The sequence below is a fragment of the Hippichthys cyanospilos genome, chromosome 6, assembly GCF_059441005.1.
Source record: "Hippichthys cyanospilos isolate Australia breed blue-spotted pipefish chromosome 6, RoL_Hcya_1.0, whole genome shotgun sequence".
Classification (NCBI taxonomy): domain Eukaryota; kingdom Metazoa; phylum Chordata; class Actinopteri; order Syngnathiformes; family Syngnathidae; genus Hippichthys; species Hippichthys cyanospilos.
The window spans coordinates 21,532,860-21,792,311 of record NC_142374.1 but is presented as its reverse complement, the minus strand read 5'-3'; the positions used below and the strand labels follow the sequence as shown (position 1 = coordinate 21,792,311).

At 39.2% G+C, this 259,452-nt stretch overlaps 16 protein-coding genes and 1 non-coding gene across 41 annotated transcripts; 7 read left to right on the top strand and 10 right to left on the bottom strand.

The window, feature by feature from the left end:
• Nucleotides 1-1,482: 1,482 nt before the first annotated feature.
• ppm1h (protein phosphatase, Mg2+/Mn2+ dependent, 1H) lies at nucleotides 1,483-17,353 on the bottom strand. Its single transcript, XM_088418067.1, has 10 exons — nucleotides 17,006-17,353; nucleotides 13,618-13,786; nucleotides 11,753-12,115; nucleotides 8,672-8,784; nucleotides 8,329-8,413; nucleotides 7,565-7,683; nucleotides 5,930-5,993; nucleotides 3,477-3,584; nucleotides 3,259-3,410; nucleotides 1,483-2,977 (listed from the first exon to the last, which is right to left on the bottom strand). The coding sequence occupies exons 1-10, from the start codon at nucleotides 17,230-17,232 to the stop codon at nucleotides 2,830-2,832; spliced, it is 1,548 nt and encodes a 515-aa protein (XP_088274193.1). The 5' UTR covers nucleotides 17,233-17,353; the 3' UTR covers nucleotides 1,483-2,829.
• A 14,948-nt stretch (nucleotides 17,354-32,301) lies between these two features.
• On the bottom strand, nucleotides 32,302-36,492 carry avpr1aa (arginine vasopressin receptor 1Aa). The gene is made up of 2 exons (XM_088417019.1): nucleotides 35,415-36,492; nucleotides 32,302-33,180 (listed from the first exon to the last, which is right to left on the bottom strand). Exons 1-2 carry the CDS (start codon nucleotides 36,277-36,279, stop codon nucleotides 32,897-32,899), a joined length of 1,149 nt encoding a protein of 382 aa, XP_088273145.1. The 5' UTR covers nucleotides 36,280-36,492; the 3' UTR covers nucleotides 32,302-32,896.
• A 17,895-nt stretch (nucleotides 36,493-54,387) lies between these two features.
• On the bottom strand, nucleotides 54,388-60,152 carry LOC148422780 (uncharacterized). 4 transcript variants are annotated; one of them, XM_088418393.1, is made up of 2 exons: nucleotides 60,113-60,152; nucleotides 54,388-55,889 (listed from the first exon to the last, which is right to left on the bottom strand). In XM_088418393.1, the coding sequence occupies exon 2, from the start codon at nucleotides 55,887-55,889 to the stop codon at nucleotides 54,630-54,632; it is 1,260 nt and encodes a 419-aa protein (XP_088274519.1). In that variant the 5' UTR covers nucleotides 60,113-60,152; the 3' UTR covers nucleotides 54,388-54,629. The 4 variants fall into 4 exon arrangements, with proteins under 4 accessions (XP_088274519.1, XP_088274520.1, XP_088274522.1 ...); XM_088418394.1 differs by having other exon boundaries at nucleotides 54,388-55,892; nucleotides 60,113-60,149; XM_088418396.1 differs by lacking the exon at nucleotides 60,113-60,152 and adding an exon at nucleotides 56,380-56,418.
• On the bottom strand, nucleotides 56,866-60,241 carry LOC148422779 (uncharacterized). Of its 5 annotated transcripts, none has more exons than XM_088418398.1 (3): nucleotides 60,113-60,241; nucleotides 58,839-58,892; nucleotides 56,866-58,771 (listed from the first exon to the last, which is right to left on the bottom strand). In XM_088418398.1, the coding sequence occupies exon 3, from the start codon at nucleotides 58,766-58,768 to the stop codon at nucleotides 57,524-57,526; it is 1,245 nt and encodes a 414-aa protein (XP_088274524.1). In that variant the 5' UTR covers nucleotides 58,769-58,771; nucleotides 58,839-58,892; nucleotides 60,113-60,241; the 3' UTR covers nucleotides 56,866-57,523. The 5 variants fall into 5 exon arrangements, with proteins under 5 accessions (XP_088274524.1, XP_088274527.1, XP_088274526.1 ...); XM_088418401.1 differs by having other exon boundaries at nucleotides 56,866-58,768; XM_088418400.1 differs by lacking the exon at nucleotides 60,113-60,241 and adding an exon at nucleotides 59,942-59,962 and having other exon boundaries at nucleotides 56,866-58,768.
• A 1,380-nt stretch (nucleotides 60,242-61,621) lies between these two features.
• Nucleotides 61,622-62,845, bottom strand: LOC148422778 (uncharacterized). The gene has a single exon (XM_088417577.1). The coding sequence runs from the start codon at nucleotides 62,843-62,845 to the stop codon at nucleotides 61,622-61,624; it is 1,224 nt and encodes a 407-aa protein (XP_088273703.1).
• Nucleotides 62,846-85,343: 22,498 nt separating this feature from the next.
• On the bottom strand, nucleotides 85,344-93,066 carry LOC148422777 (uncharacterized). Of its 4 annotated transcripts, none has more exons than XM_088417168.1 (14): nucleotides 92,879-93,066; nucleotides 92,600-92,710; nucleotides 90,884-91,069; nucleotides 90,726-90,762; nucleotides 90,473-90,545; nucleotides 89,273-89,408; nucleotides 89,073-89,139; nucleotides 88,151-88,291; nucleotides 87,685-88,033; nucleotides 87,438-87,517; nucleotides 87,113-87,219; nucleotides 86,927-86,996; nucleotides 86,395-86,473; nucleotides 85,344-85,746 (listed from the first exon to the last, which is right to left on the bottom strand). In XM_088417168.1, the coding sequence occupies exons 2-14, from the start codon at nucleotides 92,662-92,664 to the stop codon at nucleotides 85,388-85,390; spliced, it is 1,749 nt and encodes a 582-aa protein (XP_088273294.1). In that variant the 5' UTR covers nucleotides 92,665-92,710; nucleotides 92,879-93,066; the 3' UTR covers nucleotides 85,344-85,387. The 4 variants fall into 4 exon arrangements, with proteins under 4 accessions (XP_088273294.1, XP_088273293.1, XP_088273295.1 ...); XM_088417167.1 differs by having other exon boundaries at nucleotides 92,906-93,066; XM_088417169.1 differs by having other exon boundaries at nucleotides 90,884-90,964; nucleotides 92,906-93,066.
• On the top strand, nucleotides 86,311-111,613 carry LOC148422776 (uncharacterized). Of its 8 annotated transcripts, XM_088417165.1 has the most exons (37): nucleotides 86,311-87,073; nucleotides 87,177-87,265; nucleotides 87,417-87,546; nucleotides 88,229-88,320; nucleotides 89,138-89,277; nucleotides 90,588-90,687; nucleotides 93,930-94,179; nucleotides 95,338-95,617; nucleotides 95,684-95,798; nucleotides 96,851-97,024; nucleotides 97,132-97,238; nucleotides 97,317-97,454; nucleotides 98,571-98,719; nucleotides 99,243-99,322; nucleotides 99,402-99,462; nucleotides 99,770-99,814; nucleotides 99,921-100,133; nucleotides 100,376-100,459; nucleotides 100,537-100,583; nucleotides 101,198-101,659; nucleotides 101,814-101,968; nucleotides 102,084-102,332; nucleotides 103,714-103,750; nucleotides 103,892-103,994; nucleotides 104,167-104,444; nucleotides 105,616-105,946; nucleotides 106,010-106,503; nucleotides 107,038-107,190; nucleotides 107,680-107,855; nucleotides 107,935-108,028; nucleotides 108,610-108,687; nucleotides 108,793-108,927; nucleotides 108,994-109,106; nucleotides 109,604-109,676; nucleotides 110,098-110,346; nucleotides 111,166-111,211; nucleotides 111,359-111,613. In XM_088417165.1, the coding sequence occupies exons 8-37, from the start codon at nucleotides 95,415-95,417 to the stop codon at nucleotides 111,454-111,456; spliced, it is 4,740 nt and encodes a 1,579-aa protein (XP_088273291.1). In that variant the 5' UTR covers nucleotides 86,311-87,073; nucleotides 87,177-87,265; nucleotides 87,417-87,546; nucleotides 88,229-88,320; nucleotides 89,138-89,277; nucleotides 90,588-90,687; nucleotides 93,930-94,179; nucleotides 95,338-95,414; the 3' UTR covers nucleotides 111,457-111,613. The 8 variants fall into 8 exon arrangements, 7 of the variants coding, with proteins under 7 accessions (XP_088273291.1, XP_088273290.1, XP_088273286.1 ...); XM_088417164.1 differs by having other exon boundaries at nucleotides 102,087-102,332; nucleotides 105,616-106,503; XM_088417160.1 differs by having other exon boundaries at nucleotides 105,616-106,503.
• Nucleotides 111,614-112,864: 1,251 nt separating this feature from the next.
• Nucleotides 112,865-129,660, top strand: LOC148422775 (ankyrin repeat domain-containing protein 26-like). Its single transcript, XM_088416681.1, has 28 exons — nucleotides 112,865-112,983; nucleotides 113,335-113,622; nucleotides 114,336-114,450; nucleotides 114,557-114,730; nucleotides 115,453-115,559; nucleotides 115,659-115,796; nucleotides 115,878-115,987; nucleotides 116,873-116,920; nucleotides 117,123-117,143; nucleotides 117,268-117,480; nucleotides 117,918-118,000; nucleotides 119,195-119,391; nucleotides 121,261-121,449; nucleotides 121,755-121,785; nucleotides 121,912-121,984; nucleotides 122,127-122,334; nucleotides 122,428-122,497; nucleotides 122,968-123,108; nucleotides 123,198-123,561; nucleotides 123,927-124,432; nucleotides 124,504-124,656; nucleotides 124,754-124,929; nucleotides 126,218-126,290; nucleotides 126,377-126,595; nucleotides 126,673-126,896; nucleotides 127,133-127,337; nucleotides 127,458-128,629; nucleotides 128,724-129,660. Exons 2-27 carry the CDS (start codon nucleotides 113,423-113,425, stop codon nucleotides 127,479-127,481), a joined length of 4,062 nt encoding a protein of 1,353 aa, XP_088272807.1. The 5' UTR covers nucleotides 112,865-112,983; nucleotides 113,335-113,422; the 3' UTR covers nucleotides 127,482-128,629; nucleotides 128,724-129,660.
• A 543-nt stretch (nucleotides 129,661-130,203) lies between these two features.
• Nucleotides 130,204-142,511, top strand: ptdss2 (phosphatidylserine synthase 2). Its single transcript, XM_088416905.1, has 13 exons — nucleotides 130,204-130,420; nucleotides 132,160-132,493; nucleotides 133,599-133,700; nucleotides 134,884-134,966; nucleotides 136,546-136,613; nucleotides 136,993-137,127; nucleotides 137,910-137,960; nucleotides 138,053-138,166; nucleotides 138,250-138,368; nucleotides 139,141-139,255; nucleotides 139,641-139,786; nucleotides 139,870-140,055; nucleotides 141,113-142,511. Exons 2-13 carry the CDS (start codon nucleotides 132,276-132,278, stop codon nucleotides 141,255-141,257), a joined length of 1,482 nt encoding a protein of 493 aa, XP_088273031.1. The 5' UTR covers nucleotides 130,204-130,420; nucleotides 132,160-132,275; the 3' UTR covers nucleotides 141,258-142,511.
• A 1,055-nt stretch (nucleotides 142,512-143,566) lies between these two features.
• On the bottom strand, nucleotides 143,567-148,891 carry LOC148422773 (transmembrane protein 168-like). Of its 2 annotated transcripts, XM_088416903.1 has the most exons (5): nucleotides 147,426-148,891; nucleotides 147,218-147,360; nucleotides 146,070-146,344; nucleotides 145,074-145,521; nucleotides 143,567-144,991 (listed from the first exon to the last, which is right to left on the bottom strand). In XM_088416903.1, the coding sequence occupies exons 1-5, from the start codon at nucleotides 148,560-148,562 to the stop codon at nucleotides 144,790-144,792; spliced, it is 2,205 nt and encodes a 734-aa protein (XP_088273029.1). In that variant the 5' UTR covers nucleotides 148,563-148,891; the 3' UTR covers nucleotides 143,567-144,789. The 2 variants fall into 2 exon arrangements, with proteins under 2 accessions (XP_088273029.1, XP_088273030.1); XM_088416904.1 differs by having other exon boundaries at nucleotides 144,840-145,521.
• A 1,316-nt stretch (nucleotides 148,892-150,207) lies between these two features.
• On the bottom strand, nucleotides 150,208-157,315 carry samtor (S-adenosylmethionine sensor upstream of mTORC1). Of its 3 annotated transcripts, none has more exons than XM_088418408.1 (6): nucleotides 156,960-157,315; nucleotides 155,272-155,413; nucleotides 155,027-155,143; nucleotides 153,779-153,893; nucleotides 152,305-152,600; nucleotides 150,208-152,195 (listed from the first exon to the last, which is right to left on the bottom strand). In XM_088418408.1, exons 1-6 carry the CDS (start codon nucleotides 157,108-157,110, stop codon nucleotides 151,847-151,849), a joined length of 1,170 nt encoding a protein of 389 aa, XP_088274534.1. In that variant the 5' UTR covers nucleotides 157,111-157,315; the 3' UTR covers nucleotides 150,208-151,846. The 3 variants fall into 3 exon arrangements, with proteins under 3 accessions (XP_088274534.1, XP_088274533.1, XP_088274537.1); XM_088418407.1 differs by having other exon boundaries at nucleotides 152,305-152,633; nucleotides 156,960-157,305; XM_088418411.1 differs by having other exon boundaries at nucleotides 151,929-152,633; nucleotides 156,960-157,303.
• Nucleotides 157,316-158,085: 770 nt separating this feature from the next.
• ppp1r3ab (protein phosphatase 1, regulatory subunit 3Ab) lies at nucleotides 158,086-182,747 on the bottom strand. Of its 4 annotated transcripts, XM_088417120.1 has the most exons (11): nucleotides 182,617-182,747; nucleotides 174,119-174,285; nucleotides 172,014-172,110; nucleotides 169,659-169,803; nucleotides 166,273-166,352; nucleotides 164,456-165,244; nucleotides 163,856-163,920; nucleotides 163,710-163,789; nucleotides 162,034-162,711; nucleotides 161,825-161,965; nucleotides 158,086-161,112 (listed from the first exon to the last, which is right to left on the bottom strand). In XM_088417120.1, the coding sequence occupies exons 6-11, from the start codon at nucleotides 165,226-165,228 to the stop codon at nucleotides 158,689-158,691; spliced, it is 4,161 nt and encodes a 1,386-aa protein (XP_088273246.1). In that variant the 5' UTR covers nucleotides 165,229-165,244; nucleotides 166,273-166,352; nucleotides 169,659-169,803; nucleotides 172,014-172,110; nucleotides 174,119-174,285; nucleotides 182,617-182,747; the 3' UTR covers nucleotides 158,086-158,688. The 4 variants fall into 4 exon arrangements, with proteins under 4 accessions (XP_088273246.1, XP_088273247.1, XP_088273248.1 ...); XM_088417121.1 differs by lacking the exons at nucleotides 169,659-169,803; nucleotides 172,014-172,110; nucleotides 174,119-174,285; nucleotides 182,617-182,747 and having other exon boundaries at nucleotides 166,273-167,114; XM_088417122.1 differs by lacking the exons at nucleotides 166,273-166,352; nucleotides 169,659-169,803; nucleotides 172,014-172,110; nucleotides 174,119-174,285; nucleotides 182,617-182,747 and adding an exon at nucleotides 165,564-165,613.
• Nucleotides 167,991-177,605, top strand: LOC148422771 (forkhead box protein P4-like). Its single transcript, XM_088417123.1, has 15 exons — nucleotides 167,991-168,010; nucleotides 169,593-169,798; nucleotides 171,020-171,094; nucleotides 171,178-171,262; nucleotides 171,818-171,971; nucleotides 172,042-172,137; nucleotides 172,874-172,961; nucleotides 173,373-173,507; nucleotides 174,186-174,291; nucleotides 174,765-174,835; nucleotides 174,950-175,051; nucleotides 176,247-176,368; nucleotides 176,477-176,534; nucleotides 177,009-177,076; nucleotides 177,157-177,605. Exons 2-15 carry the CDS (start codon nucleotides 169,706-169,708, stop codon nucleotides 177,260-177,262), a joined length of 1,359 nt encoding a protein of 452 aa, XP_088273249.1. The 5' UTR covers nucleotides 167,991-168,010; nucleotides 169,593-169,705; the 3' UTR covers nucleotides 177,263-177,605.
• LOC148422769 (myoD family inhibitor domain-containing protein-like) lies at nucleotides 179,439-184,615 on the top strand. 2 transcript variants are annotated; one of them, XM_088417125.1, is made up of 4 exons: nucleotides 179,439-179,886; nucleotides 180,442-180,507; nucleotides 181,164-181,301; nucleotides 183,995-184,615. In XM_088417125.1, the coding sequence occupies exons 2-4, from the start codon at nucleotides 180,486-180,488 to the stop codon at nucleotides 184,264-184,266; spliced, it is 432 nt and encodes a 143-aa protein (XP_088273251.1). In that variant the 5' UTR covers nucleotides 179,439-179,886; nucleotides 180,442-180,485; the 3' UTR covers nucleotides 184,267-184,615. The 2 variants fall into 2 exon arrangements, with proteins under 2 accessions (XP_088273251.1, XP_088273252.1); XM_088417126.1 differs by lacking the exon at nucleotides 179,439-179,886 and having other exon boundaries at nucleotides 179,977-180,507.
• A 3,838-nt stretch (nucleotides 184,616-188,453) lies between these two features.
• LOC148422768 (alanine and arginine rich domain containing protein) lies at nucleotides 188,454-209,001 on the bottom strand. The gene is made up of 42 exons (XM_088417710.1): nucleotides 208,568-209,001; nucleotides 207,549-207,663; nucleotides 207,292-207,465; nucleotides 206,795-206,901; nucleotides 206,561-206,698; nucleotides 206,307-206,467; nucleotides 206,100-206,136; nucleotides 205,933-206,005; nucleotides 205,774-205,825; nucleotides 205,525-205,694; nucleotides 203,542-203,737; nucleotides 202,554-202,603; nucleotides 202,414-202,486; nucleotides 202,021-202,119; nucleotides 201,334-201,419; nucleotides 201,202-201,265; nucleotides 201,080-201,124; nucleotides 200,756-200,986; nucleotides 200,588-200,674; nucleotides 200,438-200,508; nucleotides 199,107-199,757; nucleotides 197,838-198,166; nucleotides 197,722-197,752; nucleotides 197,452-197,593; nucleotides 196,544-196,757; nucleotides 196,279-196,462; nucleotides 196,034-196,180; nucleotides 195,058-195,520; nucleotides 193,963-194,468; nucleotides 193,127-193,279; nucleotides 192,852-193,027; nucleotides 192,661-192,754; nucleotides 192,557-192,580; nucleotides 192,153-192,230; nucleotides 191,602-191,736; nucleotides 191,409-191,521; nucleotides 191,139-191,295; nucleotides 190,840-191,052; nucleotides 189,786-190,009; nucleotides 189,518-189,710; nucleotides 189,252-189,297; nucleotides 188,454-189,175 (listed from the first exon to the last, which is right to left on the bottom strand). The coding sequence occupies exons 1-42, from the start codon at nucleotides 208,765-208,767 to the stop codon at nucleotides 189,045-189,047; spliced, it is 6,633 nt and encodes a 2,210-aa protein (XP_088273836.1). The 5' UTR covers nucleotides 208,768-209,001; the 3' UTR covers nucleotides 188,454-189,044.
• A 4,572-nt stretch (nucleotides 209,002-213,573) lies between these two features.
• Nucleotides 213,574-215,870, top strand: cdkn1cb (cyclin dependent kinase inhibitor 1Cb). The gene is made up of 3 exons (XM_088417180.1): nucleotides 213,574-214,190; nucleotides 214,277-214,388; nucleotides 215,221-215,870. The coding sequence occupies exons 1-2, from the start codon at nucleotides 213,716-213,718 to the stop codon at nucleotides 214,384-214,386; spliced, it is 585 nt and encodes a 194-aa protein (XP_088273306.1). The 5' UTR covers nucleotides 213,574-213,715; the 3' UTR covers nucleotides 214,387-214,388; nucleotides 215,221-215,870.
• A 13,831-nt stretch (nucleotides 215,871-229,701) lies between these two features.
• Nucleotides 229,702-229,788, top strand: trnay-gua (transfer RNA tyrosine (anticodon GUA)). The gene is given in 2 exon segments: nucleotides 229,702-229,738; nucleotides 229,753-229,788. It is a non-coding gene; the product is annotated as a tRNA-Tyr (tRNA).
• The last annotated feature ends 29,664 nt before the right edge of the window (nucleotides 229,789-259,452 follow it).

Sequence of the window (259,452 nt, the reverse complement as noted above, 5' to 3'; positions counted from 1 at the left end):
ATAGAACAGCAATAATAAAACAAAAAAAAAGCGTAACCTGAGCCTGTGTCCACTTTTGCGTCCATTTTGTCCAGCAAGACATCAAAGTGAATTCCATCCCCCTCAATCATGAGACATTAGAAAAGCCAAGATGTCCTCTACTGAGCACACAAGGACCCTATAGGGAGGCTCAACTTAAAACAGATGTCCACCACAGTGGACACAAATGAATAGGAGCGTCCCGTGAGACGGGAATGATTCGCGTTACCTCAGGCGGCCAAGTCAAGCGAGGACACGGCGCGAGACGGAGCGTGCGTGCAGCTGTTGGCGTAATAATCAGATTATTATGCTAAATGTGGCCCGCTCGGGCGTTAGCGCCTGACCTCGGGTGTCCCTCCCGCGGGCCGGCCGAGGTCGCGCCTCGGAACGCCGGCATCTGGTGACCCCGCTATCTACCCCGTCCATGATGAGCTGGGATGAATCCGGGCGGACCGGATGGCGCCTTTGACCTTCCCGTAAGATTTGTGAGGAATGTTTGACGCTCGTCCGTCCCGAGTCAACGCTTGGCCGGATAAGACTCCAGGACGTGAGGCGTTTGTTGACTTGCAGATGATAAGAACGGTTTGGAAATGATTTTTTTCTTTGAATAGGTTGGAAAAAGAACGGCAAATAATCGCGTCCAGCTGTGTGTTGCCGTATTCTCACTGCTTTTAATGGGAAAATGAAGCCTCATGAACCACTTGTGATGTTTTTACTCCTCTGGATGGCGCTCTTGACAAAAATTACAAGATGAATGCGACAAAAAAATGTCAATTTCCATTGCAATTTTAAAGGAGGACTGCCATCTACAGGAGTAAAAAAAAATAAAAAAAATCAAGGTTTCTGTATTGCAATTATGCAATGCAGCTGATACAAGACCGCCTTTCGGAAAAGATCATGAACTTGAATCTACAAATTAAAGGAATAAAAAAATATATCTTTAAAAAAATGCTACATTTGAGAAGATTTTTCAAATGATCGCATTTTTTATGCAAATTTCAAAATCAAAAACTGCATGAACGCTCGTACTGGTATCGATGTGAAGTGTTATTGCGAAACCCTTCTAATCCAGTTTAGTTGAGTTGGAGTTCATCAAATCCACAACGCCCCCTGGTGGCCATGGCCCGTAAAACTAAAAAGTACTATAAACAAGATGCAAAACCATTTTTTTCCTTTACGTTCTGTTAAATTATTAGTTTTATTGGAAATACTTTTTTTTATTGGTAAGTACATGGGATATGACGTCACCATTGACATCCGGAACACGCGTGGATGCAGAGAGGAGGTGTGACGCAGGGGCGGCGTGCGGTGACCAGATGGCACTCATCGTTTTGACCACTTTCAGAAGGACACCGTAACACTCGCACTCATCGGATTATAAAGCGCATGGACATCTTTTTGAGAAAATTGAAGGCTTTTAGGGGTGCCTTATGGTGCAAAAACTACGATACGCTGAATCATTACTTCGGACAAGCACTCATTTTATTGTTGTTTCACCGGTTTTGTTATAAACATATCAAAAGAGATTCAACAGGTACGGTAAAAAAAAAAATCCATGAAATATAAACCAAATTCTGGGTTAAAGGCACAATTTTTGTGTCGTGGGCTGGTGGTTTCTAAAAGATTTCAGGTGTGGAAATCCTGTCCTTGAGGGTCGGTGTCCTGCATGTTTTCTAGCCCTCTCTCGCAAACACACCTGATTCAAACGATGGGACGATTATCAAGATAATGATAACGATTTAAAAGTCACAAGATTCAAAAGGGTAAATTTGTCATTCTTGGGAAAAGTTTGAGAAAAAAAACATGCAAAGTTCACAGTGAGAAATCCATTGTCAACCATTACAGTATTTACATGAAATGAAAAATGCTATGTACATAACGAAAGTGGAAAAACTGAAATTAGGATGACAGAATTTTCTTAAAACGTACGCTCTGGTCTTCGCAGTGCAAAAAATGGATTTAATCCAAATTCATAAAAACTCATTTTACCTAGAATGTGCCCTAGAAATGCGTTTTTGCAAGGTTTAAAAACATTTAGTACCAAATGAGGTCATTAAGAACTACTTAGTACTCATTTAGATAATTAGGTACTGAAGTATTCCACTACTATAAGTATTAAAGTAATGGAGTAAGTGAATCATTTGGATAAGTACAGGAATTGGGGCAAAGTAAGTACAAAAGTAAACATTTACTTAAGAGAACTAAATACTAAAGTAATTGTTTATTTTAGGCAACCAAGTGCTAAAGCAACCAATTACTTTAGATAAATAAGTACTAGGATGTTTATTTTAGGCATTTAAGTAGTAAAGTAACCAATTACTTTATATAATTAAGTATTAGAGTAACCGATTATTTTAGATGAATAAGTACCAGAGTAATACATTAAAGTAATCAATTACTCTGGGTGATTAAGTCCTAATAATTTTTAGGACATTCAGTACTAAAGAAATGGATTACTTATGGCAATTATATCCTAAAGCTAAGGGAAATAAGTACCAAATTAACTGATTACTTCAGGTGATGAAGTACTAGATGAATCAATTCTTTTAGGCGATTAAGTACTAGAGTAACTGATGACTTTAAGTGATTAAGTACTAAAATATTAAGTACTAGAGTAACCCATTATTTTAGGCAATTCAAAACAAAACAAAAAAAATCTATTGGCTTGATTCCAGTGTGCCATTTCCTGGAAGACAATTGTCCAAGTGTCCACCATGTCCTCTGTATGTGAGCGCACACAAAGCTATTGAAGACACCTGCGCAGACAAAGTCCAAAGCTCCCGGAGAAGGTTGTCAGGCTTCCACGCCACTTCAGTAGAGCGCGTGGCAGCGCGCCAGAGGGACGACGTAGACGGAAATGTCGTCCCCGGAGCCCGGCCTGTCCCCGGAGATTCTCCAGCCTCCGTCCTTGAGCACGCCGCGAGCGCGCATGACCAAGTCCTGGGCGGCCATCGTGTACCTGATGTCAAACGAACGGTCAACGCGGCCGATACTTTTTGGCGCCCGTTCGCTGCCATCGACGGCCAAAGACGTCAAAGACGGGCCGTGAAAGTGGCGATCTTTGACAGTCGATGGCAGTTAACGAATTTCGTGCGTTTTTGTTGGAGTTGAATCTAATTGTCCTCGCGCTAACGCTAATATGCTAAAGTATTCTGGTTTTCAAGGTGTTAGCTTAGTCATTTGGTCAGCGTGCCGACTGGTTTAAGCTAGTCCGAACGCCACGGAATGTCGCACACTCGCCTGTGCCGGTGCTCGGGGTCGCAGTTGGCCAGGAAGCAGGTGACGGCCTCCGCCACTTCCTGGTTGGAGAGGACGTCCCACAGGCCGTCGGTTCCCACCACCAGGACGTCGTCGGGGTCGTGTTGGTACTCCTCCAACGGGTAAACCTTGACCTGTCCGCCGAAATAGGAGCGGCCTCGAAAAAGGGGACTAGGTGACATCTGAAGAAGTTTGCGTACCTCCGGACAGCAGGAGAGGAAAGGCTTGATGAAGATGTTGGAGTCGTGGACTTTGAGGGTGTGGTCGCCAAGACCTCTGGTGACGCCGATGGTCGCCAGCACCCGGGCCTGCGCGCCGAATTTCACATGATTATTCCAAACAACCTGCTTGCTTTCATTCGGTTAAGTCTAACCAGAAACGCAAAATGCTCCGGACGGGCTACGAGACAGCAACGCTTTGTATATGCCGCTCATCAAATAATTGAACACAAATGGTGGAGCAACACAAGCAGGCAAACAATATCACTAAGGTAGGTTAAAAAAAATGAATAAGGCCTTCATTTTATTTAATCTAGTGAAATGGTGTGACTTTTAGAACCCTTTCATCAAATAATTGAAAACAATCGGTGGAGCAACACATGCAGACAACAACAACAGTCATGCAGGTAAAAAAACTCTTGAATTGTATTTAATTAAGTGCAATAGTGTGGCCTATTGACTGAATGATTTGACTTATTGAACATATATAGACAAATTTCATCAAAATAAAACTAAAAGAAAGGATCAATCCATAAAGTACAATTATATGTTCAAAGGACTAGGAAGAAGTTCACAACTCATCTAGTCCTACCCCCTTGTTTACTATTAAAAAAAAAATCATGAGTAAATATACAAATTGACTTTTATAAAGCCTTTCATCAAATAATTGAACAGCAATGGTGGAGCAACACATGTAGACAGACAATAAGCCTCAGACGGGTAAAGAGGTGAAGAATTCTTTGGATTTGATTGAATCTAGCGCTGATGTTCCTCCAAGCCCAATTGAGGGCACAACTTAATGGCAGAACACGTTTTGTTTGGTCTATTGAATTTTCAAGGCTGAATGACTATCCAACTCGCAAACAAACACGCAAGCTGGCCGTCGGCGCCTTCCGCCATGGGGAGCGGCGCTTAACGACCCCCCCCCCCGCCCAACACGCGCTTACCAACTCATTTCGAAAGCGCTGAATCGGGCTCGTTAAAAAAAAAAAAAAAAGCCTGCTGGCACAGGAAGGGGGCTAATTGAATCCGCTGAAGCGTGAATCGACAACAACAAGCGAAAACACCGATCCCGCATCAGTCCAATTCCCAAAACAATCGATGGAATGATCGAGAAGAGAATCGATTCGAATACGAAAATAAACGCATTTCTATACATTTTTTTACAATTTTCAACTATTTGGATAAATAAACAAAACCCGGGTCAGAATGACCCAGGAATATTATAACAGTTTCTGATGTGGGGGGGTTAGCGGATAACAAGATGTGTTAGTTAGCAGGATTACACACAAACTTCACACTCAAACTTTGAGACAATTGCCCATTACCTTGGGTCAAATTGACCCAGAATGTTATTACTATTCCAGGAAAAAAATAAATAAATGAATAAACCAACACACGTGGGTAATTAATCACACGATATGCTAGTTAGCAGGATTACACACACACAAAAACAGTTCCTGAAACCTGCCGACAGTTACACACGTCGGGTCAAATTGACCGAGAATGTTCTTACTATTCCAGAGAAACAAACGTAACACTCAGGACTCAAAAAAGTATGATTTGCGACTGTGTGTGGTTTTACAATCAAAAACCAAGAATTTGGGACATTTTTGAATAAAACATTCACTCTTTCGGGTCAAATTGACCCAGAGACATTGTTGTTGTTGCGAAACTAATATAGATCAAAAACCAAGAATTTGGGACATTTTTGAATAAAACATTCACTCTTCCGGGTCAAATTGACCCAGAGATATTGTTGTTGCTGCAAAACTAATATAGATCAAAAACCAAGATATTGGGACATTTTTGAATAAAACATTCACTCTTCCGGGTCAAATTGACCCAGAGATATTGTTGTTGTTGCTGCGAAACTAATATAGATCTAAAATCAAGAATTTGGGACATTTTTGAATAAAACATTCACTCTTCCGGGTCAAATTGACCCAGAGATATTGTTGTTGTTGCTGCGAAACTAATATAGATCTAAAATCAAGAATTTGGGACATTTTTGAATCAAACATTCACTCTTCCGGGTCAAATTGACCCAGAGATATTGTTGTTGTTGCTGCGAAACTAATATAGATCTAAAATCAAGAATTTGGGACATTTTTGAATAAAACATTCACTCTTCCGGGTCAAATTGACCCAGAGATATTGTTGTTGTTGCAAAACTAATATAAATCAAAAACTAAATATGGAGTTTGGGTTTTAAACATTTCTGACAAGCGGGGGTGAATAAAGACACCCCGGGTCAAAACGACCCAGGGACACAATTGATTCTTCCAAACAAACATAAAGCTCCTGTGATGTTTAATATGCTTATTATATATTACAGGAAATTGCGATTCAATTTCCTCAAAGTAGCTGATCTTGCAGAGACATCCCATAATCGGTCTTTGATTCCAAGGGACAGAAAAACGGCGGCCGCTTACCTTTTTGCCTTCACCGTAGATGAGAGGAAACTTCAGGTCATTGTCATCCACGGTTTTATAAGCCCTGTAAATAGAGGAAATAAAATCCCTCATTGGATCGTTAAATAAGACAAAAAATATATTTAAGTATTAAGACATGCAGTTTCATTGATGAAGAGGTGCGCGGGTCGAATAAAATGGCTGAAATATTCCATGGTGCGGCCAACTGATGAATAATTGAGCGTCTTGTGGAAAATACCGCAGGCGTTACTGTAGTATGTGTGAAGGCCTCCATTTTTTTTTTTTACCCACTTGTCTGCCTAGCAACCACTGGTCTGCCACTCTTTTGTTCATTCTCATTCAGAGCGGCAGCAGCAGCAAGGTGACAACGGCGGAGGAAGACAGCTCCGACGTTTTGCAAAGGAGTCACGCTCATAACACCATTTAGCAATCATTTTCCAATACATTTGTGCTTAATTTGACAAGAAAATGCACTCTTGCTGTTCAGGCATGGATAAAGGATAACATTGGATTTAATGATGCCTGCAGAAACTATGCTAAGCCTTTGATAGCCAGACTTAGAAATTTTCGGAAAAAAAAAATTCCCATGCATTTCCTGGGACACAAATAACGAAAACCACCGTATTTTTTCGGAGTATAAATCACAACCTTTTTTCCTTATAGTCCAGTGTGGCTTATCTGCATTTTTTTTTTGTATGTAAAATTTTGTACGCAAATGTATGTATCGGTTCAAGATGTCAATTTATGGAGAAAAAAAAAACAACGATAAAATAGAAAAGATATGATAGCTGTTATCAAAAAGTTAATTCTTTTTTTAAAAATACAGTATTAAAAATGTAAAACCTACATATCAATCAAATAAGATCTTCTATAAATGTTTGTGGCATGTAAATATGATAAAACTAACCCTATGAAAGCAAAAGAGGCAATTTTTTTCCAAGTGAGTCTGACTAATAAAATGATGGTACATATTTATAAGTTTAGAACAACACCTTCAGATGTATTCTTTTTTAAACTGCCCAATATCACGATTAATCATAACACATTAACATTACTATTAATCATAAAACATTCCAAGCTTTACATTTATTGAAAAAAAAAAAAAAATCAGTTCTTTTTTACATTTCTGGCGGACCAGATTAAACCCATTCGCGGGCCAGAGGCGACCACGGGCCGTACGTTTGACACCCTTGCTCGAGATCAGGGGTATTAAACACATTTTTATCAAGGGCCACATTGTAGTTACAGTTTCTGGTCTCACTGTGAAACCAAATCAATTCTAGGCGTGTTCTTCACACTTCTAACTCATTTCCAAACCAGGGGCCGGTAAAAACTGTTCAAAAGAAAGATTGGAATCCAAAAAAAATGCTTGTTTTTTCCCCCAAATAAATTCAAAGTTGAAGACAACTTGCAAATTTGGTTTTTCGACCAGAAACTTGAAGTGGAATCAGCATTTCACCGGGCCGCATAAAATGATGCGGCGGGCCGGATCCGGCCCCCGAGCCTCGACTTTGACACCGGTGCTCCACTTAGTTAATAAAGGCCGATGCCACGCATATGCATTCAATTTCCACTGCGATTTAGAGGAACAAAAAAAAAATGGCGGTAAAGTTGAAAGAAAGAAAAAAATCCCACCATCCCGACATGGTGAAGTCGCGGTACAGCATCCTCTTGCCGACTTCCTTCCTCTGCACTCTCCTGGGGAACTCCAGATGTGTAAACTCATTTCCTAGTAAGTGGGGCTGCATGTAGGCCTTCAGTGAGGGGAAAAAAAAGAAAAAAAAAAAACACAATGTTATAGTCTAATAATAATGTGGTGCGGAGAGACGCGGGGAGGTCAGTGGTGTTAATGTGTGACAGCTGTGCTACACGGTCTTAATTCCAATGATGTCACCTCTGTGAAAAATCATTTCGGCCAAGCAAGCCCGAACTAGCGCGATGGGAAAAATGAAAGCGTTGTATCATCTGCCACTGATGGAAGTTCTGTTGAAATTTAAAACCACATGAAGTATGTATTTCATTTTGCGGCGCCAGAAAACAGCATTTTGCAAAGGGGTCAGTATAAGGCCACTTGGCAATGTGTAGCTTCATGTTCAAATTAATTTGCTCTTCATTCGAAAAGAAAGCTATTAAATCCTGTCACATCATGTTTTGTCTGATATCGCTAGTGGCAATGTGCATCAGTAAACAACTGAACAACAAAAAGCCATTAAAAGTGGTCACACCATTCAAAAATAACTTGCTACATGTTCCAGTCAATTTGCTCTCAATTTGAAAACAAAAAAGCGGCGTTCGTGTCATAGCGCTGAATTAAAATCGCCGATAGCTCTAAAAACCCTCCGCTTAGCCCCGTGTGCAAACGGTCGCGCTACGCAAGACAGATGAGGTGTGCTTCCTACCAGGAACTGCAGTCGTTGCCTCTCTGACTCCGGCGTGAACTCCCGTGACACTGGGATGACCTGGCCCCCCCGGATGATGACGGCTCTGAGGGGAGAGGGCACACATGGCCGCTTGGCCTCATTCTAGCCAGGACAGGAAGGCGCACACTAGTATGTGTGTGAACATTTGAACCCAAGCAAGATAACCTTCAGGTTTTCAATAAGTCTCAAGTTACAGGTCTGAGGTTCATTCAGTCACGATTTCAACCAAGCTAGCATCAACGGCTATTAAAGAGTGAGCTTCTGTTTTTGTGAGAAAAAAAAGAAAGTTCAAATGCGTTTTATTAAATTGGGAATGGGTCACCTGCTGTCACCGGCGTTGGCCACGTAGAGCTTCCCGAGCACATGAAGCACCACCAGGGCGGTGCAGCCGCCGGACGTGTTGTACATGGCCCGCTCCTTTTCGATTTGGACATCCTAAAAAATACAAATAAAACATTTATATTGTAGGTTTTAAGTCGGAGTTTCCCATAACGTTTTGCCTTAAATGTGTTAAGCGTCAAAATGCTAGGTAGTTGCTTGTTATGTTAACATAGCTAACAAAAATGTTGCTAATGTCTAGCATAACTGTCATTAAGATATTATTGAGAAAATGCTCAGTTTACTATCTATATACAAATACATACAATAAGTGTCTATGTTTGTTGCTTGCTGGCTCTCTAGCTACATACCTAACATGCTATGTATTGTAGCTAGCATGCTGTATACTGTAGCTATCGTTACATCTTAACGTTTCTACCAAAAATGTTGAAGACGTCTGACATTAAATACTCTTTATTAAAAAGGAAGCACTCAGTTTGCTATCTAAATTTAAATATATACAGTATTTGTTTATGTTTCTTGCTCACTCGCTCTTTAGCTACATACCTAGCATGCTACACTCTCCACTGTAGAAGCACTACATGTTGTTAGCATTACTATAAAAATGTCGAAGACAGCCGATATAACTGCCATTAAAATACTATTGAGTGAAAAGAAAATGCTGTTTGATATCTAAATACATACAATAGTTGTTTTGGTTTTTTAATTTTATTTCAATTTTATCGTTGGCGCACTAGCTGGGTAACAATAGCTCGCGTTACATGTTAGGTTAGCATTACTTCCAAAAATGTTGAATACATCTAATATATCCATTAAAATACCGTCGAGTATCAAGGAAATGCTCAGTTTAACATCTTAATCCAAATAAATACAATAGGCGATTATGTTTCTTGCTCACTGGCTCTTTAGCAACATACCAAGGATGCTGCAGTATCTACTGAAGCTAGCGTAACATGTTGTTAGCATTACTACAAAAACGTTGAAGTTGTCTAATATGGCTGCCATAAAATACTAGTGATTAAAGAGAATCTACAGTTTGTTATCTAAATATAAACAATAGCTGTTAATCTGTGTTTTTGGTTTAATGTTGGCTCACTAGCTACATACCGAGCATGCTATGTACTATAGCTGTTGCTAGTGTTACATGTTAGCATTACTACCAAAACATTAAAAAAATATCTTAATATATGAAATAATTATGAAAATATAGTTTGCTATCTAAATCGAAATACAGTAGCTGCCCTTCATGCTAGTAATATGTGTACTGTCGCTAGTATTCCTACTATCAAAAATGAAGTACATTAGCAGAGAGCGCATACTCCCCCCTGAAAAAGGAAAAAAAAAAAATCTGTTGCCACAATGCAATATAATTATAGCACTATAATCAAGAAGCAATCAAATAGGATCAAACCAACAGAATGACGCTGTAAATTCAGATGAGGTTCTATCTATTACTGCCAGTTAATTAGCCTAGATATATTTGGTGCTAATTAAAGTTAAAAAAAAAAAAAAACACTCTGGTTACATGTTCATTAATTACAATAGTAATTAAATCATCAATGAATTAATTAAAATATGCAGTTTAAGCCATTGAAGTTCTCTACTTGTTGCTCCGTTGGGATTTTTCCTGCACCGGACACAAATCCGCCAAACGGACATTTCATTAGGTACACCTGCACCTGAATTGAGTCAGTCATCTGCAGTCGATGGAAATCCCATGCGTGCAAAGATAATTCTTTCTCTCCTTTTTGCAAGGATTCGAGATGATGGATGCGGCCCCGTGTTTTGTGTGCGCTTCATACCGAGGGAGGATGTGTAAATGTGTCCTTGGCCCTGGATGAATTATGAATCCCATAACCCGCCATGCATATTTATCCTGGCTGCATGAGCCACATCCCGCAGGCTAAGTCTTTAATAATGGAAACATCTGCATAAACATCCACACCTTCTCCCTCGCCATCTCCACCGGGAAGACTCCAGCTGTAGAAAATCATGCACCTCACAGACAAGCGCGCTACATTTTACAATATTAAATTGTACAGGTGGCTCTAATAGCGTCTGCTGAGGCGCATTCATATGTTGATGAATGCGGCGGTATAATCTATTGATATTTATTTGGAGGTTGCCAGATGCTATTTGGGAAAAGGACAAGATGCCCGTTTGGCTGAAGGAGAATTCAAGGTAATGCTCGAATGATGCCGTCGGACATGCCGCATTTAAAAAGGTGCGGTGTCCTAAAATGGACAATGAAAGACAAATTATTATAATTTTACATGTAATTTTCCAGCTTAGTAAGTAATAAAAACAGCAATTTAGCTTTTAACACCTGCAGCTGCTACGGTAGGCTATTATAGAAGAGAAACCTTTTTTTTAAGCCATGAGTAAGCTTGGTGTATAAGTAACATGCTGCCCCCTAACGGGCATAAGGTGACATTACTACTGTAGTATGTCAATAGGCTCCCAAAGTCTAAAAATTAAATGATCAAAAATACCAACAAGCATTTGTAACAAAAATATTTTCACTTTTCAATGTGCACTGTGATGCATGCAAAAAAAATGATATTCCATCCCCCTAAATATTAAAATATTTCTGAGGAATTGGCTTATCATTTCATATATAATACAATCTACAGTACTTGATTAATTTACAGGGGTTTTGCTATTTTCAGAAAGCATGAAACTGTTGAAAACTTCTTAAAAAAAAAAAAAAATCAACTCTACTGTAGTCCAAACATGGCATTCTGAATAATAATTGTGTTATCGAAACTTTAAACTACATTTAAAATGTAATGGCCATCCCAAATCGTTCAAAAATGTTGTAAATATTTCAGGAAATTAAATTATGTTAAATTCAGGCTATTCAATGTTATTATTCTAAAACTCCAGTCTCTCCTGTTAGAGAATGCTTTAACCCAAAATGTCATGCGCATCATCTGTCAATCAACTGAAAACTTTATTTAAAATTAACGATTTTGGAATATACAGGTTTTTTTTTAGATGCTACAAGGAGTAAAAATTTTGAGAACAAACGCAGTGAGAAGGAAACAAGCTCGATAAAACTGACCATGTCTTTGAAAGCGTTCTCGATGGCGCCGACGACCAGGCTCTCGTGCGACACTTTCTTCTCGGCGTAGAATCGCGCGGGCGGGGCGCTGGGTGACCCGGGAGCGCCGGCGGCTCCCCGTAGAGACGCGGCCCGAGTGAGGGCGCGGGAGTTTGACGCGGGATGCCGCTGGTGCCAGCGGACGGGCTCCTCGGTCAAGCACGTGGGCGGCAGGAGGTCTGGCGTGCGCAGGATGTCCATCACCTCCTGCAGGTGCAGCGCGATGTGCTGATGGAGGAGACGCGACGCCACCACCGCCGCCCCGCACCCCGCGTGACCGTCAAACAGCCCCCAGTAGTGGAAAGTTAGTTCGTCAGAGTTTGCCTATGACACACACAAAAAAAAGTGGATTTTTCAATTTTATGTGAATGCAGTGCCGGCCTGTGTCCGGTAGATGGCAGCAATGCACAATTGATCACAGTTCTCCCAGTGACAAATGAACTTGTGGTTGACATTTTTATTACAAATATACCCCTCGGGAAATATTATTTCAGCCAAGTACAACTTACTCAGGGAAAATATTTTTGCGTTGAGGTTGAAAAAAAAAACGACTTAAAACAGAGTGCTGTGCCATCTAGGTTTGATTTATTCAACTTTGGAACTGGCTCGGTGGAGCAAGCGGTTCGCACGTCCGCCACATAGTTCACGGACGCGGGTTCAAATCTCTCCGGGCTTTCTCCCACATTACAAAAACATACAAAGCAAGTGTATTGGACATACTAAATTCTCCTTATGTGTGATTGGGTGCTTGAAAGGTTGTCTGTCTCTGTGTGCCCTGCAATTGGCTGGACACAAGTTCAGGGAGTCCCCCGCAAAATTTTTTCCGGTGAACAAATATAACTCCAGTAATAAATAGGAAAAAAAAAAAATCCAGCAATGCAGCATGTTAGCAAAAGTTAAGAGCGGATTACATTTGCTACGGCGCAAACAGAAACTCGCACTTGCTGCCAAATTGATGGCTGCGAACTTCATATCAACAATTTCAAGACATGTCGCCGAGAGCCATGCAGATGTGTGTTAAAAATCAGACAAGCCGGCTCAATGACTTTGGAAGGTAAAGTATAAAAATAATCCGTAATTGTGTATATTTACACAAATTCACTCACCTTTCAAGGCCAACTGAAAATTGTGTGATTTTATGTAAATATGGGTGCTGCCATTGAAAGATTGACTTCCATTCTTCAGTTACACTTGCGTGTATGTAACAGCTGTGTTATAAGTCTGGAAACACTGCCCTCTAATGGTCACAATTATCACTACAGAGCTCAATTGACTTTAGTCAAGTGTCAGCTCTTCTCCATAAAAAACAAAAGTAAACATATTTGACCAGAATTTTATGATTTATTATTGTTATTACTATTTTAAAAGACTGAATGAATTAAAAAAAAAAAGAGTAATACATTTGAAGTTGTTGTTTTAGAGTTACATAAATACATACTATGATTTTATTGGTCCAGGAATAGATCTTTCTCCATGCGGCCTGCAAGTTTAAACGAGTTTGACACCCCTTGTCTAAATCATTTGGAGCTACCTTACAAAGTCCTTGTGTGCTCAGTAGAGGACATCATGGATTTAGATGCGTTCAGTTGGGATGCCATTGACTTTGTTGTCGTGCTGAGACAAAATGGCCACAAATAAATACGCTTGTTCTCAGAAGAACAATGGATGACCCTGCCAAAAGTGACCACAAATGGAACATTTTAAAATGTCTTTCTTTTGTATAGCTACTGGACAAATGACGTACACTGAGGCTGTTCTTGGACAAACTTGGACCCATATGTACTAAATTAAATTTTAGATTCATCAGACCATGTCAAATCACATACCAGGCTCTCCCTGAGGCCAAGTCCCTCTCCGTTGGGCAAGGAGGACCTCCTCCGGGCCACGGGGCCCCAGTTGGACGCGGCAGAACTTCCCGGCAGTCTCCTCTTGACCACCAACACTTCGCAGCAGGCCTGATCCTCATTTAAAGTACTCTTTCCTGCGTTGATCACCCTGGAAAGTCAACGGCGCACACAAATAGGAAGGAAGATGACACTGAGGCAAAATAGCCTTGGGAAAGAATTATTTTAAGAGAGGCCGATGACCCGCAAGGAGCGATCACATGTATCGGCCCCATCATTCAGATACACGCTTTTTATGACCATGTGATGTCCTTATGACTGTTGAAAGACACAAACGCACTTTTAGTCTAGAGTGTGACAGAAAGTTCATTACAAAAAAATCACTGCTGGCCTACGTGCCATCGTAGTCCTAACAAGCACTGCAGAAAAATGGATGATTACTATTCTCATTCGTCTAACACAAAAAAAAAATGCTGGTGGTGACTCCTAAAAAATGAGGCCTTCAAAATCAGCAGAGCATGAAGAATGTCGGTTTCAATCAAAGATCTGGCAAGAGCGCTAGTCACTGATCCGTTTCGAAAGATGGAGGTAAGTATCCCAGGCAGTGCACCCTTACTCCTCCCGAGCGTAAAAAAAAAAAAAAAAGCTCCTCGTGAAGCGGAAGCGCTCATTCCATCTCTACTTGCCGACTTGTGGAAGCGGACAGGCGAAACGCCTCCCGCGGAGTACAGCTGCACGCTTAATCCCGCGCCATCCCGCACTTTTTTGTTGCTCCTTCATTCCCTTGTGATCTTACGACTCTGCACAAAGGTCAGCGTTGTGCCGAAACATTTGGATTTTCTTTTTTTTAATCTAATCTTTACAAAATGCCGCATTTGACGAGAAATTTGCGATTCCGCCAAGCGACGCTGCACGCTGTCCTCGCGTCTCGGAAAGATTAACTCCACTGCCAGATGGTTAGCTTGGCCTTCGCTTTATGCTTATTGTAGTTATTTACTTGCTGGTTGATTTGTGGCTGGTGGGAATTCTAATCGATCTTCATACGAATAATTTTGCCCGATTAAATAACTAATCATTTTCCACTTGGACATAATTACAATTGTGACTTTACGTGTGTGTGGCTTTAAAAAGGCCGATTTTGGCCTAGCTTTCATCATCAACCTCAATTTTAACAAATCTACTTAGATCAGTGTAAATTGGTGGGTGTTTTTTAAAAAATAAAATAAAATAAATCAGTTTGCACTCTGGATTGTGGAGCCAGCAATAAGATCCTTCACGAATCACATGACATGATTAAGTCCTCCATCTTTCTCTGCTGCCAATGAGCTTTCACTTTCTCTGCCAGCTGTTGACAAATCCCCAACAGGGCTCAGTCATGGATGATTTTTTTTTTTTTCTTTATGTCCCATATGAGCCGCATGCAAATAAAATGTTGGATCTTCCAATGGCAGCAGCTTGGTTCTATGACGCTGAGAAATAAAAAAAAAAAGAGGTTGATCTTGAGCGAAAATTTGACTTGCATCATACAGCATACAAGTGGGTGAAGCAAATTCATCTTCACTTCCAGTTGTGGGATTACAAATTATTCACTGCAGATTAATCCGAAGAAGTGCCTTGTTCTGTTATCAGTGACATGAGAAGCCAAGAAATACGAAAAACGTAAAAAGTTACAAGAATGAACTTGAAGATTCGGTTTATTTGACAGAGCTGATGCCAGTTATTATTTGGAGATGATGTTCAAACCTAACCCTAAAAAGTGAAATGTAAACGTAACCATTGTCGGCCATTTTGTCCAATCGTTGGATCAAAGGCATTTCACATCATAAGGAAATCATTGAAAGACACTAGGGAGCTGAAATTTCACCCAGATGCTGACAACATGTCAAAGTTCAACATGACGCGACCACTTAGTTATTACACTACCTTGGCTAAAATAAAATACTGCGAGAATCATGTAGAAGAAAATGACCCCAAAATGGTCAAAATACTGCATAGGGGTTAAACAACGCACCCTATAGTTTTTTTAATTGAAAAAATGTTCTCCAAACTTTAAAAATAAGAAAAAAGGTAACATTTCACTTGTCATTTCAAATAGATTTCAAACAAAAACAAAAGGTGCAGACTCTTCCCTGGCTCAGCAGAATTAGATACATTTGAAATTCTGAAATTTTAAAGTTTTAAATTGATTTACTCCCATCCAATATTTTTCTTAGAGATGGTTGCTCCCCAAATTGCCAAATAACGGCATCCAAAATCAACCAGGCAGATAATCAGCCAATTTCTTCGAGTCTCCATTTCCTGATGGAAAGCAAAACTGCGAATACCTAATAATAATAATTGGAAACTTTTTGCACTCGTTCTACCGCGAATCGATGTCGCTTCGGGAAATAGCACCAGCATGAAGAGAAGCCTTAGCGTCAAGGAGAATGACACAATTGTGAATCGATAACGTGCTGTGCTGTCGAGCGTGGAAGGATTGCATCGAGGACTCATTACTGTGACCTCAGTCTTTCCCCTCATACCAGAACCGGACCGGACCAGTTGATGCTTTTGCTGCTTGTGTAAAGAGATAAGGGAAATAAACAAGACGCTTCTTTAGACTACTGCAGATAGTACACGCTGGTATGCGATGGTATCTCCGCTACGACACGGGCAACGACATCTGTGCAGCAAAGAAATGACAGCAGGAGTGCAGCAGATGTTTTTTTTTTTGAAGAAGAAGAAACACCACAAAGTAAACACTCAATGAGCAAACATTCCAAACCCGCTCCTCTGGATTTGATGGTTGGCCTCTTGGACTGAATGAGGATTGCGTAACTTTTGAGGTCGCATTCACCGTTGACCATATGACACAATACGGGACAACTCACTAGTCACAGTATTTGGTTTGGTGACACGCTCGAATGAGCTCAAATAAGAAATGCATGAATAAAAAAAGAAGGCCCGATTTGGACTGACACAATTTTTGACCATAGTTGCACATTATTTACTTGAGGAGTTAGCCTATCTTTATTCAAGTTTTATTAGGATTAAATTCGCCATGAAGGATGTGGAACAATAAAATTTGTTGGACGTTGGGGAGGTGAAACATAGCAACCCGGATGTCTTAAAGGAGCTTTTTTTTTCGCACGTCAAATTTTGAAGGAGGATGTAAATATATCAAATGTCTGCGTTACTCTCAGAATGTTATCATGGATGATGTGGAATTAAAATAACGAACTTTTTTGAGGACTTTAAGAGTGAAAATTGTCTCACATTAATTGCCCATGTCTTGAATTTTGCAAAATTGCCGACATTTCAGGGAGTAAACAAACGTGGACCGAGCGGAATGATTTTTCAAATTAAAAGATGGAGCGAACAGGTTACTCACTCGGCATAGCCGGTAGACCAGGGCAGCCGCTTGCTCTCCTTCAGGATGACGATGGGCCTCGCCGAGTGATCCGCCGAGCACTCCACTTCGTCCGGGGACAGCGCCAGGAAGTCCGGTCTGCCGTACGGGAATTTGGGAGCCACCTCCGAGGCGCTCGAGGGCTCGCCGCCGCCGGTTATCACGCCCCCCATGAAGGTGGCCACCGCCGACTTGACCCGAGTGAGCATGACGGCGTTAGTCCACCTCGGCGAGGGACCGGGTGGCGGCGAGTGTCGCCTCTTGCGGCGTGAGCGTGTCCGCGGGCGTTGAGGGGTAGACAACGCGGTGAGCGGACACACGCTCGCCGGTTTGACCGAACCCGGAAGTGGATTACACCCCGTGCGCGCGCATTTATTCATACGAGCCCGCGCGCAGATCTAGGTCACGTGATTGACCGGCTGCTCGGACGCGCTGTCATTAAAAAAGCGGGAAGCTTGTGAGCGTCACTGATTCGGATTAAAATAAAAACAATAAATCATCGTAACGCATTAAATATTTACATAATTCATATATGCCCTAATGGGGGAAATTGGCGAATGAGGAAATTCCAAACTGGCAGACAAAGGTGCGTCTGATCAATAATTCATGGGTTTCTTTGACTGACCTAATTACTAAAAAGCTGTGCGTGTGTGTGTGTTCTGGAATGCATCTGTCACCGCGATCGTAGTAGAGCACGTGAGGCAAAACAACAGGGATGAATGTGTGTACGTAACTCGGGACGCACGATTAGATCATCAACCGTTGAATAAATATTTGTGTATAAAAAAAACCTCAAATTCAAAATCAACCGTAAAATGGTACGTCACTAACCGAGAGAGTCTTTTGTGTCACTCGGGGATGGTTTTTAATTTTTTTAATCGAGCGCCGTTCGTAACTATGAAAACGTAGGTTCGTAACCTCGTAAATCGAGGACCCGTTGGAGAATGAGTTGTCATTTATAATTTGCCCAGCAGGTGGCGCCCGTGTTTATAGAATGCACCGTGACACGTATGCATGAACACGCACACACGCAGTGCCGCTACTGAATTTCAGAGGTTGATTTACGGGTGAAAGTTTGTGCTCGGGTGGTCCACAGTGAGAGAGTCTTATAATTTTTACCACTTCCGTCTTTTGTTGCAAACGACATGGTACTTCCCCGTAAACTTTATCGAGGGCTCTCCCCGAAAAAAGAATATAAAAAGTCTGGACACTCAGTCATAGTCCATAAAACATCACAGGTCACAATGTACAGTTTAAAAATAAAACTCTCCGGGATTATGATCTGATTGTCTATGCTACTAATTTATTGAAGGTTCATAAAATACAGTAAAAATGATTTATTATTGTACTTGCACATATGAGTCAGGGCCTTTTTGTTTATTGCTGATGAGAATGATATCTATTGGTGTGAAAGGCCTTTATTTGTACATACGAATATTACGGATTTGAATCTTTCTTTTTATCATGAAAACAAACAAAAGAATCAACAATAGACAAATATTTACGAGATTATATTGGAATGAGGAGTCCCCACTTTTGTCCTTGCTCAGTTTCTTTCTGGTAATTCACACAGTATATTTATTCTACAATTAATGGACCAGATTTTTGCTATGCGCTCCGGCCTGGTCCCAATTAACTGCAAAAACCAAGAGTCAACTGTAAATATATTTTTAAAAAGCAAAAAATAACAGAATAAAGATGAATTAATTATGTAAATTTGAGACATTCTTCCTTGAATAGCATGAAATGAAAGGAAATTTTCTATTCCTTCATAAAATACACATTTAACCTCTCTCGCCACTACAACGATTGATTCCACCTTCCCCGATACTTGAAAATGTGCCAGCTATCATAATCTATGTGGTACCAACACAAAGTTCAGTTTCTCTGATTTCATAATCCATTGAAGTTGCATTGCTGCATCAAATGGCCTAGGATTTATGATTATTTAAAAAAAAAAAAAAATCTAGCGGACCAGATTGAACTTCTTTGCATCCGGCCCGCGGGCCATATATTTGACACCCATGTTGTAAATACTACTACTACTGCTCTGCCAGAGGGAGTCAAAGCAGTCTTTCTTAACATGACTCACTATAAGCCAATTTTGCATCTAGCTGCTTTTGTTTCAATTAATTTGCTCTTAAATTGAAAACTGTGTGTGTGTGCGTGTGTGTGTGTGTGTGTGCGTGTTTGCAGCCAGAAATTTCTTACAATGGACTTTTCACTTGAGCAAATCGATGTCTTGGACGTAAACATAAAAAGCATGTTGTGCTATCTACAATCTGACTGAAGTTAAAAATAAGACCATCCAATTATTTTTTTCAGTTTTAGACTAACCTGTAACCTGAAGAAACGCTGTAAAAAAGTAGTGAACAGTTGTTGGAAATTGATACGACTGCGTCTTTCTTTTGTTCATGTGAAAAAGGATGTAGATTTAGGTGTACAATTTTTTCTCGATAATTAGCTTATTTATAGTCTGCGCTTAGAGTGGGCGGGGCACGAAACATTTAGTCTTTCTTAGGGAGGAAAGAGGGCGCGGGAGAGAGGTAGCGTGTGAGAGGGAGAGAGAGGCTGTTTCATGGTATTACAAAGCTGACGATTTTGAGTTGACATTTTAATCAAACCACGGCAAAATAAGCCTCAGATGTCGAGGCTCATTTGCATATGTCAGACAGTCCATCTGCAAGAAGGCACAACCAAGCGGGCGGCGTGGATTAAACACTTATGCTTTTTGATAATGACCGGTGGCGGACCTCAAACTAGCAATCCTTAGTTGGAAAGCTATAATTACGGGAACTTGTGATTAATGATTGGAGGAAAGGTATCCTGTGCTTGGTTTCTAGGCAACAGGTGCGACTGTGACCTCATTTTTGGGGGGAAGATGCTCGGTTGCAAGAAAATATTAGAAATATGCACTGCGGATAAAGTACACATGCGATGTTTCATCAGAAAGATCAAACTTAAAATGTACAACTTTTTTTTTTCTCAAATAAAATAACAATGTGGATCTTGTGGTGTAATGGAAAAAAAAATCAAATCTTACCAGCGTGGTCAACTCCATCATGCTGTTTCCATTATTTCCTAGGGGACGCATTGCGTGTTGAAAAAGAAAACATATTAGAAGTAGACCAGCCCTGTTGGAAAGCGTCAACAAATATGAAGTTGTTTCCTAGCAAACAAACACATTTAAACTTTTGCAAAGGTAAGAATAAGCCACCCATTAATTTTCTATCTTCAACAGTGTCATAGTTCTGCATTTCGTTCTGATCTGGATGCTTATTGACACAAGTCTAATGAGTTCAAATAAAGACAATGACATTAGGATAACGTAATAACCTTAACCTGCAATATGCATATTTTTCTCATATTCATTTATATAAGCAAAATTGGCCTCTTGGTTAGCAGTAACCTCTAGCTAAACATGTAGCTAGCTTCCACTCCTGAGAGAAAGCTAACATTTGTCCAGATTTGCAACGATGTTAGTTTAGGACCAGAATAAGATACATGTATTTTTTATACTTATTTAATTAAGCAAAACACAGCAGCTAGCTAAACGGCTAGCTTCTACTCCTGAGAGAAATCTAACATTTGTCCAGATTTGCAAAACTGTTAGCATATGATCAGTGTAATATACATGTATTTTCATACTCATTTACTTCAGTAAAATTGTCATCCTGATTAGCAGTAACAGCTAGCTAAACGGCTAGCTTCTACTCTTGAGAGAAAGCTAACATTTGTCCTGATTTGCAACACTGTTAGCATATGATCAGTGTAATATACATGTATTTTTATACTCCTTTACTTGAGTAAACTTGTCATCTTGTTTAGCAGTAACGGCTAGCTAAACGGCTAGCTTTTACTCCGGAGAGAAAGCTAACATTTGTCCATTTGCAACACTGTTAGCATATGATCAGAATAATATACTCATATATTTTTTTACATTCATTTATTAAGCAAAACTGTCTTCTTGGTTAGCCGTAACAGCTAGCTAAACAGTTAACTTCTACTCCAAAGAGAAACATTTGTCCAGATTTGCAATACTGTTAGCAAACGATTAAAATAATGGACATATAGTTTTAAGTTACTTCAGCAAAATTGTACTCTTGGTTGGTAGTAACCGCAAGCTAAACAACTAGCATTCTTAAGAAAAATTTTGCCCACATTTGCAACCTTGTTATTGTACCACCTGTAATTGTAGCTGATAGTTTATTACTATTGTTGATGAATATGCAGCGAAAAATCATAAAGTGAAATTTTTTTTTCCCCTAAACGCTCTCCAATTCTGCAATGACCTGTGAGAAAAGTTTACTTCTATTTATACTACTCTTAAGCAACGACTTTCAACAAACACCGAGGACATTTACCAGATATGTTTGATTAATTATTAATATGTGTTACATCACATAAGGTGGCAGAGTTTGGAAATCAGTAAAATGTTATTCTAAAACAGGCTGTATGGTTTCCCTCACTTGTAGACATATGTAAACATGTGCCTAAAGGCTAAAGATAATGTTCCTAAAATAGAGCCCTGGTGGACCCCTAATTGCTTCTGCTTGGCTCCCATGGAATGCCTTTCTGAATTACAAACAACATAGCTACCTTTCCGACGCGCCTTCCATACGAGGAACATTGAAATAAACAAAACCTCCCCGCTTGCCTCTTCCTCCGAGACCCACCTGATTCGTCCATTCCGCTTTCCGAGAATCTTTCATCCGCTCACAGCTTGACATCGCGCGGCAAAGGCAAAGCAAATGTGTGATTTATTATGTTTTGATGTGAATTTTAATCTTTCATAAAGCCTGTAAATCAAGCGTCGTCGTGGCTGAACTTCTAAGGAAATTAGCTTCCTCGGGCAAGGGGATGCTAGGCCGGCTTTTTAATATATGCCCTTTGAAATCGTCTTTGAAGGATGGGAAATGTTTCACTATCGTTGCCAATAAATGTGACACTCGGTAATATTGTCAGGGTTAGGATTCGGCTCGTAAATTGACCAGCACGATCAACCGAACAGCACTTAATTGAGCTGAATGCTAGCAACATCTTGCTAATGTTAGCTTTCTGGAACATAACGCTGGATATTAACATGAAATAAAGATGTTAATTGTCCGTGGAAAATAATTTAGTTAGCAAATTAATTTTAGACCTGTGTGTTGCAAAGCCCCCCTCAAAGAGAAAACACCCCCCACTCGCTGCAATGACTATAAATTAGATTATTATTCATAAACATTGTATAAATATGCCTTAAATTGTATCGTTTTTACATTAAAAAAAAAACGTCATTTAAATGAACTTTCGTCAAATATTTTTACTTTTAACAGGGTTTTAAACAGGTTACAGCTTATTCCGAATTTGAAAAAATAAAGCTTAACCTACATAAAAGTTCCTGAAATAAATAAAAAAATGTCAATCCTTATTCAAAGTAATGACATTTTTGACCAAATGAAGTGTTTGAAGTTGTAAACAAAAGAATAAATAACAAAAACAAAAGTAAATTGATTTGGAACATTAACACACTAATATCTCAAATATTTAAAAAAAAAAACAACATATAAAGTTAAAGAAAAAGATATCATTCATTCTGCTGATTTCTTTTTGTATTCACATAAATCATTAATGTGATAATTAATAATAATTAAATAATTAAAGCTTCCAACCTCTGTAAAGACTTTGAACAGTGAGGGCCACAGCACCACCTGATGGCATAGATGTGCTATTACATGACACTGCAAAAATTGTTATTTATATATATATATATATATATATATATATATATATATATATATATATATATATATATATATTTGCAGAATCCAGGGCTAGGTGATAAGGCCCAAAAGTAAAAAAAAAAAAAAAAAATATATATATATATATATATATATATATATATATATATATATATATATATATATATATATATATATATATATATATATATATATATATTTTTTTTTTTTTTTTTTTTTTAACTTTACTTTTGGGCCTTATCACTTAGCTCTGGATTCCGCAAATTCACAGTGGCGTTGGTGCAAATGTTTGTTGTATTTCGTGTCTTGCGTACGTGTGGCCGTGGCACGAAGGGGAAAAAAAAGACCTGCGTGAATGAGTACAATAGTAACGAAGAAATGTCCGCAATTTGGAACGTGGGAAGAGAACAATGGTGGGGGAAGGAAAAGGGGGGTGGGTTGCATGTCATGGAGCGGTACATTCAATCCTCATCTGTTAAAAAATGACTTCCACATGTATAGACTCCACAGAAGCCATTAGTCTTGTTTAGCCGAATAAAAACAACACGTGGCTTAGCGAAAGAACAGAATGTATGACGAGCACGCGGCCGAGGAGTGCCAGCTGCCGGCGCGATTGTCCCGACTTCCCGTGAGGAAAAACGGGGAAGTTCTTTAAGTACCCTTGTTGTTGTCCTTGTTGATGTTGTTGCCACGCCTTGCTCGGCAGTCTTGCATCCGTTTTGTTAAATTGTGTGTGTGTGTGTGTGTGTGAAAGGGGGGTTGGCATGTAAATAAAATGACTTTTTTTTTGTTTTCAGGCACTTTAATATACTTGGTTGTTTTTTTCAGTTTTAGACTAAGCTATAACCTGTATAAACGCTGTAAAAAATGATTAACAGTTGTTGAAAGTTGATTTAAATTCCTTTTTTTTGGGGGGGGGGCTTTGTTTTTGTCATGTAAATAAAATCACTTTTTTTGTGTCAGGCATTTCAATGTACTTGGTTGTTTTTTTTTTCAGTTTTAGGCTAAGCTATAACCTGTATAAACGCTGTAAAAAGTGATTAACAGTTGTTGGAAGTTGATTTAAATTGCTTTTTTCTTTTGGGGGGCAGGGAAAAGGCTTTGTTTTTGTCATGTAAATAAATTTACTTTTTTGTTTCAGACACTTCAATGTACTTGGTTGTTTTTTCAGTTTTAGACTAAGCTATAACCTGTATAAACACTGTAAAAAATGATTAACAGTTGTTGAAAGTTGATTTAAATTGCTTTTTCCTTTTGGGGGGGCAAGGAAAAGGCTTTGTTATTATCATGTAAATAAAATCCCTTTTTTTGTTTTAGGCATTTCGATGTACTTGGTTTATTCCATTTTAATGAAAAACGGTCTAAATCTTACACAGTGTGCCTTTAAGTATCTGGAAATGAATCTCCATAATGTACTTAAGTATTGATTAAATACTTAACTACCTGGGATTTAATGTCATTGAATGAGTTAGCAAAAACCAATGGGGTGTGTAGACTTTTTTAAAGAGTCTACGCACAAAAAAAAGTCTTAAGTTAGTGTGACCAAAAAGTCCAACGTCACACATTATGAACAAAATTTGAGGCCTCCTGCTGTCCGTAATAAAAAACTGTAAAATCTTACACAGTGTCCCTTTAAGTATTAAATTGATCTGGGATTGAATGTTCTGGACTCTTTGGGGGAAAAAAAAAAAAAAAAAACGTTGGTTGAATATTGAAAGAATATTCGAAAAAAATATTAAATATTACGTGGTGGGCCACTGAAAAATCAAGATCGGGCCGCAATTGGCCCCCGGGCCATAGTTTGGGCACCCCTGATCTAGAATGTTTGATCTAGAGGTTTGTTGTTTTTTTTTTCCTCGATGTCGGAGACAACACGAAATTGAGGCTCGCTGACGTTCAGACGTCGACGGTGTTTACTGCCTTGCTCAAGTGCATCTCCAAATTATTGGGCCCCCACGTCACTATTTCTTTTGCCGGCAGCAGAGAAGGCGTACCTTGCCCCCCACTGTTTCTTGAGCCCGATTTTTATCGAGCGACAGTGCGTTGCCCACGGGTGTTTTGTCAAAACCTAAAAGCTACTATAGAAGACGTCTCTATCGCCTGCCAGGCGCCGCGTACTTATTCGCTGACTTCGGATCAATTGGGCTCCTTTGTTCAAGCTTCCCATCGACTCCCCGGCCCCCCCCAGCACGGAGAGAAAAACATTCAGTCAGATCAGACGGAACAAGCGGGGAGAGACGAGGAATGCGACACGTTTCCTCAGCTCGGCCCCGTCTCGCCTTTGCGGGTGAGAACAAAGTCAGATGGATTTTGTAATTGATTGTTCTTCCTTCGCAAGAAATTTTTAACGTACACAATATAGGCAGCGACGGATACGCCTGAAAAAAAAAGGAACACTGTTCCACCAGTGGGGTTTTACTTTCGGAGCAAAATAAACTTGAAAAGTATTTAACCCTTGTGGTATTTTGTTGTAAATTATAGAAATTATTTTGATTTTTTTATGACGTCAAAAAAAGAATCTAAAGGAAGACAAACACAAGGGAGCTGAAAATTCCAGCAGATGGTTAAAACATGTAAAATTTCAAAACGCAACGATTCTGACCTTTCTATGTGCTTGCAGCTGGGCGTGCGAGATTTTGGTGTACAAAAATAATTATTGTCCAAATTTTGGACCATGCAAAACCATTATAATGACAATTTTTGAGATTTTAATAGGATTTATGACATTGATTTTTCTGCAATTTTTGCAACATTCCGTCGAGCGGGGATCAAACTATGTCAGCAAACAGAAAATTCTTTGTTGACTTGTGTTTCACCTCAAGACACTAGGGGGCGTACAGACCAGTTAGTGGCCATGTTTTAACATTTGAGTAAGAGTTGTACTGCAGCCTTTCAAGTCAAAAGTGTGAGCAGTTTATATGTGTGCTTTTTGTTTGGTGGGTAGACATATTTTTTCTAAAATACGCGTATTGAAGTGTTAAAGTCGGGAAACGCAGGGGTTAGCATAGCGCCGTTCTCTCCCCTTAAGACCTCAAGTAAATGCAAGCCTATTATGGCTTCCCTGTATATTTTCCCAAGCGTCTCCCTCGGGAATTATTGTTATTTCCCCTCGGAGGAGCTCCGTCGTCGACTTCAGAAGTATTTTCTCAGTCTAGACGTTGACTGATGACCTGAGCCCGCATCACGTTAGCGTATCCGGCGCGCTCCTTAATGACTAGCATGCCTAACGAGAAGCGGAGCGCCCGCTAGGCTGGGAATTCCAGATATGTCCATCAAGCTTCCAGCCAGGCCCCTCTCCGTAATGCCTCAAGTAGCCACATGATCTCTGATAGCAGGTCTGCTGATTGTTTCGCAGCTCTCGATGAGCACTCTTGCTTACCGGGAGGCTGCTAATGTTCCCCGTGCTTAAAAAGATTGAATCCCCATCTTCGACAGGGTTACCCCGCAGCGCTTGTGCAATGTGATGGGCGGATTCTCGCCGTTTGTTGTGGAGCCAGACGACTAAAGGCGGGGATCAGAAGGGATGGAAGTGCTGCACGACCTGCCAGGGGCAAATTGGTTCCAGCGAACTGACGTGCCCTGATGACATTTAGTCCAAATGTGCTGTTTCCAATGAGGAACTGATGGGGTTCCTTGAAGCGCTGGAGAAGAGCTCAGCCCCGGTGCTTCACAAGTTTTATTGAGGCAAGTGAAGACAAAAATGTCATAAAAACAGCAATAATGGCCTTGTCGATATTCACTCAGAAACTAAAAGTGTCCTGATACAACTACAGTGGACCCCCGAGTTACTGCATCCCCGGCATACGTTTTTTTTCGCGTTATAAAGTGGAATACTAAGTTTTTTCGTCCCTTCTTTCCGGCAATATTCCCGCTTGCGCCATCGACAACTGTCATGACCTGTGGGGTTGGCTGTGCTTATGTTGTTTTGCCTCCCTCTTCAGGCGATTTTACACATTGCTCTTTTTGCAATTTATCTATTTGTCTGTATTTGGTACATGCAGCATCCACTTCAACCTGTGGGCCTGGAAGGGGGCTCCTCCCACCTGTGGTCCCTTTTGGAGGTTTCTGATTTTCCCCTAATTGGGGTTTTGGAGTTTTTCCTTCCCCTTCTGGGAGCTTTGACAGGGGATGCTGTTGTGTACCTTACATCGAAAAGATGTCTCTGTAAGACTTTTTTTTTCGAAAGAAGTCTCCACATGACCTCTTTTCATCTGTGAAGCCCTTTGAGACTCATCAATTGTTTTATTTATAATTATATATATTGTAATATTTTAACCAGGATAGATGCATTTGAGGCCACCTTCGCTAAAAACGATTCATTCGCTGGAAGACACAGCATGAGGGCCTTTACTTCATGCTCTGTGCCTAATAATAAACATAGGATAAAGCCATCGTTTAGGATCTCATTACTTGGCCCCGAAGTACCTAATAAAGCGGCAGGGGAGAAAATATACAACACAAAAGCCGAAAGCATTGTTGATTTAAAGTCACGTAACCAGTAACAAAAGAAAAGTGAAAACTTTCACGTTCTGCCGTTTGTGGTTTTGTTTTTGCACTGCCTAAATCCGCTGCAAGGAAACGGAAGGAAAAACTATTAAGTCCGTGGCCACAGTATGCTAATGAATATTTATGCATTCATATTGTGTATTTACCTTGTGCTGGAATGAGCAGACACTTTTCAAAAGACAGTCTGGCTGAAGTGAGACTTTCCAAAGTTATCTTATGATCAACACATACATTTTAAAATATTTTCGCAGATTTTCATATAGGAGATGACATAGAAAGAAACAAAATGGGCATTTGATGTTCAATTTGGTCTCGTTGTTGGTATGCATGCGCTCTGCTTTATCCTAGCGTCGAGGCTGGAAATCAACACCACTTGTCCACAGGTCAAGTCATCAAGACGTGTAAAGTATCCTGATGAAAGCTGCAGGGGGGGGGTGTCGCTAGGCAACAACTGCAACACCCCCTATCACTACACTGGACAAGCTCAGATACACAGATGCGTCCTATATTTTGTGAATTGTGAATTTTGTGAAACTTGGTTGAACACGGACGGCGCTCAACTTTGTGTATTTATGGCAAAAATAATTAGAGAAAAGTAAAAACGACTGTTTTGAGCAAATTCTATGCTATACTGGCGAGGCGTTCACTGACCACTCACAATGTGGGAAATCAGAAACACAACTAACCTGCAACAAAAATATATTTTTACCGACACGAACACAAGTTTGCTTTCGTTTTTACATTTTTGACAATCTTTTGGTGCATCACGGTAACCAAGAAAATACCGGAATTTGACCCTAAAATTAAGGGTGGGTCCTATACACAGATGTGTCCTATATTTTGTGAATTGTGAATTTTGTGAAACTTGGTTGAACACGGACGGCGCTCAACTTTGTGTATTTATTGCAAAAATAATTAGAGAAAAGTAAAAACAACTGTTTTGAGCGCATTTTATGCTATACGGACGAGGCGTTCAATGACCACTCACAATGTGGGAAATCAGAAACACAACTAACCTGCAACAAAAATATATTTTACCGACATGAACACAAGAAAATGAGATGAGATTTATTCTGTTTTGCTTTCGTTTTTACATTTTGGTGCATCACAGTAACCAAGAAAATACCAGAATTTGACCCTAAAATTAAGGGTGGGTCCTATACACAGATGCGTCCTATATTTTGTGAATTGCGGTATTTGTCCAACACAAATTGATCAAATTGAAAATAAAAACATAATAAAATTAGCTTGTTAGTGAGTGGCCCTTTAATGAGCTCTCATTATGTTTAGTAAATATGGAAACAAAGATATCTTATTTGACTTAAACGCATCAAATGTTGGCCCACATACTGAATATTATGAATATTATGAAAGTTGTATTTTTTAAAGGTGTTTCCACCCGAACAACACCGAGACCATACAATTGATAAAATCGAGTCCGACGACCTCTCAAGTTAAACGATTCTAACGCTACAGTGGTTGTGAATCACCGTCCAATTGGGAGGAAAAACACAAACACACAAATGTTACACAAGACACACGGCGGTGAAATTAACATAAATCCGAGCTTGTGAGATGCAATGTGAGACTGCGCGAGCGCGTCCCGCCTCTCGGTCTCCGGCGCCTTCCACAACAATGCGAACGCAAAGGTCAAAGTGTGTCATAATAACATACCTCCGTCGATTTTGCGCTCCGTGGCCAGAGTTAACATTTGGGACTTGCCCCGAGGTGAAATTGCGCCATGATTGCCGTCTGCCACGTGAATGTGAAAGCAAGAAGACCGTTTTGTTTTTTTTGACACATATATTTGCAGGATATTCACATGGGCATTACAGAGGAATACATTTACATACATGAATCATATCTACAGCATAATAATAAGTGCGATTCATACAAAAAGTGTGTGCAGTAGCGTGCAGAAGTCTTAGCAACAACAGCAAATGAGACCGATTCAAAAATATTAAGCAGGTATTATGATTCAGTGCATTTTACGAAGGCATCGCTGGTCTAATATTTGTTAGGTTTTTTGATCCTGTTCCTGTTAGCTTGACGTGACTCAGAGCTGAAAAGAATTTGTTGTTGAAATTATGTAGTGTGAGTCACTTATAATCAAAAAGTACCTCTGAGCGTTCGTCGAAGCAGCTCAGCGGGTACGTGAGAGTTTAGCAAGGTCTCCACAAGGATCAGTGAGTCTAATGTATTACTTTTTAATCCGCCGACAGGAATAGGATACAGTGGGCCCCCGGTTTACGTGATTAATCCGTTCCGCGCTTGGAATCGTAAGGCGAATTCGCCGTATGGCGGCCAATCCAAACCTATGCTAAATAGCTGATGCGTGTTAAAAACATCAAATTGTATATACATGTTAAAAATTGGTACCAAAATAGTAAGCGCTGCTTATATATAATATACATGTACTGCATATAATTAAATAACGTCATAAATAAAAAGTATATAACGGATTTATTTACCTTTGAGTGACGTTGACTTGAGCTACTTACGGCCAGAATCATTAGCAAGGTTAGCCTAGCCTAGCCTAGCCTAGCCTAGCCTAGCCTTCTTCATATTTCTTGATGATCTCCAGCTTGGTTTCCATACTAATCATCTTCTTACTTTTCTTCAACATCACTAGCAATCTTAGGAGCCATTAACCAATTCAAGTTGGAATTAAGCACTAAAATGCACAACAAATACAGTATTTTAAGCACTCACACGAGAACAAAGCTTTAAAATGCCGCCATTTTGAACCGTGACGCCGACCAATAGCAGACCAGTATCTTAGGGAGTGGTGACGCTGACCAATTGCAGACCAGAGTTGTATTGACGTAAGCAGTGACGTATGAGCGCGGTCACGCACGCACACTGATCGCCATGTTTGAGAAGTTGCTGTTTTTTTTATGTCGTGAGGCGAAAAAAAAATGGCGTAAATAGGGTACAAAAAAACCTCGCGGTCCACCTCGTAAAGTGAAAAAAATGTAAGGCGGGGACATCGTAAACCGGGGGTGCGCTGTAACTTCCTTTTCAAATTAAGAGCAAATTGATTGGAACAAGAAGCAACTCATTTCCAAACCCCAATAAAAGTGTAAAACTCTAAATGTAACCTATACAAACGTACAGGCTGTTACAGGGAGTTGCTTTGGTGCTAGATGGCAAACAGGAAGTGCTCAATGACACAAGATCCGGTCGCATTTCACAATAAAGGCAACTTTGATCAAACGAAACGGCTCTGCAACTATAGAAACTGTAGGATGGCTTATAAGGAGCAAGAAGAAGTGGAATCGGTACTTTCTATTGGTTGGCCTTGTGGATGCCTGATCTTCTGCTTAACAAGTTCATTATCTTGATTAAAAAGTTGGTCTTAAGACTTTTGCACAGTACTGTACACAAAAGTATCTCAACATTAGGAGCATTTACAGTGCTGCAGGAAATTGTGTACATCTGAAGCCCAAACAAAACCCAAACAGTCATCAGCGGGGCATGCCAGATGAAGAAGAAGAAGAAAAAAAAAAATCTGACGTGGTGCGCGAGGAATGTGCGAGCGTGTACCGAGGAGGCCACGGGAGGGATGCGCGGGGGTCAGGAGGTGCGCGTCCATCGCCGCATCAAATCATCTCCACAAACCTTTTCAAAGTCCTCCGGGATGCCGAAAACCAGATGAGAAGCGGGCGCCCCCCCGACACGGCGTGACACCAAACTCGGAAAATCAAAAGCGCACATCAGTCAAAGGCTTTCCTGATATGAGAAAAAAAAAAAAAAAAGACTCAAGCGAGGACTGCTGATCATTAAAAAAGATGACGTGGCGTCCAAAAGTTCTTTTCAGCACCTCGGGCCGATGTGGAGCTTTTTATCTTTGTAAACACTTTGACAGGAAAAAGGGGCGTGGTTAAGTTTCCCTGCACCGCTATAAGATATAATCACCACCTAAAGCAATTTTTGGAATTCAGTTTTCTATATGAAGGAAGTCGTGCCTCATATGAAGATAGCTTGAAATGTAACTATTTAAGTGACATAGGAGTAAAGTGGCGGATACTTCATGATCATCTCGGCTTTAAGTGCTTTGCCGCTATCGTGTGGCATCTATACGTAATTATCAACCCCTTTTGGGCGGGGGGGTCAATTATACGCAATTTTCTCGATTTTGTGCCATGGCTCAGTCTCTAGGGGTTAACATATGTCAGCGCTGATGACTAAAAAAAAAAAAAAAAAACCTTGTTTTTTTCATGCACAACAGCATTATTGGGAATGCCCATTTGGATTACGCAATATAAAAAAAAGCATGAAATAATTTGGCCATTATTAGTTTTAAAAGTGTAATATTTTGTGTAGAATTACATGACTTTCATAATTAATTTAGGTTTTATTTTTATTTGCAGTCAACTGAAAATGACATCGCGACCAATCGGGGCTCATCTGTTTTCTGTGTTTGGTCATGTGATGTTTGTAAGATGAGTTGTAATTGGTCAGTACCTGAGCATTGAGCACATGTGATGTCATTTTTGGTCACCAATGAGATAAAAAAAAAATCAGTTTTTTAAAGGTATTAATTACACCTGAACAATAATTTGGTTATCAAGTTATGGAGAAAATATTAACTGTTTATTGATGAAAATTACTTTTTAATATCCATTTAAATGTGCATCACTAGCCCTTTTTTCTGATAATCGATTGATCATTTAGAAATGTACCAATCCTTAAAATTTATTTCATCCTCTACAAAAGCAAACTAATTATCACTTATGCGTTAGATCAAAATAAGATATTATATATAAGATGTTGATATTTTCTGACCTTACAGACGAAACCAGTACTCAAATCATACAAAGTTTTTGTTTTCTGCTACATCTTTTTGAGAAACTGTCCTGTTTTAATGGACCAACTACCAAAATAATCGTTGGTAGCAGCCATAACTTTATTTTTAAGGATGTCCAGATCTCGATCATGTGATAGAAAATCATCCAATCACAATATATATAGACGAAATAAAAAAATGCATGTATCTGTACATCGGGAAACAGCGGAACTAAAGAGAAGATTTAAAACACCGCTTTACTAGCCATAAAAAAGGTGTGTACATTTATGTAAACATTTTTTATAGGCAAATGTGATACATTTTTTCTGTCCTTGATATATACATGGCTCAAGCGTCAAGCGTCAGCTTATTTAGTCACGTGAAAAAAATGAGTGTCTTTCGATAGATTAACTATCATTTATGTTTAATATCGCAAATTGTGATTCTATCCAGCACCTATATCGCATACCGCATGTTTATTCAATATCGTGCAGCCATAAGGCCGATGGGATGCCGCTGCTTCCTGACACACACGCTTGAACTTTCATGTCACACGGCTAGATTCAACGCAACAATGTAAAAAAAAAAAAAAAAAAAAAGGCGTCACCATGGGACATTAGTTATGAGTCTGCCTTAAGTTTCCCCACGACCGCCCCCCAAAATCTCCGCGGCGAGCATTTCGAGACGAAACGCGGGCACACACAGTACTTCCGGAACATCGTCTTTAGAGCGTCCTCATTCCCACTCGCGCATGTGCTTCGAATGTTTGTGTACCTTCCGTCTTGATTTTTCCATCCCACAGGTCAGTAAAGAGTTGCCGGGCAGCGCGTCGCTTCACTCGGCCGCAGCCGGAGACTTGGGGTAGTTGTCCAGCTCCCTGCAGTTCCCGGAGCTGCCGGTAGGGCTCCGGTTGGTGGCTTTGGTGAGCAGCGTGGTCCTGCGCAGGCTGCTGTCCGAGTCCTCTTTGCGGAAGTCGCCGTTGAATCGCTGGCAGCAGGTCAGGCAGTGCACGAAGTCCTGCAGGAGGTGGCCGCTGAAGATCATGTAGATCCACGGGTTGCAGCAGCTGTTCAGGCTGGCCAGCAGCGCCGTCAGCGTCACCGCCGTGTTCTCGGAATCTGGAGGAGACCAATCGAGTCGATCGGCTTGGTTGGGGGCGAGGATGTCTGACTTTAATTTCTCGCACGTTCGGCCGCAGAGTTGACGTAACTTTTACGCAATTGCGTTCTGCTAGTTTAGTTCACAGGTGTCCAACTGCAGTCCTCGAGAGCCGGGCTCCTTCACGTTTTCCGGTTTTCTCTCCTAAACGCACCTGATCAGGATCATTTTTAAGCTCCCCCAGAGCTTACTAATGAGCTAATTATTTGAATCAGGTGTGTTGAGCAGAGAAAACCGGAAAATCTGCAGGATACCGGCCCTCGAGGACTGGAGTTCGACACCTATGCGCTAGTTTGACACACTGTTGAGCCACCATTAGCCCGATTCATCCTTTCTACTTGGCTGTAATGGCGCGAAAGGAAGTGTGTTTTCTTTTCCAAATAAGAGCTAATTAATTGGAACATGAAGCAACTTCTTTCCGACTTGCGTGATAGTGATTCCTTTGCAAAACCTTGCATGCTTTTAGTGTGTTTTAGTTTGTGTGTCATTAGTGATGCAATCTTTTTTCATCCTAAAGTGCTTTGTGTTTAACCACTGCGTAATGTCATGTGTGATGTGGGAAATAATCACACTTTTGTTTTGTTTTTTTGCAAATACAGTGGGCCGTTTTCGACTGTGAGTGTAGTGTGTTGCAGCGTATTATTGTAATAAAATACAATATCTTCAGGGGTGTTGAACGCTGTTTGATTGGTGTTGATAAAAGTTTGATTAGAAGGACTTTAAATCAATATAGACCACAGAGTTTCACAATTTAAAATTTGCGGCTGGGGAGTGCCTGGAGAGGAAAAAGTGCACCTTGGATCTAAAAAGCTTGAAGGAAATGTTTTGGGGGTACTTGGTTGAAATATATTTCACAGGGCGTAAATCATTGGAAGAAAGTTGAGGACCAATCATTTAAGGATTCACACCCCTGTTCTAAGATGTATATATATAATTTTTTTTTTAAAAAGCAACAAAATTAACCCTTGATTAGTTTTCTTTTCAAATTAAGAGCAAATTAATTGGAACATGGAGGAACTTATTACTAAATTGCAAAATGTAAAATGCCTTTATTTTGTTAAGTTTTATATAGATGTATACTTCATCAGTGAAGCAAATTTTGGATTGATGAGCCAGAAATAAACAGATATTACATAATGTATTTAGTAAAAGTGCTAAATAAAATAATGTCACTAAAAACATAGCTCCAAAAATTATTAAATCACAGACAAACGACAAAGCGCTTTTAAAAGGGATAACCTAAATATTTAGCCATTTGAAGTTGTAAAAAGTTAAGCGTTTGTCTATAATTTGATCATTACTTTATCATGTACAACTGACAACTTTAAAAACACGTTTTTCACCTTGCTGTTGTTATCACGTGTTCTCCGGACTTGAAAAACAGCCAATCTCCGTTCACCTGTCGGTTCACAAGCTAAGCAGTGATTGGTGACGAATGAGTGACGTCATTTTAAATCGACAGCAGAGGGAAACTCGCTTTAAAAGTTATAATGGTTAATGAGAAACAATCAAACTAATTTTAGACAAAATGATAACTTTTTTTATTGCTGAAAATGGCTAAATTAGTGAACTATTCCTTTAGGTATTTTTTCCATCCAAAAATGATTTGCTTTGATTTGGGATTAGAGTAAAAGTGTAAAATCTTCCTTCCTTTTTTTTTTTTTTTTTTTTTTGGTATTCATGTCGTTGAAATCAAAACACATTTTATTTTTTACTTATCATTCATTACAATTTAAGCCTTCAGGAACCCGAGTATTTTTAAACAAAAATTTTGGTCATAACGTGGAAATTGTTCCAGATAAACGCGTGCTGTTACTTTGGCAATGAATAAATTCAAATCGTTTCTCACAAGTTTTTTATGTGATTTCAAATAATACTTGATGTTAAACTTTGTTCAAACAATTTTTTACACTATTTATTCTGCGTGTTTTTCATTCTGAAGCGATTTGCCACTTTAAATAACCGTGCCATACGATGAGACTTCATATCCGGTTTTACGTTGTTGCGACTGCGCTATTAACGTTTACGTTCATGCACTTTGCACAATATAAACGTAAGCATATTTTCGGTTAACTCGCTTGCCGAATGAAGTTGTTTTCGCGATGGTTTGTTCAACAGAACGGGCGCGTAAAAGCCGCGCGTAAGCGAAACGCGCGCAGGACGTGAAGGCATCACGAACAAACTCGGCGCTCACCGGTGAATTTGAGCTTGTCGTCCCACACGGACCACATCTGCACGGTGAAGAACGGCGCCCAGCACACCACGTAGGCCAGAACGATGACGAAGGTCATCTTGACGGTCCTCAGCTTGGCCCTGGAGATGGTGGTGATGCTGCTGACCGAGTTTTTGCCGATGAGACCCTCCTTGTTCCCCGCGCTCTTTCTCTTCTTGTACTTGATGTTCCTCCAGATGCTGTGGCAGATGAAACCGTAGCACACCACCAGGATGAGCACGGGCACCAGGAAGATGGCCACGGTGATCCAGGTGATGTAGGCGCGCGCGCCCCACGGCTCGATAAAGTGCGCCCAGCAGTCCTTGACGCCGGTGCCGTTCTGGATCTCGCTCAGGGAGAAGATGAAGACCTGCGGGACGCTGAGGACCAAACTGCACGTCCACGTCGACACGATCATGGCGCACGAGCGCCGCGTGGGCTGCTGTAGCGTCTTGAGCGGGTGGCAGATGGCGATGTAGCGATCCACGGTCATCATCACCATCATGTAGGTGGAGGCGAACATGCCGGTCACCTGCAGGTGCTTGACGATCCTGCACAGGAAGTCCGGTCCGTAGAAGCGGAACGTGATGTCCCAGCAGAGCTGCGGCAGCACCTGGAAGAAGGCCACCACCAGGTCGGCCAAGCTCAGGTGGCGGATGAAGAGATGCATGCGAGACATCTTCCTCTTGGTGTTGTGCATGGCCAGCAGGACGCTGACGTTGCCCACCACGGCCACCACGAAGGTGACGCTCAGCACCAGGATCTCCATCTGGGCCACCTCCTCGTCGCGCGCGAACGGGTCCGAGCCGTTGTGAGGGACGCTCTCGTTGCCTCCGGGGCTCCCCATTGTCGAGTGGCGCTCGCCTGCTCAGCGGTGGGACATTGTGGGTGGGAGTGCGGTGCGCGATGGGGGCCCTGACTCGACCTCCCGAGGAGGGGGTGCGTGCCACACCGAGCCCTATAAGGCGCTGCGGAGCGCGGCGAGGAGAACGCGAGCGAGAGAGAGAGAGAGAGAGAGCGCGAGCAGCCCGCCGAGTAGCTCCTCTGCTTCTGCTGCTGCGGAGCCTCTCGACTCGAATCATATTTCACACGGAGAGCGCGTAAAGGTTGACACGCTGTAAAAAATTTATGCACGCCCCCCCCCCTCAAATGATCTGTGCGGGAGCTATGTCGGGAATGGTGCCAATGACGTTTGAGTCATTCCACAATTGGAGGATAATTAAATAGTTAACGGTTATTCAGTTCCGTTTGCATTTTTAATCCACCACAGCACAATCCAGCACAAAAAGAAGAAGACTCTCTAAAGTGCAATTAACTTTATTCTAAATCCATAAAAACTTCATAGAAGTGTACAGGACATTAAAAAATGTCACCGAAGCAGAAAATAAAGTGTCCCCTTGAATATAGTTATATTGTCAGTCTACGTGTGTTGCTTCACCGATTGTGTTCAAATATCCATTGTTCCCTCTTGTTATATTTACAAGGAACATAAAAAATGTCCCTGAGTCACTTTGACCTGGGTTGTATTTAGTCACCCAAACTTGTGTAAAATCCAAATCCAATACTATTTGTTTTTTACACAAACAATATAATAAAAACTAAATACAGCACAAAAACAAGAAGACTCTCTAAAGTGCAATTAACTTTATTCTAAATTCATAACAACTTCATAGGAGGAAAGTGTGCAGGACATTAAAAAATGTCACCGAAGCAGAAAATAAAGTGTCCCCTTGAATATAGTTGTATTGTCAATCTACATGTGTTGCTTCACCGATTGTTGATTTAAGTTCATTTCACAAGAAAAACAAGAATATCTCTGGGTCAATACGGTTGTGTGTATTTATCCCAAACTGTTAAAAACTCTTTTTTTTTGTTTTGTTTTTTTTAAATTAGAAGCCCACTTACAAAGTTCCAAATTATACTAATGGAGTAATGGATATTACATGGCTTCAGAGCTTTAAAATTTGTAAGAAAAAAAAAGTGTCTTATACACTTGAATCCAGACAATTTTAAAGTATGTCAATTCATTTCAAACATAGTAACTAAATTCATATGAGACAAAATTTGTTGTCACACTTTTCTATATTTCCTGCCATTGACGCATTGTTATAAAGAAAATGTGTACAAGATGAAAAAACAGTCTTGGGAATAAATTTTTTATTCATGTCATTTTCATATTTTGTGTGGTAAATTGTCTCACTGGATTTAGCAATAATAATTAAAAAAAAAGACAAAAGGATTGTTTTTATTCAGCTTCAGCTCACTTTTTTCTATTTAATCGTGTACTTAATTTCTATGTAATCATGCGTGCTTGCAAACTGAAGTTATCTGAAGCATTTTTTATGTCATTTTATTTAACGGCAAATTTCAAGATGGCCGCCACCAGAGATGGCTAAAAAACGGGTGTATTTTCTGCTTAATTCATAATACACAAACACAACATGAATCTGCATGCCATGTTTAGGGGCTCGTTCAAACACATCACTGTTAAAAAAAAAAAAAAAAGTGGTTGTATTCCCCTTTAATGTAATGGCACTTACACTTTTTACAGCGTGCAGGCCGTAATCCCTCCCCACTTGGCGAGCACATGCGTCCCATCATCACTTTTTCCCCCCACTCTGGTGTGGAAAGGACTTGTGAGCGTTGAAGGCATGTCGCAAGCCTCCCGTAAGGGGATGATGGGAAAATAAATAATCACAATAAGCGCACAATAAGTGCACGCACGTCTTGCAGCCGTCTGACAATTTGGAATGTTGTTTGCGCAAACGAAGGAAGACTTTCAAAACTATGCCAGGGCTTATCTCTTGCGAAGATGATTTACGTCGCTCGTGTGTTTCTTATTTAGAGACAACTAACGAACGGATTGAGCGCAGTTGTCTTTGGAATGCCAAGGGAGAAATCGCAGATTTTCAGCTTCTCCGTTTGAAAGACTTGGCGGAACATGAAAGTAGATTTCGAATCGTTTCGGCATTTTAAGCATAAATTGTTGTCTATTTGTCATTAGCTGGATCACAAATTCAACTCCTCTGACATGTTAAAAGATGACACCCGAATCTTGGCTATTAGGAAAGTAGTAATTGGCATTGCGTCATATGATCCACTGTGTTCACGCCCACAACAGCGCAAACCACCTGTTTTTAACTGCAGAACTCAGCTGTAAACATACCAAAACATAGTAATAATATTTGGATGTCAATTTAAAAAGCATGCTATGCTTTTATTTTGAAGTTGGTTTTCACAAAGGTGGTTGCATAACAATAGCTTTATTCTATGATGACATAGCGGTTAGCTTGACTCGTCCTCATAACACTATTTATTCCAATTTCACATGGCTAGAAATATCAACATTGGCGTTTAAAAAAATCATATTTAATCGCTGATTAAAAAAAGTGTGCCGTGAATGCCCATATAAAACTGGTGGGGTTCAGTACCTCAATTTACGCTGTCATGATACGGGACAAGTCAGCAGCATTGGTGCTAGCTGCTAAGTATTTGATGCATTCAAATGCGGTCGGACGTTTCAAGCTCAGACAGAAAAAAATGTCATATATATGAATTAAATGTTACAGTATATGCATGTAAACTGTATATGGCGCATTGGTGATTTATTTAGAAATTTCTAACCAGGAAGCGAAGCGTCTGGTTTACTGAAGCCGCACCTCTCACCGTGTGGCTGACTTGACCCCTTCGTGACGTCGTTCAACGCCAGCCGCCACAAAACGTCCATCCAGCCATCATCTTGCCGGCTTATCCTTATGAGGGTCGCGGAGTGAATGTAGGAGCCAAAAACAGGCCTTTTAGTGGCATAAAAATATGAAATATTGTCTCCATATATCAAACTCACCAAGATGTTCCTTCTATCAAATCAGTCCCCATGGGAACCAAGTATTTATAACGAAAGTTCCACCCATAAAATATGACGTACTGTCCATCAAGAAGGTGAAATTATTTTGATATTTTAGCTAATTTCAGTATGGTATTTCAAGTCACTTATGTTTACGATACCTTCTCAAATAAAGTTCCTTCTTCCATTCGAGTGGTTCAAATTAAAAAAAAAATAAAAATAGAGGAGCGGTAGATGTCCCCACACTGTTTTTGTGGGAAAAAACTGCATTTTGATTAAATTCTTAGTCAAAATATAATATAAAATATTACATAATATATATAATATTTGATAAAATAATATAAATAAAAGAATTACACTCTCATGTCTCCATTTGTCTGATCATGTCTTCATCAAAAATCGCAAGGCTCTTCATTAATCATGATGGACAGATCCTTGTGTCCACTGTAGAGAAACTTGTAGTCATTAGAACAACTCTATCAAGTCCTGATGTCCTCACCAGAGGACATCCTGGTCTTTCCGATCAAGTCTCGTGTCTTCAGCTGGGATGGATTTACCTTTGCTGTCTTGCTCAAAGAAAATGGACACAACGGCGGACACAAATCAAGAAGTGCGCTATCAGGAGGTTATAGCTCTATTTCATAAAATTTGACCTGCAAAACGAACGTTAGTCCACTCCGATTCTCAGTGGATCAATTCTGCTGCTCAAGTGACGATGGTAGATCTTTATTATGTCCACCGCGCAGATATCCGCCTTCATTTCCGATGGCTCCTTTAGCTAAGGGTACAAACCGGGGACCCTGGGGAGGCCCCCCCGCCCTTCCTTCTGCTCACGCTAGCCTTCCTGTTGGAGAGATGAAATAGCTCAGTGGCGTTTCCTCAATGATCTCTAGTGTGTCAGTCGCACATCAGGAGCAGAGCAAGCAACTATTTTTAAAGCCTTTGGCAACAGTTGGCCTTCCGAGTCCTACAGAAGCATGTTTGTGTGTCCCTCTTCCCGTCTTAATTTGTCCCTGGGGGATTAAAGGACACAGTTGGGAGGTCCTCCCCGCTCATCGCCTCCTGTTTATGGGGGCCCTGACTCCCAGGAGGTTCTTGGAGATCTAATTTAAGATGCTGGCTTGATTGCTCTTATTGACCACAAGACATGTAGACTTTGTACAACAACCGCAACTTGGCCGGGAGTGCTTGTTGTGTCTCCCGTCGCCAGAGGAGTCAGTCTGAATAATTTCCAATAGGGTTACCTTCTTTTCATGGTCTAATAGAGGCTCATGCTCACTCTAAGATTGTTTTTTCGTTCTTCTTCTGTGATATCATATGCAGATTAACTTTTGATGTGAATGCATTTGATGTAAATATCAAATGATTGGAGAAAATACCGCACAAGGGTTTTAAATATATATATATATATATATATATATATATATATATATATATATATATATATATATATATATATATATATATATATATATGTGTGTGTGTGTGTGTGTGTGTGTGTCAGAATCTGAATGAAATTGCAACCACTTGAGCAATAAATCAAAGTAATTCATTTATCAACATTATTTAAAAACACTTCTCTGAAGTACTTGCATTAATTTACCTCAGCATTTCCACACCAAGCAAAGCTAAAAAAATGTAAACAAAAGACGGACGAAAGTTCAACAGGTGTGCCGTTAGCATTAGCAACACATGCTAGCAAAGACGTGTGCATAAAAACGATTGCAACAACCACTCTGTTACTGCCCGTAAATAGCTCAGAACGCAACACAAAAAGCAGCACAAACTCAAACTAGTTTGGGGCGCAAGCACTTACGTTTTTATCGGTGTTTTGTGTGAAATGGTGATCGTTCGCCGCTCAGAACATAGAACTCCAAAACAGGTCAATCGTTCGTGTTAGGACCTCGGACTTGTCTTTCAAAGTGCCTGACTAAATTTACAACAACGATTAAAAATGATATGTTTATCAACTGTTTTATTTGTGGTATTGAATAGATAGAGCTGGGAAAAAAAAACTATACTTAATGACCGTTGCAAAAATGCTCAGTTTCTCTGATTTTTTTCTATTTTCAACATATCCTGTATATAAAATTTACTGTATACACAGTATATGTTGTATACTTGTACGTACCGTATATACATATACTGTCTGAGCAATTTTTTTTTTGCTATCCTACAAAATGCTGTAAGAATAACTTCCACAGTCAAAATAATAACAATGATTTAATATGTAAGCATTCATTTGCCAAAAATGTAAAAACTAATAAACATATGTTTCAAAATAATTGTTGGAGTTGTTATTTTTTCTGTTTCTTTGATACGCATTTGCCCTGCAGCACATTCATATCGAAATTCTGTACATTCTTCCAATGCAGTTTTCTTAATGCATTTGTGCATATGCATTTGTGTATTTGCTCTTTATTTTGGATCTAATCTGATCAAAAATTTTATGGCTGCGTTACCCAACCTAAACTTAAAAATAACAGTTTGTCTAAGACTGCAACTTTCAGATTGGGGTACAAGTACCACTGGGGTACCTGTAGGTAATTCAGGGGTTGTTTGGAATGTAAATAGGGGTACAGCAGCTATCATCAAATCTAATTAAATGTTTTTAATGCCACGGAAGGAAACATAAAAGGTTTTCTTTCCAAAATAAGAGCAAATGAACTGGAACATGAAGCAATTTCATGCTAAATTGTTATTGTGTTTCCTTTGCAAAACATTGATGGGGTCTTGTCGTCAATAATGCAACTTTTTTGTAGATGAACCAGAAATAAAACAGATGCTGTTGCACGGTCGAACCTTCTGAAGTTGCTGGAATATTTCTAGAGAAACTAAAAGTTCTTTCAAACTTTAATAAATCAGATATGAATGGCACGGCACTCTGCTTCCAGTCTTCTTTCTTTTGCATCCAATATTTTATTGTGCTGGTACTCGGCTGAAAATAAAAAAAAAGAAATCACAGGCTGTTTCTGATTGAATAAGGTTTGAGAAACTACTAGTCTAAGAATTCCATGTACGCTTAGTTAATGTCATATGCATATACAATGTCATGCATCAGAGGAATGTGGCCCTTTTTAATCAAGCGTGCCAGATGGAGGCCACGATGTTCTTTCAACACCTTATAAATGTTCATGTCTTTCCATTGGCATGTGTACATTGTACGCTGGTATATGATTTGCTTTAATAAAAGAGCCTCATAATTAACAATAGCTGTTTTACCAGAACAAGTTCCGTTTTTTTAGGGGAAACATTTAGTCCCTTGTTGACTGCGTTTTATTTTTTGAATGGTTGTTTTTTTTAAGATGTGCTGGACCCTCAACGGAATGTGTATATTTTTTAAAAAAATTTTGTATGTGGCAAAATTGAATTATGAGTTTTCTTTTGTGGGACAGTAAGTTTCTGTGAAAGATAAAAATGCGATTTAACCCAGAGTGACTTTTCACATTCTATACAATCATTAATGTAATTTTGTCTCCTGTTGGCTGTGCGGTCCTGCAGAGCGAAGTGAACATTAAATTACTCGCCCACTTTGTGGAGACGGCGCACATGAACAGCAGCTGCTGCTGCATTATTATGTTTGTTATATAAGTTGTGGTTTGAGGGGACAGGATACATAATCGTAATGTCATCCTCTTTTATAATCATACGACATACACCTTGTGTACATGAATTTTAGCCACGATTGGATGAGCACTTAAAGCTTCACGGTCAATTGCAAAAGCATTTTTTGGATTAAATTCAATGAATGACTTGGTAAATGTTTTTAACCCTTGTAACAATATTTTGTCCAATTTATTGATCTCTAAAGGCATTCGCATCACAGGGAAAGCATGAAAGAAGACACTAGGGAGCTGAAATTTCACCCAGATGGTGACTACATGTCAAAGTTCAACATTACCGTATTTTTCGCTCTATAGGGCGCACCTAAAAGCCTTAATTTTTTTAAAAAGCTGATGGTGTGCCTTATAATCAGGTGCGCCTTATATATGGATCAATATTGAGATTGGGATTCGTAGACGGGGAGTGAACTGATAAAGTAGGCTTTACCTGTTTACAGTTGAACAAGATTGGTCATATTGACATTGAGTTATTTTGCTATTGAGAGTTATTGAGTTATTACTGTTATTAATTTGAGTATTACTATATTGTGATTGAAAAAGTTTGAAAATATGTCATTAATTGAGGGTGCGCCTTATAATCTGGTGCACCTTATACGTGGGAAAAGTTTGAAAATATGTCATTAATTGAGGGTGCGCCTTATAATCTGGTGCGCCTTATACGTGGGAAAGTTTTAAAATATGTCATTAATTGAGGGTGCGCCTTATAATCTGGTGCGCCTTATACATGGAAAAAGTTTTAAAGTATGTCATTAATTGGGGGTGCGCCTTATAATTCGGTGCGCCTTATAGTGCGGAAAATGCGGTACTTCCAGGAGCCTTGGCAAAAATACTGAGAGAATGACCAAAAAACGGTCAAAATACTGCACCAGGGTGCATGGACAGGTTGCCAGTTTTATGTTTTTCCAGGATTAAGAACAAATGCAGATAATTCAAAATGAACTGGATTTAAAGCATGAAAATAAACGTGGATTGTTTTTTGGGGCATCATTTTCTGGCAGGTGAGCCAGAAATAAAACAGATAATATTCAATGAGTACAAAGTTAATTAAAGCATTTGAATTCAATCCAAAATTTCTTTGCGCTGGTTGCGGTACATTATTGAATAAAGCTTGACCACCACAGTTTGATTGTATCATCATTACGATTATTTTCCTTTTTTTTTTTTTACTGCCTCATCATGAGGCGTTCATGGTCCAATTTCCAGCAACCACAAAAGTTACCAAATGGTTTCCAGACCCATAAATGGATAACGAGGACCAATGTTTGGATTGTTCAGTATAATAAGCGTATTTCTATTACCGTGATGATTTGACTGCTTTTGTTGATTGGACATATAAAATGCACATCAAATGGAGAAAAGATATATATTTTGTTAGCACCTGCGAAAATAACACATTATACAAAATTGGATGTGATTCAAAACCGCTGGTGGAGAATGTTTGGCTTCCTTTGTATTGTACATCGTTCACAGGACCATTCTCTTCTTGATATGTTTTTTTTTTATTCTTATTGAGTCTTGATGCATTCAATTGCATCAGAATACTTGAGTGTCGAATTCAGCTTCGGTTTGTTTTTTGTTTAAAAAAAAAACAAAAAACTATGATTTTGTTTGTTTGTTTTTTTAATCTGGTAAAGCGAGGTAAAACCTCGAGAGTTTGAATTTTGTTTCTTTTTTTTTTTTGCTTTAATTATATTTTTGGTCTTCTTCTTTGGTAAAAAAATAAATACATAAAATGGAAATGTTTTTGTGTAATGTTTCCGACGTAGAAAACTTTGAATTTATCGTGATTATTTATTTATTTAATCATTTTTTGCTTTAGTTACATTTTTGGCGTTCGTTTTGGTAATAAAATATATAAAGTAGACTTTTTTTGTTGCTTTAGTTCCATCTTTGTCGTTCTTTTTCGCAATAAAATAAATACACAAAGTGGAAATATTTTTGACTGATTCTACTTAAATGGAAAAAAATCACAAAAATAATAGTGAGGTAAACCTGCAATAAACTTATGCTCATAAATGAAATTCCACTAAAAAGAGTTTGAATTCGTTTTTTATTTTTGTTTTGATGTTTTTTGTTGTTGTTGTTACATTTTTGGGTTCTTTTTGTGAAAAAAATAAAATCAAATAACATTTTTGACTAGTCTGACTTAAATGGAAGAAAAATAACAAGAAAACTAGCGAGGTAAACCGGTAAAAGAAAAAGTTAGATAAATGAAAATCTGCGATAGAGAGAAGTCGCAATAACCAAAATGTGATGTATAAATCAAACACTTGTAATCATTTTTTTTTTACTGCTGAAAAATACTTTCTATATTTTCCTAAGTATTTTTAAACCCCCAAATCAGCTGTGAAGTTAGCACTTGCCAAACCAAGGCCCATTCGTCCAAGCAGAACGAAAAATACGTCTCCGCAATCACGGCAGCGTAATGCAAACGCGACGAGAATGTCAGTGGACGAATTAAAACAACTCATCACAAAGTCACAAGCGAATCAGCGAGAGGCCGCAGCTGGCGTCTCTCGGGTTACATACGAGTCAAACGATCAAATGCATCAGAATGTGACTCACTCCTCTTGAAGTTTCTGCTTATTTGAGGAAGCGGCCGCAGCGCCAATAACGAATGTGACTCACCGGAGACAAAAATATAAATGATGTCTGCGGAGATCTTTCATTTTGACCTTTTTCATCTTAATGTCCAATCTACCTGTTCGACCAACGTTTTGAAGTACCACATGCATAAAAAAAAAAAATGGAGGGATTCTTCAACTTGTACTTATTAACCCTCGTGGGGTATTTTGTTCATTTTTTTTAATGCTTTTTTTCATGCTTGTATTTTGACGCAAAGGCTTTTATTTTGGTGTTGTTCCTGGAATGCATGTTGTGACAACAGGTGAATTTATCCCACACAAAGTGTTGATGCGGAATATTCACAAGTAGCAATATGATTAAAAAAAATAATAATACAGCCATGTCCTGAAATCACATTCAGTCACCAACTCGGAGTGCTGAAAAATGATTTCAATATGTTGGCAGTTTTTTGTATGTTTCCTGCTAACAGCGTTAAACACAGGCTCTAGCTAGCAGCTGGTAAAATAGCGATTCAAAATTCAAACGTCTTCTTCTGTTTGCGTTGGTTTACGGAGGGATTGCCCTCTGGTGGCGAGTAAAAAAAACTGCAGATAAGCAGCAGTGGACGAGTAGGCACAGGGTTCAAAGTATGAGAAAAAAGCAGCAGCTTAGAGTATGAAACGTTTAGAAACAAGAGCAGCACCGATATGTTTTCAACATTTAACATCGACACACTTGGATTGATAGAATACTGCACCAACACAATAGTAGCAGAGTGCTCCCTAGTGGCAAGTAAAATAGCAGTTGAAACTCAAAATCTTAACGTTGATAGTGTCTTCTTCTGTTTCCTTCGTTTACAGGGATACTGCCCTCGGGTGTTGAGTAAAAACACTGCAGATAAGCAGCAGTGGACAATTAGGCACAGGGTTTGAAGTATGAGAAAAAAGTAGCAGCTTAGAGTATGAAATGTTTAGAAACAAGAGCAGCACCAATATGTTTTCAAATTTAACATCAACACACTTGGATTGATAGAATACTGCACCAACACAATAGTAACAGAGTGCTTCCTAGTGGCAAGTAAAATAGCAGTTGAAACTCAAAATCAAAACGTTGATAGTGTCTTCTTCTGTTTCCTTTTGTTTCCAGGGATACTGCCCTCTGATGGCTAGTAAAAAAAATAAAAACTGCAGATAAGCAGCACTGGACTATAAGGGTTCAAAATGTAGAAAAAAGTAGCATCTTAGAGTATGAAATTTGGTAAATTTGCCCAATAGATGTTGCAGTCTGCTCAATAAAAACAAGACATGGAAACTTAAAAATTTATGTCGGGTAATTTTTTTATATTTGATATTTTTGTAAAAATCTCATCTCGGCTCGATCTCTTGAGACGCATCGCTATTATTTTCAAACGCCCCCCCCCCCTCCCCCCAATCCTTCATCTATTCCCGCCATTTTATGGGAACAAAATGGGGAATTTCCCTTTCCTGTTCCCTGTGCACAAAGCAAAGGTCAAAGGTCGAACCACCTTTGGGATGAAGTGGAACAAAATTGGCCGTAACTTCTCTCCTGAGTCATCATCTGTATTCTCTGGAAGAACGGGCAACGCCATTCCCACAGAAACACCAAAAAGTTCTCCCACGAGCCACTTCGTTCTCCCATTGTCACTTGAAAACCATTCTCATCGCAGAGGCAGAGAAAAAAATTCTCATTCCGCATGACTGATGGTTGCTGACATCGGCGTAATCAAATCAATCCACTTATGGATCTATTTTTCCGTCTAGCCGGACGAACATGTAAGATCAGAGCAGTACGGATTTTTTTTTTTTTTTTTTTCCCCCCTGGGCGGAAGGATGTTATTGGCTCGAACCGTGAGGATGAGGAAGAAACGATATTAGGAACATCCTGATGGATAAGTGATGTCATTTCCTGCTAATTCCCGCCACAGCTGGATTGTGAGATGTTCACATACTGTACAGTACATCGTTACTATAGATTTTATTTTATGTAATTTATTTTAAGGCACTCCTACAAGCCTTCCTTTTTCTCATAAATCACACATAAATCGCGAGTTTCCATTTGTGGGGCACAAAAAAAAAATAATCGGCATGTAAATTATTCCATTTTTACCTCTGCATTTTAGTTATGTATTTTGAAGCAATTTATATGGGGGACAAAAGTTTTTTTTAAAAGAATGGGCGATGATATAAAACAAATCCAGAAGCTGTTTTTAAATCAACTAAACAATATATTTTAAGTTTTTTTTTTAATCATAATGATAGTCTTTTAAACTCTTGATTCATCTTAGCATTGATGTAAGTAATTACTCAAAGTAAGTAATTACTTTTTAAATCCCATTGAGACATTTTTCCGTTTTATTTTATTTATTTTTTTAAGTCCAAAGTATCAATATCAAGTATTTATATCTTTTTGAATTTCAAGTGGGTGGCTAAACAAATGTACTCAATTTAATTAAGTACTCAAGTAACAATTACTTTGTGTATTTAAGTAATAACATAATCTATTACTTTATGCATTTATAAGTTTATTGCCTAACGTAGTTTATTGCCTAATGTAATCATTATGTTAGTATGTAAAGTAATCAAGTACTTTGTTACTATTTAATTAGGGTAATTGATTATTTTAGTACTCAAGTACCTAAATGTATCATTTTAGTACTATCAGTAATGGATGACTTTCATACTTAAGTACTATAGTAATTCCTAATTTAATCTTGAATTAAGTACTAAAGTACTAAATTACTGCTAAAGTACTAAAGTAATTAAATAATCAATACTAAAGTAATTAAATACGTTAGTAGTTAATTGATAAATTACTCAGTACTTCATTATTCAAATGAAGAATGAGAACGTTTCAAAGTAAAATGTAATTTTCTGTGCAGCATTTGAAATGAAAGAAGAATAGTCTAGTTTTGATATTTTTAACAGTCATTCATTAATTTACTAAATTTGCATTATAACAGTCTACATGTCTTGCTTCACCGATTGTATTCAAATATCCAATGTAGTGCATAGTGGTTGTTTAAAATCAAAGCAACACACTCTATTAATACATGTAATATATAGCATATTGTTGTAATCGTAATTTAACCATGTTTTTGATTCAAAGTATTAAAACCGCGAGAGCTGTGTTTTTATCCTCAAGGCTCGCACGCGGTTTTACCAAGTCATCCAGCCTCCAACTTTTTTCTGACCATGCACAATTGGTTCTTCCAGAAGAAGAAAATTACAAGTTTGAAGACGAGGCGTGATTTTCCAGGTAAGATGTGAGGTTGGCAGCCTAATAGTAATTCCGCGGCCCGTTTGCAGCTTGTCATCAGGACCCGAGGCCACTGCAATTTGAAGACTACTACTTTACTTTTAAAATGCTTCTCGCTTGGAATCGGAGTCAGGGCTTGTAAACGCTGAGCAATATAAGACGCAAGAAATTCTTGCAGACTTTCTACAAAACACGCACCAATGCCATTTATATATATATATATATATACATATATATATATATATATATATATATATATATATATATATATATATATATATATATATATATATATATATATATATATATATATATATAATGGAACACTAGTTTGTGGTTTTATGGTACATATTATGGAAATTCCTTTAATTTTTTTTGCGGTATCATCAAAGAATCAATGGCAAAAAAACACTAGGATGCAGAAATTTGCAGAAAATGATTGAAATATGTAAAATTTCAAAGTGTGACGATTTTGACATTTCTATGTGGTTGCGGCTGGATGTGCGAGATTTTGTGTACAAAAATCATCATTGTCCAAATAGGATTTATGATATTCATTTTACTGCGATTTTTGCAGCATTCCGTTGTGCTTCGGTCAAATTATGTCAGGAAACCAAAAATTATTTGGACAATTTGAGTGCTTGAAGGAAAAAAAAAAAATCATAAATAACAAATTATCTCTTCTTTAAAGGCATTTCCAAAATAAGGAAAAAAATGCAGTTTGCAAAATGTGTGCACACTTGTTAATAATGTCATTAGTATTATATATATATATATATATATATATATATATATATATATATATATATATATATATATAAGTTTTTAAAAAAGTATTATAATAAAGTTACTCAAGAGGTATAAGTCCAGACTGCTCCATATAATATTCTCATGATTTTTATATACATTTGTCTCTTTGTAGAACATTCGTACATCATCTTGAGTCCAGAGAAAGGTCTCCAATGTAAACAAAGGGCTTTGAGCAGAAAAGCTTTCATTTTCACGTACTGTATTCCCCAAATGGATTGTAAGAGCTCATTTTAACACTCTTGACCGGGATCAAAGAAAAAGCGAGAAAGAAGTACCACACCAGCGTCTGCTTCGACTATGTCATATCTTGTGCTCTAGAAATACTTAGCGTTGCTAGGTACTCTAACACTCCAAGTCCACTTTGGTCTTGTGCTGAATGCAGGTTATTCTCCCTGGTGAGAGCCCGACTGTGGACACGTGAGGATGAATTTAGAACACAGATGTTGACTGCTATGGATTGAAGTAAAAAGGGATTTAATTACATTCTATTCCATTGTGACGTCTCTCACAATTATGCATTATTTATACATTTATTCATTTCTCAATTATACACACATCCTTTATCCTTTCACTCATCATCCATTCATCTATCCATCATCCATACATTCATCTACCATCCATCCCTTCATTCATTCCATATTAAATCTATTCATCCATACATCCATTCATGCATGCATTATTCATTCTATTCATCCATTCATCATCCATGCATTATTATATCCATCCATCCATTATTCAATCAGTCCGTCATTCATACATTCAGTCCTTCATCTATCATTCATGAAACATCCATCCATCATCCATCCATCTTCCATTATTCAATCCATCCATCCATCCATCCATCCATCCATCCATCCATCCATCCATCCATCCATCCATCCATCCATTATTTCATCCATCCATATGGCCATCCATCATGCATCCATCCATTCATCCATCCATCCATTATTCCATCCATCCATCTGTCCATCCATTATCCAGTCATCCATCCATCATCCGTCCATCAGATTGATCCATCCATCCATCCATCCATTCATCCATCCATCCATCCATCCATCCATCCATCCATCCATCCATCAGATTGTTCTATCATCCATCCATCCATCCATCCATCCATCCATCATCCATCCATCATCCATCCATCATCCATCCATCCATTATCCATCAATTAAATAAATTCCTCCATCATCCATCTATCTATCCATCCAGCCATTCATTATTCCATCCATCTTCCATCCATCCTTTATTCCGTTCATGATTCAATCATCTATCCATTATTCCATCCATTATTCCATCCATCCATCTGTCCATCCATTATCCAGCCATCCATCATCATCCGTCCATCAGATTGTTCCATCCATCCATCTATCCATCAATTAAATAAGTCCTTCATCATCCTTCCATCCACCCATCCATCCATCAATTAAATAAGTCCTCCATCATCCAACCATCCATCCATTATTCATCCATCCATCTGTCCATCCATTATCCAGCCAGCCATCCATCCATTATTCATCCATCCATCCATCCATCCATCCATCCATCCATCCATCCATCCATCATCCATTATTCCATTCTTTTATCCGTTCATGATTCAATCATCTATCCATTATCCATCCATTATTCCATCCATCCTTCCATCCATCCTCCACACATAATTCAAAATCTATACATCCATACGCTACAAGCATTCCACATATCCACCACGACCCTGTCTCCTGTTCTCCATTTAATTACAGTAAAATATTTACACATTCATTAGCAATCCATCAAATCCATCCCTTCACCATATATTATCCCTCCATAACATACCACACTTATAGAACAAGACATACCTAAAATGTAAAATTTACCCCGAAGTGACCTCGTATTGAACAACACTTTAAAAATCAGAATGGATGGAATCCAGTTCTTGCTCTTGCATACAGATGACAAATAACCAGCACGCTGTGGCCAACCTACATGCTCCACTCACCATGCGAGAACAAAATGCCATCTTAATCATAATTATCACAGTTATTCATAATTATCAATCCCACGGGGGCAGGGCCGCCATTAACTGGAAATGAAACCAGTGTGAGTGTATTCAAATCAAGTCCATGATGTCCAAACTGCATGCGAGCGTGCCAAAGGCAATTATCAAGCAATTCCACGTGGGCGCTAATCTGTCCTCTGGCATATCATGCCGCGTCAGGCGGCACCGCCTAACAAAAGCCCAATCAAGTAGCTCCTATTTTGGGTTGAGCCGGGTTTCCTCCGGTGGTCACTTATCATGTTTGTTCTGACATTCTCAATGCGGAGCACCTGGCAAAATACACGCAACGTGGAGAACGAGGCGCGCCTTCCAAAAAATACACTCGTGCGGAACTTTCAATAAGGTTATCAAAATGTTAGAAACAGGATTGACGTTACCTTCGTTATTACTTGTGTGACGATGATGTGAAAGAAAATTTTTGGAAATGTACAACAAAGGAAAAATGCTTTTGATTTTGCCATGTCAAATGTAATCGCAATAATAAAAAGGAATGGCATCTTTTTTTCCAGGCATTTCGATACATTTGGTTGTTTTTTTTTCTGTTTTAGACTAATCTGTAACCTGTTTAAACGCTGTAAAAAGAAACAGTTGTTAAAAGATGATTTATATCCCTTTTTTAATTTGTTAAAAAAAAAAAACACTGAAAAAAGACACTAGGGAGCTGAAGTTTCACCCAGATGATGACAACGTGTCAAATTTCAACATGGCGCGATGACTTAATTATCACACTACCAGGAGTGTGCCACCCCTTGGCTAAAATACTGTGAGAGTTACGCGGAAGAAAATGGTCAAATCACTGCACAAGTGTGAAACTCCTGCTGTCATATATTTCCTCAGGACGTGTTAAAAAGATGAATGGAATGTTAATAATGGTATGAAAGACTGCTTGTACTGGTAAAACCAAAGGACTACTTCTGTATAGAGAGTGGAATGTGCCCAGTTGGTTGAGGGATGTTGTGCAAACAAGCTTAAAAAAGGCTTAAAAATTCCTGTTTGTTGTTTTGAAACTCCACACTAGGCTTGAGAAACTAATAAAAAGGCAGAAGAGGAGAGAAGGGGTTAAATTGCGCCCTTTTCTGCACAGAAAATCAACTGTACCGACTCAGATTGTGTTCTTTACTACAGTCTCTTTTATTGATACCGCTAACAGAGTTAGCTATTATTATAGCTATTAATTTTTAAATCAGTCGATCACATAGGTAGTATTGGTAGATCGCATGGCATCGCGTGACGTGCAAAAAAATGATGGGGTTAAAAGTTAACTGCAGATGCTCGTGTGTGCGATGTTAGAACGATTGCATGGTGACGTCATGTGTGTCCATGTTGTTGTAATCGCTAAGTGATTTTTTTTGGTCAGTCGAAGGAATAAGTTCACATTGCTAACGCCGCTTAGCATACATTCGATTTACTTCTGGAGTTAGAGCGTATCCGCTATTCATTTTGATTTGATTTGATTTATTGAACATATAAACCCAATACAAAGGGAAATGAAAAAAAAATAAAATAAATGCATTAAGCATTAATAACGAATATAGCGTTTCAGTAGAACTTGTCAGGTCCTACCTACATAACATTTAAATACTTGGTATATTATATATAGTAAAACAATGTAACGTGTCAAAAATAACAGAAATATACACAGCTCTCAAGTCACAATTTTTGACAGAAAATCAAGTTTCATCCATTGACATTTCCCATCCAAGCCATACTAATTCCATGAATCGACTCCTTTAACATCCCTCTCTCATTCCAAAAAACCTCGGAATCCGGCAACATGCTGCGCTCCCAACCCATAAACATAGTTGCTCTGATTTATGAGTGTTACATGCCACTATATTAGAATAAAATAGGTCAGTAAACCATTACACGTTTACGTCTGTAGACACAGATGCACAACGACATGACGAGATAAGACGATTCTCATTAACTGCCCCACCCCTTGCCACTTCTGCCTTATGTCACGGTCTTAATTTGATTTTAATTGCGGACGCATTTTTACTGCTCATCAAACACGACACGGCTATCGCGCAGACGGCGTAACCACTGAGTCGTCGAAAAAGCGTGCTGTGATAAACCCGTGTTCTCATCAGGGTCCGTCGACACTATTTGTTCGCGCTTCTCAACAGAGGCCTCCTCATATCCTGAAGACCTTCTCGAAATGTCATAAAGGAGGGCAAATATTGGTCCTCTGATCCACGGTGTGGCAACGGGCTCATATTGACCATATTTTGATGAGATGTTTTCTTATCGCTCAATCTTCAGCCCAGATGTCTGGCCTAGATATTGCATAAGCGGCTAGCTATAGCTAAATTGGTCGTACGCAGTGAAAGCAAACAAGGACTGTTTATATTTGAAATACAATTACAATTTAGATACTTATCAAATTACAAGGTGTATGGATTTGAACTTTCGTCCCAGCAATGGGGCGCCACTGGGTGCCGGGCCTGTTAGCCAAATTAGCTTTGTGCTAGCTACAATGACGCTCGTAGCAACCTTGATGGATTTAAATGGTTCAAAAGAAAAAAAGATCTATTCTTCATACGGCGAGATGAAACAGAAATAATAATACTTTAAAAAAAAAAAGATGATTTTACAGATTCCTCTGGGACTGCTGAGTAAAATACGCCTAGTAATACAACAAGAAATATAGTTTACTAAATCAGACATGTGTGGCGCAGAACTTTGCTTTATTATTATTTTTTTCATCTGTGTTTACTGTTGCTTATGGGATACTTTGTGAAGAAATATTTCATCTCTGAAAACAAGGTTGAGAAGCACTGCTATAGAGTATAGTCCCATACAGTATGTTGAAAGATTTTAATCAGAAAACAACTACATTCTGTAGATATGAATTTGCGTCATGACAGTGTCTTCAGTAAAAATGGAGTATTGCTTTTTGCTTCTAGAAAAAAAGTCCAATAGTCCCTTTAATACATAAAAAGTCGGGCATAAGTGCAGTTTTACGAGTCAAGAGTCTGGGTAGGATAAAAAAAAAAAAATGGCCGGCCTCTGGTGTAAACAACGTCTCGGTTTGCGCGGTACTTTCATTTCCACTCCCCTCGGCTCAATTGCTGGGAAACGTACTGGCAAAAACACACCCCTCTCTCCAAGTGACCCGGGGCGAGGGGCGGCTGAGAAAAGGGGTAGTGCCTTTTTGCAAGGCAGCAGGCATACCCTGATGAGAACCAGACCAGAGCGAATTTAAAGAGATCCTCCGCGCTGGCCGGATGCTCGAACGTCTCGGCAAACACCTCTTTGCAACCGTCCAGAGAAACATACGCCAGATAGATGACCGAATTTGAGAGACAACCCATTAAGAGCTTCTCCTCACTGAGGATTACGTTGGCTTGACCGGCAGCTTTTTGCATCTCCCTCACAACGTGCTTCTCGTCAATGTTCTTCCAACAACAAAGCTGAATGAGCAGGCCGATTGGAACTGCGAGGAAACAAAGAGCGATCGAGGTCCACTCTCCGTAAGGATTGTAGGTGATGGTACGAGGAAAAACATGAGACGATAGGGTCAATGACGCGTGCAAGAGCATTATTATTAATAGCAGAAAGAATATCACACCAATAATGTAGAGCAGAACCCTGATCCAGAGTGGCCGGAGCCACACCTTGTTAGCAGACACGTTGTTGATGATGGCAATGGCCGCCCTGAACTTCTCCTGGTCCTCAATGATCAGGCGAAGTTGATCCGGGACCTCCATGTCACTAAACTGCCCTGCGTCCCACTTTTGAAGACTTTCCACGTTAACGGCAGTCAAAGGTTGCAGGGCCTTGCCGTTGTAGATGGACGGAGGCTGGTAGGGAACCACGGTGGAGCCATGGAGCTGCCGGTTGGGGGTGAAGAGCACCTTCAGCAGCTTGGGCATAAACTCTGGCTCGTGGGCTTCCAAATATGTGAGGTGGCACAGGTGGAGCGGGACGCAGACCCCCGGCTCCAGAAGCACGGGGACGATGGGCTTCCTCTCCAGGCAGTCTCTGAACAGAGACATGTTGGCCTCCAGGAGACACCAACGGCTCCTCACGAACTCCGAGCTGAGGACCAGCAGGACTTTCTGGCTCCCCTGGATGCACTCGGACATGTTCTCCAGCACCGTGCGCCCCGCCGTGAAGTCGCGTTCGTGGTAACAAACAAGCAGGCCGTGGGCTTCAAGTCGCTCGATGAGGGAGTGCGTCCAAGCGTAGTCGGTGCTGCTGTAGCTGATGAAGACATGGAACATCTCACCGTTCCTCAGAGGTGGAGGAACGTTGGCAGGAAGTGTCGCGGCACTGACAATCCCAGATCTCATCTCATCCATCTTCTGGAGACAGATCACAGAGTATCAAGCACAATAAAACAAAATAAGGAGACGGAATGTTTTTACGTTGTTGGTGAAGAAATCAGAAACTTTCCAACTAGAAATGTTGAGACATATGGAAAGTACCAGGGAGATGACTAAACTTCTTCATGATGTAATCTTGTTCAAAATAAGGGTTGGAAAATGTAACTTTTATTGTTTTGCAGTTTCTTTTCCCCATTTTTAAGGCTTGGAAAAGTACACCGATATTATCGATAGTACACCGATACTTGGTTTAAAAGACTGCTTTTAAAAGGAGCAATTTAACAAATCAAAACATTTTTGATACGCTTTTTTCTGTCCTTAATAAACCTCAGAGGTCATAACTCAGGAATCGGTGTTGGCAGATCCTCAAAATCGGGTGACTCGGAGTTAAGTTTAAAAAAAAATGCGATCCGGACTTCCCTTCTTCTAATATATTCATATGCGGGACGACAGTGTATTTTCCTACCTGTTCATGGCCGACGAAACCGCACACATTAACCACACAATGCAGATGAGCAAGAAATGAAAGTAAAATTAGAAACCGGGAAACATCTGCCTCTCTGCTTCTACACGTTTCCTTTTTTTTTTTTTTTTTTTACTGTTAAAGAAACAGTGCAGACTTCTGCTTTGAGGCCTTTTTCTGATACTCATTTTCATGGATTATTATTACAGCAAAGTGAATTATTTTTGATAATGGCAACCCTGAGAAGTGTTGTTTACATTCAAAAGGTTCTGGGTATGAATCTGGCTTCAGGATTTTTTGCTTGGAGTTGGCAAGTTCTGAGCTGGAACCTACTAAATCAGCTGATTTATAACATGGAAACGGGTACACCCTGGATTGGTCGCCAGCCAATCAATTGAAGTTCACATGTAAACCAGCAAGCGTTCACACGCTTGTTAACACCTATGGACAAGTCGACACAGTCAGTTTATTCAACTTTTGTTCATTTTATTTTACAAAGAAACTCTGTGACAAAAATCGTGTAACAATTCAATGTTGAACAATTTACAAATTCGCGACAGATTTTGCAAGAAACATGAAGTCCATATAGTACATGATTTGCATTGGTTGGGCAAATAAAATGATTTGGCGGCCCGGATCTGGCCCCTGGACCTTCAGTTTGAACCCTGTGCTTAATACAATGCCTGATTTTCTGCCAACTTCAAAAAAGCAAACTAACTGACGGGCAGTCATGCAGCAACATCAAAACCAACACCAACACCAACACCAAAATCGATCAGTTTTTCAAGAGAAAGAAGTGGTAGGTCTTCAAAGCCGAATCAATTATCAGACGCGAACCCAAAAGAGTATGTAGTAGTATGATGAGGTATCATTTTAATCAGAAAATGGCAAATATTCAATTTGTTTATGTAACAATACTGTCTTTGGTGAAAATTTTATCAAACCAAACCAAACCGACTGAAAAAAAGGAAAACACAAGCATAACTTTACTGGTCAAGAGCGTGGATGTGATTCAAGCAGAGACGGGAAAACCAGGTCCAGAAAGTCACAGTTTAGCTTTAGCCACATGCGCTTTTATTCAACCGACAGACACTAAGATGCATAGCATGTCAGAGATGCTCATAAGATCTCAGTTTGTTCAGTACTTTCATTTCCATTCCCCTTCACGCAGTTGCTGGGAAACGTACTGGCAAAAGCACACCCCTCCCTCCAGGTGACCCGGGCCAGGGTACGGCTGAGAAAAAGGGAAGTGACCTTTCGCGAGGCAGCAGGTGTATCCCGATGAGAACCAGACCAAAGCTAATTTAAAGAGGTCCTCCGCGCTGGCCGGATGTTGGAATGTTGCCGCAAACTCCTCTTTGCAACCATCTAGAGAAACATACACCAGATAAATGACCGAATTGGAGAGACAACCCATTAGGAGCTTCTCCTCACTGAGGATTACGTTGGCTTGCCCGGCAGCTTTTTGCATCTCCCTCACAACTTTTTTCACGTCATCGTTCTTCCACAGACAAAGGTAGATGAGCAAACCCAGTGGAACGGAGCAGAAAGAAATGATGATTGAGACCCATATTCCATAAGGCTGATATGTGGAGTTATGGGGCAAAATCGCAAACAAGCTCAAGCACAGGACAATAACATATACAATTAGTATCAGAAAGTATATCACACCAGTAATGTAGAGCATAACCCTGGCCCAGAGTGGCCTTGGCCACACCTTGTTAGGAGACACACTGTTGATAATGGCAATGGCCGCCATATACTTTTCATGGTCCTCGATGATCAGACGCAGTTGGTCCGGTATCGCCATGTCACTAAACTGCCCTGCATCCCACTTGTGAAGACTTTCCACGTTAACGGCAGTCAGAGGTTGCAGGGCCTTGCCGTTGTAGATGGACGGAGGCTGGTAGGGAACCACCGTGGAGCCTTGGAGCTGCCGGTTGGGGGTGAAGAGCACCTTCAGCAGCTTGGGCATAAACTCTGGCTCTTGGGCTTCCAAATATGTGAGGTGGCACAGGTGGAGCGGGACGCAGACCCCCGGCTCCAGAAGCACGGGGACGATGGGCTTCCTCTCCAGGCAGTCTCTGAACAGAGACATGTTGGCCTCCAGGAGACACCAACGGCTCCTCACGAACTCCGAGCTGAGGACCAGCAAGACTTTCTGGCTCCCCTGGATGCACTCGGACATGTTCTCCAGCACCGTGCGCCCGGCGGTGAAGTCTCGTTCGTGGTAACAAACAAGCAGGCCGTGGGCTTCAATTTGCTCGATGAGGGAGTGCGTCCAAGCGTAGTCGGTGCTGCTGTAGCTGATGAAGACATGGAAAGTCTCACCTTTCTTCAGAAGGGGAGGAACATCAGAGGAAGAAGATGCACCAAATCTCATCTCATCCATCTTCTAGAGGCAGATTAGAGAATATCAAGCACAAGGTAACATGGTGTTGAGAAAGTTCTTACAGTGGTACCTGGACTTTTGAGGGTCCCCAATTGGAGCTTTTTCAAATTACAAGCTGTTTCATCTATCAGAGACACAAGAGGTGACCAATGAGGTGTCAATCTTTGGTTGTACACTCTCAGACCCACTCTAGTCACCGGGCGTGACCCTGCAGCCTTGTTGTGACCTGTTAGCTTGAGCTTTAGCATCTTGCTGACAATTTTATTTGAGTCAAAAACTGGAAATTAAAAAAAAAATATCGATAACATTACTCATCCCTTATTTGCTAATGCCAGGCTAAGACTAGCTGACAAAAGAAGAGGAAAAATGCCTCAGGAAGTTGAGAGGATTCATAAATTATGTCAGATTAGCCACATTTTTGTTTTTAACTTTTATTGAACATTTTTATTGATTTATTATTATTTTGTGTGATTTCACTTTCTGGAAAAATAAGACACTCAATATAAATATTATGTTGGCAACGTCAGCAACTGTGGCTAACGTTAGCTTGGCTCTAGTGCTAATGCTAGCTTACCTAGCATATTGCTGTTTTGCTATTTTGTGGAAGCTTGAAAGCTGTGAAAGTTGTGTACTTGTTTTTAATTGTGTGCCGGTATATTGAGTGTCCATTTATGTCAAAATATCAGCGCATAGGAGTGTACACAGATTGTGTTTTCCTGTTTGTGTTAGCATAAGCATAGTGCTAGCAAGCTACATGCTACATTGTGTGCTTGTTTCAAACTCAATGTGTAAATCTCCTTGTTGTACATTGAGTTTGGCAATAAACCTCAACTGAGAATATTTTGAAGCCTTTTTTTTCCAAGGATTAAACTTTATATTAAGGCGCTGCTTATTGTCAAGCTCTTTTCAAGTTTGATCCTGGTTGGATGCACAATATGGTGGGCAGCAGGGTGCAAAATGTTTGTGTATTTTATTACTTAAATACTAAGATTGAATTTGAGTATGAACTCTTATGATTAGCTGGCAACCATTCCTGTTTGTTTGTACCCAGTCACTCGCCCCAAGTGTTGCAGAGATAAGGCCCAGATCACATGTGTCCTTAAGGAAGTCAAGCACTGAAGAAAATAGATGGCTGGATGGCCCAGTTCCAATCCACAAAATAGAAACACTCACGTCAATACTTGTTATTTGCACATCAGGGAGCATGACCGCAAACATACCAGTGCTGCTAAGCATCGAACGCTACAAAAGAACAAAAGCTATATATATCTTTTTAAAAACTTTTCCTCGAAAAAAAAAAAACTAAAATGAAACCACATACAAGATAACGGCGTACATTCCTACCTGTTCATGGCAGAGAAACCGGAGCAGGAGCAAAAGTGAAAGCAAACACAGGAAGAAGAAAACTGATCTACTTCTTTTTTTTGTTTCAAATTTACTATTTTTTTCGACTTAAAGAGACAGCGCACACTTTGTTGAAGCACCCCATCTCATGTGAACTTTCATGGGTTAATTTCACACAGAAATAACAAGACAGATGATAAAATTTCAAGCAGTGGCAACACAGTGGGGCAGTGTTTGGTATGTTGGCCTCGCATTCCAAAGATTCTGGGTTTAAACCTGGACTCGGGCCACTCTGTCTGGAGTTTCTCAATGTCCTGTAACTTCCTAATGTTGTTTTTTTTTATCTCGTAGCCACAGGCGTTTGTATATTGTTTTATCTTTATCTTGGACGGGCCAGGGAAACAATAAATTCATTTAGATTGAGATTTGTTTCATTGTATTGTGTATTTTAGGATGAAATACTGGATTTTTTTCCCCTACTTTTCTTTAATTATCTGTGGTCAGACTATTGGGTCCTCAGTCCTTGCTAAGAGGACACATTTCACTAGAACATTCTGGAGACATCCTCAGTGAAGAAGGTACGTTCCATATATCAGTTGGTGTGATCTTGACTACAGTACTAATTAAAAAAAAAACATCTTTGAAATGCTGAAAGCAACTCAGTTCTCAAAGTTCTCAGTTCTCAAATGGGGGTACGAGGACTCCTGGGGATACGTTAAGGCACTAAACGAAGTATATAAGTTTTTATGTGAGGTTTCTACAGGTATAACCAATTCTAATGCTTACAGTACGTTTTTCTTTTCAAAATACGAGCAAATTTATTGGAACATGAAGCAACCTATTGCTAAATTGTCTTATAGTGATTCCTTAGCAAAACACGCACGGCTTTATTTTGTTAAGTTTTACATGACTACACATTGTCATCAGTATTGTAACTTTTCAGATGTTGAGCCACAGATAAAACAAATGATGTTGTATGATCTATGTACTTGAGTTTCGGGAGAAAATTCAACTAGAAGCACGAGAGCACGGGTGTCAAACTCATTTGGGCCACGTTGTCATTATAGTTTCTGTCAGAGGGCCATTGTGACTGTCAAATAAATTTTACACGTTTTGATATGAGAGGTCGCTAAAAACTGTTCAAACTGATATTTGCAACAACAAAAAAACGTGTAAAAGTTGGAGATACATTGCAAATGTAGCATTTTAGTGAGAAATTTATAATCAAGATTAGCATTTCGCGGGGCCACATAATAATGTGGCGGGCCGGATCTGGCCCCCGGGCCTTGAGTTTGACCCCTGTGCCCTAGAGACACCACTGCAAAAGTCATTCCCCAAAATTTCCCCCCCATTTCAACGTCTTTTATTTTCCTCCAAGAAACTTTGCACTTTCTTCGTCTGAAAAAAAATTCCCGTGGCGTCCACGATAAAAAAAAAAAGCTTGTGAACCGCCAAACTGCGTCATCCAAGTGCACCTACTGCTACTGCCGAGTTTTTAAGTACATCCGCTCAAATCCACTCCCCCTGACTCAGCTGCACGGAAACGTACTGACAGAAGCACACGCCTCCCTCCAGGTGAGCGGGGGACGCGGGCGTGGGGAAGGGGAAGCATTTTTTAGCCAGGCAGCAGGCATAACCCGAGGAGAAATACAACAAGGCTTTTTCAAACATTTTCTCGGCCGAGTCCTCCTCCGAGAAAGTCTCCGCAAACCCCCGCCGACATCCGCTGAGAGAAACGTAGACCGTGTGGATTTTCGAACTGGACTGACAGCCCAGTAGGATTTTTTCATGGCAAAGGATGATATTTGCCTGACCTGCTGCCTTCTGCATTTCCTTGACTGTGTAAGCTACCGAATCTTTTTTCGTGAGCGCCGCCTGAACAAACACAGCAAATAAAACACAGCACTCACTAAAGAGCAACACCATGACAAAATAATCGTCGTGGCCATCCAATGTAACGCCAGTATATATGGTCATGCTTAACAACATTACATAAAATAAAAATCCAACACATATTAACAATGCTTGTAACCATTTTGGGTAAACTTTCTGCTGAGACACGCTGTTGATGATGGCAATGGCCGCCTTGTACTTCTCCTGGTCCTCGATGATCAGGCGCAGTTGATCCGGGACCTCCATGTCACTGAAGCGTCCCGCGTCCCACTTGTAAAGACTTTCCACGTTAACGGCAGTCAAAGGTTGCAGGGCCTTGCCGTTGTAGATGGACGGAGGCTGGTAGGGAACCACGGTGGAGCCTTGGAGCTGCCGGTTGGGGGTGAAGAGCACCTTCAGCAGCTTGGGCATAAATTCTGGATCACGGGCCTCCAGGTAGGTGAGGTGGCACAGGTGGAGCGGGACGCAGACCCCCGGCTCCAGAAGCACGGGGACGATGGGCTTCCTCTCCAGGCAGTCTTTGAACAGAGACATGTTGGCCTCCAGGAGACACCAACGGCTCCTCACGAACTCCGAGCTGAGGACCAGCAGGACTTTCTGGCTCCCCTGGATGCACTCGGACATGTTCTCCAGCACCGTGCGCCCGGCCGTGAAGTCGCGTTCGTGGTAACAAACAAGCAGGCCGTGGGCTTCAAGTCGCTCGATGAGGGAGTGCGTCCAAGCGTAGTCGGTGCTGCTGTAGCTGATGAAGACATGGAAAGTCTCATCTTGTCTCAGAGGGGGAAGAACATAAGCGAAAGGAGACACGGCGCTGCTCTCAGCAGATCTCATCTCGTCCATCTTCTAGAGTCAAATCACAGAAGATCAAACATGATGGAGCTGCTTCAATTTTCATGACTTTTGTTAAGTGACAGATTGCAGAGCAATACCTTGAAGTTATCAACTAGGTGTCAGTCATTGGATGTACACGCTCAGACCCGGTCCAGGAACCAGAGTGACCCCGCAGCCCTATTCTGACTTGTTGTTAAACTTCAGGAGCGTTGCTGGCAATTTTGAAGTATCCACCTTTGAAAAAATCAGACGTTCCCAATCTCTCATTGGCCAATATCTGGGAACTACTTGCAAACAAAACTTGAGCAAAAGGACCTCAGGAAGTTGAGAAGATTCATAAGCCATATGGAATTAGTAACGTTTATAACCACTATTTAAATTATTTTCACGGCAGAAAAATGAACAAATTCCGTATTCACATTTAAATTCGACTTGTCTCCCTGTGCTAAAATTGAGCATTGTTAGCCTAGCGTGAAAACTTTCACTGAGTCTATCATGAGTGTGCTTTAATAATCTGGTGGCATAAATAATGGCGACAAATTCACCTATCAACTACAAAAGTAAAAATAGATTATCTACATTTATACTGTCAATTATATACAAAACACGCTTGCTACCAAAATTAAGTTCTACATGGGTTAGGGTTAGGGTTAGGGTTAGGTAACCCAGTTCATGTTAATGTCAGTCGCAACATGGATGGGGCGTGGCAGTGTCACGTTGAGAGGCGTGGCTTCAGTCAACAAGACGTTTCACTTCCTGGTTGGAAATGTTGTTTAAAAAACTCATATTTCATAAGAAATTCAATCACCTATGTGCAAAAAGTAAGATTTCATAATTTTGCATGCATATGTTTGAAACTAAAACTAAAAACATTCAATCATTTATATACTCTTTAGTTTCAGGTCGTTTGTGGAAAAACTTCTCCAAAACAGATTCTGGTTGAAGGTTACAAGGCAAATAAGGTTTTTCTTTTGACCATTTTAAGAAATAATTTACTCCGAATAACGGTGCATCTGTAACAAAAAGAAGAAATGGGAAAGGCCAAACGTTACGAGTAAGGTGCCCACAATTCCTGAGAAAGACAAAGCTGCACTCACGAGGAAAAAAAAACAAAAAAATCAGCAGACTTTTTTAACATAAATACCGTAAATAACAAACATGGGAAGTCATTGTCTCCACTTACCCTAAGATGTTATTCTTTAGCAATGAACAAAGTTAGAGTTATTTGTAGATTTTCTTAGATGATGTCGAGGTGAAGCGGGACTGCAATATGGAGAAGAAAGGAAAAGTAAAATGAAACTTGATAGTTGCAAGCTTTCTTTTAAAGGCGTGTGCTCTGATTCACCTTTGCCCAGTTTCTATTCAATGCTTGGGTGAGATCGGAGACAAAGTCCATATATTTATGTCCACTTGTGTGTCCATTTTGTCTCAGCTTCATTTGTATCTGTCCACAAAAAATAATCAACCTAAAGTGTCCTCTTTTGGATCATAGAAGAAATCTACTTTCAAAATGAATGAATGAATTTGAGAATTTAATTACTAATTAATATTTTCCCACAAAAAAAATCAATATAAAGTCTCAGACCTTTTCCTCCCCAATATAGATATATAATGAAATTAATTAAAAAAAAAAAAAAAATATATATATATATATATATATATATATATATATATATATATATATATATATATATATATATATATATATATATATATATATATATATATATATTTTTTTTTTTTTTTTTATTTAATTTAATTTTAATTTAATTTTTAATTTTAATTTAATTAATAAATTAATTTATATATATATATATATAAAAATTAAATTAAAATTAAATTAAATTAAAAAAAAAAAAAATATATATATATATATATATATATATATATATATATATATATATATATATATATATATATATATATATATATATATATATATATATATTTTTTTTTTTTTTTTTAAATTAATTTCATTATATATCTATATTGGGGAGGAAAAGGTCTATATATATATATATATATATATATATGTATATATATATATATATATATATATATATATATATATATATATATATGTATATATATATATATATATATATATATATATATATATATATATATATATATATATATATATATATATATATATATATATATAGATATATATATATTTATTTATTTTTTTTATTTAATTTAATTTTAATTTAATTTTTAATTTTAATTTAATTAATAAATTAATTTATATATATATATATATATATATATATATATATATATATATATATATATATATATATATATATATATATATATATATATATATATACATATACATATACACATATATATATATATATATATATATATATATATATATATATATATATATATATATTTATATATATATATATATATATATATATATATATATATATATATATATATATATATACTGTATATGTATTTGTCCACAGAAAAATATCCAACATAAAATGTCCTCTTTTGAGATTTACAAAAATAAATCATTAACTTAATCATTATTTAAAAATATTTGTCCACAAAAAATGATCAACATAAAGTGTCGAAATTCTTCTCAAAAAGAAATATCATAATTAAATGTTCAACATAAAGCGTCCTGTTTTGGTAGAGATCTTGTCACAAAAATAAATCATTAATTTATTTATTAATAAATATTTGTCCTCCTAAAATATCAACTTAAAGTGTCGACCTGTTCTGAAAAAGAAATAATTATAAATAAATATTTGTCCACAAAAAATGATTAACATAAAGTGTCGAAGCTCTTCTCAAAAAGAAATAATTATAATTAAATGCTCAAATGTCCTGTTTTGGGATAACATTAGAGATCTCGTCACGAAAATAAATAATTAATTTAATTTTTAATAAATATTTCTCCACCTAAAATATCAACATAAATTGTTGACCTGTTCTGAAAAAGAAATAATTATAAATAACTATTTGTACACAGAAAAATATTCAACTTAAAGTGTCCTCTTTTGGGATCGTAGTTGAGATGTCTTCACAAAAATAAATTATTAATTTGACAGGTAACGAGAGGTGGCACAGGACAAGTTGGGTCAAACCATAAATTGGGTCAAACCATTCTAGTATGGAGGAGAAGCTGCTATTTTACAAAAATGAAATTGAATAACCTACTGAACATAATATTTGTTTTATGAACTTATATTTTCCTGAAACCACTAATGAATTCAATACTAATTTATAAGGGATTATACCTCCATTTGAGGTATCTGGCTCTTCATACCAAATATATATATATATTTTAAATCCAAATGAAAAAAGAAATTTCTTCTTTTGTAGTGGAACACCTCTTCAAATTCAATTAATCTTTTCTCACAGATTAAAAAAAAAAAATCTTGAGGAAAACACCATGTTCCAGACAGCTTCCATTGTCACTCTGGCACCTTTTTTGGTACCTTTTTTGTCCTCGTTCACACTTAAGCACCGTCATCTTTAGAAAAAGTAGTCTTTAAAAAAATAGACACACGGAAATAGGAGAAATGGGTCCTGAGTGTGTACTCTAATTCTGATAAACCATTCAAGGTTAAAGCGCCTGCCTTTTTCCATTTACTTTCCCTTAGTTGCTTTCCCGCACTTTTTTTTTCCCCAACAAATCATCTGCTATGTGATGTTGCTGGTGAGTTGTGTCTTTCTAAAAAAAAAAAAAAAAAAAAAAAGACGTTTTTTCTTGCTTAAGATCTGCTGCAGCTTCTGTGTCGTGGAAACGTGCCCCCCTTCACCACACCAGTTCTGATATTCTCCCACAATGGTATAAACGCCATAAACACATCTATTATGGTGGCTTCTTTGTCACTAATGATGAAAAATATTTCATTCAATCAACTGATTGATGAAAAGCGTGCTTATGCTAAGCTAGCTGTAGCACAGAGCCTGAGCTACTTTAAATTGAGGTGGTCAGGGGTCCAGCAACCCCCAGACTCCAGAGTTGCCCCAGGGCTGTTCTCTCTTATCTGACTAAGACCTTACACCGACAAAACTTTTGCACCAAGACATTTTAGCAAAATACTAAAGAAATGAATACAAGCTTAAAAGCAACAAACTAGAAAGAAGACAATGGCCTCTTACTCATGAGGAGAGGGGACGGGGATGTGTATCCCTATAGATATACACTATGGCAGCAAGGTAGCAAACAGTTTCTGATAGTGGGGGATGTTGTTGGAAGTCCATGTAATATCAGTCCATGCAATCACTATAATCTTCTTTCCCAGGAACATGGCGACAGCGTAATGTTCCATCCTGTGATTACGTCATCATGTTTTTGATTAGGTCTTTATATATAACATTTGGACCCCCTGTTCTGTATTTACACCATTAGTGTCAAATTCGCTTTAGCTTAGCTATCTTCAAGCGAGCCGGACAGGGAAAATGATAACAATAATGGCGCTTGGGACAACACACTTGTTAACCTTTTTTTTTTTTCTTTCAATAAAGAAAGTGTTCTGACAGAATCATGACTGAGTGAATGATTTCACACTCGCAAGGGCATTGCGGTATCATAGACAGCGAACTAATGGGTCCAGTCACAGTCATATTTTTTTAACACTTCACAAAATCTTTTCGCGGGCCGGGTTAAATCCGGCCCGCCGGCCACATGTTTGACACCCGGCTTACACTCCTTACCAAGGAATGACTTTCAGATGTTCCAGACAGGGAAGGAGCGCTAACAGTTAAATCACTGCAGGTGGTGTGGTGTAATTTGTGGAGGAAAAGTTTGAGCCGCAACCTCGGCGCATTCTCTTATTTGGAGCGGACATTTGTAGCGTCATCTTCAAAATATGTGGATTCATATACACAATATAGTACACCCATTAATGTTATTCACCGCCGAATTGCGTGAGCGCGGAGGCTGTTTTTCATCAAACACCTGACCTTTTGGTTATATTTTCCCCTGATGGCGTGCCAAAAAGGAATATCACGCTTGACTAAAATGCACACAACATGCAGCAGGTTCAACTCAACAGCCAGGCTTTCCGCGGATTCCTTGAAGGGTTTTATGGGTGACTTAACAACCTTTGGAAATCCTGCGTACTTGACGCCTTCGCTTCTGTGGAGACTCAAGCCACTTGAAGCAACAAAATGGGGAAATGTGACACTTTTATAATAACAGTTTGAAAAAAATGTGGAAAGAAAAAAAATGTGGCTTTTGTTCCAGTGGTAATCCCATACGGTGTATCGTCGGCCACGTAGCAAATTTGCCTGGTTCATATTTCATTGTGGGCGGCTCGGTGGAAAAGTGGTTGGCATGTCCGCCTCACAGTTCAGAGTGAGCAATTCAATTCCAGCTGGATTCAGCCTTCCCAAAACATGCATGGCAGGTGTATTGGACACTCTAAATTTTCCTTAGGTGTGATTGGGTGGGTGAATGCTTGTTTGTCCCGATGTGCCCTACGATTGGCCGGCAACCGGTTCAGGGTGTTTTTCGCCTATTGCCCGAAGACTGCTGGGATAGGCACCGGCAAGCCAGTGAACCTTGTGAGGATGAATGGCTAAAGATGATTTTTGTGAATAAGAAAAAAAATAATCAAATAAAACACATTTTGAAATCCACATTTTGGATTTTTTTGCCTACTTGTTGACAAATCAGCTTTATATTTTGTTTACCCAAAAAAATACACCAGTGTGTGTGAAAAAAAAAAATTAAAAAAAAAAAAATATTTAGGTATTTATAATTATAATACTATTGCATTATAATGAAATTAATATGAAGTTATTAGAATGATGTTATAATAAAAAGTGTACTATAAACTAATTTAATGCATTTGTTTCTTGTAGTTGCCAATAATATAATGATGATCATTAACGTATATATATATATATATATATATATATATATATATATATATATATATATATATATATATATATATATATATATATATATATATATATATATATATATATATATATATATATATATATATATATATATATATATATAAATACACCGGTGTGTGTTTGAAAAAAAAATCTTTGCTTTTTTGGAAATTTTTTTAGGTATTTATAATTATAATACTATTGCATTATAATGAAATTAATATGAAGCTATTAGATTGATATTATAATAAAAATTGTACTATAAAGTAATTTAATGCATCTGTTTCTTGTTGTTGCCAATAATATAATGCTGATCATTAACGTATATATATATATATATATATATATATATATATATATATATATATATATATATATATATATATATATATATATATATATATATTTTTTTTTTTTTTTTTTTTTTTAGTTTTATTTTTTCCGCAGTGGGTTATTCAATGTCTTAATTAAAAGAAAAAAAAAAAAGTCTAACCCTTATCGCAATGGTTCCAACCAAACTGTCATATGCTTTCAGCATAAAATGAGGTTCATGATTTATTTTTGGCTACAGATCTTTACTATGATCCCAAAGGAGGACACTTTATGTTGCAAGTAATTTTTATGTGCACTCAAACAAATATGCAGGATCATTTTTTTTTCAGCCCTTACAAAAGGTCCCCTGAGTGGTATTTGACTTTGCGCTTATTTATTTCAAGATCAGAAAGAGGCTACATAGAAATCGTATTCCTTTATTTTTGATTGCTTCCATCTGTACCTGCAAGCGAATGGCATGGCTGCATTACTAATCATCCCAACAATAATAAAAACATAGGACTTGAAATGGAGCTTCTCTGTACGCACGCTCGGGATTTGATCACATCTCATTTGGGGTAAATCAAGTGGCATTATTAGCCCTCCGCATTTCTGTCTTTATTAAAAATTCTACTGTGGGTCATCAAAGCCAGGGGATGAGAGGTGGACTGTTCCCCGTGTCCCTGCTGCACAGCCAATCACTTTTCATTAGGATTCAAGTACAAGGGTTGCATTCTTCTTGGTTTGTGCCGTTGAATGTAAACTAGCGCTTGCTGAGCCGAGATTTGTTTTAGAATATGAAAGTGCATTGCTTTTATGTGGCTCATAAATGCAAAGCTGATCTGTTTGTTTGTTACTTTGCGAGTGGAGCAAGTGGGTGGGTTCTGTCAGGACCACATGCAAAACGTTGTATTTTTCAGATTATAAGACTTTTTTCTTATGATTTGAGCCCTGCAGCTTAATCCACCAAAAGCAAACGTGTGTATCAAATGTGCAAGAGAATAGTGATCATGTCATTCATTTTCTAAAATTGATTCACGAATAAAATCATACCATTAAACAGTATAGAACTGCCTTTTGAATAAATAAATGTGTCAGGGGAAAGTAGAAAGACAAAAATGACAGCAATAAAAGTGTTTTTTTTTCATTGATGCAATTATGTTTTAAATGGAGCAAAATCATGAGCTAAAATATCCAAGCTAAATATATAGGCTACTCCACAATTAAAATAGTCATACTGCTCTGGCTCCTTATGAGCCTTTGTACCGTTTCTTTAATTACAAAACTTTTCATTTCATTTCATTCATTCATTTTAAAAGTTACCTAAATTTGAAAGGGCAACCGGATTCTGTTGCGTTGTGCACTTCCTGTTTTCCCATCGAGCAAGAAAGCAATGCACAGCCTGTATGTATATATGTTTACGTTTAGAGTTTTACACGTTTGTTGGGGTTATTGTTTGAATGTTTGTATCACAAAGACGGTGGGAATCATTTTGCTTATGGGGATTAGCATCGAGCTAGCAATTAGCATCGAGTCAGCGGTTAGCATCGAGCTAGCGGATAGCACATTAGCTCGCGACCGTTAGCATGCTTGTCCAAACTCGTGCTATATCATGCGGCATTTAAGTGGGCTCGTTACTTTGTTGCATTTTGTTTGTAGCAGCATGTAAATAGTTTTTATGTCTTTGTTGTTTCAGTTTTACACTTACTTTAAAACATCTAAAGTGATTAAAAAGGGGAAGAATCACCAACAGGTGTCTTAATCAGAGGAGTTGCCTATGCCTAGCTAGCTGAAACGTTAGCGAGGGCAGAATAGTACTGTTACTCTTTGTATGTGCTATTTTACATTTAGACACCAAATGTCACTGTGAGAGACGTTTAAAACGTGCTAAAAAACGATTCGCTTCCTGAATCTATTTTTCAAAATGTTTCAATCACTATATTGTTTCATTTCTCCCATCCTTAATATGAAGAAGGTGAAAGATAAACAATGACAACAAAAAAACTGCATCCAAAGTAACAAACAAAAACAACAATCTACTCATAATATAATATAACATAATATAATAAAACAACAAACCGAAAAGAAAAAACATAAACCAAGTCAAGGCCAGAACATGAAAAGAACAGAATCATATGAATATCAATTAGAGCAAAATAGATGTATGTAAAGCTTGCAATCGGTGACGGCCAAGAAACAAAGTTGCCATGACAACCATAGATGTCAAAAACCCATTTATCCTGGACTGGCAGTTGAGTTAACTCCTCCCACATGACAACTGAAGCCAATCCCATTTTTCTTTTTTTATTTTCAGAGCCGCATTGCAAGTGAAGCTAGTGTGTGCATGCGGTTTTGTCCAAGGAAGAAAGAAAAAGCGCGTAGAAGGAAGCCAGACTTTCTTCACTGCTCTCAATGATGAGAGGACTGGACTATTATCATGATCATTTTATCCACTCAGGTCTCTCCAGGATGACATTTTCCAGGTCGTGCTCAAATTAATGAAATGACATTTGGAGTATTTTTAAACTCCATGAACGGAAAGCACTTCTCAGTTTGAGTTATTTTAAAATAAGTCGATATTTTATGATGTATTGGACAGCCAAGATAGTTTGGACCAGTCCGTAACAGCAAAAAAAAAAAAAAAGAAAAGTACGACCGTTTTGGTCGTTTTTCACAGGCAAACCTCGGCTGAATTAAAACCACATTTTATATTTGGTATGTGCATCAGAGCTTGGAACTATTCAGTGCTCAATACCAAGATCAACGTGATCGGTTCGATTTTAGGTTGACTTTCATGCTGCCGCGGACGTCGCGATGACATTTAATCTGGTCATATTTTTTGCCTCAAATTTTGAGGCACTGCCAATACAGTCCAGATATGATACCTTGGCAAAAAAATATATAAAATCAATTTGTCTTCTTTACATTATTTTGGATACAAAATATTGTAGATATAAGAAAGGGTCACATTCTCCAGTTGGCTGAAATTCCTTCGGCTGTTTCCAGCTATGATGACATGTTACATTTTGTACATGTTGTTACATGTTGTATAGTACATGTAAATATGTTCTTATTTTGTCAGTGTCTTCTGTTGGCAATATCGGTGCAGTTTTCAAGCCCTGAAGAATGGAAGATTTAAAAAAAAAGGGAACTAATTACCAAAAACAAAAGATGATGAGGCACATCACAAGCACAAGTGGTGCAGGGACGTAATTGGTTGACACAGGGACAAAAATTGACGATCACGGGTGGACACAATCAACAAAATGAGACACTGACACAAATGATAAGAAAACAACACAGAAGTAAAATCAAAACAAACTCAAACACAGAACACGACACCATCTTTCTACCCCGATTCCGATTGCCTGAAAATGTCTAGACGTGCTTACTTTAAATCTCATCACGATGACTTTAAATCTCATCTTGTCTTTTTCTTTGCACTAGGTGGTTCGTTGTTAGCTGGAGTCCATCTGCAAGGTAAATTTCAATTGCTGCCAGTTTTCGCCCATAAATAAGTCACGTTGAAATTATTGCTTCCATTTGTTTTTATGGGGATTGTTTGACTAAATAAATCCGTGGTGAAAAATACCAAAGTGGCCATAACATCTTTTGATTCCATTGTATGGAAGAAAAAGTTTGGACCGCTTTGGTTGAGTCAACGCTTTTCCTATCACATGGTTAGCATGTGCTGTTTTTGGTGCTAACGTCCTCCTAATCACTTCCAGAAAAAAACTTTGGCCGTCAGAGTTGTCGAAATAAATTTCTCCATATATTAGCTGCATGGCGGCGTCAACTTCTTGAATGCGAAGCAAACGTTGACATTCGATATGCTTTCAATTGTTTTGTTTTTCCTCTTCTGGACTCTTTTACCTCGCGGGCAAATGCAAATGAACCATTCTGAGTTTGGTGACGAGCGAACTCTGCAGTCCGGCTATAAATCACCACAACAAAAGAACGAAAGCCGACAAAGGCGCTCGGCGTTCTTCGAGGGTTGCCTCAGCTGCGGCTGATGTGTTACCTGACGTCCTCCTTGAAAACAGGAACCTACCGACCATCAATCACACACAAAAACACAATCCTACAAAACCAAAGCTCGCATGTCATAACCCAGATGTCGGCGCTTATTTTTTCCTCTCTGTCGCTCCGGGCGAGAGGGGAAAGCGATATCAGTAGAAGGGGAGGCGCTAGCTATAAACAACAAAGTGGCGCAATCATTTCGAAGCATTTTCAAAGTTTTTGCTGTCCAAAAAGGGGCCATCTGGTCAGATTTTAACCCTTTTGGCTGACAATACGATTTGTGGCATAGACCATCTGGTGTGTCAGATTGGAGGTAAACAAGAGAGAGAAATTTCTGGAACAACATTACATCATCAAGTAGTCTCCATCTTGGCGTTGAGGGAAGCTCATTTGAGTTGCAACTCTGTTTTTTTTTTTTTTTTGGATGGTTCAAGGCTCAAAACGGGTTAGGACCACAAAATGTTCTGACAGCGGCAACTCGATGACCTACTTTTTCGCCTGTGGCGTCAGGATGGTCGTGTGGCAGGTTGGCGTGAAAATTTGCATTACCATCCCTGCCATTAATGTGACAGCGGGAGAGTGGGGAGAGGAATGCTGGACGTTAGCGGTTCTGAAGAAAAAAAAAAGTGTTAGCTATGCGTGACCTACTGCTCGGACATGAAAGGATTGCTTCGCTCAAAAAAAAAAAAATGTAGAAAAAAACCCACTAGAGATCAAGGAGGGACTGACACAACATTTTGGGTTCATCTTTCAACCCAAAAAGTTCAATAGCCCAATTATTTAAACCAACCTAATTTTTGTTGATTTTGTAGAAATAAAACATAAAATGGGGCTATTTTTACAAAATTTTTTAGGCCATACAACAACAAAAATCATATTTTCCACATTTTAAGGCGCACAGACTAATAAATAACCAAATTTGGGTCAAGAGGGGACCAACCCAACACTTGGGGTTAAAATATGTCATCCAAAATGCTGGGTCAGATGAAGAACCTATATCCAAAAAACATTTGTATTAAAAAATAGCTAAATTTTAGCCCAAAAGGGACGGACCCCTATTTGGCTCAATTATACCCAACAATCTAAAAACAATCGGGTCAAACGTGATCCAATTTAGTTAAAGCATAGACCAATCCTCAACTTTGGTCAATGTGTTGTGACTTTCGAATTTGTTTTGCATGAAATCACCCATAAAATTGGTCATTTTAAATAAAGTAACTCCATCCCACAAATTGGGCTGCATTGAACAAAACAACCCAGAAAGTTGGGTCTCATTGCTCCATTTTTTTTTTTTACCCCAATAGGGTTATCTAGAATAAACGATTTTAGATTGTATTAATTCTATAACAACGCAGCTGTGCACTAAAAACGAATAACTCATTCAATGCCAAGGACGTATTTTCACGTTTTTTGTTTTTTTTCCCCTAGATATTCATTCTCAGATACTTACATATTAAATCGATACTTAACTATCGATTTAATATTTAAGAATCCGGGATTTAATGTCCGGACTCTTAAAAAAAAAAAAACGTGAAAACACGTCCCTGGCATTGAATGAGTTAACAGCTGAATGAAAAACTACCAATTTGTGCAAATCTGTCTGGGCCAGTTTGTTGCATGAGGAGAAGTTCTCCCCTTTTCAGACTTGGCTCTGCAAACAAGTATTAGTGACTTTTTTTTTTTATTATTCCGCAACTCAGTGCGTGAGCCAAGAAAATTTTCCCTCCTCAAAAAACATGAGAGCGTCTGTTCCTAGTAGCGCACAGTTGGGAGTCCCTTTACAAATGAATCAAAGAAATTGAAATCTCGCTAAGGAACAACTTGCAAATCTTTTGCCTCGTTGGAGTTTTATTTCTGTCGATGTTCGGCAGGCCTCCTGTTGCCTAGTCTTCAGTCAAAACAAACAAACAAACAAAAAAGAAGTCGACAGAAAGGATTTGAATACCCTGACTGTTCCTCTATAATTAGCAAAAAAAAAAAAGCAATTTACGACATTCCTGCAATCATATTAGGTCATGCAAAGCTTGTTTTTTCTACACATTTGAAAACCAGCCCACCAGTGACATTTAAAAAAAAAAAAAGAATTCCGACAACTTTTAGCTGGGAATCATATCTGGCATTTAACTCTCTAATTAGAGAAATTTGCTGTTATTCTTTAAAAAGTCAAAAAAGACGTCAACGGTTAGTTTAAAAAAAAAAAAAACAGAAAACAGGCACATTTACTGCTGTCAGCGGGTTTCATAGGAAACAATGATTGTGTACCAAAACTTCTAGCTTATTTTGTGAGGATTTGGTGGTTTAGAGGTGTTTGGATTGTTGTGGACCAAGCAAGTTGTGCTCAGAAAAACAAAAACAAAAAAATAATATAATGCTACATGTTAATCACGATCCCGATATTAGCCGCCACGATTAATTCGGCTGATCCTCGGCGATATTAACATTTAAAAAGCCGATTTATACAGTCAAATCAAGAACTTTGTCATCCTACCACCAGGGGGCAATGTTTCCCACACATTTGCATGACAAAAGCCTCTGCTTTTCTCACCCGATTATTTACCAGTGTGAAATGGCGTTGAGAAATGTCAGGGTGGTTGCATTTTCAAATTTTACATTTTAATCTTCTGCTGGAAATTTCAGCTCCCTAGATATTAAATATTTATCCCTGATTTAAAAAAAAATCTATGCCACAAGGGTTAAAAAGAAAATGTAAGTGGAATCCAAGCAACTGGATTTTTCTCATTTGTCAAAAATTTCAGCTTCTTCAGCTCCATTTTTTTTTTATGTAGCATCACGTTTTTTTAGGACAAACGTGCTCTCGCTAAACCGAGACGGCTCCTTCCACGTCCCTCGTCAAACCTGAAACCCGCTTTCTACGAATTACACCGAATCATTTTCATACAAAAAGTCTCAGCGCAAACATCTCAAGCCAAATGTTAGCGGCATTAAGAAAACATTTGCTCTATTGAACATGGAAGGCAAACGTGCTGTGCCATTTTTTCTCGTCGTCCAACACCGTTTGGATGAACTATGATGCTGAATTTGGGCCAAGACCTTTCACTCTGCGGTTTGCCTTACTATTGCTTTTGGGACATTACAGAAGCACGAGCTCTGCTGCCTGGTTGCAAAATACTATACACAGACACATGCTCATTCGCATGTAGGTGGCAGGTCTGCATATTTCTAGACCATGTGGTATTGTCATTCATCAAAATAAATAATAAAGTGTAAGGCTGTCTGCTGTTAACCCTGCGTAATACATACAGTATAGTACGTACAATTGATACATATATAAAACATGCCATAAATTACTTTATTGGAACAGATCGAGCATCAGAAAAGCTAACTATTCTTAACTGTAAAAAATATGTATTTAATTTCATGGTTAGCTACTTGAACATTAGCCCTGAAGTATTTGGACCATTTTGGGCAATTTTTTTCCACATTCTCAGAGTACCAAGATATGGCACACTCCTGGTAGTGTGATTGCTAAGTGGTTATGCCAGTTTGAACTGAAGCATCTGGGTGAAATTTCAGCTCCCTAGTGTCTTCATTTCTTTTGGTGTGAAATTAGTTTGATGGAAAGATCAAAGTATTGAACAAAATACGGCACATGAGTTAGTTAAAACTGCTTTGAATACAGAAATATAAAACAACTTGCACTAGATCAGTGCTTCTCAAATAGTAGGGCCGGCCCCCCCTGGGTAGGGGCACCGGCCAATGCCAGGGAGGGACGCGGATGACCCTAGAGGAAGGGCTTTGTTTTTTTCCATGTGAACTGTAATTGCAATTTAAAAAAAAAAATCAGGCACTTTGATGCACTTTTTTCAGTTTAAGACTAACCTGTAACCTGTATAAATGCTGTAAAAAAAATAACAGTTATTGAAAGTTGACTCATGTTCTTTTTTTTTCTGTCTTTAATGTTATAAAGGATACAGTTAAATAACTTTTCTAAATAATAATCATATTTAGAATCAGAGCCACGAGTGGGAGGTGCAAATAGTTTTCTCTTTTTTCCATTTTAGACTAACTTGTAACCTGTATAAACACTGTAAAAAGTAAAAGAAAACAAACAGCTGATGAAAGTTGATTTATATTGTTTTTTTTTCTTTTGTTAATATTGAAAACTACAGTTTTAGGTGAAATGTATTACGCATGAATTAAAAAAAAATTGCAGCTTGTCGAGTCAACTCTGCAAGCACCAGTGATACCATATCCTTAGTCCTGTTATAGTCAAACTGCACAGTGTTTCCATGAACACATATATATATATATATATATATATATATATATATATATATATATATATATATATATATATATATATATATATATATATATATATATATATATATATTAATTAATATATAAATTAATATATATATTAAAGATAACCCAACAAATACTTGGTTGTCATGGTGACTAAAGCTGCTGACTCCATCATCCTAACATTTCTGTATATACAAGACGATCAAGGTTCAAGTGTTGGAGGATGTTTTGTAACGTGTGGTGGCATGTTTTTCAAATTTTTTCTTTAGATATGCACTTGCGGATTGAATTCGACACCAGCAGCTGGTAGAGCGACGGCATCGCTGACACATCTGATGACTTTTCCATCGGGCTCTGTCATATACACTTGATTGACATGTAAACACAGACCTGAGTGAGACTGCAGCGTGTTGAAATATTTGGTGGTTTTTCCAGGCGATGAGTGAAAAGAAAAACAACTGTAAATTATCAGGCGTGCCAAACGATGGCAGCGATTGGCTTCCTTCGCTCATTAATCAGTGCTCTCAATGATGTATTTTTTAAATGATTTTTAATGTTAAGACTGTGAGCAATTTCAATCCACAAAATCCCTGACGTGTAGCTATTGTGGATGTTACAAATGCAAGGTTACAAAGTAAGAGCAAATGAATGTGAACATAAAGTAAGTCGTGAAAATGAATGACATAATTTAAATAATATTAATAATTTAGATTAAATAGTGTTTTAATGACCATTTCGCAAAAATATCTATGCCTTTAATTTGTTAAGGTTTATACAGATGAGCATTGTGATTAGTCGTGCTTGTTTCTGACAGATGAGCCAGAACTACTGATGTTCCATGATCTATATTCTGGAGTTTCTGAAAAATATACGCTGAGAGATACCCCTATAAATGTACACAATTTCATAAATTCAACATGGATGGCGCCTCAAACCTATTTTGCAGAGAGCACAATCTTTTCCATAACGTTAATGGAACACTTTGTTGCGTGTGTGGCTCTTGAGGTCCAAATACTTAAAAATCGCATTGATTAATGACATTACAAAAAGCAACAACCCCCTCTTGCCTCATAAGCCTCATCTGCGTACAACAAGTTACGCAATATCACCGCTGTGCCAGTATACGCTACAGTTTCAGCAATCGTTCTGAGTTATGAACTGGCAACAACAGTTTACATATTTATCTTTTTTTTTTTTAAATCATTATTTTAGTGATTGCGTAAGAAAAATGAAATATTCCAGGCCTCTGGCTTTAATTCACATTGAGCGAGCTAGCAGCTAGCTTACAGATCATGTCTGTGAAAATGAAATTCACGCATTCTCCTAAATGAACCCTGACACGAAAATTTTATCTATTCATAGATAATATGCATGTATAAAATTAAATAACAGCATAAATAAAAAATATATAAAGGATTGATTTACCTTTTGGGGCGACGTGACTAGAGCCATATTTCCTCGCGACACTAGCCGAGCCTAGCCTAGCATTCTGCGTATTTCTTGATTATCTCCAGCTTCGTGTCCATACTAATCATTTTCTTACTTCTCCCTTTAACATCACTAGCAATCTTGGGACCCATGGCTAACCAATTAAAGTTTGAATTAAGCACTAAAATGCACAATAAATACGACATTGTAAGCACTCACACGAGATTAAGCCTTTAGCATGTCGGCATCTTAGTGTCACGTGATGCCGACCAATAGCAGACCAGCATCTTAGCGGCGCGTTGCAGCGCAGGCAGTTTGGCACATAAGAGCAAATACCTGAAATTGCCTGAAGAGGGAGGCAACACAACATAAACACAACCAACTCCGCAGGTCATGACAGCTGTTGATGCCGTAAAGCGGGAAAAATGCCGTGAATAGGGAACGAAAATACTTCGTATTCCACTTCATGACGTGAAAATAACATAAGCTAAGGACTCCGTAACACGGGGGTCCACTGTACTTGTTTCCTCATCATAACAGTCCAAGTTAAGTTGGAACACCCCCAAAATAACCCCCCAAAATGATTTTTTTTTCATCTTTATGATGATACCATGAACATTTCCATATTGTAGATGTTCTCGCATGTCCTCATATTGCCTCGCAACCTCTTTGATTCTCCGCTGGTGTGACTTGGAGTTTGCCCGTGTGTTCCTGGCTGCGAAATTGGATGAGAAAACAACCAAATCTATTCCAGATGTTCCCGCCGACTGCCCCCATTTGTCGAGCACGCAAAGGGTCCAAAACGTAGAGTAGAATAAATAAATAAATAAAAATCTGACGCTAAACTTGTGTGCTCCACAGCACTAGCTGTATGTCATCTCTAGTCGCTGTGATGAAAATATACGGCCATGTTTTGTGACCCCATTCGTTGACCCTCATAGAGGCCCCGCGAGGAGACAAAAACAGGACAATGCGGACTTTTGGAATTTATGCTACCGGCAGACAGACGTTGTTTTCGTTTTGAAAAGAGGAAAGAAAAGATCATCACTTTAAAATGACTTTTCCTGCGTAATATACGATTAAAAAATAAATTCACCCTTGTGTACTCAGACTGTCGCCACTCACGTTACAATTTCCTGCCACATCCGACCTCTCGTGTGCAGGCCGTCACACGAAACAACCCGATGTTTTCTTAGAGCTAGTTAAATGTCAGTAGCCAAATCACAGCGGGGGAATCTATTTAACACCCAGATGACCTTTTGATTGAAAACCCTTCCATGTCTAATGGAGTAGTGGTGAGCACGTCCGCTTCAGTCATGTGGTTCGGACTTGAAATAAGCTGGGCTGTATGCGGCCAAAGTAAAACCTCAATTGTTTTTACTTATTCAGGATGATTATGATTTTAATCAAAGTAATTAACCCAACAAACACTCATTTAAAAAGCTGCACAATTAATCAAATTTTAATTGCGATCACATAATGGCTTCCATGAATAATTAAGCCGATCCTCTGCAATATTAACATTTAAAAGCCGACACTACATGTCAAATCAAGCACTTTGTCATCCCACCACCAGGGGGTGATGTTTCCCATATGTTTGCGTGACAGACCTTTCTCACCCTAATATTTTATTTACCAGTGTGAAATTGTGTTGAGTTTCTCACCTGATTCCTATTATTTAGCTGTCAATTGAGGCCCATTTTGAAAAATTAGAATAAATTCATTTTGTAATCACCAAAAATGACATTTTGACTGCTAATTGATTACAATTTGCACAAAAGCAAATAATGTGCTTGGTTGCAAGTAGGCTTATTATTTTTCATCGCTTTGCACTGAGCAAGTAAGTTAGCTTTGTTGCCACGTGTGCCAATTTTTTGCAATGAATTATTATTTACTTCATTTATTTATTTTTAGTTTACTATTTTTTCTAAGTATCAGGCCTTAAATCGTGCAGGCAGACCTAATATATATATATATATATATATAAAAGGAAAAGGTTTGATGATTTATTTTTTGCTGTAAAAATTGCACCTTATCAGATAACCTCAACATACAAATCTCAAGAGTTTCACACCACAGGTATCTTGATGCAGAGGCAACCTAATAGAAGTTTTGGTATTTTTGTGTCATTTTATTTAAGACCCTGGCACCCCAGGGTGGAAACTCTTACTGCGTCTGTCCGTGTTATAAAGTCATGGGATGATTGATTGCGCAACATATTCTCTCCTGGCGTGTGATGGTGAGAAGACAAAGTGCAGGTCAGATGTTTCCAGCAGGATGAGATCTCCAACTGTTTTGAACTAGTGTCTTCTATTACTCAAGTCGATAGCACCGTCAAGCATAGCGCAGATTGATTTGGAGCGTCTCGATGCTGTAGCTTAGCCCCATCGGTGACAATGGCCAATGTGACGGTTTTGTTATTAGAGCTCGACTGATGTATTCTTTCAAGGCAGACATTGATCACTAGAAGTTGCGGAGGCAGATAAGCAATTGTTGAAGTTGATAAAGATTTTCGGTAAAAGGAAAAATATTGGCACCTTATACAGTAACTGTAATGTTGTCTCTTCCGGTTCCCATTTACTTTGGCTGTAACGGAGAGCCGCGGTTGTGTAAAATGTTGTAAATCTCTGACCTAGATTTCTGTTGTAATAAATTGGAAGTTCATGTGTAGGCTTTAATTGTTATCATGTTTGGGTAGCTACAGGCTTCACTTTAATTAGACTTCCGATGCAGCTAATATAACCAAGGCTCTCGGTGAGACTACAAAAGACGGGAAGGGATAACAGTACATTTCCCCCTCCAAAATTTGAAAACATTTCCCTTACCTTAATTTTAATTCTGGGGTCATCTGAATCTGTTTTAGAGTTAATTAATTTTACACAGTTTGAATGAACCCTTGTGCGGTATTTTGTCCAGTTCTTCACGTCAAAGGCATTTTATATCAAAGAGAAAACATTGAAAGAAGACACTTCAAAATTCAAGATTCAAGACTTTTATTGTCATAAGCATAGTAATACCATAGAATGAAATTCTTATTCTGTTCACTTCCCTGAGCAGCTACATTCCATAATCGAGCAAATAGGGCAATAATAACGAACAACAAATAAATGATTTGATTTATTTTCTGAGCAGATTGAGTGAAACAACTGTATTGAAAATCACCCAAAAATGGTCAAAATATCGTCTGTCAGATTTTTTTGAAAAGAACGGTTCCGATTCCTCAAAATGCCAAATATTGGCACCGATATTCGGTCTGGCCGATAAATGGTTATTCCTGTTTTCTATTGTGTCACTTAGCTTGGTATGTTCCCTCCTATGATGCGTTTGACGCGGAAAACTCATTATCATCCAACGGTTAACAATTTCCATACCCTCTCAACATTGTCAGGATGCTTTCCCGCCTCGTGCTTTGTTTTGCGTGTATGTAAACGGTCACCATTGTAAATAAACGCTCCGGTCCAAAGACGACACATTCAGCAGTAAGCTGGGAAGTAAACCAGGGGCGCAACATTCCCATGTCCTCTGATTTGGGGAAAACGAGTTCTCCACAGGAAATCCGCGAGGTCCCTTATCTGAAACATCTGCCGCTGTCCTTGAGGCAGCTGATGGCATTTGTGTTTGCGGCGGCTTTAATTGCAACGACTCGATTGGTCCGCCGGTTCATTTTTAGCTCGGGATGAAGCAAGCGAGGAAGTGCTTGTAGAAATATCCCTTTCCTCAAATTGTCATCGCTTTCCCAAACCCTGACCTAGAAAAAAAAGGAAATACTATGAATACTTATGTATATAGTATGTACTGAAAATTCAGAGTAAATTAGTTCCCTGTTTTTGAAAAGGGTTGTGACATTAGTCTGATTTATTTCACTTTGGAACTACATTTGTCGTCATATCTCTTGGCGTTTTTATCATATTTTATTCTTGCTCCATCGAGTAGAAATTTTCCTCACTGCAGCCTTTTTAACATATCAAAATGAAGGCGTACCAACATTTTTCAAATCACTCAGCAATAGGGTGCTTCATGTTCCAATTAATCTGTTCTTAAGTTGAAAAGAAAACTCAAATATTCCCGTCACAGTAATAAAAAGCATTCAATCAGATTTGCTGATACCTGCGGGAACTTTTAGAACTCTCACATATGCGATAATGCTTTAAACCTCCTGTTATGTTATGTTTTTTTGTTCGGGGCATTCATTTCCTTGGGTCACTATTCACCCAAATGTATGTAATTCAAATGGAATATTTTGGTTTGAGTTTTATTTTTATTTATCAAGAGCAATCATGTGTGTGTTTCCCCCAAAGTGTCAAAAATTCCGTTTTTCTTCCACTCACAAAGTAACAAAAGGCAATAATTTATGCGTGTTACGTTTTTTTTCGCTGGAGTTGTAATAAAATCCTGGGTCGATTTGACCCGGGGTCATGTGTAACTATCCAAAAGTTTCAGAGGAATTTTGTGTGCTTTGTGTGCTTGTCTTTGTGTGTAATCCTGTTAAATAACATCTCATCATTTCTTTTATCCCCCTTAGAAACAGAAATAATTTTCCTATGTCATTTTGACCTGGGTTTTGCTTTTCACGTAGAAAAATTAACACTCCCAGGCTAAAATCAAGTTTTTTGATTTTTTTTTTTTTTTACTTAGCAGTAAAAAATGGCTCATTAAATATTAATGTGGAATAGTTAGTTCATTTCATTGTTGCAACCCTGCAAAAAAGTAGGTAAATAATGCATTTCAAAGCATTTTTCTTGTACTGAAAAATTACATTCAAAATTTACTTATCTTTAAAATTTTTCAATTATTAGTGTGTGAATTACTGAGAATGTTGTGTTGCAGCCCATTGCATATAAAAAATGGTTCCAAAAAATATTAATGTGGAATAGTTTGATAGTTTATTGCATTGTTACAAATCTGCAAAAAAAGTAGATAAATTTTAAAAAAAAGTTGGTAAATCAAGCATTTCAAATGGCATTTGTCTTGTACTGAAAAATTACATTCAAAATTTACTTATCTTTCAAAATTTTCAATTTATTTATATATATATATATATATATATATATATATATATATATATATATATATATATATATATATATATATATATATATATATATATATATATATATATATATATATATAAATATAATTTTTTTTCCACCATATTTTTCACCATTGTTTTATTGTGTGAACTGCAGAGAATGTTGTGTAGCAGCCCAATGCATACAGGACCAAAGACTCATTTATTTTTAAATTATTCATACTCCCACCACTTTGTGGATAAACAACAAATAGAAACATTTCCAAATGGCTGGTAACATCCTGTGATCAAATGATTTATCCTAATGAAACTGGTATTAATTCCAAATTCCTGTGTGGACGCCACAAGGCGAGCATGGTAGTGTTAGGTCACAGGCGATCCAAAATAAACAAAACAACCCAGGGGCTGATTCTTTGCACGGAAACAGACTCTCCTATTGATTTAGTGCGCTTACATCCTATAATGGCGCAATTGCCTGCTCAGGGTTTTCCCGTCAACTCAGAAGCGCACTTCTGCGCCCGAGAGCTGCCTCACGAGTCTCAGCGTGCACTCTCAAGAAGCCAATCAGAACCTCATTAAAATGATTGACAGCAAACAAGTAGTCCCTCGACAGGAAGTGCGAAAATATGGCTGTATCAATGGTGAATGTTTTCAAAGGGTGGGAAAAAAAAAAACACATTTATTTACATGCGAAGTTAGCATCTGTTCTGTCGGTGAGGCCATACAGGAAATGCGGGCATGTTGTGTTAGAAACTGCAAGCCCCTATCATGAAAAGTCAAACTCAACTTTTTGGAATTTTTAACCATGCCACAATGTTGATTTATCACCCTAAACAGCCCCATTATTTTCCTTCATTGATGCATTTCGAAGCATTCCTTGCTTATTCTGCACTCTCACAACAAAAGATAAATGACTTGAACTCTTATGACATCAGAATAAATTCATATCTCCTCTACATCACCGTCAGTCCGCCCGCGCAAGAGTAAATACAAGGGTTAAGGTTAGGGTTACCCTTACCCTTACGTCTCTTGGTTTTGTTTTGGTTCCGGAGTTTTAGCCCCTCTTTACAACATTTTTCCCACTTTACAGCATCAAATACTGTCATGACCTGTGGGGTTGGCTGTTTATGTTCTTTTGCCTCCCTCTTCAGGCATTTTTAGGCATCTGCTCTTACTGGTCGCGGCAAATTGCCTGTGCTGCAACGTGTTACTAAGATCCTGGTCTGCCATTGGTCGGCGTCACGGTGTCACTTAGATGATTAGAATGGAATCCAAGCTGGAGATAATCAAGAAATACGAAGAAGACTACTATTTTAACAATGTTTAACATGTATATACAATTTTGATGTTTTTACCTGGGGTTTTAGACGCATTAGCTAAACGACAATTTTGCCTTAGTTCCAACCCCAAGAACGGATTAATTTCATATGGCGGAGGTCCACTCTACGTGAAAATCCATCCCTGAAATCGAATGAGTAAATGAACTACATGTGATGTTGTACTATGAAGAATTGGCTCGCCGTGCACCAGACCAATGAGTCACCACATGTCCAGACGTATTGATTTTTATTCATTTAGTAATCCGACCCGCCATGTCTCCATCAATTCTTCTCCCCTCATGACTTGCCACCTTTTTTCCGCAGACTCCACCTGGACCGACCCGGGCTTGACGGCGATGGAGAATCGTCGTCGGCAATCCGCCGGAGCATGTTGTCAATGGACGTGAGAAGCGGGAGAGTCCCGCTCAGGAGGTTCTGGAGGTGGCTATTCAGAGCGCTCAGCTCATCTTCCAGAACCTTCTGGAGGGTAGTGTTAAGGGTGCTGAGCTCACGCTCTACTTTCTGGAAGCCGGATCGCTGCAGGTCCAGGAACAGAGCGTTCTCCTGCTGCTCGGTCAGCTTGTTGCCGTCTGCCGTCTTGCTGCCTCTATCACTCCCCGTGTCTTCACCCTCCTCTGCCGTCCGAAGTCGGGGCCCTTCAAAGACACGCATTGCAAGATGAGATATTGACCAACTTTGTCAATGTAGACTCGGAAAAAAAAAACCTAAATATGAACGGGAAAAGTGGAACAATCTAACATTTCGGTCCCATTCGAATCAACCTTTGAGGTTGTTTTTAACCTTTGCTTTGCTATCGCCAATTACTTTCTTTAAATTGCATACTAAGCTCTACTTTTGTCATTCTTAAGTCTTTCAGTGCCAAATGTTATTGAAAAAGGAAACCTTAAGGGCCAGAAAATTTTCACTCACCTTTGAAGGCCAACAGAATATTGTGTGCTATGACTATGCAAATATGGGTGCTGCCATATGAAAGATTGACTTCCATTCTTCAGTTAGAATTGATGAAGGGAAAAGCTGTGTTGTAAGTGTGGCAACACTGCCATCCAATGTTCGCAGTTAGTACTACATTAATAATAATATCGGTACTGCCATAATTGAGATAGTTACTCACGATTGGTTGTGTATAAAAACAAGTCCGGGTGGTTGTATATAGACAACTAAACCGAAACGACAAAGAAAATAGAAAGGTTGCACTTCCCACTGTACACTTAAACATATTATTGCTCCCAAGTTTCTAAACAATAATTTAGACATCGTTTGCCATTAGAATCAATGTTACCTACCCAAGGAAGCGTCTCGACCCGTGGAATGGGGGACATCTTCACCCGATGTTTCTTTGCAGTTTTCCGTGTTGTTAGTGCGCTGAATGTGTGAACATAATATGTCACTATATGAATTCTTGCCCTAATGAGTTTCATTTCTTTAAAGCAGATGACATACAATATTTTGTAAAAATGCAATACATTGTACCGGTTACCTGTTTTTTTAAATCAGTATTGATTTGGCTTGTCGTCCGTTGCAAACAAACTCAATATAGAAATAACTGTTATATGACAGTTGTTGCCATGTTTGGTCTTTGAGAACCACAATCCAGCCTATTTTTGATTCAAATAATCAGGTCAAAATCAAGGTTTACAGAACCCGATAAGGTCCCTGATTTAAATTGCGTGTGTCGATTGAGGGGAAACATCAAAAACAAGGTGGATTGTGGCCCTTAACATCTCTAGTCTCGAGATGTTCCTCTTCTCGAGCTTCTAAAGCGTTTTGTTTTTGCTTTTACTTTCTGGCAGAACATGGAAACTTTCGGGCACTCACCCTTTCATCAGCCTGAGCCACTAGCCGAAGTCTACTAGATTTGGTCGAATGTTCCTTGGCAGAGGCCTCCCTAATATGGCACACAATGACATGACGTATTGAGTGAAGAGAAAAAAATGTTCACTTCACTGATGCAGCAGTCGCTAGGTAAGCGAAAACAGAATTTTATGTTGTTGGCGTGTTTACTTTTGCACATCCCCCTCGGCCACAGCAACCTGAACTTCATTCTCTTCACTCTGTTCCTGTGCAGCCGAAACATTTTCTCCCTCCTTCGTTTGTTGGGCTTGTCGTTCCTGCGGTTAATCGGTAAAGGAGAGCCAGCTTCAGCAAGACTTTGGGGTATCTATTTCCTAACCTTCATCTTTTAAAGGTTATACAACTGAACTTGAATTGATATTTGGATTTGTATAAAACTGTTGGAACTTTCATTTGTACCTGTCTTTACTAAGAATTATGATTGCTTTCTGGGCCTGCTGGGATTTTTACAAAGACTTGGCACTCCACTATGTACCTCGCTCTCCACTGATGCCATCGCTTTGGAGAGCTTCTCGGTCAGATCGGTCAATGCCTCTTGTTGACAGGCCATCTCACCTGGAGAAATGGTTTCATTTGGACTGAAGGTCAGTCAGTACTTTTACAATTCAATTATAGGTGATCCATCGTTATATTTAACTCATTACCAACCGTTCACTCAAATTCACACCTAAGGACGATTTAGCGCAACGGAAGAAAAGTCCAAGAACCCCACCCCGACTCACTTGTGAGTTTTTCGCGAAGTTGCTGCTGTTCCTCCCTCTCTTGGTGCAGAGCTTTCTCCATTTCCAAGTGAAGTTGCTCGGCCTCCGCCAGGCGGGAGCGGACGGCCTGGGTCTCGGCTTCCAAGGCGCTATGAGCTTGACTCTGAACCTCCAGCCTGGCGTTGGCGAGGGTCACTTCGCACTTTAATCCCTTAATCATATCGTTCCATTCCACGACACTTTGGGCCTGTTTGTCGCACGTAAGTTTGAGATCTTGGCGAAGACCTTCAAGCTGCTCCTTGAGAGCTTCATTCTCCTCCATAAGGTCTCTTTGTTTGGAGTTGCTGTTTGCCTGGCTCCCCTCTGGTTCCTGAAACATTCAGGGTGACAAATTAGTTTTGCAAATTACTAGAGAAAATTCTCCAGAATTGGCATCTGTCTCTAAGCAGCAATTAAATGCCAGTCTTCTAAAATATTTCAGAAATACTTCATTTGGTTTGGTTTCTTTGCTGTCCTCTTCCGTGGGTTGTGGCGGGGAGTCCTGAGTCTTAATTTGTTCCTGCAGCTGGGCGTACGTGGAGCATTCCTGAGACAACTGCTTATGGGCCCGTCGGAGTTCCTCTTCAAGCTGGAGTGGATCAAACAAAAGCCACAAGGGTAAAAGTCACCTCAGCGCTCATTTTATTTATTGAAAATTTTGGGTCTCCCGGGACTTGCAATACTAACAAGCTATAGGTTCCAAAAAAAATGTTTGGAGTCCCAAAAATCGCACAGTGAAAGAGAAAATAAGTCTCAGGTTTAAACTGTATCAATGATACTAACAAATGTCACAGTAAATTGTATTAAAATACAATGAACTTAAATATAACATCCATCATCATCTTCTTCATATGGCAACCATTGATAACGTCCATTTGGCTAGATAAGTCCGCTTTTTACTTTGAGCGTTCATTTGTTTCGATTCAAAATGTCTGTTTTGTTCCTCTTCTCGAGCTTCCAAAGCATTTCGTTTTCACTTTTTACTTTCGGGTTCATCGATACCTGATTGTGTTTTACTTGACTGGTCACTGATACAAAAAAAAAAAAATGCTGAGTTGATAGTTTTGTGCCTAAAAATAGAACTTTTAGAAGGCTTTTTTTTCCATAACAAGATTACACAAGTTTACAAAACATGACAAGACTGCTTTCAATTAGCACAGGCCGGTTGAATTTTTTCCATCTGCGTGATGTCATTGCACAGCGCACCTCCAGCATATCACGGAAGCAGACAGAAAAAAAAGCACGTGAAGCATATCGATTTCTTTTATATGTTGTTTTAAATCAATTGAATGATGGTAAATGGTAAATCTGAATCCCTATTCTTATGTGAAGCATTCTTTTAGCTCACCCCTGGTACGGTTCTTCCTTACCTCACATACGTTGATGTGGGCTAGCCTGATGGTATTAAGGCAATCTTCCTGCTGTTGTTTTGTAGATCTGTTGTTGAAAGAAGAAAAAAATAAGCAAGCTCAGCACAGCACAGACAGGGAAAGACCTTGAAGAAGAAGATCTCCTATCATGGTCTTCTAAAGACCTTGAGAAGACCTTGCCTCAAGAAAAAAGCTTCTACCTGAGGTTTGCTAGTTCTAGTTCTTTTTGCATGGTATCATCTTTAATATCTTCCTTTGGTTTGAGTTCTTTGGGCTTCAGAGTGGGGGGCTTGTTGTGTGGGGGCACAATGTCCTCCAGCTTCACCTTAAATGGGTCTGGTGAGAATAAACCAAGTGCACACTCTAAAAACAGTTGAGTCAAATTTTTATTTAGGACTAACTTTTGTAGGTTTTTGCTCTTTGTCTTGCAATTTTTCTTCCTTTTATTTATAATTTAAGAAATTACCTCTACTACACGGATTTTTATGATCATATCTATTGCATGTTTAAGTTGCTATTTATCTTGATCATTTTTCTTAGTCACAACAGAAAAATAATACTTTATGCATTATATTTATTTTAACAAGAATAAGAACCCAACAAAAAAAAAGGAACAAAAAAAAGTTTGATCTCTACCTGGCGGGATTGTATGGTTTAAAAAAGCCATTAAAATTAGTTTTTTTTTTGGATTGGATGTACAAAAAACAACAATTTTATATTTATTCCGGTTGCTTGGGTCAAATAATAAATTATATCTAATATTATTTATTATTTATGATTTGATTATTATTTATAATAAAAAAAACACCTTGTGTAAGAAGTCATTTTCAGTTTAGGCTCCTCATTTTGACGGAAATTTTGGAGCAACCTAACAACCCAAATTTGGGTTGATTTACAGGTTGTTCATTTGACCCACTTTTTGGGCTATATAAATTACCCAAAAAGTTGTCAATTTTTCACTCAATTTTGATTATTTTTGACCGAAATACTTTTTAGAGTGCAGCATGTGAACATCTACAGACTACAAACCAGGTTTATGCCCACCCGAGACCCAGTCCGTTCATTTGTGTCCACCATTGTGAATTTTGTTCCAGCAAGACAGCAAATTTAATTGCAACCCACTCAAAAACCGAGACATCATTGGAAAGGCCAGGATGTCCCCGACTGAGAACACTAGGACTTAGTAGTGCAGTTTAAGAAGATAGAAGAATATAGACCAAGAACAAAAGTCCAACGACAGTGGACACAAATGAATAGGCTGGGTTTCAGGAGGATATTCTGTTTAAAAAAAAACAAAACAAAACATTATAACATTGTTTGGCATTACAATTAAAATTAACTGGAGTTAATGAGTTCAGATTTGGGGGCATAAAGGATATGTCCTGGACGGGGGGGCTCACCCTCTTCTTCTAGGGTCCTATCTGTTGAACTTTTGTCCTTAATCTCCTGCGCAGAACCTCTATCGTCCATAAGCTGAATAAGTAAATATACAGTATCATGTTTTCTGAATTTCAGGACCAAAGACTGGAATGACTGTCACTTTTAACTCATTCACTGCCAGTGACGGCTATCGACGTCAAAAATGAATTTTGCCCCAAAGGCCTTCACTTGACCGGTAGGTAAATGAGTTAAACTAAGCACAGATTCGGTTACCTGAGTTTTCAGCTTCTTACTGGGAGGCAACTTGTTGCTAGCAAACAGAAAGTCATTGTGGTAAATGTCACAGCTTTCTTGATGTGTACATTTATAACATCCACTCTCCACAAAATGCATTAATACCAAAAGACCAGTGAGCATATATATATATATACCTTAAGTCATCGTCACTTAAATTGATGTCATTGTTCATAGCAAGATTTCGAACTTTGGGAAGGGGTCTGCCAGAGGGAGTCCTGTTAAAAACCCCCAGCTGTGAGATGGTCTCTGCATCCTGATTTTCAGGTTTTTCTCTACCGTCGTGCCACTGATATAACAGTGACGATGCCTTCAGTGGTTTGCTAGTCAAACACAAGGCAAACCTCCATGATAAAAGTCAACGATGGAAAATCCATTCCATGCCTCAATGAGATTTATTCCAAGCAGATTATTGCATGAAAACGGAAAATAAATTCTGTAAACGCATTTTTAGCGCCATCTGAAAAAAGTATATATCCTTTTTAGGAAGTAAAATGCATGGGAATGGGTTCGGAAAACTACCCATTGTTTATATTTAGTTTGACTCCAACTAATGTACTGCTCAAGACTTCATTCAATAGGCCACGCCCCTTAAATTTAAATTCATTTCATTTATTCATTTCTGTGGTGGCCCTGAAGTTCACAAACACAAATAACTAAGCAAACAAAAAAGTGTAATCAAAACAACGACAATAAAAAATTATTACAAAAGACAAAACACAACAGAAATTAAAAATCACAAACAAAAAAAGCAGACAAAACCAAAGAAAACAAAAACAATTACAAATGACAAAACAACTGTAAATCGGGAATCACAAACAAAAAATAACAAATAAAAAAGCGTTTTTGCTTTTTTTTCAAAAGAAAAAAATACAAAGTCATATTAAAAAAAATCACGATAAAAAAACAAACAAAAAAATGTATGCACAAAAAAATATTAGGGTGCTTCTCTTTCTCTTGTGCTTTTTTTTGTTTGTTTTTCACGGATTTTCCTTTGCATTTGTTTGTGATATTCATAGTAGATATGCTGTGTTATGTTATTTCTTTTTATTTTCTTTTTTTTTCTTTTTTGTGTTGTTTGCTTAATTATCTGTTTTTGTGATTTTCACTTCAGAGCCAACATACCTTTCCTCTACATTCTCAAGTGTGGTTTTATTAACAAAAAATATTTTCCTGTTTTTCGGGGGGCTGTAAAAGATTAAGTTACATTTTATTTCAGTGCAGGACCCCTTTCTAACGTTATTGTCTTTCTCATCGTGGTCGATTATAGATGCTAAAATGACTAATTCGGGTAGCACAAATTAAATAAAGATAATTATCTTAAAGAATTAACCCCCAAGTTAATTATGCCATCAAGTTTCCAGCGTTGGCGGCTAGCCACTAACTGGAGTGGTTAATGTGACATATGGTGCATTCAAATGCATTTAGACATTTTAAACTCAAGCAGAACTGATTTCATTGTTCATTTATTCCCTATTATAAAAGTAAATTCATTTATTGACTTATTGATCTATTACCCACTGCACTGCTTTATTTATCTAGCAACAGTTGAATAAGGGGAGAACTGGGGAATATTGACGCATATTTTCTCTCTCTTAAAGCACTGAGAGGAACATTTATTTAAGATAAGATTTAAATGAGTCACAGGCATTTTCGTAGAGTGAAGGCACCGCTGCAATAAATTATGGACGCAAGTAATTTGTAGCTGTTAGATTTTTAATGCGAAAACGCCAAACTGCCAACTACCGCGAACAAATTGAAGGCATTACTATGATTAAAAGCTGTGTTCCATTAGCACAAAAAAACACAGCAAAAAAAAAAATCATGTTCAAAATGGAAATGCGCATACATACCTTCCCGGCTGCTTCTCTGAATACAAATAGATGTCAGTTTGATTTAACATTTCTTTGCTTCTCATATTGTCTTTGAATGATCCTCTTCCACTATTGTCGCTTCCGCTACCACTGCACAGAAGGTCAGGATCAGTGAATGGGTTCAACTGGTCTTTTTCATCACCAATTCACACTAGCTTTACATAACCATAATAAAAAGATATCGCCAGTACAACCTGGGTATATATATGTTTTTTTTTAACCAATATATCATGCTACTCAACATTTGTTTTTACTCACACAAGCTTGGAAACAAAGTTGGATTACCAAAAAGAGAACATGGTTTTCATGCGGTCCTTCCTGAAAAACCTACTGCTTGCCTTAACAGAATTATATTAATCTACAAATATTGTTATTTGCTTGAATCATTTTAATGGGCATTGTATGCAGTGTGCTGCTATTTCTATACATGACAACTTGATCACACAGGCCGCGCAGATAATATGCAGGAACAATCACATGTTTTTACCTAATTGCAAATGCCATATCCCAAGAGGATATGATGTGCTTTAAGTGATAGGGGACAGTAATAACTTTAAAGATCTGATATAAAGCAGTGACATCATGGATGGGAATATGTCATGACATTGTCTCAAAAGCACTTATCATAAATTGCCTGTGGGATTGCTTGAATGTACAAAAAAGCAGCATCACATGATGCAATGTAATATAATCAAAAATTGGCTGTAGGTATATATTAGCCCTCATTTCCATCATGACTATTTTGGCTGCAGCGTTTTACACTAGGAACAGTCATGGTAATTTTCCAGACAAACACCGCCATCTAGCGGTCAATTATACTCAAAGCAACTCACTTGAACCCGCAAGATGCCACAACTGTTTAAAAGGGAGTTGAATGTACAGCAGCTGTTTGATTCATGAATTGTGGTTTGCATGTTTAGAGTCCTATTTATCCTGCTGTTCGAATTTTGACATGGGCTTGCCTGTAGAGTCATTGAGTTTGATTCAAAGTTTTGCAAAATTGTAATGTGTTGATAACCTAAAACAGAATCACAATCTTCTGAGTTAGCAGGGTTTAAAAAAAAAAAAAGAGGGACGCCGGGACTCCCAAACTGACGGCGTGTCATGGCCTCTTTCCATCAAAAGGGGGCGCACTTTTAAACAGTAAATGATGCGTTTAGTACCGTCCCTTATGATTTTGTTTTTATGTTTTCGAGAAGGACTTCAATCACTTTTTAATATTTGAAAAGTACGTTTTTTTGTGTGTGTGTCTACACAGTCATAGCCATCTTATTTCTTTTTTAAATATGGCGTTTAAAAACGTCACTAGGTGGAGACCTTGGAGAATGTGTCTGCTTTGAGGCGTGCAGTAAAGCAGCTGGAAAGCATCCTGCGTTCGGCTGTTTCATCTATCGCCATGCGCGGAGAAAACTACATAATTATATATGCTAACTACACAATCACAAGGTTATTAAATAATACCTTTGAAACGTGTATAAAGCAGGAAGTTGTCATTTAACAATAACGACAATAGGAAAATCAATCAAGTTTCGTTTTGGCCAGCATCCCTGTTAGACAACGTGAGTACGTAGTTCTTTTTTTTTTTTGTAAATTACATTTTGTTGGTAAATTAAATAAAACATTGTAAACCGGCTAGCGTAGCACTTATTTCGTGATGATTTGATTGCTACATTGACCTTTTATTATGACGTCACTCGTGAATCCGGGTGGCAAAATCATAAGCTACATCACGACGGCACTTAAAAGTAGACCAACAATTATTTAGCTGCGTTTTGAGCAAAATAGACAAGGGCAGTCGCTTGGATAAATATTTTAGCCCTCTTATGGTGTCTGTCAAAAGAAAATAGCGCGTGAAGTATATTGCCTTAACGCGAAACGACGCAGGCCACAATTTACATTTCAACAGGTAAGTTTATTTAAACATGCAAGCGTATTGCTGCCACACCAGGAAATAAGTACTTCATCATGCTAAATATAATGTGTTTTACGTTTAAACGCGATGAGATATCACAAAAATTAATAAATTCAACTTCTGCATTTAGCTAACAAAATGAAGCAATTACTTCCGGTTCATGTCACTGGCAAGCTTGTGTTGATAGGTGTTTAACAAACACTCGGCCTTTTATTTAATTTTATTGCAGTACAGTATTAATTTTTACGTTGTTAACATTTTTAAGACACATAAAGGCCCCTCCGAACCAGAAGTTAAAATAATATTCGTCTTAAGTTCGAACTTGAATTTGAATAACTTATTTTGTAATTGTTGGTTCTATATTCTGTTTAAGGTTGTTATCATGATAAATTGTAAAAGTTATAAGATCTACAGTAACAACCATCAGAATAATAGTAGCAGGCCAAAATGTATTCATGTAAACAGACCTTATCCATGTCTTTTAGTTTCATTTTGGTTCCGGAGCTGAGGAGAGATTTTGCACCATGTCGGCCAAATAAACAGCAACGTTTCATTTATTAGCTACGTTTTACTGTAGAAATGCTGAGGTGGCCAAAATGTGTGTTTAGGAACACATGGCCGGACATTAACATTAGTAGTAAATAATTCATATGCTATTATGATTTCCGGGTTCCCATGGAGACTGATTTGATCGGAGGAAAGGATTTTTAGTGTGTGCAGTGTCTTGACGCTATTTTGCATTTTAATGTCAGTAAAACTCTACATGCAGTCACCAAGACTATTGAACCTTTTACATTTTTTTCAGGAATAAAGATAACGTTTTGCCAACAGTGATAATTCTACTTCAATTAAATTACGTCACTGCGCTACAGCTGTGTCAAGATGAAGAAATTATTTGCAAACATCTCCAACAAGATACGAACACCAAGTAATTCACCAGACAATGGTAGTCCACCTGCTGGCTACAAGGTGAAAAAAAGAAAGATGGAAAAGTTGCACAAGGCTGCCTGGCAGGGTGATGTGAACAAGCTGCGTTGGCATACCATGTGCAGCGATAGTGTTAATAAGGTTGATGCACACAACAGGTACGTGAATTTATAAAAGTGCCAGAAAATCTACTGGATACTCGAAACATCCTCTTCTCTGAGCAGAACTGCGCTTCACCTGGCCAGCGCCAATGGACATACTAGCGCCGTGGAGTTCCTACTTGGGAAGGGAGCCAAGATTAATCTTTGTGACAACCAAAAGAGGACCCCTTTGATGAAGGTGAGTCAAGAATGACTACAGATATACGATACCATTTTTTTCAGGGACGATACTGATTATTTGTATTTTAAAAGGATTATTTGTATTTTAAAAAGCCAAAAACTGATACTCATTTTCAGTAAAAGGGAAGTTACTGCCATCGATTTAAAATTTTAAAGCAAACTCCTATACTTTTAACTTTGGTGAAGTGTCTTTAACTCGTTCCCTACCCAAAATGTTTTATACATCCAGAAATTCAATACCGGGTATCTATTTTTTTTTTTTCCTGTCAGGATTGAGGAGAATCTATAATGGGCTGAAAATTAGTCAGTTAAGCATGTTTATTGAACATTTCAGTTTTGTACAATATCCATTTATTTATTTATTTTATAAAAATGAGATATTTTAAATTGATCAAAACATGTTTTAATTTTCGTCCATTCATTTTCTGAAAACGACAATACAGAAAATGCACTAACATTTTTTTAAAATAATTTATTTACTAGTAATAATTGGTCTGTAATGTGTCTAGTAGTTGGTCTGCAATGTGTCAGAAAATCTTTAAAAAAAAAAGTGTGTTTGTGGAATATGGTTTAAGCAGAAAAATCCACCATTTTTTATCCATCCCAGGGGTTGGGCATTTTACCTCGATTTCAATTAAAAAAAAAAAAAAAAACTAAAGTAGCAACCAATCATGACTCGGCTTGCAAATCACATGACCATCCACAGGAAACAGGTGAGCCGTCATCACCTGAGCCCTGAGCAACCGTGATGTCATTTTTAGTTGATATAAATGAAAAACAGCTGGCACAATACCACATTAATAGTGGAGGCATATAGAACATTATATAGTAAAGACATGTTTTTTAGTTTTACCATAGTTTTCAACAAAAATGAAAGTTCAGCAGACGCTCCTATGAAGTTCGCTGAGAATTTTTATGAAATAGTTGCCTGGAGTTCACACAGTTTTAAATTGATTTGGTCATCCGATTTTTAAACAAGGCTGATCTGATACTTACCGAAATACTGATTATGGAGGTTGAAAAGCTATGGATTTTTCTGCATGTTACCAGGCCGTGCAATGCCAGAATGATATCTGCGTCAGCATTCTGCTGGAGAACAAAGCCGATCCCGACTTGGCGGACGCGGACGGAAACACGGCTTTACATTTGGCTGCCAAAAACCAGTCACTCTCCTGCATCGTCATGCTGGTGAAGAAAGACGCTGACCTCGATGTCAAAAATCTGGTGATTCCATCTCACTGTCCACCCTAAACACTTGCAACATTGAATTACTGCTTCTTTTTTTTTTTTAGCGCAAGTAATTCCGACGCCTGTGATCTCTCGTTTTGAAGAAAGGTCTTTCACCTTTGGCTATGGCGGTCCGAGGAAACCACACTGCAATGGCTGAGTTCCTGTTGAGGAAAGGCGCCGATGTTAATATTTTAGACAAATACCAAAGGTTGGAGCTAATACCATACACAATTCAAGTAATGTCAACATGTTGACAGTGGTTTCTTTGTTCAAAACAAACCTACAGGTCACCATTAATAATAGCTGCTAGCAATGGACAAATGGACATGGTGCGAATGCTCTTATCGTTTAAAGCCGATTTTACACTGAAGGATATCAAAGGAATGACAGCTGAGGACTACGCGATAAACAATCGCCATCAAGCGTAAGATTTGCTCCCTTTTTTTTTTTCCATTTCTTCCTTACCTTTAGAATTGGCCCACATTTTTTTCAAACATCAAACTTTATAAAGGTTAGCAAGAGACAGACCCAGAAATTTTCTTTGCAATATTCTTTTTCAATTCTGCAATTTTGCAATGCAAATCTTAGCATTCAATCCCATTATTTACATTTTTTTTTCAAGTACTTGGCCAAAGGGTCTAAAAAAGGCTAGTACTAAATGAATTAAGACTAAAGAGTACTTTAGGAATTAAGACCTAAAGTAATCAGTTACCTTAGCTAATTATGTAATGAAGTAATTGGTTACTTTGGTATTTATTTATTGTAATACTTTAGTACCTAAAGTAATCCATTACTTAATATTAAATGACCAAAAGCAATTTATTACTTTAGTACTTAGGAACATGAAGTAATTGATTACTTTAGCACTCAATTACCAAAATAATGAATTACTTTGGCGCTTTTTATTATCTAAAGTAATCGATTGCCTTGCCATTTAGTTGAGTTTCGATAGATTATAATTAAGTACGAAAGTAATTGATTACTTTAGTGCTTAATTCCCAAAAGTAATATAGGCTTTCGTCCTTAATTCATTTAGCAAAAGCCATTTTTAGACATTTTTCCAGCCAACTACTTGAAAAAAAAATGTCATTAAGTAGCTGTGATTGAATATCTGGGCACTTATGAAACAAACCAAAAAAAAAACCCATAAAAATATGTATTTGGTATCGAATGTTATAATGAATGATGCAGCAAAATCGACTTGTTTTAATCCATCCCTGGGCGCGGCCATTTTGTCAATCGCTTTCAGCTGGGAAATGACATCACAGTTGCTCATGGTTTGACGTCCTTCCTGTTTTCGGAGTTTAGTCATGTGATATTCAAGCTGCGCCATAGTTGGTTGTACCTGGTTGACCAGCTGTGATGTCATTTTCAGTTGCCAGCAAGTGGCAAAACGACAGTTTCACTTCTTAAGTCATATCCCACATATATTAATATGAATGTTGTGTTCAGACATATTATCACAAAGACAATTTTGGGGTTGAGTACTTTTTAAAGACCAAAAATATGACCTAATGTTGATGTTTTGATTCTGTTGTAGCTGTGCCCTCCTTATTACTGAACACGCCACTAAAAGGAACCCGGTGGCCTCTTTGGCTTCTACATCTGTATGTGAAGGCATCAATAGATTAGAACAAGGCAACTATACCAGAGTCTTTGAATCTGGAGCAGGACCGTCCATGAGCAGAGGTGCTGATGCTTCTCAATAAACTTGATTACTGTCCTTGTTTTTCTTCACTTCATTAGCACTGAAGTGTTGATCAAACATGTTTTGTGTTCACGACGCCTGTAAAAAATGTCTTAAAAACTAAGCAGTAGAATCGACTTTTTTTTTTTTTTTAATCCATTCCGGGGGGTGGCCATTTTGCCTCTTCCTGTCTATTGAAAATGACATCACAGTTGCCAAGAGCTCAGGTAATGACCAATCATAGCTCAGTTTACGAATGCCACAAGGCCCAACTCCCTAAAAGGTGAGCTGTGATTGGTTGTTACCTCAACAACCCTGAGCAACTCTAATGTTGTTTTCAGTTGACACCTTTTAAATGTGCTCATCACACCTCTAATACGTTTTGAAATCAAAGGCCGGTAAACGTGTTCAAATGAGGATACGCGGCTATAGAAAATAAATGGATTCATAGACGTATATTAAAAATACTTTTCTATCATGTATGTTTTCGGTGAAGCTAATTGTATTATCCTTTTATTGTAACAGTTCCGAGAGGGGATAATGACACCTTGAACCAATGTGTTGATACCAAAGCTGGATATTATATAAAAGAGGAACCAAAAGAGGTAGGCCTAACATAAGAAAATGAGCTAGCTGTAGCTTTTGATTTTTTTTTAGTTTCAAGACGATTTTCCCCTTCATCAGAAAGACATGAACACATGGGAAAGGCTTTTAAGCCAGTGCGAAGAGAGCTCCGAAAAGCTCGGTAAGTCTGTTTTATTTTCATTTCATTTCATATGTGAGTGTCTTCAACACAAAATATTCTTTACAATAATATGTTCTATGCTGCCCCGCTAGTTTAAAGACAGCATTTGAATGAATCCATTCAATTCTGAAAGCCGTATGAAAATGGAAAAAGTTTTAATATGGACACAAATATTCTCAACATTTTGGATGTTGCCGCTTAATTCATATTCCACTAACATAATATTAATCCTAATACTGTGTGTAGACAAATTGTATAGACTAAATTATTACTAAGAAAGGTTTTGGATTCTTATTTCACTTGACAGAATCGATGGAAGATCTTGGTTTTGGAAAATTTGACAGTAATGAAGGTAACTTGGAAATGTAATATCATGACCCAAGCTGAAAACGCCATGAAAAGTTTCTTCATCAAATGTTCCACCGTGTGCATGTTTTTTTTTTGTACTGATACAACAGACACAATCAAATCGAGCAATGGCAGTTTTAGCAGATTGTCTGGATGCAAAGAGGAATTTCAGCCTGAAAAATGCCTCAGTTCATCTCTAAAAGACGTGGCTCACGTGTCTCCAAAAGCGTCCTTTGCTCTGCCAATCAGAGACAGCCCAGATGACAAAAATATTGTATCTCTACATTCCCGTTCTCAAAATTTGATTTTACAAGAAAGTGACGGTAAGAACTGCCTTTTTTTTTTAAAGGTTTTGCACTTTACAATTGTCATTCAATCCCAGACACCTTTTATCGTTCAAAAGTCTAGACATTGTATCACAAGTAGGTGTATATTTATTTATTTATTTATTTATTCATTATTTTTTCAATTGTCTAAGCAAAGAAGGATCAGAAACTGTGTAAAATGCGGCCAAATACATAGTTGTCTTTTTAATGACTACTTTTATTCACTTGCACCTGTTCAGAATCCGAATGGGACGAAGACAGTTTCATTTCATTCTGTCATGAACTCAAAACAGACAAACAGCTTCCGAAAGCAGTTGAGGGAGGTAAAAATATTTGCTATTTTTTGAGCAGTCCGACGACAATTGATGTTCTCTTGTAAAAATCTCGCCTCTGTTTAAAGGTTCTTCTCAAGTTTCAGTGACGAATGATGGCAAAAAGCAACAAAAGGTGATGACCACCGAATCACGAGATTTTTTTCATCAGCAAACGTGTGTTTTAGAGTCTGATAAAGTTTGTATTTTTAACATTAAATTCTAAAGACTTTTTTTTTCATTTATATAATTTTTTTCCTTTTTTTTCAATTCTTTGGTAAAAAGAGATCTAAAAATGGCTGATACTAAATGAATAAAGCACTAAAGTAATCAGTTATTTTCCCCAAATTATTTCTAAAGCATTTATTCACTCAAGGTAATCAAGAACTGAAGTAATTGATTACTTAACAGTTAGTCATTACTTTAGGCACTAAAGGTAATCAATCACGTCATGTATTCAAGTAATTGACTAGTGCCTACCTACACAAAATAATCGATTACTTTAGTACTTGAATGTTTAGAGTAATCAATTATTTTAGTATTTGATTACCTTAAGTACCTAAACTAGTCAATTATTTTTGTTATTAGTGTTTAGTTCATTTAGTAACACCCAGTTTTGGACTATCTTTTAGCTAAGAACTTAAAAATCCGTTTTTGGCAATCAAATGAGTTACAGATACAATCACTAAAGGTAAACCCCCCTTTTATTTTTCTTTTGGGGTCTGTTTCATTTACCCCCCGACACCTTAGGAGACAGTTCTACTTCAGACATGGGATGAGCATCTTAGTGAAGAAGAGGAGGAGAAATCCGTCTTGAGTAATGTTGCGAGACATTTCCGAGAAAAGTTTCGCGCACTGTCCAAATCGGGAAGTGTTAACGAAGAAAAACAGGACCAAAAGTCAAACAATGAGGAGGACGTACCTTCTCTTCATTCAGTTCATGAACCCCAGCAGTGGGACTCTGGATCAGAAGATAATGTGGATGAGTGTGCTGGCGGCTTCCTGGAAAGTGAGAAAATAACAGTCTGTGAGTTCCCCGTTCGTGAGAACATCATCACCCCAGAATCACCCAAGAGTGAGGCACCACCGTCTCTCACAACGAAGAAGGACACCTGTGTAGACTTTGTTCCGCCGGTTTCCACCACTAATTACAAGACAACCAATGAGACCAAAGCTGGGTCTTTTCACAGCCTTAAATCAGAAGAACGCGAGGTAAGATTGATGTTAGCGTTGTTAGCGTCCTCTTACCGAAGTCGTGTGAATTCTGTGTCAATTTTACCCCAGAGGTTGCGAATTCGGAATGTCAAACTCTTGAATTCTTAGAAAAATGATCTCAAACATTTTCTGTTGTGATATTTGAATACAGGTGGCCAATGAGAGTTCCATGTCAGTGAGCAGTTCCAATGCTACAAGTGACAAAAGTGGAAGGGCATCAGAAAGGTTAAGTGAGCAACCTGAGACAAATTTTGTGATTAAAACTGAACCTCCTCATCAACTACCCAAAGCGAGCGCCTCTCAGAAGTATGTCCTGTTGTGCATGTTTCCTTTCATGTCTAACAAAATAAAACATTTGCTTCATACGTCAAAACCGATTATTGACTGGTCTATTCTGTGCCTTGTTCTCCGTTCGGGGCAGCAGTGTGGAATCACCGGTCGCACGTAGGCTGACCTTCAACGACAAAGCTGATGAGCCCACGGAGAAATCACAAGTCGCACCTCAGCTGACCTCAAACATCAAACTCAAGGGCCAGACCGAGGACGTCTCCGAGCTTACTGTGGTTAGCCAAACTTGTGGCCTCAGTGTCATCAAGAACAGCAGTGGAATCGGCAGGGATTTCTCTGGGTTTGACAGCACTTTAAGTGATCTGTCGGAAGATGATGGAAGGTAATGCCACCACGCATGTGTGCCTATGAACATACGGTACAAACCAAAAGTCGCGTTTTTCTTTATTTAGCTGACTGGTCTTGCCGTAACATGATTTTTCAGTTCATAGATCTAAATATGAATGTTAGCCGTTGTCCAATTGTGCTGTCGTCTGTGTATTTTGCGCTACACAACTGATGGTCCCTACTCAAGTGATAAAGCAAGAAATTTCACTAATCATCCCTGCCAAGACACACCAATGAAATGAAAACCATTTCGGGTGATTACCTCTTAAAGCTTGAGAGCGGTCCAAGAGTGTGCAAAACAATCAGTAGATGTCTCCGTGATCGAAAGCTTCCCAGTGATGTCGTACGCTGGACAATCCTCACTTCGGTAAACACTGCCTAGTGATGTCGTCTTTTGCGCGCGTCATTCGATGTCACGCTTTGTGCGTATGTTTGTCACATCACCCACGCATTCCATTCACATTAGAAGTCCAAATGTGTTTGTAAGGTGAACGAGATTATCAAAAGATCAGATTTAACATGTGAACATAGCCTTATATCCCATCCAGCTAACGGCAACGTCTGGCTGCTGGGATTGAAACAACATGTAAATGTAATATTCTGCACCACGCCTTGTATTCTGTGGACGACTTTGAATTCCGCAGAGGTCTGTGAAATCAGTGGTAAATTACGCAATCACGGATTCTTGGAGGGATTAATAAATACCGTATATAGTTATAAAGTAGTCGAATCATTTACAGGACTTGTCAGAAGTTTGGAAACACCATCAAATGCTCTCAAACACATTAACAGGTCAAGAAATTCAAGATATGAACTCTTGAAAGGGTCATAAATCATTATTCACATCATAAAGATAATTGAGAAATACCAAGATGTGGTAAAGTGTCATGTATGTAAAAGTTACCTACTTTGAAGAGTAACCACATTGGTTTAAATAACATTTTGTATGATCTTTTAATAAATAATCCTTAACTTACTGAATAGTCTACATGACCATTATTTACAAATTAAGGGAAAAATACACACATTTTGTATAAATTTGAATCTGTTTCTAAACTTTTGATTTACTGACGTTAACATCAAAAACATTTTATTTTAATGTTACAAGCGGACCATATCTTTATACTTACAAATACATTTAGAAAACCAAACTGCTGTAATTTAAACAAAGTGTTTTATTCAGCCACAACAATAACTCATATATATATATATATATATATATATATATTTCCACAGAAACACAACCATGTTAAAAGCATATTTGTCGTTTTTTTTTTGTTGTCTACATGCAAACCATGTTTTCGAAGTGCTTTTACGGGAAAGAAAGATTTTTTTGCCATGTCATGATCCCTAACCCTTCTTTTTGTCTGCACCAGGTGGCAATCAGTGGATAGGATGAGAAGTCCTATCACAGTAAGTTTAAATGATTCTTAAAGGTTGGGTCTGCCACTTTTGTCTCAGAAACGTTTGTAAACATAACATTCAACCCGACCTTTCAATATTTCATCACTTTTCACATTCTCCTCTGTTTAACCAATGTTTTTCTTTGATAAGATCACTGAAGACAGCGAGCTATCCAGAGATACTGATGATGGTGTCATTTCGGAAGACAGCGACGTCGCCCTCCACTTTCAGAAACCGGACGCAGTCGCTAAAGGTGGGCAGTTCATCACTACTGGCAGACCGATGTTTTGCAGACGAACTGTCGAACGGTGATTTTAGCAACGAAGAACTAAAAGCGACAGAACAGGAGATTTCGATTTTCGATTTCAATTTGGAGGATGATGATGACAGGACTGAGCAGTGGACCGACATTTTATATTCCTCAGGCTCCAGAAGTAAGAAGAACCCGCGGGACATCGATGGGCAAAGCGTGCCGAAAGCCAATGGTCATCATAACGCTTTCGAAGAGAGGCTTAGAGAACTGGAAATTGAGAAACATGTCTTGGAGCAAAGTTTCTGGTCTGCCCAGTTTGAGGAGGATCAAAGACGAGCCGAAATGATTTGTGCGCACAACACGCTGAATGTGCTCAATCAGAAAGTCAACAGTCAACTTTTCAAGCTGAAAGAAATGGAAGAGGAGTGTAAAAGAAGAAATAATCTTGAGGTGTCACCCCATTACATCTTTTTTTGTTTTGTTTTGTTTTTTTTGAGATTCAAACTTTCAAACCCAGGTAATTTGTATTTCTTTCTTTTTTTCTCTTTGGATAAAGGACGTTCTACAAATATTTACTTTCTTAGTACAAGTTTTGGTACAAAAACATCGATAATTTTAGATAACTACAATTTTTCCTTTAGGTAACTATAAGAATTTAAATGATTAATATAGTTACCAATTAGGTAACTGAGGACTAAAGTTATGATAACTTAGGTAAGGCTTTAGTACTTAATTACAAAGCTTACTACCAGCTGTTTTTCCACCCTACTTGAGCCTAATGCTTGAAACTTTTTGAAAAAAGAAATTCAGATCCTGGGATTGAAAGTCTGGACTCTTAATAGGTGTAAAAATACTTATTTTTATTGGGTTAAATGTGTCTGAGTAAACTGTTTTAACTTTACAGTTTTTTAGATCACCATTAGTATTTAAGGTGAAAACTTCATTCCCTGATGTCCAAATTGTTCACTGTATTAGTTCTGATTTGATTCTAATTGTTTTAAAGCATTGAATCATGTTTTTGACTAGTAGGTGAGACAAGACACCTACTAATGGCGCTGTTTTCTTTTGCCAATGGACAAATAATTAGAATTACCTTAAAAGAAAATATTGTCCGTTTTGTCCATCCCTGACTCGGTCATACCTATGGCTTGCTATATTAGCATCCTTGCTGCTATCATTAGCGTTTAGATGGGTGCTTTGCATTGATGTGATAGGCTAAACTTGAAAATATTGTCCATTTTGTCCATCCCTGACTCAGTCATACGACTCGTTCTTGAGTTTAGTTTGGCAAAGAGCTTTGCTATGGCTTGCTACATTAGCATCCTTGCTGCTATCATTAGCGTTTAGATGGGTGCTTTGCATTGATGTGATAGGCTAAACTTGAGCTGCTTCTGTGGTAAGCAAGCCTCTTTTTACGAAGAATGCATATCACTTCTTGCACATCTTTTATCGAAGGTGCTGTGAGGTCAAGTTTGAGATTAAAAATTAGATTGACGCTATAAGAAAAAATGCCTCACTTATGACTGATGAATTGATTGCAATTAATGCACCCTGAATTAAGACAACAAGAAACTGCTTTGAAACTGTAAAAAACCCCACATGATGCCCTCTTGTCTCTCAGGAGCAACTGAGAGCCGAACTTGAGGACTTACAGACCAACAGCAGTACCAAACAGAGAAACCTTGAAGAGGAGAACGAGGCCCTTAAGGACCAGGTTGAAGATCTTCGCCAGGAACTCAGACTCACTGCTAAAAACAAGAAAGAAAATTCCTTTCATTACGACAATACCATTACCTCATTAGAGTTTGAGCTGAAACTAGCCAATGACCATTTGGAGATTGAAAAACAGGCCCATAGCAAGTTAATAGCTGAGTTTCAGGTGACCCACACATGCCTGGATGAGGCTGAGCAAACTCTTCTTCAAGAGAAGGAGGAAAGTCAGCGACTTGCGAGTCAGTATTTGCACTTTTGTTCTTCCTCTTCTCCTTTTGTTTATCGAGTATATTTCTTTCCAGAGGAAGTGATCAGTCACCGTGAAGTAGTTGACAAGTTGTCCCAGAAGCTGTCCAAGGTGAAGGGACATGCAAAAACCATGGAGAGCAATGTACATCAATGTGAGGTCCAGCTGATGGAGAAGACCATGCAGCTGAACACCACGCAGCGCCAAAACGAGCAGACGGCTTTGCGCGTTAAAGAGCTGGAGGCCGCTCTGCAGGCCGGGAAGGATCTGGTGGGTCGAGCCACGTCGCGCCAACAAAGCGCTCAGGAGCAACTCAACCAAGCTCAGAACGAAGTCGCGTTGCTACGGCAACGGCTGGAGGAAGCTCTCAGCAAAGCCGTCGCCCATGAGAATGCTTTGACGGACGCCAAAAAGAGTTGCGATGACGCCTTGGTCAAGCTTCGGGCCGATTGCGAGGAAAGAGTGCGAAATGCGCAGGCCCTCAGCTGTAAGGCTTCCGAGCTCGAAATTCTTGTTCGGAAATTAGAGCAGGAGAAAACAGAGGCACGGGTAAGATTATTACCAGATAATAGGAGTACCTTCACCATCGTCAATGATGGCTTCAGATGTCAAAGATGAATTTTTACTGTCGGCTATATACGTAAAAAAAAAAAAAAAACAATCTTTACTGGGCTGGTTGTGAATAAGTCATATTGAAGTAAAAAAAATATATATTTTTAGCTGAGCTTGAAACTCTTGTTCGGCAATTGAATTTGTGAATAAGTTAACTCATTCACTCCCATTGACAGCTATACAAGTCAAAAATATTTTTTAAATCCTTCATTGCCAGACATACAAACAGATGTTTGACATTTATTGTCGTCCATGGTAGTGAATGAGTTGGAGGTTTTTCTGCAAAGTGGGAGATTAAGTCAATTTTTTAACGACAAGTAATGTTTTTTTTTTTTTTTTTGAAAGTGGAATAATTAACTCATTCACTGCCAGGCCCGTAAAAATTGATCTTTGACATCTTTAGCAGTCAATTGAACTCAATTGGCAGTGAATGTTGAGTTACGTTGTCTGAATTTTGTTTTGGGTACCCAGAATTGTCAGAAGCTTCTGCAGCAGGAGTTAGATGAGTCATTAAAGAAGCTTTCCAAGTGTGAAGCGTCTTTGGAATTCAGCACTCGCTATCGCAGCGATTTGGAGGAAGAGAAGACTCAGCTCCTAAAAGACATGGACAGCCTTAAAGGAAGGGTAAAAGAAGCCGTTTGATGTTTGAAGGATGTTTCAAAGTAATCAGATCACTTGTCAGAAATCACATCAAATCACGGCTCTTGCAAATAAATATTTTTACATTTAAGAAGCAACAATGACAGCTTCAGCTTTCCGCACTATAAGGCTTATTTTTTTTGAAAAGCTGATGGTGCGCCTTATAATCAGGTGCGCCTTATATATGGACCAATATTGAGAGTCGTAGACGGGGAATAAAGTCATAAAGTAAGCTTTACCTGTTTCTTTTGTGTGTTTACACTTGAACAAGTTTGGTCATATTGACATTGACTTATGCTATTGAGAGTTTAGAGTTATTATTTGAGTTATTATTGTTATTACTTTGATTATTACTATATTGTCATTGAAAAAGTTTTAAAATATGTCAATAATTGAGGGTGCGCCTTATAATCCGGTGTGCCTTATATATGGAAAGCACAGTACTTTTGAAGATTTCCCTCTTTGATCATTTAGCTACAGGAAAAAGAAGCTCAATGCATCCAAGCTGAGAAACAAATAAAGGAGCAAGCAAGCGTTTTGGATGAAAGAGTAAAAGAACTGAGCATTGCAACGCGGAAGCATAAGGAAGCTCAAGCTGCCGCGGCCGCTTCCAACGATGATGTCAAACGGCTTGAGGAGGCTGTGCAAAGGTAAATACACTTACATTAAAATGGACGGGACTTTGTGCTTCTTTGACCCAATATGTCCCGTCCTTGTATGCCACATGAGACTGGAGCTGGACAACATCAGGCTGGAGGCTTCTGCAAAGCAACAGTCCAACAAATTTGATGCACTTCAGAAGGTGGCTCAGGAGGACGCAAGGGTGAGTGCTGCATAACTTCCTAAGACACAGCCGATGTTTTCTCAGCATGACCACAATCTTCCCGTATTTTTCGGACTATAAACCGCTCTGTTGTGTAAGGCGCGGCGGCAAAAATTGAGCAAAAATAAAAAAACCATCGGACTACAAGCCGCGGGTCGTAACATCAAATATTTATGCAGAAAGATAGTTTATAATTGGTTTTCTTTCATTTCCTATCTTCAAAAGACTGAACATGCCTGCATTTTTAGCACTAACATATTTCTACAAAATGGAAGATTTTTAACAACGCCCGACAGAATACTGCAGAGTTACATTGCAGTTCAAACTTAAAATCAATACTTCGATAATGTCTGTATAATTAATTTTTTTAGTGAACATAAACCTCTATTTGAGCTCAACTATAAATTCACAGTTTTTCAGTTTGATTTCATAGTTGTTTCATAAATTGACACCTTGAACAGATACACACATTTGCATTACTGGCGGGTTGTTTATGGGTTGTGCATTTCTATTCTCTTATTCCTTAATTCCTCGCTGGAATCCTAAAATTTGATTTTCTTTTATTATTAAAAAAATGATAGACGAGAGTTCAATTGGAAGACTTGGTGACAAATCTTCAAAGTCAGAAGCTTACATTAGAGGACCAACTTAACAAAGAGGTGAGCGGTACGTTTTGTCATCCTTACTGAAAATAAGAAGCTGGTTTAATATAACTACTGTCTATTTTTTTTTTAAACTATTTTTCTGGTCCTTCCTCTTTTCAGGTACAAAAGCATAGCGTGTTGGCAAACAGCGCCCAGGACACTCAGTTCATGTGGGAGGAGGAGCTGAAGAGCCGCTCCAAGTTAGGACTTCGTCTTGCAGAGATGGAAAAGGAAAAAAATGACATCAACACTCAGGTGCTCATCGATTTGACATCAATTTAACGGTACAATAGATAGCTAAGTGAACACGTTGCTTTTCAGGCGGAAATTGAGAAGAAGAAAGCAGAGGAAATAACAGAGCAAAAAAGAGCTGCAGACTCTCGTCTAGAACAGGAGATGAAGAGAAACTCAGAGCTTCAGAAGGAAATATACAGGTGAAAGCTTTGCTTTATATTTGTCACACAATTTTGACACAAAAACCCATGGAGGGTGATTAACTACAGGTATCATAATTCTCTCTTCCTGAAATATGGATTCATAACCCTTTAAAGTTTACCTACAGCTATAAAAATGCAGTGCACATGGTGCATTCAAATGCAGTCGAGCATTTCAAGCTCGGGCAAAAAAAAAGTCTGTCAATGCATTAAATGTTAATTACAATAATATATATATATATATATATATATATATATATATATATATATATATATATATATATATATATATATATATATATATATATGGTTTATCTCTAACTATATAAGAATACATCCATTTTTTTCCAAAATAATTCAAAGATTTACTTTTCAACATTGTTCCCAGTATAGCATTATCAACATTACTTTATATTGTATATTGCTAAAGTTATTATTTGTGCTAAAGAGACTATGTAATCACATGTATGAAGCATCTCTATTTCACTCCTGCATAGGCTACAAAGTCTAGTTAAACTCGCCAAGAAGAAACTGCAGGACCTACAAACGAGTGGAGCGGATAGAGAAAAGGTTTGGATTATTTGCTAATACGGAATTGGCGATTGAATGTGATTTCAGAATAACGTTGTGTTGTTTTATATGAGGAGTCGTTACTCGTGATTCACTCCGGGAGGGAAGAATAGTTTGTGGCGTAGAAAGAGTTGTTGCGACATGCTTCTGGGTAAAGCTTCAAAATAAGAGCATGTCATGCCAAGGCATTTGCGTTATTTGCTTGTGCCATTTTTATTTTGAAGCTCCGGCTGGCCTTTTCACAGCATTCGGCAGCCTGTTTTACTGTCATGACATGCAGCACATTCTGTTGTTTTCCATTGCACCGGTGGCTAGACAAGCTTAAAAAAAAGAACAGAAACGAGAGATCTTGTAATGTTTGAGTCTCGCAAGATCCTGAGGTCTCGTCGCATTCCAACTTGAATTTTGTTGATTTGTTCAGTTAAGTCACCAAGTGAACGAACTTCAGGCGGAACTGGAGAGGGAGGTGTCCTCCCGCAGCCAGTTGGAGAGGACCAGGAGACAGCTGGAGGAGGAGTTGCTGAATCTGAGACGGAGCCAAGGACCTCCTTTGGACGGAGGTTTTCTGGCGTCAGGGGCCAATGCAACGGGTACCCAATACAGATGCCATTGCTCAAAAACCCTCAGCCCTGTGAACGAAGGACCAAGTGTGGAGGATTACCTGGTAAAGGTTGGTGGAGAAATGTCTGTCCGACGTCATTTTTTTTCTATCGTTATTTTCATGACATCTTTTTACCGCGCCTAATTTCACCATTCAGTCTCTGTGACATTTCTCAAATGTTTTCCCACAATTCCACTTTTTTCACCTCAAAATACCCATCCAATCAGGCTTTCAAAAATATGTGTTGCCATTCAAAATGTCCAACTCATTCAGGTCATTTTGGCTATGATTTTCAACCTTCCCATGATCCCACATGGCAAAGATTTTGCATTTTTTTTCTCCAATTAATTTGCTCTTAATTTGAAAAGAACACTGTACTGTTTATGTCACGGCATTAAAAAGCATTAGATGTGTTGATACCTGCAGAAACTCAGTTAAAATCTCGGGTAGCCCCTGAAGTGCCTGTATCGAGAAACACTTTTTCAGCAGAACACAGCAAAAATTCTTTAAGATGGATTTTTTATTGCTTTTTAATTATTTTTGACTGACTTGGGGTCCAGTAACAGACAATGAGAGTACGCAATATGAAAACAAAAATATACATTAGACTTTATTGATTAGTTTTACCTAAAGTAATCAATTGCTTCAGTACCTTAAGTAATTATTACTAGCCATTTTTAGACCCTCCTTTAAGAAGAATACGTGGAAAAAATTTTGAATATATACCTTAACAGGATTGAAAGTCTGCACTCTTAAGAAAATTACGTAAAAACATGTCTTTGGGATTGAATGGGTGTAGAACTTTATTTATTTCTGTCTTTTGATGGTATTCTTTTTACACTGTACTGCATTGTCCTTATAATGAATCCCACTTTGTTAAATCTGCAGATGCGGCAAGACCTGGATGAAGCGATGTCAAGAGAATTAGGCAATCGTGAGTACGCCCATAATGCATCAGTGATGCCGAAGTCACTTGTTGGCTCCTTCTTTACATTCTAGAACCGACTTAAAAAAAGAGGAATATAACGATGAGATGATGGAGTTTAATTTTATGTAACAAGGGCGCGTCATCTTTCCTCAGCTTCTGTGAAACTGGACATGTCCTCGGCGAGCGTGTCACCTGTGAGTCGGGCAAGGCAGCAGTATGCTAATGTCCTCAAGAAGAACCATGAAGTATGAGCCGTTTGGAGTAAGACAATGCAAGGGGGAGGTTTGGTTGAAATGCAACTTATCACCGACTGATCCTGACTGATGATAAGTCACTGTAGTAATTGTAGATGACATGTACAGTATATTACAATACCACTTTTTTAACAAAACATAAAACAATCATACAAAAATGTCTGGTGTCAGCTTTTATTGCATGTAATAAATAAATTTCTTGTTGGTTTAAATTCCTACAATGAATTGCACCTCCATCTAAGACAAAAGACTCCATGGAACCTCCATCTAAGACAAAAGACTCCATGGAACGTTTTCAGGGCTCAGGTAATGAACAATCATGATTCACCTATCTATCCTTCTGAGTTTAGTCATGTGACATTTACAGGCCTTAGTTGTGATTGGATGTTGCAGCGACAGAAGGTTCCAAATTGGCTGCCTGCCTTTGAAGTTTGCTGCTTAATTCAAATTCTATAAACGCAATATTAATCAGAATCCCATGTTGAAACTAGTGGGGTTGCAAACAACATATTGTAAAGAAAATTGTTGCGTTCGCTTCTCCTGTAACATCTTCAACTTCAGCTCATCACAAGGAGTCTGGTGATCCTGTACTTAGTTGTTTTGAATATATTTTTAATAGGTAATTTTATAAGATCTCATCCAGTGAACACGTGTATTATGAAATTAAACTGAATAAACTGAGCCACGTCTGTAAAAATGACTTCAAAATGCGTAATCGTTTACATTTTATTATAATTGCCTTATCCAGTGCAATAAACGGCCAATGCTTTTCTTCATTTCTTCCTTGTGGAACGCAAGAACCGACTCACGTGACCGTGAATGTCTTCAGTGCTAATATCTGCACACACACACACACACACGACAGTATTTTCTCAGAATTTTTCCATTTAGGTTTATTAAATAATTTTATCAAACGGAGATCTGCTTTCCATATACTAGTGTGTACAAAGTAGTAATAAAAAATATATATAAATATATAAGAAAAACAAAATAATCACATACCGGAAGTGAAGTATCAGAAGTGCCCGCCAGAAAGCGCAATGGCGACCGGAAGAGCTGGTCTAATGGCGACAGGAAACCCAATCCGTTTTCCCGTCGCTTTTCTACCCATGTGAACAACGGGCGAATAAAATGAAGATACGAGATTTTGCTACGAGGTTGTTACAATACCATAATCACTAATATTAACTTGGTAACCTCTGTATTTGTAAGAAGTTGAATGGATAACATATCCTCCCTTTCCCTCCTTGAGAATAAACTGACGTTTTAAATGACGTCATCCGGTAGAGACAAATAATAATTTATATGCATAGACGCGTGTGACAATAAAGCTATCAAAACGAGTGATATCATGACGCGTCTGAGATAATAGTCCTTGCATGTTAAATTTATTGTCAAAACTTAAAAACAACCCGCCTCACAGAAACGAAAAAGGTTTAGCTGTTCATGAAAATGGACGCAATGCTCAGCTCTCGCTTCGAGTTTTATTATCGGGACCGTCCTACTCGATTTACGAAAGTGTGGGTACGTACACATTTCACTTGTTCATATTTTGGTACATCAAAAATCATGCAAATTAACTAAGAATAGCTTCCAAACTAGTCCTGTGTTTCTAAGTGAATATTTGACAGCACAGCAAGAACATGTCACGTGAAGTAATCGTCTGAAACGTTTTTACACAAAAGTGCAAGTTAAAATAATACAAAAGATTTTAAAGTACTTTATTTAAAAACAATGTGATAATTGAGATCGAATTATATGAAAACAACGATGTTGTACTTTGAATCTTATTCTATTCAAGATGAGGAAGCCCATGTACCAATGACATGCTTGTCCTGTTGGAAAAGTAACATTTGGTCTTTGTGTTTCGTAAAGAGATGAGAGCCGCCACCGGTGATCCTCTAACAGCAGTTAAGTAGCAGAGCGCGGCGGTGCTAAAGCATCGCTTTGCTGCTGTGCAAGGATGAAGAAACTATTAAGGTTCTCGAAGAGGAAGACATCATCGATCGATGCATCTGACAGCGCTTCCGTTGTCACCTTTGCCAGTGATATCAAGGAAAATGAGATGAGCAAGTTTCACAAGGCAGCCTGGCAAGGTGATCTAGCCAAGCTGGAGCAGCTTGTCAAAATTGTAGATGTCAATCAGGTTGACAAGCAAAGCAGGTCAGTGTGGGTTCACATCTTGCAATTGACTGTAAAACTAACTGTAAAAATGTCAATGAAGAGAAAAATATCTGTAGAACTGGAAAAATAAAAAAAAAATGGGCCTCATGTTTGTCAACAGAACATAAGTGCTAGTCACTATTGACTTTTTGTCAGATAAAGTCTCCCCCCAGCTTCCTGGCTGGACAATGATAACTTAATCAATTTATAAAGAGTCAGTTATCAAATTCATTGAGTTTTTAAGTCAAAAAAATAGCCATTGTTTAATTTGAGGTCATCAAAATTCTCAAATTTCAGCATCTCAACAGTAATTATTCAAGATATGACATTTAATTTTACTCTGTGAAAATGATGGTGTCCATCCCTCGCGTAATATTGCTTAATTGTTTTAAAATGAAAGCAATGATTGGCAAATAATCAATATTAATGTAATGCAACTTGATGCAAAATAGCTTTTACAGATTTAATCAATGGGTTAATCGATAGAAAAATGGATTCTAAAAATATTTTATAGCGACAGCCCTCAACCTTCTCAAGGCAGGTGTTGCAGATTTGCAATGATGAAATGATAATCCCCTAACTATTCCCCTAAAACTATTTTTTTTAATAAGATATTTACCAGAAAAAAAAGTACTGGATCAACACAAAGCAACCTATTGTATTGGTTTTGTCGACTCTTATTTTATGACTATATCTTGTCCCTTGTCTTATAGAACAGCGCTTCACCTTGCTTGTGCCAGTGGAAATGTGGAGGTGGTGAAATTCCTCATCGAGAAAAATGCTCAGGTCAATTTATGTGACAATCACAATAAGTCTGCTTTAATTAAGGTAGGTTTGGACATCAAGAACCTTGAAACCCATTTGATTGTCACTGATGACATTTTTTTGATTCCGATCTGTCTTTTTTGAAAATTCTTAATTCTTATTGGATCAGGCAGTGCGAGAACAGCATGATATCTGCGCCCGCATTCTGCTGGAACACAAAGCCGACCCCAACCTGATGGACACGGACGGAAACACAGCTTTACATCTGGCCGCATGCATCCCGTCGAGCTCTACTGTCACCACGCTCGTGAAGCATGGCGCCGACGTCAACGTCAGAAATCTGGTAATTGTCCAAGAAACCACTTTCTCTTCATTTGTGTCCACTGTTGTGTCCTCCTCGTCTCAGCGAGACAGCAAAATGAATGAACTGGATTACAAGTTCAATCAATTTTAGTAGGAAAAAAAAACCCAACTAACAGTTGTTTAAATGGGTGATTTTATATGAAAGTTATACTGATTTAAAATCTGTTTTAACCTAACCTTAAAGTTAAGTTAAAATGTGTTCATCACTTGCTAAAAAGCCATTAAAATTATTCATGTACAAGTAATACCTTTTAAAAACACATTTTCCAACTTGCTGTCAACATCAGCCGTACTCGAGGCTTGTGTAACGACCATTCGTCGCTTCCTACGTTATCAAAATAACTCATTCAATTCCAAAGCTGTAATGTTATATTCTTAAGAGTTTGGACATTCAATTCTAGGTGCTTTAGATATATTTTTTCCAAATGTTTTCAAATGTTAAGCTATAAAGGAGTGTCCAAAAATGGCTGTTACCTAAAGTAATAATAGACAAAATATAAACTTTATTGCAAAAATAAATGGTTAAATAAGTGGACTATCCCTTTAAACACTACAATGAAATAATACCTATTGTAAACATGTTTTTTAAATCGCCTATCCAGCTTTCTGCTTTTTTTTTTTTCCAATTAATCGAATCGATTCAATGTATTGCCCCAGACCTAGTTGTCACGTATAACTATTTAATTCTATCGGCATTTTCAGGAGGGCATTTCACCCCTGATCGTGGCAGTCCAAGAGGGCCACATAGAAGTGGCAAAGATTCTGCTGGAGAAAGGTGCCAATGTTAATATTTTGGACAGACATCGAAGGTCGGAAAACAAAAACGCGGACACACTTCTTAAATAAACCCATCTTGGTAATTGGCTGTTTGTGCACTGTGTCCAAAATAATAATTAAAAAAACAACAGGTCACCATTAATGATAGCTGCGGGCAATGGCTACGCCAACATGGTGCGACTGCTCTTAAAGTACAAAGCCAACATTGAACTGAAAGACAGCAAAGGACAATCAGCTGAGGACTACGCTGAGATGGAATACCACGATTGGTAGGTTGAGCTTCTTTTCATTCCTCGTTTCTCTGCAGAAGCACGGCGAGGGTTTGATTTTTTTTTTTAACTGTCTTTTAGCTGTAGCGTCATCATTGCCGAGCACAGGAAGCAACGGGCCTCCTCCCACCGGATTCTGCCATTTCCGAAAAGGAGGTCAAAATCCCCCGAATGTTTCTTGCGCAAAGATGGTAAAGGCTTTAATTTATTCATTTTCATTAGAGGGAACTTAAAAGTTCATGTTTTGTCTTTAATGTGTAGTTAATACCTTTCAAAACACATTTTGTCACTTGCTGTCGACTGAAAATGACATCATACGCAATGCTCGGGTAGCAGCCAATCACAGCTCAGCTTGCAAACTTGACCAAACCCAGAAAAAAAGGATTAACTTGATTGGTCGTTAGCAGAACCCTGTAAGTCCACAGTAAATAGTGTTATGCGTTTTCAAAGGTATTGTATATGAAAATTAATTATCACTTTTCTTATAGACAAATATTACATTTTTACTTCTGAGAATGGTTAAATAATTTTAGGGAATTTTTATTTATACTGAAAAATAATATAATCTTAAATATTAAAGTGATCTGCCACAGACAACTGTAAGGCTTTGATTAATTTAAAAATGGAATATTTTAAATGACAATATACACTGAAAAAATATTGTAATAAGTAATCTTCAATTCAGGCTTCGATTAGGTTCAATTAGGTTAAAAATTGCATCGCTTTAAGTTGATCAAAGACTGAATATTAGCCGTGACGGTTTATTTCTATATCTTATATTCTTTTTTCATTTTATATGCTCAATGTGTGGTACTTTTCTGCATCATTAGAAGAGCCAAATGGGACCAAAATACCACATCGGGAGTTGGATTACAATTTACTTCAATAGTTACATTCAGCAGATATTGACCATCCAGTTTAACATTAGAATGACCATTTATTCATTTTAAAGACTTCAGGTTCTCGTTTAATACATTTACTACTAGTTTTTAACCAAGAAAAATGGTGAGATTAAATGTAATCATTTGCAAATCATTTTGGGGGAAAAAATGTTAATATTTGTCTTCACATTGTAGCTGGAAATTATTCCCGCAACAAAGAGGAACCAAAACGAAAAGAGGTAGGCCCAACAGAGGAATGAAATGCACAAATTCGGTGATTCTCATTTTTATTTTCATGTCACTAGAGTGACTCGAACCATCTAATGACATTTTTGACCCAATTGGAACAAGACAAAAAAGAAACATGTGGTAAGTGGAGTCTCCCTAACCAACAGTATTCTAGGATGTATGATTATATTTAACATCTATTTGCTTTTTTTGACAGACTATGAAGAAACTGGTTCAGGTGAGGTTCACCAATATTGTGTAAAGTACCTGAATGCGTCACAATGTTAAATAAAGCTATGAATTTTGAATTGTAAGCAAAAAAAAAAGTCATTGTTTCAGCTGTCTCTTGTTGCCATCAACAGACTGGGATAAAGCCAGCAACACCAGTAAAAGAACTTTGCCAGAAGGCTCAGTGGCCAATCAGCCGTCCAAGAACTTGCCGGAATGTTCCGCTTCCACTGTGGAGGCAAAGGAGGGAGAGAGCAATCCAAGAGCCCTCTGGAAGAAAATCTCAGACGCAATTCACTTGAACCCACGAGCCCACCTTCGTTCAAAACTGCTTCCGAACCGTAAAAGTAAGATCCATACAAATTGATTTTGGGGTTCGTCCATCTCGGACAAATTATGGAAAATATTTATAACTTCCTGAACTACATAACCGCTCAAATTTTTGCATTGTTCACATAATATTCTAGCTTGCTTTTTTCTTTCATCTGTTCTCATTTGAAATTCAATTCCTCGTAGGTATTTTTTATTCCGCAAAAAAAAGAAATATATATATAAATTGTTTTTAAAGTTTTTTTTCGGCATGCATTGTAATATGTGAGAAAAATATCGTCTTTTAAATTTGCTGCTGTTCACTAACTGGAAGTTGTATCCAGGCACTTTTTCTCTCATTATAAAGTCCAGTTGATACTATTGTCCAAGTACTTTGTTTATCTCGCATCCTAGGCAAAAACGAGAATCAGGAGAAAGTCTTGCTGTCTTTGTAAACATCTTTTTTTCTTCTCAGGCTCTCCTTTTGCTTCAGTGATTGCAAAAGACACCAAAAGTAATGTAAAAGATGACAAACCAGAAAGCGGCGGAACACCAAAGGTGAGAAATAATTAGGTTATTTTAATCATTAAGATAGAGTATGTTCAAATTTTCGATTTATATTACCTCATTGAGTGCCAGTTTTCAGACCATTGTTTACCTGATTTTTTTTTTTTATTTTGGGGGGGGATTACGATGATTAAGCACCTGGGATGGAATATGATTTCTATTTATCTTACAAATGTGTTTTTTGGTTATCATGACTTAAGAAACAACAATTTAATAATGCTTATTCATCACTTTTACATAGTGCTTTGGTTGCCACTAAGATGCTTTACAATGGAAACATTATTCATGCACTCACACATTCATGCACCAGTGGTGGTAAGCTACATTATGCGGCCAGGGGCAAGCTGGCGTAGGAGCGGCTGCCATTTTGCACCCACGACCTTTTCGACCAACCGCCGGAGGCAGGGTGGGTAAAGCGTCTTGCCCAAAGTTACAAGGGCACATGACTCATAGCTGGATTGGAGCAGCTGACCCGCAGGTCACCGGAACGGCATCCCGCATGCATTCCATGACTTGGGGACACGGTGGGGTATCGGCGACATCATTAAGATGATGTCAGCGCTTTATATCAGATCTTTGAACTTTTTAGTGTCCGCTATCACTTAAAGCACATCAGATCCTCTAAGTAGAAGTGTGAGAGGTTATGGCATTTGCAACGAGGAACAAAACATGTAAACGTTCCGCTCACTGTCACAAGTCATACAAATGGGATTCATTATGTGTGGGCCTCCCATCTGTGTCAGCCAGTCTATCTGTGTTTAACCTGTGTGATGATCAACTTGTAATGTATTGAGAAGTTACGAAGCTATTTATGCGCAGTGCATATGATGTCTATTAAAATTGCTCAAGCGGTTATTTTGAGCTCTCCGAGAACCAATGTAATCTCATTCTGAAAAAGCAAGCAGTAGTGCTTCTATCTTCTATTCTGAAAAACATTAAGCATTATCTTTTGAGGAAGGACCACAAGAAGACCATGTTCCCATTTTGGTAATGGCCAACTTTTTCCAGGCTTGTGTATGTAAACACAAATGTATAGACGCTTGATATATTAGGCAAAAATAATTGAGACCCTAATGTGCTAGTAATGATCATATTTTGTCATTCTGATTTAATAAATAGTGATGATGTGCATTGAAAAAGACTTAAATGAGCCCAATAACTTATTCTGACCTCCTTATCTTGCAGTGGTCTCTTCAGGTCGCCAAAAAGCCTGCTCCGGCTTCTTCAGTGAAAAAAAGTACCGATGACGGTGGAAAACGATCAGACGAACATGCAAGTGAGAAAGCTGAGAGTTCAGTGAGCCGCAAAGACAGTTCATTGAAAAGCAAAGATATGTCAAATCAAGCTGACGCCTCTTTGCATTCAAAGAAGCAGGCAGCAAGGTATGCACAACTCATTTTCAACATTTTGATTTTCTAAAATGTCTCTTCCATTTGTAGTAATCTATTTGGAAGTTTCACAAAAACACTAGTGGTACCTTGACCTAATGGTAGTGAGTGTATTATTAAAAAAGTAAGTAAAGTTGTTTTTTCAAACGTAAGCAAGAAAAAAAATCTCACACACTTCAATATTTTTCCCATAAACTTCACTATTTAGCCTTTTAAAACATACGAGTTGTAAATATGGTTGTGTAGAGTTGTAAAACACAGTTTTCTGCATTGTATGTAACGTACTTTTAAAACCTGGAAATCCTGGTGGCCTAAGTCTTTCTCGCTGGCTTTAAAACCAGGAAGTCGGTATGTACAGTTTCTCATAAACTTCACTATTTCACCTTTTAAAACATACGAGTTGTAAATATGGTTGTGTATCGTTGTAAAACAGTTTTCTGGATTGTATGTAACATGTTTTTAAAATCTGGAAATCTGGTGGCCTGCTATGTCTTTCTCACTGGCTTTAAAACCAGGAAGTCGGTGTGTACGGTTTAGTCCCTTGCTTAAGGTATGTTCACTCAGCCTGTGAACCAGAATCAGCTTGGAAGTTTTGAAAAATTGTAATTGAAAAGCAATCACTCAGGGCTTCAGGCTGGTGTGGCCTCATTAGTTGCTGCTGCCTGGAAAAGCCTCGTGGTGACCCAGTAGGATATATTCAGCCTCTGGATGCTTATGTGAATATCTTTTAATTTTATCATCAACATTTCTACCTATGGCATTTCTAGTGTAGATGATATTTTTGCCTTAAAAGTAGACTATGATTAAAAATGGTTGACTCTAGCACATGTGACCCTAATGAGGATAAGTTGTTTTTTTTTTTTTTTAACTCAATTTGGATTTATTTCTCATTTAATTACTTGGAATAAAATGAGTAAAATTAATCTGGTCTCTAAGCACAAATATTTGTTTTTGGCTTTGACAAATCATATAAATAAGGCAGCACAACACCTCGTGGTTGGCAAGTCTTTTAGACTTAAGTTCTGGGCTTGACTTTATGCTCTGGCCTTTCGAGCACTGGGTCTGTGTTCTGGGTATGGATACCAGTAAGACCAGGGACAAATATTGCAATCCAGATCCAAAATCAATACCGGATTTGTTGGTTATTAATGCACAAAGCTACAAACAAAATCACATGTGCACTCACATCAATAGGGGCACACACATCAGTTGAACCAAACTTTTTTTTTTTTTTTTTTTACCACTCACATGTCCTGTTTCCACATGTTGATGTTTGTGAAAGGCGCAAGAATGGCATGTTTGGCATTGGTTTGTGCCTAAATGGGTGAGAGCAAATGCTGGTAATGAAAAAAAAACAGGAAATAAAGAAAATATAATAACTTAATTGCAAATCCAGATACTTTACTCGATCGATCCTTGAACCTTGCAATTGAGCACTCTGGATCAAGTTTTTTTTTTTCACCATCCTCCCATCCGTAGTCGTGGGTACTGCAGATTTCTCCCACACACCAGAAACAATTTAGAGGGTCATTGAAGACTGTAATTTGTTCATAGGTTTGGATGGTGTTTTGTCAATATGTGCCCATCGAATGATGGGCCTCCTGTCCAGGGTGAATCCCACATCTCAGCCAATGTCAGCTGGGATAATCTCCAACTCACCCAAGACCTAAATGACGACTCTAGGTATAGAAAATAGAAGGTTGAATTACAATCAGGAGAGGGGAAAAAAAAATCCTGATCCGGCTAAAACTGGTTTCAGGGAATTCAGTTTTCATGCAATAGTCTGCTTTTAGTAGGGCTGAGTGAGGCGCGAATTGGATCTCCCAGGTTGACTTTTATCATGGGGTTTGCCTTGTGTTTCAGTAGCAGACCACTGAAGGTAACGCCAGTGTCACATCAGAGGTTCTCCATTGCAGAAAAACCTGAAGAGCAGACTGCAGAGAAGATCTCACAGCTGGAAGTAGTTATCAAGGCCCACTCTGCCAGAACTGTTCTGGGCAACCGAGATCTCCCTGATGACACTTTAAGTGATGGGTCGGAAGATGACGGAAGGTAGGTATGCGTTAGACATCACGTTTGCGCTGTGTGTTTACCCTTTTGCCGTGTAGTACGCAAGAGTAAATGTAGTTTTATATGCACACGTGCTTAATTTGATTGGACTTAAAAGATGAATTTTTGCAGTTTTGCTTGAACTCAGATGTTGACAATTTTGGTTTTCAACTTTGGAGCTTTCACTGTAAAGTCATCTGACCGGTTGACGTTTCGAAAACCTTGTCGCACACACCGGAAAGAAAATAATTTCTATGATGTATGATGATTCTCTATTACTTCAATAACTTTGTATTTCTTGGCAACAGGTCGCAATCCAAACAAAGGATGAAAAAGCAGGTAACCGTCTTGATCTTTTTTTTTTGTTGTTACTAAATGTGTCATACGTTTTAAAAGTGAAATGACTGTAAATGCGATTTGCAGTCCTGAAAGTGTGAATTTAAATATTGTTGTTCCCTTTTTCAGCACATTGACGATATGGGGATCTCGGATGAGCTTGATGAGATTACGTCCTCATCAGATGGGACTCAAGATGAAGGTCAGCTCCACCTCCACTTATCGTTGGTTGTAATACCAAATGATGTCTGAATTACATACCTATAATATTTTCTATTATTATGTGTATGTATAAGCCCTGTATAGTCTGTGTACTTGTTCATATTTTGGTATATTTTCACCAGATCCCTTTAGGGTAAAGCTGGCGGACTTTGTGAGCCCGCTCAACAAACGTCCCTTACTGAGGGCGAAAGAACCTGGCTGCTTTGACAAAGTGAGCAAACTAAAAGAGGAGAGGGCACAGTTAAAGAACAGAATGGAGGAGGTGAAAGATGATAAATGTGTCATGGAGCACAAACAAATGCAAATGGAAACAGAACTGGCAAACCTCAGGTACAAAACTGTTTTTTGAGGCAATCTCCTGGCTCCTTTTTTTTTTCCCCCTACTGTTCTGACTTTTTGTTGTTTTTCGGCCAACGTCGACAGATCATCGTCAAAACAACAGCAGGAAGATTGCCTCAACACCATTAGGATGGCCCACCTCAACAATAGCAAGGTGAGGAAGAAGATTTGGAATCGTACATTTTTTTATGATCAATTTTTTAGTAGTTTTTATTAACTAATAAAAACTATTAGTTAATAAAAACGGGGGGTGCAGTCTGTTGAAGGCCCAATTGTGCTATATCCTGGAAGTCTGTAAAGAAAGTTTTAAATAGAAACAACATTTCTAAACTTCCATGTGCCATATTTCTGCTAAAATATTTTTTACGACCTGCGGCTTATTGTGCGGCGCCACTTATAAACGGCAAAAATCATTTTTCTGTCAAGTTTTTGTTGGTGTGGCTTATAGTCTGAAAAATATAGTAGCTTGTGGGACTGTATGCAGGTTATGATCTTTTTTTTTTTCCATCGCCATAGTCAGTCATCAAATAATTCATAGCCATTGACCATTCCTTTCTCCATTTTATCCACGGAAATGTTCATTGACAACTTTTTCCGATGTGGCTTGTGTTTCATCTATGCCAGCTCGAAGAAGAACTCCGACAGGCGCATGTGCACTTATCTCAGGAACGCTGTACAAATGTCCAACTGCAGCAAAAACTCAAGTGTCAGGACAGCAAGCAACAGTCCATTGAAGACCACTACAAAAGAACCAAATTTAATGAGGTTTTTCTCCTACTATTTTAGAAGCTTGGCATTATTGTTGCTGCTCCAGACCTTTTCCTAGCCTAATTTGATCACCTTCAATTTTTCAGGAGCATCTGAGAACAGAGCTTGAGGCAAGCCAAGCAAACAGCAACACCAAACATAGGGACCTCATGGAGGAAAACGAAGCCCTCAAAGAGCAGATTGAAGATCTTCGCCAAGATCTCAGACTTACAAGTGACAACCAGACACAAAGTGCCTTCGACTACAACAAAACCATTGTGGCTTTACAATGTGAATTGAAGCTAGCAAATAACCAACTGGAGGCGCAGTATAAGACTTTTAACGACTTAAAAGCCGAGACTCAGATTCTTCGCTCCCGCCTGGCTGAGGCCGAGCAGCTTCACCTGGATATGGATAAAACTCTGCTTCAGGAGAAGGATGAACAGCAGCGACTTCGAGACAAACATGCAAGTTAGTAGTGGTGGGGTTCTGGAAATTTCCTTCTCTCCTATTTGGCCATTTATGCTTCTATAGCGGTCGTGGCGGCAAAGCAAAGGGGTAGCGAGCACGTCCGCCTCACATTGACGAGGTTCTGAGTTCGAATTCCACCTCGTGCTTGCGTGGGAATCGGCCCCCCTCCCACATTCCGTAAACATGCTTGTTATCTAAATCGAAGCCTCTGCGGAACACGGGAATATGACACTTGTTTTAAATTTAATATGGGCATTAAATGACTTTTGACCATACCTGCAAAAACCCTGTATGATGATGGCCTGCTTAAAGTTCACTTGTAAGCATTGAGCCACTGACTAGTCCTAATCGATTGATCTCTCCAGGTGAGAGTGCCAACCAACAAGAGGCTTTCAACAAATTGGGCCAGAAGCTGTCCAAGGCCAAGTCCCACAGCAACTCGCTGGAGGCCGAGTTACATCGAGTGGAGGAGCTGCTAACTCAGAAGAACATGCATATCACATCCCTGCATCGCGATATTGACCAAATGAACACACGTGTCAAAGAGCTGGAAGCGCTCCTGCAAAACGAGAAGGACTTGGTCAGCTGGGCTGGAGCCAACCAAGATGTGGTGCAGGCGCGCCTTGACCAGGTGCAGAGTGAAGGCACCGTCCTACGGCAGAAGTTGGAGGAGACCCAAAAACAGTGTGTCGCAAAGGATCTCGCCGTGTCGGACGCCCAAAAGTGTTTCTCTGAAATTTTGGACAAGCTTCGCTCCGACTGTGAAGATAGAGTACAACTAGTGCAGGACAGGAATCAAGATCTTGCCACGAAGGCCGCCGAACTTCGAGAGCATATCCACCAGTTGCAGGAGGAGAAAAAAGACAAAGAGGTGACTTCATGTCCAAAAATGATAGCAACATTTGCCAATCTCGATCTGAATATCGCTTTCATCATGTCCAGGCCAGTCTCAAACAGCTGCAGGCCGATTTTGCCGAGTTGTCGAAGAAGATGTCAAAATGCGAAGCTGCTTTAGAGGTCCACAAGCAGTATCGCTGTGATTCCGAAGAAGAGAAAGCTCGACTCCACAAAGAAATGGAGAAGATTAGAAGAAAGGTATTGAATTGTCTTTTTCTTTGTTTGTGACGGCCAATACAAAATTACCTAATTTTTTTTTCACCGTTGCTGACGAGGTTTGTGCTATATCACGCAGTTGGAGGAGAAAGAAGCCCAATGTAATCACGCTGAGAAACAGGTGGCCGCCCTCAGGAGTCGTCTGGATGAGAGAGAGCAGCAACTCACCGTTTCGGTTCAGAAACATAAGGAGGCGCTGGCTGACGCTGCCTCTGCCAAGAACACTGTCAAACAGCTGGAAGAGGTTGTCCACAGGTACTCCACACACACCACAAAACACATGGGGAAGAGCTTTAACAATTTTCTATAGAGAGCGGGGCTGGGCAACTGGCCTGCAAACAAATTATTAGTGGCCCTTTGTTTTTTTTTTGTTTTTTTAACACGAACCCATAAAATCTGTCATGCTGATTCACCAGAAAAATATACAGTTATAGCAGAACAAATCCTAAAAAAAAAACTTTTTTTTTTTTAAATATCACCTTTCACCACTAGGTGGCTGTCGTGTTTTATGCTTGCCACCAAAGCTAAAATTTTGGAACTGGCAAAAAAATAAATAAGAGAAACTAAAAAACAACCAAAAATAAAGTTGAAACATTAACTACAAAATGATTCATATAAGTGCATATGAAACTAACCAAAAATTATAAACACATTCAAAATAAATGTAAAATAGGAAAAGTAACTATGGGATATACATTTCATGCTGACATATTCTTCAGCATGAAATGTTATTCACATGAGAGAAATAACTATGAGATGTGTTATTTTATTAAACTCAAATGTTTATGTATTTTCCACATTTATTAACATGTATTAGATTAGACATGTCTATAATTTAAATTTATATTTAAACGTAAATATGTATTTTTATTTTCACTTAAATTTTCAATTTTATCAGTTTTGGTCTTCCAGTGGATTTGGATTTTTGTGAGGGAAAAAAAAAACACAAAATGAGTTCTTGCACTTAAAGGGGAGTCAACATTTTTCCTGTTTCTGTCAACTAAAAATTATTTTTTAACACCGCTCATAAATGGGCACTCTTATGCGAGAGCCCTTTGTACCGTGGGGGGGGGTCACATACTCTGATAGTGGGTCTTTTACACGCGTGTTTCGAAATGTTGCGTGAAAATAACTTGCATGACGATGTCATGAAATGGGCACGGCAGCCACAGAGAGGTGACGTTTCACTGAAAAGACAATCCAGCCACCAAAAAAAAAAATATTTCATAAAAAAATCTTCAATATTTCATATGCATTTATTTCACTGTGGAAAGCTTGAAATACATATAGGCCCTTTCATTTGCCCATCCCTGATGTAGTCAAATACTTTATAGTTGTTTTATATGTATACTTTATCATTCTGAGAATATTGGGGAATATACTATGCACAATGCAAATCTCTGCATTTGTTATTATTCTGAAATTTGCGCCCAAAGACCATGCTTTGGAAACCTCCTCTTTTTAAACTACTTTTATTTGATCTAATTGGTTAATTTTCAACCGTATTCTGCATATGAATATTTTCTTTTTTGTTTGAATGAAGGCAACGATCACTACTTAAGGGTGCCAAGAGGAAATTGCGAGATCACCAAGCAAGTGAAATAGAGAGAGAAAAGGTTTGTTTTCCATGTGATTTCACCCCCCCGGCAGTCAATCTGTCCTCTCGCTTCATATTTGCCATTTTGTTTCACAACGCCATCAGGCGACCGAGCTGCAGGCTGAGCTGAGGAGGCAAATGACCTTCCGCACCCTTCTGGAGAAAAACAAGAAGCAGTTGGAGGAAGAAGTGCAGAGCCTGAGACGGAGAATCGAGACGAACACGATCGAGCACAGGAACGTGGAACAGTACCGCCGTGAAATCGAGGAGAAGGCCCGTCAGGAAATCCAGAAAAAAATACACGAGGTCAACCTATTCTTGCAGGTAGAACAACACCGACGATAACAGAGACGGCATGAGATGACGGTATAGTCAGCATTTGTCCCGTCTTGCCCTCTTAGTCGCAGGCGGCAACGCAGGAGGCGCAGGACCAGATTAAAGCCACCACCGAAGTGGGCCTGCGCTCCAAGATCCAAGAACTGGAGGGCGAACTGAAACGAGCTCGGAGCATCCAGCACGACACCCTCGCCCAAAGGGACGCCTTGCACAAAGAGCTCAAGCGCTACCGCCAGATGCACCGAGAAGAGCAGTGGCTGCGAAAGTCCCTCAGTAACGACCTTAAAAGGTTTGAACGCCTACGCTTTTGAGTCGCGTCACACATTCGGCTTGGTTTTTTTTTTTTTTATCAATCAATCAATCAGTCGTATCTCAAGGCACCACTTTAACTTAGAAAAAAAGATAAAAATCCATTCTTTTCTTTTTTTTCAACAAATGCAGTTCTGTTCCGTAAATAGACCAAATTTCGGCAGCATTGATTTTTTCGGCGGATGGGGGCAATACGCTTGTTTTCTTGTCTTTCAGGAGTAACGCTCGGCTCACTGAAGCCAATTCCAAATTGCTCAGCGAGCGCTGCAAGTCTCTGGTTGCCTTGGCAACCCCAGGGTCTGTGGGCCCTGTGGCTTCTTCCTCAGGCGCGATGGCGGCACCATACAGGTTACGGAACTCCAGAATCATCAGCCCTGTGGCTGAAGGGCAGAACGGCAATGCGGAGGATTACCTGACCAAGGTTTGTAACGCCGCCAATCGCTATTTGTGTGAGACGTCTTCATTTTTCCTTTTTCCACGTCATTTTTTCCTGACTCATGTGTTTTTTTTTTGTTTGTTTGTTTGTTTGTTTTAATATCAGATATACCAAGGTAGGAAAGGTTAAGTCTTCACGTGTGTATGTATTCTTCCTGTTCTTCTGCCTACTACACCAACACAGACATGTCCACTAAAACATTTGATTTCTAAAGTAACTTTCTGCCAAAGATGACTGAGATGTCTGGCATTTGTCTGTAAAATTACACATATAATAAAGAATTACTGTACATTTCATCATATATGCATGGTGAAATTGCTAAGTTTTGATTGGCTTTTCAAAAAGAAACCTCATATAGGCTCTTTTGGCCGAACGGATCATGCGCGGTGTATTTCAAACAACCAACTGCTTTGCCTTAAATATATTATAGGTACTAATGATAGATAGATAAAAATCAGACGATACCATACTTATTTTATGATAACTAATATATTATAAATTGATTCGCGACATTACCCTTTGCAAAAAAGTGGCTATTTTCTCCGATATAACAAGCGTTCATGGATGTCTGTAGTATGCTGCCCCCTGCTGGTCAAAGCGTGCACACCAGAAAGCCTTACTCACAACTGCTCATTTTTGTTTAGTACATGCAAAAATGAATTCCTTTCTAAATAAAATATGTATTCAAATAAAAGTCAACTTGAACAATCAATCCTATTTATAAAAAAATTGTCAAGTATGGATTTAAAATCACAAGAATTGTAGGACGTTTTCTGGTGAACAACAAATAATATGCTTGCGTGCATGTTTGTATGTTACATAAAGGGGAAGTCAACTCAAAACAAATATTTTTTAAATTACTAGTCCAAACAAGACACTCTGCCTAATATTGTATTCATGGAATCGGAATCAAGCGGCAAAATTTTAAGTTTGTCACGCCTCTTGTCATCGACTGAAAATGACATCACAGTTGCTCAGAACTCAGGTAACAACCAATCACAGCTCAGCTTTAACATCACATGATCTGAGAAACCAGCTTCGCCCTGATTGGTTGAGAGCTGATCCCCGATGTCCTTTTTCAGGCGACAGCCAATGACAAAAAATTTTGGCTTGGCTTGCCTTCACATCTGTGTTTCCCTTGACTAAAAGTTTAACACACAAGCACGAAAGGAAACAACATGTCAAAATCGTTTTGATCTTGTTTTCATTTCAGCGCTGAGCACAGAAAATTCTCGCGCAGGTAGCAGATTAAAGGAAATCGAAGAAGACGAGGAAAGGTAAGGATTATTAATTCACTCCCGCACCGTCGTTCGCGCAGGGTATTTGCACGTCATGTGACCAACGAACGTCCCATTCTCCCCATCTCCTCAGCCAAAGCGATTCTTGATGTATCTTTGGCCTGCGTGCCCCCAAGGGTGGAGCTGGAGCCTGAAACCAGTTACCACAGCGAAGCAGCAGTACTTCAGGGGTCCGGAAAGTAGACGCGACCCCCCAACTTGAGAAGCAATCGGAACGAAGACGCCTCCACTCATGCGCTCGCTGGCCGTCGGCCAGGCATATAAGGAGCATGGACCTAGCCCATAATTGCGCTTGTGATTTTTGGCGCTATGTTTGAAAATTTACCCACTGCACACCAAGATTACTATTTCCCCTTAATGGAGAAAAGTAAGCACATTGCACATTGCACTTATGCATGCACGCGATTAGCCACACCTTAATACTTGGACGGTTGTAAGAAAAATAAAAAAAAAATTGAAATTGGCTGGCTACACTAAAATATGGCTCAATATGATGTGCTGCCAAGTACAAGCACAATCAACACTTTTATTACCTCACTTGGCAGCGTGGATGGAAACAAGTGTGAAAAGGCCAAGATTATGATCGCATTAGATGGATCCAATGTGGCTCATTTGCTGTGTGTCGACCACAATACTGTATGTAGCAAAGTAAGAGATATTTTTATAAGCGACATATAGTACAACTTTTTTTTATAATTCTGATTAAGGATTTTCATGCTGTTTTTTTATTTGATGTATGTATCTAATTATTTGATATGTGCCATCACAAGGGGAGATGTTTGTCTTGGTTTTAGTGTTAGAATTTATTTTTTTAGGGGACAAGGGATTATGACTTGCTATGATATTGCTGCATTTATATTTGCCATTTAGTACTTTACTGTCCTTTGTATTTATTTGTGGATACACCTTTCTGTATTTCTTGTATTTTTAAGTCATGTAAATACAACCCTTGTAAATCCTGTACATACACAGAAACTTGTAAATAAATGAGTGCAACACCCTGACCTGGACTTGTAGTAGCAGCTCTTTATTTTTGGTTGTATACAAAATTTGAGTTGGTTTTATTGTTTTATTGTGAATAAAACACAAGTTAAACTTCGATTATTTCGGTCGTTTAATAATGTCGATATAAAAGGATAACGCAGAAAAATATTTACAGTGGTTGTACCTGATGGCGTCATCACATCGCGCAATCTTTACTGTTGTGCAGCAGGTATTGTTCAATTTTGTGCGTATTAAATATTGAAAAAAATGTAAATCATGGTTCTACAGGGGTGCGACAGTTAAGCTTTTTTTAATGTTATACAATGTCATGTTAATACAATTGAACGTATATCCAGCTCGTTTTAATGTAAAGATTTATTGTTACAAAATTGTAATTGCAATAGTATAAGTGATATTTTTTTTATCAATGAATATATAACGTCCGACGTTGGTGGAAGTTATAGCTCATTGCCGGTGTTAGTTGATGATTTCAAAATCAAATCAAATCATGTCTGAAGCCATCGAAGACTTTTATTTTGAAATCTATATCCGGGGCGGTTTCCTTTCAGTGAATCAACACGAAAGACTCCATGCCCCCATGTGACGTTGTGTGGACTCGGCTTTTTGCGATTGTTTGGATTTTGTTTCTCGTCAGTCGTCACACAGGTTCGGTTCGTCTCGCAAAATCGATGTCGTTTGATGGCAATTGCGTTTGAAACGCTTATATCGATGGAGCCCAAGTGGCTCGCTAAGCACTTGGAGCCTCCGAGACTTCACATTTAGTCGGTAAGTTACTTATTTTCTATTAATATTAGCGTATCGTGACGAAGGACCGCTTCAACGTTTTCGTGTGACCGGCAGCCAAAATCCAAAAACGATCCTTGAAAAAATGTTCATCGAGGCCACTGAAGTTGAAACAATCCTGGCAGACAAGGTCAAACACGACATGCTATCATTAGCCGGCGAGGCTAGCAAAAGCGCGAGACGAGGATTCACAATTGTCTAAAAATGTCGCTATGACGTATTTCAGTTATTTTGCTGTAATTTTGTAAAAACACGTCGTTGGTTTTGTTTAAAAAAAAATATGACGTATTAGCGTTTTTTTCACAAGTCTGGGTGACATCCGCAAAGGTTCAATTAGGCAAGCGGACTTTTCCATTTGGGGGAGTCGAATCACCTCTAAGGTTGCTTCAGATCACATTTTTTATAATTATTATTACTGTGAAAGATCGTCTCGCATAATAATTTGATTCGTATGGCCACTTCAAGTGGAACAAGAATTTTTGAGTCTAGTAAATGCCACGGGACGTTGCAGACAATAAGTCATGAGTATCAAATTAGTTTTCTGTCTGCTTCTTAAGAGTTGCAATCACGGGAGCAATCGTCACGATGAAAGTACGTAAATGTCCTAAAGCAGCGGTGTCAAATAATGAAAAAAATTGTGAAATATATTCCAGCCAAATACTCCCAAAACAGGGCAAACCATTTCGGGATCTCACCCAGGATAGGAAAAGGAAAAAAAAAAATAGCAGATATCAAGATGTATTTTATTCTGCAACTTCAGAAAATATATCGAGTGACGTTTGTGTTATTCCTAGATGCTGTAAAATTACAACACTGGTGAAAAAAAAGTCTTTTTGTATAAAATCTAGCAAGTAAAGTCATACGTTTTTGAAAGGAGTAAGTCAGTTTACTGTTTACTGTTAGTTTACTGTTCTGATTGTATTTTTTTGACCCGTTACAGATTCTGATACTGCCACATTTGGAATATTTTAATTTAATCATAAAGAACTGTACTCCCTGCCTTATTTTGTATCTTACAAGATGGCTTTCAAAGCGCAACATCAAAAAGACAATCTTTAAGTCGTATTTTTTTTATCAGAAATATCAGAATCACAAATGTATGTTCGCACTTCTCAAACAAATTTGATATCTGTATTTTTTAAGATCTACAAGGGATAATATATTAAGTTATTTGTGTATATATAATTCTAGAGGATATTTTTCTGTGGTCAATGTGTCTCACACTGGACATTCATGGAAGTGTGGTGCAGTTCAGTGATGCGGTATCACTTGTGCTTGCAGAATTGACTCAATATTTTCACGGCAAGATGGCAATCTCCTTTTTTTTGTACCCTTTTGGCATGCATGCAGATAATTAAAAAATAGCTTATCTGTGACAGGGCACTGTGACTTGCTAAGAACAAAAAAATAAAACAAGAATGTTAATGTTATTAAAAAAATGTGTGCTAAACATGGTACACATAATGTACCAAATCATTATTTTGTTCTTAAAAATAAAATTAGTCAATTCCGTGATGCTGTGACCGCCTTTTCGCTCATGGTTATCATCGGAATCTAAAATCGGCCGTGCTTAGTTGCACCTGTTTTATCAACGTCAGCCGTGTCCGGAAGCCCCCCAGGCAGTTTCCTCGGTCGCTCGCCCAATTCCGAGTCTCCGGGAGGCGCTTTCTTATCCCCTCCCTCGTCTCTCGGTGGAGTAACGCTCGCTTCTTCCCCATCAGGATGCATCACAGTCACTTGGGTGCGGCCGCCGCCAGTGACGCCTGACCGGGGAGTCGTTTTCAAAAAGCAGTCAAGCCCGCTCGGCGAATCCTTTGGAGAGAGACGCGGCGGAGCCATGAAGCCGGAGGCGAGGAGGAGCTGCGCCACCCCGGCGCCCGCCATCGGCAGGTACTCCCAGGAGGCGGTCAACAATAGCACGGGTGACCCCGGCTGCCCCGATCCCTGCATCTCCGCCCTGAAAGCCAAAGTCACCAAGCAGAGCTCCAGGGAGAGCCTGCAGCGGAAAAACACCGAGTGCGAAGTGTATGACGACGGGACCAACACGTTTTTCTGGTGAGTGCGCTCCGCTCGTTGTCAGGCGTCTACGCCGGTCTTGCGCAACCTTTACTCAGCCGATGCGCTTACAGTATTTTTTATTAATTCATAAAAGAAATGTGCACATGCGATTGATCATATATAGTTTACATAAATGACGATAAATTCCAGGCAGTAGTCCTCGCACCTGCTGACAGACACCTGAATGCGCAGAGGCGGCCAGTCCGGAAAATTGACATTCTCTTGGGATTGCGTACTCAAAGTAGCAGTTTGTTTCGTTGATACTGCTTTCTCTGGGAGGGAAAATAAACTCGACTAATCCTTAGCAGGTTATCCAAGCTGAAAGTGACAATATATAAGACTTAACGAATAAATGGTTATGAATTTAGAATAAATGTGTTTTTAATAATCGTTAGTGTGTTTTAAATAGGTCAAGTCATCATTAAATTATGTGACATGAGGGGTGGCACTCCTCCGGAGGTTGCCATGTTGTTTTAGCTACGAACAGCTGGAGGAGGAGTGTATAGTGCTGCATTTACCGTAATGCCCATAAAGCCTCCACGAGCGCGTGCGGAAAATTACACATACTCCCTTTAAATTCTCCAGTAAGAACAATAATATAGTAAAGTAGTGAAATAGTAAATTAGCATCACATAGCACTGGGGATAAGGAAGATTTTAACAAGGTTTCCGTGGCTATTATAATTTTATGTAGTTTTCTTTTCAAATTAAGAGCAAATGAATTGGAACATGGAAAAACTGTAATCCTTAAGTTTGTTACTGTATCGTCCCTCTTTTACAAAACGTTACGTGCCTTTTTTTTTTTCCGTCTTTGTTGATTTTTATTTGGGACCAGTTAGATTTTACATTTCAACAAAGAGAATATTTTTCGTTTTGAGGCCGTGACCGGAAGAAAACGTTTTAGTTTTTTTTTTTTTCACACTAAAAGCGTGCTCCTATCCAAAATATCTCAAAAGTACTAGTTGTATCAGTATCACAGTGTATTAGTCTGAATAAATTGATATCAAATATCTTTAATTTTACTGTATACTATTGTGATGTTTAATTCTAGCATTCTGGGTTTTATTTTGGATTCCTTTACGACCGGCCTTGTTTTTTGACAGGCGCGCCCACACGGTCACCGTTCTGTTCATTTTGACGTGCGCCCTGGTTTACATCACGCTGCTGGAGGAGACGCCGCAGGACACGGCCTTCAATACCAAGAGGTCAGTTGCTGCTCTTTTGCCGCGTAAAGATATGCACCGAAAAAAAAAAAAAAAAATGGCACGCCTCTTGCTTGGCGGTGAGACAAACGCACGCACACACGAAGCCACTAAGCTTTGAAATGTAATCTTGCTCCCGGTCAAGCCCGTCAATTCCCGTCCCGTCAGCATGCACTTTAACAAGTGGCCGATAATCTGGTGGCTCGCGTCCTGTGTCTTAAGCCGCCGCCCGGAAGGTCGAAGCGCCGTCCTTGTTTACGTCTCGGGCTTAAGGCGCCTCTTTGTGCCATCTGTATTAGAATGAAAACAATTGCTTGGATTTACACGGGACACGTTATTCACTCGCACGCTACTTTCCTCGCTAGAAATTTTAGATTTTGCAAACCGACTGAATCGGAACATTATATTCTGTACGTTTTGTTAAAAGGTGATCAGTAGGAACGGCGACTGTCAGGCTGTCAGCATTCGAATGTTTACTTAACATCCGTCACGCCAGCCTATATGGAGCAGTCGGCTAATTTATTTTAGACGCAGCTATAAGAGCCCAAGTGGCTGGTAAACACTGGCAACAGATATTGTACGTCAATTAGCAGAATTTGGTTGTTTATTAGTGCCCTAAAAACTTTTTTTTTTTTTAAGAAAAAGTACTTGAAATCACCACAGTGGTAAAATTGCAAGCTTATTCATTCAATTGATTTCTGCTTTGAAGAGGATTTGATTTCCTACCTGCAGGCCTCTAATTTCAGCTCCAACAACACAAACGCATTCCGGAACCCTCTCGTGAAATCTGCTTTTCAACAATTATCTAGTTTCCATCATTTAAAAAAAAAAAATCGTTACATTAAATGATCACTGTATTAAGTGTTAATACTGTATATGGTATTTTTTTTTTTTTTTTTCAGTAGTTTATCATTCCAGTTGCATTTAATTTTCAGATATTGCTATTTATTTAATTCCTAACTAACTTTTTAAAACCTCTCTTTTTTTAAAACAAAGTTACATCGACACAAACCTCCCATACGGGAAAACTAATCCAGGCTGCGGTATCCTGCTCCATACAACGCAGGCATAGAAATCGAAGTTCAGAACATTCAATGCTAATTTTTTTTTATCCCATTTAAAAAATAAATAAAAACGACTTTTTTTTTTGTATCTGTGATTGGATGTGTGTTGTCGTCTTTTGTAGGGGGATTGTGGCTAGCATCCTGGTCTTCCTTTGTTTCGGGGTCACACAAGCGAAAGATGGACCCTTCACTCGCCCGCATCCAGGTAAGATAAACATTGCCGGTATGGTCCGAACACTGTAAAGTTTGGTCTGAACAAGGAATGGGAAAGCGGCACCATTTTGAGGAGGAAAATTGTCTGATAAATCTTTGGGGGGATAGAGATTTTGCATTTTTCAGAAAACCAAAAAAAAAAAAAATCCCTAACATTTCAATGCCTTTTTTTCACCACTATAAATTTTGCAATATCTTGTTAAAATAACAGACTTGTTGAGACTGAACACTACTGTAGAATTTTGGACAAATGACATTTCCCAAATTTGGACTTGGGAGGTTTTGGCCCATCGCCAGAAATTCCAAGCTGCCTAACATGTTTCAACAATTTCCTCAAAAGATGCCGATTGGGCCGCTCATTTGTCTCGACCTGTTAAACCTGTCCTGTTGATAAATGCTGCTTACCTGGTTGGTGATTATAAAATAAAACATCTGAGGATGTTAAACCAAACCGCAAAAACCGCCGTAGTCCTCCAAGGGCCTTGTTTGCTGAATGTGAAAAACAGCTTCCCAATTTCTTAGCGACAACAAAAAAATGTTTGGAATAAGACAAAGTATCCCCAAGTTACGTAGTTGTTCTTTTAAATTAAACGTGTTTTAGATTTCCCACATTGTGAGCGGTCAGTGAACGCCACACCGGTGTAAGGTTGAACACGAAGTAGTTTTTCCTTTTGTGTGTATGCGTGTGTATTTTCGGCTCGGTTTTAGTAATATCCCTGCATGTGAACATTGATGGACTCGGACGGTGGTTCGGTCTGCTCGCTTCTTTTATTGAAATTACTGTCGTAAGAACCTAAGCCAACACGAGCTGCAGTTAGCTGCAGTTAGCTGCAGCGGGCACTTGCAATTTTTGGGAAAGAAAATTCGTCTTATTTTTGGGGAGTTATCGTAATTAACCGGAAAGGCTGATGCCGATTCGAACCAATATGGCGAATATCGGCCTTGATCATTCGCCTGCTCTATCCCGACTGACAACATCAACAACAAACTCCCACCATAAACCAGGCCGTCGTTAGCAGGATTAGTTCTTCTTTTTGGAAGAACCCGCTGACAAAATGTCTCAAGGCGTCTTTCGCAACTTGTCCCTTTGGACGGGCGTGGGCACGCACCGGTCGCTCCAGTGTAGCCAAACACGTTTCCTTTCAAACGGCAACAATTCTTATCAGCGTGGCCCCCTTGCAGCGCCAGCGGGAAACCGAGGAAGGAAGATAACCCGCCGCCCGCTAACGTGTTAATCTTCTTCCTTTTCCATTTCCCGCCTGCTTCTTTTTATGGATCAAAAGTCAGACGCCGCCAGCCCGTGTTTTCTTGTTGTTGTTGTTCTGGGACCGCCGTTTTGAAAGCCGTTGCCAAGGGTAACCATGGAAAATGCCCCAGGGGGATTTCGTGAGCCGCAAACCGGAATCTCCCGCCGGACCGCTTGTTTGCATCAACCGCGTCAATAGTTTTGACTTTCGAAAGAAAATAACCAGAAATGAAGCGCTGGTTGTAGTTTTTCAGCTTCTAAATAAGATGGTACAAATATCCGAAAGTCGTCTGGCTGCGCTGAGAGTTTTTGTGTCCCTTTGCAGCTTATTGGCGCTTCTGGCTCTGCGTGACTGTCGTCTATGAGCTCTTCCTCATCTTCATCCTCTTTCAGGTGAGTAGATGCCTGAAAACGTTTTTGGAAAAAAGCATATGAACTTAGATCAGAATTCAAAATGTTTGGAACTGATTCGAGTTTATCATTTAACAGTTCATTTGTGCTTTGTTTGGTTTGATTTTTGTGTTTTGGCGCCATCTCTGGCCGCTGTTGATATTACATTTTGTAGTGAGGAAGGATGGTGGTGTTTCGGGTTCACTAGTGTCTGTAAGTTGTACTTAATTTGTCAGAAGGTTGTCATTTATGATAATATGCACAAAATTGCCCTAGGGAATTTTTCATTGGTATAGCAACACACAGAAGCTGAAATCTGAATGGACGAAAATAATAATAATGATGATAACCCACAAATAATCCCCTTATGATTTTGTTGTAGACCGTGCACGACGGGCGACAGTTCATGAAGTACATCGACCCCAAACTTGGCGTCCCCCTTCCCGAACGAGACTATGGAGGAAACTGCCTCATCTACGATCCGGGCAACACCACTGACCCTTTTCATAACCTCTGGGTACAACTCTTTTTCTCGAAAAGATAATTACAGGTTTTACTAGTATCATAGTATCGATCTTGGGCCAATACTTAGCCTTATTTGGAGGTATTTGGTACCCACGATGGCAGTCAATATTAGCATCAGTTACTTTCTTGGAGCAATTTTACCATCACGAACTAGAAATGACAAATCAGAAGATGCCAAAATTGCCATTCGTTTTATGAAAAACAAAAAAAAACTGTTGGAATAATTAGCTAAGTATGAATGGTATCGGTACTTGGTATCGGTATCTGAGTACTCAAAAGTTGAGAACCCGTTCTGGTGTCAGTCTGGGGAAAAAAAAGGGTATTGCAACCCTATTTATTGCAGATGTGTCCCCAAAATGACATATTTTAGAAATATGAATGTAAACGTGGCATATTTTACAAAAGGAATGAAAACTTTGACTTTAAAAACTAAATATCGATTCAATAGTTTGCAAACACCCTGTAATTCCGTAAGGTTTATTTGACTTTGAAAGTGTTTCTAAATTTTTGATTAGTACTGTATGCACAATACATTCCATAGCAAATGTATTTTTATATCTATTTTTAGATATTTCTTTTTGCCTGAAAAAAAGTCAACCTTTCAACAAGGTTGACATTAAACTTGAATATTCTATTTATTGTTCATATTTATCTAATACGAACCAATCGAGCGGCGTTCTTGACTTCTTTGTTTGCTAACTAAATACAGTGACGTTATTGATGCTACGCTACGCTATGCTACGCTATAGTCGGTTTGATCTCCCTCCTCGGCAGGACAAGATGGACGGCTTCGTTCCGGCTCATTTCCTGGGCTGGTATATCAAGGTGAGCATAGAAGCTGGGCAAACTGGGGGCGCACCCCTGCCTTATCCGGCGCGCCGTCCCACCCTTGCCGCTCCCCGCCCGCCCGCCCGCAGACGCTGATGATCCGGGACTGGTGGATGTGTATGATCATCAGCGTCATGTTTGAGTTCCTGGAGTACAGCCTGGAGCACCAGCTGCCCAATTTTTCCGAATGCTGGTGGGACCACGTATGTGCGCTTTTGGTCCTCCTTTGTTTGTTCATCAGAATGGATCAACGGTAATGACGTTTTTTTAATTTTTTTTTCTCCAGTGGATCATGGATGTGTTGCTGTGCAACGGTCTGGGCATCTACTGTGGCATGAAGACGCTGGCCTGGTTGTCCATGAAGCCTTATCAGTGGCAGGGCCTGTGGAACATTCCCACTTACAAGTGAGACCTCGTGGCACAATGAAGCCTCGTGAAGCACTTTTTTTAAATTCTTTTATCAACTGCTTTCGATGGTTTAACCCTTGTGCACACACTTTGCAAAATATACACATCGCATTTTTTTTTTCAAATATTGTAAGTGCTTTTAAAGGCGAAATAATTATTATAATTATTATTATTATGTTATGTTATTATTATGTTATTTCTGAATATCTTTTTCCTTAAACTACTCAAATTGTTTGGTGGCATCAGTTCTAGCCTTACATATGCTTAAATTTATTTACATAACACAAAAAACCAAGAAAAATGGTCTAGTCTTTTTTTTGTAGCCTGTGAAGTGATGATGAAGCCATTAACTGGTCTCTACCGCCACCTACTGTCTTCAGGTGAAACACAAGAATTTGCTATTTGCTGACAGTTTGACTGCCGCTCAACGGAATGGTGAAAGAAATCGCAGGAAAATCATTGTAATAAATCATGTAAAAATGCATCTAAAAATTGTAATTATAATGGTTTTATATGGTCCAAAATTTGGACAGTAATTATTTGTGTACACAAAATCTCGCGCGACCAGCTGCAATCACATAAAAATGTCAGATCTGTTGTTTTAATCGTCTGCTGGAAATTTCAGCTCCCTGGTGGTTTCTCCTCCATTGATTCTTTTATGATATGAAAAAATGTGCTTCTTGAGACTTCATTTAACTGTCAATAGTTCGCAGTGCTTTTTTTTTTGGAAAGAAGAAGCATTTTGCAAGGTTATCGTTGTTGTTTCCAGGGGCAAAATCAAGCGAATCGCCTTCCAGTTCACGCCGTACAGCTGGGTGAAGTTCGAGTGGAAGCCGGCGTCCAACCTTCGGCGCTGGCTGGCCGTCTTGGGCATCATCTTCATGGTAAGACGCAAGTGACCTTTAGCACATTTTCAAACAAAAATAGTGATGCGATATGACCAAAAAAAAAAGAAACCTCCCTTTTTATTTGATTAAGCAAGATGATTTCAAGCGCGTGGCGAAATTTAAGACCAGAATTTCGGGTCTTCTTCTCGTACTTAATTATTTCGTACTATTATTACTTTAATCGTGAATTTCATTAGGTCACCGATTACGTTATTATTTCACCGGCTGTTTTCGGAACTTCCTTTTGCCGGAATAAAAACGTAAAAATGCGTATTTGGGAGTGAATGAGTTGAATGCAAGGTGGGGTTTTGGTACAAATTGCGGTTAGGAATATAGTTAGAACCTAAATCCTTGGCGGTTTTTTGTCACATTGCGGTTGAAGTTCCTGCTGGCCGAGCTGAACACCTTCTACCTGAAGTTCGTGCTGTGGATGCCGCCGGAACATTACCTGGTGCTTCTGCGCTTGGTCTTTTTTGTCAACGTGGGGGGCGTGGCCATGAGAGAAATCTACGACTTCATGGACGACCCGTGAGTGCGAACGTTCGAAAAAAAAAAAAGCAAGCGTGCGAAGGGTTCCCGAGGGGCCAGCGCGGCGCTTTTTCCGGCGGCAGGAAGTTCCACAAGAAGCTGGGCCAGCAGGCGTGGCTGGTGGCGGCCATCACGGTCACCGAGTTCCTCATCGTGCTCAAGTACGACCCCAACACCATCATGCTGCCCATCCCCTTCTTCATCACGCAGTGCTGGCTTCTGGGCCTCCTCCTCATCCTCATCTGGACGCTCTGGCGCTTCTTCATCCGGTAAGAACCCTGATCAATTTTTTGTTTTTAATTTTATAACCACAGTAAGGCTTTAAAAAATAGTATAGTAATAGTTTGTGTATATCAGGGCAAGACTGTTGTTTTGGTTGGTTTGGTTTTCTCTTAAAGTAATTTTAAAAACGAATAAAGCATTTATTTCTGAAAAAAAAACGTCTGTACATAAAGCTATTTTTCTCGAGGGAAACAAAAACAATATTTTTTTTTTCTCAACAAAATAGTCATGTGTGGAAAATGAATAGTAAAAACACAGCATGTATACTAGACGTATGGGATTTTCTCTCAAAAAATGATTAAAAAAGAAAAAAAAACAACCATGTGCAGTAAGGCATTTAAATAAATATGTATTAAAGTGAGGCTTTTTTCCCTTAAAAAACACAGGCATGTATAGTGAGGTTTTTTTTTTAATACATTTTTTTTAAACGGCCCGCAAATTTTATAGGGATATTTTCTTTTCTCACAAATGTGATTTAAAATTTTAAATTTAGAACCACCATGTACAGTAAAGCAGTAAAAAAAAGAAAATATTTTTTAAAAGACACTTATGTATAGTGAGACGAGTAAGGCTTTTTTTTCTCATTTTTTCAATAACCAAATTTAGTAAGATGAATAGTGCATATTTGCATATTTCCTGTTAAAAACCACTACCAACTGGTTAGCCTGTTTTTTTTTTTTTTTTTAAGTTCAGCGTTTTTTATTTTTTGTGCAGTGAACAACAATTTAAGGTGGAAAAAGGAAAAAAAATACTAATAATGTGCAATAAATATATATATATATATATATATATATATAGTTTTTTTTTTAAATATTTATCATAGAATTTGTCAAAAAACTGCATCGGAATTCAAATTCTTCAATGCGTTTTGAAAGTGATAGTAAAAAGTCAAATTTTTATTTGCTAAACGTTTTTGACAATAACCAATAGTAATAACAAATGTCTGTGAGATTGTTCAAAATCTCAGATAAATATTGCATGAAAAACCAGCATGCTGCAAAAGATTATTTTTTTTTGTAATCTTGATGATTTTGCGGCCTGCAGCGACATCACGCTGCGCTACAAGGAGACGCGTCGGCGCAAGCAGGAGGAGCCCGGCGAGCGGGAGCGCCCGCTGGGCAACGGCGCCCCCTCTGGCCGCAGCAAACTCAACGGCAGCTCCGACCTCCTGCGCCACAGGAAGCCCTAGAGGGCGCCGCCCACGAGAAAGTTTTTTGTTTTGTTTTTTGGCATACGCGGAACTATTTCTTATTTCTACACTTTGGGACGGCGGAGGAAGACGAGACCAAACGGGGGACGGACAGTGGGCGTTTCCCACGATGCGTGGCTCCCACGCCTCACGTCCCAGTCGAGGCCGTGGCGTGTAACAGTGTTTCCCGAATATTGGAGGCGTGGCACATTCTCAAGTTTTGCTTCCGGGGCGCAGCAGCCCCTGCGAAAAAGTCGTCAACACTGAAGAGTCCGACACAAAAGGTCAAATTAAGGTCACCTCTGTTTTGTTTTTTTAACTCAAAATCCAAATATTGGTAAGGGCCAATAGATTGGGATGACTTGGTGAAATTTTCCGTTTTGGTGCTTTTATATTTTCTTTATATTTTGAGTTTTTTTTTTTGTTTTTTTTTTCTCACAATTTTTTTGGCGCCATTTTGAGAAAAATGCCAGCTAATTTTTTTGCAGCCAAATATCAATTTTAACGTTGGGAATGACTCCTAAAAAGTCCTTCAATCACATTTCAGGGTTTTCATCCAAAGCTCGTCAGGCTGAACTCCAAAATTAAAATAGTGGAGAGAGAAAAAAAAATGACGCTTAGGTAACTGCTGAAAGGTGCAAGAAAAAACAAATACTCGATTGTACTGTACAGTGTTAAGTATCTAAACCCCAACATGACAATCACGCTTGTGGAAGCTTGCTTTAAACATAAAAGAAGAAAAAAAAAAAAACGTTCTGCTGGGCTTGGTTTTTGTCTTTATGGTTTTTTTGTTTTTTTTGAAGGGTTCAATTAAGCTAATGAGGTGGAAATGCTGAATATTTTGATGACTTGCGTGTCCTGTTACTTGAATGAACTCATACGTCTGTTCCGTTCAAAAGACCAAAAGCTTTCATCGCTCAAAGCCATAAAACACATTTGGACTTTTGGAAGCACCAAATATTTGCACCTTATTTCACTTTTTTTTTTTTTTTTTTTTGTATTTACATTCCATAGCTGTGTCTTACTCTTTTATTTTTCCAGTCAGCATAAAACTTGCAATAACTGCTGTTTTGAGTTTTTAAATGCATTCTGTGTACAGTTGTCATTTTGGTTTAAGTTCAAGCCATAAAGATTCAATGAAAAAAAAAAAATAGATGTGGAAAGGCGTTTTCACGTTTTGCTTGGTGTCCATTTGTATCCCACCTGAGAGATGCTGCTGTTAGGTTTTCAATAAAAACACACAACACCTCGGAACTGGACAGCTCTTCAGTTTTATTTTACTTTGGTGTGGATAAAAATTCCAACCTTGTTATGTGTTAAAAAAGAAAAAATAAAGACCATGTATAGTTAGGCTTTTTTTTTTTTTTTTAACAAAAATGGCCATGTATAGTAAGGCGCTATTTTCCTCTTAAAAAATTGGTATTTAAATAAAATGATCATGTATTGTAAGGCATTTTTTTAATGAAAAAAACTAATCATGTATAGTGATTGTTTTTCTCCACAAAAAACTTTTTTTTCTAATTAGGGTGTGTATAGTAGCGTTTTTTTTTAAAGGAGGAACATTTTTTTCTAATTAGGGTGTGCATAGTAGCATTTTTTTAAAGGAGAAAAACTTTTTTTTCTAGTTAGGGTGTGTATAGTGGCATTTTTTTTTAAAGGAGAAAAACGTTTTCTTCTAATTAGGGTGTGTATAGGAGCATTTTTTTTAAAGGAGAAAAACTTTTTTCTAGTTAGGGTGTGTATAGTAGCGTTTTTTAAAGGAGAAAAACGTTTTTTTCTAGTAAGGGTGTGTATAGTAGCGTTTTTTTTAAAGGAGAAAAAACGTTTTTTTCTAATTAGGGTGTGTATAGTAGCGTTTTTTTTTAAAGGAGAAAAAGGTTTTTTTTCTAATTACGGAGTGTATAGTAGCATTTTTTTAAAGGAGAAAAACTTTCTAATTAGGGTGTGTATAGTAGAGTTATTTTTTTTAAAGGAGAAAACCTTTTTTTTCTAGTTAGGGTGTGTATAGTAGCGTTTTTTTAAAGGAGAAAAACTTTTTTTTTCTAGTTAGGGTGTGTATAAAGGTTTTTTTTCTAGTTAGGTTGCGTATAAGTAGGGTTTTTTGAAAAAATTATTAAATGTAATTGCTAATTAATGGTAAAGCTTTTCATTTTGTTATAAAAACATAACAATAAGCGTGTTGAATATGGTAAGATGCATTTTTTGAAAAATAGTAAGTCAACTTGAAGCCCTAACTTGAACCTCAAAGCCTAATTTGAAACCCTGATCTTAGTAGTTTGAAACTCCACCTTGAAATCATTGCCACAACATTTTACTTTGAAAATTTTAATGCTAGTGTTGTCGGGAAAAACATTTGAAGAGGTGAATAATAGCAGAAACAATGAAAGTTTCCGAGCGTAACGTGCAAAGTTTAAACTCATATTTTCATTGTGCATTGTTTAAACTCCATTTTCACTATTCAAGAAAAAAAAAAAAATAGAACCACGATTGGTTTAGACACAAATGTATGAATAGACAAAAGCACATCGGATATCAGAAAAATCTTCAGGGTAAAAAAAGTCTTAGTCAATGCAGCACTTTGGTGGAAGTTTGAAAAGGGAGGAAAAAAAAAAAGCACTTTGGTGTCATCACAGTAAGGAGGGAAAAAAAAGGCACATTGGAGATTTTTATCCTTTACGACAGCGCTCAACAAATCTACTGGACCGGAACCGAAAGGAGGCATTAAGCTACAAAGTATTTCAATCTGAATGTTCAAAATGATATTTTTCATCACGATAGAATGGCGGAAAATTTGCTGCTGTCCTCCAGTCTGATACGTTTGTTCATCGCGGTAAATGTCAGGAAAAAAAAAAAAGTGCGAACGAGTATCAGCGCTTCGACTGGCATAATGTGTTTGCTTGACCTTATGCGTGAAAAAAAAAAAAAAGAGATACAAGAAAAAGTGGGGTGCACACTCAACTGGTCGCCAGGACATTTTTTTGTTGAATACAAATGATTTTCTTTGCTTACTGTTAAGCAAATTGTGTTAGTTCGGTTAGCGGGATATAAAACTTAGCACAAGTGATTTTTTTCCTCGTCTTTAAATGTTAAAGCCATTCTTTGATTTCATCAGATAGTTCATATTTTCTTTATAAAAATATACAGCAATTCTCTTTCGCATTTGTTTTTGTAAAAGCCCGTTTTGCGTTTAAAACGTACACTGAATGTTTTGGATGAATTTTTGGTGGGTTAAAAAAAAAAAAAAGTTTAAATCCCGCAATACATTTGAATGGGTGTGTGTACATTGTACAGATTTTCGCTCAGCCCAAAATTATAATTTCATGTCAAAATGTCAATATCAAAGCAAAGCGTGGGGAAGTTGCAGAAATACAGAACTGGGGGGGGCAAAGCATAACGTAGGTTACCAATACTGGCCTTATTTTAAGGTATCGAGTACTCATGGAAACGGTCAACACCAGCCACGGATACTTAAGAGAAAAAAATATATATCCTGACATCGAGTTAAGTGTTTGTGCAGTTGTTTGTCATTATATTAAAGTGAGTTGTTTGTCCCAATGGCGACCAGTCCTGGGTGGCACCCCCATTTTTGCAAAAAGAAAAAAAAAAGGAAAAGAAAAAACTCGAACTCACCCACGATCCACTCATCCAAGATCATCCGCGGCAAACCTCTCGGAACCTCAGTCGTCCCTCCTCGCGGCCAGCGAGAAAACGGGCGCGGGTGAGTCAAAGGCCCTCTAAGAGCGGACCAGTTTGAAGCCTTGGCCCGTGTCCAGTACGGCGGGAGGAAACCAGTTGAGTTTGAGCCTCTTGACGCACCTGAGGCAGGCGGCGCAGGGCCAGAGCAGGCTGAGGCCGCCGCACCACAGCGCCAGGCGGACCAGCGGGTAGGCGAAGCGGGGGAAGTACGCCCTCCAGTGGTCCGTCAGGTCGCCGGCGCCGGGCATGTGCAGCGAGTAGTCGCTCCAGCGGCGGGACACGCCGTAGGCGGCGGCCGGCGCCCCGCCCCGCCGCGCCCAGGGCGCGCCGCCGTCCCCGTCGCAGTTGTACGCCACCCAGTGCGAGAGGAAGTCGCCCCGCTGCTGGTCGGCGGGGCGCGAGGTGGCGGCGCCCTGCACGGCCACGTGGGCGCCCTCCACGCGCTGCGCCGCCTTCACCGTGGCCAGCGAGTGGTCGCAGTCCAGCACCAGGATGAGGCGCGATTGGAAGGCGCCGTTCTTCTCCCGCCACCAGTCCAACAGCTGATCCAGACTCAGCGTGTCGCCCCCTTCCCAGAACAAACGCAAAACGCTCGTCAGGTACATTATTAGCCCTTCTGGTATTATGTTACAAATGATGCCAATTCCTTTGATTTTTTTTCATAAAAGGATCCATGGGGGAAACACCAGAGAGCTGAAATTTCCAGCGGATGATTAAAACATGCCATATTTCAAAATGCAACCATTAGGACATTTCTATGTGATTGCAGCTGGACGTGCGAGATCATTGTCCAAATATTGGACCGTACAAAACCATTATATTTACAATTTTTGAGATGCAATTTAATAGGATTTAGGACATTGATTTTCCTGCAATTTTTGCAACATCCCATTGAGCGGCAGTCGAACTACGGCAGCAAACACGTGGATGATAAATTCCAAGATCACTGACGAAAAAACCCCCCAATGATAAGAAATGAATGAAACAGTTTTAACTTCACAACAAAAAAAATACACTTTAGGGAGAAAAAATAATGCTAGTGCCACCTACTGTAGTGGAGGTGCAATTACAATTTATTCCAGCATTTTCTTTTTTTTTTTTTTTTTTTTCACCAACCTGCCAGCGCCCACTCGCCGGTGCGGTGCGTGTGCCCGCTGTAGAAGAGCAGGTAGGTGTCGTGGCGCGGCCCGTCGGCGGTGCGCAGCTCCATGAAGGACTTGAGCTTGGCCTGCAGGGCCTCCAGCGTCACGCCGCCGGTGGAGTAGTCGCAGCCGAACGTCTCGATCAGGTGCTGGGACAAGAAACGCTGGATGTCGCTCAGCATGGCCGTGGAGCGCAGGTTGAGGTGATGCACCTGGTCGGGCGGCAGCAGCACCGGCTGCCCGTCCGGACTGACGCACACACACACACACACACACACAAACGCGGATGGGTGTGACGCTTTTAAAAGGAATGAAGGAAAAGGGGAAAGCAAAAAAAAAGTGAAGTGAAAAGAAAGCAAAACTAAAAGGAAAAGACACAAAGGAGAAATGAAAGAAAACGAATAAAATATAGAAAAGGGAAAAGGAAAATAGTTTAAAAGAAAAGGAAAACAAACAGGAAAACGAAAAGAAAAAGTCAATAAGGGGAAAGAAAAAGGAAATCAAGAAAAGAAAAATGAGAAAGAAAAAGCATTGCAAAAAACTTGAAAGAAAAATAAAAAAGAAAAAATAGAAGGGGAAAATAGTGCAGAATTTTTTTTAAAATCAAGTAAAAAATAAATGAAATGAAAAAAGGAAAAGGTAAAAAAGCCAAAATTAAAAATAGAAAAAGAAAGAGTAAAAAAAGCAAATTTTTTTTTTGAAAAATTAGTAAAAAAAAGGCAAAAATGTTGCAACAGAAGAAAAAGAAAGAATAGTGAAATAAATGTAAAAAACTGAAAAAATAGAAAGGAAATCAATAACATAAAAAAGTAAAAGAAAAATGAAAACAAAATGAAGTTAAAATGATAGAGACAGAAAAAAGGAAGAGAAATAAATTGGAAAAAAATAGAAGATAGAAAGGAAAAAATATAGAATAGTGATAAGTCGTGAAAAATTCAGAAAAAAAGAGAAAATATTAAAAACAAAAGCAAAATGAAAACCCAACAACGAAGAATACAAAAAAATATATATTTTAAAGACATTCAAAAGTAAAACAGAAAAAGCAGGCACAACACCTCTGCCATGTTTTCCAAATCTTACTCCGGCAGCTGCGTATTTTCGCATTTGTCGCTGGAATGTCACCTGCAGTAGTTGGTGGGGATGACCACGGCGTAGCCCACGCACGTCCCTCCCAGGCTGCCGCCCAGCTCGTGGAAAAGCCCGTGGAAGAGCGACTCCACGGGAACAACCAGCAGGAAGGTGCTCAAGAAGATGCTGCTGGAGCCCTGCCCAACCGCCGCACATCAAAAGAGATTCTGGGGCGCGCGCCGGGTTCTCGCCTCGCGCCTACCTGCCACGAAAGCGCGGCCAGGGCCGCGGTGGACACCAAGGTGAAGCGCAGCAGGCGCTCCGAGACCAGGCAAAAGTGCCTCATGCCCTTGGAGGCCATGATCTTATCCAGCCCGGCGGCGCCGCAACCCTGACCCAGCCAAACCCTCTGGCAGTCGCTCAGCTTGCCGTGAAAGCCCCACAGGCTGATGAAGAACACCGAGTGGCAGACGGTCCAGAAGAGCGAGCACGCCGCCGTGGCCGGGACGCCCAGGTACCAGGGGCGCAGGCGGCCCGACGCGTGCGCCGCCGCCGCCAGGAAGGCGGCCTCCAGCAGTAGCAGCGGCAGCAGGGAGAGTCGGCGCCACGAGCCGCCCCGGCGAAGAAAGGGCCGCCAGCGCTCCGTCGCCGACAGCCCGCTGAAGTACACGTCCAGAAGCGGGTCGCACACGAGCAGCCCGAAGAAGCAGCACAGGGCCAACGGGTCGCTCGGCCTCCCGAGGCTTCGCGGGAAGAAGTCCCCGGCCACGGCGGCGAAGCACGCCAGGTTGGTCAGCGCCAGCACCGCTTTCATCCTGAGGGCCACCACGACGGCGCCCAGCGCGCCCGCCAGCACCGCGACGCTCAGGGCTTTGTGGAGGACCAGCACCGTGCCGGCGGCGCCGAAGCCGGTCAGCCGGAGCCGCTCGGCCGAAGTGAGGAAGGCGGGCCGGTGCTCGGCGTAACCCAGGATCCTCTCCAGCAGGGCCCACAGGGTCCTCAGGGCCACGCTGGACAGCAGCAGGCCGTCGGCCACCTGCTCCTTGACGTTGCCGTCCAAACGGGGGCTGTTGACGAAGCACACCAAACCCAAAAGGAAGCCGAACCAAAGGTGCAAGAGGCTCAGGCCGAGCCGCTCCGAACCCAAGTAGCAGCGCAAGAATCCGGCCAGCGCCAGGACGAGGAGAGCCAAGACGAAGACGACCAGCAGGGTGGCGTCGGCCGTCTCCTCCCAGCGGACGAAGAGGCTCAAGCACAGCGCCACCAGCAGGTTGACGCCGGACATGTAGCCCAGGCAGCGGACCGACGACCGCACGCTGCCCTCGCCGCGGACGCCTTCGAGTCGGCTCATGGCGGCTTGGAGGCAATGGCTGACGCAGTAGCGCGCAAAACGCCACATCCCAAGCCGGTTCTTTGGACTCAAAACGAAAACGCCACCGTTTTATGACGACGGCGCGCTACATTGACGTAGCGAGACAAGCTAACGTTAGCTAACTTAGCCAAAGTGGCTAGCCTAGCTCAAGTTAGCATCTTTCGCCGGTCGACGTTAGCGCTCGTTGCGGTCAAGTTACGAAAATGGCATTTTCCGCCCCGAATTGGATATTCGCCGAGTTGCCGGCCTGGAAGAGGCGTGAAAAGAGTCCGACTTGCTGCCAACGGGCGAAGGACATTCCAGTTCAGGAAGTTTCGACGCGTCGAAAGTTTTCAAACGCCATGATTGACGAGGTTGGCTCGACTACGGCGGCTGCGAAGTCCCAAAATAATGGAGTGGTGGTTTGATACTTAATTTTTTACTAAAATCGATATCATGTAAATAATAGGTGCCAGTATCGCCGTTATTAAAAAGAAAAAAATGTCTTTTCAACATTCTTGTTGAGTTCCTAAATTTGCCATTTTATCATTAGTTATACTGTTAGCATGATAATACATTTTAATATATTGTTTTGGAATGATACTTAAAATTCAAAAAAGAATCATGTGAAGAACCTATTATAAAACATTGAAAACAAAATACATGGAAAAATCAAAAGGATTTGGGGACAATTGAGATCAACGCAATACCGATTATTGCTTTAATAACGGTTTAATCAATACTTGGATCAATCGGTACAATCCACCTACCGTAAATTGGAGTTAGCTCGATAATGGTCGGGCCCATTGTTGACATAGATATTCAGCATTCTGACAAATCTGCTTTTGAAAAAAATCTGATTGCTAATAATATATCAACTTTAAACTGTGTTAACTAGCTAACTATCTGCATTTAGTCAACTCACGAGTTAATTTTTGTTTGAAATTAAAACACAAATGTGTATTTGAAAGGTTAACATTTGTGTTACATGCAAATTTTATATTGATAGTGGAAAATGTAGAGAAAATATAAGCTATTTTATTTAGTATATTTTGACTGAACTTTTTATAACCTCCATGAACTTCAGAATTTTCAAAGGCGACTGTCTGATATTCATTTTTGAAAAATCAACACCGTGAAAATGTGAAAGTTGTTGAGTGAACATATTTTAAATACATTTTGATGTTATGTATTATTTAAAAAATATATATTCATCAATATTTTCCCTTGCAATGAATATCATCTGCAAATATCGATTATCGGCCTCCTTGACAACTAAAGTCCGCATTGGTGTCAAACCTGATAACATACATTTTTAACTAATTTAATCCTGATGAAGTGTTTAAATGTCTTTATGGATTATACATGCTATCCCAGATACTTATTTACAGATTTTATTTTCAAATATTAGGGTAAGAGAGAGCCTCATAACATATTTCCATATAAACAAACTACCTGGAATTAGACTCTTGAAAGATACGTAAAAATACGTATTTTGGGATTTAACGAGACAAAATAAAAATTTTAAAAAAAAAGGAAAAATTGTGTGTTTTAAAATATTTGACCACTAATTAAAATAAATTCATTTAAGCACGATTGCAACGTACGTTAAGTGACATCCACTATATAAATGTGAATTTATTACATTTCATAACGCGCTCCAGTACAGCGTAACAAGAAAACACAGGACACCTTCCACTTACATTCATTTATAAAAAAAGACACAAGCATACAAGGAGCGCGCGTTGTTCTGAACCGTTGAAAACGTTGGATGACGAACCATGCAAATGAGTCTCAGGCAAACACTGGAAGACTACCGCACCCACACGACCGCCCACTTTACAGTGATGCTCTATTCAAACAGAAGCGATATGAACACATGATACGACAACAACCTTTTTTTTGTGTCTGTGTGCTGTCCGAGTGTGATATCTTTCAGGCGTGGGGGAAAACGGTCTCTGTGAAGGCACCGCCGGACGTGCCGCCTTCTGGTCTTTGCTGGTCACGGTTAAGAAAATAGGTCAATTTTTGCCACGCCCTTTGGGATTCAGTGAGATAAAGTGCCAGTACGCCGTCGCCGGCTCGTAGCTTAAAAACCTCAGCAGCATCTATTGCTTTCGTTTAAATTTTTAAAAAAATGGCCTGGCCTTGTTTCAGGGGTTTTACTAGTGCAAAGGGTTTCAGTTAGGATGAATTTTCAGTCTTAAGGAGCAGGACGCATCCCATGTCAAACCTAAAATTTGTTGTTGACATTCTGTTCTATGCAACCTCGATTAGTGAAAGCGGCGTTATGGTTAATTGGTGGAAACATGACTTAAGCGGCGAAAACTACCAGATTTATAACAGTTGCTGTCGAGTAAATATGACATCACTCAGCTTGCTATGGTCACATGACCAAATTCACGAATTAGATGAGCCGAGATTGGTTGTTACCTGAGCAACGGTGATGTCATTTACAGTGGACAGCAAGTGGCAAAATGGCCGCCCCCTAAAATGGATTTTGCTGCGTCGTTTCATATTTTACATACATATTATTCAAAATGCCACATTAAGACTAAAGAGGTCTCATAGAACAGATTACAAAAAAGAAAAATTTTAGGTTGAGCAACACTTTTGTGTGTACTCATCGCGAGTATTTGTGCATTCAGTGTGGTTGGATTTTGTTTTTGAAATCACAGATTAAACGCTCAGCCCAGTTTTTCATACAAGAAGGTGTCATATCCTCCTGAGACCAAACCTATTCACGCGTGTCCACAGTAGTGGACATTTGATTTGCGTCTTTCAGCCAACTCATTTCAGCCACCCGACTCAAGTCCTAGTGTGCTCACATGAGGACATCCCGGCCGTTCCAGTGTTGCAAATACCTTTGCTGTCTTAACGAGACAAAAAGGGACACAAAGAGTGGACGCAAATGAAGCGGCTGGATCTCGGGAGGATATGGAAAATGACTGCCGCCGCCAAGCGCATCTGTATCGTTTCTCGACCAAAAAAAAGAAAAAAAAACAGCTACTTTGAAACATTAGTACCTTGTGATACAAAGAGCAACACACTTAAGTCACATTAGTAGAATACTCAAGTTAGATGATTCTAAAAAGCTACAAATACCACATTGTTGTTAAGGATGCATAAATCGTTAGGGGGAAAGATAAAAACAAAACACTGGACAACACCAATGTCTTTGAAGCTAGGCCACCCGAGTCCACTTGTTCAGTCTCTTCCGTGCAACGCCGCTCAGGCGGCCGTTTGGATTTTGAGGATGCTGGACGTGAAGAAGCAGGAAGCGTCGAGATTTAGGGGGCGCTCGCTTTCCGTCTTAGAAAAAGTCTATCTATTTACCAAAATATATGTGGAGCGAGAGTGTTATGAGAAAATACTGTGTAAACGTCTCTCTTTGCCACTGTGCAAGTCGTTCGGAGAGGGTGGGGGGAGTGGGGGGGGGGGGGGGGGGATTGCAGCAGGTGTACGTTTGGCAGCAGTTGAAAGGGGGGAGGGGGTCTAGGTCTGGAGCAGGATGGGGTCCTCCAGCTCCTGGAAGCCCGGCACGGAGCCGCTCTGGCTCTCGCCGGAATCCGAGTCGCAGGCGTCGGGCAGCTCGGCGAAGGCCCACGCCAGCTGGTCGTCCTCCATGTCGGAGCGGGCCCGCGCCTCGCCGCCCTCGTCCTCCTCGCTGGGCTGGAAGTCCTGAGGGATGTAGAGCATCTCGGGGTAGTTGCGCGACACCAGGTCGCTGGTGGTGGCCAGCGACACCTTGCGGAAGGCCATGAGATGCATGTGGGAGTACTTGACGTACTTGTAGCGTTTGAAGCCCAGCGACTCCACCGCCACGCGCCAGCTGCGCATCATGAGGGCGCGGCGGCCCTGGTGGGAGGAGTCGGGCGTGATGATGAGCAGCAGGCCGTGCAGCTCCAGCAGCTCGTGGGCCTTCTTGCAGCAGATCCAGCGCTGGTAGGGCGACGGGAAGTAGGACAGGAGCAGGGAGAAGACCACCACGTGGAAGAGCTGGCCCGGTAGGGCGTCGATGGGGTTGTGCAGGTGGCGGAGGAAGGCCTCCACCGCGTCGCCCGTCAGCTGGAGGGGACGCTGGAGCTGCAGGTTGAGGAAGTCGCACTTGTACACGCTCTGGGGGGGGCGAAACCTCACCGTCAATCTCGTGGAACGCAGGCCGCAAACTTCCATAGACGGGCTAACCGATAACATCCGCCGTCTCAAATGTGAGATTTCGTCAACTCATTTAATGCTGTGGCTGGGCATTTGCCTTTTCAAATTAAGAGCAAATGAAATGGAACATGAAGCAACTCGTTGCTGACAAAATGTTGCAGACCCATTTTTGGTTCAGTTCTACATGGATGCGCATTGTCACGATGACACCATTTTTCAATAGATGAGGCAGAAATAAGCCGTTGTTAAACAATCATCTGTGTCAAGCTGGCGAGTTAACATTCACTGCTTTAGGCAATGTATATCTGAACATTACTAGTGAAGCAACACACGTGGACAAACAATCTAAATGCAGTGCAGTGACAATGCATTCAAGAAGCATTTTTTTCAGTTTATAGAAATGCAATTTTTAAATTTAACAAGGAAAAACAACTATGTATAGCTGCCTGGCACTGTGTGATAAAAGACCGGGCTGCCAGCAAATTTTTTGGGGAAGAATTGTACTTCCCAAATGATTAATTAATAACTGCGGAATCTGTCAAAATCATACAACAGATTTTAAAATTTGTTTTAATTTCCACCCTTTCATTTTCAAAATTATTACTTTTTTCGCTCCAAATTGACTTTGTTTTTTTTAATGACTCAGTAACTTTTTTGGTCTTTAACATATCAAAAAAATCAGCACAAATATCATTTTTATTCAATACGATTAAATGAAGTGTCCAAATAAATGTTTGCATTATCAGACAATAATTACCATTGCATTTTGATGCATTTTATTTCACAATATTTGACCCTAATGTTTGCACTCCGCAAATACTCCATACACAAAAACAAATATTACCAAAAATAATAGTGAACTAAAACAAAGCATTTAAAAAAAAACAAAAAAACATAACCTAAAAACAATTAACTCATTCACTGCCACTGACGACTTTAGACATCAAAAATCAGTTTGAACTGCACAGCAAGCTAAAGTCAAAAATTCTTTTTATCTGGGCTGGCAGCGAATGAGTTAAAATCAAGTCAAATTTCCAAAAAAGAACTGAAATATCCCAAATATCGCTGCTGTCGAAAAGCATGGTGCTATGAACATGACCTCTCACCTCCACTGCAGGCACGATGTCGATCCCGACTGTGAGGAACTCGTCAAACTTCTTGAAAGGGTTAAAGCAGCTTCCCACATCCAGCAAGCGGATTTTCCCCATCTGAGCGCCTGGACTGCAACAAGGAATATGTTTGCGTTCAAAGCTTTTGTAGATCTGAAGTCATTCCGTAACTAGAGTTCTTCGTAAATAGAGGCGCTTTTTACATGTATATAACCTAATCCGTTTCAAGCCATAGAAAAACACTCATAAACCCTTAAAATTCATATTATTAATCCATTCAGTGCCATGGACGAGAATTCACGTGTTTTAAAATAATAATAATAATTAATATTCTGGTCAAATACATTTTTTTATGGACAGGAGCTGAAACTCTGACCAATGCTGACCTAATATAAGCCAAATGAGCACTGCAGTGCTAACTGCGACCAATGGATGGCAGTGTTGCCACACCTACAACACGTTACTTACATCAACTCTAACTGAAGAATGGAAGTCAAACTTTCATATGGCAGTACCCATATTTACATAGACATAGCACGCAAAATTCTGCGAGCGGAGAAGTTTGTTTAGGTCGTGTTATTTGTGCGTTTTTGTTGTACGTTTCCAGAGAGCTAGGCATTATTCACAAGTCAACAGGAGCAATAATAATTATCATTTTGAGCATGTAAGTTTACTTAAGTTTAGTTTAAGGTCATGCAAAGTACTTGTGTTATGTTATGCTAATGTGCTTGTTCACTACTGTTCAGCGGTTTGTTTACAGCAGCACATTGTGTTTTTATGTGAATATGCACAGTATTAGCCATAGCTAAAGTCAGTTTTATGTCTGTTGGTTCTACGGTGTGTACTGTTGGAGGAAAGTGCGGATGAAGCGTGTGAAGATGAAAAATGCAAGACCACGGGAAACATCAGCGCAAAGAACTTATGTTTTTCATTTGTGGACAATCCGGCATATCACAAATTGTAACAATTACATATTAGAGGGGGAGACATCTTTGGCTGTGATATATTACATTATAGTCTTGTTCGAGCGAGCGTTGGTGTCTCGTGTCTCACTGTAAAACACCAACAATTTCGCTTATGTATCCCGAGTTTTCGTTCGCAACTAGAGACAATATTTTTCCAAAGCGGCGTTTCGGTACCTGAATTTTTTTGAAACAAAAAGTATTCATAAGTAGATACCACTGTAGTTACTCCACGCACTGCCCTGCTGTTATGAACATATCTTCAAACTAGAACTCTTCTTACCATTTGATAGAACACGATGGCCGTCCACTTGCAGACGCTTCGGAGAAAGCAGCACGTTTTTCATCTTTCTCCAACATTCTTTTCATGCCGCCATCGCGGAAATATTCCTGACAAACACTGCAGGCACACAACAAAAGCGCTCTAAGAATGAAGCCTCCAACAAGACCTTCATTTTTTTTAACCTACAAATTAAATGAGTTAAAATTGATCTCGGGGGGGAAACCAGTTTGAGCAGGAAGCCTTACCTGTGACACCAATCGATGCGTCCCTCCTTTTCGCAGCTGACGGCCCAGTGATTGTCGGCGAGGTTCTTCATGGCGACGGCGTACTCGCTCAGCGTTTGCTCATCCTCGCAGTGCTCCCGCCAGATCTTGTCAAAGTCGCCCACTATCCAGGAAAAGTGGTGAAAATAGAAAGCGATATCGTTACTGGTGTTGGTACCGTCCAATTATGAAGTACAATAAGATTAAACTGGTTTTATTATCATATTGTGTCACATGCTTCACCCAAGAAAAATGTGTCTGTGGTTATCTTTGCGGCTTTAGACAAAAGTTGCGACATCAGGGGATTTTTCAGTTGGAAAAGTGGAACTTAATTCAACAGAACGGATTCAATTCTGCAAAGAAAGGCTTAGAAGTATGCTAGTAAAAACATCAAGTAAATTTGAAAGGGTTCGCTTGGAAAAAAAAAAAAATCGACCCCAACCCCAAACAAAGAAAATACAGTAAAATGAAAACATGATAAGAGTTTATGCATCGAAAAAAAAATCACATATGAATCAGTTTTAGTTCCACATACCCTAATGTTGCATGACAAAAGATTGGATGTGGATCTGGTTCAGGACCAGCTACCCAAAGGGCCCAAATTGCATTTGAAGAGAAAAAAAACTGGATGTGTTGTTCACAGTGTCATTAAAAGGTCAGATTCAGGTCACATAGAAACAAAATAAAAAAGGAATTGGGTCACTTAATGTTGCAGTGTGAACAAAGTGTTTATTTTTTTTTTTTACATCATTTGTTATTTATTCCAAATTTTACATCTATTTACATAGCTTCTGAAGCAATGATCTAACCATTTAGCTTAACGCTTTTAAACATTTTCCCATTGAGTGTTTACTTGCATGATTTATGGTTATGTTGCCAAGTTTCATATATTACACGATATGTATTGTTTTTTGGGCAATATCAGTACTTTGTCTCTTAGAAATGAAACGTATCATTTAAAAATATCCCCATCAGCAAAACATGTGATAAGGTCATGTGATCAGACAGGATCAGGACAACCTTACTCGTAAAGTTGCCATCGCAAGAACGAATACCCTGAAATAAGGTCAAGGATCGGCCCGTTATCGATGAGTATCTGTACTCACCCAGCGATATTTTCAAGTATAACAAGATACTAGTTATATTATTGCGATTGTGTAGTTGCAAGGTTTAAAAGGTTGCAGGTTTTCTTTGTAAGAAGTTTATACTTCATTGTCCTTCAAGTGTTTGTTCAGGCTTACTTACGAGGTCGAGGTAATATTTAGTCAAGTGTTGGTTCATGTTTAACATCGCGATAGTTAAATGGCACTTTCCTGCTAGTCCATTTTGAAAATGAATAATCAAGTTATGAATCACGACTACCGGGCCACAGTTGGGAATGATTATCCATTTTAATCGAGGCCTACGAATTGGCTTTCAATGGAACCTGTTGTGGTCACGGTTATAGATCGAGCTTGAGCATAAAACGCTAGCCCGTTTAAGTGTTCCATTTAATCGCCGGCGCATTTATGACCTTTCGGTGAAACGCAGCCAGCCGTCGACGGCAGCCAGTGTGTGTCCAATTACGACACATAACGGGACAAATGTTTTCCAGTTAAGAGGAACGGAAATGTTGCTTTTTGGGAGAAGCTAACATTGGGTTAGCAAAAAAGCAGAAGAGAGGGCCTCACCTTCTCTGTATTTCCTGCGGAGCTTTCTATGGACGTTTTTCACCACCCCCGACAGTTTTTCCTGTTCGTTCTTAGTCGGTGACGCGTCTGGAATTGGCACGTAGAAGTGCGTCAAGTGTTTCTCCGTCTCAACGTCGTCGCTGGGTTCCATTGCACCGGTTCGGAGAGCTCGCTTCCTTGTTCTCCCCCCTCCTCCCCAGCACAGCTGCTTTCCACCGGCGAGCCGGCGGCGCACGTGCCAAGAAACACCAAGGTGATTGGCTAAATGTGGTTAACATGTGCGCTGAAGTGACAGCGCGATGTCCAATCATAAAGCAGGAAACTATAGCTCGTCGTATGTTACATTCACGATGCCTCGTACATCTTGAGTCCTTACACTGAAACGCGACACAATAGCAACCTGTACGTCATCCATCAAGTCTTTAAACAGCCAAATTCATACGTGGGATATATAAGAGTTTTAAGCATCAAACAAATTGAAGAGATATGCTTTGGATTTTTTTTTCAACAGAGAAAATTTGCTCTAACGGTATTGAAGCATTTTCATAGCAGTGTTATGTCGGTGATATGCACCTACGCTTCTAATAAACAATATGAAAACTTTATACACCGCAATTCAATTTTAAACTCCGCTCTAATCCTTCTAGTCCCTCATTTATATAGTCAAAACTATAAAAAAATGTGACTTTTACCCCTTTCTACTGACTAACATTTAAAATGGTAAAAAAAAAACAATATTGCAAGCAATTGCATAGAAAACTGCCAATAATTTCTGGTAAGTGATAAGGCAAATCATGATTTTTTTATTCATTTTTTTAGTGTATGCCGCAGCCCGCTAAAATGGGAAATCACAGGCCTCAAATGACCCTTAACAACTATGATTTAAGTCTAAGTTACGTGTTTTAAACCACAACTTTACTAACTATACACAAAATTATGAGCATTTAAAAAAAAAAATAATAATTAGGTACTTTAGTGTCTGTAATACATTGCCAAGGTATCAAACCAAGACTTGGTAGCGTCAGATCATCCAACTCATGTGATGCTTTTTGACAAACAAAAACTGACATGGCTTTTCAATAGTACCTCTAAAAAAACTATGAAAAAAAACAGTCCTAGACAAAAATGGCATGTATGTATATATTTTAGATTTGTCAAAAATTATACACACATACATTTGCTGGCATCGGGTGGAATCCTCCAAACTCCAAAATCAACCTTTTCGTGGAGACTCCAAAAATGGCAATAATTTTGTTCATCAGGAGCGTAAGGTGTTTTCAACACTTTAGATTGATAAATAATTATTAAGAATAAGATCTGCATGAGCGGACTGACCAATAGATTAAAAAAAAAAAAAGGAAATTCTGAAAACTGACTTAGGGGGTTTGGACCCGACATGGCCTGCATTTCTATATTAACAGATACATTGATGTTCAAAAAAACCCCCCAAAAAAAACAAGAGCAGTGACTTTCCAAACCCCTTTACCACACAACATACATTTTACACAGCAAAATGGCTTGTTTCCATTTACGTCTTACACATGCTGTGACAGTGTATAGAAAATAGCCATCTTGTTTGATTTCCTAATAGTGTCCGGAAGCAATTGTATGTTTTTTTTTTCTTATCGAAAAATGCATGAATTAATCTGTAGTAAGAAAAGGATTTTTGTTATGAAAGATATGAATGTTACACTGGAATTTCAAACTTTTTTTTCTTGCTGAATGGAATTCAGCCTACTGAGTGGTCGTTAATGGGCTTTTTCTCTCGACACAAGAGCCACACGACGGATAATAAATAGAGGCTCAAATATGCAAGAAAGTCGGAATAAAAAACCACGACTACAAACACAGCTAACAAGGTGATGCACAACAACATTTTGGAGATACCTCTGCGAGAACATTTCCCTTGTCTTGCAACGTTTTTGATGGTGCTTTCAGGTTCACTGGGCCGCGATTGCGCCGCGGCGCCGGCCGGTCTGTCTTCAAGGCCGACGTTTTCTTCATCCGCCGTCTCGCTGATGGACGGCATCGGCGACGAGAGCGGTTTGCTTCTGCTCACCGAGGACCTCTTGCTCAGCTTAAAAGCCGTCTCGGTGCTCTGGTTTTTGGTTTGGACCGCACGCAGGCAGTGCATGTAAAGCTCCACCTCATCATCCGAGTCGGATTCCGCAGAGGAGTTGTCGCTCTCGGGTTGCTCAGGATCACGAGTCACAGTTTTTTCTTCTTCAAGGACATCTGGATTCTGTTCAGTGGGATCTTCCGGTAGTTTGTTTTGACCGCATTCCATCAAGCTAGAATCCGTTGGCTCACTTTGACCACATTCCGACAAACTAGCGTCCGATAGCTCGTTGTGGTTACATTCTGTCAAGCTAACATCCATTAGCGCGTGTTGACTAAATTCTGTCAAGCTAGCTTTTGTTTTCTTGTTTCGAACACAAGCTGTCAAGCTAGCAGCCATCAGGCCAGCATCTGTTACCTTGTTTTGACCATCTTCCATCAGACAAGAATTAGTTAGCTTGTTTTGACAACATTCTGTCAAGCTAGCTTCCATTAGCTTGTTTTGACCACATTCTGTCAAGTTCATAACCATTAGATGGTTTTGATCATGCTCCATAAAGCTAGCAGCCATTAGATCGTTTTCAACATGTTCCATCAAGCTAGCATTCGTTAGCTTGTTGTGACCATGTTCTCCCAAACTAGCATCCATTAGCGTGTTTTGATCACGTTCTGTCAAACTGGCATCTGTTAGCTTGGTTTCATTACATTCCGTCAATCTAGCATCCGTTAACTTGTTTTGATCATGCTTTGTCAAGCTAGCATCCATTAGGTGGCATTGACCACATTCTGTCAAGCTAGCATCTGTTATCTGGTTTTGCTCATGTTTCTTCAAGATATCATCCATTAGCTTTTGACCATGTTCTCCCAAACTAGCATCTATTAGCGTGTTTTGATCACGTTCCGTAAAACTGGCATCTGTTAGCTTGGTTTCATTACAGTCTGTCAAGCTAGCATCCGTTAAATTGTTTTGATCATGCTTTGTCATGCTAGCATCCATTAGGTGGTGTTGACCACATTCTGTCAAGCTAGCATCTGTTATCTGGTTTTGCTCATGTTCCTTCAAGATATCATTCATTAGCTTGTTTTGATCACGTTCTGCCAAGCTAGCATCCATTACCTTGTTTTGATCGTACTCCGCCAAGCTAGCATCCAATAAACTGCGTTGACCGTGTTCCATCAAGCTAGCCTCTGTTAGCTTGTTTTGATCTTGTTTCTTCAAGATAGCATCCATGACCTTGTTTTGCTCATGTTCTGTAAAGCTAGCATCTGTTAGCTGGTTTTGAACACATTCCGTCAAGCTCTTGTCGTCGTCTTCGCTGTCTTCGTCATCACCTGTGATTTCCTGATCTTTATTTCCTGATGAATCTTCGCAACTCATCAACTCTCCGTGCACATCATCTTCCTCTAACATCTCTTGGTTGACCTCCTTTATGTCTGCATGTTCTTCACCTTTTCCAAGATCACCAATGTCAAAAACTATCTTTAAGTGTTCTTTGTCTCCCCTTGTGGTCTGGTTGTGGTGCAACATGACATCTTCAGGCTCTTCCGCCTCAGAAAATGTGATCTCAATTTCTTTCCTCAGGTCAATGAGATTCTCTATTCCTGAATGTTGCAGGATCTCCTCAGTTTCATCCTGTGACATTTTCAGTTCCTCTTCCATTATCTGGGCCTCAAAATGTGGAGCCTCGTCCGTAGGCATTGAGTTAGAAGTATCGTGACAGACTGTCACCAAGTCATCTTCACCTTCTGGAAAATTGTGTTTCCCGTCATCTATAATGCGACATGTTTCTTCCCGAGCCACAAGATATTTCCGAGTTCTAGTGGACTCGTGCGTCTCTGGGCCGTCGGTGACGGCGTGTCTAAAAATGGTGGTATGAATCAAATCTGGTAAGTGACTTTCAAAAGTGTGGTCAGACCTATTCCAAGTGTCTTCAGGAAGAGCTTCACTCAAATTGGTTGAGCTGTCAATCACATCTTCCTCAAGTCGGACATAATTGTTTGTTGATGATCTCAAAGCATTTTCTGAATCTGCCGGGTCTGCAGTTTCCAAACTGGTTTGGTGATCAACACTGACGCCGACAGGTTCTGATGCGCTCTGGAAAGGTGGCAAAAGTGAAATGTCATTTTTGGTTTTGGTCTTTTGGCTACCGTTCACTAAAAAGAGCCGCTCAAAAGACTGGCTTTTTTTTTTTTTTATAAAGTTTTAAAATATCAGTTTCACTCTTAAAATAGTGCTTGGTTCTAAATAGGCCTTTTTCATTTTTGTCATTGGTTTGCACTCAGCAAGTAAGTTAGCTGTGTGCCAATTTTTTGCCATGTCTTGGGTCAATTTTTGTAATTATTATTTAATTTAATTTATTATTAATATTTGCAAGTATCAAACCTTGAAGCTTTGTTTATATACAGTTTTTTTTAAAAGGGCGATAAATAGACATGTTTGACCAAACATAATGACCAAAATAATCGTGATTATTATTTTGGACATAATTGTGCAGCCCTAGAGGGTAGCTGACTAATAATTGAAGCCATTTGAGCACTGTAGTACTAACGGTGACCATTGATGGCAGTGTTGCCATACATACAACAGATATATTACATACATGTAATTCAAAGTAGGGAATGGAAATCAATCTTTCAAATGATACCACTCATGTTTACATAGATTTAGCACACAATATTCTAAATGCCACTAGGGACAACGCTTGGCACTGAATGAGTTAAGAAGACTCAAGTCCCATTGTTCACAGTGAGGAGCCGTTCAAAAGATTCAGGTTTGTTTGCAAATGTCAAATCACTACTATTTTTACCTGAACTGTTCGTAAAGTGGCGTAACATTCCGTTAGGCCTGTCGGAGAACCATTCCAAGTGTTGACATCAAAACTCTGTTCAGTTGCAGTCTTGATCGCATCTTCTAAAATGTCTTCCGTGTTGGACGCCAAATTGGAATTCTGAAAATGAGACAAAAGTGGCGCATTTTTAAATTTCCCTAAATAGTTCACGCATTGACAGCTGATACCTGAAGTGATGGTAAATCCAGATCTTTGTAACTCTCCAGTTGGTTCAAGTGTCTTTGAACTGATGGTTGACTTTCAATAGAATCCTCTGCAAAATTCCATGTGCCAGGTTTTGGATCCTGCATTTTGTCTCTTGATTTCATCACGGAATCTTCTCGCTTCACCCGGTGATCGAGGACATTCCGGGAAGTAGACAGAAGCGGGTTACGATTGTTATCCCTGACCGAATTTTCTTGAACTTCATGGCTGGTCGAAGTGTCTCGTCCTTCCTCAGTCTGTTCTGGACGTGTCCTCCCGAGCATCTGACAGTACAGAGGAACCGCCACGCATTCACGAGTGAAGCCGTTGCTTTGATTTTGGCAGCTCTCATTCGTGACCAAAGTGGGAGGAGGCTCGTCATCTGACATGTCTGTGCTAGCGCGGCCTCGTATCGATGGAGCCGAATCGGCGTCCTCGGGCGTCTGTGGTTTATTCCGTGCCCATGTCTGATCTCGTTGAGTTGCGCTAAAAGGCAGCGCGTCCGTCAGATCCGCCACCGGGATGTCTTCTTTGTCTTCTGGACAGGATGCATCCATTTTGTCATCTGTTAAGCAGGCCGTTAAAGAAAAGTAGTCCATCGCTCGCGCTATTTGGGCCGCCTTTCGCCGATTTCTTCGGCTGCAGTTCCAGCTGTTCTCAGCCTGAGAGGGAGATATCGCAACTTGTTTTTAATGAACAAGATGCTTACATGAATATGTCTGAAAAAACCCTTGTGGATTTATCTAGAAAGGACTACTCTCGTGTTTATTGTACCAATATGGTTCTTGCTTTGGAGGGGGGGATAACTAACATTTTTAACGTATTATTTTTCTTAAAAACACCTTGGTGTCGATATTGACCCGATTTGGGCAATTGACATACCTAAAATCAAGCATGGGCAAACTGCGGCCCCTTGAGCTTTATAATGCGGCCCACTGAACTTGAAGAAATGATCAATTCTATTTCAATTTAAGCACACGTTTTATAGATATCTCACTTTTTTTTTCTCGTGAGGTGGATTATCAAAACACTCCATCCATCTGCTCCTAAATTTTTCTAATTTTGAAAGCCTTCGCTGCCCTTGAAGTCAAAAAGTGTGCCCACGCCTGATTTAGATACATCGAACAAAAAAGCTTAAAACAAAAAAAAAACAAGGATAAAAATGACTAAGATTGTCAAAACAGAAAGAGGTTCAAAATGGCACCATGCATTCATTTCTAAATGCTTGCAAATGAGATTTATTTGACGTCAAAGTTTAGCTTTTATTTATTTTTTTATAATTTCAATTCCAATCAATGAATAAAAAATGGCTTAAACTGGCTGCACTAAAACACAATTTAGCAATAATTTGCCTCATGTTCTAATTCATTTGTTCTTAATTTGAAAAGAAAAACACGACAGTTCCTGTCACGACATCAAAACACATTTTATTAGCGCAAACATGTCCAAAGTCTAGCACGGGGGCCAGATGTGGGCCGTCTCCAAATTAGGGCAATCACTAACGAATAATTTTAGAATCGATTATTCCAGCGATTATTTCATTGCTTAATCAGGCTTGAGGCTTAATAAAAAACGTTTTGTAAGAGCTAAAAAATGAATGCAAAAAAAGTGTATAAATGCATGCGCTACATAGTGACTGGCTAATTTCTAATTGTCATACCTGTGGATCGTTCTTGTCTTCTGACTGATCGGCAGGCTGAGGGACTTCATCGCTAAGTTTGTCTCCATTTGTTGACGCGTCTGTCGAGAATGAAAAGACTTTTATAAATGCTATCATTCATTTGACACGAGAAAATAAATTGGTACCTGCTGTCAGGTTTTCTTGGGATGTTGCTTCCCAAGTGTCGTCCGCAGCGTTTTGACTGTCAAATCTACAATTTTGAGATTAATTTTCAGATTATCAAGGCATTTTTTAAGAAAAACAGAAATGCATTACAAGTCCTGAAAGCACTTTTCATAGTAGTTGGGTCGGTCAAAATTCTTGACAGGTACACCTGGAATATCAGTTAATTCCTAAATATGGTGCCAAGAAAACTGTAATTTCATTATCACAAAATAAGAACAATTAAATGCTTCGTGATCTGACGAGATGATACTTTTAAAAATGAAAACATTTTTATCAGCAAACTGAAAAGAGCTTTAAAAATGAAGCAAACTATTTGGCTGAAGCGAAAATTGTGTTTTTAGAAGGAAAGGTTTGTGGTAAACAAACTTTTTGTTTATTTTATTCATATGACATCAAAAAAGTTGTTTTTTTATGGATTATGTCAAAAACACAAATGTGGGTTGTTTTGTACTTATGGCCCCAAAGCATTTCGGTTGTTTTGTGGGTTATTACTTTAGCCTAAAAATTTTGGGCGAAACCCCAACTTGGGTTTTCAAGCGTTTTGAGAGCCTCCATCCTACCTCGCCACTTTCAGGCAGCTTTTCTTCTGGCCATTTTGCTTCTGCGGGTTCTCCCTCTGCTCCTTGGTTCTTTGGTGGCACAACAGCACGTAGTTCCTGTTGTTATTGTTAGCCCAGAAGGTTCCCACGGGCGTCTCGTAGCGCAGGCAGAAATCAACCCGGGACCCCTGCTCACGGAAGGGCGGCACCAAGGTGAGCTTAAAGGAGAAGCGGTCCGTTTGCGCGTCGCCGGAAACGGGGATGTACTCGGTCAGGAGATCAAAGTGGCTGGCCCAGCCGTCCAAAGTGGTCCGCACGTAGACGGCCTTGTGGAAGGACATGTTGAGGACGCGGATCAGGCCTTTGAGCGTGGTGGTCCCCGGGATAAACTCCAGAGACTCCAGCTCGATTTTCTGCTCCCGGACCCGAAACAGCAGATCCTCCGGGGGCAGCGGCGAGCGGAAAGTCAGAGGAGACAGGGAGCATTCCTCGGCGGATATTCCTTCCCCATCCAGGAACTCCATTCCCGGCGGATTGGGCACGTCCCACAAATCAAACTCCTTGACCTGGACCAAACTCAGACCCTTGGCGTCGGCAAAGGACACCCTCCTGGAGGTGCACGGCGGCAGCTCGGGCTCCGAGTCCTCGTCGGAAAGGGAGCTCCTCCTCCGCGGCAGGGGCGACGACTTGGGCCTGATGCTGATCACCACCTCGCCCTCGTCCTCGTCGGCGTCCGGGCCCGGCAGGAGGAGGCGGCAGGCCCGGGAAAATCCGCCTTGTCCCTGGGGCTCCATGGGGGACGACGCTGGGCTGGGGAGAGCGGACAGGGAAGGTGATGGCGACGCCTCTGCCTCCATGTCAAGTGACATTCAACAAGCTCTGACTTAACAGACGGCGTCGAGTTACGCGTGACATTGTTGCGAGGGCCAACACTAAAAATAGGCGGGAAGGGACTTGGAAGTATGTACAGTAGTCAAAGCTCAGGCGCAGAAAATATATCAGCCCCTGTGAGTCAGAGCAAGTGCGCGAAGCTCTCACGGTCTTGTGAGAATCCCGTCGGGCCGATACCAATGACTTTATCCGTCTTAAGATATCTCGAGCGTGCGTTTGATTTTATTTTTTTTACTACCTGTGTTACTTCCTCCCCTCGCAGCGGCGACAAGCGTATCGTACCGGCGCCAGGTTAGCTAGCTAATCAAGGACTTGCTTTAAATTATGAAGATCGAAAAGCCCTTATGACATCATAGAGGGAAAAAATGGCTTTAGAGTTGCCTCAAAGAGCGTGCGCTAAAACGTGACATAATAGCGCTTCGCCTCTACTAAACGTAAAACCCCAAATGAAACCGAATTACCGCGGCGCTTTGAGATACGAGTTTGACGCATTCACTTGCTGCCCGGTTAGAGGATTTTTGTTTCATGTAGCTGTCAATGGCTGTGAATGAGCTAAGTCATTGCTAGCGTAGTTAAAAAAAGGAGCTTTAATGGTAGAGAATGACTTCATATCTTCACGACCACACTCGCATATCAAATCAGCTTCATTTTTAGAAATAAACGGAAATGCTTGGAGGGTTTTATAACTGCGATTTACAATTCATTAGCCTTGTGTATTAGTATTAGCAAGAAGAAGGCGAACAAATTAAATATACAGCAAAGAACCATTTGGAGCTTATTGTATTTGAAGAATTGTTTAAAATCTGCTTATTTTGGAGTAAAACTGAAATGAGCAAAAGAATGAATGACAGCTTGAATCTTGAACGCATTACTTGTATCTCCAAGCATTAGGTTTATAGAAAAAAAACAAAAACAGAAGACCTAATTATGGCTAAGTAATGACATACCTCTCAAGGACAAACGATAACCTCCTCCTTGTCTACAAGTGTGCCTGGCTGTCACTTGTCATAAAGCTGGAGTCTTGAAGCTGGAAGGAAGTTTTGAATGAAGCCACAAATCGCTCCCTCCCCCAGGAAACGCCTCCAGCTCACCAGTGCGCAGGCATGGGGGGGACGCAAATATGCGTGAATTATTCATGATGTATTGCCAAAAACAAAATGTTACCAGTTTGATCTTGTATTTTTGGAATATACAATCGATTAAAAAAGTTGTATTGACATTTATAAATATGGAAGGCAATGAAACACATTTCTATTTAATAAAACATAAAAAATAAACACATTTTTTCAAATCTTTTTCTTAGATTTAAAACAAATATATTACTCTCTACAAATGTGTCGGTTGAGTCACGGGATGTAAAATGCCTTTGAAAAGTAATCAGATGGTTTTCGCCAGCCTATATGGAGCAGTTGAGTGCTGTTAGCCACTATCGCTGCTAGTACTGGTCACTGTTGCTAGCGCTACTAGCCGCTAATGCTGGAGCCGCCGCTAACTGGTGCAGTATAATAAAAAGTCTTCCTTAAGTTTCCGGTTTTAACTCATTCAATGCCAGGGACGTATTTTCACGTCCGGGCATTCAATCTCAGATACTTATGTAGCAATTTAATACTTAAATGTTTGCAATATATGTATTTACACATCACAAACTTTTATACAAGATCTTATTCAATTTATACATAACTTATATTTTTAATACTATATTTTTAAAAGTCTTTTTAAAAACAGCACTTAATTCACATCTTTTGAATTCTATTCCATGGTTGTTAAAAATTGTCACCTTGGTCAAATAGAGATACTTGCTAGCAAAATAGAGATACTTGTCGCTAGCAAAGAACCCCCCCCCCAAAAAAAAAACAAAAAAAAACAAACAAACAAGAACGATAAGCCGCATTGGACTGTAAGCTACAGGGCTCAAATCATGTGAAAAAAGTGGCGGGTTATAGACAGAAAAATATAGTATTAAAAGTACGTTTTGACATGACCAACAATGCTACTGTAATAAAAAACTGTTAAGCAGCAGAATGTATTAAAAATGTGAGAAAAGAGTCTATATTTCCGATTCGATAGCCTTAATGCAACGTTTTTAATCACGACAATGTGCAATTGCTTGCATGATTTTTTTTTACCATATTTAATAAGTTAAAGTAAAGAAAAAAAAGTGGTCCTTACATCTTTCTGTTTTATTTATTTGTTTGGACGCCCCTGGCATCCACAATTGAAACTCCCCTTCCTGTTGTTTCTCAGCACAAGCACATTAAAAAAAAACAAAACAACATCGCCGTTTAACTTCTGCACCCCGATTACATTAACTTTCCGTTTGCTATTCAAACAAATACTACTGTAAATCAGGCTTTGATAAGGAGTATGACAGATGTTCCAAAAGAGAACACACCCTCCCAGCAACTATACTTGTCCTGTCCCAAAGACGAATATAAACGAAGCTCGCTTGTTTGTTTGTTGTGTATTTATAATCGCTTGTGTCTCATGCGACTCTCTGATAATACTTATTGCCGAGAAATGTAGCAATCAAGTCATAAATAGATCTGAGGCGCTCATTTTCCCACACCCCCCTCGCGTAATTTGCGGCGCCTCCCTCTCAGGTAGCGTCGTCTTCATCTCCTCCTCATCCTCACTTGGAGGCACTGTCAACACTGTAAGATTCACTCGACGTTTAACTACACAACAGTAAGTACTTTTCACGCACTAGAAATATTTATTTGAAGGTATTTTTTTTATTTTTAGCATATTCAGAAAAATATGCGCATGTACTTTTGTTTGAATTAGTGTAATGTTTTCAGTGGTCTGCATGGGCACTGCATCACAGAGGTGTTTCTAATATTTGGGTTGTTATTTAGTGAAATGAGAGGGTCAAAATATTAGAAAGAGCTATCGCTATTTCTGAAAGTTTTTGGGGAAGACAAAGGAGGAAAAAAAGTGAATTTGACAAGAGAGCAATTGCCTTGATTCATATTTTATGGGTTACCTGATTACACAAAGATCGCACAATTCCAAATTTGAGTGAACATTTTTTTTTAATGAACTCGTTAAACCCCAAGGATGTATTTTTTAGGGTATTTTTAAAACGTTTTTCATAAAACAAGGGGGAAAAAAGAAATGCAACAAAAAAAAGAATAATATATACTATTATATTATTTAAAAATATATTTTTTTTTCTCAGACCCTCTGAAAAAATATTTTATATATGTATATACAGTATATATTTTTCCCTTAGATCCTCTGAAAAAATACAAAAATTATTTCATATATACATATATATATATACATTTTATATATATATATATATATATATATATATATATATATATATATATACATGTATAGTATATATATATATATATATATATATATATATATATATATATATATATATATATATATATATATATATATATATATATATATATATATATATATATTTTTTTTTTTTTTTTTTTTTTTTTTTTTTTTTTTTTTTTGCACCTCCACTGGTGTTCAGACAACAGAGGGTCTGAAAATGTCCGTCAATAAATGAGTTAATATTGCAACGGTAAATTAAAAATGACGTGCAATCAACCTATTAGACTCACAATGTTATTCAGTGTTTGTCTTTTGATGAAGTAGAGGTTGTATAATGCTTGAGTGTATAGCCCAAAAAAAAAAAAGATGCAACAAACAACAACAACAACAACATTACAAAATTTGTAATTTTGTAATTTTGTAACATTTGAGAAAGAGCCATCCATAACTAGATTATTTCTTCAGAAATAGCGAATAAAGAAGTGTCTCTGTTTGTGGATTATAAATGTAAGAAAAAATACAACTGTACTATTTATTAAACTGTATTTTTTTTTTTAGATAAACCACAGCAAAGAAGTGAAATTCTATTTGTTAAACAGTGATACCACATAATCAAAATCAAACTATATGAAGCTCTATATTTGATAGCGGCTGTATATTTTTTGATGTTGCAATAATTCTTACCCTTTTGTACATGTTGAAATGAAAACCCGATCAAAGATTGAAACAATGCATTCAACTTGCCAAATCATTATCAATAATAAGAGGATGTATTACATTACAGTATTAGATGTGACCCTTTATGAATGTTGCACTACATTTCTGCGCTGCATATTTTGTCAAGTATAATTTCTCGACGTGTTAATGAGTTTGGTTGTCATTCAGCGCCTGGCCGCCTTCATTAACAGGCGTAGCTTTGCATTAGGGCTCCCAACAAGCATGTAATTGTGCTTCTTAATGAACTTCTCAGCCCAGCGCCCGCTTCAATTAGGACAGAAAGCGCACCGTTTTGGGGGTTGGCGTGTCGCCGGCTGACCTTTTGTCGCCGGGTGGGCGCTCTTCCTCCTCAAGGTCTTCCTCGCCATGACGGCTCCTCGTCAGGTGACGCGGCCTCTGTCCGTCGGCCAGCTGCACGCGCTGATACAGCACAAACAGCAGGCCCTCATACTGCACCAGGTATCCTGTTTTATGCAATACAATAGGAGGATTAAGAGGTGTGATTTTTCGCCTGCGACATTTGTTCTAATATTCATATTTGAAATAATGTGCTGCTTTGGAATTAAGGGATAGAAATTGTTATTTATTTTCATTATAAATGTGCGCTATTATTATTATTATTATTATTAATTCCTAGTATCTCATTCAATGCCAAAGATGTATTTTTACGTTTTAAGAGTCTAGACATTCAATCCCAGGTATTTTTTTCCCCCAAATTTTTAACCTGTGAGGTTAAAGTAGGGTCTAAAAATGGCTCATAAAAAGGTAATTAAGTGCTAAAGTCTTATATAGTGATTACTTAGGGTAATCAATTACTTTAGTACCTTGTAATCTAAAGTACTGTAATTGCTTACTTTGGTTGCCTCATGTAATCGATTACCATAGCTCTTGATTACCTAAAGAGGTCCTATGAAAAATAGCCATTTTTAGATCCTCCTTTAGCTACACTTAAAAATAAATGAAGAAATAATTAAACATAAATTACTTGATTGAATCTGGATTTCAGTTCCAAAGATGCGTTTGTCGACATTCAAGCCCAGGTATTTGTGTTTTTCTTTTTTTTTTTTTAAGTGTTTTGCTAAAGGATGCTCGAAAATAGCTGTTTGTAAATAATCAATTATTTTTGCCAATTAAGTACTAAGGTAATCAAATGCTGTAGGTTTTTTAGGTAATGTAAAAATTACTTTAGGTACTAAATGACTTTAGTTAAAACTAATCAATTACTAATTTTTGGGGGGGAATAGATTTTCCTCTATGCGGCCCGCAAGCTAAAATGAGTTAAACACCCCCATTATAAAGGCTAAAACCTGCATTTCTCAAATGGGGGTGTGCGTACCACTAGGAGATACACGAAAGCACTTCAAGTAGTACTCAAGATTTTAGCAGGCTTTTTAGAGGTATCAGTAAATCTAATTTAATAATGCTTTTAAATGTCATGAAAAGAACAGTGTTTTTATTCTTTTCAAATTAAGAGCTAATTAATTGAAACATGGAAGCTTGATTTTAAGTTTCAAACGGATGCGCATTGTCATTGCTGAGCTAAACTTGTTCTGACTTGCAGTACTATTTCATTAATGGTCATTTTGGTGGTGTAGTTAAGTATTTTTTTGACGGGTCAGCCTACTTGGCGTAAAAAGAGCCGCCGTATAAAATTCATGACGTCAGATTTGACTCTTTCAGCATCACCTCAAAGAGTTTTACAAGAAACAGCAGCAGCATTTGCTCCAGCAGCGGCCGCTAAAGAAAAGCAAAGAGGTAAAGGCTGAGATGCAAGAAAAAACTTTTTTTTTGTTTGTTTGTTTGGTTTGACAAGTTGCTGCATTGTTTTTGTATGCTAGCTCTATGCCCAGCAGCTTGCGCTCCAGCAGCTCCTGCACATCCAGCAGCAGCTTCAACAACAGCAGTCAGCGCGTTCCTCTGCAGGTAAGCAGCAAACGCATTTCACCACAATTTTTTAATTGGGAAATATGAAGCCTCATGAAGCACTTGAGATATTTTTTTTTTTCAAGATCAAATGGTCAAAAGTGTTTCTAGTTTGAACAAGGATTGACAGATTTTTTTCTTTTATTTGAGGCACTTTGATGCACTTAAAGCTATTTTTTTTCAGATTCAGAATAAGATGTAACCTGCTCAAATCCTGGAAAGAGTAAAATTAACATTTGCTGAAAGTTGATTTAAATGTCTTTTTGTTAACGCTAAACAGGATAGAATTTTACTTATACAATTTTTACAGATAGTGATCTCATTAATAGTCACCAGAAAGTGCATAAAATGTTTTTTTTCTCTCGGGGGACTTTGTAAAAATAAATACAAAAATAAATAATTGAGAAGCACAGCTTTAAAATTGAAACCTAAAGCAATGGAAATGCCTTCAATTTCCACCATAGAGTGCCATCTAGAGGAGCAATAAAACATCACAAGTGCTTCGCGAGGCTTCATTTTCCCACCGCTAACTTCGATCATTTGTTTGCCGGGTAGCTGAAAACAGTTCGGAGTCGAAGCACGTTGGGGAGAAGATAGCAAAAAGAGCAGCGGGAGACGAGGCGGAAGAAGAAAAAAACACCGTCGAGTGCGATTGCGAAGTCAGCGATAGACAAACGTGCGACCTCCTGTCACATTCTCCTCACAAGTGGTATGGCGCCAAGCATTATTAAGGCAGTCAAATCAGACTTACTTTCATTAATGTGCGGTTCTTCATCTAGCTTGGGTCAAGCTGCGGCAAAGGTCCTCTACAGTCACGGCGTGTGCAACTGGCCCGGGTGCGAGTCCATCTGCCAAGATTTCCATCAGTTTATAAAGTACGTATAGCAACAAGACAAAAATAAGACTGTCAATTGACATCACTTGATGTAATCAGGAGTAAACGCACAAAGAGGGCTAAAATGGGGAAACATTGCCATCTACTGGTGACTGTGCATGAGTACTTTTGTTTTCAAGAGTGAAATTTACAGTGGAGTAGTAACAAGTGATCCCCTGTAGGAAGCAAAGTTAACGTGTATATTCGTCAATGGCATTGAACGACATTTTTAATTTAAAAAAAAAACTCTTTTAGTGCCAAGCGTTACCGGGAAAGGAAACAGAATATTGTGTGCGATGTCTAGGTAAATATGGGTGGTGTCATATGAAAGATTGACTTCCATTCTTCAGTTAGAATTGATGTAGATAATAGTTTTGTTGTAAGTGTGGAAACACTGCCATCCAATGGTCACAGTTATCACTAGAGTACTCAATTTGCTTATATTAGGTAAGCATTAGTCAAGGGTGTCAGCTACTCTCCATAAAAAACGGATCATGAGCATTTTATTGTTTATTATTGTTATTACTTATCTTAAAAGACAAGAAATCTTGTCCATGGCACTGAAAGAGGTAATTAGACGAAAATAGAACTATATATATATATATATATATATATATATATATATATATATATATATATATATATATATATATATATATATATATATATATATATATACACACACACACACACACACACATGCATAGTATTTTTGCACTTGTGGATGTGTGTTTCAGGCACATGCACCATGAGCACACGCTGGACGACAAAAGTGCGGCACAGTGTCGAGTCCAGATGGAAGTGGTTCATCAGTTGGAGATTCAGGTGAGCCTGGCCACAAAATTAGGCACACCTATACAGTCTTGTAGCGATGGCAAAATGAAGCCTCATGAAGCACCGGCGATATTTTTCCTACTCTTCTAGATGGTGCTCTTGGTTTAAAGATAAAGGCTAAGGCAATGGAAAAGTATTCAATTTCAACTGGGTTTTGAAAGCAACACTGCCATCTAGAGAAGCAACAAAATATCAAAAGTTGTAATTTATGGCTATATAAATAAAATGTTTTTATTAGTGTAGTTTTAATAGAGCTCCTTAGCTGCAATACATTTACAGAATTTATTAGCAGTTACAATATCTATACAAAATTACAAAATCTATTACAAAATTCCCTGTAGGTGGTGCTAAAGAGCTTGAAACCAAAAGCTAAACTAGCATGTCCAATTTTCTCGCCTTCAGCTGCGCAAAGAGCGAGAGCGTTTGCGAGCGATGACGGCTCACCTTCAACTGACGCCCTCTACGGAGTCCCATTTGTCACCCATGGGAACACTTTTGGCGCCATGTGACTCGTCGCCTGACTCGTTTCGCCCGCAGGTAGCTAGCGTGTGCTGATGTTTGTTTGGACAAACGTGTGATGTCACATTTGGGCAAATGAGACTCCCTTAGAAATGGCGTCACCGTAATAGAAATGTTTCGTTTATTATTACTGTATAGTTGACTTTAAGTTATAAGTATTGCTCTGTTTCAGTTCGTTTGCTTAAAAGATTATTAAACATGAACTAAGCTAGCTTAGCCTGTCTATGGTGTTTTGCATAGTGCGTTAGCATTAAGTTAGCTAGCAGAAGGCAAAATTGGGTAGTTGTTTTGAGTATGTTTTCCTCTGTTTAATTTTTATTTTTCATAGTAAGAGTACCGGTGATAAGAATAAAAGATTGTTAAAACATGAATAAAGCTATTTGCTAGCTATGGTGCATTATGTATTAGCACGAAGCTAGCTAGCGCGAGACAAAATTGTGTGGTTGTTTTAAGCAGGTTTGTTTAAATTTAGTTTGACACTAATCATCAACTGGGGCTCCCTTACCAATCAGCAATAGCTTTCTTGTTTTATTTGCTGTGATTACTTAGCATTATGACGATAAATCATCTGTTCATCTCTCATAACAAAACAGCCCCTGCGACTAATGCTACATTAGTGTGATAATTACCTCAAAGAAGGACATCCAATGGATTTGTCACGCCATCCTCCTCACGTGTCCTTTTGTTCGCTTGCAGTCCGGCTCAGTCGCCTCGCCGAGTCCTTCTCATCGAGGGGGCCGCTCTCCGCCATCGTGTGCTGGGGCCGTGAGGCGCTGCCATCACCGGTTGGCCTACTCTACAGGTCATTCATGTAGAAATAGACGATATATGATTTGCAAAATATATGTATATTATTATATATATTATATAATACGATTTAGCAACAATGTTGCTTCATGTTCCAATCGATTTGCTTCTAATTTGAAAAGCCTATTCAAGGGGACTTTTTTTTTTTTCCCATCTCCTTGGAGCTAGCATATTAAGTCCTAGTATCCTCAGTAGAGGACATCTTGGCCTTCCGCAAAATGTCTCATGCATTTGGGTGAGATATGTTTAATTTTGCTGTCTTGCTGAGACACAATGGACATAACAGTGGACAAAAATGAGTAGGCTATGTTCTAATATGACATGATGATAATTCCATTAAATGAAGACACATCCTCCACAAAACTGCACATGCAGTACATTCATAAAAAAACGGATAATGCTTGAGAACACCTGAACAAAATAATTTCTACTGTTTACATTGTAATTGTATTTCACTGTATTTTCCAGGAAAAGATTATGATCTCTACAAGAACGCTGACATCAGACCACCTTTTACATATGCAACCTTAATAAGACAGGTACAGTCTTGCAAGACACTTCTTTTATTTTGATTGTAGTCTTTAGCCATAAATCATAAGATCCTCTAAAGCCGGTAAGTTCCCCTCATTATTTGATTAAATTTCCTTCTATAGGCCATCGTAGAATCAGCAGACACGCAGCTAACACTGAACGAGATCTACACCTGGTTCACAAAGACCTTCGCCTTTTTCCAACGAAACGCTGCAACCTGGAAGGTAATCAATCGCCCACAAGATTCCCGCTGGCAGATTTGGAAGTGGTTGCCATGACGACGGGGGTGGAGCTAGTTTTATTTTGCATTTAGTTGTTTTTTTTTTTTTAATTATTTTATTTATTCGTTTGTTTTTTTTTTAACAGTCAAGAAATCTTAAATAAAAAGTCGGGTTAGTTTTACAATAGACTGACAAATTGAAAAAAAAAAGTCTTCGCAAAGACATTTTTATGTTTATGCCTATGTACTATATATATTATATTTTTCAAGTGTTTGGCTAAAAAAGGGTGTAAAAATTGGACTTACACTAAATAAAATCATTATTAAAGTAATTGATTACTTTATGTAATTAAGTACTAATGTAATTGATAACTTTAGTACTTAAATTTATATTACCCTAAAGTAATCAGTTTCTCTAGGTTTACTAATCGATTACTTTAGGTAACCAACCCTTTAACATCCCTACAAGACAAAAACTGTAAAAACTCAACCATAAGGTCAAACAGGCAGTTAAAGGGTTAAGCACTCAAGTCATTGATAAATTTAGTACTTAAAAAGTAATATAACACTAAAGGAATTTATTAGTTTAGTTACTAAAGTAATCAATTTCTCTAGGTTTAGGAATTGATTCGTTTTGGTATTAAGGTACTAGAAGTACTAGAAGTAGTAGAAGTCAATTACTTACTAGGTTTTAAAATAATTAATAGTAAGTCTTTTATTTTTTATTTAAGTATTACATAAAGTAGATCCCTAAAGTAATTACTTTAATTACCTAAATGAATTACTTTAGGTTCTGAAGTACTAAAGTAATCGATTACTATAGGTTTAGTAATTGATTTGTTTTGGTATTAAGGTACTAGAAGTACTAGAAGTTGTAAAGTCAATTACTTCTAGGTTTTAAAATAATTAATAGTATTTTATTTTTTTATTTAAGTATTACATAAAGTAGGTCCCTAAAGTAATTACTTTAATTACCTAAATGAATTACTTTAGGTTCTGAAGTACTAAAGTAATCAATTACCCTAGTTACTGCTTAAGCCAGGTGCTAAAACAAACACTTGGATTAATAACAAGAATAAAAATAAATCTCTTTTTTTGTGGCCTTGAATGCATAGACATAAAACACAAAAAACTTAAAAATACGTCTTTGGGAGTGAATGAGTTAAATTTACTGCGTCCGTGCTATATATTTGTATCAGAATGCTGTGCGCCACAACCTGAGCCTGCACAGATGTTTTGTGCGTGTGGAGAACCCGAAAGGCGCCGTGTGGACAGTGGACGAGGCGGAATACCAACGGAGGAGGTCCCAGAAGATGACAGGGTCGGTAGATAATGAAATGATATCAAATTATTTAGTGAAACGATTTGTTTTTTCCCCCTCAAATGGATTACTTATTCATTTTTACAATAAATTGTTGTCATCTCGCAGGAGTCCGCTATTCATGAAGAATGTCCACTTTGGGTCCGTTTTGAATGCCAGCGTACAGGTGAGAAGGCCTGACCGATTAATGGCAAGTCAAACATTGGTCAAAAATAATCAGCTGGTTTTTGTGGCCCATTTTTTTGCTGGTTAATCCCAGGGACATCATTAACGATTATCATGATTATTTTTACAGTTATTATTACCGGTACTACATTTATTAATGTTCAATCCTTTGAAGGCCCTCTGAGTTTGAAATGTCTGACTGCATTTGAATGTGCCATATGTCTTGTCCTTACTTAATCAGCTAGCGGAGACGTGTGTCGAATTGTACAGTTAAATCGGTGAAAATTTGCACCAATTGGAATGCATTGGGAGGAAAATGCGGTGCTATTTATTGATTTTCATTTAAGTAAATGGGCCGATTAATCGGCAATTAGTATTGAACTTAAAAAAGAAAATCCATTATGCCCTAGTGAGAGTCTTTAGTTATAACAGCAATTGTTAGAACGGACATTTTAAGCTGTATTTTCTCTTGTAGACGCCATTTACCGAAACGGCATCGTCAGGATTCAAGTCCGGAACCAGTTTGGATCCGCCTGCACAACGGTAAGTCTTTTTAAGTGTTCAATCGAATGAAAGCCACGTGCAAAATCGAAGATAAAAACGACATTTTATCTTTCTTACAGCTGTCATTTGAACATGTTACGCGCTCACCATCCAGAACCCGCGATGGAGAATAATGGCGGACGTCAAGTCGGCAAAATACAAATCACAAATGACAAATTGTTGTGACGTGTCACATGCAGCAATTTTAAAAATCTATTCATTAAAATAATGTTGGATGTAAAATGTGAATGGTGGAAATTCATCCATTTTGTAAATGCTTATCCTCACTAGATTCAAAGGCAAAGGGAAAGCATTGAAAGAAGGCACTAGGGAGCTGAAATTTCACCCAAATGGTGACAACATGTCAAAGTTGAATATGGCACAACCGCTTAATTATCACACCAGCAGGAGTGTACTAATTATTGGCTAAAATACTATGAGAATGACGAAAAGAAAATAACCCACAAATGGTCAAAACGCTGCAAAAGGGTTAATATAGTTTTTGTGAAATATAAATTAAACAGCAAAATCAAAGCAATATAATCAGGGTGCGTCCATTTAGTCACTTTATGTCAACTGAAAATGACATCATAGTTTCTGAGGGATGAGGTAACAACCAATCAGACTCACCTGTTTTCCCAGTTAGGTCATGTGACTTTCACGTGAGCTGAGTTGTGATTGGTTAACTGAGTTCTGAGAAACTTTTAACTGAGATAGATAATACCAGTTTGGTGCTTAATTTATAATACACAAATATAATATTAATCAGAATGCTGTGTTTAGTGGAACTGCATAAAAAAGAAATCATGTTTTGTTTTTTCCTTTTTACGTGTATGTCTATTGATGTCTATTGTAGATGTCTTGTGCTGTATATTTTTTGTGCATCCTCAATAAATATCCTTATTAATTTATTATTGAATGTAATTGTTATTTTTATTTACAGGGTGTGTATTCTTTTTTAGTTCAGGTGTAGGGGAAACTGTAATTTACTTTTTTTTCAGCAATAAGATGTTAATATTTTGCCTAAAATGAATGTCATCTGAATATGACATCACATGTTCTCAAGGCTCTGGTGCCGACCAATCATGGCTCATCTTGAAAATGTTACATGAACACACACAGAAAACAAACAAAAAAAAAAAATCAGACCAGAGTATGTGGTGTTTGCATTATTATGCTAACAAATTTTCATTTTTCCATAATGTGTGGATAAAATATGAGACTAACACATGAACCAAAGAGTCAAAATGTCAAATCTGGTTACTTATCAGGAAAAAAGTTTTGTCTTTTTATTGTACTGCTAAATTTGGTTTTGATATAGCAGTTAACGTAGCTAGCATGCGCGAGCTAAAGCGAGTCCAATGAACTCAACTATTCACAGATCACTTTCATACAAACTCTTTTGCATTTAAAGTCCAACTTAAAAAAAAAGAAATAAAATAAACAATCCAATAATGACTGAACACTACTAACAAAAACTTGTGCTTGCAACCAAGTGGTTATTATGTGGGTAATCCTAAAATTATGCGAGAATTCATATAAAATTTTATATTACTTGAATCATCGTATAGGATTTATTCAATATTCATACACTTTGCATTCAAAGTCCAACTTAAACAAAAAAGAAATAAAATAAACAATAAAATAGAGATTGAACACTACTAACAAAACCTTGTGATTGCAACCGAGTGGTTATTATGTGGGTAATCCTAAAATTATGCAAGAATTCAGATAAAATTTTACATTATTTGAATCATCGCACAGGATTTATTCAATAACACGTATTTTTGAAAAACATTCTTCCTTATGCCTGATAAAGATAACTGTCACAGGATTGCACCAAAAAGCAAACATTACAAATGATCTACTACCTTTTATTCTCGTTATTCCAAAATCAATGACTTTTTTTTTTTTCCCCTTTCCAAATACTACTTCCTAAATATTTCCTTTTCAACCTATTTTGATCAACATTTTTGGAATAGTGTCAACTAAAAGTCCTAGTTGATCACCCAGGCTTGCTAAAAAAAAGTGCGGTAAGCGTCAAAGTAGGCGTGGGCGTGCTGTCGTCTCATCGGCGCGATGACACCGCGGAAAGTGCAGCCTTCACAATGTAAGCGAGAACAAAGGCGCCATGTTGTGACTAATGTCAGTAATTGTCTGGGCTGATAACGAGTTAGCTTTATCGTTACTCCCGCCCTCCCCGGGCTGCCTTTGATTTGATTGGCTGTCACGCAGCTTGTGTGTTTACCCAGAAGACAACTTGACTACTTTTTGCACGTGTGTGTGTTTGTGTCACATCAAAGCTGCACACGTTGTCATTGTGTTTTTAGCACTTGGGACAGCATCATTGTCATCTGTTAAAACGATAATAAAAGATGATGACGACGTGTCCAATCATCGAGTTATCATCCAATCAGCGGGATAAATATTTCTCTATAAATGTTCAGTATGATACGCTGCATTATAATTGTATATTTGCGGCTTTGATTTCCAAGCAAACGTTGACGCACGAATGCTGTATGTTGTGCGCTTATGAAAAAGCTCACAGACATGTGGGGCATGTGTCTCCATTGTGTGAAAGCACACCGCCAAGTTTGGGGCATTGTGCCGGGGAAAGGGGAAGGAAGGACTCATTGTGGCTGGAAGCGTAACGCAAGCTCAAACTTTCCTTAAAGGTGAGTCAGGCTCATATTTTGCTTGAATGGCTACGTGGCTTTCAAGCCTAAGGAAGTCATGAGCGCCAAAAAATGAGGATAGGAGAAACTTCGCCGGTGGGCCTGAAAAGCAAACGACGACATTACAGAAGGAAGGTATTCATTTTTATACTTCGTACAGGCGTAATGTTGAAAAGACGAGGCTTCCGTTTTGTTATTTAACTCATTCAGTGCCATGGTCGAGGATTCATGTCTTTTAAAATAGTAATAACAATAAAAAAGTACTAAAATTCTTGTCAAATACGTTTTTTTTTGTTTTTTTATGGAGAGGAGCAAACAACCTTGACCAATCCTTATCTAATATAATCCAATTGAGCACTGTAGTGCTAACTGTGACCATTGGATGGCAGTGTTTCCAAACTTAAAACACAGCTATTACCTCCATCAATTCTAACTGAAGAATGGAAGTCAATCTTTCAATGACAAGCGCGCATATTTACAGAGAAAAAACACACTATTCTGTTGGCCTTGAAAACGAGTGAAAATGCTAAATATATGGTCACCTTTTCCAATAACGCCTGGCACTGAAAGAGTTAATAAGATGATCAATGTGTACAGCTTTAAAAACTCTAAGCAGAAGCTGCTATTTGGATTGAATATATGAAAGAAGTGCAGAATCGGGTGACTAGCCATTGTTTTGTCGTATTCCAGGGAGTGGGCCATCCCAATTCACACACCAAGTTCCTACTGTTACCATGGCAACAGACCTTATCAACAGTAAGTGGAAATGTGTTAACAACAATGTCTATTATGTCTATTTCGTTCTGGACGCTTCTCAATTATTTTTTGCAAAGACACCCCCAAGGGAAGAGACCACCTCTCAATTTTCATATAATATATCATCATATATATTGCTGTGAATGAGTTGCCAAAAGAAAAGAAACAGCAATATAAATCAACTTTCAACAACTATTAACTACTTTTTTCACAGCGGTTATACAGGTTACAGGGTAGTCTAAAACTGAAAAAAATTACTAAGTGCAGTCTAAAACTGAAAAAAAATTACCAAGTGCATCAACGTGTATGAAATAAAAAATAATGTCAATTCATATTTTATTGCAATTACCCTCCATATGGCTAAAACAAAGCCAAAAAGCAGTGCGCCGTATGCATGTAATGTAACATGAAATATCTAATTGAATATAATTTCTGACTCATTTGCTCTTCTGGTTTGTTTTCCTTCATCATTGTGCCTTCATCGAGCCAACCCTCGCGTTTATTGTACCAAAGTGGTACTTGCTTTTGAAGGCGGGATAACTAACATTTTTAATGAATTATTTTTTTCTTAAATGTGCAGTAATGCACCTGGTGCCCCCTGTATGAAAAAAAAATGTAAAAAAATGAAGAGGACTCATTGTGTCTGCGTTTTCTAGCGCAACCTGAGAGACACGCAGCCTTGCCACAAGAGAGCCCTCAAGTGCACGACACCACCTGTGTATCTACTACCAGCTCGTCTGTGAAGATAAGCAGGGAGGTGGACTCGAAAGCACAAGCTCCGCCCACATTTTCAGGTGGGCACAATCAGGTTTCTGTTGTCAACTACGGTTCATCAATGATTTATCGTTTTTAACTCATTCAATTGTTTTTTTGACCCTTGTGGTGCTGTTTTGTTGTTTAAAAACAATTATTATTACTTAGGGCCGCACAATTAATCGAATTTTAATTGCAAACACGATATTGGCTGCCACGATTAAATAAGATGGACCTTTGCGAAATTAACATTAAAAAAAATGGCTACACTACATATCAAAGTAAGCACTTTGTCATTCTACCACCAGGGGGCAATGTTTCCTATATGTTTGCGTGACAAAAGCTTCTGTTTTTTTCACCCTAATATATTATTTACCAGAGTGAAATGGCGTTGAGTTTCTCACTTGATTCCTTATAAATATAGTGCTAGCTGTCAATTGAGGCCCATTTTGAAAAATTTGATTGGCAAAACATTAGAATAAATTGGGTTTGAAATGACCGAAAATGACATTTTGACTGCAAATTGATTAAAATTTGCTTAAAAGTATGAGTAATTATTAAAGTACAAATGTACATATTTACATATACTTTTGCATATATTTTCACAAATACGTTTCATAACAATGCCAACATAAAAAATGCAATATTGATGATAATAATAAAAAAGTAAGGCTCATACCCAGCTCTTCCTCTTTCTTATATTTATCAAAAATAAAAACATACAAGTAAAAAAAAACATAAAAAACATACAAGTATATTTACATATACTTTTGCGTATATTCTCTCACAAATATGTTTCATAACGCCAACATAAAATGCAATATTGACGATAATAATAAAAAATAAGGCTCATAACCCAGCTCTTCCTCTCCCTTATACATGTCAAAAATAAAAAACATTTATTTTTCAACTGGAACATGTCTGGACATTAAGTACAGTTAGTACGTAAGTAAGTCTAAACTCCATTTTAACTGTGATGGTAGCGAATAAGTTAAATGCATTTTCAAAGCATGTAGCGGTTTGCTTCCTATCAGTTTGAACACGCATTGGCTCTTGAAGTTACACAAACAAATAGATCATTCTTGTTTCCCCAGCCACACGCAGCAATTAGAATATCTTCTTGGCGTGTGTTTGTCGGGAGCGATCCGACTTGGTCGGCTAAAGTAAGAAAAGGCCAAAAGCCTACTCCGCAGGGAATTCTGCCATCTTCCTTTCACGGAGTAAACAAGATAAAACGACTCAATTTGCATCCGCTCGTCTCCTACTTGCGAGGATGAAAACGAGACGAGCGCTAAAACGGCGGGTAGCGTCACGCGAACGTACCACGGGGGTTAATGTAGGCAATTTCACACTCACCTAATTTGGGTAGGGCGGCAATTATGAGCCGACAGCTTCTTTGTGGTTGTAAACTCATCACCGGTGAGACTTTGTGGCCTTTTTTCCTTTTTCTCGATGACTCTCCCTGGGGGGCTGAACGAGGCCTTTGTGATTAAGGAAACACAATGGCGCATGATCAGTGCGGCTTTCAAGTTCTCCTTGGCACCACAAACAAACATGGGAGATTAATTTTAGGGTTAATAGAACAATTATTTGGCTGGTTTGATGCTGAATTGACGGGCGTTTAGAACATGTTAGAACCTGCGGTTGTTCACTGAAGGAGATTAGGAGTTCAGTTGGGATGTTATTGACGTATTAAAGTAGGGGTTTGCTACCTTTTTTCATGTACCACATGTGAAATATGTTTTCAGCCAAGTACCACTTAATCAGCGCAAAGAATTATTGGGCTAAAAAAAACAAAAAACAAAACAAAATAAAAACAACTTTAGAACCTCTGAAGTCATTTGTATTACTAAAAGAAAAAAAAAAAACATAAAGTGATCATAGAAGATATCTTTAATCAAAACTAAATAATTTTTTAATAAATCTTTGTCCACAGAAAAATATTAAATATAAAGCGTCCTTTTTTGGGATTACAGTAAAGATTCCTTCACAAAAATAAACGATTAACTTAATTATTAATAAATATTTGTCAACAAAAAATAATCGACATAAAATGTCAGACCTGTTCTCAAAAAGAAATAATTATAAATAAATCTTTGTCCACAGAAAAATATTAAAAATAAAGTGTCCTCTTTTGGGATTACAGTAGAGATCTGTTCACAAAAAATTAACCATTAATTTAATTATTAATAAATATTTGTCAACAAAAAATAATCAAAATAAAATGTCAAACCTATTTTCAAAAAGAAATAATTATAAATAAATATTTGTCCACAGAAAAATATTAAATATTAAGCATCCACTTTTGAGATTTATGTAGAGATACCTTCACAAAAAATACATCATTCACCGAATTATTAATACATATTTGTCCACAAATAATATGAACATGAAGTGTCTGACCTGTTCCCAAAAAGAAATAATCATAAATAAATATTGTCCACAGAAAATTATTAAACACAAAAGGCCTCACAATATATATAGTACACAATATTCCACAATATTCCGTCGGCCTTGAAAGATGAGTGAAAATGCTAAATATACGAACCCTCTCGAGGTTAAAAGAATTGGCATTGAATCGTCTATCAAAAGCAGATCAAGTCTACCCCTCACCCCCCCGCCCATAGTCCCATTTACGCACACCCCTGGAATAGACCATCGGAAATAAATTAATACAAAGAATGGGGCAAATATTTCAAGGACAATAGAAACCCTTCCTGTTTTGGTCCATCAGACTCATGCGCTCACCTGCTACTGTCCTGCCTGTCCTGCCATTGCTCCGCGCTTCTACTCGCCCTCCTGGAGGCCTGCACGTGGGGCCTGCTGGACCTGTGCGGCTGCTGCTGCGGCGCCTGCGCCCGCTGCTGCGGGGCGCTGCGCCAGGCACCCGTGGAGGAGCTTAACTGCCACGCCCACTGCCATTCGGTCCTCTTCCAGTCCTGTGGCGAGTCCGCAGAGTGCCTCGAGATTTGTATGGAGTGCTCCCAGATTTGCCACCGCAACTAGACTGAGAAAAAAAAACTAAGGAAAAGAATGAGCAGGCTGTAAAATGTCCGGGCAAGTTGCGAAAGAAAAGATACACATTTTTGTCAGATTTCAAGCCGCGACTTTTTTCTTATGATTTGAGCCCTGCGGTTTATAGTACAGTGCGGCTTATTTGCATTTTTTTTCTGTTAGCCAATAGGAGACAAACCAGCGGTAAAGCAAATGTGTGTATCTGTTCAAGCTCAATTTATGGAACAACTATCGAATTGAAAAGATGTGAATCAATGGCTCTGCTCAAAAAGAGTTTTAAAAATATAGTATTGATTATAGTCTTAAAAAATATAAAAATTGTGTAAAAATTTGAATAAGAGCTATGATGTACGTAAAATAAGGATACAATTGTGTATTTTTGGGGGGTGAAAAGTCTTTCAAGATTTAAGTTATAATAGATGGAATTGTTTTGACCGGCGCCATTAGCACGGCAGGAAGTAGTTGTATTAATTTTAGTCGTTTTAATTAAAATCTGGATTTTGTTTTTTTTTAATCACACACCTTTAGCATTTACTTAATACCTCCTGAGAAGTTATTCATTTCATATTCACTCTACGGTAAGGAGTTACAATAACAATGAAGCAATATGTTGCATCATGTTTCAATTAATTTGCCCTTTATTTGAAAAGCTTATTAATTTGTTTTTGGGCTCTAAGCTTTGAAAAGCCTATTATTTTGTTTTTGGGCTCTATCTTTTGACTCATTGAAGCTACTGTACCATACTAAATCCTAATGTGCTCAGCAGAGGACATCCCGGACTTTGCTTTTTCTGAGACGCAATCGTGGACACAAATGAATGAGCTGGATCTTATTCATTTGGTCGGCCCTGACACTAATTGTCTTTTTGCACTAGCATTCAAGTTTTGAGATAAATCACGCTACTCATGTCCAAATTTAAATTGTGTTCAAAATGAGCATGTCAACATCACCATGTAAAACTGCAGTTTTATCATCTCATTCGCTATGATGGTGACAGTATAGGTAAAAAAAAAAAAAGGTTATTTATTTCCTATGAGATTTTGGGGAGGGGAAAGGAAACAAAAACAGTAAGTAGCTTTTGAAGTGTATTAAAATAAATGCGTCAGGGCCATTTATATGTCAGTGGAGTCTCTTTGGACGGCCGGCGTGGGACTCATCAACTTGTTTTTATAATTCAATACTGTACTGTATTTACAAAGGGGAAAACAAAGTTTTTGGGTACATTAAGCGCCTTTTAATAACTTTGACCCGCATAAGAGGGGCGTCCTTGTTAGTTATCCGAGAGCAAAGCGTCTTGTTATAAAATTGCAGCGTTGACTTGGATGTGAGGAGCCGAAAAGCGGGGCGGCACCGAGCCTGTCATCTCCCCCTTGAATCTCTTCCAACATAAAAGAAAGCTTTAAGTCTGACTAGATCTGCAAGATGGAAGACAACTTCTTTTAAAAGGACGTCAAACGGGATGACAGCGGAGAGTAAACAGCCCAAAATAAAACGCTACGCAAAAAAAAAAGACAATATTGTCAATCTGTCTGAAGGGGTAGCCAGGAGGTGCCTTTAAATGGCGTTTAAGACACTTGTTATTCTGATGCTGCTGACAAGAAAATGCGGCGATGTCTCATTTGGACGTCGCCGTGTGGACGCTAACAAACAAAACACCCGCGTTTGTTCCGCTTGTCCGTCTCAATTTGTTCTGCTCTCAAGCCACAACTGATGGCGACTGCGCCCTTGAGTCTGATGGAGCTTATTGACATTTTAACTTCCACTTAGCGGCTGCCATATTAACGCATTCACCGCCATTGGCGGCCAGGGGCGTGTCCAGAAAATTTTCTATTTAAAGGCGTGCATCATTCTTTCCAGACAGCTTTCCGGGGGTAAACGTACTCCCATTTCATAGTCAATATAACATAACCAAGCAATAGGCTGCTTCAAGTTCCCACTAATTTGCTCTTAATTTGAAAAACAAGTGAAAAAAAAACATTAAAATAGATTTGCTGATACTGTACCTTCTCAATTTGTTACAATCCCCCCAGGGGCATGTGTACCCCCATTTGAGAACCAGTGTTTTATGGTATTGGGTACTGGTTCAGGCTACCAGTACCAGGAACCGATACTTGTAATAAGTCCTCCTCGGTAATAGCAATCATTGCATCATTATCACCAATTGAATAATGTTTGGTAAATAAATGTTCTTCCATATTAACTGATGATTCATTTGTCTTTATTTCGGTATTAGGCCTAAAAAAAACTAAAGTATATTGAATCTGGTATTGTTTTTGGAATAGATTAATAAATCCCTTGTGTTTTTAATAAAATAATTGCATACTGAATTGTAATAGCGATAGATGAAAAAATACTTTTTGATTATTATTTACCGGTAATATAGATCAGCCCTACATTTAAATTCCATTTTGTTTGATTGGTCTCCATTTTTTCATGTTCACCGTGCATCTCTCGAAAGAAAAAAAAAAAAATCCCCCACCCATGGATTAAGGCAACAGTAAAAAGTTTGATAAATTGATGTATTTGCACATGACAAGACTTTGCTTTGGTTTCTTCTTTTTTGTTTTTGACTGAGCATCAATGACAAAAAGACGACCCGACAAGCAATGCTTTGTTTTTATCCATCATAATAACTTTAAAAAAAAAAAAAAAAGGAAAAAAAATCCTTTCAACTCCCCCCCTCTATTCCATTCATCATGTGTCTATTTGTATTCTTGGCCACATGTAAATCTGATGCTTGTAACCTCCTCAATCAAAGCAAGCTTTACATGTAGTGTGTGAAGTGGCATCAATTGGGGGGGTGGGGGGGGGGGGGGGGGGGGACAACATTTAATAGTCCGCCTGTCAGATGTGCCCATCTGTTGTAAAGAAAACCAAAATAAATGTGAGCACATCTGAAAAGCTCACACTTGAGGGATGGATCAAAGTGAGAAAAAGACACGGCAGAAGTGTGAGTGTGTGTGTGTGTGTGTGCGTGTGTGTGTGTGTAGGGGGGAGGGGGGGCACATTGTGTCATTTGAATAAGTGAGGGGAATAGTTTCTTAAGCGACGCATACGTTCCGCTTTCATGCCTTTACAGTGACGGGGTAGAAAGTAAACATATCAAAATATAACTAATGAGGGCTGGGGAAGAGATGAATGCGCGCATGAAATATTGATGGGATGATGCTTTTTTTTCCCCTATCATCAAAACAGGACACCGGCAATTACTACGTGTTATGAAAAAAACTGCATAAACTATATAAATGTGTTTCTTCAAGCAAGAAGCCAACTTATTACAATTACAATCTAATGAAATATATAAGGGGACTTTTGTAATAATATTTTCAGCTAAAATATTTTATCTTTATTGCAATTTGTAAATAGCAGCATTTACTAATAAAATTTGCTAAGTCTACTTTTATCTAACAAAACTTCTAAAATGGCACTTCAGGCAGTATGTGAGATTTCTGTAGGCGTCAGCACATTAAATTTAATGCTTTTTTAAAGCTGTGACAAGAACCGTACATCTTTATTCTCAAATTAAGAACAAAGTAATTGGAACATGAAGGAACTCAATGATGAATTGTGTTATCGCAGAGGTGTCAAATTCATTTTTGTCACGGGCTATTTTGTACCGACAACTTCCCTCATTGGGTTGATATGACGAGAAAATCTATTTAAACAAACAAAATTAAAAAAAAATATTGCAAAATCTCAACTTTATTGTTCAAGACAAATTTAAAATGTGGTACTGAGTTTAACTAGTGTCATGGGAATATGGTTCCAAAGTCTATTCATTTAAGCATAGTTTGCACAACACGATGTTCTAAATCTTTTTTTTTTTTTTGCCTTAAAAAAATGTGTTGCTCTGAAGCAACATTTTTCTTGTCAGTTGCTTTATTTATTTAAAATATATTTATTTAAAATCCTTTAAAATTAAGGACTCAGTGACATCTTGAGCAATTCCACACACAAAATAAATTTACTGGTGTTCTAATGAGACTTACGCTCCTGAAATATACAGTAAAATTTGATGTTTGAGAGTTTTATTTACAGATTCGACAGTCTTTCAATACTGTACTTGGTTGCAGATAAACATGCCGAGTAAGAAAAATCCAACTCAAATTGGTGACATAAAGACTGTAACTTACCTTGTGTCATTCCGAAAGAAAACAAAAAAAATCAGAGCAATACCATTTTCCTTGTATTAAACATAGCCTTTACCTTAAACGAAAACCGGCACCAATTGATACCACGTACCCACGACCGATGACAAATCAAGCAACACATAACCAAATATTGTATGTTGCTGATTAAAATTGAAATTTTAATATTTCTCCATGTCATTTCCCTTTGATGATGCAACATAGTTTTTTTTAATATATATACAGCATATACACTGATTTGCCACATATAAGGTACAGTTGCAATATGATGTTGCAATGTAGCTACAATGATCATTCACATTATGTGGCAAAAATATTCAAAACAGGTCAAATGCTTGATGTGCTCATATATATATATATATATATATATATATATATATATATATATATATATATATATATATATGCTTTAGTGCAAATGTGCATTTGGTTTGTGTGTTTTTTGATTAGTGTTGTCAGAATTTCAAGTTATTATTGAGATACACTGTAATGAAATATATCATATCTATTTAAAAAAAATGGTTCATGGTGAAATCCAAGTTAGAAATGCATAAACAAAGGTACAGTTCTCAATCGTTTCTACCTCAGCTTGTTACTTTTGGGGATTGCTAGTGTTTTTTTTTAGACCTCGTGGTTCTTCTTTAGGACCTCCAAGTACTGCTGCTTTGCTCTGCTAACGGGGTCCAGGTCCACTCTTGAGGCAGAGCCCACGGGAGACATGCGGGCTAAGGAGACGTCAAGTTCTGCTGAGGCTGAGGAAGGGAAATGGACGTTGAGCACATGGTAAGGAAAAACACAGTATCTTTTGGATGGTGTTTGTTCTCGCACCTTTGTTGAGTTCCCTTGATATGCTTCTGTCCAACTGACGCTGCATCTGAAGGGACAACAATGAAGCAGAATGAAATTTTGAATCATGTTTCGTCTCGCTAATGTGACGGCAAACTATGGCGCTTCACACCATCTGGTGCCGTAGATGTAAAATGACACTACACAGCACAGAAGCAAAGCCTGTTTCCGTGAGCTCCCCCTGCCATGCATCATGCCTCCTCGCTATTTGAGGGGTTGAACATGTACGGTAAATTATTGTGACCTACCATGGTCAGGTAGTCCTCCACACTGCTGCTTGGTCCTTCAGTCATGGGGCCGAGGAGCCTTGAGGCGAGGCCCCTGTATGGGCCCCCAAGAGAGACCACAGCCCCAGCGGGTGGTGGTCCAGGGGAGCTGATGAGAGACCTACCCCGGTCATTGACGAACCTGGAACTGGCTTCTGTAAGCTGATGGTTAGTCCTGTACACAGAAAACAGCAAACGTTTGGTGACATCATTTGATGTTAAATGTTTTTTTTCCCTGTTGCTTTCAGACCTTTTCAGATCAGCAGACAAGGACTTGCGGAGCTTCTGCTCTTCTCTATACAGTTCTTTGAAGTGCTCCAGCTCCGAGCGCGTGGACTCCTTTTGGCTGAGGGTGTCGTGTTGGAAGGCTCGGGCTCTGTTCAGTTCGCTTTCCAGTTCTTGGATCTTCAAACGCAGACTCGCCTCGTTGGCCGCTTTGATCTGGTCTTGGGCCTCCTGCGTTGCTGCTTGGGACTGAGAGAAATAATTAACATTGAATATACAATGATAGTGCTAATGGCGACATGGATGTGTAGATGTGCTGTATCATCTTGTGCCATTAGTTCGAAGTGTAAAATGACACAGTATAATGCAAAGCAGACCAATTACTGGTCACTTCATACAACCTAGAGTGTCTCCTGGCAATCTCCAAAACAAAGATGCTATCAAAGTGTTGATTTCGAGTTTGATTTGCTATTTTACTAGACACCAGGAGGCACTCTCCACTTGAGAATGCAATCAGGCATGTGACTATTGTGGTGGTCTAGTGTTCTAACAATCTTAGTGTGTTCGTGTTATGTTGAAAATATGTTGATGCTGCTCTTGTTTGTAAATGAGCAGACATGTTCAGTCAGTGTTGGCATTGATGTTTTACCATGTAAGCATGCAGTTTGAAAAAAAATATTTTAAATAAAAACAAAAATGGAAAAAACTTGATTGTACCATCTCTGTGCATTAATATCTGTTGTTACAACCTGCAACTTATAGTATGGTGCGGCCTATACATAACAAAAATTCATTTTCTGTTCAATTTTTGTTGGTGCGTCTTATACTTCAGGGCGCCTTATGATAAAAAAAAATAAGGAACTCAATTATTTAATGGAATAAATGATAGCATTATCAATATTTGATAGTGATAGCCCCAGCTCTCAATATTGATTATTGGGCTCCTTGACTAATAATAACAATCATATCAGTTGATCTCCATCTGCCACAATATTTTTTCAGGTAATTGTGATTTAGAAGAAAAAATCTAGCACCATCTTTGTTCTGAATTCCTACGCATCAATTTATACCTGTCCCACCTGCAGAAAAAAGTTGACTTCCTGTAGTTTCTGATGTATTTCCTGTCGGGCCTTCTCCTCCACCTCTCGTCGGTACTGCTCCATTTGCTTCTGCTCCACCTCAGAGGCTTCCACTTTGCGTTTGAGGTTGAGCACCTCCTCCTCCAGCAGCCTCCTTTCCGACAGGCTGCCTTGAACCCCTCCCCTCTCCGTTTCACCCTGTAAGTCTCGTACCTGGGCACCGGAGGGGGAAAAAAAACCCAATTGTGTGACATCATCGATTTGTAGTCTAGATTAAAATGATAATATGATGGACATACCTTTTCTCTTCTTCCCTCAAACGCTCCATCAGCTCGGCTGTGTCTTCCCGGGTCCATCTTTAGGCTGCTCAGTGGAGATATGAAGTCACCTCCTCCACCAACGCCCGTGTCCTGGTCTCGCAGCTTCTTCTTTGCAGTTTTAAGTAGAGTCCGCAGCCTTAAATTCATTTTAAACTAGTCAAGTATTGTTCATTATAGGGTTTGCTAATAATGAATAGGAAGAGCTTCTGTTAAGGTGAGCCAATGGAAAAAACGGCACTTTAGAATCACCTGTACACTTCCTTTTGAAGCTCTGTGTTTCTCTCCATCTCTTGCTCCAGACGACTATCAACAGCCTTTTTCTGCTCTGCTACTTTCTTGGCTTTCTTCTTCTCTATTTCCACCTTAACACCAGCCACAGAAGCCATGAACACGCAGAACAATACGTGCATGCTATTAAATCGGTCTTCAAAATGACACTGACCTGGCTACTGAGTTCTCCTTTTTCCTTTTCGAGCTCCGCTAGTCGAAGTCCTAATTTGGAGCGGCTCTTTAGCTCCTCCTCCCACATGGCCTGAGAATCGTGGGCGCTGTTAGACAACACGCTTTGCTTCTGCACCTAAGCATATCGACAGAAACCACAACATATATAAGCTTAACTTTTTTTTTTGCTGTCCCAGCAGTGCCTACATTAGCAAACTTTGGGAATCCATATGGTGAGCAAAGAAGTCACATTAACACCATTTAGGAATAATTAGCTTAATAATTTTACAAGAAAAACTGTATTGTTCCTGACATGGCATTAAATCTGATTTGCTGATACCTGCAGAAACCCTTTTAAAATCTGTGTTCCCCCTGAAGTGCCTTCATGCATTCACAGAGGGACTTGTACCCTCATTTGAGAACCGCTGGACTACAACATGTTCCACATACCTGAACTTCTATTAACTATTACCCACAGCATGAGTGTTTTCGCCACCTCTGCTTTTGTTTAATGTACAGTAATTGTACAGCAACAGTGAACATCACACTCACTTCTTTACTGAGTTGGTCTTCTAATGTCATCTTACTACTTTGCAGGTTAGTGACCAAATCTTCCAAATGAGCTCTGACCTACACAGACACAAAAAAAGTCAGACTTTTATAAATTGAAGCGTGGATGTTTTTTCTCGAAGAACAGCACATGGCTGATTTGAGGACCCCGGATAGATTGTGACATGCATCATGCACCTTGAAAAAGAGAAGTTGGAAGACCCCAAAATACCAAAATCAGGGAAGAAAAAAAAATCAGCAAAATCACCAGAAAAACCCTCTTTGCAAAGAACAGTTTGATTGTCTGCATTATTTAATCTGAGTGTGTTCAAATATACCAGAGAAACACGGCTGAATTTTTTAAAATAAAAAGTCTAGATGCACACAGACGAACTAAAGTCACCAACCATTCCTCCACTTGCACTGTCAGACTGCTGGGAAAAAATAGATTCCCTTAAATATATGTCAAATATATATTAGAAAATTGTAAATGAAAATGAGTCGCACTCACCCTTGCCTCCTCCTGAGAACCTTTCTGAAGTGTTTCAAGTTTATTGGACTGCTGCTTTGCAGCCGCTTCCAGCTTTACATTTTCAATCTCCAGCCTAATGCAGCATAAAACAACATCAGACAGTTTGTAGATTTGATGACATACTGAAAACTGTGCTCTCTATTATGAGGGTGATGCATCATCCGGTTTACCTTTGCACAGCCTCTTCCAGTTGTTTGGCCACAGCATCGGAGGCAGCCGCAGCAGACAGCGCCTCCTGCTGTTTCTGAGCAGCGGCGCTGAGTTCTTTGTCTTTTTCATCCAGACGATGCCTTAGCTCGTTCGCGTGTTTCTCAAGTTGGAGGCATTGGGATTCTCTTTCCTCCATCTGCATGAGAAAAACGATGCCTCAAAATTGTATGTATAAAAAAAGTATGTTTTGTATTTATCAACAGTAACACTATTGAGCACTAGTCCTAGCCATTACCTTTCCTTTAAGGTTGTCCAGGTCTTTGAAAAGCCGAGTTTTTTCTTCCTCTAAATCGTTACGATAACGGGTGTTGATCTCCAAAGAGGCTTCGCACATCGACAGCTTCTTTAGTGAGTCTGCTAACTCCTGCTGAAGTTGCCTCTGACTTGCCTGGCCAGGAACGATCAATTAAAAAAAAAAAAAAAAGTGGTTATACGGTGGTCGTGAAAAAAAAATTAGATGTGAGTGCATGAGTAAGTCAAGAATCACTGAATTTTATGTTCATGTACATGGTTACAGTGGTTTCTTTTTTTAAGCCAATATATTAAACGACTAATATTATAATTCAGTAGTATTTAACTTTGAAATACAATTAAAAGATTATGCATTTATTTTTTTCCAACTGATGTAAATATACTTGCAATTCTTTGAAACTTTGCATATGCGTGATACATTTTAAATATTGTTGACGTTATTTTGTCGCAAAGAGCAGTGTTGATGTTCAAACCTGTACAGTGACTTACAATAATATTAAATATATTCACCCCATTCTTTTAGAACACACTGTTGTTAAATTAGCAATGTGAGAAAACTTATATATTATATATACACAAATACATACATAGAGTAAATGAAATTCTGGCAAAATGAGGTGCTTTAGATGAATTTGGAGTGCTCATTCCATGTGTTTTCTTTCCATTTTTTTTCTTGAAGAAAATTCCTCAAAGGATGGTGGCCACTTGTCGCATCGCAACTTGAATGTTTATCGTGATGGTGTTACATGGGGAGTATTTTTTGTGGTGGTACTTGGTGAAAAACTTGAAGAACCACTCAGACTCTCTCAGTTCTCTCACCTCTCTCTCATTTTTCTCCTCTTGCAATTGGCGGATTTGTTCTCGAAGTTCAGCGGTTTTTGAGACCAGATCCTGATTCCGCTCTTGCATGAGTTGTATTCTGTCCTCACAGTCGGCGCGAATACCGGACAAAATGTCACTGAAAGACTTTTGGGCGTCCGTCACGGCATTCTCCTTTGCAACACCCTTATTTTGAGCCTCCTCGAGCTGTTGCCGTAGCAACATGCTTTCACTCTGAGCTTGAGCCAAGCGCTCCTGCGTGGCCTCTTGGCGCGCCGCGGCCCGAGTGAGCAGCTCCTTCTCGGCCTGCAGAGCGGCCTCAAGTTCTTTAACGCGCGTGGCTACCTGGTCGCTCTCGCGCTGCACGGTGTTCAGCAGGAGGTTCTTCTCAGTCAGCTGCAGCATGACGCGATGGGCCTCGTTCTCCATGCTGTTGGCATGCAACTCAGCCTTGGACAATTTCTGGGATAGGCTGCTGACTGCTTCGTGCTGACTGGATGCATCACCTGTACGGGTAAGTTAAGGTGCTTAGTGGGAATGTTTGACGGTTCTACTGGCATACTGTATTTGAAAAATCCATGCAAATCGATCAAATATTGCGACATAGCAGGAGGTACAAATTATGAACCACAAGGCAGGGGAAACACTACCAAAAATTAATTTCAGGGTGTCGGTACTCACAATAGCAGGCAATCTCTTGGAGTAGTTTGACAATCACAAACTAGAAATTGCAAATTTTCTTGGGAAAGACGGTGAATCAAAACCACTAGTGGTATCGGTACTTGGTATTGATATTGGTGACTATGCGAGTACTCGAACTGGTGTTGGTCTGAAAAGAAATGGTATCGAATAAACTCCATTTGAAAGATAGGGTCGACATTTTACTCTCCAACGTTCCATTTTTCTTTGGCAGTTAAGTTTGTCACATTTGTTTCTACTTTTTCTCTTCTTTTTTAAATAACAATCTTCAATTTAAAATCCCTTGATCCATGATTGTCCACGTCGTTTACCGTTTCATTTTTCTTTTAGTTACTCATTTGCACAAGAGCAGATCTGAACTTCTAAGCATCTTTTCATGTTGGTACTCATACTAACTTGAGAGTCTGTCTTGAAGACGACGATGCTCCTCCTTTTCGTGGAGCAGGGCTTTTTCTGCGTCCGACCGAGCAGTCATGCAGCGTTCGGCCTCCTGCAGCGCCGCAGTCAGGCGAGCGCGAACCGACTCCAACTCGGCCGCCACGGTCTCTCTGGTCTGGCGTTCATTCTCCAGGCGGGTCGCGGTGACGGTCAACTCCGACTTCATGGTGGCCGTCTGGTTGTTGAAGTCCAAGATGGTTTGGTTCAGGGTGTCGGCGTTGACTTTGAGAGCTCGTCGGGCCTCTTCGAGATGTTCCTTGAGGGCTTTATTCTCTTCCTGGAGGTCTCTCTGTTTGATGCTGCTGTTGGCCTGAGAATTCTCAAGATCTGTTCTGAGGGTGCTCAGCTGCTCGTGAAAAATGGAAATTTGTTGGAGAAGCTCCCGTTCCCTGTCACTGGCCTCCGTGAGCTGCGACAAAGCCTATGAATGTTTAAATATAAGATGTAAAAGTCAGTTCAAATACTGTGGCGCTTCAAACACAGGCAAAAAATAAATCGATTTCTTATTTTTATGCCATTTAACCATCTACAGCTTTAGCAAGGAACAATGGACCCGGATGTCATTAATTTATTGATACTTTCAGTCACAATTTGTCTATCAAGCAATGGAAAAAGAAAAATCCGAAATCACACAGCATAATTGTTTAAATTAATCAGATGAGTGTTCTGTAATTTTTTCTGCTGAAAATTGGCATCTGCCTCAAAAAAATCCATATTGTCCAGGCCCTATTAACTCATTCAGTGCCAGCCCAGTAAAAAATGATCTATGACATCTATAGCCATCAATGCCAGCGAATGACTTGGTTAGATATGAAGAAACCTATTTGCCAGTATCTTTATTTAATATTAAAAATCACTGATGATTGTTGTGCAATATTGCAAAATTTAGCAATCGTGTCAAAACTAGCATACTGTGCACAGTGGTGTGAATCACCTCGTGACTTTTGCTTATGTTTCTTTTGTTCTCCTCCTCTATCTCTTGCTGCTTCCGCACGTGACTGTTAAGAAGATTCTCCAGCACCGTGCGTGCGCTGCGTTCCTGAGCCAACAGCGCTTGGGTCTGACTGTTGTCCTCCTCCAGCTGCAGCGAAGAGGAATAAGCACAAAATGTCATCTACAGAATGACCTCTAACAGTCTTATTCGACGTCCGCTCATCAGAACAACGGTATGCATCGTACCTGCTTTTTGTTGTTTACTAGTATTCGCATCTCCAGCTCCAGGTTCCGAAGAGCTAGCTCCACTTTCTGTCTCTCCTGAACTTCAACCTGACGCTGCTCCTCAGTCCTCCTCAGCTTATCTCCGGTGGTGTTGTACATCATGGTGGCATTGCGCCCGTTTTCTTGTTCCTGTTTTAGCTGAAATCTGTGCAACAAGAGCAAAACAAATATAAAGTATTAAAGAGTTTATGACAAAATAATAGCGAGATTGTGAGGCAGTTCTTACTTGAGGTTGGCGACTTCTGTTTGCAAGTCCAACTGGTTACGCTCCAAAGCTGATTTAACATCTTTCACCTCATCCAAGGAGTTCCTTAGCTGCGTCTTTTCTGTTTCCAGGAGGCTCACTTTGTCAGCTAAGAAGCTGTGACGGCTTTTGGCTTTCTGAATGGAGCGCTCATATTTGTGGAAAATGTTCTGCAGCTTTACCATGCTTCTGGAGTCTAAGGAATGGAGCAGAGCTATTTAGTAGAGGGAGAATTTGTGGAGGCGAAAGCTTGAATTGTAATCAGTGTTTCTGTTCATGTAGAGTTTTCAAATGGTAATACGAGTAACCCTGGGGGTATGTGAAGGCAACTCAGGAGTAAGTGAAAATTTGATACGGTTTTTGCAGGTATCACAAATCATATTGAATATTTTTTTTTTTTTTTAATGCTGTGACAGGAACAGTGCATTTTTCTTTTTAAATTAAGAACAAATTAATAGGAACACGAAGCAACTGACGGCTAGATTTGGTTTATGTTTTTAATTTGATAAGATTCATATGGATGCATCTTGTCTTTAGTGATGCCAATTTGCAGCAAACAAGTAAGAAATAAAACAGATGCATGTTATATGATCTATCTCTTGGTGTTGCTGTACAAAATATGCTTGCAAATGTAGCTTCAATTTTAATTACATCAGATATGGATGGCATGAGTCCATTCTTTATTTACATCCAAAAATGTTTTTCACAGTGAGCACATGATTAAAAAAAGTGGAGAATCACTGATGTAAAATATCAATACACCCCAGTAGGCTCCAAATGTTTATCCATCCATCAATTTTCTATATCTTAATCCATGTAAACAAATTGCTCCAATATATTAAAGTCACCTGCTTATCTCTGTATGTGTTTTTTAAATAAGTAACCGGTACCTGTTGCAAGTGAATCCAGGTTCTGAATGAAGAGGGAGCTACAATGAGGGCCCGAAGCGTGAGAATCTGAATCCTCTGTGGTCACGTCAAATGACGAATTGAGCTCATCAATATCTTCAGACATTTCCACTTCCTCTGATTTCTGAATGGAAATCATGAATGGAAATACAATCTTAATCTACTTGAAGGATTTATATATATATATATATATATATATATATATATATATATATATATATATATATATATATATAATATACTGTATTTTACCTGTTTTTTCCTTCGTTGTCCAGTTTTAATTCTGTTATGAACAAAGAAAAATTAACTCGTTTAAACAGATGATTTACTAATAAAATATGTGGCATGATGCATAATACAGTAGATACCTTCTTTCATCATCTGACACGTCACTTAATGTGCTATCGTCAAACAATGACAGCTTGTCGTTATCAATCTGAGGGGTTGTGGAGGCGCGGGACTTGCTGGCTCCTGCCAGCTGTGGGGTGTTCTCCACGGATCGTTCTTCATTTTTGCAGATAACAGAGGTCCTCTGATGTGAGTCTTGGGATTCTGCTTGACTTGATGTCTCTTTGCGGCTCCTTGAAACAATCTCAGGTTTCTCAATGGCAATTCCTTCTAATGTGCATCTACCTGTGCCACTGTAAGAACTGGGATTTTTCACTGAATGTGCAGCCTCGGGTGTTTCTTTGGCAACCTGAAAACACCACAGCAATGAGAAAAAGGGTAAGCCTCAAGTTAAGGTTAGTTTTGCATGCCTTGTGTACAGTCATTCATAATTTAGAATCTCTTTGGAGACCTAACACCTGACTGTTATGACTACTCAACATTAGCGACGTCGAAGAAGAGTCTTTCAGTTTTTGAATGTATACAACACATGCAAAGTCTATGCAGGATGTAAAAGTCGACTGCTGAAAACATGATATTAAAAAAAAATACAGAGAGAAATCATAAACTCATTTGAACAGCAGATGTAAACAAAACAGTGAAAACGACATCAAACTGAGTTAAATGCAAGAAAAAAATTAACCTTCAAGAGATCCTCTGAATATTATGTATCATTCTTTCTTGGGCCGTTTTCACAATGGATATAGTCAAAACATTCCTTTTAAAAATACAATTTTCCAATGAATTCAACATATAACCTATTATTTTTAACATCTTTCTGAGAAGTTAAAAAAAAAGTTAATGTCGTTGTACAAGTGTGCTCACACTCTTATAATTGGAGAGTATCTATGGCCAAAATGAACCAATCACATTCAAACTTTTTTCAACCATTATTTCTCAAATTAACCCCGATTAAGTTAAAATTTTCAGTGATTAAAAAAACTATGAATTTTAACAGGGGTGTGACAATTTTTTATATCCAGTTTGTTCAATTTGACAGAATATTCAACCAGGAAATAAAACTGAGTTGATAGTGCATAGGATTTTCGCTGCATTTTTAAAAAGAAGTTTAGGGAAAAAAAAAAAGGGTAGATGGATAAAAGATCTCTCATGGGTTAAATAACACACAAAAAAAAATTAAAAACATATGCTGTTTTCCAAATTTGGAGCCAACCAGCATAGTTTCTCATTTAAATTCAATGACACAGCAGAGCAAAATTTGAAACGACTAAAGAAGTCCCATCTTCTACCTCTTTCTGGACTTCCTGTTTGAACATCTCCACATCCTGTTGAAAGTCTGACTCTGTAAGTTCTTGAGGGTACTTCTCAGAGTTGCCGTGGTTCGTCTCAGGTTCTTCTAGTTGAAGCCCAGCAGATTCTGCCATGCTCTTCTTTACTTGTAGTGCCTCACTTTGGAAGGTTTGTTTTGCTTCTTCAAACATCATGCTCTCAGTAGCAAGAAGTTGACAGTTCTGCATCTTCTCCTCGGGCAGGGGGTATTCAGCAGACTCGGATGTGGACTCTTCCCAAGAAGACTCCTTCCGTTCCGGAACAGAAACTCGAAGCAGCTTCCTTGCTCGAGCAGTGGGGCGTAAAATAGCTTCTCCTTCATCTTCGTCGCTTGAACGTTCTTCAGAGGACGGCTTAACTTGCTTTCCATCAGTCAAACTTTCTGTTTTGAATGGCTCTTCGGATCTGAAGGTCGATTTTGCTTCTTTTTTCTCCACTTGTTCCCAGAGCTTCTCGTGATGGGTCACTGACAGATTATCATCATTTGGTCTTACCTCAGAGCTTTGCTGATCTTTAAGTTCATTATTGCCTCCCCCATCAAAGGCCATCAGGCCAGACGTTTGCGGGTGACTTGAATCCAAGTCACATGACTCTAATGCATTATCTTTATCCTTGGAATGCAATAGGGGGAAAACACAAAACAAGACAAAGACCAAAACAACAAGAGATTTTACTATTATTATGAATTTTTCATTACATTTTCACGACCACCGATTAATCGACCGACCGATTAAATCGTGGGATTATGGCCCTTTAAACATTTTAAACATAACTGGTTAAATAGATTATGTTTTGCTGATTATGTTAACTTTTTAACTTCTAAGTACTCTACAGCATATAACAAAGGTGTCATTATCTTTTACATATAAATCCATATCGCCATATATCAAATCAATATGAAACCCATCCAACTGCTAGTAACACAAACAGTAGGACATTAATTGATGTCCTTATAACCTTATCTTAAAGTTGCACCATGTGCAAACTTGCGCCTGTGAATATTGAAAATCTGCATATAAATGACACATAATATAATTTATTAAAAAGAAACAAATGCTATTTCATTCATTATAAATATAAAATGTAATGAACCGGTTCATTTGTATTTTTTTTTCTGCAGAAAATTGCCGTTGGTCCAAAAAAAATCATATTAGTTGGGCCCTAACTTTCATGTGATTTCAACAACATGGTTTGTGCAAACATGTTCATTGATTGGATTGCATAATTTGCCGAAATGAAACGGAAGACGTTATAACCCCATGAGGTAGACAAAGAAATGATGATTTCTCACCTCTTCCTGCAACTTGTCATGTTGTAAATGATTTTGATTATCTTCTGCAATTGTTGACTCTTCGGGGCAGCCTGACGACAGGCAGAGTATTTAAAGAACATGTGCACACAAGAAAAGGACTATGAAAAATGATTTTACGGGTCTTTTAACCTTCTCCGACTGCTTCCCGAAGCTGCTGATTGTCAGTTTTGGCCTCGGTGCACGAAGAGGATGAATTGTCTCGGTCCCAATCAGATTCTAAAGGTGAACACGCAAAGGAAAGAAAACCTTCTCTATATAATTTGAATGACAAATAGAAATAAGAAGTAAGCTGCTTACTGTCGCTCTCTTGGGGTACTGTTTTCTTGGAACGGGGCTGCGGATGAGGAGCAGTGACCTGTTTCTCATCAGCGCCGATCACAGGAGTGACGGGCGCTTTCGCACACTCGTCGGAATCTTCCTTCTCCTTATTGGATGATTGTGGGGATTCCGCAGGTGCAGGAGAAGTCTCTGTGCATCCAGGCATGCTTTTCTTACTGACATTACTAGATGTATCCCAGTCTGAAGCATCTTTAAAAGGAAAACGATAAAAATATAGCATTCAGAAAAGGTCATTCACTAAAGCTTAAATCGTCCAGAGTATTTATAAAAGTTCAATCTGACCTTCAGCATAGTCAAAATCTCCCAAACCAAGTTCTTCCATTAAGTCTGTCAAAGAAGCAGGGGATGTAATTTACAATTGATAAATAAATACATTTTCGTCTCAGCATCTGGAACTAACTAACCTGTTTTTTCCTTGGTTTTTCCTTCACATTTGCTCAAAAGCAGCCCCCATTTGGTTTTCTCGCTCTAGCAGTATGAAAACCACTGATTATTATCGCATACGCAAAAAAACGCTGCTGTTCTGGTGATGTTACCTCTTCCTGTGTCGGATCATCTTTGGGAACATCTCTGCTGTCAACGCTCTCTTTGTTGTCCGCAATAGAACTAACAGCACCAAGGCCTGGCAAGTAAAACAGTCATTTCAGAGTATAATTTGACCCATATTGCATGCATCTAAAAGTAGCGGGGTTAGTCCAATTTGCCTTAAGTCATTTTTTTTTAAAGTCAGCAGAAGCATAACAGTGTCATGACAACATTAGCGAAACATTCTTTGACAAGATGATGAAATTAGGAGAATGTGAAGCACTTTAATGATGAGATCAGCTACCAAAAAAATTGTACAATAAAAATACTTACAATATGAATGATAAAAATAAATCCCATGCAGATGAGCTCTCAAAGTTTATGAAAATAGCTGGTTGGGAAACCTAAACATTCATTTCCTTTTTGTGCATGCTGCAGAGTGGTAAAAACTTCTCAATAGCTGATAACTGATAAAAATGTTGATTATTTTCGATCTGATCAACTCTGCTGTTTGGTTTTCCCCTGTTAGAATATTAAAATCTGCAATGCTTTGAAAAATGAGAATGGTAGTCATTATATGTAAATGTGTGCCGCATGCATTCATAACAAGTGTTAATAATTGAGTAGATGGTCAGATATGGTGCACAGATAGCATGCTGCTGGCCAATATGACCACGGTGACCATTCACATTTCCTACCCATTCCCAGGCTGCCTTTTTGCCTGCCTCTACTCCACCACGGCTCAGGTATCCACCCGCCTCCTGCCCCTCTAAAAAATGGGGGACTATATAACAGGTCTACAAGAAAAGGCAACAGGTTTTGACTACATGAAATAAGACAGCACCGAGCTCAATTGGGGGATCCTGTTTTTTTTACACACATTGATATATATACAATATAAAATATAAATATAAAATATAAATATAAAATATATATATATATATATATATATATATATAAAATATAAATATAAAATATATATATATATATATATATATATATATAAAATATAAAATATATATATATATATATATATATATATATATATATATATATATACACACACACACACACACACATATATTGATTACCGTCTTCCATCTTTTCTTCAACGGTATTCTGTGCTTTTGGTTCGTTTTCATGTTCTGTCCCATGGTCTTCATGCTGGTGAGAAGACATAAAATGAGTACACAAAAAGGGCCAGAGGAAGATTTTCACTAGCGTACTGTACCTCAGAATCCCAAGACTCCTGCTCTTCTTCGTCCTTTTCCAGACCCAACTCTGAATAAACGCGATAGATTACAAATAGTGTTTATTAAATAACAAAACTTTTTTTGTACAATTGTTGTAAATGTATTATTTGTACAAGGTTTGTCTCATATAAATGCATCTATAATAATACAAAAACATAGGCTGCAAATGCTTTGTCCCACATTTTAAAAATAGCGCATGTTAAATTTAAAAGTCAAGGAGCGAAAATGGGGGTGTTTCTTGAGACTTCTAGAACCCTTTTAAAAAGCATAACTAACATTTCCCCAAGTCATTGGAGTATTTATGGAGCTGTGACGTCCCAGAGGCCTTGTGATATTGTCAGAGAATCAAAAATTTTTCCACTTTTGGAAGCCCTAGCGGTGAGTAACCTGTCATGCATTGGGATTCGATAAACTCAAAAACACTCAGAATTTGAAGTTGAAATCTACTTTTTAATCCGACTATGTTTGACAACTTCCTGGACAAGAAATGTTAGAAATCAGGAAAATATGAATTTTAAGAGATCCTTCAACACCTTTGCTTCCTGACCTTCAACATACATATCTGTCCCTGTCCTCTAACTCCCGCTTTATGTGAGTCCTCTTTTAGTACATCTATAAATCAAATTTTTGTTTTTTTCTCTATGCATCCTACCTGGCAATTCAATTCTGTATCCACTGCTACTCTTTTACTCATGGTGACCAAACCATCCCAATCTGGCTTCTCTACCTTTGTCTCCAAATGTTCCAGTCTGCACTGTACCTCTGTTGAACTCATCATTCTGCATTCATAAAAAGAGAAACTCAGCATCTTCTACTTCGTCAAGTGGAAGCTCTGTCTCCTGGCCACCTACAGTCTCAAGAAAGCTAAACTGTCCATAAATAGGCGTGAATGTGAGCCAGAAAAAGCTAAAGGGAATATTGGCACTCATCAAGCACAGAATAAAGCGCAACCAGAACTTTTCTTACCGTTTTTTACATCTTTCAAAGCATCTTTGTTTTCAGGAACATGGCTCGCATCATCCAGGAGATGTCCGTTTCCCTCGAGTTGATCATCTGAGATGTCCTCCTCGTCATCTTCCTCCTCCTCTTCCTCACCTTGTTCTTCATTGTCGCCATCATCGTCTGGTTCCTCGAGACTCGCGACGTTCTCGTCATCCTCTCTCTGTATAAAAATATTAGTGGGGATGTCTTGATCGCCGTTCTTTTTGCACCCGAGTCTGAGTCACCTGATACTGAGGATTTGTATATACTGAATGCTGACCCGATACCTCAGCAATGTATTGTGCACTATAAAACATATTTTTTCTGGCAAAACCTGAATATCTCTGGAATATTTTGTTGCTGTGTAGCCCTAATCTTCTCCAAGTTGATTTTGATCAGCTAATAATGAGAATATCAGAGCCAATTTTAGTTCGCGTAATCAGGACATCCCTAAATGTTAGCTCAGGAGACATTTTCATCATGAGGAAAAAACTGAAGAAAAAAAAAGCAAGAAGAGTTATGAGCCTGTAAACACAATAACAGAACATGCAGAGGAATAACAAAATCATAAGTACAAGTTAGCCTGTAGAAAAATGATCCATGACTACCTACTCCAAAAACTAATTGGGCCAGCACAGTGACACCCTTCATTGTGTCCTCTGAAGTTCCCTACCTCATCGGGTGAGTCCAAATCAACATCATCAATGTCGGTGTGAGGCAACGGTTCAGAAAACACGCTCCCGTCCGAGTGACCACCGGCGCCGTCGACTTTGCCGGCTGGAATTGCGGACATCGTCTCTTTGTTAACTTTTTTCAAGGACTCTCCCGTATGAGGATTGGTAGCCCCGTCTCTGAAGTCGTGTGACTTTGTTGCAAGTTCTAAGCAATTCTCTTCTACCTTCTTGTCTGTCGCTTTTTGAGCTTCAGGGGCAGGATTCCCCTGTTCCTCTGATGTCACTTTTGCATTTCTTCCAACAAGTGGTTCACCACTTTCTTCTGATGGAGAATCCCAATCAGATTCTGCTGCAGATGCTCTGTTATTGGACCGAGGAGATATTTGGTCAAGGGGTGTTTGTTTATCATGGGTTGTTTTTGGTAGTAGGCTAGTGGGCTTGCTACTTTTTGAACAGGTGGTCTTGTTAGTGATGTCATCATCTTTCTTACAGCCATTGTTGTCTATTTCCTCTAAGGAGGAGCCCCATGATGATTTACATCTGTCATTTTTGGAAACGCTATCTTCAGGGTCCAGTTTGCCGTCCCCATTTTTGAATCCTGCAAGCATATTTCTTTCAGGATCGTCCTTCAGGTTCACTCGTTTATCATCTTCACGCTCATTTTCCAACTCTTCCGTCTTAACCTTGTTTGCCATTTTTGCACCGAGCCTTGTGATGAGTTTGGAAATCATCCTTTGCCCCGGTGCCAACATGAATTCGTCATCCTCGTCGGAATATTTGGATTCCACTCGAATGGCCGACACGACCAAATCCTGGTCTGCGTCTAATGACCGCAGCATCTGAGAAGGCGATTTTCCGGAGGCTTGTGTCGAACTATCTGGAGGCTCACAGTCGCTCCTGTGAATGTGATCGAAACTTTCTTTGTTTTGACATTTTCCACTATCAAGATCGACCTCCAGCTTTTCTACAACTTCTGCAGAAGATGCGTTTGAGGGAGCGGACGCCAAAGAAGAGTCATCCTCACTCTCTTCCTCCTCCTCCTCCTCTTCTTCTTCTTCTTCACTTTCCTCATCATCTTCATCTTCCTCTTCTTCCTCTTCCTCAGAGCCATCACCTTCCGAGCTCTGGGCTTGAGATTCTGAACTTGACTGACTTCCCGACTGCCGCTCTATTGTACCATGTTTGCCCTCAGTAGGTTCTGACAGACGCTTGACTTGATTAAATATTTAAAGGGGAAAAACAAGAGGAAAGGCATTAAAAGGAAAGCAACAGAAGAATGAACAGAAAATGTTACCTTTGAGTATTTTGGGAGAGGGGTAGAGGTCTTCTGGAAGGCTTTGGGAAGGAAAGGAACAGGTGAGGGTTCTACTGGGGGCTTCGGGGGTTTACTGGACACAATTCTTGGGGCACTATTGTCACTGTCAGATTCTGAGGCACTCAGCGATTTGTCAAGCACTGCAAAGGCTATAAACGTTATACATACAATTATAATCCACACGAAATAAACTATTGGAGGGATGCACAAAAACGTGTTGCCAAGTACCTTTTCCTCTTTTAGATTCAAGCATTTTTCTGAGGTTCATTTTCGGTGGAGTCTGAAATGAAAAAACAAACAAACAAAAAAACATGTACAAGTTACATGCAAAAAAAAAACGCTGATAAAAACATAATAAATAATGGGATTTATTATGATTTGTCGAACCTTTTCAACTTCAAGTGACTCACAGTCCTCCTCGGATGAAGCCCAATCATCAGTGTCGCCTTTTTTTGACATCCTAATATTATAAAAAGAAGAGTTTAAAAGGTGGAGGGGTCGCGAAGGTGGGCAGCTTTCATTCACAAAAAAAAAAAAATAAATAAAAATCTTACTGGCTAAGTGACTCTGCTTGAGAATTATCCTCGAAATCTGAAATGAAGCAAAAACCTTTCAAAAGCTTAACTCAAGAGAGATGACCTCACAACTTACAAATTCAGACTAAAGTCCGGTTTCGACCAAGCAGCACAGCTCAGCTGTGTAAAGAATTTTTCAACGTGCTGCTTGGTGACCACATTTATGATCTCATATAAAGTTTTCACCGTCTTTGTCCGTGGCCGGTCCTCCCACGGGGAAACCAGTTTTAAGGCCTCGGGATGCGTCGCCCGACTCGGACTTTGACTTCCTTTTACTTGGACCTGGATGAGACAGAGAAGCTGCCTGGTTCCTTTGAGCCGCATGCTCAGTAATGAGAATGGCGCAGCTGTAAGAGAGTCAAGATCATGACATTTGACACAAGCATTGGGGAACGAATCATTTGTCCTCTCAGTTCTTCTCGGGTCGAATTGAAACTTACGGGTGATGGCCTTCGATCACTGCGTAATCCTCAGCCGAGTGTCCTTTATTATCCTTCAGAGTAATATCTGCGTGAAACCGCAAGAGCGTTCGTACCATGCCGCTGTGTCCATTGCAAGCAGCTATCATTAATGCCGACCTGGAGGTTTGTTTCAAGAAAAAAGCACGTATGAAGGTGTATTAAAATAATTTAAAAAATGGGTTCACTTCAAGTGTGTCATTATTTGGCACTGACCTGTGATCTCTGTCCAAAATATTGACATCAGCGCCATTCTTCAAAAGGAGCTCTGCCACTTCGACGTGATCCTCTTGGACTGCAACAGTCAGGGGGGAAATGCCCTCCTAAAAAGGATATTGTTGTAAAATATCATTTTATTGAATCTAGAAATTGCATTTGTTTGTTATCAGTAATTGCGAGATGCATTTTTAACTTAGGGTTATAACATCAACACAAAACGTCAATTATGCTAAATATGCAAGAGAAAGAATTTAAAAGGAACATGTGGTATGCTTTGTTTTCTAATTTCTTTTAAAGAAATACTAATTGGATATTTTATCGTAACAGAGAGAAATTTAGACTATTTATGATTGGATGATGTAGTTTGTGGTAGTGGTTAGATTGAAAAAATTAAAAATAATAATAAAAATATGGTGTCTAGAGTTCAGACTTAACATCATCTGACTTTTTTTGCATTAATGTATCCTGTAACACTACAAAAAAAAAAAAGTCACCTTATTCTGGGTGTTGATGTCAGCATCGTGATCTATGAGGATGTTGACGAATGGGATCGACGGGATGCTTGAGGCAAAATGTAAAGCTGAGTTTCCCTCCTTGTCCACCAGATTGGGATCAGCATGATTTTCCAACAAAATTTGAGCACACGAATCGTACTGGCCTTGCACTGCCTGATGAAGTGATAATTCACAATAACGTTGGCGTTTTGATGCTCGGCAAAACGTCAAAATGATTCTGGTTATGTCAAGCTTACCTTTATTAAGGCGGAACGATTTTGATTGTCGCATAAATTGAGCTTGGCTTTATTCTCCACGAGAAATCTCACCACCTCAGCATTTCCACAGGCACAAGCGAGGTGTAGGGCTGTTCTGTAAGAGAAAAAGAGAAGTTTCCCATAGTTTCCATTGTTTTTAAATGCAACACCAACCACGAGAGCCAGACACATTTATTAAAAATACACTACTCCTTCTTTTTGCTGAATTATTACATGCTATTCAAATACTAAGTGAATTATATGAAGTAAAATAGTCTAATGTCATACATAAAACAGCTTTAAATTTACAAATTACTAAAGAATATCAGATTTCACGCTAGATTTATGTATTTTAGTAACACTTTTTGAATCTAAGTCTTTTCAAATCTTTCTTTGAAAACAGTATATGATTCACATTTTTAGGTCTATTTCTATTACATAATTATTCCATAAACTAACACCTTTAATTCATTCAATGCCAGAGACGTATTCTCACATTTTTAAAACGCACGCTAAGGACATTAATTTCCAGATACTTAAGAATTAAATCGATACTTACTGTAAGTATCTGGGATTGAATGAACTTGTAAGGTCCTATTCCTTGTTTTTGCTGAATTATAACATGATATTGAAATACTAAGTGAATCATGTATAGTAAAATAATGTAATCATAACTAAAACAAAACAGAAATACACACGCATCTTAATTTACCACAGAATATCAAGTCGAGTCAATATCAAGCTAGAGTCATGTATGTATTTAACAAACAGTTTTTTATAAAATCTTTCTTTGAAAAGAGTATATGATACAATTTTTTTATATCCATTTTTATTCCATAATCATGCCATGACCTAACACCTTTAACTCATCCACGTGTTTTCACGTTTTTTAACGCACATTAAGGACATTAATTTGCAGATACTCAAGTATTACATCCATAGTTACGTATCTTGGATTGAATGTGAGGACTCAGGAAGGTCTAATTAAAAAATTTCAAACGAGAGAAACCCTCACTGACCTGTTGTGCTTGTCAACCTGATTGACGTCATTGCTCTTGACGAGATGCTCGAGCTTGGCCACATCTCCTCGCCAGGCAGCCTTGTGAAACTTGCCCAGGTCCTTCTCTTTTACCTCGTAGCCCAAACACAGCGCGTTCCCTCTGTCGGGCGCTCGAGACGGCGACTGTTTCTTCTTGGAGAAGTTGAATAATTTCTTCATGTTGAAGCCTGTCTGTCTGCGACTTAAATCGGAGTGAGAGGATCACCGTTTGCGCCTCTCATGCTTGACAAATAAGGCGTCCAAAGCGGATTAACCTCGGAAAATGTCGCCGGAGAACATCATAGTTTGATGCGGCTATTTGTAATGTAGCCACGTCAAGTTATTTTCCACAACTTTACAGCTTACGCGGCGTCATGTTTTTATTTGAATGGAACGCATCGTTGGAGCCAAGGAGACCGCCACAAGCGGAGCTCAGCGCAGAAGTCGTTTGTGCGCAGCTGCGCATGCGTATTGGCTCTGTTTCTTCTTCTACTCTGGACAGCCGCTATGCAGTTTTTGGTACAACAGCGTCATCTTTAGTTCTGGAAGGGAACAATTTAATACATGGTGATTTTTTTTTTAATCTTACGGTACGTCAACAGAAAAAAGTAACAAAAAAAGTATTTATTGCAGGTATACTTTAATTTGTTTTCGTTTTATTTTTGGTAAATACAGTGTTCCCTCATTTATCACTGAGGTTACGACACCACAAATGCCTGCGGTAACTGAAATCCGCCAATTGAAGGTTTTTTTTTTTTTTTGCTTTTGTTCCTTTTTATATGTTTGTTTCTCTACTTAAAGAATAAATACATTAAATCTTCTTTTGTCTAGTCAGATTCAGGAGATAAAAATATGAGGGAAAAACAGAGAGAGAAGCCTGCAGTATATGGTCTCAAATGAAAATGTCTGTATTAGAGGTTGATTTTTTTTTAATAAATAATAAATACAATTTATGGACTGGTCTGACATTAAAGGAAGAAAAATTGCAAATAAAACAACGGTGTAAAGCTGCAATAGAAAAGGTAATGGTTATCAATAAAAATCTATGATATAGTATAATAATAAAAAAATATAATATATATGTAATGTGTAACAATTAATATCGAGGATTACTGCAGTCCAGGGCTCTTTAAAATACATGCAAAAGATAGAATATAAAATCATGTCGTGTTCCGAATTAATCTAAGAGCGTAATGAAAAATATATATTCACACTATTCCAAATAAAAACGTATTTATTTGTATTTGATTGAAAATACAATCATATACAAAAAGAAATAATAAATAAAATACAAACAAAAATGATAATGAAGAAAAGGATCACTAGATATCACAGTTCCACATGGTTTACAAAACTTTACATTAGAAAGAAGGAACTAAATGTTGCTATTCAAAATGACAGTAAAAGTCTCAGTTATTTTCTGCTGACTCTCACAAGGATTTTGTAGGTCACGGCCGTGGGGGTTGAATGCCTTCTCTCATTCCTGTGAATTCAGTGTTTTCGCCTTTATGTGTGACATCATCTGCTAAAAGTCACATTCTTTCAGGCCTGAGAGCCATAACGGGCAAAGAGGATCATAAAACTGTAGTTTACACTTAGTAATTAAGAAATAAATGAATGGCAGGAGTCGCCCAAGGCTTCCTGGATCTGTCTGAGAATTGTCTGCGTGTCACGTTTGACAACAATTACCTTCCTCAAACAACAACTTCATCAGATTAGTAAAAGGCCAACGCAGTTAGCACTCATTGTCTCAAAACAATGACTACACCTTTGATTTATTGGTCCACCGAACAGGCCGCAATTCTCCTGATGCCAATAAAAACTGACAAAATAGAAAGAAATAAAAACCCATATATTTCAAGGTTTCATAAAATGTTTTTCTTTGTCAGTATCATAATTCTATGACATTAAAAAAAACATATTGTAAATGCTATTTGACTATTTTTCACTACTTTTCAGAATGTGATTCTGCTTTGCTTCCTTTTTCTTGATTGTATCCTGCCTGCAATGACAAGGCTCCTGAGCTCATTGTCCATGTAAAGATCTATACTTACGGACCCCTCATATATAATTTGGCAAAGTGGGCCATTAACTGTGGAAACAGAAGCTAACACATTGAGGAAAAAGCTTTAGCTGGGGTGTGTCCGGCTTAAAAGGCCGCATGCACTTTTACGGAGATCAAATGACCATCCGTCCTGCTGCCAAAAGGCCTTGTGGTGTTGCCCGCGGCAGTTCTACATCAAAAGGCGCAGTTGCTACAGGTCGGACCTGGACGTGTGCGCGTGAGGGGGGCAGCACCCGCGCAGAAAAAAAAGGTGCAAAAGAAACATCTGCTTCCAGTTGTTCCTTTTGTGTCTTCAGTAGACAAAGGATGTTGGGGGTGGAACATATGACCAAACATCCCCCTTTCCCTATTTCACCACACAATTTGAGTAATTTTATTGTATTTGGTGTTTATTTGGCATGTTAGCATCTAACTGATGTGTTAGCATCTAATTGTGCTCTCCTTTTTAATGGGCATGATTTATTGCTATTTTTCATTTGTCAAAAAGCCTAAAAACTTAAAAGGAAGTCAACCCAAGGTTTTTAAAAATGTACAATAATGTTTTCAATGCAGCCCCATATTTATTATGATTAATATTGAGTTTGTGGAATTTGAATTGAGACGCAAAATCCACTCAATCTCAGTGGGCGGCATTTTTGCATATCGACTGAAGATGACATCACAGTTGGTCAGGGGTAGCAACCAATCATGGCTTAGCCCGCTAACGTCACATGACTTATCTCAAAAAAACAGGTAATGATTGATACATAAGCGGTCAGTTTAAGTAGTTAAATTGAGTAGTTAAATTTGGATGTTTTTCAAACTCCAAATTAATCAGAATGCCATGACTAGTAATGTGAATATAAAATTTGCGAAAGAAAACTCCAACTAACTCGAAAAATAGGCTTGTTTTGGTGCTTCATTTCGCCGCTAGAGCTCACTATAAAACCACATATGACTACTGTCGGAAAACTTCTCTCGTGCATTGTGGTACAATTCCCAATCAGCTGATTAAATGACCCAGATTTGATTTGTCAACACTTATTCGTCAAAAATGAAACAATTTAATCACTCTGGTGATTTTTTAAAATGTTGATTCCAATGCAGGAAGCCCAAGGTGGAATAATTAAAATGTACATCCTTCTCTAGTGTTGATTAAATCAACAATCATTTCTATATTTTAAAAATAATATCATTAGACCTACATCAGTTCAATTCATCTCTTAAGGACGCCTATCAAAAGTATACCATCAAAGACTTGTTGTTCCTCAAGTTGAGTAGATTTTACCTTCTCTAGGGGGCGCTTTGTGTCCACCATTCAGTAAGAAGGCGTTGGCCGTCACTTTGAACAAAAGCACCTGAAGTCAGCACAATAGAAAATCAGCATTTATCAGCGGGAGATTTATTGGACTAATCCGTACTTAAATCTCACACCTACACATTCCTGTTTTACCTTCGCCTCCTTTTTTTGCGAGTGTTTTCAATGCAACTTTTCTTCTCGGTCTGTTTTTGAAGTTACTGCAATAAATCACTTGAAATCAGACGTGACGAGAAGCGTCACTGAAAACACAGTACAGTAATGTCAGTACTGTAAGGATTGTGTAACGTGAGCCTGTTGTTTACGTTCTTGCGTGTGTGTAGGAAAAAAAGGGTCTGACCTTGTAGGAGTGGAGCAAAAGCCTGCAGGCTGTGCGGTGTTGTTGTGGTGTGGATTATTGATTAAAAAAAGACACTTCACTTTTACTTATGGCAATGGTAGTTTTTAAATATTATCATTCATAAGAAAACATGAGAATTTCTAGAGTAAATATAAAGTACACATATTTTGCTACATATAAGGGGTACTTTTACTTCAGTGTTGCTTTTGAGGACTGTTTATGGCTCGGTAAGGAATGGTGCAATTTTCTATCGCAATTGAGAGCAAATTAATTGGAACAACAAGCAACTTGTTGCTATGTTGTATTACATTGACTCAGTTATAAAATGTTCTACGCCCATATCGTATTATGCCAATGCGGAGTGTAATTAGTGATGCAATTTTCTGGCGCACAAGCCAGGAATAAAACAGATGGAAAAAAAATATTTCACAGGGAGTCATCGAAACAAGGTTACGAACCACACCAACAGCGTGTCAAAAAATTGGTTCCAAATTGAGATTTACTGCAAATAATCTCTCTTGGTTAAAAAAGTAGAGAAGTTCAAAAAATTATTTAACATTTTGTTAAAAAAAAGGCTTTGCGATATAATTCTTAAATATGTTCTCAAAAATACCTGCAGTAACGTACAAAAGGTAGACATTTTTTTTTTTTTAAATCGCGAGTTAAACCGGCAAGAATAGTGTCATGGATGAAAATCTATGCGGTGACGGTTACATTTATTTAAATAAAATTGCTACTTTCTAATTGGTCTGACTTAAATAATTCGAAGAAAAACACTAGCATAAACCTGCAATAGAAAAAGACTGTATTCCAAAATATGTTGGCAACATCTCCTATTAAAAACCCACCCACCAGTTCTGTCACTTCCTGGTTTGTTATTTCTAATGGAAAGTTCCCAAGCTGAGAATTCGCTACTTTTCCAAACCGTACAAAATATATTGTCTCAATTTATCATCTCAACTTTACCAGCCATCAAGAGTAACACGCAACAATTAAATGCATTCATGATGGCTATTATTATTTTGTGAAAGTTTGGTAGATTGTGTGTTGTGAGTAGTTTTTTTGTGTGTAAAATTTGTAACTCGGTTGAGTGAAGATTGGGACACACTCTGCGTAAACAGCGCGTAAAGACGCGGGGAGGAGAGTGGGGGTTGTGTGTGTGTGTGTGTGTGTGTGTGTGTGGGTGTTTTGGAGGGGGAGGGGTTGGACTCGGAGCAGCCAATCACGACGTCGTCCGAGGTGTGCTCCCTGACTGACGGCTTGACTGGAGGTTATATACTCTGACTTTTACTAGCACGGTACATTTAAACCCAAGTGCCGCAGCGTGGATCACACACACGCGAGGGATCCTCGTCGGAAATCTTGTTATTGCTTTGTTGTTATTGTTTTCGGAAAAGCAGTGCGATTTTTTGATTTTTCGTGCCTAATGGGGGACATGTCTCACGCCCAGTTATCGAGCATCGCCATGGAGAGGCTCCTGGCCAGGAAGACCTTCCCCTTCCAAAAGCGCACCGGCGCGTGTCGGAACCTCTTCGGACCGGTGGACCACGACGAGCTGAGCCGGGAGATGAGCGTCAAACTGCGGGAGATTTCCGAGCGCGACCGGCAGCGATGGAACTTTAATTTCGAGGCCAACACCCCCCTGGATGGAGACTACGAATGGGTGGAGGTCCCCTCGGATAGCACCCCGGCGTTCTACCGGGGTTCGTCCCTGCAGCTGCACCCGGGCGCGCTGGAGCGACTGGCGGCGCCGGAGGGGAGCGATGGGGCGCCGGCGGTGGAGCTCAACCAGGAGAACCGTGCAGATAAACTCAACTCCCGGAGGCTGGCCGGCGGAAGGGCCCCTTGCGTCGGGCGGAAAAAGCCGACGGCCCCCGCGGAGAACAACACGCACATTACAGGTAGGTTGCCCGGGCAGCATCCGGGCTCGGTATAACAAGGCGAAATTTGGTGCTTTTTCTGAACGTTTTGCGCTTTTTTTTTCAAGATTTTTTCGCGAAGAGAAAACGGGCCGCGGAGAGAAAGTGTGCGGAGATGAGCCATCGCTCCAAATCTCCCATTCCCATGGAGCAAACCCCCAGGAAGAGGATCCGCTGAAGGTACGGGTCATTTTATATTGTTTACTGGTTAAGCACTTAATTAAGTCATTTTTTTTATATTGTAAGTGAGCGATATTTTATTGTATTATAAGCTTTGTAAACGATATTCTATTGGGACTCGCATCTTTAACGAACCTGGATTGTGTTATGATTTTAAGCGGTCAGATTGTTTAAAAATTGATCCCCTTCCGTTATTTACTTGGTATAAATATATTTTTACGTTACTTCTATTAATTGTATGTTATTGTTTGTTGTCCGAAGTTTTTTTTTTAAATAATTTTTTGCATCTGTATAAAATTTGGTGACGTTAAAGCGAGTTCAGTTGGTAACCACGCTTGTATTTTGAAAAATGATTGTTATGTATGAGTTTGTAAAGGCTTTTATATGTATTTTGAAAATCCTCATCACACAATCGTTCAAACGGGGGTGGATTTAATTTGGTTATTTCAGCAGTTTTGTTTCAAAATGTATCGTTTACGATTATGGGTATTACGGTTATTTCTTAAAGATTTGAATGATCCTTTTACTGTTCGTGGTTCCACTTTGTTTTTGTTTGTTTCTTCGCCTTATTTTGAAAGGATTTAACGAGTAAAAAAAAAAAGCTGAGTGTGGAGGAGGGGTGAGCGTGAAAGGGAGGGTTGGTGGAGCGATAGTAAGGCGGGGTGGGGGAGGGGAAATACGTCACAGTATGTGGCGGGAAAAAATGGTACCGCCCCCTTTGCTGATCTTGCATCCTGGCAAGACGCTCGCTGGTCGTCGCTTGTTTTTTGTTCGATTTTACTTCTGGAGAAAAAAAAAATCCCATTTTCTCAATTTTTTTTTCTCTTCCTAGGTGGATTTTTGCACTACTACTGTTTGCGTGAATATGTTTGACGGACGAGAAGAAAAGGAGGAGGAAGGGGGTGAACGGACTATAGTCGGGGGGACCCCCGGTCCGTTGGAACAGCGCTGGCCGGACATCGGACATCCACCGCCGGCCTTCTCAGGACTGAACTGGCCGGTGGGGCTCGATCATTTTTTTTTCCTATCCAGTACAAATGTAGCATTCATTGTTGCTGCCACTCGACAGTGTTAACAGTGTTTTAACATCTGTGCAATCCTTAAGAAAAAAAAAAAAGACTTTAATTTGTCTACACTGGCCAAAAGTGTACAGCTTTATAGAGACAACAGCCTATAAATAAATAATGTGTCATTGGGTTTTATTTTCTCCTGTAAATGTATATTGTTAAGACTATTTTAACTTATAATTTATTTATGTTTCTTTTTTTTGTACGTGTTAAGTGAATGCTTGATTTAGCCTTTTATGGCGTATGTTATTTTATTTACTTATTTTTCTATTGGTGGTGTATTTGCAATCACGTAGCTTGTAGCGTACACTATAGTTGTCTTTGTGTCTGAGCCATTTTTCAAACATTTGTTCTCCATGCAAGTGCCCTCATGAGCAACAAAAAAGATGAGAATAAAAGTTGTTTTTTTTCCAAAGCATGCATTTCTTGTGTTTTTAACTATTTTTCAACATCCACCAGAGGCTCAGGTGCAGCCCTGATATGGGGGTGGATGCATTTTTTTTTTTAAGGGGGGGTGGGGTGTTGAGACTTGAGCAGCATGGCAGCTGTGGGATATAGGCTGGGATTTAAAGGCCCTTTGGCCCTCTATAGAAGCAGCAGCTGCCTTTGGATCCCCGCATTGTCCGCAAGCGAGACTCCCCCACATGCAGCCGCACTCGACGAGCCCCCCAAAAGACCCACTCACACACACGCTGTTTACTCCACTGTGGATACACCGGGCGTGGAGGCCACCTGCCAGATCTGGAAAGAGAAAAACCTCAAGTCTTTGTAATTGGCCTCTTGTATTGACACATAGCATTCAGAAGGTCATACTTGTAAGTTTACACTAGAATGAAAAAGGGAAAATGCACAGGGAGTGTGTGATGCGTCAATCAGTGCTAGGTGTGACGCTACGTTTTTATTAGTTGCATTATAATGTTCTAAAGGAATTGTAGCATTATGTTAAATGGTAAATAGCATTTCAGAATTAGCAATCAGTATCTACAGAGTAATAGTTCCTGCATAGTATTGAAAATGGGATTTTGTTTTTGGAAGCAAGGGAGTTTTTTAAAGCATATGTATTTGGGCCGTTATTTTAGCAAAGCCAAAATGTGAGCTGTGCCTCATGACACATTAAATTGTAAAAAAACACCTTTAAATTGAAATGATCCCAAATACATTAGGAGGAAGCGAAATTCAAGCCATTAACTCTTGAAAATGCTCAGTTGTGAACTGAGGATTGTAACGAGAAAATACCAAGATGTGCAAAGGTGTTATCTGGGCAAAACACACCCACTTAGAAGAACCTGCTGTAAAATAAAAAAAAAAGTTTGAATAACATTAATAACTTTATTAAATGCTTCCTCATATCACTATGAGAGCTTTTTAACAGCGTTTCTAAAGCTTTTTAATGTCATGACAGGTACAGTGAAGCTTTCTTTTCAAAATAAGAGCAAACTAATTGAAACATAAAGCAACATATTGCTAAATTCTGTTATAGTGCCTTCATTGCAATTTTTTTTTTGAGAATTTTTATACAACTGCATTGTTATTTGTGAAGCACTTCTCCAGGACACGAGCCAAGAATAAAACAGATGTTGTTCCAGAATCCATCTTCTGGAGTTGCTGAGAAAAATATGTTTTAAGATACAACTACAAATGTAGTTCCAAAATTTTAAAATCAGAAACAAAAACAGAAGAATGTTAAAATGTTACTTAAAAGACTGCCTGCAGCGTTAATAAGGATTGTAGTCATTTAATACATTTAAATTGTACTTTATAGATAGGATTATATATATATATATATATATATATATATATATATATATATATATATATATATATATATATATATATATATATATATATATATATATATATATAAAAGCATATATAAGAATAAATATATAAATATATATTCACATTGGTCCTTGGATTTGACACGCTGTCTTCTTCCAAGTGGACTTTATCGACATATTTCCGCTCACGCACGCCCGCTCGCATTATGGTAATTATCCATAGCGTGGCAAGATTGCCGGAATGGCTTTGACTGTGTGACATGATAAAAATGGAGACTTTTGATGGCAAGAGTGACTTTGTGGGTTCTATGCAAGCATAAGCCGCCAGGGCTTGTTCTGATTTCCAACACAAAGCGCTCTCGGGCTCCTTTCTTTGCTTTTTGTTGCCATATGGCAAATCCATGTAGACATAGCCAAGACCCATTCAGTCAGCCACAGAATGTCCTGCATCAGAGAACAAAAGACACTTTGTTTGGCAGCTCCATTGATACCAATGGCCGAAAAAAATATTATAATTAATCTATGGCTATATCCAGCTAATTAACGCCCATATGCCCGCGGGGAGCCGCGAGGGTCATTGAGAGGACTTTTAAAATCTCAATAGTTTACATGTTAAAGACAACAGCTGTTCATGTGTTACTTTAATGAAGTCCCCTCTGCGCTGGAGACGGGACACTTTGGGGGGCTCGGGTACGTCCCCCTTGGAGTTAAAGGGGGTCACCTTCCAGTTTTTCCTCCCCTCAGCTGTGCCACCATATACAATACGACAAATGCGCCAAGATGGCGCCCGCTGAAAATTCCATCCACCCATCCATCCATCCATCCATCCATCCATCCATCCATCCATCCATCCATCCATCCATCCATCCATCCATCCATCCATCCCACGCTATTATTTTCCATACATCTGAACGAATATGAACTGTGTACAGGAAGTGCCTGTTATGACTCAATTTGGGCCACTTTGATGTCCGCAAAGGGAGGAGATGGCAGAGCTTGCGCGGGCCTCACTAACAAGCCTTCAATGGAATATAATGACACAAGCAGCTGCCGATGTGGGGGTGAAAGGGTGGATCCACTCCCGTGAGGCCCCGTGTTCCGTATGACCTTTGAATGCAACGTCGACCGATGTTGGCGTGGTCGTAATTGGGTTAGGCGTGTGAGAGCATCGCGGCATTTCTACGACGGGATCGTTGAGGGCAGCGGTTCTCAAACGGGGGTACAGGTATCACTGGGGGTACAAGAGGTTTTAACAAGTTCCTTGCAGGTATCAGAAAATTAAATTGAATGCTTATTGAGGCTGTGAAGGGAGCAGAACAACTTTCTTTTCAAATTAAGAGCAAATTAATTGGAGAATGAAGAAACTTATTGCTAAATTGTATGGCGTATTCCCATCAGTGGTACCATTTTCCATGTTTCCATTTCATAGGCTCAGACGCATTGGCATTTGACTTAACTTGGACTCGATAAAGGTGGACTTGACTACATCCCTGTTCTAAAAATAGCCATATCCTCGTTTGAAGAGGGTGTGCAAACTTGTGCAACCAAATATTTCTGTGATTCATATTTCCAAATGGTTCATGCTGCTTGATAATAACCACAAAATATTTGAAAAGTTGAAAAGTTTTCTCTTTCCTGGGTGGGCGGGTGGGATTGGAGGGGGGGGGGGCTTGGCAAAATATAATTGAGGGTAACATGATAATTTAAGGTATTAACAAATCTAATTTAACGTGTTTTATTGCTATAGAAGGAAAATAACATTTCTTTTCTAATTAAGAACAAATTAATTGGAACATGACGCAACCTTTGCAAAATTGTGCTTTGGTGACATCTTTGCAAAATGTTTATACGGATGTGCATTGTCATTAGTGACAAAATAGACATAATACACAATCTCGCTTCTGGAAATGTTGCGCTCCCAATACAAACGTACTTCAAAATTTAAGGAATCAAATTCTTTTTTCTCTCCCATCCAAAAAAGCTTTGTGCGGGTAAAAAAAAAACATTCCGCAAGGAGTACAGCAACTGTACACCAAAGTGAATAAAATAGTTGCTGAAAAACACACACACACACACAAACAACTGTCATTTTTAGGCGAAAAAAAAAAAAAAACACCTTTAAATCACATCCTCCCCTCCCGCCGGCAGCACACAATTAGCGGGGCCGTGCGCAATTAAATGCAGAAAGGAGGCAAAAGGGGGCCAGGGAATTAGCATTTTCCATGACCATCTGGCATGGGCGCAGGCGAGCGGCCACAAAGGCGAGCTGCGCCGAGACGAGAGGCGAGTGTGCCATCGCATTGACCTGCAAATGAGGCTTTGTCACAGAGTTAAAGCTCCCTGACCCCCCCTTTTACACCCGCACCTTCTTTTTTGGAAAGCCCAGAGCGTGATGAATGGGATGCTAAATTTAGCCTGCTGTTTGTTTTGAAGGTGCGGACCAGACACTATTGGACACTTTCAGTTGAGCCAAGATTAATCTCTACTTTTGCCTCCGTCTAGTTAGTGTCACGTTTTTTTTTTTGGGAAAATAAATAGCGCTGACGGTTTATTTTCGAATTCAGGCCTCAAATACGCGGGCGGCGTCCATAAATCTGCGTTTACAAAATTCCTACTGGTAAAATGTTACATTTAAACACGGGTTTGCTATTTGGATAGCTGGTTCTACATATTTTGGTTGTTATTATTGTTAGTTATTATTACTGGTTGTTATTTAGGTTTCAAACAGTTGTATGTGTGTTATAAATAAAAATAAATAAATATATAAATACAATGGCGGGTATGTGAAGGCGTTTTTTATGTTTTTTTTTTAAGAGATCAAACATCCAATCTCAGGTTCTTCTTAACGTTTCTTACAATTTCTCTCTAAAGGCTCTAAAGATTTTTTTAGCGCCAAATTAATTAAGTACTCAAGTGAGATTATTTTAGTCATGAACTCATTCACTGCCAGGGACGTATTTTCACGTTCTTTTAAGAGTCCAGACATTCAATCTGGGATTGAATCTTGGGTCTTAAAAAAAAACGTGAAAATACATCCCTGGCAATGAATGAGTTAAGTTTGAAAAGGATTGATTACTTTAGGTAGTAGAGTACTCAACTAGCCAATTACTTTGTGTGGTTAAGTGCCAAAGTATTTACAGGCTGGCCATGACAATACCGATTTTCCCTTTTCTACCCCATACATCCACTTTGTATTCATGCCGGCGTTGGACAAAAGGGGCCTGCAGGCGGCTTCATCCACGCAGGAGGCGGCATGACAAGGAACTTGTGGCTGCTTTACAAAATATCTTCTTTTCTGTCTCCTTTATTTTTGCAGCTTTACGCTGGTGTGTGTGTGTGGGTGTGTGTTCACGTTACTCGCTATATGCATCATAACAGAAATTGCACTCTGGTGTTTTTTTTTTTTTAATTATTGGACGCAACAAAACTATTTCTGGTTAAAAAAAATGATTACAGAAGGATGGAGCTGCCAATGTTTAAATACGTACAGTGGGCCCCCGTGTTACGACACGAATCCGTTAAGCGGCTGGGCTCGGAAGACGAATTCACCGTATGGCGGGCAAGCCAAAGCCATGTTAAATATTTAATGCGTTTAGAACCCCAGCTAAAATCATCAAAATTGTACATATATATTCAAAGTTGGTACCGAAATAGTATTGTAAGTGCAAGCATATATGTAACATACATGTATACAATTAGAAAACATCATACATAGAAAATATAGAAAGGATTTATTTACCTTTGAGTGGAGCTTGTTATGCCCCTATTCTCTAGTAATTTCTTGATTATCTCCAGCTTGGTTTCCATATAAATCAACTTCTTACTTCTCTCTTTACCATCAATAGCAATCTTGGGACCCATGGCTAACCCTTTCAACTTTGAATTTAGCAGTAACATGCACTATAAATACGCTTTCGAAACCACTCGCGATAGAACAAAACTTTGCCGTTCCGCCATTTTGAATCGAGTGAGGCCGACCAATAGCAGACCAGCATCTCCGTGAGGAGACGCCGAACAATAGCAGACTAGCAATGTAGTCACGCGTTGCGTGGAAGCAGTTTGACAGCAATAGTAAATAAGCGCAAATGGGGGCAAAACAACACAAATGCAGCCAACCCCTAAGGTCATGACAGTTGTTTTTGTCGCAAAATACGGGAAAATACAGTAAAGAGGGGACGAAAAAATTCAGTGTTCCACGTCGCGACACGAAACGTAAGCCAGGGATGCTGTAACACGGGGGTCCACTGTACTTGCAAATACGCTCAAACGTACTTGTAGGTTAAATGCTAAAAACATAGTTCCCATTTGTTCCCAACGGCGCAAGATGTTGATAAGCAAAAATTGTTCTTAGCATAAAAATACGTTTGAAGACATTTGAAAGTACGAAGATATTAAAAAATACAACGTATTCTCACATACATTCGAATCCACTTGCAAAACGTTTGAACGTTCTTAAACACGTTCAAACGTACTTGTCAATACGTTCAAATGCAAAGGTAATGAAATGTCCAGGGAATGAAACTGCTCTCTTTATTTCATTAGCGTTTTAGAACATTGAATAAAGTCAGCTTTGAAAGCGTTTTTTTTTGAGGCGCTTATAATAAGGTACTCCTTCAAGTAAGATGGACATTTTGGCCAATTAGCCTGCGTGAACCGGGCTGCGTCCTCTCAATGGAACGCTCTGTTTCTCCACTTGAGAAGGTTTAAAGGTCACGCGGGCGATTTGGCGGCCAAAGTTAAGGCACATGATCTTGCCGAAGGAGGTGCGTTTCTGTCTTGACGTACGAGTTTAATTTGTTCCGTGACTAAACTTGGAACGCACCTTGCCAATATATGACATCAATTTTCCCCCATTAATGCCATTGACCTGTCCTAAAAAAAATGACAACAATTACTTAAAATGTTTTTTTTTTTTTAATTAAAATTGATTTTTGACTTGTATGGCTTTGAATGAGTTAACTAAAACCATTTTAGCAAAAAAAATTAGCTTTTATTACCGTCAATGAGTCGAAACGTTAATAACAGAGGATCAAAATAGCATTGTATAATTTAAAAAAACATAAAAAAGAGAATGTAAAGGAATTAACTAGTTGTAAAAAGTCCAAATATCATAAATATAATTTGGGTGTAGCCATTTTCAGCAGTAGAAATGTATTATTGTTGATTTTTCATGTACAATCATTACGGTTATAAATATATGTTTCTACCTGCTGTCCAATACAAATGATATCGCAACGATCAGGTGACAACCAATCACGGATCACCTGTTTCCTGGGTTTGGTCATGTGACGTTCGAAAGGTGAGCCGTGATTGGTTGTTACCTGAAAATAAGTGATGTCATTTTTAGTGGTCAGCAAGTGGCAAAAATGTGTTTTTGAAGCTTTTCATTGCAAATGAAAAATAATTTATTGATCACACTTAACTATGCACAAAATAATCATTTTTATGGTTAAATATGTTTAGTATCCCTTTAAAATGTCATTTAAAAAAGTCAATACTAAAATATGAACTAACTATAAACTAAACTATAAGAGCAATTGCAAAAACGTGTTGTAAAAGGTATTATTTGTACATAAAAAATAATTTAGCTGTCAAACTTATGTACAAATCATGAAACTTTTACTGCTCAAAATTGATAAATAAGTGTACTATCCCTTTAAAATGTAATTTAAAAAAGTCAATAGAAAAATATGAACTAACTATAAACTAAACTATAACAGCAATCGCAAAAAAGTGTTGTAAAAGGTGTTATTTGTACATAAAAAATAATTTAGCTGTCAAACTTATGAACAAATCGCGAAACTTTTACTGCTCAAAATTGAGAAATAAGTGTACTATCCCTTTAAAGGGGCGTGGCCTTCGTAATTTAGCTGTCAAACTTATTATAAACAAAACACAAAACTTTTACTGCTCAAAATTGAGAAATAAGTGTACTATCCCTTTAAAAGGGAGTGGCCTTTGTAATTTAGCTGTCAAACTGCTTACATACAAAACACGAAATTTTTACTGCTCAAAATTGATAAATAAGTGTACTATCCCTTTAAAGGGGAGTGGCCTCGGCTTCAAAAGTAAAACGACAACTGTGGCTGCTTTGAGTAAAAACATGACATGGGATCTGTTTTCATTACCGCCTCTAAATTTGGCAAAGGCTGCTTTGAGGGGCCTTCAACAACATCAGTTGTGACATGTGAGCGGCCACTTAAACAACGTCCAACATGCCAGCTGTCTCGGATTCCTCTTTGTTTTACCCCTCCCAAACCGCACCCGTGCACAAAATGGCCGCCAATATGTGAGCATCAACATATGGCGTCACAATGAGGGTTTGGAATTCCCACAGATGCGAAGCCAGGGAAGCCTTGGATGCCGTGAGATGGTTGAGCGCGTCTCCAGCGGGCATCTTCTTTATTTCCAGGCTCTCTGCCAGAAAATTGTGTTACTAATGACAATGCGCATCTGGATAAACCCGAAGAAAATAAAGGCATATGATCTTAAAAAAAAACAAGGAAGAAAACTACCTAAAGTTCATGTTCCAATTGATTGTCTCTTAATTTGAAAAAAATGAACCATTTCTGCCATGGTTTTCAAAAATTCAATTTACTGATAATGTTTGAGTTATCAATAAACAGACAGGCAAAGAAATTGAATAAAAAAAATAATCTTTTGCAAAAGTTTCAAATTTCAAAGTAATATCATACTGTATAAGAAATTGTTTATATCTGTTTGTGTGAGTGTACAGTATGTTAGTGTGTGTGTATGTGTGTGCATGCTAGGTGTGCAAAAAATGTATTTGTATTTGATACTCCACATACAATTAATCCATCACTGACAACTGTAGAAACTATTAAAATCTCTTGCCATTGCCGTTTTATGAAATTCAAAAGCGATATTTCAGTAGGTCCGACTTTTAAATGACCTGTCAGTGGTTTTTTTTTGTTTTTTTGGTGGGTGGATTTTGTATCAAAAGTAATAGTTGTATCACTCCTTGATTTCGGTATCAGGGACACCTCGAGTTGAATTTTCGTACTAGTAATGGTCTGAAAAAAGCGTTATTGAAAATCTCCCAAATTCTGTGAAAAATTGAATCTATCTTCCAAATGAAAACGCACCAGATTATTATTATTTTTTTACCCCAAATGATTTTAAGCTACTTCTTCCAGTTTGTACAGTATAATGTCTTTTCCAACAATACTTAACCATACATCTTAGCGCTAAGTCGACGAAAACAAGACAGCGGCGTAGCGAGCCGAAGCCGTTGAGTTTTGTGCCGTCTGATGAATGATGACCCTTTGTGGCGTATCTCATAATGGCTGCCGTGCCGTCCCTTTTCAGAAGACCCGGCCCGCAAAAGTGAGGCGTGAATAGCATTAGTGCGAGTCAGCGCACCCATAGCTGTGTGGCCAGGCCTGAAACGCCGGCTGCGAAGCCTCCGCCCCGACTTTTATAAGGCCAGATGATTGAGGGGAGAAGAAATCGTCCCCGCCAATAGAGGAAGGGGACGGACGGACGGACAAGATAAAAACACGGGCGGCGGACGCCCGACAGAAGCCTCGCATGCCTGCGCAAGGCGGGAAGTGAAGGGGAACAGGTTTGCCCGCCAGGGGCTGAAAGGGCTTCGGACAAAAGGGGCGAGGGGAAGAATGGAGGCGGTCAGGACTGGCACTGGGCCCGAGTTAGATCTCATTTCTCAAGTGTCGTGGCGTTATCTGTCTCCTCCTTCGCCCCAATTACGGCCACAATAGCCCAGGCCCCAACTTTCCCGCCGGGCCGCATATGCCGGAGCGCTTGTAAAACTCGACATTCAGTCGGGTTATGAGCTTTTGATGGGTACAGTATGAGCCCCGGGAGCTGGTTTGCCGGGCTGATGGACGTCGGGGCCTGATGGGGGCGGCTGTGGAGGTCGCGTTTGCTACTCATCAGAACAAAGAGGGACAAATGACTATTCTTTGAACCTCCGGAAGCATACTGATGGTGCGTTTGTTTAAAAAAGGGCTTCTTTTGTCCCGCCATCAATCGATCATCTTCCACACGGTCCACCGTCCATCTGTCCATCCATCTCTCATCCAATCATCCACCCAATTTTACAGCTGTCCATCCATCAAATTCCTCCATCATCCATTCATTGTTTCTCCATTCATCCATCCAATCAGATGCATCAATGCATCAATCCACCCAATTCCTCCATCCATACACCCGCCCTTCGTGCAATTTTCCATCTGTCCGTCTCCACACATCCATGAAATTCTGCCATCATTCATGCATTCATCCGTTAATCCATCCATCAGATTCCTCCATTCATCCATCCATCCATCCATCCATCCATCCATCTATTCATCCATCCAATCAGATACATCCAGCCATCCATCCACCATCTATCCATCAAATTCCTCCATCATTCAGGGTTTCTCCATCAATCTGATAATCCATCCATCAGATTCCTCCATCCATCCATCCATCCATACATCCATCCATCCATCAAATTCCTCCATCATCCATGGTTTCTCCATCCATCCATCAAATTCCTCCATCATCCAGGGTTTCTCCATCCATCCATTAATCCATCCATCATATTCCTCCATCCATCCATACATACATCCAATCAGATACATCAATCCATCATTCAACCCAATTCCTCCATCCATCCATACATCCAATCAGATCCATCCATCCATCAATTTCCTCCATCATTCATGCATCCATCTGTTAATCCATCCATCAGATTCCTTCATCCATCCATCCATCCATCCATCCATCCATCCATCCATCCATCCATCCATCTATCCATTCATCTATCTATCCATCCATCCAATCAGATCCATCCATCCATCCATCCATCCATCCATCCATCCATCCATCCATCACTACCCGTGCCACAACTTAATCCTGGTTTCACTAGGTCTAAAGTCCGGTCTACTTTCTGTCACCAAATTACCAGGTGCACCTGGGGTCTCCTGGAATCCGCCAGATTCCTAAACACAGTAAACTAGCCTCGCGAAAACAAAGTCACCCCGCTTTTTCTGTCGAGCGCCTGTCAGCAAAAACAGCGCCCTTAGCCGTGAAGCGGCGATATGAATTTATCAGGGAGCTCGCGGGTCACCCTGCCGCCATCAATCTCCTCTCCTCCCCCGGCTGCTCCTTCCCACGGGGCCACGGGCTTTTGAGACCAGTTGGCAGCTCCCAACAATACCCAGAATGCTGCGGGGTCTTGTCGGCCTGTCCTAATTTGTGGCTGCCGTCCCGGAGTTGAATTCAACCGCCGCTGGCTGCTTGACCTTCGGCTTTATGCCGGGGGATTAGCCACATCTTTTAGTCGCCACGCAGCGCGCGTCCAATGGGCTGACGGGCAGCCCGCAATTACACAGCGGGAAAGGGCCCCATTAGACACATGTGCGCGCACACACAAAATTGTACAGAGATGGATGGACGGCCGAGGAGGGAGAGCCGGGCGCCGAGGGCGGCTTTGATGAGGACTTAAGCATAAAGGGAAGGCGTCTGTGTGTGTTTTGGGGAGGGTTTTGTGCGTCCGCATTCAGCAGTCAATGGCGGCTTACGGGCACCCAAATGCCACTGTACCCCAAACGGCGTGACGCGCTGTGTACACAACGCTGGCCGACATGAAACCGCCACATGCTAATGGGCAAATGGCATGGCGGGGGGGGGTTGGGGGTAGTTCAAGGTGACCAATGCACCGCAGTCAGCAAGACTCGCGGGGACCAAAACACTGAGACTGGAATATCTTCGCTGGAAATGGTGACTTTTTTTATATTTTTTTTCTACAATTTCAATTTTCAATTTGTGTTTGCATATTTTTCCTCCTGAGTCAGACCAGAAAAAATCTGTATTTATTTTAGTTGTTTTTTTTAAAATTTTTAACAAAAGAGACAAATTAAAAAGCTGTGGTTACTTTGGGAATTTACCCCCTCGATAAATAAGAACACTGTAATGCAAGGACACTGAATGCCTATTTAAAATGTTTTAAATCGCGATATCCCAATCACGTTGTTTTTAGAACTAAGTCTGAGTGACCCTCGTATGAAGAATCTGCCAATACAGGGTCTTGATATGATATTCCAGTAATGAAGTAAAATATTAAGGAGTAAACTGTACACCACATTTGTTCAATTAAAATGAGCCAACAGATTACATCAATATTATGATTTATATATGAATCCTTTTGCAGTATTCTGACCATTTTTGGCTCATTTTCTTCCACAAAATTCTTGCAGTATTTTATCTCAGAGATGGCACTTTTCTGGTAGTGTGATACGCGGTCATCTGGGTGAAATTTCAGCTCCCTAGTGTCTTCTTTCAATGCTTTCCCTTTGATGCGAATGCTTTTGATTGAAAGATCAAAGGATTTGACAAAACACCAAACAATAGTAAAACGAATCCCGTAATAATGATCCAATTATTATGAGTTAGCTCTTAATAGAAAACAAAAGTGAATGAATTAACCCTTTAAGTGCCAAAGTAGCAAAACTGCACCAAGCAACATTTTCGTTAGTGACATCAAAAACAAATAGACAAAATAGTGATGATATACTGCTGAAAATGGCTAAATAGGTTAAATATCCTTTTAAAATTAACTGAATTTAAAAAAATCAGGAAATATATCCCAAATTATGATAATTCTGTTTAGCATTAAACTACGAGAGCAAATTAGTGTTTGTTTGAGAACAACATGTGAAATGGATTCACAACTTGTTTGTGTATTTCATCTCATGTTTAGTTAGACAGTAATCTTCAACTGGGAGTGGCCATAAACATTTTTTTTTTTTTGGGGGGGGGGACAATTGTTTACTCTCTGCTCAACTGCTGCTCGTTGTGCAAACAGGAACTATTGCCGCTAACACAAACATATCCAACAGCCTTGTCAGACATAAGCCCAGTCAAATGTGAGCCATCCACTACGATTCCCTAAAAACGTGAAGAAATTCATTTTTGATCGCGTATATTTCCCATCCCCCCCCCATCCCCTCTGAAAAATACTAGCGCCATAGAATCAGCTGCAAAGCAGGCGCTATCCGGGCCCAGATGGCGGCCAACTGCATAACTCACTTATCTGTCCACGGCCTCTATAGGAATGCTTAAAGGCCTCGCCAATTCCCAGTGGACGTCACCAAAAAGACATGAGAGAAAGAGGGAAGCTCGCCATCTGCAGTCCCCGCAGTTTGTGTCCCCAAAATGTTTTGCGGCCCCCCTGGGGGAGAGGGGTCGCTGAAGGCGGGCAAGGGTCGCCGAGGTGAGGGTTTGGAACGACGACATGAATGAAAATTAGAGTCGTGACAGCGCAGGAAACAAAAAGATGCCAAAAAATGTCAACTTGGCCTTACTGTTGCCATCTCGTGATCTGATTGGCTACTGCAACTGTCTATCAACTCTTTGTGCCCATTCAGTCACAGTGCACAGATGACCGCAACTGTTGATTCTGAAGGCTTGGGCAGATTTCATACAGCTTGGCGACACAGGTTAGCTGAATTATGATTGGATTGATTCAGAAGGCCTCTGAAGGGCAGATTTCATACAGCTTGGCGACATAGGTTTGCTGAATTCTGATTGGATAAAAACTCTAACCTAAAACTATGACACTAGAAGGATTTATATATATATATATATATATATATATATATATATATATATATATATATATATATATATATATATATATATATACACACACACACTATATGTTATGACTGGATATTGGGTATTAAAGAGAGTATTGCAAATACGCAAATACAACGGCATGTCCACAAAAGGAAGAAAACATTTCAAAAACACCATTTGGGGAAAATGAGAAACCTTCAGAAGGGGCCGCAGGTGGGAGGAGCATCGTTCCATAAAAAACTAACCCAGTATTTCGGTCGATTTGACCCAATCTTCTCAAAATAACCCTCAAAACTGTGTCACTTTGTAAAACCTCAAAAATCGTGTGGATTTGTAAAAAAAACAACCCGGAAAATTGGGTCAAACGAACCCAAATTTTGGGTCAGTCTTTTTCAATGTTTAACTGGGTTGTTTTGAAGCCAACTGTTTTTCGAGTGTACTTTGTCCCATTTAACTTTCCTGAAGAACTCGTGTCCCAATAATTTCGCCTGTACATAAAGTGTGTGGGAAGTGTGCGTCAGCAAGTGTTGCATCATGAATTTGTGTGTGTGTGTTGAAACAGACGTGTGTATGTTTTACTGAGTGAAAGGCAATTGTGGCTTGTCAAAAGGAGGGGCGGCCGGTGGCCCTTGGCGAGGAGAAGTGTGTGAATGTGCGTTGATGTGTCAGCGTGTGCATTTTTACGTGTGTGTTTCGCAACAGGCCAGCGTGAGTGAGGAGCTTTGGTACTGCCGGTTCAAGTATGCCCCCATGTGACCGTTGAGAGAAGTCGTGGCCAGAGGACGACAGACGTCTCGGTTCACACGCTCCGCAATCCTGATTAGTTATTTGACATAAGGGCAATGTTCGGGTCTCCCCTTATCTCCTTCGATAGCTCAGTTGGTAGAGCGGAGGACTGTAGTGGCAATTGCAGAGATCCTTAGGTCGCTGGTTCAAATCCGGCTCGAAGGAAAACTTTTTGGCAGTGGATTATACTGGTGGAATTATGTTACAAATTATGGACATTTCTTTGATTTATCCTCATAAAAGAATCAATGGGGAAAAAAGATTAGCGAGCTGAAATTTCCAGCAAATGATGATTAAACATGTAAAATTTCAAAATGCAGCAGACATTTATATGGTATTGCAGCGGGACATGCGAGATTTTGTGTACAAAAATAATAATTGTCCAAATTTTGGCCAATAGAAAACCATTATAATTACAATTTTTTAGGTGCATTTTAATAGGATTCATTAAATTGATTTTTCCTGCGACTTTTGCAACAAGTCAGTTGAGTGGCGGTCAAAGTATATCAGCAAACAGAAAATTCTTTGTTGACTTGTGTTTCACCTCAAGACAGTAGGTGGCAGTAATGAGTGACGCATGAGAAAAATTCATGATTTACAAGTTTAAATATGGATAGAGAGTGGTTAGCACATACAAATCATATGCGGAGGTTACGGGTTCACTTTTGGCCCTGTCCTTCTTGTGTGGAGTTTTCGTGTTCTTCCCGTGCCCGCGTGTTTTTTTTTTTTTCCGGACACTCTGATTTAATCCCACATGCATGTTAGTTATATTGGACACGAAATTGTCCTAAGGCGTGATTGTGTGTGTGAATGTTTTTTTTTTTTTGAGCTAAAAAACTGAATAGAAGAAAAGGACCCAAAAATGGTCAAAATACTGCATAAGGTTACAAATTTTAGTTCAATATATCTGCCATACATCAGCCATCTTGTCAAATCATCCAAATGAATAAGAATCCTGCTCGGTTCCAAAATGTGACCGGTTGAAGTACTGAAATTTTGTCCGTAATTCTCAGCTACTGTGGGCAGGCCCCTTTGGATCTGGATGGAAAAAAACCAAAACAAAAAAAAAACACGAAAGCTTACCCTTTCTATCGTAAACAAATAATTCTAGTTATTTCGAAACTAAATCCTAAACATTACTTGGGTCAAATTTTCCTTTCAAGGCGCAACATTGACTTTGAAAGCAGAGTGCTTTGATCCCTCCGAGTGGCCTTTTGACTGTAAGTGCTAACAGATTAAATCCCCGTCTTTATTTTGCATCCAAGTGGATTTTCACCTCATCCCACAAAGGAAAGCGCAAAGATTTTAAGACAGTGTCAGGCTGAAGGGACACTTGCAGGATTGCAGGGGAAGGGGAGGGGCGGAGCAAAGTAAGCAAACAAACGCCTCCGACACGAAGATGTTGTGTGTTTTGCCTTTGTGGAGACATATAAACACGCTTTGTTTTGCTCTTTTTTTGTCAGATGTGCATAATGAGCCGTCCCCGGAGCGCTTACGCGACTCGGAGTGATAAGACGCAGGGATCAGAGGGACGTCCTTATCGTCAAGCGCGGGACATCAAATCTGACCGCAAAATGTTTACGACCTAGTGCCGGAAGTACGTCTTGTATCGGCCTCCTTCCTGTCTCGTTAATCTCCAGAATCGTCTTCCTGTTGCCGAATTTGCAGGCCTCGGCCAACTCACCACAAAAACACACCAAAAAAAAAAAAAAAAGTTTCAGACGGGCGTGCACGAGAAAAGCTAAAAAGCATTTTGAGCTCATTGTAAATGAATAATGGCTTTTCAGACCTGGTCGATTATCAAAATAGCAAATAAATTCAAAATAGAATACATTTTGGTGTTCTCTAACCGGTGAACTCGAAATTGAATCAGCTGGAAACATCATAACTTTTTCCTGTGATATTCCTGCGCGTGAACGAGGAATGACTCGGACATTGGTTCGGTCTGCCCACTTCTTTGATTGATAATAATGCCGTAACAACCTCAGCTAACACAAACTGCTGTTAGCTGCAACCGGCACTTGATGCTAACAGCCAGTTGACGTTCCCTCCTGAGCTTGTCCCATTACGGGAATTATTGTAAGTAAGAATACTTCCAATATAAAAATGCACATATGTAAGTCAAAACTTGGCTTATGCGGGTGACAAATCAATCTTCCTCGAACGGAAAATAATTCTAATTTCTAAGTTATGGTTTATAGGACGCACCCATAATTTTGGCCTTAATTTTTTGGGAAAAGTTGGGGAACTTTTGGCATATACATACACAGACAATCATAAACTTAGTGGATGGTGCACAACTTTGGGTATTTATGGCAAAAAGAAGTTCACTGACCGCTCGCAATGTAGGAAATCTGAAACACACTTAACTAAACAACTATATAGCTTAAATGTGAACACGAGAAAATATGTATTTACAAAGATGAGATCGATGCCATAGTTTTTACATTGTCACCAAACTGTTGGTGCGGTAAATTAAAAAAATCCGACAGAATTTGGCCCTAAAATTAAGAGCATGAACTATACACAGGTGTATCCTATATTTGGAGAATTACGGTATTTTGAGCACTCCATGCTTGTCCTCCTCCCTGCAATTAGGTCCACACCTTCCACAATTCTCGCCACGGCATGAAAGATCTCAAAAACTCCCACCGAAGTGGAGAATTGCAAAATTCTCCAGAACCGCATTTACACGTAGCAATCATAAATCAAAGATGTCGATGACGGTGACAAAAAGAGACAGGACATTTTTCCGATTGGACAAAATTTGGCGAAACTACTGCCACCTTTCCGATTGGACAAAATTTGGAGTAACTACTGCCACCTAGTGGCTTAGCACTGAACTCACACAAAAGTTGCCTGCGAATTCGCATCATACTTAAATTTATAGTATTTTTTATCCACTATACTCAAATTAAAATCCCCAATTCAGCATCTACTAGAAAAATTTTCAATTTTTTTCCCTTGTACATAAATCCAGGCGTCAACGGTTTCATTTTGCCTCCATTTTTGCGAGCGCGAACAAAATCAAAGCTTTTGCGCAAAGCATCTCGTGCCCCAAGACGGTTGTTGTGTAAACCTCGGCGACATTATCAAAGCGACTTTGATCCGGCTGCCGCGTCGCATCTGGGCCGGGCTGTGATGTCACGGGCGCAGACGCGGGACACATGTGGCTCCCCGCTAGCGGACCTCAACAAGGACGGACATAAAAAGAACAGAGGGCCACTGTAAAGTCACTACATAGCATAGCGTAAACGCCGCCTTGGATACATTTGTCCCGATCAAAGACGTGCATGGTTTTTATGCTCAACCTGCGGGTTTGCGTGACAGTGAAAATGTGCGGCTTGGGTAGTCGTAAGTCTTTCGGATTTAAAGCTACAAGTGTTGATTTTTTTGGATAAAAAAAAAAAATATATATATCTCAAGTTGGATAAATAGTTATTGTAACATCAAAGAAAGTACTGGTTTATTCGTTTATTATAGATTTATCCGTTCCTAAATTGGGATTGTAAGGCGAAATTGTCATATGGCGGACAATAGGAAGCTATGCTAATTAGCTAATGCGTATAAAACCACAGGTAAAAACATTCAAATTGTATATACATATTAAAAATGAGTCATAAATAGTATAGTAAGTGCTACTTATATGTAATATACATGTATACAATTAAATAGCATCATGAATAAAAAAAATATTAAAAGGAAAAATTACATTTTACCTTTTGAATAATGTGACTTGAGCTAGCGAGGGTAGCCTAGCATAGCCTAGCCTTCTGCGTATTTCCCCAGCTTGGTTTCCATACTAATCTTTTTACTTCTCCCTTTAACATCACTGGCAATCTAGGAACCCATGGGACCAATTTGAGTTTAAATTAAGCACTAAAATGCACAATAAATAGAAAATTGTAAGCACACAAGATCAAATCTTTAGCATGTCGGCATCTTAGTGACACCGTGACGCCGACCAATAGTAGACCAGCATTTTAGTGACATATGCAGTGACGCATGTCGTGACGTATGAGCGTGGTGCGACTCACAGTCATACGCACGCACACTGACCGCTAAGTTTGAATTTTGTGTGTGTTGTTGATGCTGTAAAGCGGGGAAAATGCCGTAAAGAGGGGACGAAAAAAATTCACTCCGTAACATGGAAAAAACGTAAGCCAGGGGTGCCATAACCCGGGGGTCCTCTGTAAGCTGTTTTATTTTCTCAGTTTGATATCTTTTCTCTGGTGTTGTTCTCAAACTTTTATCAATTGAATCTGCTTGTGAATATTTTTTCAGTCAAGAATCACAAACCAGCCATTTGTTGGCATGTCAATCAATGGAATATCAAAAAAAAAAAGCTTACAATATTTTGCAAAGGAGCCACTAGAACACCAGTTAGCAATAAAGTGTTTCATATTCCAATTCATTTGTTCTTAATTTGAAAAGAAACCCAATTGAATTACAGTACTCCCAGTTTTCATTCCAATGTTGACTGTTTTTTTTTTTTTTTTCAACTTCCTACCTACTGGCCTCCTCTTTCTCATGTTACTCCCACCCTCCTCCACATTGTCATTGTGGAGCTCGCAAGTCAAGGACGGTCAACCCGTTATTTCTCTCGCTCGCGCGACATCCTCCCCTGATCCGCCATCACTTTTGGGTCACTTTCACCCGTTCGCTCATCTCCATTTCTTAATATAGTCAGTTGAGAGAAGCCAAAGAGTCCTTTGGAAGCCGGCCAGAGCAAACACTGATATCCAAAATCCTCCTCCTCCTCCTCCTCTTAGCGTACCTCCCTCTTACTGGCACTTGTCCCTACACACACACACACGCACACACAGTAGAGCAGGGTCCATTTCAGTCCTCCGAGAACCAACATAAAAAAATGTGATGAAACAATGCAGCAAATGTTTCATATCATATATCATAAGCATTTTTTGGTCAAATTGATTTAACATCAGATTTTTTTTTCAGTTTTTTGGAGGGGAGGAGGTGCAACTAAATTGCCCTTTTGCAGAGTGCTTTTGCACAAGAAGAAGTTACACATACTTCTGAATCATTTTTTTTTATAACTGTTTATCCACTTTAGGGTCGCAGGCTTGCTGGTGCCTATCCTAGTTCAAGCAGTAGGTGGAGGCATGGTGGTGACAGGTGTGGGGATGTAGACCCAAATGCAGGGAAACCGGGAAACAGGTTCCGAAAAATATTTAACATGATAGAGGTGAAAAAATCAACAAGGACAAAAACGGGAGTGAAAAAAACTAATAAAACTCCGAAACTAAATGTATTACTCAATAAATATCGGACTTGGAGGGACAGACAAAGTCACGGGGACATCAACGGTGGGACAGTAGGACAGTGCCAGTAGGGAGAACTGAAGGGTGACTGGAAACTAAACTTAAACCAAAGTCAACTGCACAAGGGTTAACTTTCAGTGCCAAGCGTTATCGGAAAAGGAAACATCTAGAGGGCCGGTATATTTAGCATTTTCACTCATCTTTCAAGGCCAACAGAATTTTGTGTGCTCTGTCTACGGAAATATGGGTGGTATCATATGGATGATTGACTTCCATTCCTTACTTTGAATTGCATGTAGGGAATATCTACGTTGTATGTGTGGAAACACTGCCATCCGATGGTCACAGTTATCACTACAGTGCTCAACTGGCTTATATTAGCTAAGCATTAGTCAAGGGTGTCAGCCACCTTCCATAAAAAAACGTATTTGACGAGAATTTTATTATTTATTATTGTTATTACAATTTTAAAAGACGAGAAGTCTCGTCCAAGAGTTAATACATGCCGTGGGCCGCATAAATGAAGATGACGGGCCGCAAATGGCCCCCGGGCCACAGTTTACACACCTTTGAATCAGAGTGTCCAGTACACCTACCATGCATGTTTTTGGAGTGCGGTAGGAAGCCAGAGTGCCCGGAGAGAACCCATGCAGGCATGGGGAGAACATGCAAACTCCACACGGGAAGGGCAAAACGAGCTGGAATTGAACCCTGGACTCCTTCTAACCACTCTTCCATCGCGGCGCCACTTCTGAATCAATTGACCTGAAAAAACAGAAAGTATGGAGGTCATTTGACGGAGGGAGGTGGCGGCATGCAAGGATGAGATCTTGTTTTAAAAACAAAAAGCTTAGAGAAGCTGGTGTACTTTCGATTTCATCGCGCCAAGTACTGTATACCCCAATGCGTAAATGCTTAACTTTGGAAGACTGCAAACAGTGGCCGAGTTATTTCAAGGCCGGATCGGATGCGGCGAGATAAACCGACGGTGATAAAACACGGCGAGCGAGGTGAGACGAATTTCCTCGCCGCATCCCTCAAACACGGCTCCCGCAAAAGACGGCCGACGAGCAAACAACGGCGGCGAGCAGCTGTGCCCGAAGAGCAAGGACGAGTGTGCTGATAAAGGCCGCTCCGTGCCCGGGCCCGCCGGGCCGAGTTTTTTTTTTTACAATCTGACCGGGCCGCCTTTTACTGTCTGCTAACTCAGCGCCAACAGATGTGTTTACACAGGACCTTTATTACCGCTCATTAACGAGCTGTCAGCATGTGTGTGCGTGGAGACAATGGAAGGTTCACTCCGGAGAAGTGGGCGGCGGGTTGCCACCGATTCGAGGCTGGGTGAAAAGCGTCAATTCATCCCGGATGTCAGTGAACGTCACATGAACGACGAATGAGCCCTGATATTTTATTTTTTCACCTTTTAGATTTGGAAAAAAAATCCAAAAAGTACCTTGGACTGAAAGTCTGGACTGTTAAAAACGTAAAATTACGTCTTTGGCATCCAATGACTAAATTTGACAACTAAATGTTTTTTCGCGCGCAAGTAATACGAGAAAATGTGTGCAGAGAACTTTTAAAAACACACTTTCACATGTGCTGAAGGCTCAGCTAAGAACCAACCAATCACGGTTGAGTTTACAAGTGAGCCATAATATATTTTTTTTTCATATTTTAGATTTGGAAAAAAAATTAAATAAGTACCTAGAATTGAAAGTCTGGACCGTTAAAAACGTAAAATTAGGTCTTTGGCATTCAGTGACTAAATTTGACAACTAATGATATTTAGTGTACAAGTAATACAAGAAAATACTTGCTGAGAACTTTTAAGAGGACTTTTTCACATGTGCTGAAGGCTTAGCTAACAGCCAATCACGGTGCAGTTTATGAACGTCACATGACCAACAGGTGAGCTGTGATATTTTATTTTTTATATAGAGAAAAACATATATAAAGAGGTACCTAGGATTCAATGTCTGGACTGTTAAAAACGTGTAATTACGTCTTTGGCATTTGATGACTAAATTTGATAACTAAATTTACTAAATTTGCTGCTAATGTTGAGGCTAACGCTAATCCTAGGCCCTCCGATATTATGTTAGAGTGTTTAAGCTTTAAGTATTGTTAATTGGAAAAAATAACGAATAAACTTGATTTTAGAGCATCGTAATGACATCTTTCTGACAATGTACAATAGACGGAAAAAACTCAGCTATTCAACTATTTATTGAAATGACTCTTCCAATAAATTAAAATTAAACAAATATTTTTTTTTTTAATGCGAACAGTTACAATTTTAAAACACTGATAGTTCCGTCAGGATATGAATATTATCACTCTTGCCCTGACTGATAATTTCTTTTAAGTTTGATTGAACGGATTAAAAAGCTTACTGTGCCGCATATGGACCCCAGGCTGTAGTTTTCCCATAGTGATATTAATATTTTACTGCAATACAAGTTGCTCATTGTAGCTAGTGTTGACTTGAACGAATATATTAAAATATTCACAAACTCGTGTGGGTTGAAGAGGACTTATAGGATGCTCATTGGAATGCATTGTGGCCATGTTTTTATTGTTTTATTGCTAACGGCAAACATATGGTTGTTTTGGCAATATTTCAACAAATGTTTTCTTAAGTGCAAGAAAATTTAGGGATGTCTAAACACAACATTATAGACACACGCAGCACCCACATTTCTGTTTCCGTTATTTCTCCTGGGTTCTTCTTTGCACAATCGACATGTTGGAGCACTTGGGAAGATAAATTAGACAACAGATTTGATTGTCACTTGGATGAAATCGATGTCTGTGACGCCAAGTATTCGAGTCCACTTGGGCCAGAAATCATAATTCAAAAAATGTTGCAAGAGAAAATAACACCCTACCCCCAGATATTCCCATTTTTGCAACTTCTTGTCATTTGGAGTTGACAGCAAGTGAAAAAAATGGCTTTAAATGCATTAATTGTACGTAAAAAAAAATGTAAACATTTACCGTATTTTCCACACCATTATACACACCGGATTATAAATTGCACCATCAGTGAATGGACTATTTTAAAACTGCTTTCATAAATAAAGCGCACCGCATTATAAGGCGCATAGAATAGAAGCTACAGTAGTGACTGGGGTTACGTGATGCATCCACTAGATGGAGCTGCGCTTAAGAGAATGTCAACAAAACAGTCAGTCAAACTTTATTAATAGAATTTGAACCAATTTGATTCAATTTTTTATTTTTTTTAATCAAATTACAACCAAAAACATTTAGATATATTGTTTTGTTGATTAAAAAACAGTTTCTGGCTTTATTCGATAAAATCGTGGTTTCTTTTACAAAAATGCAAGGTTTTTGCGCTTTATATGTTGTTTCAAAATGGGAGCATATATAGCATATAAAAAGTTCAAACAGGGCGTTTTACAAAATCTAAGAGTAAAAGAAGACACTTATAACTGAAATTCAACGGTAAAAAAATGAATAATTTACTTTTATTAAGTCATTTTATTTTTTCTTCCCTAAAAATAAAAACTCGCAGTTCATGAGCTGCATAATGAGAAAATTGAAGGCTTTTTGGTGCAGCTTATAGTGCTGAAAATATGGTAGTTATCAGATTAATTATTGACAAAATATTAACTTTTACTATTGAAAAAAAAACTTTAATATCCAATTAAAGTGTGAGTGAAGCGTAAAATAATAAAAAAAAGTCAATATTATGAATTGCAGATTTTTACGTGTAAAAAAAAAAAAAAACACGTATATTTTTTTCCTTCACTCAAATTGCTCTGTGGCATCAGTTCGATCCAGGTAGGTTAAATGTATTCATAATTTTTTTTTAAAAATTCAAATTTAAAAATGGTATGGTCAATGGTATGACACTAGACTGGTTTCTACCGCCACCTACTGTCTTGTGGTGAAACACGTCAACAAAAAATTTGCTTGCTGACCCAGTTTGATCGCCGCTCAATGGAATGCCGCAACAATCGCGGGAAAATCAATGTCATAAATCCGATTCAAATGCATGTCAAAAATTGTAATTATAATGGTTTTATATGGTCCAAAATTTGGACAATAATAACTTCTGTACACAAAATCTCGCATGTCCAGCTGCAATCACACAGAAATGTCAGAACGGTTGCAATTTGAAACTTTACATGTTTTAATCATCTGCTGTCAATTTCAGCATTTTTTTCTTATTGATTCTCTTAAATCATAACAAAATCAGTATAGTATTTCCACCAAAAAGGTGAATCCTTTGCACCCGTGAATTCCTGTTCCTTCCCTCCGACAAAAAGACAGGATATTTTTACTCTTAATATTGGACCACAAGTGACACAGTTCCATCTGCATTCAGTTATGTCATAACCACTTGCTGCCCGCTTTGGATTAGCACCCTCCTAAACATCTGCACACGCTAATTAGAAGGGCATTAAGGGGTAAAAAAAAAAAAAAAAAATGTCCACGTTGGCAAAGCCACGCGGACAAAATCTAAGTCCTTAATACATGCACGCACACAAACACACGTATACAAATATCCGCGCTCTCGGGGAGTCGGCACATGGCGAGGACCACCCAAGAAGGCTGACTCGCTTTGAAAAGAATGAAAAGTCCTCCCACCAGCGCTTGTGCGCAGCGGGTAGGAGACGTCCACACCGGGGCATGTATGGAGGCTCGCGTCACACCTGGTCGCAAGGGCGAACCAACGTTGTTGTTTTTTTTCATGCCTTCATGCCTTCGATTTGAACTTGATGAATGGGAATGGATTTTCATTCATACAACATCATCAATAAAACATATAGAAAGGATTTATTTACCTTTGAGTGGCGCTTGTTATGCCTATATTCCTTAGTAAGGCTAGCCTAGGCTAGGCTAGCTTCGTATTTCTTGATTATCTCCAGCTTTGTTTCCATAAAAATCATCTTCTTCCATCTCTTTAACATCGCTAGCAATCTTGGGACCCATGGCTAACACTTTCATGGCTAACGCTTTAGCGATAGAACAAAGCTTCACCCTTCCGCCATTTTGAAACAAGTGAGGCCGACCAATAGCAGACCGGCATCTCCGTGAAGAGACGCCGACCAATAGCAGACCAGAATTGTAGTGACGCGCTGCAGGGACGGAAACTGAAAATAAATGTAGTTACCTAAAAATGCCTGCGGATGGTGACAAAACAACACAAACACAGCCAACCCCCTAGGGTCATGACAGTTGTTTTTGTCGCAAAGCCGGGAAAATACCGTAAAGAGGACACGAAAAAACTCGCAACATGAAAATAAACGTACGCCAGGGACGCTGTAACACGGGGGTCCACTGTACTCAATTTAGACTTAAAAATGCTATTTTGAGTGAAGGATTTCTGACCGTCACCCAAAGGAAGAAGGAACCCTCGGAACAAGGCCGCATTCACACGGCTCCCCTGCTCACGCTGTCAATCATAAGGTCATAAAATGATCACCTCCAGGTTAGAAATGAGTAACTATTAGGAGTCCACAAGCCCCCCCCCCCCCCCGTTCCTGATTTCCAACAATCTCTCATTGTGACGGCGCTGCAGGGTCACGCTCACGCCAAGGTTCCCAAAGCTATCAATTCATCTTTTGTTGATGTCTATCTTGTTGAGTCATTGGTGCACGTAGTCAGAATGTTGAAATTTGGAAGCAATAAATCACGTTCCAAAGAATGTAGCTTGTACAACGCGTGGATGATTACATGAAAGTTGCATTGTGGACAATGGGGCCTCCTTAATGGCAGTTAATTTGAAAGAAAATATCTGATCAAAACTTTCATACAAAAGCAAATTTGCCAGGATGAAGCAAGACAAAATGGTTCCAATCCTTCACTTGGAAATTTTTTTTGGGACTGTGTGATGAGCGAAAAACTTGAGGTGCAAGAAAGATTTGAGTAAAGTTTTGAAAAATTATTTAGCCATAAATTGCTTCATGTTCCAATTCATTTGCTCTTAATTTGAAAATGCGTCAAATCGGATTGGATTTCTGCAGAAACTGTTAAAAATATCAAGTAGCCCCTGAAGAACCCTAATATATTTGCAAGGGTACTTTTAAAATAAATGTTCTGTTCACAAAGTTCCAATTGAAACCTGGTTAGATTCAATTGTTTACTGGTGTTAAAATGTTATTATGTCAACAAACAAAAACAGGTCATTGTTTTCATTCCAAACATTTTTTTTTTTTTTTGCATGGGGGTTGTTGACGAAGAATCGCGCATCAAGATCATCAAATAAATGATTTATCGGTGCAGAATTTGGACTCTTGTGAAGTAAAAAGATCACATGATCTGAAAAGGTAGACTCGTGCGTGCGGATTGGTTTGATCTTGACAGTGATCTTGCGATTGGGGGAAGCAGTGAAAGCGAGCTGGTTCCAAGTCCAGAGGCTTGGCTTCAGGCCAGCTGCTCTGACCCAGAACATTGTGTACTACAGGGAAGGCATGCAGGCAGCGGCCATTGTCCCCTTGCGGTCTGCTACTTCTTCAACTGGACGTGTTATGGAAATTATGTACCTCACATTTAAATTGGTCAATATTCATATAATTTGATAAATAATGGTAAAGAAATCCCACTGAATTTGACGAGGAATATCAGATATTTGTGATAAAAGAAATAGACTAATTAGTTTTGTTTTCTTCAGGGCCAATCATGATTATTAGTACTCAGCAAAGACAAAATTATTTGCATTATTAAAAAAAATAACCCTAACCCTTGTAAAAAAAAAACAATATTAACCCATGTGCAGTATTTTGACCAGTTTTATTTTGTAACAGTAACATCAAAGGCATTTCACTTCAAAGGGAACTGTTCCAATTAATTTGCCCTTAATTTGAAAACCAAAAACAAAAGAAATGTTCCTGTCATGGCCTTGAAAATCATTACCATTTGTGCAGAATTTTGTCCAATCTTCAACAAATACATTCAAACGTGCGTGCAAATACATTCAAATATATTTGCAATACGTTTGAACATATTTGTAAGCTAAATGCTAAAAGCATAGCATGCCCCATGCTAAAATGTATGCTAGTCAACACCCTATGGCATTATGGGAACACGTTTTTGGTATCTCGTCTACAAATACATTTAGACATATTTGCACGTTATGTTTGAATGTATGTGCCATACGTTTTGCCATTAGTTGGTTATATAGTAGGTATGTGTATAAATTATGTGTTATAATAATAGCGGTGCAGTATATATTATGTTATATTATTTATATTTTATAGCATTGTGTAATATTATATTTAATATACAGGGATATATATATATATATAAGTATAATATATCTATTTATTAAATGTATACAAGTTATATATGTATATGTATATTTATATATCGCATGTATGCATAATGTAAGTATAGAATTCATTTATATGTGTATATATTTTATTTATATGTATTACAGTTTTTAAAAGTACTTTTTTGTAAGTAAAAACTATATACATTTATTTTTTATACAGTATTTATGTTAGAAAACCAATCATTCAGAATATTCAAAAAACATTTCAATACAGTTGAAAATGCTTTTGACCGTACCTGCAAGTACGTTCAAATAATTTGCCCCAAAGGTTTACTCTAAGTTGGCATTTTCATGCTGCCGAGTGCTAAAAATGCACGTCAATAACAACTAGCATATAAAAAACAAACAAACCTGAAAATAATGAGTGTGTGACCTCTCATCCCAACGTCAAAAATCGCAAAAAATGTCCAATTTTGCACTCTTCAAGCATATTCCTGACAGAGTTAAACTGCCCCATTCATATCTGCCCTATCATATCCATCTATAACTTGTATCCATCAGCTGCTCCGCGCCAGCATGTAAATATTGACCCATAAATAAAAGTGAGGCTCTGACACATCCATAAACAGTCAGTCAGCATTTCAGGGGCCATTATCATCATCTAAATGGATTTCCCGCACCCCTTAACACATAGCGGACTCCCTCACGGCGCACCGCTGGCACACAAAGAACACATAAGTTGCGGGAGTCCACGCCGGGTCTGGATATACAAACAGCTCAATTTAGCTGCGGCTAGCCAAAAGCCCCCCCAACCCAAGAGAATTAATAGGTAGGGGGCGGACACAGGCATCCCCTTGTCTCCGTCTGGCAGACTCCACGCACCCATTAAGACGCACTCACGGCTCCACACAGGCTACGTTATGCTAAGAATAGCCTAACCGCACTTTGAGCTCGTGATTTGACTGGGAGGCAGCCCACCCTCCGCTTTTAGAAGCGGGCGTCACGTATAAACACGCCGCGCTAAGGCCAGAGCTATTTCCAGACCGTACGGTAAACTGCAAAAGGCCGCCAGGGACAAACGCATGCAAAGTTGTGGCTGTAAACACGCTAAACTTATTTATTTTTATGATTTTTTTTAGCACAGGACCACAGGGGTTTCATTTCGAAGACAAGTCAGCGTCTGAGATACAGAAAATTCATTGTGTCCACTGTGGTGGACATTGGTTTTTGGTCGATATCTTTTCACTCGTTGGAGCTACTCCGCTAAGTCCTAGTGGGGTCCTTAAAGGACATTTCGAATTGTTCTCGTGGCGTAACTTTGCTGTCTTGATGAGACACAATGGACATGGCGGTGGACGCAAATTAATAGATTGGTGCTCAGGAGGATGTAATGTCTCCGCAAGACAGCAAAGTGAATTGGATCACACCCAAACAAGTGAAACGTCATTGGAATGGACTTACTAGGCACCAATTAGTCTAAATATATAAGTATAAAAGGAATGTCCACTACAGTGGACAAAAATTATGAGGGTGGCTCTCAGGAGCATTTTACAACTTTTAGCAGCTACCCTGCTAAGTCCGAGTGGGGTCCTAAGAGGACATTTCGAATTGTTCTCGTGTCTGTGAGGCATGCGAGTAACTTTGCTGTCTTGATGAGACACAATGGACATGCCGGTGGACGCAAATTAATAGGTTGGTGGATTAATGTCTCAGCAAGACAGCAAAGTGAATTGGATCACACCCAAACACGTGAAACGTCATTGGAATGGACTTACTAGGCACCAATTAGTCCAAATATATAAATAAAAAAGGAATGTCCACTACAGTGGACAAAAATTATGAGGGTGGCTCTCAGGAGAGTTTTACAACTTTTAATAGTGTTGTTTTATTATTTTAGTTTAGCAAGCTGACTTTTATGGTCATCTTTGCAGATGTGCAGCATTTTTTACACAATGGACACATTTGCATCATGTGATGATTAGATCCTCTTCACACACACACACACAAAAAACGTTTTCAGGATTAAACAGTGACTACTTTTACACACTTTTTTTTGCCATAACATGAAGCTGAGTCACTTAAAGGTTTTCAAGCGTCGTTAACAATGTCACGACCTCAAACGACAATGAGAACAAGTGAGTCAGTGTTGGGCAGCTGTAAAACCCGGCTGACGAACTGTAAAGTGGACTAGCAAATAAACACGATTCCAATTTTTACCTGAATCCACCGCATAAAATGCAAGTTAGCAATTCGCTTCCGGGGTTTTGGTCCCAGCCTTGTATGCTTCACAGTTAATAACATTTCGACGGCGGCAGGAGGGCCGGCGACGCCCGAAAGTCTGCGGATTCTTGGACCCGCGTGCGGCCACCCCCCAACAGTGAGACAAAACTCATTTAGGTCCAGTGGTTAGCCTTCAATTAAACTGGGGCTCCCGTTGGGTCATGGACAACTAAAGTTCAAGTCATTCTTTGGGTTTCTGTCACAGATTTTAAGTGCTCAGACCTTAGGTCACTTAGTTTTACTACGTTCATATTTTCTGTTTATGCGAGTGTTTACAATGGCTGAAGTTATTGGCGTTTTTTATCACAAACAGAGCAAGCTGTACGAGGACAAAAGATGCTTTCACTGACTTGTCTTTTGCATCCATTTCCCTTAAATTGAAACTGTTTAGCAGTAGGCTTTTGTATACTCAACAAACATTAGAGATTTTTTAATAATATACCAGAAGAAATAAGGTCAAAAAAGTGAGTTTTGTTTGCTGAAACGTAAGACCGGTTTGTCAAAAAGTGATCAGAAGGAACGGGAACTATCAGTTGTTTTTGAAAGCGTCTTTGAAAAGTAATCTGATGGACTTCCCGAGCCAAGGTGAGGTAGCTGAGGGCTGCTAGCCGCTAATGCTACTAGCATACAGTGCTGCTCGCTGCTGCTAACACTGCTAACTGCTAACAGTGGCACCAACGCTAACTGCTGACAGGCGCCGTACAAAATGACATCAGCGAAGTGAATTTTTTTTTAGCATCCTTAATTAGCATTTTAATGTTTTCACACTACGAAGTGGAATACTTCGTTTTTTCATCCCCTTTTTACGGCATTTTTCCCGCTTTACGGCATCAACAATTACAACATTCAAACATGGTGGTCAGTGTGCCTACGTATGATGTGCGAGTCGCACAACTTTTACAAGTCAATGTCACGGTAGCCCTTCGATGCTGGTCTGCTATTGGTTGGCATCACTAAGATGCTGGTCTGCTATTGGTCAGCGTCACAGTGTCACTATGATGTCAATATGCTAAAGACTTGATCTCGTGTGAGTGCTTACAATTTTGTATTTATTGTACATTTTAGTGCGTAATTCAAACTTTAATTGGTTAGCCATGGGTCCCAAGATTGCTAGTGATGCTAAAGGGAGAAGTAAGAAGAAGAATAGTATGGAAACCAAGCTGCAGATAATCAAGAAATGCGAAGAAGGCTCGGCTAAGCTAGGCTACCCTTGTTCGGGATTGTGTCCATAAGTATCTCAAGTCACGACACTCCAAAGGTAAATAAAATGTATTTTTTCCTTTATACATTTTTTATTTATGATGTTATTTAATTACCATATTATTTTGTTACAAATCTTAAATATTTATATACTAATTTGGACGTTTTTACCTGCTTTTGCACGAATTAGCTCATTAGCATGGATTTCTATCGCCCGCAATACGACGATTTCGCCTTACGATCCCAATTCCGCAACGGAATGATTTCGTATGGTGGGGGTCCACTATAGTAGACACTAAAAAAACAAAACAAAACTGGGTACCTGAGTCAGGCCTCAGGCCTTGTTTTGTACACAAAACACTCCAAAATCCTAGCGCGCTGCTCTTGCTAACGTTGGTTACCCGACTCTGAAATTTTCAACCTAAATCGGAAGGTTTTGAACGCAAACGCCATCCATTTATTGACTCGTGTCACATGGATTGTGACCCCGTGATGTTTTTTTGCGCGCAGCTGGACAACACATTTGCAATGTAACAAAAGCCTCCGCAAGCAAACGGCGAGCACAATCGGCTCAGTGTTTTCTCCCGCTGTGAATCACGCCGGATCCGTACGCGCGGGCGGGCTTCTGTCAGCCTCCATCCCCACGGGCTCGGAGGGCAAAGGCCAACCTGCTGATGACTGGGTGGGGTTTGTGGTTTGCAACAGTGCCATTTTGTGAGCGTGTGTATCTGGAGATGGGGGTGCAGTCTGCAGGTGTGCGAGTGGGAGGAATTATGTTCACTTGTGCCTTCCACGGTGTGTGAAAACCGCTTGTCAGCAGTGAGTCAGATCACTTTCTCTTTTCAGTTCACTGTCTGGCGCATTGGATTCAATATACAGTCTGCACGTCAGATTTTGTATTTTCTGCGATAACGCGAGCGGCGATATTGTAAACAAACTTTCGTCCAGTATAGGGCTGCACGATCATGTGAAATATAATAATCACGCCATGGTTAATTCATTCATGAAGTAGCAGTCAAAATGTCATTTTCAAACCCTCAATATGCAATAACACAGTGTACTTTTTTCCACGATTTTTTTGTTTTGCTAAACTTATGAAAAATTCAGCCTACAAACTGGCGCCAGGAACGTAAAACGTTTGTAGAAGAGCCTATGGATTGTGGTACAAGGGAATATTAAGGACACAGCGAGGAGAAAATTACTGTATTTTCCGCACTATAAGGCGCATCTAAAAGCCTTATTTTTTTTAAAAAGCTGATGGTGCGCCTTATAATCAGGTGCGCCTTATATATGGATCAATATTGAGATTATCACTTCATTCCGCATCTACGGTTGCCAAAGTAAGCTTGACCTGTTTCCTTTGTGTGTTTACAGTTGAACAAGGTTGCTAATATTGACATTGAGTTATTATGCTATTGAGGGTTTAGTTATTATTTGAGTTATTATTCTCATTACTTTGAGTATTACTATATTGTGATTGAAATAGTTTTAAAATATGTCATTGACTGATTGTGCGCCTTATAATCCGGTGCGCCTTATAGTGCGGAAAATACGGGTGGTTTAAATTTTATGAGGTATTTAACAAGGATTGAAGTCAGATGAGAAATGATTGGATATGGATCGGTTTCAGGAAGTGGGCTGGGTCGCATCTGAAAAAAAAAATCTAGATCTGTGACATTGAAACGGTCATTAAAAGATAATTTGGTTGACAAAATTGAAAAAAAAAAAAGGCTGCTACGCAAATCCGTTGCGGTTTCATTCATTTATAAGCATGCCAAGCCGCTAGGCGGCAGTAGTTTTGTCAAATTCTGTCCAATCAGAGCAAACCTCCGTCTCTTAATGTGAGGTGTCTGCGTTTTTGGCGGGAAATAGAGTAAATTGATGACATAAAAATCCACTTTGTGATTGTTACGCAGAAATGCAAAGACATTTACCGGCAGTTTAAAAGACCCCGGCTCTGTGTAGACTATGCCTTTGACTCGTCTGTGACTCGAACTTGACTTGGACTCGATAGGGGGCGGACTTGACAACCGGCCTGAATTAATCGGCTTTGACCTGCTTTTCCTCACATTATGATTGACAAGAAAAACTCTTTAGGGACCCACAGGCACAAATGGGAACACGCGCACGATAAGAGTCATAATAATGTTGGTATGTTGGCAAGTTATTTCAAAGTATTGTTTTGTTGTGTTGTGGTTTTCAGTTTTTTTTGTCCTGTGTTTTTCGTTTTAGTTTAGTCTTTTGTTAATGTTAGCGCTTGTTTCTGTTTCATTCGTCAGTGTCTTGGTAGTGGGATTGCGTCCAAGTTTACCCGCTTCCCTTGTGTTGGCCAATCAGCTCCCTGCTCCTATTGTGTCATGCCCAGGCGATCCCTGTCTGTCTCGTCAGTTTTGAGTGTATTCAGTTTCCTGTTTCCTTCCAGTTTTTGTCGGGTCATTGTTGATGTTGTCGCTGTGGGATTATTTGGAGATGCGTTCCGGGATTTTTAGTGTGATTTCTTAGTTTGTACGCAGTTGTCCACCTTGTTCCTTTTGTTAGCCCGCCTATGCTGCTTACATTGCAACATTTTCTCCTGTCTCCATTCTGACCTGGTCCACACCCCCCCCCCCCGTGAGGACACGTACACATGTAGAGAGCTGGCGTGTTTGTATTCGCACTCTGTTGCAAGTTTAGGACACAAAGTAAATACAAGCATTAGTCTTGGCTGTCACTACCGCACCACTTAGGCTGCAAATGCTTAGATAACATCTATGCGTGTGTGTGTGTGTGTGTGTGTGTGTGTGTGTGTAAAGAGGACGATGAGGGGGATGGGTAGACTGTACGGCAGAGTTATCTCAAATACTGAAATGGAGCCAAGGACAGATACGTGTGCGGGGGAGGAAGGAATTCTTATTTTGGCAAGCGTTGGCGCCAAAAGGCCCATTTCACCCCCTCCTTCTAAAAAAAAAAAAAATAGAAAAGTTTTTAACCTGCACACGTGGGAGGAAGTCACAAGTCTTAACCTCTCGGTTTTTGGCGAGGGCCGAGTAAGTGTGGCGAGCAAGTCGCAGCATGCGAGTCCTCGAAAAGAAGCCTGAGGTTTTGCACACTTTTTCAGGTTCAAAAGAACTCAATAACACAGAAGTGGAAAGTTATCTGGTGATTCTTGCCAAATCTGATGCGATTGTAGAGGTTTAAAATAACACAAGATGGCCCATCAGTATTCCTTTGAGGATGCAAGAAAGCGTGCTTTAAAAGTGCCCGCAAAATAAAATTTTCAAAATATTGTTACTGACGTAAATAAAACAGTGGATCTCAAGACTCATTTACCCTAAAACTCGATACCTGGTTGATACCTGGCCTAATTTGAAGATATCAAAACCTGTGAAGGTATCTCATACTAGTATTGAATGTTCTCTTGGAGCAGTTTTATCATCTTCTAGGAGGCTAAAAATCATTATAGATTGTCAAAACAGGTAAAGCTTCAATATGGCATCATGCATAAATTCCAAAATGGTTGCAAATGGAATTTATTTGATGGCACAATTTGACCGTATCACCACTGACAATCAGGGGTTACGGAATATTTGACAGTAGAATAGGTAGGTCTTTCTTAGTGGTATCTGTAACTGGTATCGGTATCAGCGACTACTCATGAGTTGAGTACTTGTACTGGTATGGATCTGGAAAAAAAAAAAAACTGGGGTACAGCCCCACAATTTAGCAATACATTGCTTCATGTTCTAATTAATTTGCTCTTAATTTGAAAACAAAGCAACCTCTAATGAACTGTTCCAGTCATTGCCTTGAAAATCATTAACAAGGTATTTTGTCCAATTGTTGGTCTTTACATCAAAGAGATTTCACATCAAAGGAAAAGCATTAAAATAACACACCAGGGAGCTGAAATTTCACCCAGATGGTGACACCATGACAAAGTTCAACAAGGCAGGATCACTTCACACACAAAATTGTCCAAAATGGAATGAAGAATTATGATTCTGGGCCTGCTCTAACCTCTGATTCATTGCTTCGGTTTGTCTTGATTTCTAGTCCAAAAACGACGCAAATGAAAAGTTGGAGCCACGAGTCCGGCTTCACGGTCAGTAGCAAACATCTGGTTCACTGTCCAGAGAGCCTTGTCATTACATCACTAACTACCGCTAACCGGCGCCAAATCTTCCAGCGCTCTTCTGAAGCACAAGGGTGGTGGGCGTGGCCAAAGGGAAGCAAGGGCCCATTTTAAGAGGTCCAAAACGCCCGATGCCTACCGAGTGTCCTTCAAAGGAAACGCCATGAAAGAAAAGCTGCTCACGTGTGAAGTCTCAGTTCAAAGTCATAGGCGGGGGAAACCCATCACTTGAAACATCGCAAATGGACTCCCAAACTTCTAAGTGTGCTTTTGTGTGGTTACGTGTCTCTTGAGGTCTTCAACTTTCCATCCAAGTCTACAAGCACGAACGGCATCAGAAATCCACCAGAAGAAGACGAAAAAGAGGGGGGGGGGCGCCATTGCGCTTCCTCCAGCCGACATCTTTGCCACCAAACGATGACTAAACCAAAATTACGGCGGCGCTAATCGCACGCAGATCGCCGCATATGTCTGCAGACTGACTATTAGACCGCTGGAGCCGGATCGGACCCCCCCTCCCCCCCAGACTGATTGGCCCGGGGGGCTAAATGCGCCCTTCATGTTCCTCCAGACCACCCCCTCCCAAAAAACAGCAATTTGGTTCCTTTGAGGTTGTTTTGGCTTTCATGAGGGATATTTGCCATGAAGTACATAAGAACCACGCTTGAAGTCTTAACCCAGTTTTTCCGTCACATGATAAGAAAGGAGAAGTGGTAATGTCATCATCAGTCAATCTGAGTGGAGTTTTGGCCTAAATGCGGGCCTGTGGCGTGGAGAGCGGCAACATTCTGATAGATCTGACAACAACAACATTGTGGGATTACACACAAGAAGAAGAAAGTGGACATCTACAGCTGGGAATGCGTAAAAGCACTTCTGGGGGTAAATAATATTATAATGGAGTTTTAACATATATCGGAAAATGAAATGGAATGCTTTTGATGCCATGGGAGGAACAGTGCCTTTTTCTTTTCAAATTAAAAGCAAATTAATTTGAAGATGAAGCAACCTATCAGGCCTGCGCAGTTATGGCCAAAATAATAATCACGATTATTTTGTTTAATATTGAAATCATGATTATTCCTCATGTTTGGTCAAATATGTCTATTTATTTTCCGTTTTTTTTATAAACAAGCAGTATATAAAGAAGGCTTCAAGGCTAGATACTTACAAATAATAAAAATAAACTAAAACAAATAATTAACTTAGTTGCTGAGTGCAAACCGATGAAAAAAATAAGTTGACTTAGAACCAAGCACATTGTTTACTTTGAAGCAAATTTTAATTTCATTTAATTTTCATTTCATTTTCAAACTGAACTTGTTCCAATTTTGGGTCTTAATTGACTAGCATTGTATGTACTGTATTAGGAATCAGGTGAGAAACTCAACGCCATTTCACACTGGTAAATAATATATTAAGATGAAAAAAGCAGAATTTTTTTTTGTCACAAAAACATGAAGGGAACATTGCCCCCTGGTGGAAAGATGGTAAAGTGCTTGATTTGACATGTAAGGTACAGTAGTCGGCTTTTGAAATGTTAATATTGCCGAGAATCAGCTTAATCAATCGTGGCAGCCAATATCGTGATCGTGATTAAAATTTGATTAATTGTGCAGCCCTGCTGCTAAATTGTGTCTTAATAACTTTAATTAACTTTAATTTGTTTTATTTTAACAAATCAGACACAGAGGGCACAACACTTATTGTTTTAGGTTGTTTTGTTTTATTTTTTAAATCTGAAAATGCATTCTGCTGGCGAGGGGGGAATATGGTTTTCTTTTCGACTTGAGAGCAAACAAATTGGAACATGAATCAACTAATCGCTAAATTGTGCTATGGCGACACTTTTGCAAAATATTGTATTCCTTTACATTATGAAGTTTGATACAAACCCACATTGTCACCGGAGATGCAATTTATTAGCGGACGAGCGGAATAACGAAACAAATAATGTTGCACGATCTATTTTCGAGAGTTCATGAATAAAACTAGAGAGACCGCTTCAAATGTACTTCCGACGTTTAATAAATCAAAAATGATGAAAACACCGCGCAAGGGTAAATATTGTGACAATAAATTCCAAATAAAATAGTCGGTTATGCTTGTACGATATGTGGCCGTTTATTAACGCAAATGGATTCAGGTAAACCTCGGAGACGACAGCTTGTTGAAACGTCTTGAATAAGCCTCCGAGTGCAAACATTTGTTTTGGATTAAGTGGGCAATAAAACAGTAGCTTGAAAACTGCTGGTGCAGCGAGGCCTCTGTCCCCCTCTCATTAAAATAATTTGCTGAATTTGGGTTATAAAAACAAATGCAGCAATTGGCGCCATGAGGATCCAATTACAAGTACAACTGCGAGGCGGGAGGGGGAAAGAGTTTTCCAGTCTGTGTGCCAGTGACTTGCAGTTTTTTTTTCGCTATTTTTTGGTAAATTACTTACTGTTTAAGTCCATTTCATTGTTATCGGCCTGATTTGGACTTTTCGGGCCGTAAAAAGGGCCCGTTTGCTAATTTTGAACGGCTTTTTCCGAGCTGGCTCCGCCGGATTCGGTTTTCCGCTTCATATTGGAATTGACGAAACCGCGACGCATTGAAGGCATCCGTCAAAACAAGACGCGCTCAAAAGAACCAGAACCTTCTGTCGTTCTTTCTCTTCATGTGGCTCTTGCTTCGATTCAAAAGAAAAACTGCGGGGTCCAGAGTTTCAGCAACTCTAGCTTCAGGCCGGGGATCTGTGTCATGTTCCCGAAAGTCTCTGACAAGTAGGACATTTTGGATAGTTTGTTTCTATTTCTCAGTGATATGTTATGTCATTTTTTTCATGCAATAAAGATAATATAAATGATATAAATGACCTAAAAACACCTGAAGAGGGAGGCAAAACAACATAAACACAGCCAACCCCACAGATCATGACAGTTACAGATGCTGTGAAGTGAGGAAAATGCTGTAAAGAGGGGACAAAAAGACTTAGTATTCCTTAGTATTTGTGACGTGAAAAAAAAAAAAAAAAACGTAAGCTGGGGACGCCGTAACCCGGGAACCACTGTATGCAATAAAGATAATATAAATGATTTAAATGACCTAAAAACACCTGAAGAGGGAGGCAAAACAACATAAACACAGCCAACCCCACAGATCATGACAGTTACAGATGCTGTGAAGTGAGGAAAATGCTGTAAAGAGGGGACAAAAAGACTTAGTATGGCTTAGTATTTGTGACGTGAAAAAAAAAAAAAACGTAAGCTGGGGACGCCGTAACCCGGGAACCACTGTATGCAATAAAGATAATATAAATGATATAAATGACCTAAAAACACCTGAAGAGGGAGGCAAAACAACATAAACACAGCCAACCCCACAGATCATGACGGTTATTGATGCTGTGAAGTGATGAAAATGCAGTAAAGAGGGGACAAAAAGACTTTCTCAGTATTCGTGACGTGAAAAAAAAAAACAAAACGTAAGCTGGGGACGCCGTAACCCGGGGAACCACTGTATACATAAACTGTTATTTTGCCAGCAAAACACATTTTCATTGCTTTTGTTCATATTTTCAATGACTGTTGACATGTTTCAGATGCCACAAAACCAAAAAATGTGTGAAATTAAAAAACATATCACAAAAAGCTAATTTCCTCTTTTAGTCTAAAATAGCTTAGTGTCGCTAAAATGACCTATTTTCAAACGGCGATTACTGAAGAACAGTAATCTGCACATTTTTCCTGGCACAGCTTCCCAAAAAACTGCCATTGTCTAAACTTGATGGGTGGGAAGGAAGACCAGAAACACGACCACAGTAAAACCCCTCTGTATCATAGAGCCCCCTCAAAAGAAGTGGAAAAACCACAATATAGGAATACCCTCTCATTTAAATGCTCTGGAGCCATGCTTTCATATCATTTACGCCACATGCCCTCTTTGTTTACATTAAGCAAATCCTATTTTCCATCTTCCAAATATGCGCACCCAAAACATCCAAAACTACATCTGCTGCTTTCTGTAGGCCTAAAAAGCAGGATTACGGCGGTTTAATAATATTCAACAAAAATGATGCCACTCAAACAAATTCCATTTATCATCTCGCATACAGAAATCACTTTCTGTAGGCGTAAAAAACAGGATCATAGTGGACGATATTCAATAATTTGTCCAGTATTCTTTATTCAGCATTGCGATGGTCAATATAGTGATATCCAGTAATGTGTTGTTTCATGTTCTAATTAATTTGCTCTTAATTTAAAAAACACATGCGAAAAGCATTCAATCAGATTTAATCATAACCGCAGAAAGCCTGTTAAAATCTCACATACCCCCTTAAGTACTTTCACGTACCCTCGAGGGTACTCGCACACCCACTGAGTTCAGGTGTCACCGGAAACATGAGATCTTCCATCCTGAGAAGATCTTGAAGAAATAGTCAGGACACTTCTCAAAAACTCCTTCATAAGAAACAAAGCTGCCTAAAAATATACAAGTAAACGCATGAAATGGAATATCTCCCGTCTCCTGACCCGAGCATCCATTGGCTCGCCGCCAAGAAATCTCCATCTTGGATATTACATTTCTGATATGATGCACGGCGCAAAACGTCTCAGGGTTAATATCAAGAGCAGCTGTATGGCCCGAGGCTGAACAAGAATAAACACGTCCCGCTCTCCTGCGGGCTGCGCGCAATCGAATCCCGTCCGACGTGCGTGAAAGGGGGCGGGGTGCGCGCGGATAAAAAAAAGTAGCAGGAACGAGCGATGGGAGGAACGAGAAAGATCAAGATCTTGAAATCAAGTTTATTTGGATTACGGGCACATTTATTTAAAGATGAGATTTGTCATATAAACAAAGACAAAATATTCCTCCTGTAATGGACTTTTATTCATAAATCAGAAGCGCCAAATATTTATAGTGCAATATATTTAGAGGGAGGGAGAGTTTAGTCTTAAGTAGTTTATATTTGAAGCTGTCCAAAGTGTGAGTTGTCATCTGGGAAAGAATTTCGCCAGAGTATTGCGCAATATTGTCAGACTTACAGCGATTATGACCGGAAGAAAAAAAAAAAAAAACTGTTTAAAAATGTTTGTTTTGAGAAACGTCATATCTGGTGTCCATTTCCTGTGTTTGTGTGGATAAAAAGAGGGAAAAAAATTACGTAAAATGATCCAAGATTCAAGAGTTTTTATTGTCATATGTATAGTAATACCGGAAAAAAAAAAATTCTCATTCTGTTCAACTGCCCAAGCAGACTACACTCCATAATTGAGCAAATAATAAAGTAGGCAATAAAACAAAACAGTAATTGTCTTGTGTATTTTACTTTATTTGATAGTACAAAATATCCAATAGGTTTATGGCCCTGCGTGAACTTTATAAAGGGATTGTGAGAATTGCAGTGTTCCCCCGCCGTTTTGCGCTTCACTTTTTGAGCCGCTCCCCCCTCGTAATTTTTACATTTCAAACGTCATAAATTAATAGATGAACACTTTACGTCACTGTTTACAGCAGCGTACACTCTGTGTAATGCAATAACACTCCCACACTCAGTCCAACATGGAGTCAGAACCACTCTACCAGCCTGTTAATACTCGGTCTTGTACAGCCACAAATAAAGGCACTTTTGCTTAAAATTACAGCATAGTCTAAACGTAGCCGGCCAGAGTTCTTGCACACGGGCAGTAAATGTCTCTAGTTTGCTCTATCTGCTATACAGGCCAGGGCTTTTATTATTTTTCACATCAAAACCGAAGGTCTCCATAACTTCCGGATTTGCGTTTGCGTCATCAATCTGATCTATTTCCCGCCAAAGAAGACGACGTTATTTCTGATTGGACCGAATTTGAAGACACTACTGTCACCTCGCGACTTGTTATGCTCGTAAAGCAAAGGCGTCAAACTCAAGGGGCCACATCAATTTACGTGGCCCGCGAAATACTGATTCCACTTCAAATTTCTGGTTAAAATACCAAATTTGCAACTGTGAACCATATTGAGGTTGACCTGCTATTTTACTCCGCAATAGGGGGGCGCTCTCCATGAGTAAACGAAATCAGGCGTCTTACTGTTGTGTTGGTGCAGTATTGTAACAATCTGAGTATATTTGTCGTATGGTGCTGCTCTTGTTTGGAAAAGTGCAGGTGTGTTCAATCTGAAAAAATAAATACATGGTCATACAAAAGTCTGGGTAGACTTTTGTGTTTTGCACCAGTCATAATAAGCAATCAAAGCATTCATGTGATTTTGGCGCTACGCGTTGGCACTCGTGAAACTTGCACCGGCCAATGATGTCACCTGCAGATGAAAGCTACACCGTGGTTCTAAGTTTCCCCCCCTTTTCACCCGTCTCCCTGTGCCACCGCCACAAAATCCCATGTGAAGAAAGAACAGCAGATACTTAGCTGTCTATTCAGCGTACGTGATAGCGCGGTATCCCTTACCTACGCTGAATAGCGCTCAGTGCAGCGGCTTCTATTGTACCCGCGGATACCGAGACGGCGACCCGGCCGCTGATCCGGTGTCCTGCGCTCTAAGGTTTCCTTTAGGGAAGCCCTGGTATCTTTCCTTTTGGCAAACATTATGTGTGACTTCCTGTCCAGGGAGAGGACACCCTACCGTAAATTTTAAACAGAAACCTGAAACACTGACGATTGAGGGTATGTGTACCCCTGTGGGTATTTGAAAGCACTCTCAGTACCTGGGATTTTAAAATGGCTTCTTCGGGCTTCGGCAAATCTAGTTGAAAAACGCTTGTGCAGTATTTTGACCATTTTTGGCTCATTTTATTCCACATCACTCTATTGTTTTTTGTTTGTTTTTTAGCCAAGTGATGACACACTCCTGGTAGTGTAGTAACAAAGTTGTAGTGCCATGTTGAACTTTGACATGTTGTCACCGTCTGGGTGGAATTTCAGCTCCCTAGTGTCTTTTTTCAATGCTTTCCCTTTGATGTGAATTCCCTTCCATGTAAAAAGCAAAGGATGAACAAAATACTGCACATGGGTTGGCAGGAAGAGTAAATGTTTCTTTTCGAATTAAAAGCAAATGAACTGGAACATGAAGCGACATATTGTTTACAGTGACATCTTTGCAAATGGTCGCATGCCTTTATTTGGTTCAGTTTTATACACAAGCACATTGTCTTTAGTTTTATGGCAGATGATGACCCTGTTTTATGTATTTTTTTTTTATTCAAAATTGCCTTTCTGTAGTTAGTAAAGCATTTCTAATATTTGATAACTAGTGTATTATTTCACAGCCATATATTTGCTGATTCCAATTCTACTCTTCAATTCTACTTCCATAATTCTTACTCATGGCTAACGAGTAGCAGCTCGCCGCCGGGATTTGAGTCCCGCGCGCGGGCCGGGCCTTAGTTGCACCGGCGGCATTCTAGCACCGCGGCCATTCATCGGCGCTAAAAGGCCGTCATGTTTTCCTTAAGCCGAGAAAAGCGAAGCATCCTCGAGGGATGCTGGTAAAAGGTGAAACTCAAGACGGGCGCTGCTTGGCGTGGCGCTGCTTAAAGCGTCCTCCTTTCAGCAGCGCAGGGGAAGGGAGACAAATGGCTTCCCAGAGGCAGCGAGGGGTCAGCACTCCTGGGAAGCCGCTCCGCTCCTTTCTCAGTGGCAGAAAGAGAGCGCTGGCCATGCATGACAACAAGCACTCTTTCCCATTTATACGCACGGCGCATTAACCTGCTGATGCATTAACCCCCTCTGCCCTCTTCTATTTGTTTCCATTTTGTATCCGTTTTCTCAGCAAGGCGACTTCCCTAACACATGAATCAAATCTATTGACTCGTTCAATCCCAAAGACGTGTTTTTACGTTTCTACGGGTCCAAGACATTCAGTCCCGACCACTAACCGTATTTTCCGCACTATAAGGGGCAGTAAGTGAGCAATTTTAAACACTGCGACAGATACAGTAAATGTTGCTTCTCAAATTAAGAGCAAATGAATTGGAACATGAAGCGACTTATTGTTAAACACTGACAAAGAGTAAATGTTTCTTTTCGAATTGGGAGCAACTGAATTGGAATATGAAGCGACTTATTGTTAAACACTGACAGAAAGAGTAAATGTTTCTTTTCGAATTGGGAGCAAATGAATTGGAACATGAAGCGACTTATTGTTAAAATTTATTAACACTCACAAAATATTGAAAAATGGTATCATCTGTCTTTGTAGCCATTGAAGTGACGACAACACTTTTAAGACATAGCCATAACTGGACTCTATTGCCACCTACTGTCTTGAGGTGAAACACAAGTCAACAGAGAATTTTCTGTCTGCTGACATAGTTTGATCGCCGTTCAACGGAATGTTGCAAAAATCGCAGGAAAATCTATGTCCTAAATCCTTTTAACATGCATTTAAAAAAATAATTATAATGGTATTATATGGTCCAAAATTTGGACAATGATTATATTTGTACACAAAATCTCGCACGTCCAGCTGCAATCACATAGAAATGTCAGTCATTGCATTTTAATATCAATAATGACTTTATTACCTAATTTCTACTTTAGTACCTAAAGTAATTACTTTATTACTTTTTTATTACTAGTACAAAAGTAATTATGACAAGTAATCATTTCAGTGGATTTTTAAAATGGCAATACATGCAATTTATTAGCACAGCGTAGAAATTTGAGTAGATTAGCCGCTATCAGTTAGCAGGGTTTTAGCTAGCTTAATCAAGCTAGCTTAAATCAGGCCCTGAATGAGGTTGAATGTGCTAACTAGGCAAAAAAACACCACTTAAAGTTTAGCCCATTTGCAACACTCAGTTTAGCGAACACGAATGACCCGTCGCGTTTTCATCCGGGGATCAAAGGCAATTAATCCTTTGTTAAAAATCTATTCAGGATCCTTCCGGCCTAGCCATTGATCCGAGGCGCTCACCGCGCCTGACCTTTCATCCCGAACCGATAATCCCGCCGTCTGCAGACACGTGTGATGTTTGCGAGTGTGACGAGGCGCCTTGATGAGGGATTTTGTGCTACACGCGCTAGCTCCCGCCGCCGCGCGAGCTTGGGCCGGCGCTTCAAAGGGTCGCGTCGCTTTCACATTCAAGCGTCTTGTTTGGGAGCTTGTTTAGACTGTATGCATGTATTTGAACAAGGATCATTGTGTGTGTGTGTGTGTGTGTGTGGGGGGTGCGTGTGTGTATGTGTGTTTCATCATGTGCCGCCTCCAATGAATGCCAATAACAGAAGTCTTTATGCCAAAGGTCGCGTGTTTAACCCCTACATTTGCAAATCCATTTCGCCGCTCCGCTGTTTGGATTCTCCCGAGGCGGTCGCCCAACACTGCGCCGCTTGTTCGCTGCACAAATACGTCAAGTAGGCACGTAAATGCATAAAGGTCGACGCCAAGCGCACAACTCCGAGGGGCCGCATACATTAAACTGGTTTAGCCTTGGAAAAGAAATTGTTATTTTTGGTAATTGACACATTGACGTAAGTGGATTGGGTGTTTGTATGATCGATTTCATTTCAAATCAATTTCAAGTTGTCCCGTGGCAAAAAAAAAAAAAAATCAGCTGTGTTGAAAGTGACTCCTAAACTCAATTCAACTGAATTTTAAGTAGCGGTTAAGCTAACAGTAAACAATACAGCTAAAAAGGAGGCCTCAAGATGATGTTTTTTAAATTAAACATAAAACAGACAATCGCAAAGTGCCCAAAAATTAGCTATCTAAATTTTAATACGCAA

What these genes read in the sequence shown, in the direction of transcription:
- LOC148422777 (XM_088417167.1), bottom strand. Translation starts at nt 92,928, where the DNA reads ATGAAAACCATGTTCTCTTTTTG. An exon ending in AAAACCATGTTCTCTTTTTG is followed by an intron (nt 92,711 to 92,905) that starts GTAATCCAACTT and finishes CCTTCTGTGCAG; the next exon opens with TGGTAGCGGAAGCGACAATA. An exon ending in TAGGACCCTAGAAGAAGAGG is followed by an intron (nt 89,409 to 90,472) that starts GTGAGCCCCCCC and finishes TATTCTCACCAG; the next exon opens with ACCCATTTAAGGTGAAGCTG.
- avpr1aa (XM_088417019.1), bottom strand. Translation starts at nt 36,279, where the DNA reads ATGGGGAGCCCCGGAGGCAACGAGAGCGTCCCTCACAACGGCTCGGAC. An exon ending in CGACAAGCTCAAATTCACCG is followed by an intron (nt 33,181 to 35,414) that starts GTGAGCGCCGAG and finishes GGTCTCCTCCAG; the next exon opens with ATTCCGAGAACACGGCGGTG.
- LOC148422771 (XM_088417123.1), top strand. Translation starts at nt 169,706, where the DNA reads ATGACGGCTCCTCGTCAGGTGACGCGGCCTCTGTCCGTCGGCCAGCTG. An exon ending in CGCTAAAGAAAAGCAAAGAG is followed by an intron (nt 171,095 to 171,177) that starts GTAAAGGCTGAG and finishes TTTGTATGCTAG; the next exon opens with CTCTATGCCCAGCAGCTTGC. An exon ending in AGGTCCCAGAAGATGACAGG is followed by an intron (nt 176,369 to 176,476) that starts GTCGGTAGATAA and finishes GTCATCTCGCAG; the next exon opens with GAGTCCGCTATTCATGAAGA.
- ppm1h (XM_088418067.1), bottom strand. Translation starts at nt 17,232, where the DNA reads ATGCTCACTCGGGTCAAGTCGGCGGTGGCCACCTTCATGGGGGGCGTG. An exon ending in GCCAACGCCGGTGACAGCAG is followed by an intron (nt 8,414 to 8,671) that starts GTGACCCATTCC and finishes CTCTCCCCTCAG; the next exon opens with AGCCGTCATCATCCGGGGGG. An exon ending in GACTTCACCATGTCGGGATG is followed by an intron (nt 5,994 to 7,564) that starts GTGGGATTTTTT and finishes CTCTATTTACAG; the next exon opens with GGCTTATAAAACCGTGGATG.
- LOC148422776 (XM_088417162.1), top strand. Translation starts at nt 95,415, where the DNA reads ATGAAGAAATTATTTGCAAACATCTCCAACAAGATACGAACACCAAGT. An exon ending in AAGGTTGATGCACACAACAG is followed by an intron (nt 95,618 to 95,683) that starts GTACGTGAATTT and finishes TTCTCTGAGCAG; the next exon opens with AACTGCGCTTCACCTGGCCA. An exon ending in ATAAACAATCGCCATCAAGC is followed by an intron (nt 97,455 to 98,570) that starts GTAAGATTTGCT and finishes ATTCTGTTGTAG; the next exon opens with CTGTGCCCTCCTTATTACTG.
- LOC148422768 (XM_088417710.1), bottom strand. Translation starts at nt 208,767, where the DNA reads ATGAAGAAATTATTCAACTTCTCCAAGAAGAAACAGTCGCCGTCTCGA. An exon ending in TGGACAACCTTAAAGGAAAG is followed by an intron (nt 193,028 to 193,126) that starts GTAATGGCTAGG and finishes TTTCTCATGCAG; the next exon opens with ATGGAGGAAAGAGAATCCCA. An exon ending in AAGTCAACTTTTTTCTGCAG is followed by an intron (nt 190,010 to 190,839) that starts GTGGGACAGGTA and finishes TATTTCTCTCAG; the next exon opens with TCCCAAGCAGCAACGCAGGA.
- ptdss2 (XM_088416905.1), top strand. Translation starts at nt 132,276, where the DNA reads ATGAAGCCGGAGGCGAGGAGGAGCTGCGCCACCCCGGCGCCCGCCATC. An exon ending in GGGACCAACACGTTTTTCTG is followed by an intron (nt 132,494 to 133,598) that starts GTGAGTGCGCTC and finishes GTTTTTTGACAG; the next exon opens with GCGCGCCCACACGGTCACCG. An exon ending in CCGAATGCTGGTGGGACCAC is followed by an intron (nt 138,167 to 138,249) that starts GTATGTGCGCTT and finishes TTTTTTCTCCAG; the next exon opens with TGGATCATGGATGTGTTGCT.
- LOC148422778 (XM_088417577.1), bottom strand. Translation starts at nt 62,845, where the DNA reads ATGGACGAGATGAGATCTGCTGAGAGCAGCGCCGTGTCTCCTTTCGCT.
- LOC148422773 (XM_088416903.1), bottom strand. Translation starts at nt 148,562, where the DNA reads ATGTGGCGTTTTGCGCGCTACTGCGTCAGCCATTGCCTCCAAGCCGCC. An exon ending in CGGCGAGTGGGCGCTGGCAG is followed by an intron (nt 145,522 to 146,069) that starts GTTGGTGAAAAA and finishes TGTTCTGGGAAG; the next exon opens with GGGGCGACACGCTGAGTCTG. An exon ending in CCCTGCGCCGCCTGCCTCAG is followed by an intron (nt 144,992 to 145,073) that starts GTGCGTCAAGAG and finishes GTCCGCTCTTAG; the next exon opens with AGGGCCTTTGACTCACCCGC.
- cdkn1cb (XM_088417180.1), top strand. Translation starts at nt 213,716, where the DNA reads ATGGGGGACATGTCTCACGCCCAGTTATCGAGCATCGCCATGGAGAGG. An exon ending in GAACAACACGCACATTACAG is followed by an intron (nt 214,191 to 214,276) that starts GTAGGTTGCCCG and finishes TTTTTTTTCAAG; the next exon opens with ATTTTTTCGCGAAGAGAAAA.
- LOC148422780 (XM_088418393.1), bottom strand. Translation starts at nt 55,889, where the DNA reads ATGGATGAGATGAGATCTGGGATTGTCAGTGCCGCGACACTTCCTGCC.
- LOC148422769 (XM_088417125.1), top strand. Translation starts at nt 180,486, where the DNA reads ATGGCAACAGACCTTATCAACA. An exon ending in GGCAACAGACCTTATCAACA is followed by an intron (nt 180,508 to 181,163) that starts GTAAGTGGAAAT and finishes TGCGTTTTCTAG; the next exon opens with CGCAACCTGAGAGACACGCA. An exon ending in AGCTCCGCCCACATTTTCAG is followed by an intron (nt 181,302 to 183,994) that starts GTGGGCACAATC and finishes TTGGTCCATCAG; the next exon opens with ACTCATGCGCTCACCTGCTA.
- ppp1r3ab (XM_088417119.1), bottom strand. Translation starts at nt 165,303, where the DNA reads ATGTCACTTGACATGGAGGCAGAGGCGTCGCCATCACCTTCCCTGTCC. An exon ending in AAGACAAGAACGATCCACAG is followed by an intron (nt 162,712 to 163,709) that starts GTATGACAATTA and finishes TCTCCCTCTCAG; the next exon opens with GCTGAGAACAGCTGGAACTG. An exon ending in CCACTTTACGAACAGTTCAG is followed by an intron (nt 161,113 to 161,824) that starts GTAAAAATAGTA and finishes CCACCTTTCCAG; the next exon opens with AGCGCATCAGAACCTGTCGG.
- LOC148422779 (XM_088418398.1), bottom strand. Translation starts at nt 58,768, where the DNA reads ATGGATGAGATGAGATTTGGTGCATCTTCTTCCTCTGATGTTCCTCCC.
- samtor (XM_088418407.1), bottom strand. Translation starts at nt 157,110, where the DNA reads ATGGAACCCAGCGACGACGTTGAGACGGAGAAACACTTGACGCACTTC. An exon ending in ACATCGTGCCTGCAGTGGAG is followed by an intron (nt 152,634 to 153,778) that starts GTGAGAGGTCAT and finishes CGCCCCCCCCAG; the next exon opens with AGCGTGTACAAGTGCGACTT. An exon ending in CTGGGCTTCAAACGCTACAA is followed by an intron (nt 152,196 to 152,304) that starts GTACGTCAAGTA and finishes TACATCCCTCAG; the next exon opens with GACTTCCAGCCCAGCGAGGA.
- LOC148422775 (XM_088416681.1), top strand. Translation starts at nt 113,423, where the DNA reads ATGAAGAAACTATTAAGGTTCTCGAAGAGGAAGACATCATCGATCGAT. An exon ending in CTATGAAGAAACTGGTTCAG is followed by an intron (nt 117,144 to 117,267) that starts GTGAGGTTCACC and finishes TGCCATCAACAG; the next exon opens with ACTGGGATAAAGCCAGCAAC. An exon ending in TCAAAGAAGCAGGCAGCAAG is followed by an intron (nt 119,392 to 121,260) that starts GTATGCACAACT and finishes CTTGTGTTTCAG; the next exon opens with TAGCAGACCACTGAAGGTAA.